This window comes from Lagopus muta, chromosome 19, assembly GCF_023343835.1.
Source record: "Lagopus muta isolate bLagMut1 chromosome 19, bLagMut1 primary, whole genome shotgun sequence".
NCBI classification, from domain to species: domain Eukaryota; kingdom Metazoa; phylum Chordata; class Aves; order Galliformes; family Phasianidae; genus Lagopus; species Lagopus muta.
The window spans coordinates 8,450,174-8,733,074 of record NC_064451.1 but is presented as its reverse complement, the minus strand read 5'-3'; the positions used below and the strand labels follow the sequence as shown (position 1 = coordinate 8,733,074).

Below are 282,901 nucleotides of genomic sequence, written 5' to 3'. Positions count from 1 at the left end.
TCCGCCCAAAACGCGGCACTTCCAGTACTGCAGTTATACGTATGTTATCTGGTTTCTAGTAGCCTTTGAATGACTGTTAATGACCTGCAGGTATGAAATAGTGGATGTTCAGCTTCCTTGGCTGTTCAGCTGCTTGTCTACGATCCCATCTTGATGAGTCTCACCTAGAAAACAATGTGTGCATGAGTTGTTGTTAGAGACTCCTACTGACTCCCAGTGGGGCAAAATTCTTTGCAATAATAGGTTTAGCATGTGGCCCGGTACCTTTGCAGTATCCTTGGGATAGCATTGTTCAGAGGAAGCCTTGCCTGTGTTTGAATAGCACTCAGGGTGCCAGGAGGAAGACTGGAGGAAAAGGAAATGGGGGAGCTGCGGGTTTGTCTTGCATTCACATCAGATGACAGGAAGTGGAAATTGAGGTTGGCTGTGGTGATCTTTGGGGCCACATCTGTGCGAATAACTCTTAAGCTCTGGATAAGCAGAGTCACTGCCATAATAAAGCTTTTTACACGTTCACACTTCTTCAATAAACATTTCAAGTTTTCCATGACAGGTCTTCCTTCAGTGCTAAAGTTGTCTTTGCGTGGGGATAACAGTCAAGTTACTCTCAATGCCTCACTGTATTAACAACAGATTATAACCAAAGCCTGGAGCTTCTAGTGACACACAGCTTCGTTTGGAGCTGCTCCTTGCGGAGGAGATAACTTGCATTGTTAAAAATTGCATGTGTGGTTTGAAAATCATGCTTGTATCATCTAGATCTAAAGATTCTGAATGAAATTGGCTACATAGGTTGCTTCCAAACTCTTCTACTAAAATGCTTTTTAAAGGAATGGCTACGACTTGCTGCCAAGGAAGCAGAAATGCGTTATTTGTTGGTTGCAGCGGTTCCCGGGTTGGGAGTTGGAGCCAACAGCATGAATTGTTCCTTTGGCAGAGTAGTTGCAGGGAGTTTTGTTGTTGGGAAATAAAATGTGGTGAGGATCATCGCTGCCCTTCCCGTGACTCTGTAATTGCAGGAGAAGGGAACCTGGCCCTCCTGCATCGCTGGGCTGAGCGCCTGCTGTACCTTCACCTCTCTAAAAGTGCACATCCTGAACGTTTGCCGTGGCTGTCCTGCGACATGACTCACATTCCTGGAACTTTCTTGCCTGCCTCCTGAAGCTTAACAAAGGGCAATCGCTTGTTTCGAACATCCTATCGGGCTTTATTAGGAAAAGTATTGTCTGCTTGGGCTGTCCCTGAAGTTACCTGATGCGTTCAGTGTCTTGGGACACTGCTGATTGCTTGCACCAGGACATGCCTCGTCCTGGCCAGTGCCTGCTGGTTCGTGTGCAGAGGGAGTTACCCTGATGAGCTTCCAGAGCTCCGAGCATTCTCTCATCTGGGAAGCTGGGAATTGAGCTTAGGCTGCGTGGCTCGCTAACTAACCCTGTACTGCTAATCAGGAGGGGTTGAGTCCTAAGATGCCCTCATTAAACCCTCAGACAATTCTTAATCTCTGGGTTGGGAGTCAATTGGTGAAATAGTGACAGGTGTGATTTGCCTGCTAGGTCAACTGGCACTATTAAACACTGGGGTCAAGGGAACCAAAAAAGCTGCAAGGAACTTTCGAGGTTAGATGTGTCTGTACAACATATGTGCTCCTTGTTCAACATTGCTTAGTGCACCAAGTGCTAAGCATACAAGTTCAGTTGAGTTTTTCCCAAGTTTTATTAAAAAAAAGAAAAAAGCACACTCCCCACTGAATGGCAGGAGTGTCTGACTTCTGTGTGCATGTCACTGGAAAGCTGGCTGAGCCAGGGATGCTTAATTTTGCCTGACCCGTACTGAGGTCTGGTGCTGTTTCCACCTGGTCTGCTGTCAGCTCCTGGTTGTGGTTCTGCTCATTCTGCCTTCCTGCTTCCCAGCTCCTCCAGGCAGGTGGGAACAGGACTGTGTTTTCAGCCATGTCCTTGTCAGCACGCTGATACAGCTTGGCACAGGGAAGGGACGGGAGCAGCTTTGCTCATGTGCGGACAGGGAGGGCAGCAAGAACTGCAGGCGCTGTGGGCTGGGACTGCTTGTGCAGAGAGAGGGGTCAGATGGAGCTTCAGATAGTCATGGCAGGGCTGGAGAGGGGCAGTGTTTATGCTTGGAAGTAGGTGTGATTTCTAGAAAGACGAGGCAGAGTCCTCCAGCCCCATAGGGAGCTGTTAGGTAATTGTCCCAAAAAACAGCTATGAATAGATCTGCTGCTCACTCTTCAGCTGGCACTGCTGGGAGGAAGGCTTTGGGGTGTAGGGCTGTCACTGATGAGGCCGGGCAGCTCAGGGCTGTGGTTGTGTAATGGATGTCCACCTCTGTGTATATTTGGGAATTCCTGTGTGACTGACCTGAACCATTTGTGTGACTGAGCTTGAAATGCATGTCTCCATCGCTGTACTTTCCAAGTACTGAAAGGTGCCATTCGTCTTTGTTCCCCCTCAGGTACCACCTTCTCAAACTCCTTCAGAAGTTCGGCAAAGTAAAGCAATTTGATTTTCTCTTTCACAAGTCTGGAGCTTTGGAGGGGCAGCCGAGGGGTTACTGTTTTGTGAACTTTGAAACCAAACAGGTACGTTGCTTTCTTGTTTCAAGAGAGTGGCTTCTTCCCCACCTCTTTTATGTCAATATAAAGCTAAAACAGGAAGGGATAAATGAAATGCCCAGGCTGCAGAAACCATAACGATGTCAGAAGAGCTGTGCCAGTGCTTGAGGTCTAAAAGCTCAACGAATGATTATTCATAACGAGGTGGAACAGCATTGCAACATGCATTTTTAATTGCTGTGAATCGAGTTTTGTGGGAGCTTCCCCAAAGTGAGATTTCACTGCTTAGTCAGGATAGGACCAAGAGGATAACATCCCTAGCAGGCATTAGCAAGATCTGGCGTAGGTGCAGGGTGCTGATGGGACATGGTGTGCCTCTGGGACGAATGGCAGTGTTTCTTGAGAAGCTGGTGCAGCACTGAGCTCCCTCTGCGTGCTGTTCCAACAGCTTCTGCGTTTGATTTTTTTCAAAACTTGTGATCATCTTCCCCATTTCCTCCCTGCAACGACTGAAAGAATCTGCCCTGCTGGTTTATAAAAGTCTGATTGCTCAGTTGGGTGTGGGAGTCTTCCAAGTATTTCTGGGTTGGGATACAATGGGATAAACGTGCTTTGCAGACAGTTAGCTTTACTTTCAGAGGACTGATTTACAAAAGGAAAAGGGTCTTTACATCTGAGACGGTTATGACTGAAGACTTGGTTTGTTTATTGAACTGCCTTCCTGTGCCTCCTGTGCAGGAAGCAGAAAAGGCGATCCAGTGTCTCAATGGGAAGCTGGCCCTTTCCAAGAAGCTGGTGGTGCGGTGGGCGCACGCACAAGTCAAGGTAAGCCTGCTGCTAGATAAAAGTTAGTTTGCAAAGTCAAAAAGCCGTAATATTAAGGAACAGCTCTGATGAAGGCTGTCTTAGCCTGGCAAGATACCAGTGTGTTCTAGGAAATAGCTCTCAGGGAAGCAGCATGAACAATGTACCACTTCTGTTATCCTCCTGAACTAGCTGAGTTAGCGGTGAATGAGAAAAGGCTGTTTAACCTGATGTTCTGTGTAAAGGTGCATCTAATTAGAGCTCTGGGAACTGGTTACTTCTCTAAATTTCTGTTTTTCAACTTTTCCCAAGCTTAGGGAATGATTGGCTGAAAGATTGTATCCTTCCCTTTGTGGTTTTGCACCCTTTTTGGATAGGAGATGCATGGAAATTCCCAATTACTAAGCGCTCTGTAACTTTGTTCCACTTCTGAAAGCACTTATCTGGCAGCACCTATAATTATTCCTGACTTATAAAGCAAGGTGTTTCACTTCTGAACTAAACATCATTTTATTGCTTGCTCTACTGAATAAAACATCAAGGTTTTAATGTTAACTTGAGTACCTTCTGGAACATCCTTGTTTTCATGCCTCTGAATTCTTGTCTTGTTTCTCCTGCAGTTATTTACTCCAGCAACTTATATGAAGCAACTTTGTTTGAATAACTGTCGTTGTCAAGAGAGATTTTTTGGGGGGGAGGCAGAGGGAGGTGCTTATTGTTATTTACCTTTGGGTAATGTGATTTTAACACACCTTGATTATCCTGTAATCAACGTCCTACTCTATTTTTTTTTAATTGAAGTGCAACAGTGCATTTGTTTAGGAATCTTGAAGAAGATGGGGGGGGGGGGGGGGGGGGCAGGAAAGAAAAGGGAAAAGCAGGTATCTTTGTTAAAGGAGACCATGCTGTTTTAATTATTGGCTTTGAAGGCTCCAGGCCTTTGTCAGCACATCAGAACTTGCACAAATCCAGACTCCATTTTCTGGAGCGCCGCCGCTGCTGAGCACCGTGTGCTTCCGGGTGCCTGACAGGCGATCCATAAAAGGAGCTTCAGCTGGGGGAGAGTGTCTGCTCAGCTGGGAGTTCAGCAGGGTAGCTCAGCGTGCAGCCAGCCAGGGGATGGGGAAGAACATACATAAATAATCAGTTCAGCTCGCATGGCATTTTATAATCTGTGAATGGAAAGATTTAACGACACAAAACCTTAGCTTATTGCAGCAACTGTTTATTTTAGGCAATGACAGCACCGTGCTAAGTAGCTCTAAGATGAGCAGCCAAGGCTTACTAGACACTGTCAATTTGAGCAGCTCTGCTGAAAAACAAATCTGAATTTGTGCCAAGCGAAACAAGGAAGCAGAATGCTGTGAATAGTTCAGGAGGCCCGTTGCCTACAGAGAAGACAGGCTCACAAGCTGCTCTTCACAGAAAGGAGATGGTTCACAATTGACCCTGAATGTGTTTCTCTTCCATCACTGCACAGCTCTGAATAGCTGTGTGCTTCTGTTACCTTCTCACTCTGAACAGTGTCTGTATAAACAGTGTGGTGATGCAGTGCTGAGAAATTTAGCATCTCTGCTTTGTCTTAGATGGGAACGGGAAGTAATAAGATGGGATAACGTAATACGGTGCACAGAAGTGTGCAGTATCAGAGTCCACATCATTATGGTGGTGCTCAACAAACATGGTTAGAATTTGTTGCAGTGATTGGCCGTCAAAATCAAATCCTTCATAGTGAATGATTCACTAAATCTGAGGTTATATGAATCCAAATTTAAAGTGTATCTGTCAGAGAGTGTTTTTGTTCATGACTCCAGTTTTGACTTGAATACTGGTCTTCCATTTGCAGAGATATGATCATAATAAGAATGAGAAGATTCTCCCAATCAGCCTGGAGCCATCGTCCAGCACAGAGCCGCCCCAGTCCAACCTGAGGTAGGAGATGGAGCAGGTGAGAGGTGACCAAACTGTGGGAATGGTAGGGAACTGACAACTTGCACTTCAATAGGATCAAGAACTGGTGTTTTCTTTGTACTAAAAATCTAACCTGCAGGTGGGCAGCCTGCTCTGAATTGCCCCGCATGAAATGAGCTCCTTATGACTTGATGTTCATTTTCTAACATATTAAATCGCTAGGAAATGTGAAGGAGAAGAAATAAGGAGAGGAATTGGAGCATGCAACGCTTGAGCTTGTTTGGCCAGAATGTGCTTTGTAGTCCTTCACATGAATCTCAGTGAGAGGTGCTGTGCTAATTTCATTCAGCAATTCTTATGAGCAAGAATTTTCTTTATAACAGTAAGAGATTAAAACAAAATATTTCCATTAAATTAAAAAAAAAACAAAACCAAAAGCAAACACAATCAAACCATGCTAGGAAGTACTGAACAGAGAGACTCCAATCATGCAGGTTGTTAGTATGTCAGTGGTGCAGTGGGGTTGTTTTAGTGGGGATGGATGCTGCAGGAAACTGCAGTGGAGAAGGGAGCATTGCTCAGTCCATACCCAGCGAGAAGAGTGGATAACAGAACTCCCAGGAATTTGGGGTGTAACCTAGGAGAGCGTCTCCCTCTGGGATAAACTTTGGTAATGTTGAAATAATGTTTCTTCCTGACTCAATTAGAACCTGGGGCTTTCCCATCCCAAGTGGTCTTGTAGCTGTGAGGAAGTCTGGCTTTCATTTCTCTGCTGTTTCCAGCAGCCTTGCCTGGGCTGTGCTCTGCTGCACATGCTCAGACCGCTTTCAATGACATCATTGTACATGTTGCAGGAAGCCTTGCTGTGTGCTTGTCTAGCTTAGAATTCTCAAGAAAGTGCTGAGTAGGTGCAAGGATGGTTATTTTGCAGTGCTGTGTTGTATCACGGAGGACCTTTCCTAAGCAAATCTGTACTGAGGATCTGAATGGCAGTAGTGTGGGCCTTAAGCAGTGGATTCCTGCTTCCTAGTTCCACGCTGCTGGGGGAGGCAGTGATGGGGGCTGCCCAGCTGCTCCTGGGGTAAATAGAGATTCCAGTGTCAGCAGAATCTCTGGATTGCTGTTAGTGTGATTCTGTACTAAGGTTAAGCTCAATTTCTCTTCTGTTTTTCCTCTTTTCAGTGTCAGTGCAAAAATAAAGGCCATTGAAGCCAAGCTGAAAATGATGGCAGAAAATCCAGACGCGGAATATCCAGCAGCGCCTGTCTATTCTTACTTCAAACCACCAGAAAAGAAAAGGACTACTCCTTATTCCAGAGCAGCCTGGAAATCTAGAAGATGATGCTTATTGAATGGATGATGGTAGCAAGAAACACTGCTTTGTATGCCTGGAATCTCCCAATGCTTTTGTACTTTGTAGGGTGAGAAGGATGCTCCCCCTGAGCACAGCACCGCTGTACATGGCGCAGTGTTCGTGACACTCGGGTTGGTTGCTGGGTGCTCTTGTTGCCCGTGTAGCTTCACAGCTGAGAGCTGTTCAGAGGAGTAGGTTCCACTCAAAGCCTCCGATGAACATACAGACAGCCTCTGGATAGCTTGCACTCATTAGCAAGATTAGAGACAGTAACCAGTGTGTGGAGTAAAGCACATCCAAACATACTCTATTTAAGTGATTACGTTTTAAAGTCTTTTTGAACAAAAGATACTCCAATTCGTGTTTCTAATGGAGGGGGAAACACCTGGTTTTGATTAACATTCTGTAGTTACCATGGAAAACTTTTTCATCTCAATAAAACTCATTTTAAATAGACTTTGCAACACTTAGTAACTGTGCATGTGATATTTTCTAGCACCAATCCAAATTTATTTTACATTTTTATTTGCTGGCTTTGGAAGTCGTGGCACAGCACAGGTATTCTCAGGTCGTTTGGGCTGTGGGCATGTGTGCCTCTGCATTGGAATTGGTGAGGTTACACACCAGTGGGGTCTTTTCTGTGCCATCAGCTGCAGAGTGCAGCAGTGGCATCTCTAATAGTTGTGTTCAGGAACCCCCCTTAGTGGGAGCTCTTCATAAACCAGACGTGACAGCGTGAGAATAATGCTGCAGCCTCAGAGACAGCTGTCAAGCACATGACCTCAGTGTTTGCCCACCAACTGGTCCTACCTTTATCTTTTTGACTGGCTGGTAGGGGTTTCTCAATGTGATTGAAGTGGCACAAGTATCTGTGGCAATGCTGGCTCTGCTGCCTGCTGAGGCTCACCCATACAAGGCATCTGGTTTGGGGGTCTCGTGGAAGGCATTTTGCTGAAATCATTGCATCTGCAGCTCGTTCTTCTCCCTAAATGTTCATTGCAGAACTGAAAGATCTGAGGAAGGGCCGCCCTGGCAGCGTTTCCTCTGTGATGTGGGACATTGGGAATGCATGCACTCAGGTGCAGTTTGTACTGATTGCACTGCAGTCTGCTTTCTCACGTCCTTTCAGTGGTGAGCCTGTAGCTAGCCTGTCACTCTGGAGTTGCTTCTCCAAACTGGTAAGCAGGAGCAAGAAAGTGATTTTTGAACATCCCACTTCTGAGCACAGGTGCTGCTCACTCGTACAGCAGTCGGGTTTGTGTTCCTGAAGCAGCTTTTTGAACACCTGCCTTCGAGTGCAGAACATGCTTCCTGCTCCCAAACAGCCCCCAGAATGAAGCTGTGCGTGTGTATGGTGGATAGATTGAAAGCCTGAGTTGCTGAGAAGTAGGTCTTGTACTGTTGGATACTTGCTTGCTAATTTTCTTTGGGTACCTGAGTAAAAAGAAAGTACGGTTTGGAGTTTGTCCCCCTGTGAATGTCAGTAACACCCATTTGCATTCCTCTGTGAGCAGCCTGTGTTTTGTTCTTACCCCTTGTAGTCCTCAGGATGCGCATCTGCATTATTTCAAACCATTTCTGTTTCTAATAGGAATTTAGAAAATGCCTAAATTCAGGAGGTGAGGCGTGTGCTGTCATTCCCTTCAGACTCATATTTTGATATTTATTTGTATTTAAATTAAACTTGTTGAAATTCTTAAGGCTCTAAATAAACATTTAAAATGCATGTTTTCCTCCAGGGAAGTGAGGGTGGTACGCAGGAAGTGAGGGTGGTAAATGCTTGGCACCAACCGAAGCCCACTGATACCATTCTGTGTACAATAGCTGCAGTCAGTTTTTTTTTTCTGCACTGCCCCGTCGGTAACAGAAGTGCGTTGTGCGGCGTTGGGCCGCGGCAGACCTGGGGGAGCACGACTGCAGGGCCGTGCCTGCCGCCCGGGCAGCGCTCCCACTGCGTGCACTGCCTGGGAATGGCACAGCAGCACAGCAGAGCCGGGCCGTTCCTGACACCGCGTGCGGGAGCAGGTAAATGCTCGGTGACGCTTCTATACACAACGCTTGGGCTCTATCAGCCATCTTAACATCGCTCTGAGAAGCACCTGAAGGGATTGCAGGGCAGAGCGGGGCTCACGGCTGCTGCACAGCCCTCACCTCCTGTCTGGCTTTCTTTGGTTCCGCTCTATTCCCGGCAAGGTGGGGAACCGAGGGGATCGTTCACCGTGCCCGTCTTGCAGGTTGTTCCTCGATATTTCAGTTTTCCTGCCCCATCGCTCAGGGCTGACGTGGAGTCGTGCCTTCACCTGAAGGAACGTTTCCACGCGGTTCAGTCGCTCGCGGATGGAGCTGCTCTGTCCCCGTGCCCTGCTTTGGTGGGAGGGAGCGCGTGCGGGACAGCCGGGCCGCGTGCTTTCCCCGAGCAGCGCACGGTCACGGCCCTGATGCGGGCAGCGAAGAAACTCGGGCTGCAGCCTCCGCCGCTCCGACGGGGCAGCACGAGCCGGGCAGCGCTGCGCCTCAGCCCCTCCCGTCCGCGCTGCGCCCATCGCACACCGGCGTGGTTCTCGTAGCACGGAGGGCCGCCGGCCTTTCTACGTCCGCAGGAGCCGCTCCGCGTTCCCGGTGGAGCTGCGGGAGCGGTTTGAGCCGCGCGGTGGGGCGGGGGACGCTGCCGGGCCTCGGCTCGGCTTTCCGGGGCTCTGCTCGGGCTTTCTTAGAACCTCAGCGTTTCAACCTAATGTCTTGTATTTATTCTAAAATGGCTTTCATCTGATTTCCCCCTCGGTTAACAATTTAGCTGTCAGAATCAATAACCGCGAGGATCCATCCCCGGCCGCCATCAGCTCACGTTACCGTCCTACAATTACTTCATGGTGGAACCGCTGCTGGGGCTTTGCCGGGGAATTATCAGGTTACTAATGAAGCCCGGGCAGCGGCGGGCGGCGCGACACCGCGGCGGTGGGTGCGATCCCCCGGCCCCGCCGAGCTCCGTGCTCAGCGCGGGGCTCCCGGGGCCGCGCCCGGCGGCGCTGCCCGAGCCCGGGCCCCGTCCGTGCGCTCCGTCGGGGCCGGGAGGGGGCACCGGGCCCCCGCCCCTACGCCGCGCCCGCGGGCAGTGCCGCGGCCGCCGCAGGTAGCGGGGCCCGGCGGGGCGGGCGGCCCCCGGGGCGCGGCGGGGGGGCGCCGCTTCCTGCCCGGCCCGCGGCCGCCCCCGGCGGGGGAGCGGGGCCGGCGCGGCTCCCCGCCCTTCCTGCCGCGGCCCCGGGACGCGCCGCCCGCGGGCACGGAGCTCGGCGGCGGCGGCGGGCGGAGCGGGGCGCGCCCGCCCCATGCTCCGGAGCCATGAGGGCGGGCAGCCCCGGGGCCCCGGCCGCCGCGCCCCGGCCGGCACCGAGGCGGACAAGGTGAGCGCCGTCGGGGCCGGGCGCGGGGCCGCGGGGCGGTGCGGGGCGGTGCGGGCCGGGCCGGGCCCGGGGGTCGCTCGCCGCCTCCCGCGCCGAAGGGGAGGATTTCGCATCCCGGCGCTTTCTGGGGCGTTTCGCGCTCGGCGGAGGGAGAGGGGGAAGAATTTCGATTTTTAATTACTACCATTAAAAAAATCAAATTTGCAATTCTTTGGGTGGCCTGATGGATTCCCTGATTGACAGCCGGAATTGACACTCTGGGTACCTCTTATCTCGGGCATTTACGGCAATTTCTAATTGCAGGTAGTTTGTGGGTTTTTTTCAGCGCTTTGGCTCGCATGGGAACCGAGCGATTACTTCAAGAGGCCCGGGTTAAGTGCAGGCAGGGAGAGAATTCAATCCACATTCAAATTGCTTCATTAAAGAGACGCAGCTTTTGTTGCAAAGGATTTAAATGGCCACTAGAAAGTTCTTATTTATTGTTTTGAGGCGGTTTATATAGGGTGCCCCGCGCTCGCCCGGCGCATGGAACCGCAGCCGCCCTCTCCCGCTCTCTCCCGCAAGGTGATGCCGCCGGAGCCGCTGCCCAAAGCGACCGCCCGCTGCCTCGACCCGCACGGCCGCGCCATGGTAAGCGGTGCGGGATGCGGGGACGGGACGCGGCGGGGATCGCGGCGGGAGTGTTGGGGCCGCGGCTGACGGATACCCGCGGGGCTGTGCCCGCAGTCGCAGCCCGACGGGGAGCCGCTGCCCGCAGCGCTGGAGAAGGAGGACGCCCGCTCGGCGCCCAGCACCCCCTCCACGCCGTCCGTCTGCTCCCCGCCGTCCTCGTCCTCCTCCTCCACGCCGTCGGCCGGCAAGAACGTGTGCTCCAGCTGCGGGCTGGAGATCCTCGACCGGTACCTGCTGAAGGTGAGCGCGGGGCGGCGGGGGCGGCGGGGCGGCTGCGGGTGGCCCCGGGTCTCAGCCTCTGTCCGCTCCGCCGCAGGTGAACAACCTCATCTGGCACGTCCGCTGCCTCGAGTGCTCCGTGTGCCGGACCTCGCTGCGGCAGCAGCACAGCTGCTACATCAAGAACAAGGAGATCTTCTGCAAGATGGACTACTTCAGGTAGGAGCCGGGCCGGGGGGGTGCGCGGCGTCCCTGGCCGGTCCCTGCGGGAAACGGCTGCGAAGCTGCCGGGCCGCAAAGCTGCTGCTCGGGGCGGCGCGGGGCTGCGGGAGGAACGGAGCCGGGGGCGGCCGCGGCCCCGCCCGGGGTTCCTTCCCCGCCTCCCGCTGCGGTGCGGGACCGCGGTGCGGGGGAACCGGCGCGGGGCATTGTCCTGGACAGTACGGCCCGGCTTTTAGAATGTCCCCGTCCGTCTGCGGGGCCGAATGGTTTCTAAAACCGTTTTTATGCCGGCTAGCACCAAAAAAAGCCGAAGTGTCGTTGGTGTCAGAAAGGTACAGAACCGAAACAATTCCCGGCCTCGCGGAGCCCTCGGGCGGGTGTGCGGCGGGGCCGGGGGCCGCCGGGCAGGGACGCACCGCGGCGTTCGGAGCCGCGGCCCCGCGGTCGGCGTTCCGCTGTCGGGCCGCAGCCCGGTGATCGCCTCTGGGTGATAACCTCCCACCGCGCGTTCGTCCAGAAACTGCGGCGCGAGGGGTGGAGGAATCCCCAACTATTCGCTGGGGCTCCGTTCGCCCCACAGCCCTCAGCGCCGGCGCTTCCCGTCCCGGCGCGGTGCGGGAATGCCGGGAGGGAGGGAAAGCCGCGGGCAGGAGATGCTCAGCCCTGCGGGGCTGCGCTGCGGGACGGAGCGGGTGGCGGCTGTGCTGCGAGGGAGCGCGCTGCTGAATTCCGCAGTGTTTTGTTTTTTAACTATTATTTGTTTTTGCTATTATTGTTGTTATTATTGTTTGTATTATTTACGGTGAGGCTGTCCCGTGCTCGTCCGTCCCGGTGCCGCCGTCGTGTGCGCACCGCCGGCTCCGGAGTCCGCTGGAATCCCCCCCGCACCCACGGACGTTTGAGGAACTGTGAGGTGCCGCTTCGCTGCTTCGGAGCGCTTTCAGCGTTTCCATTAATTAATAATCGTTTTGATTTCATTAATATTTTGAAAGGATGGAAGTTTTCAAAGACGGCTTTAAAGCAGCGAACCGAATCTCGAAATTGGCTATGGGCAAATGTGGGGAACGAGATCTGCCCCCAAAGAACCGTCTGTGCCGGGAACGGCGGTGCGCAGCGCGGGGCCGGAGCGGAGCGCGGAGGTGGGCACGGCGGGCTGGTGCCGCTGGGGGGGAGCTCCGCACCCGCGCCCCGCCTTTGGCTGTAGCACAAAATGATTTCGTTTTTGTGTGTGTGTGTGTGCGGGAAACGATGCTGCGCGGGGCCGGGCGGAGCGGAGCCGATCCGATCCGTGCTGCCGCCGCCGTCGGTTCCCGGTGCTGGCGGGTCGGGCCGGGCTCCAGGAGCGCCGCGATCAGGAGCCGCAATGAGGGGGTCGCGGGTCGCGGCCGCCGGCGGTCGGGCTGCAGCCTCGGGCGAACCCCACCCGGGTTCCTCTCCGAGACGGCGCCGATCTTCTCAGGACTGCCCTGCAGATCCCCAGACAGCAGGGACGCAGCGCTTGGCAAAGCACAAATTTGACTGTTTAGACTTGTTATGATTATTATTATTTTATTTTTCTTTTGTTCTTCTTTCTATCTTTCTATCTTTCTTTGTATTGCTGCGTATGAAATGTGTTTTTTAACAGCGGAGCAGACAGCCCCGCTGCCAGTTCCCGGGGTGGATGCAGCCATGCAGGGATCGCTGCCCGGTGCCAATGCCGAGGGACAGCGCGGGGCCACCCGCGGGCGCTGCCCCGTGCCCCCTCCTGCTCCCGGCCCTTCCCTGCACGTGTGAAGCTGTGTAAGTGCTGGCTTTGCGGCAGCTCCACGGCCTCGTGCATTTTTGAGCAAGCGTTGCTGTTTCCTGTGTCTTGTCAAATAATTGCATTTGGCATCCAGGGCTCCAGCGCTTTGAGGAGAACCAAATTAAAACTGGAGCTCGTGGAGCTCCGTTGGAGGAACACAGTGTTCCCAGGCGATGCGAGGGCTGCTTGTGGCCAAACTCCCACGGCTGCAGAGAGCCGGGTCCTGGTGTGCTCCTGGTGTGACCCTGGGATGCCGCACTGTGCTGGGCTGCCCGGGGCACAGACAGCATGTGTGGACAGCAGCCCTGGCGTGCATCCCTGTGGGGTGGAACAGCAAGGGCCCACAGGTGGGCTGGTGGCAGTGTGACCTCTGCCACCCCTCTCCTCTGTGCTGCAGGGTGGTGCTCCAGCCTGGGCACAGCTGTGGCTCGTTGTGGAGATGGGCTTGCTTTGGTCTTCTGCATTGCTCTGTGTGATCTCTGGGAGCTGCTGCTGCTGGGGCTGCATTAGGGTCTTCTTATGGAGCTCACCAGGAGGGGATGGGGATTCTGGGGCTGTGGATGGCCCTGCCCTCACCTTGACCTCGTATGCAGGAGTGGGTGCCAGGGCTGGGAACTGTGGCACCGGGTGCCTTCCTGTGCCCCAGGCACTGCAACCCTCCCTGAGGTGGTGGAATGGGGTGATTCCTCCTTGGAAATGCCTGATGCTGCTTTCTGTCTCCTGTCACGGAGAGCTGGCAGTGCCTGCTCACCCAGCCCCAAACCCTGCGAGGGGCCAGGGCTGGTGGCGATGCCTGGGCTGTGAATTCAAGCATTGCCAGCAGGGATACCAGTTGGGCTGCATCCTGCTGCAGCGTGGCTCCGTCCTCGGCCCCGTCCTTGTCCCCTCACTGCCAGGCGGGCAGCAGGAGCCCCACAGACCACCCCTGTGCCCTGCAGCTGCTGATTGCGCGGGGCTCACGGGGCTCTCACTGCCCAGCATCAGGAGCAGCTCGGTGCATTGCAGGGTCTCATTTCTGAGCCATCCTCTCCAGCAGCAGCGCGGGCCGTGCCGTCCCAGCACACTGCATTGCCCGCTCGGAGCAGGGAGTGATGGAAGTGGGGAGAGGCGACTACCACGTGTCGTTAGTTCCTCTGAGCCTGCCCCCTTGACTGAGAGCGTTCTGCAAATACGACTGTTTATACAGCGCATTGTTCAAAGTAATTCGACTTACAGGAACGATTTCTACTTCTAAATAAAAAATTAATACAGTTCTTTTGTTTGTGCGTTTATATAAGTGAGCTGGCACAAAGTCAGTTTACAATGTTCCCATCTGAAGTAAATTAGCGAAGTCTCTTAGCTAAGTCTCTGTATAATTTCAGCTCAGAAATGTCCTCTTTAAGCAGCTTTTTTTTGTTGGTCCAGGTTTTGGGGTTGATTTTTTTTTTTTTTTTAATTTTTTTTTTTTTTTGGTCAGCGATGGTCAGGCTGAAAAATTTAAACCTTTCTCTTCCTCAGCGGCTGAGATCAGGGCTGTGTCAGGGCCAGCATCAGCTCTGCGGTGCTGGAGGAGATGCTCGCCTCCCCCCACTGCTCGCTGCTTGGTGTGTTTATTTATTTTAACAGTAATAAAACTCGAACTGAGCACCCACCCGTGTTAGCAGAAGCTGAGGCTGGCTGTGCCCGGGCAGCTGCCGGCAGCGCGGTGCTGAGATGCTGAGGCAAAGCCGCTGGTGTGCGGGGATGGGGCGGCATCGGCACCTCCTCATTCCGCCACAATAGTTCCCAGCATAAATAAACCCGAGCACAATCATCATCTTCTCACTGCGAGGAGACCTCCTTGTAGGAGGAAAGAGCAGATGCATACGTTTGTATGTGTTAGGAGAAAACACATGTTTTGATTTATTGCAGTAGGGGAAAAATGGCTCTAACAGAATTTCCATCTGAGTGTCACACCGCCTGTTATCAAAATAAAAAGCCCGTGAACTTGGAGGCTGATTCACTGCACTGCGTGACCTCAGCGCTTGCTCACACAGCTCGGCCCTCGGCTGCACCCTGTGCTGGAGATCCCTGCCTGCGAGCAGCTCCAGGGCATTCTCACTGCCACCCTTTCTCTGTGTGGGCTCAGGGGGCTCGGGGGGGTTCAGGCTCTGCTGCCCACCCTCACGCTGTGTCTTCTCCTCCTGCAGCCGTTTTGGTACCAAGTGCGCCCGCTGCGGCCGGCAGATCTACGCCAGTGATTGGGTGCGGCGGGCGCGCGGCAATGCCTACCACCTGGCCTGCTTCGCCTGCTTCTCCTGCAAGAGGCAGCTCTCCACGGGCGAGGAGTTCGGCTTGGTGGAGGAGAAGGTGCTGTGCCGGATCCACTATGACACCATGATAGAGAACCTCAAGCGAGCAGCAGAAAATGGTACGTGGCCACAACACCGCCCTTGGCCCAGGTACTGCGCGGGGATATCGCCGCCCATGGCGAGGGGCCAGGGCTGTTTCCATGCGTGGAGAGCGGGATGGTGCCTGCAGAGCAGCTGCTCCTGCACTGGCCATGCAAGGGTCCCGCGGCAGAGCCGTGTGCTGAGGGCAGTGCTGAGCACGGCCCCGGCCCTGCTTCCACCGCACCGCTGTGCCTCACTGCCACATGTGGTGGGTCAGAAAGCCGTGGGGATTTGGAGGCTGCGAGTCATAAATCTAGAAGGTGGGAAACCTGGCGGGTGTACAAACCCTTCCCATCATTTTCCACTGGCCCTGCCCGCCCAGGGATGCGCTGCAAGTGGCTTTCACATTCCAAACTGCATCCCACTGCTGCCGGTGCCATGAGGTCATGCAGTGTCATGGCTGCAGGGCAGTGGCTGAGTGGTGCTCAGAACAAAGTGGCTCTGGAGGGTTTGTGAGGCCATGCCATATCATGTTATCACTGGGCTGGGCCAGAGTGGAACCTGCCCCACATTCTCAGGCTGTGGCTGGCTGTGTGGCGACAGGAGCAGGGCTGCAGAGGGCCTGCCTGCCTCTCTGGTGCTTGGCTGGATTGCAGGGACACTGCCCACGGAGATACTGTGCAGCTGCAGAAATGCTGAGGGAAGTGCCCAGGGACCCTCTGCACTGGGAGTGCAGCTCCTGCCTGTGTGCCACTCAGTAGAGCTTCACGGGTATGGGGAGGCCAATGCCACGTCCCAGCCTGTGCAGCATGTGGAAGTGATTAACAACCTGACATGAAAATAATCAGTGTTTCTGTTTACAGCATTTGGGTAAGAGGATGGAAACAGCGTGCCCTGTTGGGTTGGGAGGCTCCAATGGCTGGCTGGTTTGAAGGGCATAGGGCATGGAAGGAGGGGCCGTGGGTCTGAGAGGAGTGTGGGGCTGCGGGGCTGCAGCTGTGGTCATGGCTGGGCCTGTCTGTGAGATCCTTCAGTGCCCTGGCCCTGCCCAAGGGCTGGGATTTGTGTTGCAGAAGGGGCTGTGGTAGTGTCAGGACAGGGGCTGAGTGTCCCCAGGCAGGTGCCCACCTCCCCATGCCCTTTGGCTGGAGGAGGGGATGGGAAGGCTCTGGGGAGCTGCACTGCTGCAGAGTTAAAGGGCCACGCGTTTTTCCCCCTCCAGTAATTACCCAGCAATTTCTTCTGCACATGAGGTTTTACACACAAGAAAAATAAACAGATGTTGCTGAAGTCAGAGTCCCATTCATCATCCTAAAAGAACAAGTCAAACTATATGAGAAAGTCCTTCAACTCCAGCCAAGACAATCACAACCCTGTCCAGCTTGCAGAGCAAACACCATGGTGTGCAGGCGCATCCTGGGAGCAGGGCGAGCGCCAGCCCCATGCATGCACCCTCCCTCATCCATCACTCCTTTGGGCAGTGCATGGGCTTCACTGCAGACCCCAGTATGGGGTGGGGGCCCTGGTCCTGGCCCTGGCTTTGGCCTCTCCCCGAGTGGCTCCATGGCTGCATGAGCACAGTCAGGCTTGCCTCAGCACATCTCTCTGCAGAAAGGCTGCTGCCCTGGGCCGTGGTACCATGCAGAGTGGTGCCGCAGGGAAGGGGCTGCTTCTGCTGTTGCTGCCTCAGGGCCCAGGAGGAGGTCAGGGAGGTTTGGGGCCAGGGAAAAGAGCAAGGAGCCTGTTGAAATGACACAGGTGATGGAGGCAACGGGGATGTGACGTGGTGTGGGTCCTGGTGTGCCCAGCAGCAGGCAGGGCTCCTCTGGGCTGCTTGCTGGGGCATGCGGCCAAGTGGTGACCACGAGACTGGGCTGGCTCAATTGACCTCAGAATCCATCTTCCCACTTCCCTTTCCCCATCCATAATTCTCCACATCTTCCACAACATTGCTGCTACTCAACTTTAAACCCATCAGGGTCAGCATTGCCCTTGGCGATGGAGAACTCAGTGGCCCCATGCAGCTCCAGACCAGCACTGCTACGCACACTGAGGGATGCTTGAGGCACACGGCTGTTGTTCAGCTCTTTGCACTGAACTCAAACTGGGCTTCTCTTTCGCAGGCAATGGGATCACACTGGAGGGGGCCGTGCCCTCAGAGCAGGACAGCCAGCCAAAGCCAGCCAAAAGGGCCCGCACCTCCTTCACCGCTGAGCAGCTGCAGGTAGCGGGGCTGGGCTGGGGGCGGGAAGGGCTGCGGTGTCAGCTGCAAGCTGACTCCTCTCCTTGCCACCCGCCAGGTCATGCAGGCACAGTTTGCTCAGGACAACAACCCCGATGCACAAACTCTTCAGAAACTCGCAGACATGACGGGGCTGAGTCGGAGAGTCATTCAGGTGAGGGATGGCCGTGGGCGAGCATGCAGGATGTAGTGCATGGGATGCAGGCATGGGATACAGGTGGATGCGGCGTGTGGGATGCAGGGTATGGGATGCAGGTGTGGGATACGGGGTGTGGGATGAAGGCAAAGTGTGGGCATCATGCAGTGTTCTTCTACCAAAGACATGTTTAACTTTCTAACGTGTAAAGACCTGGCTCAGGCCTCCGTTCTTGAGACTCTTCATTCAGCACGGGATCAAGTAGCCCACGTGCAGGGCGATTCTTTATGGGCTGTTTTTTGAAGGTGCTTTGAGCAGGAAGCGATTTGTCAAACGCTTGTGGCTGTTTCCTTGCTGTGGCCGTTGCGTGGCCTCAGGGCACTGCTCCGTGCTGTGACTCGTGGAAGGATTTTGCTCCCAATTTTCCTAAAGAAATTAAAGCTTAAGAAAGAAAACACCACACTGGCATGGAAAAACCTCCACTCATGTTTTAGTTCTAGGGCGTAACCCCAAACCATTGCTTTAATTAACAGCAGTGAGACACAGTCGTGGCTGCCGGTGGGACGGAGCAGGGCTGTCTCCTGCAGCACGGGCATTTCTCAGCTGCAGTGAAATGCTGTGGGACCAGCGGATGCTGTCGTGGTGTTTGTGTGGGCATTTCCACACATGGTTCCTTTTGTGACTGCAGAGGTGGCTGTTGTGGGTCTGTGTGCGAGGCGATGGCTCCCCGTGTGTGAGTGCAGCTCAGCCCACTGCCCTCCTCCCTCAGTGTCCTCTGCTTTCGTTGCAGGTTTGGTTCCAGAACTGCCGAGCCCGCCATAAAAAACACACTCCCCAGCACACGGTGCCGCCCTCGGGGCCCCCCCCGCCCCGCATCCCCTCCTCCCTCGCCGAGGACATCCACTATTCGCCCTTCAGCAGCCCGGAGAGGGCCCGCATGGTGACACTGCATGGATACATTGAGAGTGAGTGCGGGGCCGGGGGGGGGCACAGCTTGGCCCCACAGAGCTCCTTCCTTGGCGTTACCGCCGCTGGCCGTTCTGTGTTTTCCACGGCGAGCAGCCCGCTCGCAGGCTGCCTGTTTCACCGCCAGGCCATGATGGAGTGCCTGCGAGCGGTGTTATGGCAGAAGGGCGAGCGGGACGGAGCGCCTGGGCTCTGTGAGCCCACAAAGCTTCTCCTCACCCTCACCCCCCACAGAGGGACAGGGCCCTGGCGAGCCCCAGCCTGGCGGTGTCCCCTCAGAGCCCCCTGGCCAGGCCGCGCTGTGGGGCTGGCTGTGGGCACGGGGCTGAGGCCTTTCTCCTCCACAGGTCAGGTACAGTGTGGACAAGTGCACTGTAGACTTCCCTACACGGCTCCTCCAGTGCACCTCAAAGCAGACATGGAAGGACCGCTATCGAATAGGGGCGAGAAGGTAATGCTGGTCCTTGCTGCCGGTTTGGGGCCAACCTCCTCCTGCAACAGCAGCTTTTGTGTCCTATCAGTGCCACCGCTGGCTCTTGTGAGCAGCACTCTGTGATCTGGCAGCCGCCGGCTCTTGGCTGTGTTTCCTTCATTTTGGTGGCCTTAGAATGACTGTCGGTAAATGGCACCACTGCGTTCTGCACTGAATGCCCCACAATGTCGTGGTGTGCTGAGATGCCCTGGGGTCTCGCGACCTCCTGCCTGAGCTCCTCTGTGCCCGGTTCTCCCTTCCCCCAGTGCTGCTGGCTCTCAGTCTGCACAGCTTTCCATGAGTTAACAGGAAAGGTTCATTTCTTGGGAATTCCAGAATTGCTCAAAAAATAACAACTGGCTGTTACTGTATCATGAATTGGAATGTTATTTCACAACGTCTCGCTAAGAAACATGCATTGATATTTTGCTGTTGAGCCCCTCAGCATCTGTCCATTCTAACATAGTGCTCATCTGGGGGCAAGGCTTCTGAACTGTTGCATATGTGCTTGGGATCTCAATTTAAGTGGTTTCATTTTAAGGAAATGCTGAGCCTTTGGCATCATTTTAGCTTTCATCTTTTAGAAGTTCTCAGCATCTCCTTCTGTTTAGTGCAGCAACCAGAGATTATTGAGCTCTGTTTTGACAAGCAGAGGCAGGGGCACTGCAAGGTTACTGCTTGGTCAGAGTGCTATCATTTTATCATGACTTTATCACCACAGAAACTGCAGAGTTTTCAGAAATGTTATGTAGTTCTGATGCTGTCATTCAAAGAGACTCCGCAGCAGCTAGCTCCTGTGACTTAAATGCTATTGCCTGCTTGCAGATGTTGCAGGACTGGGTTCTCAGGACATAGAGCTGCCTTCCAAATTCCTTTTCTAAACAATTCCTTCCATGGTGAATTCCAGAAACCTGTGTTCCCTGCAGGCTCTGTTCTAGGAGCAGGACTGGGGACAAAAATGGCTCAGAAGAGCTTGTCCCTCAGTGAAGGTGGCTGCCCTGCTTCAGCTGGGTGCGTGCTGCCTGGCTGCTCCCTGAGATCCCATTTCTGCCGTGAGGGCCGCTTGTCTCTGGAAGCAGCTAACGCTTGGTTCCTGTTTCTCCCCCAGGTCATCCTCTTTCAGTACTGACTCCGCAAGCTCTTCCTCGCCTGCCCATGGCGCTCCCAGCACCACTGCCCCTCAGTCGCTGAAACGCAGTGTCCAGCCCAAGGCAACTGTTCTCAGTCATGCAGGAGAAACTCAGATTCGGCATTCTCGGTTATTCCCATTGACCAGCATCTAACATCCACTCTTATTTCTCCAGCAACACTCTGTGTATGTGTGTGTCAAGTGCAGAGTTGCATTTTTCACTTGTTTCTTGTGGACTTGTAGAATGACAGTGAGTCTCTCCAAGACAATGCCAGACACAGCCCAAATGAGTGACTGCTGTGCTTACAAACCTTGCTCCCAAGCCGTGGGCACATGAACACATCAGTACACGCTGAGTCACGGGGGGTTGGATGATCACCCACGAATATAAAGAAAGGAGGAATTTACACAGTTTGGCCTGATTCTCTTTTTGCACCAGTGAAGCACTGTTGGTTCCCGGACATCCCTCCTCATTTACACTTGCATGTGTGAGACTTGAAATGGGCTCTGGCTCAGCAACTCAGAGCACACGGAGGACTCCTGAGCCAAAGTCACAGGTAGCTGTGACTCCACTAAGTGGAAAACACGATGCCAGCTGGAAATAGGCAGTTTTTCTTCCTTCTCAAAGTGCTTTAGAATCACATGCCCTTTGATCACTCTGTAAGGTAAGTAAATCTTAGTGTTCCCCCCATTTTATAGGAGGGGATATGGAGATGTCCTGAACTGAAAGGAGTGGTAGGGTTGGTCGGTGGCAGAGCCAGGCTTGGCACTCTGAAGGTTTTAATTGCTGACTTGTTCTCAGAGCACCGACTGTCTCTCCTCTCACAGCCATTTGCCAAATCTTTTTATTATTATTATTCTCGTTCCTTATTAACAAGCTACTTTATTTCCTTTAAGTCATGTTGGATGATGAATGGGTGATTTGGGAATGTACCTACACCAAACTCCTAGATGCTCCATACACTGGGACTGAGAAATCCTTAAGGGAAGCTCACCAGTAGATGTGTAGAAGTGACTTGCTCTGGCGTGGACCCCAGGAGAGGGGCCCAGCTCTGGGCTCAGTGAGTGAGAAGAGCAGGGAGGGACCGGGGAGCAGCCAGGGAAGTTCTGCCAGCAGTGAGGCCGGCAGGCAGCGAGGCAATGCGTGTTCCTCCATCTGGCAGCACCTGCTCACCCCTATCCCTTACCAGAGCAAGGCAGCTGCTCCTGCCAGGTCCCTGGATGAGGCACAGTCCTGACCGGTTGTGCACGGAGGAGCAGGCGTGTGGGGCTCACCCTTGGGGCAGTCTCATGGCAACAACAAAGGAAGTACTCGGCCGTCTGGCCGCAGATCAGGAAAAAAGCTCTGAAATGATACTTCATTGATGGTAATAACAAAAAGTAAACAGCTAGCATTTGCCAGCCCTTCTCAGCTTGCACTGAGCCAAGAGCCAAGGTTGCTAACAAAGCCCCTCTCCATGGGAGCACATGGGTCTGTCTTGCTGCTTACTTTCAGGAGGCAGCATTTCCGAGAATGTGAAAGCCTGCAATGAGCCACAGTCAGTGCGTAACGTGACTGAGCTGTGCCTGAGGAGCAGAAGACAGGAATCTATCAGTTATGTAACTTGTTTTTAATTCAAGCCGTAGATACTCGTGTTTTTCTCTCTGGAGATCAATTTCCAGCATCAGCCCTGCATGGTGAGCTGGTGGCACCGGCTCACACTGCGTCTGCTGGGTGGGCACCAAGTTCTCTTGGTTGGAGAAATAGCTGAACACCAGCACACGTTGATATCCTGAAAGAAATACATACACATACCTCTGTGTGTATGTGTGTGTGTGTATGTAAAAGAGAGACTGCTGTAATATTTGGACAGCTAGGCCAGTGTTCTAATTGCAGCCAGCAGCTAGCAGCTCTATTCTCAGTCTGAAATAACATTTGGAAGGAGAGAGGAAATTAGGTGCGCAAAGTGCTACTGTCACCATCTGACATGTGAATACCCACTCCCAGTGTGTGCCCAAACACACCCTGTGCGTGGCCTGGCAGGAGGCACTGCTCCCCAGCATCTCCTTGGGCAGGAGCAGCCCTAAGGTGCCGCGTTTGTGTCCCTTCTCCCTGCCTGTAGAGGTGAGCACAGGCCCAGCACACCTCCATGGGCTGTGAGCAGAGCTCTTTGCTTCCTGCATGTCGCTGTGTGTGCACAGCTCAGCCGGGAGAGCTGCTGGTTCGGGGGTCACCAGGGCCCCACTCCTCCTCAATTCGAGCTTGCACGTTCAAGTGATTGTTAGGCTGTGGAATTGGAGCTGTTAGCAGATGGGTAGCTAACAGGTCCAAGCTGAGGCTGAAGGAGAGACCTCAGGCTGTGAGGTGACCTGACGGCCTGCAGCGCTTGAGATTCCCACAACGGTTTTTTGAGGGAGAAAGCGGTCTCTTGTATTTATCTTCTGTCTCAGCAGTGCCACGAAAGAGAGGCTGTTAAACACATATCTGCAAACTATCAGCTGAGTTGCTGATGACAAACCACTTGAGAATCACACTGTACGTCCGAGTTGTGAGATGGACTCTGTTGGGAGTGGCTGTAATGCATGGGCTGGGGAGGGCAGGCGCAGCGGGGAGCATCGCTGTGCAGCACGGGCTGAGGGCAGCTTCCCACAGGTAGCCACGAGCAGCTTTGCTAATTCAGAAATCAGGCTCTGTTTATATCAAGCCCAAACTGTTTGCAAAAACTGGAAGCAATTCAGCTTGTGCAGTTTTAGAGCTAATTATGTGTATGGAAAATACTCAACTGTACCAAGAATGTAAGAAATCCTCTAATTTATTCAATACATTGTTTCACGATCTATTTCACGCTGACTGTTGCCACTGAACCAAACCTTATCTCAGGTCATTTGCATTCATCTCCTGTCTGTAGATTAAAAGCAAAAAATAAAGTAAAATCATTCCCATTTTCTTAGTTTATTCAGTAATTGCCAAATGGGTTCTGGTGCAGCAACGTAGACTCCACGTAATAAACTTCTGCAGTTGCTATTTCCAAAAACTTTTGCAGACAAAAATGCAGTGAAGACAGGCAGCAAGAGGCTTTTCACTTGAGTTGAATAAGGTAACTGAATACGGTGAGGGTCTGAAATAGGAATGGTTTACGGGATGATTACCAATTCTTTTTTATTTTGGCTCATGCTGGTTAACCCCCACGCCCAGCTAAAGGTGCTTACACAACTCACTGGTTGGACGGGGAGCAGGATTCGATCCTGCCCTGCTATCAGTGATACATCTGTAGGATGCCAACTATAGAAACATTGGTTTTGTTTCGTCAGCCAATCATTTTGTTGTAGCATGTTGCAATTATGCATGTCTTGGCTACAATGGTTAAAAAATTCTCTGAACGAGTGGACAGTCAAGACTAATTTATTTTAAAAATTAAAACTAAATTGTAAGCACTTTTTTGTAAAACCAATGTCTGTTTTGTTACATACTTTTAATGTTGTGCTTTGTAAATGTCTTATTTGTGTAATAAATAAAGTTAATGCAAGTAGAAGTGCTGGCACTCACATCCAGAAAATGATGTAATTCCATTTTATTTTATTTTTTAAATACTTTCTGGCTTACTAATCAAGCAGCAACCCACCCAGTTCTCCTCTTTTATTATTTTGTTAAATTCCGGCTTCAGGAGAGTTCAACAAATGTTTGTAGTAAATGGATATAATTTCCTAGTTAGCAAACCAGTCATTAAAGAATACCTCTGGTGTACATTATTACAATGATCAATCAATATCAAAGTACTGAGCAAAAAGAGAGGAAAGGAATTCACCAGGACAGCTAACTAAAATCTGGGAAAATAATGTTGATTAAGATGGATTTGAATGACTTCAACACTGAATCTGAGGCACTCTTTTTAACAGATTGTTTTCAGGCTTAATGACGTGTGTATGTGCTGCACACACACCTCTCAGGAATATTGCTGTGAGAGCAGTCTGCTCTCTTTCATGGCTTTTTTTCTCAGCATGACTGATTAAGCGATTATTTCCATTTTTGTTTATGCTGACGGAGATGACAAAAAGATTGTATTCCTGTAGGGACAGGGTGATGTAAGACGCAGTGACAAATCAGACGTACTGTCAATCACATCACCTGCTCTGCAATGTTACTCTCTAGCAAAACCAGCTTTCACGGGCCAGGTTTCTGCCCCGGTGCTCCGTCCTCAGCTTTGCGGCAGGTCCTGGTGATCCACTCGTGCTCCTCATCATCTGAAAGGAACAGAAAGAGATCACCAGACGTCACCATTGCACACCCGCTCTTTGAATTATTGGGGTCCTGCTCAAACAATTTTTCCCTTGAGAACAAACCCCGCTCCGAGCCACTGGCATCTCTCAGAACATATTTTTGTTTCTAAAAAAGGTCGTGTGCTGTTGTGTTGGAATTTGTCAGTGCGGGAGATTTGGGCTCTGCGGGAATGATTCTCATTACTCAGCTGTTTGATAAGGTTAACTTGGGTGGAGGTGAGATTTACACATACGTATGTGTATAAACACATATTGATTTTTTATGGCCACATGCAGGATTTACGTTGAAAGGATCAGAAATGAAGACACGCATTTTTTTGAATACCAGGTCTGTGTTGCTTGTCAGTTTATGGAAAGTGAAGGCACAGAAAAATCAACAGTCAAAGCCTGAGTTCTCCACTTGTTCTGATGGGGCTGCTTTTGAAATGTAAGTTGTGATTGGTGTCACTAAGCTGATATAGTACTGAGATATGTTAGACCATCTTGTGTTCCTTGTTAGGATTCATGTCTGCCACATTCTCAGAGCACAACAGTGTGGAAAGACAATGTAGGAAAGAACAGCTGTCCTGCAGAGGTTGAATAGAAATGTTGTGTATGATTATGAACAAGTCTCTTGGCAAACGTAAGCTGTGGTGTCTTAATTCCAGGGACTTCAACAGTCCTGTCTTCAAAAACTGTTCTACAGCATTTCCTCGTGTTTGTTTAGGGGAAAACAGATCTGTGCAGTAGATCAGGAAGCCTTGGAAAAAGGAAAATAGAATAACTGTATTTATTTTTAGAGCTGCTGCTTGCATTTACCGCTGTCTTAACAAATTCTCATGGTGATGTGTGTGATGTGTGCTTTTCACCTCAGTGTTAAGGATTTATGGCAGCCTTTATTACCTAAATACAGAGATGGTTCCTAGCAGAGGCTGTGGTGCTGGGGCTGAGAACATCTCTTGGTGTAGCACAGGATCCCACCTCCTCCACATTTAAGAGCCCTGCTGGGCGAGGGCAGAACAGATCAAGGATGAAGCCTCTTCCTTGGAAGGAGTCAAATTCTCATGGAAATCTTTGACTTGTACCTTTGGGTTAAAGTGATGTAGTAGCATTTGAAATGTAAAAGGAGTGAGCTGTGCTAATCTAAGAAGTGAACAGAAGAGTGTGTGACAAATTAGGTTTGTGTACAAGAGTCTTCAATCATGTACTTAAATCTTACTCATTGTTCCAGTGGGTTTTGAATGGTCAGCTTTGCTCCTTTCCTTTTTGTTCCCCTTTCCCCTTTCCCCTTTTCCCCTTTCCTTTCCATGCTGCCCCCCTTCCTTTTCTCCTTTCTGTTCACGTGAGCTGAGTGCAGGTTTCACTTCTCACAAGATGCTGCTCCCAGAGAGCTCTGCTGGCATCCTGATCAAAGCAGGCTGAACTAAAGCATGTGCCAAAGCATTGGTCCCTTGTCTGAAGGGCAACACTTCCCTGATGACCCTGCTCAGAAAGGCCTGTGGATCTTGGGATGTTTCCCAAGCAGTTTCCCTGCACTCTGCTCCTTGCACAGCAGCTGCTCTCTGACGAAGGGCTGCTGATGCTGACTGACCCTATTAATGGCGTATTTCTTGTTCAGACGTAAATCAGGAGAAAATAAATCCTGGAAAAATATGCTAAAAGGAAAATTAAAAAGATGAGCGCTGAACATCACTCGCAGACCACACAATCCTGACACGGGCAGAGCTTCCATAGATGGCTGCAGCAGGAATGCAAATGTGGTCCTTCAGCTTTCTTAAAAACAACATCAAAGCCGTAATCAACTGCTGGCTTTTGTTCTATGCACTAGGTGTTCTGGCTCTGTAATGAGGCGATCACGTGAGCCCAGGCTATGACAGACATTGTCCAGTGCGGGTAGCTGTGGTTTTAGCTGAGATCTCCCTGACTAAAAAAAATACTTTGTCTGAGCTTGTGGTAATGGCACAGAAATGAAACTTTGTCTATTTCTGTCATGGTGAAGGAATAAACAAACCTTAAACATGCTACACATCACCGCTATCTAGCTCATATTTGGGTAATGATGTAAGTGGTTCACTTGAGTACTAGAAATAATCAGCCCACCTTCCTAGTGAGAAATCTGTTGTGGTCACGTAACAGCATCGAGGCTACAGGCGCTGAGAAAGGCAGATGCTACACCTGGCTTTGTGTTTCCAGCACAGCCTTGGTTTGCCTAGCTTCCTTCAGCACTGTTTTCGTTGCACAGGCAGACTGTGCTGTGCCTTCAGCCTCCCCAGCCTCGCAGTGTTTATGCTGTGATCAGATCCCATGCAATATTAAAATAATCAGCTGCAAAAACTGAGCGGGCTATATGGATGTCAACTTTATGTATGAAAATGAATAATAGGTGTAAGGACTAAATATTAAAAATATATATTCTAAAGCAAATCCTAGCACTGCCATCCAACCCGAGAGTGCTGTACGACTCGGGGTAGGTAAGGGGAAGGAAAGCACCGATCCAGCACAGCTAGAACCACAAAAGCAGACATCAGAATGGCTCTGGGGCCAGCTATGGGAGAAGTGGCAGAGAAATATTAGAATGTAAAGAGTTAAGCTATGGTAAAACATACTTTTGCTACACTAAAGAAGACTGGTTGATAATTACTGTAGTTTTAGGGCTATTTGAATCAGTGCAGCTGCAACCTCTTCAGTAGTAACCCCTGAAACAAGACAAACTGGGTTTATTGTACTGAACAAGTCTTAAAGCTCCTCCCTGATTGTTAGTAATTGGCAGCAATGGACTTAACAGCCTCTTGACTACCCTTTTTACACTCTACCTGACTGTGCAGCTAACAATTTAAATCACAGATGCCGATCCTTCTTTGTGGCAGCTGCTTGTTAACTACACGTTCCTCTTTTTCTGTCACTGGCTGCTTCCATAACCCTGCAACACCAGGGTTAGATTGGAGAATCACATTTCATCAATATTTAAAACGGAATTAAACCTTGAAGTTTGATTAATGCTAGCAGACAGTGAGTTGTAATTACTATTTTGCAAATTACAATTGTTTGAATATGTTAATATGATTGTCTAAGCACATCTTCACCTTCAGAAGTAATTTTCCCTCTAAAAAAGATTTGAAAAAAATACAAACTCTTTAATCAGTGGTAAATTATCAGCCTGTGCACAATTAGGAGGTATGGGGTTCTTCGTGTTGTGTTTTGAATTTTGTGTCAGCGTATTTATCTTCAGCTTATCCTTTTTTTGTTGTTTTGTAAGATTGTCCTCAGTAGAATATACATTCAGGGAACACACTTTGCTGAAACAGGACTGATGGTTAAATTTGAAGGTAAAGAAGAAAGACTTGGCTGAAAAGGTTACAGCTATCCGTTCTATCTGTGTTCAGATGGTAAACATCAACAAGTTATTTACTCTGAAGTTAGTGAAATATAACGACCCTTATCACAGCATTGAATTGAAATCTTGAAGCAGAGAAAGATAAAGTTGGACGTTAATGGATGAACTGCTAGAATACATGTAACTATTGACTGAGTATCACAAATTATTTCCGTATGTCTCAATCAAAAATAAGATCAGTTTTCTACAACCCACAACACAGATTTTGAATACTGTAGACCAGATCCTCAGCCAGCCCAACCTGAGGTTGCTCCTTTTTAATTTAAGTAATTAATTCAAGCTGTTTTCATTAAGCAGACGCAAAGCATATGGAGCCAATCCTGGTAGCCACCTGCATGACTAATCCCCAAAGCAGTGTCTGTTCCCCACTGGAGTACTGACTGGGGTGTAAGGCACAGGGATCTGCTGTGATCGAGGTGCCTGTGCATCAGTTGTGATGGAGCATTTTGATATAACTAAGACCCAGCTGAGCGTTTTGGCCTTACTTTGCTCTGTAAGTAGCACCTCTTGTGTTAGTCCTTCTTAACAATTGTTGCTTTGCAGGTCTCTTCCTTGTTTTGACTGAATTTAGGGAAAGGTCCATGTGACAGTAAATTCTGTCAAAAATGCTGGAAGGTCTATTCCATGGTGAGCTCAGTCAGTGAACGTGTCTGAACCATCTGCCTACTTTTCCACGTTCAGTCTGAAAGTAGTGTAGCAGGGGCCAGAGTGACTTCCCCAACTGCATGCTCCGTGTGTCTCTCAGAAGCGTGATTAGAAAAAGCTGAAAAGCTGGGGCTTGCTTCAGGGTGTTTCTGAGAGATGACTTGAAATTACACTGTAATTTAGGTGTATTTAACCTGCCTAGTTAAATGTATATTGCAAAGTTTAGAATGACTTGATTCTAGCTATTGCTTTTCTCTGTTGCTTATGGAAACTTCAGCTGTGAGAGATGTCTTGAGGCTCTGTAAGCCACAGTGTGTGACTGCCAGCAAACAGCAGTGTCATCTTGTAGGCTTCAGGATTTGCTAACTTGTGCTTTCTCATGAAACCACCTGGAGGTATGTAGAACGATGCACCACACTGAAATTGGAACTTGGTGGCTTATAGAGGAAAACAGCTACACTGTCCATCCCAAAAAACCTTTCATAGCTTTGGTCTGACTCTGTGTTAGGTCTTCATGCTGCACTGTGCAGCTGCACATGGCTCTGGTGTCTTAAAGGCTCTGTCTACACTGAAGGCTTGATGTGTGCCAAAATTCAGATCCTTGGTTCCCACCTCTGCATGATGGAGAGCTGGGAACAGGCATGAGCACACATCATCCCTTTGCTGCCATAGGAGCCAGGAGGGAGCAGCTGTGCCCCAAATTGTCCCTCCATCAGGGGCTCACATGCCTGTGGCTGTGAGACACAGCCAGGTGTCTGAGCAGCTTCCCATGAGCAGGGTTTATCAGAGCACATGTTTACAATAGGCCATCCTTGAACTAGAGCTGAGCTTCCTCTCTGTTTGTAGAGGGCCAAGCACACACACACACACCGTTGTAAACAACAGTATCGGTTAATTCTTTCGCATGCCTGACTCCTCCCGTCACCCGCAGTGCAGTTTATCATGTTCTTCCACTGCACAATCACAGCCGTATGTGATAGCATCTCAGCCGTGGATTCAGCCTGGCACACCCCTTTCATTTCCACTGCCCCTGTGGTCCCCAGCTCTGCTTTCCTTACTGCGCCTGACCTCACCAACATCAAGGCTGGCAAGAAAACGAAAACATGTTTTCAATTAACTTTTGCTTCCACCCACAAATTCTCACCCTTCCACTTACATTTAATTACTGTAATTCCAAAATGGCCCAAAAATGAACTTTCCATCTCTTGTAAAACTTGTTTGCACGTGAGTGGTATGGCTGAATGTGAGTGCCTATAGGACTTGTGAATGACCTGCCCAGCGGGTTCACAACGGATGGCTAGCGCACAAACAAAGCTGTTTTTCTTGGCATGCCACTGTTTGGAACCAAAACTTTCATGGTTTCCAAAATGATAAGTATTTTAAGACCAGCAAACCACAAGGAATGGTATATCTGCAAAAGCTACAGCTACTGAAATTGCTGTAGTAACTTGTGCCATGATGCCACTATTAGCATTACATTGCTGGTTGTAGCATGAACCAATATGGTTTACATCTAATCTATGTATGCTTCATACTAAAGCACTTAAGCCAAATTTAATATAAAAATATATTCTTGGTTAAATGGATGAGTGGTCTCCAAGCACATCCATCACCTGAACAGACTTCAATACAGAGCAAGACATAATAAATATGCATTCTGCATCAGTATTCAAACAATCTCTCACTCCTAACGTTTAGGTCCCTAAACAACTGACTTGTTGAGCACTGAGCGTTACTTAGGTCTGCATCCCTCACATCAGGACAAAAGCTACTTGTGTAAAAATAGCAATAGGTAGACAAGAGACTTGGACATCCACGTTAAAGAGCTGCAACAAAATTTCTAACCTGCCTCTCAGCATAATATTTTTCAAGACTTTTGGTATCACAGAATTGAGAATGTGCCAGGACAGTATGTACGAGGGAATGGAGGATTTATACCAGTGTGAGCAGCAAAACTGCCCTGGGACCAGCTGCAAGGGAAAAAGGTATACAGGAGATGGAGACAAGACCAAAGGGTGAATTTGTATGGACTTGTGTGCAGTGTTGTGGGTAAAGAAAGCAAGCTGAGCTCTGTGGCAGAGAAACAAAATACTTTTGCAAAGGTATTTTGGAGGAATTTGAATAAAAGAGGCCAGAAAGAGGAGTCAGCAGTAGTCAGGGGAGAACGCAGAAAGGATGTGAGCTTTGGTTGTTGCAAGAAAGGCAAAAGGCTTCTCATATTCATATGCTCTATGGCTGTAAATTGAGAGTAGCATAGGCTCTCTATTTTACAAACTCCTTTTTTCAGAAATAAGTTTGTGAGCCAAAGCAAAGGAAAAAGATGAATGGATTGCAATAATTGCCATTTAACATAAAAATACATAAAATTTACAATTCAGTTAACTTATCAAATGTTAAAAAAAAATCAGCAAATAATGGACATCATTTGTTTTGTTCAGAGCTCAGAGGTAGAGACCAAATTCTGTAAATTAATTTCTGCAAAAGCTGTTTTTTTGTGTGCTTTTTTCTTTTTTTTTTTCTTCAAACAGGTCTGGATCCTATTCGTTGTAGAATATACTGATTACCAACTATTTTTAAGAGCTTTACACAAACATTATTTCTTTTGTTGTGTGAAATGCAGAATCAGCCATCTGGCAAATGCCCCAGAGCTAAAATCTTTTACATGACATATAATTCAAAATGATTAAATATACAACAGAAAATAGCTATAGCATTGCACTTAAAATAGCATGAACTTTTACTGCCGATCAAAACTGATTTCTTTAGCTTAACAAGTATCCAAAGAACAATTATTTGAAGAGCTTTTAAGAGTTTCAATATGTAGGAACCAAACCTCATCTAAATTCAGTGTCTTAAGTCAAATAAAAAAGAAACAAATGTACAAAAGATTAAATGGTCCTGTGTTGTAAGTAGACATTTAAATCGATGGGAAGCTAAATTCATGTGAACAAAAATACCGTGTCCCTTGTGTGTGTGTTGCTGGGGCTTTCCTCTCCTTAGCAATAGGGGCATCTGCCAAAACAGCTCCTACATTCTTAGGCAATGATTGGGGACTAGCCTGGAATCAGAGCGCTCATCCACTGCCTCCATCGTCAGAGTGGTGATTTCAAAGAAGAACAGTGAAGAAGCATCAATGTGTGCTCCCCAACTCCAGCCTTTCTTTAATTTTTATTTTTTTCCTTTTTTCCCTGCACTGCACTCAACTCCAAGTTACACTTGCTGTCTTTCTCCAGAAATACCCCAGGCCTGAAAAACTGCCAGGTCCTCATCCTGCGCCCAGTTCTCCAGTAGTTTATGAGAAAGGCACACAGACGTGCGCGTGCTCTTCAGGGTGCGTGAGGGTAGGTGCAGAAATATTGCCCTGTGCAATTATTGATGGTTATGGCTGTTCCACGTTCTTCACACAAGTCAAAGTCTCCATTTCTCAGGCAGCACCAGGCTCAGGTCGCATCAGATTTCAGTCAAAGAAGCCTAAATGTAGCAGATTTATCTCGTGGACTTTCACACTTGGATAAGCCTGATATGGGTGAAAACATCTCTGCTGACTATGGAAAAAATTGCTTTTAAATCCTTTCAGGCCTCCATCCCACATTAATGGTGGGAGGTAACTCTAAGTCCATGATTACTAAGGCTTAGAATTACAAGGCGTTCTCAATCTTGCCTGTGGAGTTGGGTCAGCCTCAAAACCAAGGAAAACTGGATGGTCTAAAACCAGCCTTGTTAAAACTAGAATGAAATAATATTCTCGAGTCTTGATCTTTTCAGCTTTTAATGATTCCTCAAGCAGCAGGTCTTTTCCTGTTGCTTTCTACGAGGTGTTCAGGCTTCTAGAAATCCTAGGCTGATTGCTGGCTGGCTTGGGACTGCAGCAGCACCAAAACCTTTTCTCTTAGTGGGCACTTGCCTTGGCTTTTTGGGCCTAATCCTGCTCTTAGTAACATGCATGTTAGTTCAGTGACCTGACTGAGTTATAGAATAAAGGCAGGCTTTGTGTCTTCCTATTCTTGGTCTCATACAAAGAGATGCACGTGTTTCAGGTAATACTGACTGCAGTGCAGAAAGCTGCCACCCTACGCGCTGCACTCGTACTAATTTAACCTGAAAATGGAACGCAGAAGTAGAAGCACAAATTTTCTCATACCGCAAAGAGCAAAAGTGTGTTTCATACTATTTAACGCAGCATCAGGAGAGCTGCAGGAGAAACAGGGCAATTTTCATCAGAAGTATCTTTGCTTTTCATCAGAAGAGAGGTGACCCAGGCGATCTCCTATCGTGCTTCCCTCCGGAGAACAAGATTTCTATTTCTGACTATTTTCTCTTTGAAAATGATGGGCCTCTCCAATATTCAGGGGTCCTAAAACTTGAATCATTTCTCTTCTTTTACCAACCTGCTTTGCACTGAACATAACATCATATATTTCCTACTTCCCCCTGAAAAACTTGGGAAATCCTCCTGTCTTTCTGTTGACTAAACCCTCTTACAGAGGTGCCAGGAGACCAATTTCTGGGAGAAAAAAAAGAATACTCTGACTGAAACAGGAGTCCTGTCCCAGTGCCTATTCAAAACAAACAGTGTATCTCCTTACAAACCAGTATTATTATTCTTATTTATGTGCCTAATTTTGTGTACTTCGCAATACTAGAGAAAAAAAAAAGATTGAAGATCATATGAAGAATGAAGAGAAATTTGAGCATCCCCAAGGAAACAGAGGTTTGGGGATGGAGTAATAACTGCAAGACTGCAATGAGAATTTGGAAAACTTTGCTAAAGTATAACAAAACTGCTGCTGTCATTTCATTCTCTGGGCCTGATTATATCTTCATGATGGGCCTTTGCTCTGCTTTACAGTAAGAGCTCTTTAAGTAAATGAGGATCAGACCTCCGTGCTAGCGAAATGCAAAGCTTGCCAAATTTAATAGCAGTCTCTACGGTACTCTACGAACACTCATCTTGACAAAGAAGTGGTGGAAGCAAACTCTGCAATTGTAAATGGAGACTATTTTTTTTCCAGTCTTCTGGAATGATAGCTGGGTGCTGCCAGTTTGGCAGGAAAGTCAGTGCCAAGGCAGTATGCTTCCTTGCTCTGTTTCCCAAACGGCCAAGAAACAATCAGAAATTGCTTCATAATAGGGCCAGGGTGAAAGGTGAGAACTGGAGTATTCTTTATGCCTGCTTCCAGACCTGAGGAAGATAGTGTCGTTTTGGTAAACCTGTCAAGCCGTTGTAAGAACTTCCTGAATGCTTCCTACCATCTGCTTTTGATGCTTTCAAGACTTGGCTGGAAGCCTGGAGGTTTTCCTGCTCCTTCCTGCCCAACCTATAATGGAGTAATTCTGGATCTGTTCCCTGTCATTCCAGCCTCTTCCTCAGTTTCTTCTGCTTACAGCTGGGCTTTTTTAGTTTTTTTTTTTTTTTAACTACAGTGGCCTTGTGCCCTGAATCATCTCTCCTGGGGCAGAAAGTGTTCCTCTGATGTTGAGCAAGTGCTGGGTTTTTCAATTGTGTTCATGTTCTTAAGAGGAAGGGTCTGGCCTACATGACACATTCCTTCTTCACACTCACATCAACAAGGTTAACTTTGTGTCCCGGCTTTGCAGGGAATGGTCACACAAAGCACATCTCCAGCAATGCTGTCCGACCGCACGCTGCGCCGCTCTGGGCAGTGAATATTGATTGATATAATTCGTAGGGTTTGAGATAATTGTCATCAAGGACAATGAGTTCAAAGAACAGATTAAAAAACAATAAATTGAATTCCAAGGCGTTCCCTCCTGTACTAATCTGTGTAGGTTCCTGTGTTTTTGGAAAGCATGTTGCTTATCTTCCTCATCAGTAGGCCCACTGCATTCCAGTATTTTGGATCAATGCCATTTGTAATAATCTAGATCAGTTTTTATTCAACGTTTATAAAACAGGCCATGTATCATAGGGTATATTTTATAGCAGATGGTATCTCCAATTCATTCAGCTTCCCCCCTTCACTTCCCTCCTCCGACATCATAGTGCACACTCACAAAAGCTCTTCAAAGTAGAGCTGAGCAGAATTTTTTTCAACAAATAGTAAAATTTCTGAAAAAGGGAGTTTCCAAGCAACAAAATTGTTCAACTGTGGCATGCTGAAAATGCAGCATTCTGTCTTCTAGAAACACCAGGTCTTGTGATTTGGACATTTGGAAAAGAAAAGAAAAAAAGAGGGGGGTGGTTCCTTTGAAAAGCATTTTTGTTTAAAAATAAAAAAATAATTTTTATATATATATCTGTACTGAAAAGGGTGATAAACACAGAGTTTAAATAACCAGAACACAAAGCACTCGTTTCAGGTCAGATTATCTTTTTGAGTTACCCTGGTGTCAGCTGTTGGGGGTTCTTCTGTTTGCATATTATTTGTAATGCTTCCCTTTTGACTTCATGAGAAGTGATTTTCATCAAGGTTTATTAATTTGGGGACTGATCCATGAGACCCAGTCTTTGTCAGATTTGTCTCAAAACACAGCTCTAGAATGTGAGAAGACAGTTTCCTATTTAGCCACACATGAGCCCTAAAGCCCATTTAAATAAAAGGGGCTGCTCTCACACTTGAAGACAAGCAGATGCTTAAGCCCTGTGCTGGGTCACAACACAGCCTGCCAGCTGTCCAGAGGAATGCTGCACACCTCACTGCCATTCCTTTCCCTGAGATCGTAATGGAGGAGATTGAAGATTTTCCTGAGATTAAATTACTAAGTGGGAATACAATTATTTCACTGTAATTTTACAAAACGTGACCAGTACCACTCTGGGGATACATAAATAGCTGAGAAGAATAAAGATTTAAGAAATATTTTAGCTTGGCGATAACAGAACCAAAGCACTTTTGTAAGTCTGTGCTTTAACCACCTGTCCTAAAAGCTACAAGTGCATGACTGGGGTTTACAGTGCCAAAGCAGTTCTCATACCTGCATTTCTGAGAAACCTCAGCTCGTAGTCAGTGACAATTCTGGTTTCAGGATTATAGAATCCATCACCACAGTCGTAACATCCTGCTGGGATTTTTCGAGGAGGATCCAGATTGGTAAGCTGAGAAATGCCTAAATTAGAAACAACAACCAGAAAGGGTTTGCTTTATTTTGGCTGTTTTTTCCACCCCCCACCTGCATTTGTGACTTCGCTCAAAATAACTAAGAAATATTACATCTCCTTGGCGTTTGCCATAAAAACAACATCGTCGCTTGACAACGAGTTTTATAAAAACGTTCTGACAATTTTGCTGACGGAGAAAACGGAGAAATGCACGGAAAGATCGGGGTAAGAAGATCTCGCCCATCTCCCCGTGCCGCAACTGCGCCACGGAGCCAGCAGGGCACGGCGGCCCCAGCCGAGCACGGCAGCGCCGGGGACGAATCCCGCGAGCCTCGGCTGCACACCGCGCTCCGTTCGGCTCTCGGCGCTGCGCCAGGCCGCACCCCCCCGCCGCACGCTCGGGACGCGCACTAACGGCCTCGGCCGGCCCCGCCTCCTCGTGCCGGGCGGCCCCGCACGTCGCTACCTGCGGCTCTGAGCCCCGAGCGGATCTCGCTGTAGAACCTCCTGTCGTAGCCGTCGCAGTAATCCCACCTTTCGGCCGCGTATTCGAGGCCGTCTGCAAAAGTGAACTTCCCCTGCGAGGCACGTCCCGGGGTGCCCGGTGAGAGCCGGCGGCTCCCGGGCCGCGACCCCCGGTGCCGCCCGCCCTACCTCCACGGGCAGCCCGCGGTGCCACACCGCGCGGAAGGTGCCGCCGCCGGGGAACAGCAGCTCGCCCCGCCCGTGGAACGCGCCGTCCCGCAGCTCGCCGCGGTACTCGGTGCCGGTGGGCAGCGTGTAGGAGCCCCGTCCCTCCATCCTGCGGGAGAAGAGGGGCGGTCGGAACCACTCTCCCCGCGCCGTCCCGACTCCCCCCGCCGGTCCCACTCTCCCCGCGCCGTCCCGACTCCCCCCGCCGGTCCCACCTGCCACGCTCGGTGTCGCCGCAGAAGCGGCTGCCCGTCACCTCCATGGCGGCGCTGCGCGGCGCGGTCGTCATGGCAACGCCGCCGCCCGGGTGAGCAGCCGAGCTCCGCCCCCCGCCGCGCCACCGCACGCGCGGTCCCGCCCTCCTAGCGGCGGCGCATGCGCAGTGTCGGCGGGGCGCTGAGGGGAGCTCAAGGAGAGCGGCGCCGCCATGCCCGGCACCGTGGAGGTGCCCTCCCTGGAGGAGCTCGATGTGCAGGAGGTGAGGGAGGGGCTGGGCTGGGCTGGGCTCGGCTCGGCTCGGCTCGGCTCGGCTCGGCTCGGCTCGGCGCCGCTGGGGCGGTCGCTCCTATTGCCGCTTTGTCCCGCTGCAGGTGACGGTCAGCTCGGCCGTGCTGAAGGCCGCGGCCCACCACTATGGCTCGCAGTGCGACCGGCCCAACAAGGAGTTCATGCTGTGCCGCTGGGAGGAGAAGGACCCGCGGAAATGCCTGAGGGAGGGCCGGCAGGTCAACCAGTGCGCGCTCGACTTCTTCAGGTGAGCGCGGGTGCGCAGAGCTGCTGAATCCGCCCTGGAGGCGGGCAGTGGCGCTGAGCGGGGGGCGTCGTGCCTTCTGTGTTACCTGCTTGAAGTTGACCTTGTCGTTTCTCGCTGCTGCAGAGTGCCTTGCTGCTTATAGATAAATAAAGATATATTATGAAATCTGGAAAAGAAGCTGAAATTCCGTGCTGTCACCTGTTTCACGTGCACGCTACTGTAATAACTCCGTTAGCTTCAGAATTGAGTTCTTATGATAGAAGTATGGGTGGGGGCATGTGTCAGTGCCGGCGCTGTGTTCCTGGGCTGCCAGCACAGCGCCTGGCTCAGCCTGCTCAGAGCATGTCCTCCACTTCTGTAGTGGGCAGTGATCAGAGCCTTCCTCCTTTCTGAGGTGAAAACATTAAAGTAACTGGGAGTTCTTAGAACACTGTATATTGTAAGCTACGTTAGTTAACCAAAGGAACATCACACGTGGGGGAGCCGCGTCCTTCTACTTCACAAGAACATTCTCCATATATTGGTGAAGTTGCTGCTATCCCTGCTTGTAGCCACAGTGATGCAAACTTCTGTGGTGCTGGCATTAGGTTCTGTTTAATGGTGTTTCATATACTGTCTTCTAATAGCCTTAGGTGGGTACGAGGAATTGCAATGAGGAGAATTCAGAAATTGAGGTTTGAATGAGTAAGAGAGGAAAATATTAACTATACCACTTGCCAAAGATTTTCTTTCTGCAATCTCTTACAGGAAGATTAAAGTACACTGTGCAGAGCCATTTACTGAGTACTGGACATGCATTGACTATAGCAACTTGCAGGAGCTCCGTCGATGCCGAAAGCAGCAGGCAGTGTTTGATAACTGTGTGCTAGAGAAGTTGGGCTGGGTGAGACCTGATCTGGGACAGCTCTCTAAGGTAACTGTCTGCCCTTTTTGATTGGGTAATCAGATTCCTCTTCCTACGTGCAATTTTTTTGACCTGGTGTCAAACTTTTCTCCCATCTTAGAAGGTGATACATGAACTCAACACTGGAAGCTTGCAGACTTTATCAGAAATCAAGACTCTTTCAGCACTCTCTAGCGTTCCTGGAAGACCTGCACTTTGCTCATACCTCTCCACCTAATTGACTTTTATCTAATCCTTGCTTTAGCAGCGAAGCTCGCACATTTGTGGACCTGTGACATAGTTATGTATAAAATGCCCTTCACTACCTTTTTTTTTTTTTTTTTTTTTTTTTTTTTAAACAGTGGAGGTAGGAGTCTTTCATCCAATCCATGCTGCGTCCTTAGTGTGATCTGCTGGTGCTTCCCTTAACCTAACTTTTCTGTTAAACGCCATAGGAAGTTGCATAATTCTTTACTTTTTCTTTATAGGTCACAAAAGTGAAGACAGACCGACCTATCCCTGAGAATGCCTATCATTCTAGACCTAGGCCAGAGCCCAATCCACCTGTTGAAGGAGAGCTGAAGCCTTCTCCTTTTGGCAGTAGGCTTTTTTTCTGGACGTGGTAAAGTGGGCAGGCTGTGCCATAACTGAAATGCAAAGGTACATTGATTGCAAATGTAAATTGTCCAGTACATGTTGAGTATGACTTTAACTTTCATGATTAAAGATTAAAAAAAAAAAAAAAAAAGTTATGTGACTTAGCAGACTTTCTTTAAACACACATGTCTGTATTTCTTAGCTGCTATGATGTGTGAGTATCTCCACTTTGCTCTGTGTTCTCTGTATCCCACGGTCCTGGGGGCCATCTTAATGCCAGCTGTGATGGTTGCTCGATGGTGGCTGCCAGCCCATGTCTGAGATGTGTATAAATATAGTTTACATCTTTGCTGCTTCAAGTGATCAAAAAACAGTGTGAGAACCCTGTCATTTGCATCAAGTAAACTTGGAAAGCTAACAAGACATTAATGTCTTCCTGTACAATCTTGCAACCAGTAATTGTGCAGATTTTTACCCAGGACCTGTCTAGGAGCAAGCTTTTAGTCTGAATTGGTGGCTCTGATGGGTGTGAGATCAGTACTGCTTTCGATAACAGGATCCTTCCCATTACCAGCTACTTAAACCTCGTGCCAGGTTTGTTGGTTACTTTTGTTTGTTTTTGTTAATGGGGAATGCAAACTACTTCATCAGCAAAATCACAGTGAATCAACTCCTTTAAGGCTGTCTTCTAAAGGACCTTGTTCTGTTAAGCGGTTTAAGAAGGTCCCTCATCTTCTGATGACCTGGCATGGGGCTTGGGCAGCGTTGTCTCACTGATTCTTTCTGATAGAGGAGTATGGCAGCTTTCTCCAACTAACTTTTCTGCAGTATCCAATCTTATATTTCATCAGTCTAGTCTTTCCTGTGCTCTTCTCCTCCAATGACAAGAACTGTATCACAAAGGTCAGAAAAAACAAATGGACTTGTCTTCATAAAGCTGTGTGCAGTTCAGTTTGACCTGGGCCAAATTGTGTAGTCTGAACCATAGCAAAGACTTGAACAGTACTTTACTCCTTGAGCAGACTAACAGTGAAATCGGGATCTGAAGATTTAATATCTCTTTCTTTGGGGTAGGATTAAGCTTAATGTGTCTGTAGCTGAAGCATGGATCCACGGAGCTAGAGGAAAAATTATATAAGCTTTATCTAAAAATAGCTTGTGTATGGTGTGCCTGATGGATTCCTGCTGGTTTCTATTTGGGTATGTAGACTGAGACTCAGAAGGCAGGTGCTGTGGCATACATGTTTGCATTTTAATGTACATATCATGCTGTCTTAACATCTACGTGTCTAAACCTTTGCAGTTTTTCCTTACAGGTGACTGCCGTTATTTCAGAGCAGCCATATATTACTGAAGAAAAATAACTTCTTTTCCCCAGAGATTGAAATTAGAGGAAGTTTGAGGTCTAATTGCATTGATCTGTAGTATCATCAAGTAGAAGATGCATGTTCCTGTGATGTTAACATGTATTGCATCTAATCTTGTTGACCCATTCCATTACTTGGGCAACCTTACAAAAATATATTTTATATATTAGCAAGACATAGTAAGTAATAGCTTTAAATTGTCAGCATATTGTATGAAACATTTTGGAACTGAACATTTGCTTTTGAGTGGACATCCTGTAGTCAGCTCCTGATCATAGTTAGAGGTTTAGGTGGTTTTTTTTTTCCCTGTTAAATTCATTCTGAAAAGAATGACATTGGTAAGTAGGTGGGGGGGATGTGTTTAAAAATCCCATGCTTACATTGGCTAGTACTGTATGGGGGGGGGAAGTACTGTAAGTGGGGGGAAAAAAGATTGAAGCTGTAACCCCAACAGTTTAAGTCTAGGCATCTCTCCTGCCAGCTGAATCTCCTATGTTTTGGATTGCAGGCTGTTGATCCTGTAGTTATCTGTTGGCCTTGTTTAAAAGTCAGAATTAACTGCTTTCTTAGATTCCCAGTTGAGTTTCATGCAGGAGTGGGAAGGTGAATTTACAAAGAGTACAGCAGAGGAGGATAATGAAGTGATCGTAAAGTCAAGTGCAATTCAGCTGCACTGTGGGCACTTCTTCCATTAACTTCTTTGAGGTAATTAGTTCATGGATTTTATCTCTTGGCTGAATCTCTGCAAGAAGTCTTGCCAGAGATCTGTTTCTTGGTGCTTTGGACAGTGCCTGCATGTAGCTATTTCTGTTGAGAGTTGTTGTGTGGCTTTACTCAAATGTAGATTGTCCCTTTGGAGCTGTAATGTTTTTTTGGAAACTTTAGAACAAGTGAATGTCAAGATTGAGTAAAGACCATAAAACTGTTTTTGAGGAATGTATCGTGACGTTTTTTTGGCAGATGGAGAGCAAATGCACGCAGATTCAATGCAGATATTTTACTGGCAATGTGAGAAATGTTATTTGTTATGCTGTAGGCTCTAAGCTCTGCCAGAGCTTTTAATCGTGTGTGAAATTAATAGAACTTCAAGCCAAAGTGATGGCAGTCTGCCCCGTGCCGTGGTCTGCATTGGGCAGAAAGCAGTCCCTTTCAGTGTGGATGGAAAGAGAAAAATCCTAGTGCAATTTCTAGTCTTTGGAAGGGAGGGGTGTGCTTACTGTGAGGTACCAGCATCACGACATTGTTCCAAAGGGAAAGCACCCTGCAAGGTATGTCTGGCAGCTTGATATCCCTGCTTCCACATGGTTCTGCTCCTTTCCCAGGGTGGAAGAGCTGGAGATGTCTTGGTAGCAGGAATGAGGGGAGTGCAGCAATAAGACCCTCTTGGCTTACAGCCACCGAACTGTTCATCTGAGAAAGCAGTGGGAAGGAATTGATTTTTAATAACCTCTCCTGCCTGTTTAATAATTCTATTGTGTGTCACTCATTCTTTTTAAAACAAAAAGACAACAAACAGACTTCTAGGATTCAATTTAGGTTGAACTAGCCTCTCAGACATTTGTGAGCTTGAGATTTGCTAGGACAAAAGCCTTGCATGTATTATTCCTCTGGCTTCTGTTGTTTCTACAATGGAGCCATGATAGCTGAGGAATTTTCTCTTTTTGCCCATTCATAAGTAGAGAAAATGCTTCAAAGGTTTTGAAGAATCTTCATCATCAGAATAAGGATATTTCTGTGAAAGCAGAGAGCAAACTGGGAGTTCACAGTAACTTTGTTTTTTGAAGGCTTGCTCCTGCACTAAACGTTTTGAAAGTAGAATCTATCTGGATATTAATAAGAGATTTAAGACTCCCTCTTGTGGCTGCTTCAAGCTGATCTTTGGGTATTTGTATGGAGATCTTGTTATCATGGAAGTCCTAAGGCTAGCTCAGTATTGCTGATAGTAACTTGATTAAATATTCTTTTTGTTACAAAATTCACTTAAGCATTGCTTCAACTATCTTTTTTTTTTTTTTTCTCCTTCACATAGAAGAAAAACCCATTCCTGAATTGAGTGTGAAGCAAGAAGAGGAAGGAAAATGATGTTGAAAAAGTCGTGATTGCGTCAATTATGTTTGATACAAGTTAAGGATATTAAGACAGCCAAAGTAGATAGAGGTTGAGAAATCTCAGTGTGATTTATTGCTCCTCTGAATCCAGAGAAGGAGTGAGCCTGGTGCTGCAGAGAGCAGGATGGTGCACGGTTCTGAACCTGCTGGGCCAGTGCTGGTGGTGGTGAGAGTCAAACACAGGAAGCAGATTGACTGCAGTATTTAACTTCATGTAAAAACACATCATTTGCTCTATTAAAGATGGACGTGACCTTAGCAAACGGTCTTGCAAAAGTGTTGGCAAGCCTAACGTGTGCATTGGTGCAGGTTCCTCTTATGTGTGATGTCTGTGATGACAGCAGTGCTGTGTGTTCTGAGCCTGCTGGCTGTGTGGGAGCTGCTCCAGGCTGTTGCAGGGCTGGGACACAAGCAGAAACTGCTGGAAGTGAAGAGTTGCTTTATCTGACTGGATCCAGGAACAAGAGGACTGAAAGCAAAACAAGAAGAGCGCTTAATAGGAGAAAAGCCTTTCTATCTTGCCTGCATCCCAGGCATCTCCTTGTTCCTGCTGCCCTCACTGCCTAGGAAATAGCTTAGATCACGTTTGTCAGCATCTGTCTATTGCAGATGCTCAAACAAAAGGATTCAGACCTGCGTGTTCTTGTATTCTTGGCTGGACTGGCAAACGCGAATGGATAAAGCAAGTGTTTTGTTAACACTGTTCTGCAGCACAAAATAGCAAACAGCTTTTTCTGTTTTGATAGGGTTTAAATTAATTTCTCCCTTCTCATCAGTGGAATTGAGGATTGGGAAAAATGGCCATGCCTGTTGCTTTGTTAAGCTTGGCTTTGGCTCTGATTCTGGCACCAAGACAGGAAATAAAATACAGGGGAAGGGGAGCTTTCTAAAAAAAGCTGTGGGTCTGCTCCCAAGTTGGTAGGTTAAAGCTTACAAAACACTGACTCTGAGGCATTGCTCTAACGTTTGTAAAATCAGCATGGCAGCTCTGTTAAGGACCATGAGTCACCATGAGGATGGTTCAGTTCTTTATGAGTAGTAGTGCAAGCTTCTGCTTCCATGCGATCAGGGGCTAGAATTTAAATGGAGTCAGAATTACCTCTTTGATTAGAGCACTGTCTGACCTCTGCTTTGTTCTTGCTGCCTGCTTACAGCTGTGCCAAGTGGAACGTGACCTGTCTTTGTGTGAGAGAAAAGGACTGGACGGAGCCCTTCAGCATCAGCCACAGTAACTAATCACTCCCCAGCCGCTCTGTGGGCTGCCGTGCAGCCGGGCAGAGACCAGGCTCCTGCGGGACACAGTCAGGTGTGGCCCAACTTGGCTGTCGTTTCCAGGAAGCTGCTGACAGCAGGCCTGACCCTGGCCATGTGCACGCAGCGGGAGGCTCTGCCTGTCCCCAGGCGCGGCCTCAGGCGCTCGTGGCAAGCCTGCGCTCCAGGCTAAACAGAGGAAGGTGAGGGTCAGCAGCAGAGAGCTCTGCCCAAGACTCAGGAAGCACATTTTGGCAGAGGAAAGAAATACAATACAAGCAGGGAGGGAAACTCAGCTTCCATCCAACCCCCTCCAAGAAGCTTTTGGCTCCCTACAGCTGCCAAGTCTTTACTATCAGTTATTGTGCTCTTTTATTGTTACAGGCTCTTGTGTTTGTTTTCTGCTTTTACACCAGTGTGCTGCAAAGGGGAAAGAACGGAACGATCTGGGAGCAGTGTGGGCTGGAGGGCAGAGCCCTGCGCAGGGGACAGGCAGCCCAGCTGCCCCTCCTGCCTGCTGCTGTCTCCTGTGTGGCCTTAGGGCACGGCACGTCCCTTCCCTCTCTGCTCTGGGTGGTTCCACCTGGCACAGAGCTCTCTGCTTGTTTACCATCTTTGTCCTTGTAAAGTGCCTTGCAGGGGTATTGAGCAAAGTTGCATTTGGCCAGGACAGGCACAAACCCTGCTCACTGCTCTCCTTCCCCAGAGCTAGCAAAAGGGTCTGTGCACAGCTCTACCGTCCTCACTTAGCCCTGCAACTGATAAACCTCTTAGCTCTGCAGGTGCTGCCCACACTGGCAGGGAACAGAGATGTCCCTGTTAGAGAAACTGGAGGTGAGAAGTGGTACCCTGAGCACAGAGTGCATTTTGAGCAGTCCTGGAAGAGTGTTTCCCTGTGCTGAACAGTGCGGATCTCTATCTTACAGTGTTTGTAAGGGTAAAAGCCAGCTTTCAGATCTGAACAGTTCTTGCAGTGGTGTAATATGTGGGAATGTGTGCAGGGAGCCCAGGAACCAGAGGAATTATTTTGCAGAAGTGGAAGTCCCCAGGGCATGTGTAGTACCAGTGCTCAGTGCTTGTCCTTGCAAACCCTTTTCTGCTCCCCATCATCACTTGCTTAGCGCCTTTGTTTCTTCCAACCATGAGTGAAACCAGTTGTGTTAAGGGCATGACATAATTATAGTCTGGGAATTCCGCTGCAGAAATCCTTTTGAAGATTTACTAGTCTGGCTAATTACGATAAAACTATGAAGGTGCTGTACTCTAAATTATTAACAGTTAATAAGTGGAGGTTTCTGCTTTCTTGTATTTTTTTGCTGCAAAACAGAACAGACCAATTCTGGCTGCATCAGTAGCATGTTCTTTTAGGAATGTCTGCCAGAGGTGTGCTAGCACACTCACGACACAACTGTCCATCTCTGCTGGTGGTAGCAGATCACTGAACTAGAAATGTAAGTCTTCCTTTCTTCTTTTCATGTTTGCTGCTATTCTGTCTTATTTGTGGTTGAGCAGTGACAACAGCCTGGAGGATTTATTTGCTGTATGTTGACATTTTCATTTTCTGATGTACATCCTTACATTACCCTGTGGAATTCAGGCCCTGTCAACCATAGGTGAATAGCTTAGGGAGCAACAGCCTTAGTAGAAAACTCCCATCCCACACTCCTTCCTTCCCTAAATATTTGCATTACGAATGTGCTTTAAGGTTCTAATTTTGATTATTTACTTCTACATTTACCTCCTTTTTCCTGTTATTGTCCTTAAAAATACTTGCTCTCTGTGCCAGCATCTTTGTCACATATAGAGAGGTGCTCTGTGCCGTCTGTAATAAACCAAGTGGCTCTGGCCTGTTCTCTGCCTGTTCCACCTCCTGGTGCATCAGGATGCTTGAGATGCTCAGGAGCAGCAGTGAACCTCCAGCCCTGGCTTTTTTCAGGCGCTGCTGCCCAATGCATCCCTGGGGGAAGGCTCAAGCCCAGGCACTCCAAGTGCACGGTGCTGTGGAGGATGGTGGCTGCCACGGCCCTGGTGCTGCTGGGTGCTGGCGCCAGGCTGAGTGCAATGGTGAGCTGTGGGTGGCTGGGCAGAGTGCTGCAGAACAAAACTGAATTGAAGTGATTCTTTCCCTCTCCTCCTGGCCTGTGAGGAAATCTTTTTCCATTTACTATAGAACATGGTCCTTAATAGTGCTGAAGTGTTCTATGTATTTTAAATAAACATGAGTGGATTTGAGCCCAGGAGGACATGAAAGAATGCAGCGTTTGCAGGGTACCGGCCCGGCACACATGTCAGCAATTTGGCTGCCTTGTGTACTTTGGCTTTTAAAAAAGCATTTTAAAGTAAACAAATGAAGGAAAATCTGGCAGCTGGATTTCAAAGTAAATTGCTTTCAGCTGATGGACCCCGTTTCCAGCTCGCTTGGGTAGGACTGAGCCCTACGCAAGAAGAACCAGCGGCCAAGGAGGAGAGCGGAGGCGGGAGGGAGAACAAAAGCAGGGAAATTCTGTGGATTTAATTCTTCCATTTCCTTCCTTTGCACCAAACACTCCCAGCTTGTTACTGCCTTGCTGTTGGCCAGACAGGTCGGTACTTCAGGCAGCAAATTGTGCTCCGTTGTGCCCCAGCCCCTGCACCGCTGTGCCTTGCTGCTTCTTCCAGCACGGCTGTGCCCCGCGGTGCTGGTGCCGCTGCTGTCCCCACGTCCCCTCTGCAGGCACTGGGCCCTGCCCTGGCATCGCCCACCAGGGGAAGCAGGGCTGGAAGCAGCAGAGATAACGCAGGGCTCAGGAGCACAGGCTGAGGAGGGGCCTCCGGAAGGGACTGGTGTGGCCCTGAAGGAGGAGACTCAGCACATGCTGACAGATAATAACGAGGTCTCAGGCTGGACAAAATGGGGAGGTTATTGAGGTCACGCTTTGGCTCAGCGCTGGACTCCTTCTGCTTTGACTCGCGTTTCCTCAAGTTTATAAAACTTTCTGTGGGTTGGTAAGGTGGAAAGGGCAGAGGAAACCAGGGGGTCTGCAATGGTGATGGAGCAGGGCTGGGGAGGGCTGCTGTGAGCACACGTAGCACTGCAGTGCCCTGCAGCACCCCGGGGCCGGGCTGCCTGCTGTCCCTGAGCCGTGTGGGAGCGGCCCTGCTGCTCGTGGCCCTGCACAGCTCTGTGCTGTGCTCCCTACAGTGCCAACATTCATCAGGACAGTTTGCTCTGGTGACTTTCCTCCTCGTAACTCAGCAAATGAACTCTTCTGTGGCCAAGGTGCCACCAGCTGTAACGTGTAAAGGGAAAAAGTGGCAAACCCTGGGTGAGAGAAACGCTGAGAGAAAATGGCGGCCGGGCTGAGGTGGCACCCTCCACACACAGCCCTGAGCGCAGCCTGGAGCGCCGTGCAGGGCCTGCCCTCGTCAGCCCAGGTGGCCTCTGGTACTGCCATTGGGAGCTGGCTGGCAGTGCCCACACACACCTGCTGGCACCCATGGCTCACCGGGGAGTTCCTGGTGCTTCTTAATACCTGGGAAGGCCTTTCTGAGGCAGCCCCTGGATGGGCTGCTGAGAATGCGGCCCTGCCATGACAGCACTGCAAGCTGCAGGAAAGAGGCTGCAGGACACAGTGCAGCGGCATCTGCTGGCTTCTGTAACTGCTTTTGGCCTCAGGTAAGCAAAAAGATGGGGGGGTGGAAGGGGATTTGGGGGGTTTGCAGCCTATGGGGGCTGCCAGCTCGTTGTCCCTCGCTGACGGCACAGGTGGAGAGTTGGGCAGGCCCCTGTGCCTCCCCTGGGGCTGGGGGGAGAGGCTACAATGGTAACAGTGTGGGACGTGCAGTGCCAGTGCTGAGTGACTTGGGGGTGTGGGGCTGGGGGCTGCAGCCGTGTGGGGAAGGGGTAATGTGGAGGATTTGTTGTTGTGGAGAAGGGCTGTAGGTGGGTAATGCTCCAGCCTATGTTCGGAAGAACGAAAACAACCACTGGCAAAGACAGTTGCTGTGGATGTCCCTGTGATTAACTGGAAGAATATGTAAATGTATATAGCAGTTACCATAGCTACTGGAGGCATTACACTGGGGTGGGGGAAGGCAGAGTCCCCAGCCCAGGTCAGGATTTGCATTCACAGCACAACAGCACCCAGCACCCCATGAGGCTGGCACAGAGCAGCCGGGCTGTTCTCACCTTGTGCCACCATGCCACAGTATTTTCCCATGGGGCCACAGCCCCTTGCTATTGACTTGAGCACTTCTTAGGTCCTCAGGGCAGAAAGAACCCTGAGAAAGTGACAAACCTCAGACAACATGCTGCCGCACAGCAGCACAAAGCTGGGAGCCCCTGTGTGCCAACCTGCACGCAGGTGCACCAAGCAATCAGGTGACCCAGCCCCACAGCTCATTGCTGGCTGATCCTATAAAACTGAGAGGGAAAAGGGGCTTGTGTGGAACCCGCAGAACTGCCTTGCCTGCTACAGGTGCTGGTGAGTGCCCCTGTTGTGTTGTATTGTGTCGTGTTGCATTGCTTACTCACATGGCTGCTGTGAGCCCCAAGACAAAGGGGCTTCTGCCCACCCACAGGTATTTGCTTGTGCCTCTGTGAGCCCTAGGGTTTGCTGGGTGGTCACAGCTGGAAGGTGAGTGAAGAAGTGAAGCCTGTAGACTTTTGAGCACCTTAACCCAAAAGCTCCAGGCTGACAGCCCTGCACTGCTCCTGGCTCTGGGGGACAGCAGAGCTGGGGGGATCCCAAAGGCTGGGGGGACCCCAGGTTCCACTGCCTGCCCAGGTGCTCTGTGGCCGTTATAAATGACAGGCGCGCGCGGCCAGGCTCTCATGTCTGCTATTTTCTTATAATTTAAGAGCCTTCCTCACATTAATCTTTTTATTTTTATTTTGACAAATGTATGTTTCCAGGAAGTTGCTGAGGTCAAAGCAGCATCTGTTGCTCGTTATTTTGGGGGATGCAGAGGGTCTTTGTGAGGGTTTCCAAAGCAACAATGAATTAAGTGGTTTGTAAAGCAGAGAGCAGGAATGAGGAGAGGGCTGGGGCTTCCCGAAAGGCAGCTGAAGATGCTGATGAAAATCAGATCAGCTTGCCTGTATTTTCTTGGAAACTTGATCTATTTTTCTTGTACAACTGTCAGCCTGACTCCTGTATTTCAAGCTCTTGGCAGGAGCCAGCTCTGCGTTTCGGCACTGGGATTAGTGTGGCCATAGTCAGATGTGTGCTCCCTGGCCTGCACCATCTGCCATGTGCTGGCCAGGGGCACATGCATGGCAGAAGCTGTGGTATGCTGCAAGGGAAAGTGACAAGTGAGGGCCCAGGGACCGGCATGTCCTGCTGTGGTGCCAGCTGTGGACATGGGCAGGGACCCCTAGGATAACATCCCAGCACTTTTCTCCTGAAACCAGTCTTGGGGCTGAGCTCACACCTTGAAATGCCCCGCATTCCTCCCAGGGTGCTGCTCCAGCCGCCTGGCCTCAATCACCAAAACCAGCTGAGAAGTCAGTGCAGGGTCAGTCCTGTGGCCAGGGCTCCCATGTGGGGCTGGTGTAGTGTCAGAAGCAGCGTTTTTTCTTGCAAAACAACACAAGGAGGGTCTGGTGCCAAGGCGAAGGCTGCCGAGGAGCCCAGGAGATTTATTGCTGAGGAAATACTTTCTCCAGCGATGGCTGACGGTCACAGCAGGAACAATGGGAGATTCGCAACGTGAACAAAGCTGATTTCGTTCTTCTTTTTATCAATGCATTTTCCTTGCGGAGCCTCCCTTCCTGGAAGTGGGAGATGCAGCTTCCCCCGCGCTCTGGCTGTGTAATCAGCAGGAATGGCAATATCCTGGCTGGGAAGCGAGCTGTGAAATGCTGTCACCCATGCTGATTTATGAGCCCGGGGTAGCGCAAGCTGTGGCAGCGGTCAGCAGCAGGGTTGGCCCGGGGACAAAGTGCCAGGGCGCGTGCAATATCCACATATTCTTTCTCCTCCTCGCCGCATCCCCGGGGAGCCCACAAGGGGAAGTTAATGGATTAGACACACACGTTCTGTTTTATTTTATTTTTTTATTGCCCCTGTCTTTCCAAACGCCTTTAGCAGACGTGCGATGACAATGGGGCCGGACAGGCGTGGGGTCAGCAGCCTGCCTGCGGGAGGTCAGCACGCTGTGTGCCGGCCGTGGGCAACGATGGTCCTGGGTGGACCAGGGGGGTCTGCGTGGGGTGGCCCTGCAGCCCAGGCCATGCGGTGCCCACGGGCTGGGCAGCACCGCATGATCCATCCTGCGCCTCCTGCACTGCACCGTGCAGTCCTCACCCAGCATCGGGAATATGAAATGATTATTCCAAATGATCAGATTTTAATTATGCAACACAGAGGATGATTATTGTATGCCAAATTGGTGCCGAGTGCTTAGTTATGTATATGCCAAATTTAGTCTATACTATTATACCCAGTGGGTGGCCGTAGACAATCAGGAAGTAATTAGTTTTGCTGGAGGTTGTTCGCTTGCCTGGTTCGCTGTGCTGTCTGGGGAGCGTCTTGCTGCGCTTCGTGAATACCGCGGGCTTTGAGTTCAATACCGTCTTTTTGTGACAAGCTAATAAGCTGTCTGCATGGCGGCCTGTAATTAGCGCTGTCGATATTCATTTGGAAACGGAGCCTGTGCGGAGTGGCTCTGCCGATGGCGCTTCCCTTTGTTGAGGCTCTGGTCCCACCTCGCCTCCCAGGGACACGGGCCGGGCACGTTGGTTGTGCAGTGGGGACAGCCCACGGTGCCACCTGCCGTGTTCCGAGGGTCCGTGCTCACCTCTGGGGTCCCGTTGGTAGAACCACCCGTGGCTGGGGCTGCGTTGGTGGGGAGGTGCTGACATTGGAATGTGGTGGTGCTGCCCATGGGCAGCGTTCTGTGCTGAGGGGCTCCGGATGCCTTCAGAACCGGCCAGGGGCTGCCAGGCAGGAATTGCCTGAGTATGGAGCAACTTTTACCTCTGTTACACAAAGGAAACTTTCCTTCTCTTTTTGTCAGAGATGCTCACTCCATTGAAATGATTGGCATACTGGAGAGCTGAGAAACTAAATTGTTTATACACTAATGAATAGAAGCTTGATTGCAAGATCCTGTTTGGAAAATTATAGTGCTGAATTGAAGCCGTACAATTACATCCAAAATGCTGCATATTCATTTCATCTGCTTTGCATAGAGATTAACAAGCGAGCCCTAAAGCAGACTCTGAAATTAAAGCTAACACCAGATTTAGTCACAGGTTACAAACTAAATAGCATTGTTTGATGGATATGAATCTTTACCACCTGCCTGCCTGATGATTGCTAGCAGCTTACCAGACAGCAGAGGAAAAACTTTCTTCCCATGCAGGAAGCACAATAAGCATGGAGCTGGACATGCCCCCCCAGGCAGATGGCTGCTTGCTTCCATCCCCTGGGAAGGGCACCTCTGGCCTCTTCTGCTGGAGGATGCAGCCCCTCCAGGTTTGCAGGACCAGAGATGTGGTGCTGCAGGTTCCTGTCCCCACCTTGATCCCACCCCCTGGAGCCCTCCTTCCCTGTGTGCCCAGGCTGAGCTTGATTTGTGGGCCAGAGTTTGGTTTGGGAGCAGAAACTGGGGAATGAAAAAGGGCAATGTGTGCACTGGGGGCTGCCCTGTCCCATCCCAGAGCCCAGACCTCTTAGGGCGGGCTGCAGTTGGGGGCTGTGGGGCAGTGTTGGTGCTGTGTGCTGGCAGGGGATGCTTTGGAAATGGTCCCCGTCACTGGTGAGGAACCTGGCACCCATGTGGCAGTGTGTGGTGACATGAGACCTCTTGGCACTGTGAGGGGGAGCAGCTGGGACTCACAATTGCACTGTGGCTGTGACAGTAGGGGGATACAGGGACCCTCCCTGAGGGGAGTGGGCCAGGGATGGGGCTGCAGCTGCCTTGACTCCTGGGTGAGATGTCACTTAACTGGGAAAACTGCAGCACTAAACTGCCTAGGAGTACTGGGGCTGGGGGATGAGATTCTCCCGGTGAGTGGGGCAGAGAACATGGCACCAGCTCTGCAAATTCGAGGCATTTATTTTCTTTAAAACTCAGTTACCAAACTGCAGTGTACTTTATTTCCTAAAGGAGTGGTCGATCTGTCTCTACCACACTAACACGCGGCCCAACCACAGCTTTACAAATCCACAGCTCCCATCGTGTGTCCTCAGCAGTGCTGGTGGTGCCACGGGCCCTCTGTCATTAGCTCCCATCGGCTCCTGGTCAGCCCTGGGCCCCACAGTGGTGTGCTGTTGAGGTCCTGCCACACTCTGCACTGGGGCAGAATGGCTGCTCTGAGCCTCCATCTCCTGACACTTCCCCAACTCGAGCCTCCAGCACATTCCCAAACCTCCTCTTGCAAACAGTGAGTGGAGGATCACCTCCCAGGGTCCCTCCCCAGAACCTGCTCCAGCCTGTGCTGATGAGGGCTGTGTGGCAGCACCAAGTATTGCCTTGGCTCTCCCCACAGGGCTGGGTTTCTTCCTTAAACCTTCCATCTGTAAACTGAACCCCAGACATTCATGCTTCCAACTTCACACTGAACCATTTCATAACACCCCAACATGACAGAGCAGCCCCAAAGTGCTCAGAGAGGTGTGCATGGAGCAGCTGCCTCTGCCACCCCAAAATATGCGGAGCACCTGCTGTGGCATGGGGCTCCTGACTCTCCCCTGTGGACAGTCACCCCATACCAGCCTCTCGCAGGGCAGCCCCAGTCTGTGTGGACAGTAAGTGGCCCAGCAGAGGAAAAGGCACCTTTGGAGGGAGGCAGTGGTGGCATTGCTGCACAGGGACACAGCAGTGGGGCGGTGAAGCTGCTGTCTCCAAAACAGGACCGGTTTCAAGGCAGTGAGGTGTCTGCATCTCTCCTTCCCGAGGCCACCCCACCACAGCAGGGCTGGGGATGCAGTGGGAAGGATGTGGAGCTGGGGCTGTCTGCAGCAGCCAGGGATGTGGTAATGAGTGGGATCTGTGCTTCTGCCAGGCAGCAGAAGTGAGAGCTCCCTGGGACAAAGACCCACTTGGCATGTCTGACCAAGGGAAGGACAGAACACAAAAGGGCTGGGCAAAGCAGGAAGACAACACGAACTGGTGCAGAATAGGACACGGGCTGACCGGGTTGCACTCTCTGCTGCAGCCCACACGTGGCAGGAGCTGATGCATGGAGCAGGAACAGTGAAGGAACCTGACCCAGGCAGGGTGCAGGGATCCTGTAACCCCAGTGTGCAGGGGGAGCGATGTGGAAAGAGCCACTGGGACTGCCTGTCAGCCAGCTGCCAGTGCTGTGTCCAACTAAGAAGGGACCCTGCTGGGCCCCACAGTAGTGTCCAGCTCCGGCTCCAGCAGCTCATCTTCTGAGAAGCTGATGTGCAAACAGGTGTCATCTGCAGGGGAGAACGGCAGTGTGCTGTCCGTGGGGCTCAGCAGTGAGGCCAAGTCCTTGCTCAGGGCATCACTGGCTGTGGGATCATGAATGCTGGATGGAGGGGATGTGTGCCCATTCTCTCCAGACCTGTCCTTGCTCAGAACATGTTGGTAGGTCCCAACAGAGAGGGGCTCTGCGTTGGCAGCAGCGCTCCGTGCAGGAGTCCTTGCCTCAGGGTCCAGGAGGGTGAGGGAGGTGGCAGTGATGCTGGTGAGGCCAGACACACTGGGGCTGGGGAGGCTCACGTGGGCAGTACTCTCAGGCTTAATGTCCACTTCTAGGCTCGGGGAGGTCTTGCTTGACCTCTTGCGTAGGATGGGTGGCGGTGGGTTGAGCTTGGGAATGGGCTGCTGCCGCCTGGGAAGCAAGAGCAAAGAGGAGGTGATGGGCAAGGATTTACCTACCTGCACACAGGGCTCGGTCCAGCTGCCTGGGCTCTCCAAAAGCCAGATGCATCTTTGGGTGTCTTCAGTCAACCCACTGTTGTGTATGTTGAAGCTGGGGCATGCAAGGGATGCAGCATTGGTTGAGTTGCTCCAGGGAACAGGAGCAGGACAGACAGCATCCCCCCATCCTTGTTCCCATGTGTGCACACGGTGAATCCCACCCCAGGCTCTGCCCTCCTGAGATTCCTCTGCCCGTCCCCAACCTGAGCTTTCCTCTGCCAGGGACACAGCTCTCCCTCCCATACCCCAGCAGCTGCAAGCGCTGCTCTGGCCGGTGCTGCTGTGCCGCTTGGGGCTGGCGTAAGGTTCATTTTCTACACGTTAGCTGGCACGGTGCTACGCTTTGGATTAGCGCTGACAGGGGCAGGGCGCCCCGCTTCGGCTGCTGCGTCGGCCGCGGAGCCCCACCTGTCCTCGTCCCCTCTGTCCGCGTCCTCTGCCTTCTGCCGGCCGCTCCCGCTGAGCAGCGCCAAGTCGCTGACCTCGGAGCCCTCCACGCGCCGGCTGAGCCCCTCGTGCCCCGCCGGGCCCTCGGCCCCGTCCTTGCTGCCGAAGCAGGGCCCGGCCCCCTCCAGGCCGACCAGGTTGAGGTAGGAATCCCCGGCGCCCAGCGCCGATGGCGAGCGGGGAGCCACGGGACTGCCCAGGACGCTGGCGGGGGTGGAGGTGGAGGGCAGGGCGAAGTCCAGGCTGTAGTGGTTCTTGAGGTTGAGCGACAGCGACTGCGCCAGGGACAGGTTCTGCAGCGAACGGTCAACTGCGGACGCAGAGAGACGAGGGGCGGTGAGGAGCTGCGGGCGGCCCCGGGGCTGCCGGTGCCCGGTGCCCGCTCCCCGCGCTCGCTCACCCGGCTGCCGCCGCTGCGCCCGGCTCTCCAGCGCCTTCAGCTGCCGCACCAGCAGCGAGACGTGCTGCAGCAGGTCGCGGTTGGTCAGCAGCAGCTGCCGCACCCGGGCCTGCGCCTCGATGCGCGCCGCCGTCTCTGCCGCCAGCTGGTCCTTCAGCAGCTGCACCTGCGGGCGGGACGGGGCTGCGGGGCCGGCGCCGCCGGAGCCTCCCCCGGTGCCCCAGGAGCCTTCCCCGGTCCCCCCGGTTCTCCCCCGGCACCCGCGAAGCAGCCCCAGCTCCCCTCTGTCCCACGGCGCTGCGCGGCGCTTTGGCGCCCCCTGGCGGCCGCGCGGCGCTCCGCCCGAGGCGGGGGATTGGGGCCGCGGGAGGAGCAGCGGTGGGTGGGGCGGCGTGTGAGGTGGGGCGGGAGGGGAGTTGGTCCCCACGCCACGACGGGAGTATCCCTGGTTTGTAGGGCCATCGCTGCGCAACACCCCTTTACCCAGGCTCTACAGGGAGAGGAACAGGGCTGGTGCTGCCCAAGGGAAGGTGGGATGTGTACCTGAGCCACTGCCACCTGTGTCTGCTGCTGCTGCTGGAGGAGCTGCTGCTGGAGCAGCTGGAGGCAGTGCTGGGAGGCCAGTGGGGTGATGGAGGCTGAAGAGCAGGGGCTGCCCGGGCTGAGCAGCTGCTGTGAGCCGGCCGGGTACAGGGAGCAGCTCTCAGAGTCCTGGCGCAGAGACAAAGACATGGTGAGAAGATGGCTCAGCTCATGCTGGGGTTGTTCAGACAGTGGCTCCCCGGGTGTTTGATGGGGCCCCGTGCAGTGACCCAGGGATCACAGCTGCCCCCCACAGCCCCAGCACTGTATGAAGCCAGGTCAGCAGCGCATCTGCGTCTAAACGGAAAGGCATAGTGAAGCCCTGCCTCCTGAGCCAAGAAAATAAATCCAACTGAATGCATTTCATTGCAGCTGCTTGCAGCCAGGCCCCGCAAGCGATACAATTGTGTAAAATGAAATAATGCCATTAAGGCAGCCAGGAAACACTCCCTCAAACAGCTCTGCAGAGCAACTATTCATTACGGCGTGTCCACAGCCAGCACCAAGCACGCCCTTAGCCCCTTGGCAGCAGGGGCTGCCCTGAGAGATGTTGCTGGTGGGGGGAAGCAGTGAGCTGCGGCTGCTGCTGGAGCATGGCCAAGGACTGCTGCAGACTAGACTAGACACCTGCCTGCACAGCATGAAAATGCCCCTCAGCAGGGATGCTGCTTCCACTCTACCTGTTACCTGTCCAGCCACCTGTGTGGTTCTGGTCAAGTGGTGCTGCTGCGGGGTTGGGGACAGCCAGAGCAGGGCACCGGGAAATTGGGAGTTCTCCCTATAGCTGTGCGTAAAGGGACAGCAGTGGTGACCCCCCCTCCTGGCCCTTACCTGGCAGTTCTTGTCCTTGGCGCCTTGTCCAGGTTTCAGTGTGCTCAGCTCACCCCTGGCAGTGGGCAGCTCTCCTGCTCCCCTCTCGGATACACAGATGCCATCAGAGTCAAGGCCAACCTCATCCACATCTGTGATCTTGGAGCCCTTTATCTGGTGCACTTAAAATGAAATGGAAAAATGAAACAAAGCCCCTCCACTGCAGGACCAAGGCTGCCAGCCAGAGCTCAGAGCATGGCTGACATGACAGCCTGGGGAGAATGGCCAAGGCTTGCTTTAGCCTCCATGGGGCTCAGGTTGGGAAGGTGCCGGATCAGCCAGGCCCCCAAGCCAACGGGGCACTAAGATCTCACCATAGCTGCAGCTGTCCCATGAGGACACACCACTGCAGCCTCCCTCACCCCGACACACCTCTGCTGCCGCCACTGCCCAGACCCCACGGAATGTCACCTTCAGATGGCTGCTCCTCCGCCGACTTGTCGCTGGCACCGTCCGCCTGGCCGTCAGCGTTCTGCAGGGCGTGCTGCAGGCTCAGCTTGTGGCACACCTCGAAGGCCTGGCCCACCGTGCGCACCACACGCATGGCCTGGCTCTGCAAAGCACACACACCGTCAGCCCTGCGCTGGGGTCCCAGGGCGGCCCCACCACCTCCCGGTGCCCCCCCAGGGTCTGGGCATGAGTGTGGAACACCCCACCTTCTTCTTGGATTTGAAGACGTTGCACCTGAAGGAGTTGTTGGCACCGTCCCTAGCGATGTAACTGAATATTTTCAGGTCTTGTGAGTCGTGAGACACATAGAAGATTCTGGGGGAGGGACAGGAGGAGTTAAACGTGTAAGAAGTAACAGAATTCATGGGCTCCTCTGCTTGCTAAGACCCAGGACAGAGTCCTGCTGGTTTGCCTACCGTTGTCACCAAGCAGAGGGGCAGAGGATGCCTCGGGATGAAACTTCTCATCTCCAAAATACCCAGAGATCCCATAGCACGTGCTATGGAAAGTCAGTGCTATCCTACTGCATCGTGTACAAGCTATTCCCTTTGAGAAGTCATGCCTTAGCATCAGGCCCTTCTTTAGAGGCTCACAGCATCCTGAGAGCCACGTGTTACAGGCAGACCAAGGAAGCCTGTGTGTCCTCTGCGTTTGAATCAGAGAGCAGTTTGGGTAGAAGGTGCCTCTGGAGGTCACTCAGCATGACCTCTGCTTGACGCAGAGCCAGCTTCAAAGCCAGCTCAGTCAGTCTCTTCGCTGGCAGAAATGTATGGAAGATTCCCACCAGCAGTAATTTTGTGACCTCAATCATTTTTTTCATGGGGTTTGGAAAGCAAGCAGGATACATCTGATTCAAAGCGTCTGATCCAGATGAGTGATCCAGATCTGGGTGTGCAAAGCCCTGGCACATACCTGTACACGGGATCGTGCATCACCACCATCTTGCTCTCATCCCACGTCCACTCCTTTCGCTGCAAGCACATAGCAGAAGCACAATTACTGCGGATCACAGGGACCCAAACTCCACCACTCCCATGGGCAGGAACCATGGAAAAAGGCACATCTGTCTCCAGCCAAGGGCAGGGCTATAGCCCGACTGCATTAGCAGTGGCTGTTCAGTCGGTATCTTGGATGGAAAAAGACTTCTTTGATCATTTATCATATCTGGTCATCTGATCATAGCCTCCAGGGCTGAAAGCTGTCCTAAAGATTAATTTATAGCATCAAATATGCAGAGGATTAACTCGTTTTGTGGGGCAAGGCTCTGAGTGAGAGCTTGAGGAGCGGGGGCAGCTGTGGGCTCTGCACAGTGTGAGCAGGCGTGGGGCTGCACAGCTGAGAAAGCCTGCTAGTTAACGAGGAAAAGAAACTGCATTTCCTGAAAGCCTTACATTTTTTGGTAGAAATCATCCTCCCACAGTGTAATTTCCTCACCTTTCTTCAGTGAGATTTTGTTATCATTTTTTATGTGTGTGTGTGGGTGAAAAATTGAGGCTTTCTCAGTTGAAAATTCTGGGTGTTTGTTAAAAAATGGCTGGTTTTGGTTAGCAGCCTGACTGTGCTGAGCAGTGATGCGACTCAGACAAGGCCAAAGCCAATGCCAGGGCTGGGCAGGAGGAGCCTCACCTTCTGCTTCTTGCGCAGGATCACCTTCACGCCATCCACAGACACAATGATGCTCACCTTCTTCTTCTTAATGTTCTTGGCTTTGAATTCATACTGATGGGAAGACAAGCCCAGGTTAGAAGAGAGGTGGGACTGGGAGGGTAGCTGAAACTGCAGCCACTGTCAGTGCTCTACATGGAAATGTTCCTGTGTTTAATAGCAGGGTGCTATTAAAGAGCACCTAATAGCGAGGGGCTTTGGATGCCAGTGCTGGAGCAGAACCCCCATCCCAGGTAAGTGTGCAGGAAAAGGCTGGGGACTGTTGGTTCAGAGCCTGGAGGAATCTCCTGGCATGCTGGTACTGAAGCACCTTGCACAGTGTGGTGAGAACACGCAGCAGTGTCTGGCTCGGGAGGTGGCCCTGGCAGCACACGTCATGCAGTGATTTATGGCATCTCTGGTGCCCTTGTATTTCAGTGCTGCAGTGCATGGCGAATATAAAATCACTTCTGAATTGAGGGAGGGCCAGATGGGTGGCAATAATGCAATTATATCTGTCATGGACATAATCACATTAACCTCGGTGTGCCCAGTACCTCTGGAGAAAAACCCAGCTCCTTATCTGCAGGTGTCTGCAGACCGAACTCACCTCCGTTTGTGTTGAAAATTAAACTCATGGCTTTTAAATGCTGCTTCTGATGATAACTAAGAAGAATGGCAGAGCCCCTCTACTCTAAAGATGTGTATTTACTGTACTGATCCCTGCTGGCCCCACTTCAGGCACAATTTTCAGCTTCCAAACACCATTTGACACCCTGTGTTTTTTGCTGTCCCTATCTGAAATCCAGCTTTCCTGGGCCAGATCGTCAGTTCACCCACACCAGCACACAGACCTGACAGTGCAGCTACAGCACGTGATCCCAGTCCGAGAGGCAGCGTGCAGACTGAAGCTCACCTACACTGTGTAATTAGACACCTAATTAACAACCTTATCTCTTGATAGAGTCGGAGGAGCCGCAGGCAGTGATTGAGACAGCAGGGGAGCCCAGGCAGCTCCTCTGGGAGCCCGATGCTGAAGGACAGTGTGGTGCTGTGGGTGCGTTACCCAGGATCTGCAGAGCAGAACATGGCTCTCCAATTCCCCAGCACCCTTTGTGAGCTACACTGGCCTTGCAGGCAGACAATGGGATGGCTATTCACGTGCATCAGGCTTCTGATGGTATTAGACAGACCCCTGATTAAACCACAGCCTTTTGATCCCCCCATGAATTATTACTTGGAGTCAAGCTCTTTAAAAATCTATCTACAGCCCCACTGTGCGTGCAGCTGGAGCTAAATTTGCCATATACATATTTTATTTATAGGGAGGAGTGACAGCGATGGGCGAGGAGGTGGCAAGCAGGCAAGCAGCACGGTGCTCAGGCAGCCCGCATCCTGCAGCAGCTCCTCCAGCCCCTCACTGTACCCCCAGCTGCTCCCCCCACGCAGCTCCACCAGCCCACGCTCAGCTCTGCCAGGCCGCTGCTCCTCAGCTGCTGGCACAAATGTCAATAAAACCCAGAGAGATTGTTCTGCCCGCTAAAGAGCTATTTATCTTTCTTTGTACACAAATGGCTGGGAAAATACTAGCCGAGCTTTCCAAGAAAGAGAGAGTAATACAGTGTATTTTCCCCTTGTAGCAACAGGGGTGCAATTACATTCAAACAAGGCTCTTTACTCAGAGTCTTTAAGCGAAGTCCAAGTCTGGGTTTTGCAGAGATATTTTCTCTTTCTATGCTGGACAGAAAGCCAACAGCCGGGAGCAGCAGTGCACGGCCGGGCTGCCAGGAGCACAGAGGAACCTCCAGGAGGTACCACAGCACAGCCTGACTGCAGGGCAGCCCTGGAGGGCACCGCTGGCTGCCAAACCCTCACCATCTCTGCATGGAGCAAGCGGATGGGATGCAGCTTCCGTCATCTAATGGCTGTCTTTCAAACAGGACTCAGTATTCCAATAAAAGTGACTTGCTGGACAAAAAGGCCAGTGAAGAAAAGCAATGCCAGGATAGCGCAGTGTCTCCCAGCTGAGCTGTCCCAGGTGAGCATGCAGCTCCCAGCTCTCCTTACACTGCTGCCACAGAGCAAGGTCTGTTCCCTGCATGTATTTCCTACCTTTGAATTGCTTTGAACTTTTTTTTTCCAAATTTGCAAACGCAGCAGTGTTCATCTCTGCTGCCTTCTGAGTTTCAATAGTTATTCTCCTGCTGCTTGTGTAATCCTATGAGAAAAGCTCCTCTAGATGTTAAGAAATCTGAAGCTGCCACTGTAAGTGGAGAATCAGTGGGCAAACCTGGCAGTTTTATTAGCTATGGAGACAAGAGGGGACATTTTATAAAAAAATGCAGGTCAAAAAAGGGCACTGGATCTCATTTAATTTAGCAACTTCATTAATTCTATTTCTGATGCATCTGACCTGGAATACTTTCTATTTTTGCTTTTAAATCCCTGTGTTCAAGTCTCTGCCTTTCATATGGTCCCACACACTGCTGGCATGTAATATTAACTCACCCGAGAGCTAGAGACTGTATGACTGGAAATGTTAATGGCACTGTGCAATGCATATTTCATCTGATAATTCCACCCAAGCAGAGATAAATTACACATGCAGTTACCAGCTTCCATCTGCTGATGAAAGAGATGGGCTAATGCACATTTGAAATCATGCGCAGTTTCCAGCACTATGAACAACTTGTGTGAACAGAGTTTTTCACAGAAGCAATTCTTAATGTGATTAATTACTGAAGGTATCAGGGCCTTTGTTATGCAAGTGAGAACTGTCATAAAGCAGAGTTTGCAGGTCCTGGAGGTAGACTTTGTCCATGAAGTGCACTTCCCCATGAACACGGAGCAGAAGGAGCAGCCCTGAGGGAGCTGCAGGAGCCAGGGCCCTCCTGGAACCTGGGGCAGAGGCTCGCTGTGCTTCTGAAGCAGGAGAACCCCTGCTGGAAGTACTTTGTGCACTCAAAGGACGATGTCACAGGTCTGCTAATGGCCTGTTTCTTCCTGCAGCTGTACTTTCCTCAGCCAGCCCAGGCTGCTGTTCAGTCCCGCTCCCAGTGCAGCCCTGGCACTATGGGCAGAGGAACCTCTGCTCAGCTCTGCTCCCCTGCAGGAGGCTCTGTGGGATCCTTACCACTGCAGCAGGATCTTGGTTGGACCAGGACCCTGACCCCACCATGCCAAGAGGCCTCTCCCCGTCCCATTGCCTGATGCTGACTGAGTGCCATGCTAGGAATTCATCCCACGGCAAATCCAAGTATTTCAGGTTCAGGAATGTTATTACCACCAAATCAAACTGGCCCGAATGGCGTGGGTACAGGGTGTTATCTCAACTTCTGTTTGAATTATTGATGCTTGGAGGGCTGCTGCTTGGGAATGACGCCACCACCGCCCCATGCACTTTCCTCTCAGCAAGCGCAGATTACTGGTGCTTTGGATCTGACAAATGAGCCCTGTCAGTTCCCATACCCTTTGTGCCACTGGCTGTAGCTCAGCCTTAAGTCCCACCAGAGAGGCACTGCATGCCCTGCTGCACACCTCTGCCAGGACACACACACAGGTCACCCTGAGCCCCGCAGGCTCTGTCTGGAAGCTGCTGTCTCCTGCCCTTCTCTTTGCTCCTCCTGGAAAGCCAGCACCACTGGAATCCTCCGTGGGGCCACGGGGCCGTGGCCGGTCTGAATGGGGCTGGGCATAGTCTGGGGCTGCGCACAGTAGCTGGGCAACACACACACAAAGCCCGGCAGGAAGCGGCGCGGCCCAGAGCGCACCTCCTGCCCACTGGAAAAATAAGAATTTATGGACCTTGGAAACATAAAACTGCCCAGGGGAAAGCAGAAACCAAGCAGGGAGTACAATAGGCAAGGAGAATGCTGGCAAAGTACCCAAAGTCCTTTTCTTCTCATTTAAATGAGCTCTTTTCCCCCAGCCTGCGCTCTGCAGGCACTGCAGGCCGTCCCCGCTGTGACCTGGGGCCGGGCGCTGCCAGAGCGCGGTAGCGGTGCTGACATCCCTGACCGCGGCCGGGGCTGCAGACTTGTGCCTGGCCTCAGCTTTGATCTGCGTCGGCAAGGAGAGCCCTGTGGCTTGGGCCAGCCCTGGGTGACTGATCCGTGCAGCTGCTACGTGCTGCCTGGAGCCACTGCGCCCGGCGTGGCAGTTCTGCTTAGGTGCACGAGCTGGAGACAACTTGTCAAATATCTATGATGAAAGGATTTATGGGAAAAGCCAGTCTATGACTCTGTGTTTCCTCAACAGACCTCATCCAAGGTATGTGAAAGTGTTTCCTGGCCCTGGCTTAGCCCAGCAGGCAGGCAGTGGCCAAGATGGGAGCTGGGAGCAGAGATACAGGCACGTTTTTGGAGGGCAGGGGATGGACTCCAGGACGAAGGGCCCCAGCACTTGGATCTAGCTGAAGGCCAGCCCTCCTCAGCCCCCCCCACACCCCTCATTGCTGGGGCTCTCTTGGCGAGCTGTGCTACACCTCCAGCTCTTACTTTGACAACTTCACAGTGACACGTGTCCACAGGCACAGGTTTACATTCATCTGAAGAAGTGAAGAAAGCTAACAGCTGCTCTGCAACTTTCTGCCCTGACCACAGGTCACCTCACTGACTATTAGGCTTCCTGTTTCACCTGGACACCACACACCAGTACCAGGATCCTGAGGGCAACAACAGGCCTTAATGGTCCTGACCAGCCCCACCTGCAGCCTCTATTCACACCCATACACAAGGTATGTAGGCTCCACTTCAGCTCAGCTCAGGGCCCTCAGCTCTCTCTGGAGCTCCAGTGTGGGTATGTTAGTCTCCAGGTGAGCTGTGGCCAGGCCTGGCTGTGGACCTGCTGATCCTGACTTCCCAGTGTGGCTTCAGCAGGCTGAACTATGCTGCAGATTGGAAAGGGGAGAGGGATGAAATTGCAAAAACCCTGCTTAAGCTAGCAAAGTATTTGCATTTGTGGAGTTTCCAGTTTGGCACTGTCAGTGCTGTATGGGTGGCTTTATGCTGCAGCTCTCTGCAGCCAGGTGCATCCAAAGCTCTAGGCCAGCAGCAGGGCGCTGCAGCTGTGTGTAGCTGGTTCCTGGCTTAGCTCATAAATGCAGCTCCTAAAGTACCCTCTTGAAAGTTGCCTGTATTTGGGAAAGGGTGTATGAACTTGGCCTGACTGCTCTGAATTCTGGCTTTGGCTGTGTTTCAGCTCTCTGCAGGGATTTAGGCATTTTCTGTCTCTTTTTATGATACTTCTTAGGGGACCGAGGTTTCTGGAAGAAGCACCACCAGGAACGCTGGGCATGCCCGGCCTGGCTGCCTTGTGCTAACTCCTATTTTGGCTTAGGAGACAATCTCTGAGGTGGTTCATAACAGTGAAAACACAAGAGTGCTTGGGGTCTAGCAATAAACCGCCTCTAGGGTGCTGTACCACATGCTGCCCTCCTGCCAAAGTTTTGGAAGCTGCAGAGAAGCAATCTGTGGGACCAGGCTTTCTGGATGCTCCCTCCTGACAACAGCTTTCAGGCTCCAGTTGTATTAAAAGGAAGTGCTGTCTCATTGCTTCAGCTCGGGCAGCTTGTACAGCCTCTGCATCCCCTTGCAGACACCATCATCCCAGGACTCTGTCCCTCACCCTGGTGGAGTGAGGGTCCACTGAGAAATTGAGGTAAACAAGCACTGTTTGGAAATACTTGTTTTCAGGAAAGGAGCTGTATGGCTTAGCAAAATGTGTCTGACAATTTTCTGCTTTCATAAATATTCAAAACCAGCAGCACTGGGAGCTGACTAATCTGAAGGCTTTCCCTTGAACAGAGCTTTCCTTTCATCACGTCTTTTTCCAGACATAAATTCTGAGCCATAGCTTCTCCCTAGGATGGGCAGATGTTAACTGGAGTCCTAGCATGGGAAACTGAGGCAGGATGATTCATCAGGAGTTCACCTGGCAAGTCAAGGCAGAGCAGAGAGCTGAAATTGGGAGTTTCCAGCACCCGCTCATGGTAAGCATTATACATCCCCACTACACAGCATGTGCAAACCTGTGGTCATCTGTGAGGCTGCAGACCCCACAGCCCACCCAGCAATTGTCAGAGCAGCAAGGACCCTGTCCCATGCTGCTATGGGGGAGGCAGAGAGAAGGGCTGCCTTTATCCATGCTGCCTTGGCTTTCTCAGGAGCAAATTGTATCCCTAAGATATCTCCAACCGTTGGAGTTCCAGAGGGCCTTTGATGATAGCGTGATCTTTCCATGTATAGCAAAAGCAAAGAGTGTGGCCAGAGCTCAGCTGTTCCTCTAAGAAAGTCCAATGGATGTGGATCAGTGCACCCAGGACTGAGAGCAGAGCTGTTGCAGAGGGTGGGAGCTGGTGGGGTACAGGCAATGGCTCTCACTGGGATTTTCCACCTCTGAAAACAGCCAAGCTGTTCTGGAACAAAGCTTCTTTGCCTGCTTCTTAGAAGAATGGCGGGATAAAAGCAGCCTTTTCATTGCTTCCTCCCTGTCAGAGATGCGATGTGCTGAGCCCCGTGCTGAGCCCCATCCTGAGGCACACAAGCAGCCACACAGCCCAGTGCAAGGTGACATCATCTGGCCTTTGGTGCCTCTCTGACAAAAGCACCATTGTGTGACTGTCACTTCCAGGAGCCTCCTGCTGTCCCCAGGTTTAATAGGGAGCTTTCCCACACACAGCTATTCTGCCCTTGTCTTGCCAGCTCCAGTTCATAGAGAGGCTGTGTCCCTCCCTACCTCAATTCATTTACGGGAGAAAACAAATTACCTTTTCTGTCTGCAGTGCTACCCATCTGCAAAGGGGCTGGCAGCTGGAGGGAGAGCTGTGTGGCAGTCAGATTCATCTGCTGGCAGTGATTTGCATGGGTGAACACCACAACAGCCCTGCAATCCACCTGTACCCTGGTGTGAGGCCCTGGTGCCTGCAATGCGCAAATGTTTCTGTTACTGTGCCATGCTGTCCTTCAGCAGCTGATCGGAGCATCAGCTCTTCCCTGTCTTGAGTGATTAATTGGTTTCAGTAATGAAGTAGTGTCTTAGGACTCTACCCCCAAGGACTCTCATGTACCAAGCACTGAGTGTACATGAACGTGGCTCTTATCCCAAAGCTGCTGAGCTACTACAGGCAAAAAGTGCTAATTTCATCAGAAGCAGGTCATGTTCACCTGAAATAACCCTTGGAAGTGAAATTGCAATTATACACTGGGACACCTTCAAGTAATTCTGTATTTCCCTATAAACAACAATGTTGAGACCCTGGCAAAGAAGGTCTGTTCTCTTACATGCAGTGTTTCATATCCTGGTTGCCCTCTAATCTGGTGCACAGGACAAGAGGCAAGTTAGAGACTGAATTCTGCCCAGGCAAAGGCAGCTGGAGGGGTTGGGCTGAGAGCTGCACTGTGTGCTACAATGGAGAGGAAGGATCCGTGCTCCTGAGGCTCAGTGCAAGGCAGGTGTCACATATGGAAGGCAGAGAACAGAAGGCCTGTGTGCTCCAAGTGATTAGTAAGTCAGCCCCTTGCTCCCAGGAGGGCCAGGTATCCATCCTTTCAGCCTCTGTGACTTCTGCATGCTGGGGAGAAATAACACACTGCTTGTGTCTGTCTGGCATATTCTTATCCAAGGGAGGAGGAGGAACCTAGTTTACTGTTGAGAAAATCTGGAGAAGCTGCATCTGCTTGGCCACCACCCTCTTTTGGCACACAGTGCAGGGAGGGACCATCTCCTGGCTTCTAACGTGCTATCATGCACTATGTACATTTTAGGTGCTGTCATCCTGCCCTGTGTCTCATGGTTTCTGCTAGCACACTACTAGAGGATTTAGCATTTTCTTTGCGTATCTGCAGCAGATGTAGGAAGCTGGACTTGGCATCTCTAGCTTTGAGCAAGGAGAATTCAAGCTAGAATGAGGACATGACCTCCATTTGCATTCAGAAAAAGCACTTGATTACAAACTAGACCAGAATGAGAATGTGAGGGATGCTGAGCTGCTTAATGTGCTGCTTGGTGCAGACCAGGTTTCATGCCTCATTTGCTAGGTGCAATCAGGCTTCGTTCTCTTTCACTGCAGAAAGCCCTTTGCTAGCTCAAGCCCTGGGTGCAGATGAACTGTTCCATTTCTCAATGCCAGCTACTTTCACGAACAGCCTTGCCATGTCCTGGTCTGAGAGTCAGGGACTGAAATAATCTGCTTTATTCCCACACAAGGAGCCTTTCCTGTGTGGCTGTTAATACTATCAATCTCCAACAGTTCCACTTGAGGAAACACTTCTCACAGAAAGCCCAGAGCCTCCAAGCACTGCACAAGTCTGCATCTGTGAGCACCAGCAGTGCAGCAGCTCCACCCAGAACAGCCCATTGAGCTTGGAGGCTGCCAGCTGCTGCAGGGCCACAGAGGCCATGCCTGTAGGGTCTGTTTGCAAAGGCAGCGAGCAGTGCTCCCAGCTGAGCAGCCTGCCTCCTTAGAAAAGCCAGCAGGCAGGGCTGCTGCCCAGATGTGGGTCGTTAGGGATATTCTGGAGCACGCCATTCCGGTTGACTTGAGAAGGATTTAAAATTGCCAACAGACTGAAGTGAACTTTCTCTGTGGAAGAGAAGATCTCTGATTTCTTAATGTGTCCACAAAATTATATTCTTCCATTTGGAAACAAGACTCTTACTAGATGAGAGGAAAAACTCAATGCTAATTGTGTCATTTCCAAAACTCAAGAATATTAAGCTGCTCAAGGACTCTTTTAGCCTCAGGGGAGCTAATGAGGTTAGTGAATCATGATGAGAAACACAGCACTAGTTCAGATAGCTTCTGCTGCACTGGGCAAAGTGGGCAGAGCTCAGGGCAGCACGTGGGAAAGGCTGGACCTGGCAGCATTCCCTGCTCCAGCTTCACCTGCCCTGGGCTTGAACACAGGGAAGCAAGAGAACAGGAGATCAGCATTGCCTCAGGCAAAAACGTGGATAGAATCCAATGTTTCAGGTCTGGAGGTTTAGGACTCATAATCATTAACTGCAGGAAGCTGCAGCAGGACCAAAGCAGCCCACGCTGCCCTGGGGTCTCTGAACCTCAGTGCTTTGTGTCCTGCAGCAGGTACAGGACAGAGCTGCCCTACTCAAAGCAAATGACACGATGCCATGTTTCCTGCTCGCTGCAGGGGAGAGGGCAGGTGTGTTTATGGAGTCTCTCTGATCCCTCAGGAATGGCTGTGTGAAAGCCCTTAAAGGATTTAGCAGTGACAGAAGGCTGGAGGAAGGGGGAAGTGATTCAGGTGTCCTGAAAATAGTCCATATAACCCATCTGGCCCATGGAAACACCATTTAGAGAATGTCTTCCTGCTCCCTAATCAAAGTATCCCGCCCCCCAGGGATTCATTTGAGATTTTTATTCTGTAGATTTATCATTCAGTTATTTGGTGAAAACATGAAGTAGCTTGTCACAGTACTGTGCTCAGCAGCACGGATTCTGTTTGCCTTCAGGATGCATTTAGTATAGAGCTAAAGCAGGATGAAGGAAACAAACACATAACCAATCAAGCTCTTGTTAGCAAATCTTATTCTGCTAGGCTTAGTTTTGCGTTGTATGGTGCCCCAGGACAGCGATCCATGCAGTACAGGGCGCTTTTACGCTAGGCAAGAATCAGGGCAGCGTGTACAAAGGAGCATCTATGAATGCACCCATCCTTGTGGCATTAGGTACAGCCATTCTCCCACACAGACACCCAACCTTAGAACCAGAAAGGCTGACAGTGTACACCCTTAAATGCATGAGCAGAGCCTCCCTGCCCTCCCAGCACCATGGAGGCACTCCATGCTGTACTGCCCTTGTCCACACAGCTGTCACTCAGACTAGGGCTCCTCCTCATTAACAAGCTAATCCAATCTGCTTGCTACTCTCTGGTTGCCATCTCAATTACAATTTTTCAGACACCAATAACGAAGCAGCTTTGAGCCAAGGCTGATTGCACTACACCAGCATGTAATTTGAAAGCCATTACATTTCATCTCTGTAACACTCTAGAAGCAGTAATACAGCTGCTGAAAAAGCAACTTTATTTCAAACCAGATAAAAGCTTTGCAGAGATCTCATATGCTGATATTTGAGCTAGCGAATTCAAAAGCTTTTGTGAAATAACGATAATAGAGCCACTTTATTTTACACTTAAGATACCTGCCTCAATGCCAAGATCTAGCATCAGACAGAGTCTTGTTCTGTTTAGTGCTAACATTTTAATTTAGCTTTTCTCCAACAGCTGATTTCGTTAGCCTTGAACTAAGCACCAACCCATCATGACTCGTATGCAAAACAACAGGAATGTGCCTCGCTTGTCCCACCCCTCATGGAGGAGCCCCAGGTTTTGGCACTCTCACCAAGGCACTCAGAGGTGACTTGCCTGGAGATGGCACGTTTCACTGACTGATCCGCCCACCCATCTGTTATCAATCCTATCGCTGTGCTCTCTGAGCAGAGATGGGAGCTGAAGCAGCGACAACCACCGGTCCCTGCTGGAAAACCAGGTCATGATGTGAGGCCAGAGAAGGAGCTCTGAGATGTCCTCCATTCCATCAGCACAGTCACATCTAACCCTGTTCAACAGCTCAGCGATGGCAGAAAACAACTAACTGCTGTCCTGTGGCAAGAAGGCCAGAGATGGGGTGGGTTGCAGACAAGCAGGGGCCGGGCTCTCTCCAAAAGGAGTTTGTTCCTCTCCTCTCACAACAAGTGGAGCACAGCCAGCTCCCCACCACAGCCATGCAGCGCTGCTTAGGAACAGCGTGTGCTGCCATGGCAAAAAGAGCTCAGCAGGAGCTTCTTCCCTTTGTGCTATGGCAGTGCAAGCAGCAGAAATCAGAATAAGCTCGGGTTAGGCCACGATGTGGCAGACTGAATTCCTCCAGGAAAGCATCTGCTACATTTTTAAAGCCAGTGCTTCAGCTTATGAAAATTAAATGATCCATACAGCGGGTAAAGCGGCATATATACGAGATGTGCTTGAGCCTGTCAAGGTGACCACGGGCTGGAGGCTACACAGAGAGGCTGAGCAAAGCTCCACAGACCCTCATGACACAGCTGGGCCTCTGCTGCCCTGCTGGTGGGACTGGGCAGCCATAAGAGCCCCTGTGTTCCCTGGGCCTCCCTCAGAGCCCACTCTATGCTCCAGGCTCTGCTCAAGCTGCACAAAATAGAAGAAAACAAACTAATGAAGCATTAGGGTTAAACTCAGCTGCAATTAATGCTTAATTACCACCCTGAAAACACTTGCTCTACTTTGCCAGGGCCTAGAAAGATAAAACCAATTAGCTTAATCTTGTGTGATAGAAACCTTAAACTGCCTCTGATGACTTCTGGGAAGGAATCCCGGGAGTACCTGGAGGAGCCCTGGAGCTGAGGTAGGTAATGGGCACAGCCCTGTCCTGGGTGTATGGGAACCATATGCTGTGCACTCCATCATCTGCTTTCTATGCCATCTAAATAGAGCAGGTATCAGGTAGTGGTACAGACAAAGCTGTGTGGGCTGTTGGATAGAGAGACAGAGGTTCATGAAGGTGTAGAGAGTAGGCAGAGGACAAAAGCTGCCTGTGGTCTCCTGTAAATCTCTTTCTAAATGAAGTCTCCAGTGTTATTTCTCTAGCTAAGCTTTTGGTGTAGACTTGCAGCCTCTGGTGAGGACTGGCTATAGCCTGATCACGTCCTGCCTCTGCTATGGAGAGCTGCCAAAGCTCACGCCAGGCTTTGTGCAAAAGTAATGAGAGCAGGTTTGTAAGTGTCACTGGGCCAGGACACCTAAAACCTCTGCTCTCCTCCTCTGAAGGCTATAGGATTCATCTGCTTTGGATGCAGTCCTTGCAAGGTTCTCCAGAGAAGGGAAAGGTGTGCCAGAAAAAGATCTCTTAGACCATACTTTGGTGTAGAATATGCTGAAGTGCAGGGGCTTAGGGGAAGCCTACCTGAAGTACTCCTCCCACCTTTCTGTAAGGTCTGATGCCTGTCTTTACGTTTGTCAATGTGTTGATTGGACCTGTGGTCACAGCATGGCACCACCTTCTACTGGACAGTTCATCAGTGAATATCACTGTGTGATGACAGTATTTGTGTAAAGGTTTGTGTGAACTGAGGTGGCCCTGCTCTCCTGACAGCTCTCCTAAAGCACTTACTGCATGGGACTTGGCTACCAACCTAAGCATGGAGCACTTCCCTCAGCCACAGCATTAGCTGTGTCCTTAGCTGGCTTAGGCTGTGCTGCCTGTTTGGAGCAAACCATGAGATGCTTGTGTTTCACACTCTTAAGTGTGTAAGAACTATCACCCATTTTTCCTGCATACTCATATTGTAAATGAAAGGAGGGTGTGTGGCATTCTGAGAATTAATGGCCAGTTTGAAGACTGCTGAAATAATTTAAGACATTGGCATTGTTTTCTTTCAGGGCCCAGGGCTGTCATTAGCTGAGCACTTGGATGCTCTTCCAAAGAGGCTGAAAAGAAAAGCCCTCCAGGAACTGCAGCAGAGAATGACTCCCATCCAAAACCAACAGATCCTGGCAAGCAGCTACATAGGTCTATAGCAGGGCAAGCATTCCACCACTGCATGGGAGGACTCTTACATGTGAGCCTGTGCTTCAGCTGCAGCAGAGCCAACCGTTTAATTATAATGGGAGAGGCTGCAGGGATTAACCAAGAAAGCTGAGCTGACCGCTGTGAGTTCAGCTTCTACTTTTTTCTTTTTGCTCAGCTTTGAACACAGTAACTAAAGAAGAGCACACAGGCAGAGAAATCTGTGCAGCAGCAATCATGGCTAACTTCTCTTCTGCAATAAGAAGTGAGTCTTCCTAGGGAAACTGAAGGAATTGCGCTCTAAAAGAATACCACTGTCAGGTCAGTCAGACATCTCTACCTCTGGACTCCCACCACTCAGGGATGAATTAAGCTGAGATGGCTGAAGTAGTCACCCTGCCCTCCACCACCTGTCTGCCTGGTTCCTCCATTTCTGTAGCAAGAGCAGACAAATGACACCTCTATTTGCTCCCAAACCACTGCAGTTCACAGCCCGGCATGGCTCTCATTGTGAGCTGCCCAATGATGTCCACCCAGCCCTCAGACTGGGAGCTGCAGCAGAGGCAGATCTCTGCTCCTTTGCTTTACCAGAGTCTGAAGGACTCTTAACTTCCACTCATCTGGATATAAACTGATGTCATGCCATGCTTCAGCTACTGGCTGATATTTGGCCAGTTGATATGATTTACTGTGTGGGTTGGACTGAACTTTCTCACTAGAATACTGTCTTGGCAAAATGCTGAGTCTATGTTTAAGAGCACGAGAGCAGCAAGAAGAATTAGGATGAGGGTGAGACTGGAGTGAGAACCTGGTTCTTGTGCCAAGGAGAACTCAGGCCTTTCAGATGTGTCCTGTGCTAAGATTTATAAATGTTTCCGTTGGCATACTAGGCACTGGGGTAAGCTTCTCAATTACATTAAGCCTAAGAAATATGGCAGTTAACAGAAGAAACGAGATTCCTGCCTCCTGTTTGTTCATCCTGGTGCTTGGATGGGCCCAGCACCAGTAGCCTGTTCCCTTATGAAATGATTAAAATGAATAAGCAGCTCGACGTCTGGCTGTTTTCAAAGTGTTAATTCCTGCTCAGGTCTCAGACAGACCTTCCAGACAGCCCTGAAATTTCTAGGCTTTGTAAAATCCTAAGTGCAAATTCCAGAGAAGCTGACTCTCTGCTTTGGAGGTAATTAAGTGGAGTGACTGAGGCACTGCTGGTAGCCTGGTGTGTGTGGACACCTCTCCTGAAGGCTCTTTGGACCGTTCAGATAGCAGCACTTCACTGGTGCTGCTGCAGGCAGATTCCAGCTGGCCTTCTTCAGGCAGTGTTAGTGCTGGGAGCTGGGGAAAGCACGCAGGAGATGTTGCAGTGTTAGCCCTCCACATAAAGCCATTCTTTCCACGGTCTCACAGAGCAAGATTTTGTGTGTGTTTTACAGAGCTCATCCCTACCCTGAGGCCGTGCCCAGAAGCAATGCTAGTGAAGCTTTCCTGGCACTGTTGTTCCAATGTTGCCAGTGCTCCAAATCTCCAAACTTCAGTGAGAGCCTTCACCTGGCTAAGGGAGGAACTCGCTCATTTAGTTCCCATCTAATAGGCAGCCAGGAGCAGAGCATCCAGGGAGAAGGTGACCCTTCTGAATCATGGAGCTATCTGGACCATCAAGGACTTCATGTTCTTTCCATTAGCTGCCGTTTGAGTTCTGCAGGAAGAAAAGTCTTGTGTTGTAGATAAGTTCCTTAGAGTGCTGAGAAAGCTCAAAGATCTGCAGATGAATCCACTCCAGCAGGAAGCCAGTGCTGGCATCCTGGCTTTGAATGCAGGAGCCCCAGCGGGCGCTGCCAGGCACCGGCCCTGTGTGGCATGGGCCAGCAGCAGCAGGTGTGGATGCTGCTCAGGATGCTGCCCACGAGCCATGAGCACCTGGCTGTGCTGTGCAGGGAGCTGGGCTCTCACAGCCACCACCTGGAACCTGATCTGCCTGTCAGAGCACAGTGCAGTCATTCAAGTGGCAAACTAATTTCATCACCTCCCCTGTCAGGGCAAGAGGAGGTAGAGATTAATTTGAACTCAAAGGATCATAAAATAACATGGCAGCAGTATGCAACTAATAATCCACGGGAGGAATTGCAAACATGAAGTTGTCTTGCTCTACATAATGGGGAGCTATGACCAGCAACTTCTCTGCTCCACCTCTTGCATTTGCATTTCCTCCAGTGGGAGCACAGAATGTGATAAGACCAGTCCCAAAGTCTGCAAGACAATCCCACCTTGGCTCCCTGGCATAATTCATGCGCAGCTGGCAGAAGAGCCCAGCACAAAACCCAGGACAGTAAGGAGCAGCCAAGGAGTACACTTCTCAAGTACAGTTGCTACTTTTTTCACCCTCTGTCTCATCTCACTCACAGCACAGCTCAGTCAGTGCTAAGTCGCTCTCGTTTTTTCCCTGAGGCAAAAACCTTTAATCACAGACTGCAGACCAGCGTCAGAGGCAGGAGAGGAAGGCAGCTGCAGAGCCTGTATTAGTTTACTATTGAGCAACTAGAGCAACCAGCTCTGTCAAAGGCTGGGAAAAACGCAGGGCTGGGACTCCTCATCCTCCTCCCTGCTCCCTTTTGGAGCCTGGGCCGCCCTGTGCCCAGCTGGCTGCCAGCTCTGCCTGCTCCCATGTCACAGGGCACATAGGGCAGCAGAGGAAATGTTGTGCTAAGGCCTGTACTGTGCCTCTTTTCTCTTCTGTTCCAATAGAGAATTCCAACTGAACACTGGAGCGCACAAAGGATGAAAGCTTCAGCAGAACGTGTCCTTGCCAATGCTTGGCAGAGCTGTGGCACCCTTCTAGCTCTTGCAGTGCAAACAGGCACTGCTGCCTACAATAGGATGGTAGCAAAACACTAGTTTCCACCAATAGCTTCTTCCAGTGTTTCCTCCCAGTTACAACTGGTGCTGCTGAAAGTCCATGGGAAAAAAACTCCAGTAAAGACCAGGCCTCTGCATGCAAATGAATGCTACATAAATAACCCCCATCTTCCCTCTGCTCCTAAGTTGTGTACTCTGTGCACTAGAATTCCCTTCAAAGACCTCCCAGTTCATTCTTTATGCTCTAATTAAGGATCAGTGCCAATTAAGTATCTTCAATAGAGGAGCATCTTCCGCTCAGCAGCCAGGAAGTGTCTGAATGAGATCCTGCTGTACAATGTGCACATGAAAAGGGAAGCCCTCCCTTCTTGGAAAGGGCTTCCAAGATTAAAAATCCAGTATAGAATACAAGATGCCTGCTTTAAAAATATTTTGTGATGAGATTAATTGAGGGCACACATGAATGCAGAGTGGTTTGTCACATGCCTTGTACATGCTTGTATAGCACCCAAATGTGCTACTGCACTGCCAAGGCGCTGAGCTGCACCCTGTGCCATCCAGGCAACAGCAGGTGTGAAAAGAGAGTGTAACATTGTTTGGAAACTGGTATTGTAACAGTGTCTGTTTTTTCTTGCAAGGGTTAAAGATACTAAGAAGTCACTTTTCGGATGAAAACTTAGTGCTATTTACATCAGTATCTGCACGGCTCCAGGAGTCCACACCTTTGCTTCCTGTTGTTGCTCACCTGCTCTGTAAATAACCAGGCAGCTCAGATTACTGCCACGCTGCTCTGAGTGAGAGCTGTGCTGACACAGGCAGGGGAATGGCATTTCTGAGCCTGGCTAAAGATGAATGCATCAGTTCCCCAGCCACTCGCAGGCTACATTTAAAAAGCACTTTCTAAATGAAAATTAGATGGTTAAACACTGTGGGGGGAAGGGCAGGGAATGGGATAATCCCTTCAAAGCTTTAAATGGAAGATTTGCAGACCTGCCTCAGCTGATGTGAGACACATGAACAACCTCTGATTTAAGACATATGTAAAACTCCAGCCAGGCACAACAGCAGCACGGCCTTTTGGGGCACCCCATGTGAAGGGGTTGTGTGTGCAGCAGATGTAGCCACGCTACCAATCGCTGCTGAATCTGGTGACCGCTCACGGGCTGCTCTGAAGAATAAAGGAGTAGAGGAGGAAGAAAGCAGACTTGATGAGAAACAGGAACTGCAAAACTGCATTGGAGAATGGGGAAAAGGCAACAAATTATTCTGTAAGCAGCAGAATCCGCAGTCTTGCCTAATGGGATTTACATCCATAACATCTGCCAGGCCACTGATGCTTCAGTATATAATAACAAAAAGTATCTAGAACTGGCAGTGAATTGGAGTGCTTTTGTGGAGCAGATTGTGTACAAGTCCATTTTTGTACAAAGACTGGGCAAAATAAGTCTGAGGTTTGAGGAGCATCCCCACACCTGCTCGGCAGAGGCTGGTGTCTGTGTCTGGGCTTTGCTACCAGCGATCCATCTGCAAAGCACCGGGGGCAGGTCTGTCCTGATATGCCTTGGGAGTCCCTAGGGAGGCACTACAGTGCTGACTGCTGAGATCTGAGCTGCACAGAGGAAGGGGGAGGCGGGGGGAAATGCAGAGCAGCGCACTGCAACCATATCACTCCAGTGAGTGTAACCTTTATTCTAGGTGAGGGTCCGTGCTTTTGGACTTACCCGAATCCGTCTCATGGCTGCCACAATCTCCACGCGGCTGCTGGGCCTGGGAACGTCCAAGCTACCAATGTACTGAAAGACAGAAGGTGAGATGTCTGTAAAGTAATGCACGAGTTAATGGTGTAAGCTTCTTCCAAACAAACAGCATCTGTTGTTTGATGAGTCCCTGCTCAGTGAGAGTCTTTTGGCCCAGGACTTGGTAGGAATACCTGTTGTGGATAATGTTACCAAATCGGGAGTGTTACAGGGCTCCTGAATCTGGGGCTTACCCCACTCAGGTTCTGGGTGTGCCTCTGCCCGTGCTCTGCAGGGCAATACCTGCTGCTGATCAAGCCACAGTTCTGTGGGTCTGAAAATGGGACCATGCATCCTTTGTCACTCCTCCCCAATCCGTTCTTGAGAAGCTCTGAGCTGCACACACACAGGAGCTGTCAGGACACACAATGCAGGCAGCAGCACCCCTTGCTCTGGGGCTGAAAGGTGAGACAGGAGGTGGCCATGGGTCTCCAGCACCTTTCTGCTGCCAGCTGCCTGCTCCCTTGTGCTGTGCCAACGTGCTGTGCTGCCACATGGATTGCTAGGGGAGTCCTGCATGCAGGCAGCATCCTGCTGCTGCCCTTCTTCCTCCTGGAGAGGAAGAGCCCTGCAAACATTCAGTGCAGTAACGTACACATGAACAGAGCCCACACTGCTATGGGGCTGCTCTTGGGAGACCACCACTGTTACTGACAGTTCTATTTTCATTTCTCTGCTGTAACATTTGTGGCTTGCAATGGGTTTTCACCTGAAAACTTTTGCATAGCAGAGATGAGATTTTCAGAGATGAGTTCTCCTGGCTCAGTATTTATTGCTCTTTTATCTGCCTTGAAACAAACACCGCAGGCAATCTGAAAGGTCATCCGTTTCTTCTGATGCTTTTGCAAAATTTTAAGAGCAGCCGCTTCAGCCGTGTCCTTTGGTAAACCACAGGAGATCCAAACCGCAGCATCCAGAGCTGGAGGGCAGCGGAGAGGGAGAGCAGCCAGAGCCCACTGTGCTGCACCCGCTCGGTCCACAAGCAGCAGCTCTGCACGGCCGCACACCCCGCACCTTTTGCCCACCAGCCGTGTTGCGCTCAGAGCTGCAGCTGCCCGGTGAGCAGCCCTGGCAGAGCAGCACTGAGCGGGCAGTTGCTAAGGCAATGTGTGCCCATCTCAGCCCTGCACACTCAGAATAGCTCCGGTGCCTGAAGCTGTCAGTCTGGAGGCACCCGTTTCGCTCAGTTAAAGGCGCAGCCCACTCACGCTCTAGGAAGCAAAACAAGGATTTTTCTTCTCAGTGTGGTGTGTGGCACAGCAAGTGTTAATTTAAATTAAAAGAAGCCGAAGACTAATTGTCTTTCTCTGCTAAGGTAGAGGGGCTTTTAAAGTATGTGATCACCTGTCCAGATCCATCCTATATCCTGTTTAAGCCTTACAGCTCTTTTATCAGGAAAACTAAAATGCACAAAATCCATATTTCAAAGCTTTTATTTGAATATATTTCCCTTCTTCCAGCTCAGCAGACATGGATTCCATTCCTTGTCAGTGTTGGCCACCTGCACAGAGGGGCAGCAAACCCCAGAGCTGCTCCAGCAAATGCAGCTCTTTGTGCCAGGGCTCGGGCGTGCGCTGCCCGCACAGTGCCAGCCCTGCTGAAGTTGCTCACTCGGTGGTGGTGCAACGCCAAAACACCTTTAATGATCGGCATGAACTTTCTGACAGCGTCCCTGTTTCTGAACCCCCACACCGTGCGTGTAAGTGCAGACCTCCCGGCCACGCTTTTCACACAGAGAACAAACAGCTCGGATGCCCGCTGGGTTCTGCCGATGGCACCGGAACCAGGATGGGTCCCTGCCCGGGGGTCTGCCCCGATCGGTTCTCAAAGGAGGCACGCGAGGAAGCGTTAGACACCTTAGAAAAGATCAGCAGGAAGAAAGGAATGACCTGTTTGATTGCGACCTTAGGCGTGAAGCTCTCGCGGTTGCCTGGCGCTTACCCCTAGGCCCGGCGCGCGGCTGCAGGCTGGCTGCGCTCGGGAGCTGCGCCGGCGGGGCGTACGGCGAGCCCGGCAGTGGCGGCCGCGGGGCGATCGCCGCGTTCCCGTGGGCAGCGGAGCTGGGCACGCGCGCGGGCTTCGGGGTCGCGGCTCCGGCGGACGGGGCGCCCGCACCGCACGGCGCCCAATCGGGGCCGCCGCCGGGATGCCGCGCCGCCGCCCCGGGCCAGGGAAGGCGGGGAGCGGGGCCGGGCCGCGGCTCACCTTGGCCTGGAAGTGGATGCCGTGCTGGAAGGCCTCCTCGTTGTGCAGCGGGACGCGCGAGTCGCAGCCATCGTCCACCAGGTTGTACCGGTTCTTCACCGGCATCGCGGCGGCGGGCGGGCGCCTTCAGGCCGCGGCGGTGCGGGACATCTTCGCGGGCATCGCCCGGCCCCGCAGCCCCCGCCCGGCCGGAGCCCCCCAGCGGCCGGGGCGCGGGGCTGGCGCAGCCCGAGCCCGGCCGCGTTTTGAATGAGCGTCCGCGGGAGCCGAGCGGGGCCCCGGCCCTCGCCGCCGCGCCATTGGCCCGAAGTTCCCTCATGTGATGCGGGGGGCGGCCGCCAGCCTCGGCCCCGGCCCGCCCCGGGCAGAGCCCCGCCGGGAGCCACGGCCGGAGGGCTGCGGGGCGCTCCGTGCCGTGCGGGAGCTGCGGGGCTTCGGGACGCGCCCGGCACTCAGCGGCGCCCCGCGGAGACGCGCTGTGTTGGCACGGCTCTGCCCGCCGGTGCTGCCCTGGCCGGGCCGTGAGCCGCGGAGCGCGCGGGGCTGTGAGCGCGGGGCTGTGCGGGACGCCGGGCCTTGCTGTGGTGCTGGCGCCTCGGCTGGGAGCTGCAGCCCTGCGCTGCGAGAGGCGTTGGGGATGGAGTCTCGTCGTGATGCGGGGTTTGCTGGGTTTTGACTGTTCATGTCACACTGCATCGTTTCAGCAGCACCCGCTCCGTTTCTCTTGTTAGAAATTCTAAAAGGACGGTACGGACTGGTCTAAGATCTCCCTGCAACTTCTGTGCACGAATGATAGGCTAAAGCAATGATATCTACTCCATTTTAATGTGACTTAGCTTTGTCAGTAATTAGCACGTGCTCCCTTTCCAAAGCCCACTGCTCAGCTAATGTCCACCGACTGACCCAGCGTCCCATCACAATTTTTGGCCTTTGCTGTGCATGTGGTGTGTCCTTTCCAGCCCCATCTCTGGCAGAGCAGAGCCCCTCTGCTGTGCCCTGCAGTGCCTGACATACCGAGCATCGCTCAGACATCTGCACGGCTGTGATGGGAGCTCCTGGGCCACACTCACTGACATCAGGAATGGTGAGAGACACACTGTGCAGAACCCAAGGGGCTGGGGTGTAACATTTGCTCCAACTGACTTCTTGCTATACCAGTAATTACCCAGCTGGATGTGTGGGCATTGTTGGGCGCCACTTCTGTGTGGCTTTCACAGCAGAAAGAAAGAAAATTTAGGCCGTGGCAGGGGGGTGTGCTGCTGCCTGTCCCCAACTCATGGGTGTAACAGTACTTAATTTCTTGGCATCTCTGAGGACTCCCAAGTCAGAAGGGTGATGGACAAGAGCCAAAATCCAGAAAGCGATAATTAAGGGAGTGAGAAAAAAGCCCAAGGAATTAATATTGGTTAACTGACCGTGAGCTGACATGCTCAAGTAGCTGGTGGTATTAGCGGCTCTCTCTGGCACCGTGGGCATGGTGCTCATGAGTTCTGTGGCCAGCCTCACCACTGAGCTTTTCTGTTTCCAGACAGGCTACAATGTTACATTACCATTCCGCTTAAATATCCACGTGCTGGTGCTTCAGCACAGCTCCAAATGGGTCTGGATACACACCTCACCTGCAGATGTGTCAGTGCAGTTCTGATTCGTGCTGTGGTCTGTGTGCTGTCGCTAAGCATCTGCTTAACACCTTGCACAGCACTCACCTTGTCCAAACTTAGATTAAAAAATACCTCTTGACCTGAATGAAGAACCTAGATTTTGCGTGCAAAAGGCTTTGGACTGCTGTAACAAGATTCTATCCTTTGGTTCTCCTAAGCCCTAAAAGAGGGGATGCCGCCCTGGCAGCCTGTGCTTGTCTTTCCTTTGATGCCAATGCCGGTGCAGCACAACCAGTAAGGGAAAGAAGCCTAATGACAGCGAGTGTCTGCATGGATTCTGCAATACTGCATTTTAACTGAGGCATGCATGAACCCGTCGGGTGCTGAGCTGCTGAAAGCTGCTCCTCACTGCCCTCCAGTTGCCACAGGAGCATTCCCATGCCGTGGGAGCGTGCGGTCCTCGCTTGGGATACTCAAGTCTTTTATCTGATAGATAGGATGAGATTAGAAGAATTGTCCTTTAATTTCAGTATCCTGCATGTTATGAAATCCTTCAGGCAGGGGACAGAAACATCTCACAGGAATCCTGGGAAAAATAAAGCAGTTGTGATTTAATAAAGCTTGCAGTGCCAGATATCACAACTGAATGGAGGTGTTTAATATTCCGTGTTCATTAACTTCCATGAACTTTTCATAGGGCTTAGCTCTTCCAAGGTTAATGGTTTGGATCTGTGTCTGAGGGTTGAGCTCAAAGGCTGCTCAGCTTAAGAAGCTAATAGTTTTCTACTTCATTTTGTTGGGAAAAGAAATTTCTCTGACTCCACTGTAGGTAAGAAACGCTCCATGTCCATTCTTCTGGATAATAAAACTGGCAAAGACATGGAATTAAACCATTATACAGTATCTGATCACAGATGCTGTATAAACAAACCCCTGCTGGCATTAGCCTTTCTTGATGTGAAGAGTTAGCCAAACTTCATGGTGGGTGTTTGCATGGGATGGAGCACTGAACTCATTACTGCCTTGATGTTCCAAGCGCTCATACAAAGTCCTGTTTCCCTGAGTGCAGTGGGAGTTAAGCACCAGAGAGAGCCTGGCTCATAGCTGCCAGTGTTCTTACAGGGAACAGGTTTCTATCAGCTTTGTTCTGCAGGCACAAGCTACCAAGGCTTCTCTCCTTCTCTTCCTCTCGTACACTTGCACATTTCAGTCTTTGCATTGACACGCTGCATGGATTCACTGCATCTCCAGTGTAACTTGAATGTGGTGTAAATCAGGCCGCGGGTGTTTTTGCTGGAGGCCTGTTTGTGATGCCAGAGAATTTTCCTCCCTTCTGCAAACCTTTTCAAGCACTTTCTTCTGCACTGCAGAGCTGCAAAGATTTCAAATGATAAATAAGAAATGACGTAGCAAGAACAACCAGACAGTCACCCAGCAACAGCAGATAAGACTTCCTTCGTGGGAAATCACCTCCGTGTCACACTTGTAAGATCTGAGAGATTTCTGCATGCGTACTATCACAGCAGTTTGCCGTGCCATTTCATTAGCATCATTACTGCTTGTGCTGGTGCGATTTTTAGAGCCATGTCTCCGGTGCATTTTCATACCTGCAGACTTTATGTGGCACTGGACAGCCTCGTGATTTAGATTTAGCAGCCGAATTCAGTTGCTGATTGTTAGCAGATAAATGTTTGCCCGAATACAGAAAAGTGCTGCTTACGTTAAGTGACAGAACGAAGCAGTGTGGCCACACAAAGTAATGGAGGATCAGCAGCTACTGCAGAGAAAATTAAGACCAGAGAGACTTAACTGACTTACTGATGGCTTTATGGTACAGAAGGGTGAATGCGGGTGAATCGTTTGGAGCTTGCATTAAAGCAATAAGAGCTTTCACTAATTTCAATGACTTTGGATTTCATCTTTGTTATATATAACAATCATTTAGGGTTTGGGAGTTGTTTCTCACATCATACTAACAAGCAGCTTCTGTTCTCTCCTCCTACAGAGCAGGATGAGCTGGTGTGGGGGTAGGAGAGGAAGAATACGATGGGAACAACACGCTCTGCTCGTGGAAGTAAAAAAATGTGTTTTGCTTTTGGATTTCTAAAATTTCAGACATGTTCCCTGCCTGTTGCTTTACTCAAAGAAGCAAAATTAAGCAGTACTACCAACAGCAGAATTTGTTGGCTTCTCCTGCTGTTTAAAAACACAGTTATCAAAAGTTAAGATACAGACTTAAGGGGGACGGCAGATTGGGTGTTCTGCATGGCCATGAAAAGTCTTAGCAAGACACTGCAAGCTCGCAGTGTTACGTGTCAGCTTTTCCCCTGTTGTTTTCAGAAGCAGGAGTCTCACCTAGCAAAAAAAATAAAATAAAAAAAAATCTGGAAGCAAAGGGAGGCAAAGAAACCTGTTCCCAACAATGTAAGTGTCCAACCTTCATTTAAATGAATCGATCTTGAGCTTCTGTTTAGCTCAAACGGAGGTCACCAACCAAAATATCTGCTGAACTTTTCTATGTAAGTGAAGTATTAAAATAAAGGTGGAGGAATTGGTAGGAGAAGATATTTCAGGAGTGTATTTTGAGCTGCAGTGCCTCTGGTTTGCTTTATGTTGGGTAATTCTTGGAGGTCTTTTCCAACCTTGGTGATTCCATGATTCTCTGTCATTTGTGATCACCAGTGATACAGTCGATTCTGTGTTTAACCAGTGAAGCCTGGAGGCACCACCGTGTCCTAAAAATGGCGCTGTGTGATAAATATGGAGCCAAGTTAGGAAACGTGCTGGTGAGCGACATTGTGTGGTGCCACCCTGTGTCCTATCAGGGGCCTGAAGAAAACCAAAAAGTCACAAGCAAAATATTCCAGTGAGGCTCTGGAGCTGACACACGATATGAGCTCCAAAGTGCCACGTGGAAAGGCTGCCCAGCGCCGTCGTTCGGTCTGCTCAGTCAGTGTCACAGGTGTCCTCTGCAAGCACAGCCTCTGCTTGGTGAGACGATTATAGCAGATTTGTGCTGCTCAACAAGAAACAGAAGCTTCATGTCTTGATGGTTCAGCTTTGTCGCACAGCCAGGAAATCTGCCCGTTAGAACTGCAAGCCTCTTTCATGCATGGCTGGTTCCAAAGTTCTGTGCAGAGGGATTTGGGAATGGAAAATGTCATCTACAATTATGCATATTTTCATCATGTTCTGTCATGCAAATCTCCCCTCCCCAGCTATGCTACAAATGTTTTGTTTGCATATGTGGGTCAGTCACAGATCTGCAGTGGTCTAACATCAACATGGGAAGCATGGGTTGATGTAAACAAATTTTAACCCAGTCTGAGAAGCACAATAAGAATAACACAGGCATTTTTCAGAGGAAACCTGTTTATTAGACATGTTCTCTTCATTTCATTTTATAAAACATTGCCATTGATTTGTGCAAGTGCAACTGACAGAAGATACCCATCAATAATGGTGAGGAACTGTAACTGTTAGAAATGGATGGGTGGTTCTCAGTAAGCAACTTCTTTTTTCACTTGAGGAATGTTGAGAACAGGTTCCCTGGTGACGTGGCTGACACACAAAGCGTATCTTGTCCTGTTTTGTTAGCAAGAGTAACCCATAGATTCTGTTTTTGGTTGAGCTGGGAACCAAACTGCTGATGAGAGCGCAACGGTCATGTTACAGCAGATGATGAGATGGCTGGCCAGACCCATCGTGCTGGTATCCACCTCAGAGCAGCATAACCTCAACCCCAAGTTATCAACGAGCAGGGCCTTCCCATTCGTTAGTGCTCATTTTTTTGACCATAACTTGTGCTTTTTCTTTGACAGGAGAATTATAAAGTATTAAAGTATTATAACCAAAGTGCCTGCAAATTATCTTAATTTCCCCAGTATAGTCTGCATCAATAACACAGGCAAAATAAAAAGCCCCATCTGAGTAACAGAAGACCAGCCGATCAGTAGTTGCTGCCATGCCATTCCCCACAGGTCCACAGACTCCAGTGGGGGCCAAGGCAGCAGGGCTGTCATTCAGGGTTGTGTCTGAGGAGGTGGCCAAGTCCACCTCAGCACTTCTGCTTGTTCGGGCGTACAGCACTGCTGCAGCCACCTGAGAGGCATTTACTGTCATTGCGTGCCCTCTTGGCTCCGTTGGGAGTTTCCCGCTGCGATAAGGGGTTGCCCCTCCTTATCGAATTTTGGCCGGCAATCTTGAGCCCCGTGATTGCTCTTTCAACACCTGGGGCACAGTTGCTGTGCCGTTGCCTTTTGCTCTCTCCCGCGGGCAATTTTTACAAATGTGCCCATATTGATTACAGCCATAACACAGATGCTGCTGATTAAGGGATACAACGGCAAAAGCCTGGGCTGTTAGCGTAATCTGATGTTGGTGTGTACCAATATTCATACATGCATTAATCATATCTTCAGTAATGGGGTTCTGTAGGGTACGCAACACCTTTTGGCAGTCAGCGTTTGCATTTTCAATCGCTACCTGTTGGAATACAAGAGTTCTCACCTGTTTATTATCGACCTGTTTTTCCAATGAGTTCTTAAGCCTATACAAAAATGTCACATACGGTTCTTGGGGCTGTTGCTTAATGCTCACAAAAGACTGTCTTTGCTTTCCGGCCTCTGGCCCAGCCTGGAGAGCACACGTTGCTAAATGCTTTACTTGCTGTAGCCCTTCTGCAGGTATTTGCGCCTGCTGCACTGGGCTGGAGAAATCTCCCTCACCCATCGAAGCATTCACATCTACAGCCCAAAGTGGATTTCCCTGCGGTAGCGTCAGGTTCTCAGTTGCCTGAATCTGTGCCAGCCCCCTCTACTCAGCTTCCCACACAGAGCATTGCATATCAGTCATGATAAGGCGACACATCATTTTGAAATCACGTGGTGTGAGAACAGAGCTATCGCATATAGACTGAATCAAACCCACAGTATACGGGGCGCCGATGCCGTGGTCAGTGACGGTACGCCGTAAATCTCACAGAACATTACATGACAAAGCTTCCCATTGCGGCTCTTGGTCCAGGGCCACAGTAACAGCGAAGGCCCTCAGCACGCGTATCTGTGTCTCCAGCTTTCCTAGCTTCCCTCTGAATAAGCGCCCACATGTCGTGCGGATCCGGGGAAAACAGATCTGGCTCTTCTTCAGAACCTATAGGGCCAGGATCAAAAGGATCATTGGGACCCTCAGGAGAGGAGGTGGTGAGGACCCTCCATGGTGGTGGCAACAAGGGAGCTGATGGCACAGAGGGCGAGTCCAAGGAGGAGCCTGTGGCTCCTTCATCCTTGGTGGACTGGGGGTAGCCGACAATGAACCCGCATGACTTTTTAAAGCTTCAAAAATTCTTCTCCACGTTTCAAGCAACACTGGTGCCTCCTTATCACCTTTAGCTGACGTGTCCCACAGTTTCGCCCTGATCCCATCCCAAGTTTCTGGATCCTAAACTGTCCGATTTGTAACTGAGGAATCGTTCCTAGTGGCCCATCAGTTGCAGGTCAGCAGAGGACGCTGCCTTCCCCCGTCGTTTTAGGATACATTGAAAAGTAAGGAGGATGTTTTCCTGTTCTGAGTTCATTTTATTCCTTGTGGTGCACAACTGCTTATCTTTGTCCAGCAAGACGCAATCGGAGCAGTGGGGCTTCTTGCAGCCACGTGCCTCTTTCAGCACCCTTCGTTAGGCTTCTTTCAGCCTTCTTCAGACCAGTCTGCCTGTCAGCTCCTGTTTGGGAGCCAATTGTTGCAAACGGCAGAAGGTTCTTGTGAGAAAAACGGCCTTGTGAGAAAAAAGCTGCGCCTTTATTGCCCTAAGCATTGCTTTTATATCCTAACACAGTATTTTTTTCCCCACTAACAATTAATTGGCTAAAATGCAGGCAGATTTAACAACAAGCCTTCCCAACAGCAGCGAGTTCATCTCGTGCTTAACCACAAAACATTCCATCGGTTCCGTTCCTTTTTCCACGTTCTATTTTCCTATGGTCTCATAACCAGCAGGGCAGCGTGATGAGCTCCAGCAGAACTCTCCGTCCCCCGGTTTATTTGGGACGTCCCATGCCGCAAAGCCCCGCGATGCCTGGGCCCATATTAACTATTTCCTCGGTTTTCCTTTTCAGCCCTACCGCAGGTGAACAACGGGCCCGGCAGTGAATCGCCGCCCGCAGCGCCGCCTGCTGCCCGCCCGCCCCGGGACACCGGCAGCCCGGGGCCGGACCGCCCCGCTGCGCTTCAGTGTCCGGACTGCGCGCCCGCGCGTTCCGCTCAGCCGCTGACGGCAGCGGTTGGGTTCCTGCCCCGGCGCGCGATCAGGAGCACAACGCAGCGCCCGACAGAAGCAGCGCCGCCAGGGACGGCCCTTGCGCACCGCCCATTCCAAGATGGCTGCGCTGCGCTGCGCTGCGCTGCGCCGCCCCGCCCCGCCCCACGCCTTTCCGAAATGGCTGCCGGAAGGGGCGGGCGGCCCCTGCCCGCTTCCAAGATGGCCGCAACGGCCGCATGACGTCATTTCCGGTGGGGGGCGGAGGCAGCGCGGGACCCGCCCCACGGGCCGCGGCGCCGCCATGGAGACGCGCGGGGGGCGGGCCCGGGCCGAGGCGGCGCGGGATGGAGCCGGCCGGGGCCCCGCCGCCGAGCTGCGCCCCGGCCCGGGAGGCGGAGGAACCCCCGGGGTCCCCGGCGCTCCCCGCCGAACGTCCGCGGGACGGCGAGCCCGCCCGGAAGGCGAGAGAAGAGGCGGCGGCGGTGGAACGGAGCCGCGGTCGCGGCCCGGCCGGGCGGGCGGCGCGGAGTGCGGGGCGGCGCGGGCCGGAGGAGCGGGGGGCCCGGGCGGGACGGCGGCCCCGGGTCACCGTGGATAGCTCCAAGGCCAAGACCTCACTGGAGGCGCTGAAGATCAGCCTGCGGCAGCTGCGTTGGAGGGAGGTGAGCACGGCTCCGCGGGGCCTGGCGCGGCGGCGGCTGCCGGGGGCTTCGCTCGGGGCCGGGCGGACTGCGGCCGCGCTCCGTTCCGCCTCTCTTCTGTTTTGTTCCGCTCCGCGGTGCGTCCTGTGATCCTGAAGCAGGTGAACATAGCACGGCACTGCGTGTCCTTCCTGCGGCTCGGCGCCTGCCGTAGCGCTGCCCTGGAAGCGCGGAGCTGCAGCAAACCACGCGTCATTAAATGCTGAGTTTCTGCTGTGTTACTGCTGCCGTTGGGCTGTTCTTGAAGTGCAGAGATTTTTTCCACAGAGACTTTAAAAATAGTTCTGTAGGAACTGAGGCTGCATCTGGGGGCATCTCTAGGAACTTTTCAGAACAGCGGAGTGCGTTTGGGAGGGGAAGGCCGAGGGCACGGAGCAGGGCTGGAATCCAGGCTGGGACGCTGTGCTGCCGTCTGTGCGCCGTGCTGCGCTGCCCTCGGGATCCCTGCCTTGTCCCGACTCCTCCTTCAGCCACACGAGGTGGTTCTGTGCACCCGGTGCTTTTCGCAATTAGTCTGTGCGCTGTGGGGCAGGCACTGCATTCTGTGTCACTTCAACGGTCAGAGTTAAAAGCTACAAAAGCTTCACCTCCTGCTCCTGCAACTGGAAGTTGGCCCGTGGTGCATCTGCCAGCAGCTCTGCTGCATCCTGCCCAGTGGTGGCAGAGCGGGGCGTCCCCCTGTTGTGGTTTTTGTGCTCTTGGCCAAGTTTTATCAGCACCGTTCCAGTGGGTGTTTTTAGGCATTGATTTAAGTCAAATTGCAGCTTTGGTTGGTAATGAGCTATGTTTAGCGGTTAACCTTGTCTTTCTCATTTCTTGAGGTTTTACTGTACTCAGTATCTTGCTTCCTGCATTTTTCGTGCATGATTTACTGCCTTCCAAGCTGACTTTGTTTCTTATATTCTTATTTTTCCTTTCTAAACTGCATTACCAGCATTCTCCTTCCCACTCTGCATCCCACAACAGCAGTTTTGGCATCACTTAATCTTTTTATGTTTGCTGTCCTCCTCAGTATCCTTTCTCCTCCATCCGATAGCTCCGTCAGCATTTTCCACTTAGTCTGCTGCTTCTCTTCTGGTCCATTCTTAGTCTTAATTCTTTATTTGCTACTTTCTCTGCTGTGTGCCATTGACTGCACCATTGAAGCGGCCCATAACTCACCCCCCCCAAACAGATCACTGAGATATACACCTGCAAAATGTTCATCTGCTTATAGAAAAGCGATCAATGTGTATGTAGATGGTATTACTTTTTGTCAAGAAAGTATTTTCTCGAATCAATGTACAAATCAGATGATCTTTCAGACCCTCCTGCCCCAGGATGTGGAGTAATGAATCCACATGTTAGTGATGTCTTGTAACTGGTGCTGTTTGCATTGTGGAAGAGAAATCCAAGGAAAACTCTTTGAGTCAAGTTGCATAATATTTTGAATTCTTTCCTTCTAAATGTTTAGAAACGGAGCAATGTAATGCTCAATATCACTTACAGGCAGAGAGCCTGGGAAATAATTTCACTGTTACAGCAGAATCAGTAGAGGGAACACATGCACCGTTTCTTCTATGACCAATAAAACTAATGTGAAACAAAGGGGCAGGTGTTACTGCATCTATCGCAGTGCTGATGTCCTAGGGGCTGGTCCTTCACTCTGTTCCCTTCTGTCACACTTCCCCAGCTGATCATGTTGGGCTGTGCCTTGGTGTACATGGTCCTTCTCTCACACCACTCCTGTCACTGTTTCTCCCATTGCTGCTTTTGTTTTGTTTCTCTTCTCTCTGTTTGCTGTTGGGCCTGTTGTCTTAAGTATTGTCTTGGGCAGGAGATGTTTTACCGGGCTCTTTGAGGTGGGCTCCTTCATAGTGATAACTTTTGTCTGCTGGATAATGTCATGCTGTGTCATAAAGCTTTTGGGAGCTTTCTTAAATGTAAGTTGTATGTTCTGACACCTTTCTATAGGTGCCTTGATTTGCCAGAGGAGCTTTGGTTCAGTTACAGGCTGTTACTGCAAGGTGCTCCCTGTGCTTACGGCATTGTCCAGTGTTAGTAGGGCATGTTAGTCAATTAACACAAATACCATCATTAGCCCAAAGAGGGAAAACAAACAAACAAAACTACAGAGGAAAAAAAGGAGAGAGAGGAGCACTGTAAATACAGCTGGTACCGGTGAAGAGTTTATTCTGTGACACTGATGTGTGAGGGAGAGGTGAAGGTGTCTGGAAATGCTCTGTCAGAAGCAGTGAGAGCATTGAAACAACAGCCCCAAACAAAACTGCTTTCCAGCCAGGGCAATCCTGAGGAAGCTGAACTGTTGGCCGGGGCAGCCCCGTCCTGCAGCACATGGGGACCTTCCATCATGCTCCGTGTGTGCTGGGGATGCTGGTGCTGGCAGTGCTGGTGGCACTGTCTGAGGCAGGGCGTTGTGTTCTTCAAACAGACGCAATGTGCCCAATGAACTAACGGGCATCCTGAGTTGTATTTTTCACTCAATAAATTATTTTTTGAGTAGCTTTAAATTACCAGGAGAACAGAAGTGGATGCCTCCAGCGTTGGTGTCACGGCATTTCGTTTGCCTTGCTGTTGGGCTGCATGGAGGCGGAGAAATACTTGGAAATGTGGAGCTCGGGGAGGCTGACGAGGAGACGAGTCATCTAACTTGTCATTAAATGTGATGGAACAGAGTGATGTGACCCGTGGGACAATTTAAATTATTGGCTTCCAATCAAAAAGGTAGAAATGAGCTGCCAGGCAGCTCGGCTGTGATTGACGATGGATTGTGTCAAAGTTGTGAGAATGGTTCAGTTCGCTTTGTGGGCTCCTGTTGGCCCTCCCTGACAAATGCCCTCTGCCTTTGGATAAAGGAGACCTCAGAAGGGCTCTGTGGGGCTGGAGAGCAGCAGGCAGCGTGGCAGGGGGGGCTGCAGGAGCAGATTGCAGCCACGGGCACCCCATGCCTTCACACTGCTGCAGGAAGACCCAATTTACCCAAATGCAATTAATTTCATCTGCTAAGCGCTGCTTGAGTGGGTCAACTGACCTGACTGGTGGGTTCCTTTCCAAATGCTATTCTTATGCAAACGTACAGTGCAGACGATGAAGAATCCATCCCAGCCTATTCAGGAGATGAATTAGATCCCAGCGTTGGATAAATCCAAATAATCTTGATTTGTCAGAAGCGGTGAAGCTGCTGTGCTATCTGAATCAGTGATCCTGGGCTGAACGGCTGCCTCCCAGCCGCGTGCTCCCTTCATCTGCTGCAGAACGATTTCTGTGCAGTGTTTGTAAAGTGCTTTGATATCCTCGGCAGATGAAAGGTGTTATATAAATGCAAATTCTGTTCCTTTCGTTTCAATTGCATTCAATAAATAAATAAATAGTGCAGGTTTTAGCCGGAAGGGCTGAGTGAGACCTCGTGCTGCATCTGTATTCTGGGTGCACCTGAGGAGAGGTTAAGGCCACTGATTGTCTTTCAGAGCCGAACAGAATTAATTTTCGCTTCTACAAAAACAGTTTTTGTGGGCTGAATAGTAATGAAAGCAGCAAAGAACGCTCTGTGTCTGCTCTATGGGCTATTTCATCCCTAGGAGTAAGGAAATAGTTGTGTGACAGAAATAGGAAATGTGCTGCTAAGCCAGCTCAATTTTTTTTCAAAGGTGTTCACTGGTGAAAACTTTAGTTTTAATTACAGTGGCAAACAGGGGAAGTCATTCACTCAGAAGCTTCCGTGTCCTGAAAGCGCCGCGGTCAGAAGTGCAGCATCTCTGTGGGAGCTGAGGGAACCCCGCGCTGCCCAGGCACTGCCCTGCTTTGGGGGCTGCTGCTTTTAGCAGCCATTGTGGCAGGGAGGAGCCCTCGGCTGTAAGTAATCCTTAACGAAGTTGAAATCATTGCTTTGGTTCTGAATAGTTGAAAGCTCTACAAATGGTTTGTTGAACTGTGAGCTTTCTTTTTTATTTTACTACTATTGCTACCAGAAAGGAATATACACACATAAAAGGAAACGTACAAATGTGTTGTTACTTTGTTTAAACATCTTGACTCCGGAATCCATTTTACACATACTGCAGCTGGGGCACCAAGGCAAGCCTGCTTGCTTGCAAAGTTCATGGCAACTGTTCCTTGTATTAACTTACAGCAGCGCTGCTGACCAGTGCTCCTGTGCCCTGAACAGGGAGCATGGCTGGGCTTACTGAGCTTGGACTCGGTGTATGGACAACAAAATTGAGCCCGTGGTTCTTTGCATCACATTGTGATATATCTGAGAACAGAAGTTGGTTTATTAATGCCAGTAAGGACAATTCCTCTGAGACCTCTAGTTCTTTTCTTTCGATGGCTGCTATTAACTCCTAAAACTGGAAAGGAAAAAAGAAACCCAAGCAAGAGCATTATCAGACTTTGCTTACTTCCCAGTGGTAGCTGCTTGCTATTGCTGTGTCTTCACATTCTAGAAGAAAGAATTTCTAATTAACTTTATTCTCTATAACAGCGTTTTACATTGCAAACAAGTCGAGCCTTAACTGTGCTTGATAGCAAGCTCTAGATTTCTCAGAGCTTGTGCCACAGCTGTTTGTAAGGTTTTACAAACCTTTCCTGGTGAACACCCTCAACTTCAGCATCTTGATCTGATGAAATATTCTGTTTTGCAACCAAAATGCAGAGCATGTGTTCTTTTGTGCTGTTCTTGGGCGGTTTGTGCTTAATGTGAGCGCTGAGTGAAACAGACATGAAGAAGTGTTGCCAATTTGCTTCAGAGCTTCTCTCATCTGTTTTGCAGTTTCCCTTTGGCAGGCGCCTGCCGTGTGATATCTACTGGCATGGAGTGTCGTTTCATGACAATTACATATTCTCAGGTCAAGTCAACAAGTTTCCAGGTACGTCATTTCTGGTTCTGCGTGGAACAAGTGCTGTTAGAAACAGGACGGCATTGACTTTGTGTGCTGTTCCTTGTGGGACTCATCTGCCTACCGGCTGGTCGCACTTTTACCAAATTATTTTTGGTAGGTGAATCATGTTTGGGTGGGGTGTGAATATCAGAATGTGGATCTTGAACAGTTTGTGGGCTGAAATTTGTTTTGGACAAAGAGAGGTTTTGATGAAAAGGAAACCTTGCGTATGAATTTATGGGGGAAACTGTGTTAGGTTATTATTGAGGTGAAATAGGTGTGCAGCAATTGTACGTTACCTAACGCTTTGAACAGTGCTGCATCTTTTTTTTTTCCAAATTGGAAATAATCTGTTTTGTTTCGTATGCCCAGCTGAGAAAGAAGCTGAAAGCAGAGCTCATCAAATGTCTTTTTAATATTGAAGAGTTCATGCCAGCTCTCAGCTTATTATGACTATTCCACTTTTATTAAGCTCCTTTTTTTCTCTTTTAATCCCTGTTGAGATCTCTCTAAATAAGGACTAAGAGCTTAGGTATTGACTTATCTAAGCCCTTTACTTCAGATTTATTGCTGCTGTTAGTATGCTGAGAGAGTAAGGAACCACAGACATTGAACTTCATGCTCTATTTACCCAACTTTTTCATGTCTCCTGGTATTTCACATTCAAATAGAAGATGTTATTGTTTTCTGGTGACTTAAATCTCAGTGTTACATGAGTGTTACCCCTGCTGCAATCTGGCTTCTATGTGGTAGCTGAGTAGAGCACACTGTCCCTCAGAACTGGAAATGGTCCCCAGGAATGTTGCTGTATCTGGATGCCAGGTTTTACTAAATTTCTTTTCTTGAAGAAGAATTCTTGTGAAGAAAACCCACAGCTGTTGCTCTTACTGAGAAAGGAGCTGCAGCCTGAACCTGGTTATGAAGTTTGATGGTTACTCCCAAGAATAACCCCAAATGCTTCTGATTTGGGAGCTTAGAGCAGAGCTCGTGCTCATCTGGATGTGGTGTGATCCAAGCATGAGATTGGAAGCTGCAGGAAAGCAGGCTTTGCAAGTTCTGCTCCCAAACCAATCTGTTCTTTCTGACACGGTTACATAGATGAATGTGAGGTAAACACAAAGTGTTCCCTCTCCTAGAATGTTTGCAGGACAGGGCAGTCATTTTGGATTGCGACGAAGACAGTAGCTGCTAGTGGACTACAGCTTTCCATCTATTGCTCCAAGTTTTGGATAACTAATGGATTTTCTTCTTATGTCCTAGGACAATACATACATTGTGTAATACATCTGGGGAGCACGACAAGTACTTTTGTCAAATTCAAATTCTAAAAGTTGTTTGGGCTTTACTAAAGCAGTGGCTTTAGTGCCTGCCAATAGAGTGAATCGCGGTATGACTTTTTGGGGTGAGGCTTTGGTGCGGATCCCTCATGGTGTTTAAGTTCTGTCTGTTTTTCCAGGCATGACGGAGATGGTACGTAAGGTTATGCTGAGCCGGGCAGTGAGAACGATGCAGGATTTGTTTCCTGTCGAATATAACTTCTATCCTCGCTCCTGGATTCTGCCCGAGGAGTTTCCCCTCTTTGTGGCTGAGGTGAGCTGCTCTGACTCAGAGCAATGTAACTTGTGTGTCGTCACAGTGCGATTCTTCAGTTTTTCATGCTGACCAAATTACTTAAAATCTCTCTCCAGGTGCAAAGGATGGCATTTTTTTTATTTCCTTGAGGTTGGATATAGGCAGGATGCACTGCTTTTAATTCTTCATGTTCTAGGACAGATTTAAAAACAACGATGCTTCTCTGCAATAGTGGAAGTGTTGTCTGAAAATCAAACGTGGTGCCTCTATGTTTTACTGAGTGTAAAAGGCCTGAGGAAGTTCCAGCCCAGCAGTGTGTGCAGTGTGGTATCTCAATGGGCCCATTATCACTGGAGAGTTTCTTGTCTGTCCTGCCTGATTTGAATTCTTCAGTGCAGAGGTTTGTAGTATGTGCTGTGAAGTATGTGAATTTCTTCCTGAGTAATTGCTTCTTTAAATCTCATCAAGCTGTTTCTTTGGTTAAATATCTTCACGTATTGACTCTTCAAGAGTGCTGGGCACTGCTATGGCACCACAAGTAAGGGAAAAAGGGAACAAAATCCCAACATCAGCTTTATTGCTTCAGAAGGAGTAAAAGGAGTGCAAATGATCCGTTTAGCTATGGCAGGTAGGTAGCAAAAGGAACTCGGAAATGAACTTTCAAAACGGGGCACTTGGTTTTATGAGGCTCCATGTGGGGTCGTTCTGTGTCAGCGGTGTCGCTGCCGGCTGACGGTGGCGCTGTCAGCAGGTGGCACTGCGGGTAAATGCTGCTCTGCTCCAACAGTTGCCGGAGTGGAAACAATTTGGTTTTTGTTCCAAGAATAACAGATGTCCAGCACCACGCTCCTAGGAGTTTCCTTTGCATATGTTTTTCCATCTGTGTTTGAGAGAAGTGTAGTTCTTGTTATCAAACATTATATTTTATGTTGTAAGAGTTTGTTTAGCTTAACACGAGTTTGTAATGGAAGTCCTGTAAAACAAGAAGTAGTACCAGCAGAAAGCACTGTCAACTCTTCCATTTTTCCACTGTCTCTTGTGCCTCCCTCCTGCTGGAAGCACCACAGCCAGCCTTGTGTTTATCCTTCGTGCTTTGGAAAGCAGTAATCACTGACAGAGCTGTGCTCTTAACTTTGCTGTGGATGAGCTGCAGGTATGGGGAAGTGCCAACAAAATGTAGCTCCCCATTGTCATTTGGGTTAAACTGAGATGGCAGTCGCATTTTTAACGTGGGATTAAAAATTGGTTCTAGTTAGCAAATATTTATTTGGCTGTTTTAAGTATTTACTTATGCCTTCTAAAATATTCTCTATTAATATGTCCACATAATGGAAGATGATTTACAGATAAACACATCTCCTGGGAGCTGTGGTAATCATCCCTTCCCTCTCACAGAAGAATCTATTGGAATCTATGCGATTAGAATTCATTTTTAATAGGAAATTCCAATTTCAGAAAAGTAACTAGCTTGAGATTCAAACTAGGACTGTGATTACTCTCATGTTGCCTTTCTGTGGTCTACGAAGATGATGAATAGGCCTAGTGTGATTAATTTTTAATAAGAGTCTAATTTGGACAGTCTAATTTCCAGCACTGGGTATTTTTGGTGGCTTAATCAGGTTTTCAGCTGTTGGGTACCTCTTAGTTATAGACATGAGTGGCCTATTCTTTGTGCTGTCAAATCTTATAGCTCATCATATGCATTTCTGTACAGCACTATTTCATCCAGCCAGCGTTCTTCTCAGGAAAGGAAAATCCACAACTGAATCCAGTTTTCACACCACTGGACACCTCGCTGTCCTCTTGCTGATGACTGAATGGCTAGCATGTTTTTAAAGACAGCTAAATACACAGAAATGTTTCATGTGAGTGGATTTTATTGCATGACTGATTTTTCTCAGTCTGACCAAGCTGCCTCCACGTCGCTTCTAAAGAGCATAGCTGAGGGAGAACTTGAAATATTCTTGAATATCAAGAAACCCATCTTGTATTGTTCAAGCCAGTCAGTCTGCTGACAAATGGACTGACTCTGGATTCTTATTCCCACCCATATTCTCTCTGGCATGTCTTGATGGCCTAGAAAGCATCAGTACTATCTGGAACACTTCTGACACAGATCTGGAGGCACAGCTGTATAGCTGCCTGGAAGGCAAACAGCTGGAGGGAGTGTGTGCTCAGTGTGTGCTGAAGCCTGGAGCTGCAGGGGGCCTCTCCTGTACCTCAGAAAATGATTTCCTTTGCCCTTAAATTGAAAGAGCTGAGCATGAGATATTGATCTTCTTTCATATTACAAGAAAGCATCGTATTAAATTAACTCGTCTGGCTTTGATTAAGACCTTTCCTGCAAATAATCTTGTCTTTTTTTTTCTTTCTTTCTTTAGAATGGTTTCTTACTGAATTGGTGGGGTTACTCTGTCCTTTGTGTATCCTTGTGGTACTTTATGGAAACATGAGTGCATTACATATCACAAGGCTTTTAATTTAAAAAGAACACAAACCCCAAATGGAAGTATATTACGTCTCTGTTAGTCTGGATTGAAATGCAAGGTGTCTTTCCTGTAGCAAATTTCTTTGCTGGCCAGAAAAAATGCGTTGTTCTCTTCATCAAACAAGATGACAGAACAGGGAATGTCTTTTGTTTTTTGAAGCTATTGTGTAGGGAGCACTGGCATTTAGACTTTACAGTGTCCTGGCCTCCCTCTGTAGTAGATGCACATCTTGCTCTGACCTCAGACAGCAACCAGATTGCTAAAATGCAGAATTTCAAAAGCAGGTTGCCCAGCCATCTTTAACAACAGTCCCCAGAAAGCACTATTCTTTTTCTGAAGAAATGCTGCTGCTGCTGCGGAGCAGAAATAGCCTGAGGCATGAAGGGCAAGGAGAGCAGCAGGCAGATGGCCCTGCTCCCTTCACAGAGGTTCTGTGTCATTTCTGCCCTAGTAGATCATGATTGGCTCTTTGTTTGTACAGCTTGAATCACAGAAGAGCACGTGTAGTTGTGGAGGTGTAAGGTTAGCCACAAACCCTTCTGGTATGCTAACTTTAGCAAAGTGAGAGCTAGAAAGAATCCTTCGGTATGCGGTGTAGCATCACGTAATGGGAAGATTATTCCTTACTGGTAAAAAGGCCAGGAGATAAACCCTGCTTTCCTTCTTTGCACGTTAAGGTCGCAGATCTACTTGGGCTTGTTTATCCACAAGCAGTTATGTAAGCCCAATCTCCAGTGTGGTGCTTTGTCCCTTGGAGTGACCTGATTGAAGGAGGATCTTTGTTCTGTTGGTGCGATGCTTGTCCATGACAGAAGTCCTGGTTGAAATAATCAATCTTGTATTTCCACTGTAGTTAGTAGGAAGGCTTTTAGTAGCAGGATTCTCTAGCATGGGTCACTTGCCTGAAGCAGGCACTGCAGGGTTCTGCTCGAGAATCACAGTTTTCTTCCTGCCACCCACCTTTTCCTGCATTCGTTGTTAAACCAGTGCTCAGTTGTTGGGGTGGTTGGGGCTGGGCTGTGTGCAGCTGAGCATCCCCTGCTTCTGGAGTGCTTCTGTTCAGAGAACTTGTTAGCATAAGGAGTATTTGATACCATTTTCAGGAAGTCTGCAGAGCAGAAGCAATTTCTGTGAAGCATGTTGGTTGGTTAAATGTGTTCTGACTGTTGACTTTTCTATGCATTCTTGCCTTTTAAAGTGCATTAATGTGGATGCTGGTGTTGGCTGTTTGCAGGCTCATACACTAGAGTGCAGTGTTTGGTGCTGTACCAGCACAGGAATGGGGGATGCCTGAGTGCAGTGAACATCTGCTCTGGCTTGAGATGTGGAGTGCTGTGCACATCCATCCAAAGATTTTGATTTGTCACTTTGTCCCCCAGCTTTCCTCTTTCCTGATGTCACAGTGTGTACATCTAAGGAAAGCATCTGCACTGCTGTGATTTAAAACAGATTTTCTTAGTACAAATCAAAGCCATTGGTAAGAGTTGTTGAGTTAGTGATAAGGTTTTCTTTCTCTTCCACTGAAGGAAGGCTAATAGTTGCATGTCAGGCCTAGTGGGAATTCTGCTGCAATCCAGAAAAATCTTCCTTTTGGAGAGTGATGGTGGGTAGCAGCTCAGGTGTAAGCTGTATGTTTTATTTGGTAAACTCTTGATATTTGCTGAATGTCTGTATATGGCTCAATATGCTCCAGATTAACTAACACTGGGTATCCAACTGTGAAAAATATTCAGTGGTAGAAAAAGAAATTACCTGTGTGAAATTCCTGCTTCCTTTTTTTCTCCCTGCATGTATATCTCAATGAGCAAGCTGCCTTTCTTTGTCCATAATTTCAAAACGCAGCACGGAATTTTAACTTTACAGTTTCATACACGTGAACAGCTAGTCAGATGACCTGGTGAGTTACATGGCATTTCATTCCATAAATTGGTGCATAAGGTTGAGAAGTTGTTCCTGGAATTGTTTATACAGTGGCTTATTCAAGAAAATGTCCTTGTATCTGTGCTAGTAACATTCCACTCATGTCCGTTTGGTTTGTTTTGTGCTTGTCACTACTGTTTATCTTCTATATTTTTAATATGGTGTTTACTGCTATTGTGATGAGATTGTGCTACTTTCTTTTTTGTTGATGCATGTAATTTTCTGCCTTTCGTAGCACCAGCTCCTTTTCTCCCCTTATGAGCATCCTTCAGTTTAATTATTTTCATCCTAGGTTCGAATGATGAAAGAGAGCGATCCGTCCTGGAAGCCCACTTTTATTGTCAAACCTGATGGCGGGTGCCAGGGGGATGGAATCTACCTCATTAAAGACCCCAGCGACGTCAGGCTGGCCGGCAGCCTGCAGAGCCGCCCGGCAGTGGTCCAGGAGTACATCTGCAAACCGCTGCTTGTGGACAAGCTGAAGTTTGATATTCGTCTCTACGTCTTACTGAAATCCTTAGAACCTTTAGAGATTTATATAGCCAAAGATGGACTTTCTAGGTTTTGTACAGAGCCCTATCAAGAACCCACTCTAAAAAATTTGCACCAGGTTTTTATGCACTTAACTAACTACTCACTAAATATCCATAGTGGGAATTTCATCCATTCTGACAATGTAAACACTGGCAGCAAGAGGACTTTCTCAAGCATTCTGTGCAGACTGTCTTCCAGAGGAGCTGATGTCAAAAAGGTCTGGTCAGATATAATTTCACTGGTGATTAAAACAATTATTGCACTGACACCAGAACTGAAAGTTTACTATCAGTCTGACATCCCAGCAGGAAAGCCTGGGCCAACTTGCTTCCAGGTAGGTCGGAATTTCTGACAAGAATGCAATTATTTGTATGCATGGATTCACTTTCTGGATGTGCCCTTTGTTTTGTTGCTTATCACTTGTTCGATGTGGTGGAAGGAGGAATGGCAGATGCAGCCTGAACAATGCATTGTATGAGTTCACAGCTTAAGTTCTTACCCAAGTTTTACCTCAGAAATATCAGCTGGCCTATGTTACTGTATGGGATATCAATCATTAGCAGCAATATTTTTTCCAGTTCCTAGCTTCTGGATGATGCAGCATGAAGCTTTGCTGTTGCCTGATGAGACCTACTAGTGATAAATGCTGCAATTCTGTGTTGGTGGATGCAGTGTTTAGAGCTGGGTGTAGTATGAAATATTAGGTATTAGGATCAAAGTCAAATGGCTGCAGTAATGATTCAGCAGTATTGTTTGTTTCTCAGTTATTTCTCTTCTGTCCCTCACGTGTTTCTTCCACCTGAATGTTGACCTTTGAATGACCACTGCATTCTCTAGAAGAACACCTTAAATAGAAGGAAAGTAACACAAACTGTTTGTTATGCACAGATTTTAGGGTTTGACATTCTCCTGATGAAAAACTTGAAGCCCATGTTGCTGGAAGTAAATGCAAACCCCAGCATGAGAATAGAGCACGAGCAAGAGGTAAGACCTCTCAACATGACAGTGATATGGGAATGAAATTGTCTAGGATTAGTTTTTTGGTCTTTTTCCTTGTTTGAGATATGAAGGCTGTCTGCTCATATGAAAACTCGGAGGCTCTCTGTAATTTTCTGCTTTGAAATCATTACTAATCTTATACCTTTGGAATATGACTTATTGGAATTGTGAAAGCTCTCCATCGTCTTTGTCATAAATACATTTATTCATCATCCCCTGCAGTTTTCTTAACTGTGTTTAGAGCACTGCTGAATTTTTTTCACGTTTGTATGTATAATATAAATGGTAATATTGGCAACAATCTCTCTTTAAATTTTGGGTTACTAGAGAAATTTCCTAAAATTGTTGTAACATCATACTGAAAATACTAAGATATTTGCTTATTCTTAAAGAAGTATTTTGTAATCTATCATTGTGTATTTAAAACATACGTGATACACATGGAGTTGAGAAGATGCAGAATCAATAATCCTCAGTTCTACACTGAATAATTCCATCCCTTTCTGAATTAAAGCTCTCTCCTGGGGTGTTTGAAAATGTCCCAAGTCCTGTTGATGAAGAAGTGAAAGTAGCTGTTATCAGAGATACTCTTCGTCTGGTGGACCCCCACAAAAAAAAGAGAAAAGATACTCAGTAAGTGTTTTCATGTCATTTAGCAGCAAGTGTAAAGATGTTATTCATGTTCTGTGATTTCAAGGGCACATTTGTTGTCCTCTTGTGGAAAGAAATAATCAAAATAATTGTCGAGGAATGTCTCTCTAATCCATGCCAAATAGTCCCCTGAATTGGACATGACAGTATTTACAGGTTCTGTATTGCAGCAATACTGCTAAAAGATGGAGCTTCTTGCAGAGGCAGGTCGTGGGTTTGGCATCGAGGATGTCTTGTGCCTGTCCTGTGTTAGCTGTGCTGAACCTTCACCCTTAAGGTTACTTCAGTGTGTGGCACTCAAGATCTCTTTTTAGGCTGTAATTATGCAACTGGTTGTTTTGTTTTCTTTTACGCTGATGTAATGTTGGGTGTTCATTTAATTACAGATTAGATATGGAAGAAAGGCAAGTGATGATTACAAAAAGGAATTGCTGGAGAATGCTGGCATGTGTCTGGGAAGCTTATTCAACAGAGAATTCTTCTTTGATATGTTTTGACTGCTAAATAATGTAGAACAGGATTAGTCAGCCATGAGACAAACCATGGGCTCTTCCCAGAAAGAATTCATCAGTGATGCTGCTTTTTTCAGGATAATCTGTTGGTGAATATCTGCATACCTGCACTGTAAGGCAGTCTTGTTTGTTAGTGCACAGGGTGGTATTCCTGTAACTTCTTGTATGGGTACGCAGGACGTGTGTGACAGCTTCCAACCTGTTGAACAGGGGCTTGCTCATGGAGCCTCTTAAGAAAGGCACGATCTTACTGTAAGCTTCAAGTAAAGGATGATCCCATTCTCATCACCTTGAAGATTTATGCCCAAGTAAAAGCGTTTGAGATGGGGACTGAGCCCCACTTGCTTCTGCCTCGTCTTCACCAGTGAAGGTTTTGCAGTGCTTTTGCTTTTTTCTTTCACTCTTTCCAGTGCCTTTCAGCTAGTTCTAAAGTGTGCTCCTCCATTCCTTCTCCAAACATTTCTACAAGTAGCTACAGAGAAATGCCATCCATGTAGGTTTTCCAGGCAAAGATGATTGACTGGATGTAGAAAGCTGGATAGTATTTTATGTGTCATTGTAGTGCTTCAAGTCTTATTGTGGTTGGCAGCAGGGAAAGCAAAATTTGTCCTATTAATGTATTGAAGTAAATAAATAGAGGCTGGTGATGGTCAGAACAGTTGATTTCTGGTTTGAACATCTGTCACCAATTATAGTGGTGTTTTTTACAGCTTAAGCTTTGTCAGTAATGTTAGCTCTTTTGCCTTGAGTTTATGATTCAGGGGAGAGCTTTGGTGCCAGCTGGTCATTGTATCATCAGGAGGGAGCAAATCAAAGCCCAAGAGGAAGAGAAGGAGCAGGATGTAGTTGGGTATGTGTCATGTGGAGCAGGGTGGCATGTGTCCCTTCACAGTGCCTGGGAAGTGATCCCAACATGTGCTTTTATCCCCTCTGCAGCAGCCAGTGTGGTCAGAAGGGCTGCCTGCACTCACCTCATCACACAGGGATGCAGTGTAGGAGGCTGCACTGTGCTCCAAAATGTTTCTGCAAAAAAACCCCAAACCCCAATAATTTGTATAAAGTATAGCAGTAGTGAATTTGCTGCAGGCAGTCTGCAGTGGAGGAGCTGTGCGCAGCCTGCTGGAGGAGGGAGAAGTGACTTGAGCCTAAAGGAAACTTCCACAGTTAAATGAACGGTCTGTTGACACCAAGCAGCATTTGAAGTAAATCAGTGTTACTTTATGTAAACAGCTGTTTAATTAAGATGATCGCTGATGCAAATCACTGCTTATATTGTGCCTCCAACAGAAAATATATTTTAAAACACATTGCAAACTTTTTTTGCCTAAGTTTGAATTTGTATAGTAGTGAAAGATGTTCATTTCAATATTCACTTAATTGTTAGCAATTTATTCTTGTTAAAGTTGCATTAAATGCCAGGAGCAAAAAGGAGTCTCAGCCTCGTGTATTTGTACTGTGTGTTCTCAGCTGGCTGTCAGTCTGTCTGGTGGTGTCATTGGAAGCTGTGTGTCACATAGAGCTGCTCTGCTCTAAAAGCCTTTAGAAGTTTACTTCTGCTCTCCATCAGTGCTGCTGAGCTGCTTCCCTGTCCTGTTGAGAGTGTTTGTGTCCTGGTTTATTAATGCTAATTAATCTGGATAAGAGATAATAAGAAAATTCTTTATATTTGTGTTGCTGTTGTTTCTTCTGTGTCCCAGTATGATCTCTTGCATTTCCATGCCTATTTTTTATATATCTGAAGGCAGAAAACAAGCATTTTACTCCTTTGACAAGGAAGCCATAGTATTGCGCCGTGTTTATCATCACAAGATATGAGTGGATCGTGGAGTAAAATCTGCCTTGTTTACATGTTTGAGACAAAGGAGGTGCAGCCCCCTGAGCAACACAGGGACTTTTATTCAGCAGTGGAATTGCTGCTGACAGAATAAAGAATTGAAGCACTTTGGAAACTAAATGTAATTTAACATATGGTGGTTATAAAAAATAATCAATTTGTCGTGTCCGCAAGAAGAGCTTTTGCTTTATAGCTTACTGTACTGTTTCATCAGTAGTTTATTTTTTCTTGAGTGCTTCTTCCCTATAAATACTGTTTTTTTTTTTTTTTTTTTTTTTTTTTTTTTTTTTTAATTTGCACTCAGCCTTGCAACTTATTTGTGATCAGATTTTCTTCTTTTTGCACTGTGTTGGGTACGATTCTCTTCTGGATTCCAAGGCTCCAGCAAACGTCAAATGCGATTCACTGATTTTCAGAGCAGTAAGAGCCCCAGCGTGGTCTCTCTCAAATGTTTTTGCAGGCTCAGCATGCAGGCACCAGCTGATGTCACTCTGTTCAGGACGCACCCTGGAGATACAAATGTATGTCAGCTTGATTATTTTTTTCCCCCCTCTAAGCATTATGTATTTAGGAAGAAATTCTCATCAAGATTTGGTAGAACTTAATATATTGTTGTTTTATTCTTGCACACACAAACAAACAAAAGATGATTTATTTTTTCTACTGTATGAATGACGCATCTTTCTCACTTTAAACAGTTTCTTCCTCTGGTATTGGGAAAAGCTACCAGTTTCCAGTTGGACAATATGGAATCTGTAAAGAAGGGGTTGGGGAAAAAGGCAGTATGGCTTTATTTCTGGATTGCTGTATTTCTTTTATTTCCCAGATACTTTCCTGCTCAGTTTCATAACCTCTCCTGCTGCACACATTATCTTTGCATAGCATATTTTCACATATCTCCAGCATGATTATCCCAGACTTGATGACGAGAGTCATTCCTGCTATTGATGACTGTGTTTATCTCACTGCATACTCTGAGGTTATGGTTATGGGATGGGGTGGATTAAGGCTGGAACTCGGGGCATAAGCATGGAGAGGCGGAGCAGGGTGACAGTGGTGCGGCAGCTTTGCTGATCAGCAGAGAACGACCCTGCTTCAGCTTTGCTGCAAAGTGCCCTGGTGTGTGCTTCTGTGAGCCAACGCTGTGCTTCTGCACTGATTCGTTCCGTGGGGCTGTCAGTGCCTGTGGAATTATATGGGGCGAAATTAGTATTTATAAAATAAGCACGTAATAAACGTAGCTCGGTTAATACCAATATTTTGGTTTCCATTTGCTGATTGACTTTTTTAGCTGACTCCTGCAGCTTTAGCTTGATTCCTGTGTTCTTTTGTTATTGCTTGGAAGTCTGGTCAGGTTTTCAGCTATTCAAATGCTTCTCAAGCACCACCTCTTCATTTCGAGCCTTATTCCTGCCCGAGAGTCTATAAGCTCATATGAATGGCTTTTTTTGAGATTGATCTTTCTACTCTGGCTCATTTTAGAGGCTGACACAATTCTTTTCTCCATCAGTCAAAATGACCGAGCATTCATATTCAGCATCATTCTCCCAAAGCCCTTTGGAAATACATCGAATTAAACCCTTTCTCTTTCCTAGAGGGTTTTTTGTTTTATTCCTTCATCAGGCAATCTGCCAACTTCACTATCAATTCTTGTCCATTACGTTGGGCCGCGTGGCTTCTGAGGAGTTAGACATGTGGGGATGACTTTTAAATGTGATGCCTGCCAGTGTTACTTCAGTTCAGATTAGTGGAACGTTAACTTTGTTTTTCTGTCAATTGGGTGGTTGTTATTTCTGCTGCTGTTTCCCATCCTGCTCAGGAAGAACTGCCCTCAACTACCCTGTTTGGTTTTGTGAAGCAAATGCTATAGGTGCCTTGATCTTTGCTCTCCCTTCTTGCAATTTAGGTATTTATCTGCTTCACTGTTAAGAGCTCTTAACCTTTTTCCCATTGATTAAGACAGGCCCTCTTGGAAACTCCATGAGCTGAAATATGAAGTGTTCCTCCATGAAACAACGCGAAGGATCTGGCAGTGCTTGACTCACTGAAAGTTTTATGTTGGTTTTAAGAGCCACTTAAAGGAAAGCTCCACAGAAGTGCTGTTAGAGCAGCAGAAAGCATAGTATTGAGTCCAGAGCAGTGGTAAATAACGTGAATGTATTGTAGAAGTGATCCTATCAATTTTCTTTTGAAAATCTTCTCACAGAACGTAAAATTTTTAAAGTTTGTAAGTGTTTCCTATGGAATCTGAAGGGTTTTAATTGACTAAAAATGCGTGGCTTAAATACAAATGAGCACATTAATCCATCTTCAAAAATAGCTACCTGTAGCGCAGATACAGAAAGAAGTCAATGATTCACTTAAATGGTTTTCTTTATCAAACCACTGCAGGCAAGGTTGGGTTTGGTAGCACATCAGGTCGGTCTGTGTATTACTGTCATAAATAAATATTGCAGAAGATCTTCAGTTTTTGTCTTTGAAAGACTTCAGGCTTGATTCTACAATCTTCACTAAATATCCCTCGTGCAAACCCTGGGGTTTGCAAAGAGTTCTTTACTTATTGCCAATCTGACTGACATTAGTGATCCTTTTATCGTTTACTTTCTCCCTTCCTGAAAGCTTAGAGCTGCTGCATTTCCATGCAGCATCGTGGCTTGATTCATAACTTGCTGTTCTGAACATTTGCAATGTTAGAATTGATTTGAAAAGGTTTTTCTCCATGCTGTTCTTTGGTGTTATTTTCATCTCTCGTGTTTTACAATCCTTTGCTAATAAAATAAAAGACTTGTGGAAAATTACTGGCATTCTCACAAGCAATACAGAGTAACCCCATGTTTGATGGAAGGGTAATTTATGATCATCTTCTTTCAGCCTTCAACACTGCAACAAAATAGCGAGCCATTTTTCAGTAGTACAGTTGTGAGAATCTGTGTTCATCTGCTCATCTTCTGTACTTAAACATATCTCAAATGTAAAGATTGCATTTTAACTTCCACATGAAGAGTGCATTCAGTCTTATTTTTAATCCCTTGAAATGACCCCATGTGGAGGGACAGCAGCATTGGCTTAGAAAGCCCTAAACAAGTGAGCTGATAACAGGTCCTGATCACTTAAAAAATGCAATGGCTGAGAATTGTTATGAATTGCAGAGTTGTAAAAGGGTTTGTTTCCAACCATGGAATTAATTGGTCCAAAAGTGCAGTATATTTTTGCAATAATTGGCATGCTGCAGTGCCTTTAGCACCGATGTGAACCTCGCTCTGTTTTTGTGTTATCAAACTGCAAATGGAGACCATTGTGTCCAATTAGACTTGAATGGTAATGTTTTGAGATGTAGCTTATCTAATTGCTTTGTTACTGACATGTGTTCTTTTTTTTTCTCTCTAAATATTCTAGCGTGGAAATAGAGGAGGTTTGAAAGGCACTAAGCAATGCGACCTGCCAGGAGTGTTTCCATAAACTGGAACTTTGCAAGCATTCTCATATAGGAAAACATGCTGTAGCAATTACATCTTACACATTCACACAGTACTGCGCTTTAAGTTATTAAGAAGTCTTTTTGTTTCCTCTCTGTATAATTCTCAAGAGGAAAGAGTATCTTTGTAATAAAATACATAGACAAAGCAGGTTCTATAAGAACATTCACTTTCCTCTGGTCTTTGTAGTGTGGCCACAAAAGTTGCTCTTATCTTCAAGGTTTGCCCAAGAAGAAGGGAGGTCAGGCATAAAGCAGGGTGGCTGCTTAGCATCCTTCCACGTGCCATAAAAGTGAACATGGAGGCAGTGAGCCCAAATAGATCTTTGAATTCAGTTATTTGCTTACACATGATATATAAATCTGAAAGGTAACAAAATCAGGCTTAAGGCAGGCTATGTTTTGCAGCTCAGAGCTGGCAGAATGACTGCTGCAAGAGCACTGTGTTGGCTTCTCTGAGGTAATAAGAAGCCTGGCAGCACGGCTTGGAGCTTGGTGGCTGCTGGAGCCTGGTTGGGTAGTGACAGCAGCGATGTCAGAGTGCCTTTGGTCTGTGCTTCTGCTTTGACTGAATTCAAAGGAAATAAGCTTCTTTTGTCTTTTTTTTTCCCCTTCAAATAGCAAAGAAGCAAACAAGAAGTCAGAAACGTCAACATAAACACTTCAGTGCTTCAAAGCCTTCCTGGGAGCTTTGTTTTGTTGTGTTCAGCCATTGCTGATGCCAACCTTCAGCTGAACAAGGGGGAACTGGTAGTAAGCACGGCCTGACGTTTGCTCAGATTATTCTGGGTAGGATATAAAACAAATAGTAATTGTGATGTTATCTAATATTTAAGTGCGTATGTAAGTGCTTTGCAGGGTTACTCCTGTTTCTGAATGAGAAAGAGAAATTACTGTAAATGTTCATTTTTCACTTTTCCTTTCATCTCAGAGGTGAATTGCCTTGTGAAAATAATAGAGAGGTCTGTCATGTTCTCAGATGTTACCTCTGCCATGCTCTGTAGCCTCCAAGGCAGACACCTCCTCAGCCTGAGAGGGGCTGGTGCGTTTGTGCTGAAGCAGGGCTTAACTGGCAGCCAGTTTTCCATACGTGGTATAGGTTGACAGTTATGTTTCAAGCACCTCAGGAAACAGCCATCAGGAAATGCATCAGCTTTCAGAACGGAGTGCCTGTATTTCCTTCTGAGTGGAGAACTGTGATTGTTGGGACAGAAAGGTGAAAACTATATATTTTCCTGGTAAAATATTTCCTTTTCAAGATCTTCTGTTGTAGCTATGAAGTAAATGTGAGCGTTTAGTTAGCTAGCATTCTTTCTTAAATAGACGTGGAATGAGAGATGAAGGAAAAATGGAGATTATTTCTCAGGTTGTTGCAGGAGCTTTATTGTTGTCATCAGCTTCAGGCTGATTCAGAAAGTTGCTTGTTCTCAGCGCACAAAGCGAGTCTGAACATTAGATCATAAACCATCTGAGAACTGTTCCCTTATTCCCCTGTCTGCACTCAAATAATAACGATGTGGGAGCACGAAGCAGGTCTGTAAGGGATGGCAAAATGAAGTGCTTGGGATTTTGGCTTGACGAGCACAGGCACTGAGCGGGAAAAATAACATTTTCCCTCTTACAGTTATCCTTCAGGTGTCGGTTCTGCAGGATCCTGGTTTTATTACATCAATCACGAGCAGCTTAAGGCTTCCAAAAACATAGTCACAGACAGATGTTGAGCCTGTCTGGGGATTAGAAATATCCTCTTCCATTAAGTATAAATTAACTTAATCACCAGGTATGAAAGATAAGCAGCATAAACATCATTCCCTGAAGCTTTCATTTAAATTAAAATTCTATTTAAAACTAGGCTTGTATTTTCTATGACTTGATCTCCCTTCAAAGAGATTATATCTGCTGTAAATTTTTACAGTGACATAGTGACAGAAATTAATGTATTGGGGGCAGTGATGTTCTCTATAATTTAACTTCTGCTGCTTCTCGTCTTTTGAAAAGAGGGATGATTGGCTTATTTTTAAATAATAATTGGTCTCTACTCTGTGAAAAAAATAAGACAGAAATAAAGCTGCCTGGCACCCATTTGCCACAGAATGAAAGCAAAGCCACGTGACTTAACAGCAGTGTAATCATCAGCAGCGATGTTTTGTGTGTGTAGAATTCTAGGAGGATTTCTGCTGATAAAAGGCAGTTGCGTGGCCGCTTTCTGCTCCATTGGATGGCAGGGTAAAGCTCCTCTGCTACCTTAGCATCGTCGTGGCTGCTTTCTAAGAACACTTTTCCTATGGAAGAAATCCCCTGGGGCGTCCAGTTTTCTTTTAAACATTTATTTATTTATTTTGCCTCTTCTACAGTAAGACCCTTGGTGGTCTAATGTAATGCTGTTTTCAGTAAGGGCATAGAAGCGCCTTAAAAGTGAATAGCAAAATGAAATCTATCAGGAGTAATGAAAACCAAACCCTTCCTTCAGAGGAAGTTGGCAGGGGGTGGCTCTAAACAAAAGATGCTGATTCCTCACACAGTGTGCAGGCAGACTGAAACTCCTTGCTGTCACATCCTGTGAGTGCTGGTGGTTTCTCTGTGTTAATAAAAGTAATCGGATTAGTTCATAAAAGTCAATTAATGAATGGTTGGTACCACAAAGGCGTTGTTCTGTTGTTGACTATTTCCTGAATGGTTTAATGGTGTGAACGCGTGCACACCTGTAGCCTCCAGTGACATGAATCAGTTTCTTGGGGGAGATCTGTATACAGTGGTGGTAAGTGGGTGGATAGGCAGATTTGTCATGCAAAATCTTCTGAGCTTGTAACTTTGCTAATGGAGTCCTTGCTTTGAGAGTAGAGGCTCAGCAGAGGGAATTAGTTATGGCTTCAGAATCCAGAACACAGTATTTTCCTCTATTAGGGAAGTGGTAGTCAGTTGATTAAAAAAAAATTGCATAGTTTTCACTTGTAACAGTGCTATAAATGTTAAATATATCAACAGGCATTCTTAGAACTCTGCTGTTCCAATTTTTGCCCAATTTTGTTCTGAACTGGACGGCCAAATTTTCTGTGCAAGCATACAAAATGTTGTGAATGCTGCAGCCTTTAATTAGTGGTTGCAAATTTGTTTGTCCCTTAGCAACTTGTATTTGCATAAAGATTAAGGCCAGTCAAAATGAAAGGGATATGACATAGATGGAGAAAACATTAATAAGTTAGTGCTCATGCATAAAAGATAAGTAGTCTTGAATGTTGTTTCCATAAGCTTTCTTAAAATTGCAGTTCTTTTTTTAAAGATGCAGTTAATATTTTCTAAAGAAAGATCTATTGTGAGCTGCAGAATTAGAGAAATTAATGTATTGAGGTCAGACGTGAGTATGGAAATGAAGCCTTGCTATTATTCCGTGTGGCACCAGAAGCATTACCTTATATTTGACCTTTCGTTCATTCAGCCTGACTCAGCTGTGTCAGTCAGAACAATTAATTCCGAGGAGCAGCTTTAAATTGCAGGTCTCAGCTTTCTTCTCCTCCCCTTGCCTGCTGGAGAGCCCAGGAGGAAGGAGCCAATAGAGAAAGTCTCTGCAGGTTTCTCTTTCTAGAGATTTGTTCTGAATTTTGGAGTTTCTGACCCCTTCCCCGCAGCTCCACTGCAGCACTTGTGCACAGGCATTGTGCAGGGCTTTCAGAGGAACAGGCAAAACATGTGAACCTCTGTGCTGTGCAGGGGCTCCAGATGGAGTCCTGAATGAGGCAGTGTGAGATGCCACTTGGAAATGGTGTTCTGGAGTAAGAAAGAGCTGGGTGGTAAATATGATGTGCAGGTTTTGTAGTGACGTTAAGTTCTAAGAAAGAGTAATTCTGCGTTTTCCATTTGACTGATGAATTGATGATAGGAATGGACTTGAAAACCCCTGTTAAATATTTGCTGCTGTAGTACTTTGAACTGTATTTTTGCTCTTTGTAGCTGTTCTGGCAGTGCTTATGCCTATCTTTGACTGGCTGACCCTTGGGCTCTTATGTCATCCAGTTTGACCCTAAGGTGTGCAGATGGCAGCTGAGATACAGAAGAAAATGTAGTGTGCATTGCAAGCAAGTGTAAAAATTATCACTAAGGAAAAAAAATAAAATTGTGCACTGTTTCCTTGCAAAATGTGCAGATTACAGTAAAATTCTGTTTTTGTAGATACTGAGTCTGGCTATAATATATCTAGCTTGGCAGTTTTGCTTAATTAGTTGAGACTGCACAGAGACGGGGCGCATACAGTTATGTTGACTTGACATGCAGAAAATAAACTTCTATTGGATTGCTGTGTGTGGAAGCAGTGGAGGACTGCACTCTGAGTGTGGGCTGTGCAAATGCCTGCAGTTACGGTGAGTGTGGGCAGGAAAGTGTGTGTGTCAATTCAGTGTCATTGACAGGGACAGGATCTGATGCAGGCATGATTCTGAAGGTCTCAGTTTTATTGAAAGCACTCCTGAAAAGTGACCCCATGCTTTACAGCACTGAAATAGCCTCTCTATGCTTTTCCTTGTCCGCTTTCCTGCCACCCCTTTGGGTTCAAAGCTTTTCCTCCACTCCAGTGGATTGCTGTGGCTGGGTTTGATGTTCATCATACTCATATTGTGTTGAGGAGCTTTGATCACTTGTAGAGGAGTGTGAATACTTGGATCAGATATCGAATGGGATGTTTGCCCCGTGCTTGTGGCAGGGACAGAAGTGGGAGAGAAGAAACACGAGATAAGAAACGTGGGTTATCCACACAGGAATATGATTTGATTGACCCCCCTGTTGTAATGGAGGAATAAAACCCAACATACTTGTGAAAGCCAGTAGTAGATTGCAGAGATCTTCTGATGCTGAAAAAGCCCTTTGGTATTGGCTTAGAAACTCGTTACATGAGCATGGAGTCCAATTCTGTTTCCACATGTGCTTTTCTCTACCCTAAGTGTCCAGGGATTGTGTGCATATAGGATGCTTTCTGTCAACGCAGGGCAGAAGAGAACACTGCCAGTTTAAATTCCCCAGCCGAAAGCTGTTGTTCCACCTCTGTGCTAGAACAGAATGTTTCCCTAGATCATAATAAGCTGCTAAGTTAACATTTGTGATTTGGTGGAGATGATGCATTTTAAAATCTTACACAGGTGTCCCATCCTGCCTCTCGTGTACAGTGAGCTGTGTCTGTCTCCAGAGCTGCTGTGGGAATGTGAGGGAGATGAATTCCACAAACAGTGTTTTGGAAAGCGGGTGGATTTTCTGTGAGGCTCCTCATTTCCCAGGAGCAGCATGTCTGGAGTGTTGGTTACCTTCATTTATTACTGCTGAACTCTTCTTTTGGAGGTGGGATGGAAAAGCAGAAGGCTGGAAAAATCTTCTAAACCACTGTATTTCGTCAGGGGCTACAGGGACTAACTGTCATTGCAGCAGGAATCTGAGGCTGACCTCACTTATAGCCATTCACTGTTGTAGCTTATTTCGTGCCAGAATGTCAACTGAAATCAGCCCTGAATCATGCTCTGCCAATGGATTTTCAGGTGCATCTTTGACCTCCCAGTCAGAAGTTTCAGTGACTTATTTGAGGGCCCAAACTGAGGTGCATGCCAAGGAATTCCAGACGTGCAGGTGAGGCCTGAGCTGGAGCTGTGCTCCTGGAGCCCCTGCAGCCTCTGCCGAGGGATGGGAAGGACTTCCATGATGCCATCCTTCGGTATTTTCTATTTAAAAGGAAAAATAAAATCTCATCTGCTCTGCCAGTATCTTTTAAAGGAAAGTTTTACATTTTTAACTGAAATCACCGGTTAATGAATAATGTACAATCCAAAATACTCCTGAATTTACGATTAGGAAGCTTTCAGGATTTCTCTGAACAGCAGCGCATGACTACAATTCCACAGAGGCTTAATTAAATGAGAGTTATGTTACAGACATAACCTTCTCTCTTATTGAGTACACGGTTTCCCATGTGCTCATGGCCTGGTTCAACTGGCTGAAGATGTGAATTAAAATTCATCAGCAGACCTAGGATTAAAAACAGTGGCAGCACACTTGTTCTTTTGGCTGAACACACAGTCGCTCTCTTGGCCTCCAGAAGGCACTCAGTGGCAGTGAAATTCAGTGGCAGTGAAACTCAGTGGCACACATGAGAAGGAAGGAAACCAAGAATGTGTAATTTTTGTCCTCAGTTAAGCAAATATCAATGTAACGTTACCTTTCTACTCTGCCATTTGCTGCTATTTGCAGCAGAGCAGCGTTACTGAAGAACCATCGACCTTACCTAAACTGCTTATTTTTTAAAGACTCAGAATTTCTTGCCTTGCCAAAAAATGGTCACAATTACAGGTACTCAGTGGTGAATGCAGTGAGAGGTTCCTGTGCTGGTGCTGTGCTGAGCACACCTGGGGTCGGACGTTGGTGAGCTGCTCTCGTCTATAGTGGGAATGCATAAGTTCAAAGCCTGGATTATAAGAGGGTCCAAAACTAGACTCCAAAAGTGGCTTTTAGAAATTACATCTCACAATTGAATTCAAACATTTTTTTGCAGATACTAATTAGTTGTTCCTGTAAGTGGTCTTTACTTTCAGTATTCTGGAGTGGAAGAAGATGCGGTGTGTCAGTGGATCAGTGTCCTGACCCAGGGATGGGTGTAAGTGAGCTGAGGAAGTTTGCCTCCAAGTATCAAAGTGGCAATTACAGCTTTACTATAGCTTTGGCTCGATAATTTGTACAGTGTTGTGGTTGGGTAATAACTATGTTGTTTGTAACTCTCTGCTCCAAAAGAGCTTTGTGAAGGACACCAACTCTGTTCAGGAACACAAAAGATCAATGTAGTTTTTTAGTGCCCAGTGTGAATTGTACTTATTCCTGATGATAAGTGCTTAGAAAAGCGACGGGGAAGAAAATGAAGATGTGTGTGTGCTGAGTGGGTGCCAAGCAATTGCCACCAGCTGTCCTATTTTGGGGACGTACAGCAGGAGCAATCTTTAATTTTATCCGGGTGTGTCAGAAGCAGAGGAAATGTAACAACACGCCATCCTGAATCAACACGTAACGTTAATTGCAGAGCGTCGTTATCTCCATCAGCTTTATTTAGGGGATTTGGCAACAACAGTGAAGATGAAATAATGTATTTTGACAGTATGCACAGAGGATTTGAAGAAAAAATAATGGGATTGCCCAGCCGTCCTCTTCTGAGAAGTGCCAGTGTGCGTCGATGTGGGCCGTATCGCTTCTGGATGCGCTGTTAGGATTTCTTTGCAGATGTATCTGAATGTGCTTTTTGTTCCTCACTTATCAGGAAATGTAGAAGCTTCTAATTGTTACTGGAAAATAAGTTTAAATAGCACTAGATTATAACAATCTCTAAGCATTTCCCATGAAATGTTCTGTGAAATTTCATGGAATTCAATTTTTAATCTGAACTTGCTGACTGTAGCTGCACACTGGTGTTTCTGGTGGTTTCTTGTCTATGTGAGACATAGAAGGTAAAATTAGTCTGTTACCTTCTGAAAGGTTGAATATTCTGCTCATTATTTTAGATACTCTTTATAGCATGATTTCTGCTTTAGAGAACTTCAGTATTTATGTAAGATTATAAATTGTTGTGAAAAATCTCATAAAGCAGTGTTTTGTAACTAAAAAAGAACATGTTGAATCTTGCATGGATAAGGTTAATGTAGGCTATGGTTATTTTGCATGCTGCAGATCTCAGACTTCAGAGCATGTGTCAGAAACAAGAGAGGATCTACTGGATGCAGGACCAGCAGGTGGACCGGAATACGAGACCAGCAAAAACCCAGAGGCTGCCCTGCCCTCCCTTTGTCTCAAGCAAGTGTTTCCAAAGTACGCCAAGCAGTTTAATTACCTGCGTCTTGTGGACAGGGTGGCTGCATTGTTCATCCGATTCCTTGGCGTCAAAGGGACAACAAAACTGGGGCCAACAGGTTTCCGGACATTTATAAGGTTAGTAACGTGCTTTATTTAGGAATGGCATGAGGTGAAATAGAACAGCTGGAAACTCAAGGTCCTGCTGGGCAGCGCTGCTGTCACTGAGCTCCTGTTGGATAAGAGCAGGCCCTAGCGTGGCAGGCTTTGAGCTGGTAGGTTCAGTGGTGCCTTCTGAAGGAACTTTTCCCCTGAAGTTCATTGAACCACTGCATGTTTAAAAAAAGAAATATCCAAAGATGCCTGACCTGAGAAACCACGTCTCATAGAAATGTGGGTTTTTATCCTACAGCAGGTCACTGATACTTTGGGAGATACTACTTGCAGTCCTAGTCAACGTGTCACATTCTCACAGCTGTATTCCTGAGATTCACTAGGAACATGACAAATGAAATTGGGTCACTCGAGATCTGATTGCTGGCTGTGGGCATTGCCATCGGCCCCAGGCCAAAGCAAAGGATTTCAAATGCCAGTTACTGATGCACTGCACACTAAGGATTTACATCATGAAATTGCAACTTACAGTGGCGAGGAACTCTATTTATTTATTTTTTTTTTTCACATGCTTTATTTTTGCGGGATTTTTTTTCATTCTGTTTTTTATGGATGTATCTGTTGGAGTCATGGTGCAAATATCTCATTTTCTGTCTTTCATTGAGAATGACAAAAGAAATCAGCAGCAGCTGCAGATGTATTCCTAAAATACAAATTCTGTTTCGATGCAGATGCATTTAGCAGTCAGGAATGAATATAAACAATTTGATTTATACAAATAACAGATATATAAATACTGAAGGCAATCTGCTCTATCTACAGATCAGTGCAGGATGTTTTCTAGTTCTGTATTCTCTGTTGTTTAGTCAAGCCTTAATTTGGCACTTGTCAGATGAACACAGTATAAACGCCAACATTTTCTTTTAATAATACTAAAATAAATGGTCATATCTCAATGAAATCGGCTTGGCAGTTTCCTCACGCACATTAAATAAACTTTTTAACGTTGGCAAATGTTCTCTTTACTTTTCACCAGATGATCCACACCAACACAGGGCCTTTTTCCCCAAATGCTGTTTTCGCTGCTCTTTTCAGATTGTGTGAAATATTCCCTCTCATTTTTTCAAGAGTGAAACGGTATACAGCTGTGATTGGCCTGCAGATGTGTGTGGGCAGGTGGTTTCAAAGACTGCCTGCCCAAATTTTTGTTCCCCTTCAGTAATTTCTTCATTCGAAAAAACAACTTAGAAAAATAAGCAATGGTCGCAGATTTTTTTTCCTGGCTGGAGCTTTTGGCCGATGCTTTGGCACATGCACAAGTTCCAGCCATGCTGCCAGGCTCTGCCATGCAGGGCAGATGGCTCATTCTCATCTACTGATCAACACTGTCCTGTGGGCTCAGACCACACAAGTGTCAGATCTCCCACGTTTGCTTATCACCAAATGCCTGAGATCCATCCAGAGATGCTGCTGTTTTCCATGCAGTGTTCAGTAGCACATAAAATAAATCTGTGAGTGTGCTTAGGATACAGGGAGAACTTTCCCCATTGTCCTCTGTGTTGCTCTTGCATGGGTTTTTATGGCTTGGAAGTTTGGAAGTAATCAGATGTTTTGCTTTTTTTGTTGTTCATTTTTAACAGAAACTGCAAGCTCAGTAACAGCAATTTTTCAATGGCTTCTGTAGATATCTTATACATTGATATCACACGAAGGTGGAACAGCATGGGATTTGATCACAAAGAATCAGGTAATGCTATTTTGTATTTGAAGACCATGAAAATTGGTGATTTTTTTTTTTTTGTGGGTGGTTTTGATAGCTTAAGCACCCCTGAAGCTATCAGTAAAAATGATGGGAGCCAGGCACATCTGTTTGGGGCATGTACAACAACTCCTAGCTACTTCCATGGCAGTTTGCCTGTATCTATAGAATAGATCACTCCTAGTTTTCAGTTATTTAATGGCATAAATCTGCCATAAGCCCCTGTTACGCTTGTAATTTAGCATTCATAACTCTTGTTGCAGGAGAGCGTTTAAAGGCATTCCCAATGGAGCTTCCAACTTAATTGCAGTGTAAGAAGATACGTCCTTAATGGAGTAGCTTACATGGTGTAGCTAAGAGTTAAACAAAAACCTATGCCAGAGCTAGAAATAAATATGATTAACTTCATTTTGATTTAATTCTGTCATCCAAACTGGTTACTCTGGGGACACAGAAAACTGCCAGTATTGCTTTCCAGAGAGTTCCCAGTTGCCCAACTATACACTCTTTTTTTCTTTTTTCCCCCATTTTCATTGACTTTGTGTTGGCTGAGGGAAGGACAATTGATTTCTATACAAACTCACACGGTGCTCACCATTAAATTGGCTCTTATTAAGGATGATTAGCAGTGCTTTTCCCTACAAGCACCCCTTGTGGCAAATGATGCTTCTCTTTGTTCATGGAAGAGCATTAGTCATTTCAGTCGCTTTTAAACTTGTTTACATCCAGCGTGGTTTGTAATGTTCAATGTAAGAATATACTCAATATGGCTGAAAGGCTTCTATAGGAAATGGATCTATTCCACCAGGGATTTTCCTGTCCTGGGACTTCCTTTCAGCTGCTCAGAGCTCCTTGTGCAGGAGGTGCTGGGCCCATGCTCACAGTGTGCCCCTTCCAGCGATAGCTCAGTATTTGAGCCATTTACCTCTCTATCAGGACAATGCATTTAAACTAAAATATATTTCTTGAAAACATTGGACAAGAAAAGCAGCTATGGGAAGCTGTTTGCTGAACAGCAGTAAGAATTCTTCAGAATTTTTAAGCCAAAAGGAAAATGTTTATTAACCTCTGATCTTATTCCCAGCTCCCCTGGTGATTTCCTCTGTTACCATCGCGTATCTTCTTCGTTGTGCAGCTGAGTGGCTGGGAAAATGAATACAAATACCTTCCTGTTAGATAGTTACACTTCAAATATTTGCATATTACAGAAAATGTCTCACTGTTTAATAAGCATGCTGGAGAGAACATCGCATCGATCTTTTTGGTTTCCTTTTAAAAATGTGATTACATTGATTATTTTTTAATCTTTATACATAGACATGAAGATCGGTTTCACCTCCAAAAAAAAAAAAGCCCAGACCTCTCAGACCATCCAAGTCTCTTCTGTACAGTTCTGAAGTTACAAACTCTATTCAGTTTACCTGTATCCAGAGGAGAATTCATCTGCATTCCCTCCTGGGGCTTGTAAGACAGATTTCTCATAAATTCCTTTCAAAGGAAAACAAACTAATTGAAATGTCAGTGGTTTCTTTTGTGAGTTCGGTTCCTATCTGCTGCTCACACTGGAGGACAGGCTTTGTTAGATGTAAGTAGTTTCCCATGGTGAGACATGGTTGTAACAGCGCTGGATCCACACTGCTGACCCTTGGGCCCAGAGCTGTGTGCAGGTCAGGGAGACACTTCTGATGTATTTCCTCCGCTGAAGTTTAGAAAGGATTTCTTGCAATGAAAACCTCTTCAAACCTAATTTTTGTAAATGTTTGTATATAATTTAGTCCTAAGTGGCAGCACGCTATGGATGCAGCATTAGGGGACTCTGAACTACTGGATGCTGGAGATAATACCAGGATGCCCCATTTTCTGTTGCTCAATACGAAATTGCATTGTGTGTTTACCTGAGGTTACTAAAGCAAATGATTTGCTCAAAAGAATAGGTGGTTACAAAACATCACTAAAGGGTTTCTTCTGCTGATTATTTTATGGACTTAGGTTGTTAAAGTAAGCACACTTGCTTCATATATATTTCTGAAATAAGACTCAGGTATTAATGTGGTAGAAAGCACCAGGGCAGCAGAGCATCACTTCGGGGGCCTAATTTACTCACATCTTCTGAAAATCCCTCCTGTGCTGCCCAGCTGATGCCCAGGCTGATTTTGGACATCACTGTATAGAATCTTTCATCTTTTCTGCTATTTTGACATTTTAATAAAAAAAACTCTCCCAGTTGAGGCTGACTTCAGGTATCCCTTGTGGATAATAGATCTGTAGGTCTCTTCTGCTGAGACATCAAGGATCTCAGTTTCACAGATGTGGAGAAGTTTCCAGGTCTGTCAGTGGTGTCTAGTCAGTTTCTTCTACAGATATGACACCCATGGGAAATGAGTATTTGCATTTGGGATTTCAGTGTGGTTTCTGTGGTGAGCTGGTATCATTTCCTTAGCAACTCCCCACTCCCTTCTGTTGTCTTTGCATTTGGCCTGCTTCCAGCTGTAGCCCATAGAGAACTGTAGCTGTAAAACTGCAGCTTCCAACTTTGTTCACTCAGTGCTTCACATGAGTGTCACTTACGGAGCAGGCAGCTGGATGTTGCTAAAGGTGCTTTCTGTGCCTGCAGCTCACCGTGACTGATAAAATAATTTACTGAGCTGGCAGCTGCTGCTTTCCGATAACCCAACAGTTCTCTCGGAAGCTGTTTTACAGCCAAGATCGTGAGAGACCTCAGCTGCAGTCTTAGTTGAGAGAAATTATACTTTAGAATGTAATTGTAATATTTAGGAAAGGTGTTCTTCCTGCAGCATCGATAAACCAGTGTTGTTAGAAAAAAATACGTGCAAAAAAACAAACCTCATCCTAAACTGAACTTCTTAAAGTGTGCACTCAAACTGGAGAGCCATTTAAATCACAGGGCAGCTGGAATGGTTCTACTCATGAAAAATGAAATTAGGCATTATTTTAAGGTTTTACATATAATATGTTAATATGCAGTTAATGTGCAGCCCTTCTTTCCATTGTCTGTGCTAATGTGTTATCAGGTTAATGTGATCAAAGAACACATGAAGAGTTCTGTACTGCAGTGTACTCTAGGTTGTGAAGGGGCAGAGAGTTTGTTACAGCAGCAGGATTTTCTGGCACTGCACCACTTTCCCTTCTTATGATTCAGCTGTTTGTTTTTCATTCAGTTGAAGTGAAACTTCTGTTGTAGAACGCTTGGCACTTGATTGACACGAGCCAAGACATCTAAGTGATATACAGAGAAAAAGGAGACCAACAAAATGTTTTCTTTGAAGCTCAGTGTGTTAGTGTGTGTCTGATTTGCCTTCAACTTAATATTTGAGGCAAGAGAAACCACAGTTGGTTGTACATCAGCTTAATTGCACAGCATCTTGAAAGCAGTCTTTGCAGTACCAGTTTGGCTCAGGCTGCCTGGGTGCTGGTCAGCCTGGGGTCTGTAAAAACAGGAATAGCCTCAGTGAAATAGCTGTCTGCAACACAGCCTGGGCATATGCTGTACTGAGACACCGAACGGGCTCAGGTGTGTTACACGCAGACAGAACCTTGTCTTTTGGTCTTTGATTTTTGTTTTTTTCCCTCTGTTTTTTCCACACTGTATATGGCTGCTGTATTAAATATGTTAACTGCACAACTTTATGTTCATACCTGGCCCGTAGACGTTTGGCGCTGGTAGCACAGCAATGAGGTACTGTTATGTTTATGTGCTGTGAATCTCCTTTAAAGTCACTTTCCTTGCAGGGATGTGTTTGCAAGCCTTTGTTGAAGCTTTCTTCTGTTTGGCTCAGAAAAAATACAAGTCGCTCCCTCTTCATGAGCAGGTGGCATCATTGATTGACTTCTGTGAGTATCACCTGGCTGCCCTGGATGAGAAGCGCCTGCTTTGTGGCCGGGGGGTTGTGGAGCGCCGAGGTGCAGCGGTTACTTGTCCGACAGATGGACTTGAGGTGACCCCAGCTCTGCACGCACCCCTCCTAAACCGCACGGCCGCAGCTGGTAAACTTGCAGATTGCAGAAGTCATCGCTATCCTGCTGCTGTTTCACCAGGAGCAGGGAGAGACTGAGAGAACTGAGAATTAATCTCAGCTGTGTATAAGCTGCAGGATGTGGAAAAGACTCTTGAATTCCTTTTTTTTCCTACTTATGCTCTTCAAAAAGTCCCGTTCTTAAATACTGATCCTTCTTCACAATGGCTACTATATTTTTTTAACCTCTCCACTGAGCCTACAGTGCATCTCACGTGACAAACTGCTTTTATTTTGAAGGTGAAGACAAAGAACAAACAGACAGTGAGAAGATAACCAACATCATGGGAATTGGGTGCACCGCCTGAGAGGCACACTCATGTTAAGAAATTACGTGCCTCGAATGCACTAAATGTATCATGGACACCAATTAAGGAGCTGCAGTTGCAAATTCCAGTTGTGTGGTTTTGAAAACAAAAACCTGGGATTATATTTTTGGTCAGACTTCAGGCTTTGACCCTGTTATTTCAGTTGCTTGGACTGGGCTTGTCGGTACTGGTACAGATCTGCTCGTTGCCCATAGCTATGCACTTACCTTTATAACTCAGTCTTAAACCTCTGAAATCATATTTCTGCTTCTACTTTGTACGTGTCCTTGCCATAAGAAGTACTGTTAACTTTTTAAAGAAAAATGAGAGATGTTTGAGTCTTTTTGCTTCTGCAGAAACAATAAGATCACAATGATTCACAGCAAAAAAAAAAAAAACACAAGCAACCAAGCTTCATTAAGTAACATTTGTTGACTTCAGTGTTGTTTTTTCTTCAAGTAGTAAGCACTGTTGCTGCAAAGAGCCTTACTGCATGAAGGTGTAAGAAGTCAACCAGGTCCAGAAGTCATCCAGAAGGCCAATCCGGTCACTTTAGGCTAAACTAATTGTATTCTAGGTTTGCTGATTTTCATACTACTTTGGTGTTTGCTATCTTACTTGGGCCTAGGTAACACCTAGAGCAGATTTTTTTGGACTTTGCACATAATCTTCATTTTTCTTCTATCTACAACTTAGATCTATATTATTCAACAGGATATTTTGTCAAGAATGCTGGACTCCACTGGAGCTCTTTTGGAGGAGTTCTACTCTTATTTTTCAAGCAATGAACTGTGAGTTGCATAATCACACTCTTGGGGAGGGGGCTAAGCAGAGACAGACTGGCTGAAAAGGACACAGATAACTTGGTGCATCGGTGCTGTTCAGTCGATTTTTTCTGGTCTCATATTTTATGATGATAATGTATAATGTGGTTTTCCTCCTTTGTTTTATTATTTAATGTTAACAATCTACTCATGTTCCAGCGCTTGTCATACTGTCAAAAATGACAAAATATTAAGAAGGCACAATGTTTGGGCAGTGAGCTTTGGTTTGAGCAAATGACCTGATCTTGATGTCTGAATCTTCCAGTGGCTGACGTACAAGAATTGTTGTCTGCCATACAGGAATCGTGCTGTCAGTGTGGAGAAAATCCTCACACTGAATGTCAAGGACTGACTGCACACTCAGTATGGAGTGACTTTTTACTCTAGGGAATGTTTAGGATTTACTTTCTGATGTTTTGTTTTAAACAGCATGCTGTTTTCCCAAGTGAGCATGGCAGTGCAACACAGAAGTCAAGGTTGGCTTGCAAGAATCTAATACCTAGCATGTGTTATAATAACAACTGTGGGAGTATCTGCTTCTCTTTTCCTTCTCTTTCTGTAACACAAGTCAGAGCAGTAGTAGACACTTGGTTTTGTTCAGTGTTTGTAATTTTTTGTACGTAATGCCACTGCCCTCTGCCTTGTTGAAGTTTCATAAGGATTATTGCAGTATGAAGATAAAATGCCAAACTCTGAGGTCTGGCAGCTGTCAGAACAAACGAAGTTGAAAGGGTCATTTTTTTTCAGTCTCATTGTAATACATTTGAAGACATTCCCAAGTTGAAAAATGGTTGCTTCTCGTTTTGTGACATCTGACATTTGTCTTGCGATTGGCAGTGTGTTACTAGAGAATAGCTTACAGTTTCCCTCATCTTGTGATTGATGTCCTGTAAAGACAGAGGTAGAGAAGACTAGGATTTGAAATAGTACAGATGTGAATACTTTTCTTTGGAGCTTTCAAGTAGTACAGCCTATGCCCTAAAACACTCTTTTTGACTACTACAGAAGTTACCCTGGTATCAGTGGATTAAATTAGCTATTGTATATAAAGAGCACTGGAGATCTTTATATTCTCTGGATCTCATACAGATTTTCATAACCTGTGCATACACAGGCTGATGCAGTATACTCTATTTCCTATTTCGAATATGACCCTTGTGGGGTAGGTAAAAGATTTAATGATCTGCCTCTGGTAACTCAGTGTTCATACATTTATCTAATTGGAAAATTGAGTGGCACGTTATTCCTGGGGGAAGAGGGGGGAAAGTGCAGTAAATAGGAGTGCACTCGAGAGTCATCACAGCAAAGTCACATTTCTCTTCCCTCCCATCTAATGCAGTACTTGCAATACTATTTAGCATCCAAAGCAATTTCACATAGCCCTTAAGTTAGTGGTCTGTGCAAACACAAGAAAGTGACCAGAGATACTGAATTTGGAATATGAACACGAATGCACTGATAATCTGTTAATCCTGAGATAGCTTTCTAGCAGAAAAATGATATGTGAAATGTAGACAAGCATTTTTAATAGTATTTTTAATATAATCTCTTCAGAGAATAACAGCATTCAGTATTCCATTTATGAACCTATATAAACATTACATACCAGGGAAATCTTTCTTGTTATCAGACACATTGGGTCTGGTATTCCTCACTGGGCACAAATCCAAGTAAAACACCTGAACATCTAAAGCAGATTTGAGGCAAGTGTGTACAGAACTTCAGTCTGGTCATCTTCTCTCCCTGCAGGCTTGTCTCTATCCTGAATGTGCCTCTATTTGCTGGGTGATTCCTTGTTTGACTCCAAGTTATGTGAGTTGTTATTCTGCATAGAGCTCTTGTCCTCTGAGTTGGCTGAAATTTGTCTTCTGCCTCTAAGTTGATTTGACACTTGAAACTGAACTGTCCTCTCTGCCCAGATTGCTTTACTTGCCATGCACTCCTAGCAACTTTCTTTCAAAACCAGCTCTGAAATGGAGGTACTGAGCTAATTAGGCACTTAATGCTTGCTCAGGTGTGAGACCCCAGTCCACCTGCTTCAGAGTTTGTCTCAGCTGCAGCTCTCCTCCCCCTGCTCTGCAGGTGCTCTCCCCATGCATTAATTTTGTGTTAAGCCCATCATCAGGTGATCAGAGCCCCCTTTCAAGAGATGGAAAATGCAGTGTGGAAACCTTTGTGATGAGGAGGGATCTCATCCTCCTCTGATCTGAGCTTTTCCTAGTTCATTGGACACAGGGTAGGTGCATGCTCTCACGCTCTGAGTTGGAAGGGGCTGGGGCCTCTGCAGATGCTATGGTGTGGCCAGGACATTGCTCCCAGCTGTGTGAGCTGTTGAATCTGAAGCAGAGGAGCAGCTGCTGGCTGGATCCTGCCTGGTTTGGATCTCAGCTGCTGCTCCAGCCTGCTCTGACAGGGGTTGTAGTTTTCTTGCAACATGTCTTCCATAGCAATGTGGAGCTGCGCCCTGACCAGCTCTGTGCTTGCTTGTGCTCACAGCCCTTAAGCTTTAAAGAGGGAAGGAGCTTTATGACATCTCCTGCTCAGTGTTGCTCAGTGGCTTCTCATTCCCTGCTGGCTTTTTTGTGCACACATGAAACAGGAGCCTCCCCACCTGCACTGCAATCAGTCATGGTGACAGCTCTTTGTTCCTTGCCAGCCCTGCCCGACCTTACTCTGATTTCTGTCTGATGGACAGTGACAATCTGCTTCTCAGTATTGCCTAGTTCCCTCTAATTTGTTTTCTTTTCCATCATGGTTTACTGAGTTTCTTCCTAATTCCACAGTTTTGCTTTTCAGCTTGCCTAATAAAGTGATGGGTCTATTTGCCTGATTCTATTAGTTTATCTTCCTGTGTTGCTCTACACTGTTTTCTGGAAGACAAGTGTCTTCATTCTGAAGCTGAATCTCCCCTGCTTCATCTCTTCGGGGCATTACCGTGCATCAGTGCGAGCCTTTCCATCTGCTTGATGAGATTGATCTCTGCAGCTTTATTAGGTTAGTGCCTGCCCTCTGGCTTCAGCCTGTCATGGAAATGGCGGTTTCCAGAGCACGGGATTCCTTTCTTTGAGTTTTAGAGGTGATAAATGTTCAACAAATGAAACCCTTACAATGGTGGCACCCTGACAGGGGCCTGGGACCGCGTGTGGGGCACGGCCACGGCTGCCCCGTGCTGCTCCACAGCCCTACTTTTGTGATAACGTGAAGGGCTGCAAACGGTGCTAAAGCTGAACGCGCTGTGCTATGCTTTGTGCCCAGCTATGCGCTCTGTGGAAACCCCAACAGCCCTTCTCTGGGACGACTGCAGGACAAATACCGCAAGGAGCGGCGTTGGCTGCGGCTCCGCTCCCGCCCGGCTGTGGCTCGGCGCTGGCGCGGGACCGCCGCTCTGCTCTGCCGTCCGTTGCTTCTGTCAGTCGTTTAAAGCACGGAATGCGACGCACGAGCTGTGCCGGGCCGCTCGGCGCCATGCCGACACGCGCTCCCTCGCGGCGCAATCCCGCACGGCTGTGCAGGGCGGGCCGAGCCGCTCGGCTCAGCTGCCCGGGCTGGGCGCTCGTTCCGGCCGAGGTCGTAGCGCTGTGAGCGCGCAGCTGCTCCGCGCCCCGGCGCTGCGTCCGCTCCCTTGGGAGCGTCGGGACCGACTGCGGGACGCAGCCCAACCGGCGCGGGGCTCCGCGGTCCCGGTGCCCGCAGCTCGGAGAGCCGCAGAACAGCCCGGAGGGACTGAGGTGAGAGCGGGGCAGAAACGCGGGGAGCTCGGTGCGGCGGGGCGGGCGGGACGCGAGCATCGGTTCTGCGGGCGGAGGGCGGCTGGGGCAGCGTGCCTCGAGGGCCAAATGGGGATCGCGACTGCTGAATAAAACGCGTATTGGCACTACGTAACGACGTGTATTTAACGAGCAGTGCTTGTCAGCGGGCTGTCCCTGAACGGAGGGGTCACTCGTGGCAGTCGTTACTGCTCTCCATTAGTGACGGGCGGGCGGCCCGCTCGGTTCCAGGCTACGGCACGCGGCCCGCGGTCTGCTGGGCTTCGCTCCGCCTCCGCGCTCTGCCACGTGCAGAGCTGATGGAAACTTCGCGAAGCACGGAGGAGCCTCTTTAGTGCATCGGTGCTGCCGGGCGGAGCGGCGGGGTTGGCGTGGTGGCACCGAGGGTTGCCTGAAAGCCCGGCAGTGCTTGCCTCTAGCTCTAGTAATATTGCTCAGGTTACTGCTAAACGGCTACAAATTCAGTAGTGATTTGTAAGCGCTGTTAGGAAATGCTCTACTAACAAGTCCTGGACTGAGGGAATCCGTGCAGATAAAAGGGGAAGAATCTGGTTTCCTTTTGCAGCCCACAGCAGTGAGTGCAGGAGGAGGCGGCCGGAGCCCCGAGGATTGCTGCTCATTGTGAGAGTGAGTGATCTTTAGTGGAACATAAACAGAGCTTTAGAAAAGTCTTTTTTTTTCCTGCCCTCTGCTCACCCCTTGCCCTCTGTTTTAATCGAAGTGGTTCACTTGGTTTATTTTTCTTGAAGCTCTTGTTATCACAGCTTTTAACTTACGGGTTTTTTCCTTTGCTTTTGCTTTTGTCTTCCTGCTTCTCCATTGCTGTCATTAGGAAGGAGGGGAGAATCAAACTCTCACCTTCTGTCTCGCTATTGTGCTTGTTTTTGGTGTTACCCAGAAATTAGACTGTTGGACTGTGTGCTTCTCCCTGACGTTACCAGTGCTGGGGAGCTGTGTAAGGGCTGACTGAAGAGCTCTGAGCTTCCCCAGCTCCCTGCCAGCACTGGCAAGGAGAGACGTGGGACTGTGGAGCTCCTTCTGTCTCCTCTGGCAGAGCTTTGTTCCAGCTGTCCTTTGGGGCAGGCTGTGTAATGGGGATCTGTGTGGCAAGAGAGCAGTGCTGAGAGCCAGCTGCCCTGCCGTTATCTGCAGCCTTTCTGATGTGTGGCTGAATTTGCCAGGCACCTGCCACCGTCCAAACAGTTTTTGTGGCTTCCAGTTTCTGTGACGAACAGGTCTGTGCACGGTTGCCGTAGTCTCTGTTATTCTTGCTTACAAGATGGCTGTAAAAACTTACTGGTGGCACAGTCAGCAATTAAAGCTATGATTTTTATTGAGTATTGTTTCCAATTAAAAATGAATTTGGAAGTAACTGCTGCCTCTGATTGAGGCCATGCATATTTGCAGCCCTGTGCTGCCGTCCCTGCAGTGGGCTCCTTGTGACCTTTCTTGCCAGCTGCTGCCAGAAGCAAGCTTTGTGCCCGTCCCTCTTATAGTGCCCTGCAGTTTGTGCCAGATGGGTCAGCTGCCTTGGGTTAGGCCAGGCCAGAGATGCTCTGTTCTTGCAGCCCTGCTGCTGACTGTCAGCTTTATCCTCTTGTTGTACTGGTGGTCCTGCCTTGGGCCTGGGGCTTTCCTTCGTGTTGACTGGGATTGCTGGCTGTGAAGTGCTCCAGGTGATGATTTGCTCCCATTCCTAATGAAAGTGTTGAGGCATTGACAAGCACTGGCCCAAGCTGCTTAGCCCGATGCCTTGTTGTGCTTTGCTGTCTAGTTACGTGGGTTATTCACTTCCTGATTTAACTGCTGTAAAATCCTCGCTAGTGTTCTGCACGGTGGTTAACAGAAGTGGCTCTGACAGGCCAAGCTGCAGCAGCAGCTCAATCAGGGCCAGTTACTGAGGCTGCTGCTCTTGCTGGGCCGCTCTGCTTCTTGCTGCACAGTTGAGCAAGTGCAGACCTCTCAGAGCAGAGCCCCAGCTGAGTGCTCATTGCTCTCAGGCAGTGGCTGGTTTTGTAGCTGATGCCTACTTGCAGAGGTGCCAGCTGGTGTGGCTGCTAATGCCTCTGCCTGCAGGCGCACCCAGGTTCCGTTGCAGGCGCTCAGGTGTGCTCAGTAATGAGAAAGCTGTCCTAAAAATGTGAGCGAGATCACTGCTGCCTCTCTCTGTGTCTCTAACTGCCGCTAGAGTTACTGCTTTCAGCTTTCTTTGTGTGTGGGAGAGGTGCTTATTCCATTATTATTTTTTTTTAATGCATAGTTCTGGGAGGAGAAATCATGGTTTTCTTCTGAATCAGCTCACTTAACAGCAGAGGCTTCCAGCAGTGGCAGATCATGAGAGTGCAGAAAGGCAGGATAGCCCTGCTTGCTTGATTTGTTTCAGAAGGGTGAGGACCTGAGCCCTGTGCTAGCCTGCCCAATTGTGTGTAGCAGAGCTCATGCTTTTATTGCCGCTCTCCTTTTCTCTTGACCTTAAGCACAGAGATGATGCACACAAAAACAAACACAAAAAAAAACCTGCTACCCAAATAAATCCATCTGGTCCCTGTCTCAGCCTCATTTAACCTCCTCTTGAAGAGGCTGCATCACAGGGTATTCAGCTGAAACCTATTACCTTGCATGCCCAAGCACATCATATTGAATTACCTTCACCTATAGGCCTGGAGTGTTTGTTAATAGCTAATGGCATTTTCTAAGTTTGAGGTGATTTATTTGAGTACGCTTCTGTTGAACAGTGCAGTGGGGGTGTTTTAACCAGAGCTCAGCCCAGGGATGCAGGTGAGCTCTGCAGGAAAGGTCAGCAGGAGCTGAGTACGGGCTTGCTCACACCTCATGAGTGCAGCAGAGCCACACTGACCTTTCTGTGCATTCCTGTTGCACTGGTGTGTTAAAGGGCAACGTAATTTGGCTGAAAATAACCCCTTGTGTGCATTTCATCTTGTCCTCAGCTATCAGAGCAGTTAGTGATTGAGCTTAGATTCACAGTGATGCATGGTCTGTTGGGTGGCATTCGGCATCACTGCCCCATTTGCCTGGTGACATCCCGATGGGTTCACACAGCCTCTCTTTATTAGCAGAGTTTGAGCCACGCTCAGATAGAGAGCTCTTATGGCTAGCTTAGCAAACAGTGCAGTTTATTAAAGCAATGGATTACAAGTTCTTTTGAATTGATGGGTATAAATGTGCTCTCTACCAAGTATGTGAGATGAACCAGTCTCACCATTAACCACTGGCTGGTCCCAGAAGTCAGAGATGGTCTGTGTCTGACTTGTTTGTGGTGGTATCTTCCTGACACCCCTCTCTTAAGCTATTTCTTACCACACAGGTGGAGCTTGAGGGGCTCTGTCATACGTACCTTTATTCTGATTGATGTAAGATTCTTTCACCTTGTTTTTAAAGAGTCACTCAGTGAGCAGTGGTCGCGCCATGGAGGCTGGTTGTTTTTTTGGATGGAGGTGTGTTTGGGTATTTACAATGAGGGCCAAATGAGCAAAGTTCACCCAGAGGACAGCATTTGGTCAGAAAATAAGTCTTGGCTCAGGGTAGCAAACATTCAGCTTAGCGTCTCCATGTTCCCATCCTGGTGTCCTTGGAATCAGTCCATCAGGTTCGTACGTTTGTGACACCTCAGCTTGCGCAGGGATCTGATGTGGATCACAGAGCTGGGCCTCATTGTCCACTCAGCTCTGCCCTCCATGCCTTTTATTGCCATACCAGTTACACTCTGCTCTTGTACTTCTGTGAACAGCCTTGTACTGTAATTTCCAGTGAACAATGCTGTATCTTAATTTCCAAGGCACCTACAGCAATTACTGCACAGCCATCAGCCTCGGGGAAGCAAGCATTGATCATGGGAGCAGCTTCACGTGGCTGCACGCAGTGAGGGCTCTGGGATGTGTGAGTGAGTGTTTGGTGCACTGCATGGTCACAGGATGGAAGCAGGGTGATCCTGGGAGGATGGGGCCACGAGGTTCCCCACATCTCCAGGGATTTTGTGGGAAGGGAGCTGGGCTGCCGTGGCTGTCCCGTCCCACCGAGGCAATGCATCACCTGTGCCTGAGGTAGCTCTGTGGGAGATGACAGAAAGAAATTCACCTGTGTGAGTGCTAATTTCCTTTTTTTTTTCTTTTCCTACAAGTACAGTGTGGAACTGGCACAAAAATGCCGTGAAAGACAAAATCAAAAGCCAGTTGTAGTGATGCAGACCCGAGCGGTAGTCTTGCTTGCAGCCGCCATTGCAGGTGAAAGTAGGAATGCCCTTCACATACTCCAAGCCCAACTCCCCAGTTTATAGTTTGTAGGCTGAGTTTCTGGCCTCGTGTTTTCCTCTTCAGTCCAAGTCTCGCTGTTCTCCCTCAGCTCAGAGAGATGAGGGAGGAGTATGGGTTCCAGGCAGAAAAAAAATTGACTGTAATAAATCAAAAGCAATCAGCTTGGGATCTCTGTCGTTCAGGTTTTACTCCTCAAAGATGTGAAAAATCAAATGGTCAGGGTTATTCAATTACAGCTCACACCAGCAATGGGAAAATCTGATAATGTTAAGGCCCTACATCAATATTATTTATGTGACGTGGCACCGTGCTTGCTGCCGGGTAGGAAACTGCAGAGATCCTACAGGTGTCCAAATCTCTCTCTCTCTTCCTCTCACCTCTTTTTTAATAACTGAATAACCTCGTACAGCATCTCTCAAAGATCAATAACAGTGCAGGGCATATAATGACAAACTGGAAAACATTTTCCTCTGAGTGAAGGCAGCGTGAGTCAAACCTGAGGCTGTGAGCAGCTCTGCTGCTAATGGAGCCAGGCAGAGGTGACACGCTACGTTAAATGACAGCAGTGTGCAGCCTGCTCTGCTGAACTCCTGCACCCACACTGCTGGCTCAGTGGCTTTAATCTCCTCTGCTAACGTTGTTTTTAAATGGTACTGCAGGGTAGTGTTGGGGCGCTGGAGCTGGCTTGCATTTGGGAGCCTTTGTGCTCTTCCCTGTCCTGCCATGGAGCTGGGGAGATGCTGGAGGCTCCGAGTGAGGAGGAGTTGGCAGCAGGAAGTGCTTCCCTGGTAGACATGGATAAAATAAAGTTGTAAACAGCAAGAGGAGCTGAAATAGCAGCATCGATAGTTTCCAGATAATGATCTAATTAGCACAAACAAGCTTCCACTAATGACTCTTGTTCTTCCAGCCCTCTCCTTTTTGCTCGCCTGTTTTTATTGACTTCTCTGGCAGGGAGCAGTTCTGCTCCCTATCTCTAGGGCTGAGGCTTTGGAGATTGTGTATTGGCTGCTCCAAATTGCGTCTCCAAAGAGCATTTGCTTGTGGGGCTTGGTCTGACACCTGTGGGATGGCTGCTTGCAGAAGAGAGGGGAGGCAGGCATGTTGCTTGGTGTCTTTTGCTAGAGGCCATGGGGCAGTTGTGCTCCAGCTGCGTGTCCCTCATGAAAACAAGGCCAGTGGCACCCATGTGTAACTCCTATGGAATTTTACTGCTCTTCAGTCAGTGAGCTTCTGGGTGCTCAGCTTTGGGGAGGAGGGCAGCTTTGCCAGGGCGGTGGAGTGGGGCAAGGCTGCCTCGAGCTGAGGCTGTGCTGCTCCTGCGCTGGGGTGGAGGCACTATGGCACCACAAGCAGCCTGCAGCCTATTGATCTGACATAACGGAACTTGATACGGATGTGCAAGGGTGCAATTAACAAGAACTTATTAATGCTGATGAGTCTTGGGCTAAAATGACTCTCCCGATTAAAAAGCTCAAGCAAACACGTTGGCAATCCCCAGCCTCCCAGCCCCTTGTTCTGGCTGCTGATTTGCAATTCTGGGCCTTGCTTCTCCCAGCCTTGCCCTTCTGACAAGCGGCGCTGCGCTCAGACCTGCTGGGAGTGGTTGCAGCCAGAGGCTGGGAGGCTCCAGTGCTGAGAGCTGTCAGTGCTCCCAGCTGTTCTGGGTATTTTCGGCTGAGAGTTGAGCTCTGCTCTGATGAAGCCGTAACAGAATGCTGAAGAGGTTTTATTCAAATCGAGGTGTTACTGACTAATCCCTCCTTGAAGCACTCTGATGCCCTGGGTTTCCTGGGCTGCTTTTTCTTTCTGAGAGATTTTCCTTTCTTGACCTTCAAAGCCAACAAGGTTAAACTCCACGTGTAAAAGACTCAAACCTCTCCCAGACCAGACCTCCTGTGCCCAGGTATTAAGACTTGGGTACAGAGGTGTCAGGTATGTTGTGGGATGCCTGGGAGCTCCTGCAGTTTGTTTTGGCATGGCAGCACAAACGGTTTCAGCTGCGCAGAGAGGGCAGGACTTGTTTTGTTCCAAGCCCTTGCAGTGGCAGTGCTCCCTCCTGTGCAGCCTGTGGCCAATGCAGGGCTGGCTGCTGGGCTCGTCCCCAGGGCAGCTGTGGTTGAGTGCAAGCGATAGCAGCAAATGCTGCAATGGGGTCAGGATGGAGCTGAGGGGAAAGCGAGTTCACAGGGAGGATTTCAGCCCTGTGTTTTTGCTGGCATTGGTGGAGCAGGACAGAGGGAGGCGGTGCCACTGGGAGCCCATGGCCAGTGCCCAGCTGGGTGGGAGGTGCTGTGCATGGGAAGAGCCACAGGTACTCTTTGCATCTCTCCTCATTTTGATGCCACCAGCCTGTCTTTTCCCCTCTCTCGGAGGAGCTAATTACGGTGATGTTAATGATGCAGAGGTGCTGATGCTACCTGGCATTTTAATGACTCCTCTACATTTTCTGCTGTTTTTATGAGAAAGCCAGGGAGGGGCCTTTGAGAGGTGAGGTGTGTGGTGCTGGGAGCACAGCAGTGAGGCAGCCCCAGCCCTGCCATTACTGCACAGGGGAAGCATCCCAGTGCTTTTGGGTCAGGTCGTGGTGGCTGCTGCAGGAACAGCACCAGCAGCTCCTCACCGCGCACCCAGGGCCATGGTGCAGGAAGGATGTGCCCAGGGGCATCGTGACTGTGCTGGGCAGGAGGGCTGTCAGGGGCTGGATGGAGGTTTTCCTGGGATTGCAGGGCTGTTCTGGTGCCCGAGCACTGACACACTGTCATCAGCAGCTCTGCACAGCCCATGGGGTTTGTGCCCACCCCAGAGGGTTGGGATGTGCTGTGAGCAGAGGATGTGGGTGGGACGTGGCTGCACGGAGTTGGCAAGGGTGCTGTAGCCTGGAAAGGATTGAGCAGAGGTGCCGGAGCACTTACATAAAATATCTAAATAAATCTTTAATATTTCTAATTGCAAATGTACATAAATTGCACGGCCACATCATTTCTTTGAACACCAACAACTTTCTCTGTACATTATTACATAGTTTAAAAGGAGCTGAAGGAGATTCAGCAAACACTTCCACTTTGCATTTTTTTTTGTTTTTAAACATACTTACAAAAAGATTTTTTTTCTTTATAAGAGGATATAAAACATAGCGACTGCTTATCAGGAACAAGTATCAGCTTAAGCAGATATACAGAGAGAGGTATATCTTAAGACACAGTGATGTATGATAAAGGAATATGTGAACATGGAGACTGCACTTTGGGGTGCTGGCAGCTGATGCAGAACCACGTGGAATTTACAGCAATGTCACAGCTCAGGTAACCTGTGAAGTCAGTGCTTTTTCCAAGCATGATTGTTTCTGAATGTTGTACGATGCTCTCAAGACTGGATTTGGTTTGGAAAGCCCATGCTTCTGTCATCTCTCGCTCCCCCATCCCCTCCCTCTGATATTCCTCGAGGGAAAAGGTGCCACTTAGCCCTGCAGGGCTGGCCCAGGGCTCAGCTGGATCCGAGCAGCACAGGGCCACAGAGATGAGCCTTGTGGCTGAGCAGTGTCCTCTGGGGCTGGGGAATGGTGGTGGCTGTGAGCCCGCACTTTCCACGCTGGGCAGGGTGCTGCGAGTCCTGGATCAGACCTTAGTGTGTCTTATGTTGCACGTTGGTATGGATTTAAGTAACAGGAGGAGCCCATGAGCATTCTCAGCGCTGGATGCAATTTGGGGGCTGCTCTCCCAGCAGAGACCGTGGTGTCTCACTCAGGTCCACTTGTGTCCCTTCTCCCTTTGGGAATATTGACAGCAGAACCCATGTCCTGCGACCTGCGGGCTGGCTGCCAGGCCGGCGGACTCAGCATGTTCTCACAGTGCAATCAGTGCTTTACAAGCAGAAAACAAAACCAACCAGACTCAAATGACAATGCAGAGTGACACAGGACTCTTTGGATGGCAGCAGGATTTGCTTAATCTGGTGCAAAAGGGGCTGGTGACTGTGCTGTAGTATTAATTGGCATGGGGAAGGACCTGAGTCCTCCAGTTAGTTGGCACTGCATTTAAGCCATAATCCCTGTCCAAAAGGATGGGACTGCAGAGTCCCCAGAGTATCCTTCAGTCCATTTAATCCCCCTTTACACAAAGTTTTCATCATTTTTTCTTTTTTCCAGAATTGTTTGCTACAGATCAACAAAACCCCAAATCATAACTCTTAAAACAGAATTCTTGAGGTGGGCCAACCTCAAACCTGGATCCCTGGCTGCTCCTCCTTCCCTCGTAGTGAGGAGGCTGAAATCATAACCTGGGGCTGGATCCAGATTTGCCAGATGGAGTCCACCTCTGCTGAACAGCAGTGAGATACAGCCAAATCTTGACCAAATAAGCAGTACCAGAAGTAAATTACTATATACAACCGTTAGTGAGATAGATACGTTACAGTAAACACTGAAAACATTTACAAAAAATATTAAGACTTGTATTAAGATAAAAATCTGAGTGTGTTTTAGTCTTGTTTACACTTTGACAAGTTTGCACTAGAACAGCCTCTTATTTTAGTAAAGCGCAAGAATGAAAAAGAAAACGGAGCAGGTCACAAAACATTACGCATAGTGGTTGCTTTGCTGCGGTGCTGTGAGCACCTCCTGTGATTAATTGCCTCTATTGCTACGCCAGGCATCAGGGCTGGGGCTGCAGCTGGGCACCTGGCACTGCCACTCTCTCACACACACACACACACAAAAATGTACAGTTTATAAATAACAGAAACACAAACAGAAGTAACAGAACTGAGCTGAGCCTGGATCTTAGAACCTATTCCCCAAACCTTGACATGGGAGGGTTGTACTTAGGTCCAGTTGTTGATACTTGCAGAATAAGGAGACGCAGGAACAAGGGGATGGGGAAGCTCCACTGTAAAAAGATCTCGTTCTACTTGGAATTCTGTTTCATACTGGCTTAGGAAACTGAGCAACTCCAGAAGGTATTGGCACTGGAACTTGGAAGGTTTTATGTTTTAGTGACTGACTGCAGAAGGACTTGAGCAGCCTGCTGTTGCAGCAGGACAGTGTGCTCAGTGATGTGCTCAGTGATGTGCTCAGTGATGTGCTCAGTGATGTGCTCAGCGATGCGCACATTCGAGGTTACCCAGGATTTTCTGACAGATCTTGGGGAGAAATAAAGCAACAAGGGGAACGGTGGTATAAAAGCAGTGCCTTGGCTGGGGGCAAGCAGATTTACTGCACTTTGCTTCAGCACTAACCAGCTGTGCTGGGGGTGGGTCTTTCTTCCAGCTCTTAAGAGGGCACTGACTGCACCCCCAGATTTTGTTCACATACAAATGGAAGCGCTGCCTGTGGGGCGTCTGCCCTGGGCCCTGGTAGTGCTTCCATTCCTTTATGTTGAACAATTTCCATCTCTCCCAACACCAGTATTTTGGAGCTCAGAAACAACTGACTCTAAAAATACATCTGAGGGCAGGAGCAGCTTAATTGTCTTTTTTAGCAGGGTTCTTATCATGTATATAAAGAACAACAGCAGGAGTTATGTGTATGAACCAAACTGTTCACATAACCCTGTGTATTCCTAACCTGTCTGGGTCTTACTCCAGTTGTAACCTTGTCAGCTGTGTCAGGTTCTTCAAAGACATCTGTGCTATTCTCCACATGCTGTACTTGGCATAAACACTTAGTGATTACTTTTCTCTGAGGAGCTCCTTTTGGGGTCTCTGAGCACTTGCACCATTCTGCAGGCGTTGGTGGGGTGTGGAGCCCTCAGTGCAGAGCAATGCGTTCGCTCCTCCGAGGACCGGAGCTGCAGCAGCTGCAGCCGCACCAGGCTTGGCCCAGGGCTTCCAGGCAACAGACAAACATTTACAAAAATTAAAAAAAAAAATCATCTTAAATTTTGAAAGCAATTGCATGAGGAAAGATGCTGTTAGTGAGCCTTGCAGCATGGCAGTGCAGAGCTTATGGCACATCACGTCCTGCTCAGGCTGCAGGTGGTACCTAAGCTGTGCAGAGCTCAGTGAACGTCCTAGTACCTTTGACTGTACATTTACACGTGGCAGGAGGAGCTGGGACAGGCGGTCAGCAGTGTGTTAACCTTTATGGGAGGAATAGGCAGATGTCCTGTACACTGTACACTGTCATCCGTGTCTCAGAGAAATCTCTCTGGCTCTCGGTCCGAGTGACCTGCTCTGAGACTGGGAGTCGTGAAGGACTAACTGGACAACCACAAACCAACAAACACCGTGGCGGCGGGTCAGCGGCACAATCCCCCGTTAAGGAGGAGACCCCTCCGCTGAGCAACACGTCTGTGTGTGCCGGGGCTGCGTGTCTCGGCAGTTAGGAAAGTCTAATCCTGGCTTATGCCTGCACAGTGCTCCTGACAAGGGGGCTCTCGGTGGTGGCTGCTGTTCCTGTTGGTTACTCCCTTATGACCATGTTTTACATTCTTCAGGCCGGTTAATTTCCATGCAGTGCTCATTCCCAATTTAAAGAGGACAGTATTCCAGAAAATGGGCTCTTTTTTTTTCTAATGCATACTGTGAAAGAAAAGAAATACAGTTACCGATCTTCATGGTTCTTCATGGCCATGTTCTTCTTGTTTCTTTGCCTTTTTTTTCTTCCCAGAAACAGTAAAAAATCTCTGCACAGAGCATGACATCCCCACAATGAACTCTTTGTCAAGCATGAAGCTGGCCACGTTGCAGCCTGGCACTCCCCCTCTCCACAGTGGGCACCAGCAGCAAATCCAGACCCTGCAGCTCACTCACAGCTTGGGGACAGCAAGCTCAGGTTACCTTTAATTTGTTCTCTGTTATGTGTGTGGTAGGGAACGCAGTGCCCCGGAACTATTGCTTTACAAAGACTTGTCCCCAGTGTTTGTGAGAGCAGAAGCTGGGAGTGGAACCAAGAAATCCTTCTCCAGGGCCCGGGTCCTCCCTCCACTGACACAGGAGCCTGGGGCCTATCCTGCTCATAGGGACCGCCCGGGGCCCCACAGCCGGCCTCTGCGTGGCCCCCACATTCTCTACATGGCCCCCACATTGTACTGAGTGAGCCCTGACCATCCTGCTGGGCTCTGCCCCTGTGTGGACAGAGTTAATTAAACTCTAATTTGCTGTGCAGATGCCCTCTGGACAGCTACCCACTGCAAAAGTCAGGGGCAGCACAAAAGCTACATAAGGAAGGCCAAAGGCTCAGGGATTGCTCTGGGGATGGGGCTGTGCTCCAGGGGGAGTCACATGAGGAGCAGGCCAGGCTCCTGCCGCCCTCCAGCATGCGCTGCCTGTACTGAGCGTGCTGCCCACTGCAGGCTCTGCCCAGCTCCCTGCATTTTGCTTACTGCAGTGGCAAGGACGTTACTCCTTGTTGGGAGGGGAGAGGCGTATCCTCTGGGCAGCTTGGAAGGAAAAGGTTACTTCTGTTTAAACATTAAACACTGATTTAAATCCAACAGTGACAGCAATGCTCAAATATATCTTATTTCCTTATGCCACTCATCTCACACTTGATCTTTCCGTCCCCTCAATGTGCTGGCATTAGCATCTCCCACAAAGGCTCAGTCAAGCGCGCCGTCCGCAGTAAGGAGCTGGGTTCTCTGGGGAGAGAGCAGCCGTTCTCTGAAGCCGCGGCTCACACCTGCTGCTGCACGGGTCTCTCTGGCCAGGCCTCCTCCTGCGGCAGCGCCCTCCGCGGGTTAACAATTACTGCTGTTTCTGAATTCTCCATTCTCTGTAATCTGCAATTTAGTTGGGTTTGTGGGGGAGATCCCATTACGCGTCTGCATGCTGTACCTCTCTTTCAGCTGAGTAAGGGCACTCATTAACCGTGCGTTGGCAGCATCCAATGAAGCAATGCGTTTCTCCTGCAAAGAAGCGGACGGAGGGAACCGTCAATGGAAACACACGGAGAACTGCCTGCCACACCATGAGTGGTTGTGAGCTAGCAACCTCTGGGCCTTTGGGACCAGTACCCCTCAGCAGCCCACTGCTGATAGCAGGTCTACAAGTGCTTTGCCTGTGTTTTCCCCTGCTGCTGCCAGGCGAACAGACATCTCTGCAAGCTGTGTGCTCCAGGCTGGCCTGGCAGCAGCCACATCCCAGCCAGAAGCCTGTGTGTGTGCCTGGGTTGATGCTGGGGCATGGCACTCTGCAACCTCCCAGCAGCTCCATGTCAGACGGCATGGCTGTGGCTGTAGCCTGGATTAGAACTGTGCTGAGCTGTGCTGTGCCAGGTTTGTACAAAGCCTGCGTTTCCTTCAGGGAAAGCCCCTGAAATTCTGGGTTAGGACATAATTTGAGGATTACTTCCATGAGGAATCAATATCCTTTCTGCAGGTAGCTCCAGAAGCATCTGCAGGGGAGCACCAGAGTTCTGCATGGCTGCAGGGATTCTGGGCAGCAGTTCTACAGCCATGACCCCATTCAGAGAGTAGCTCTGGCTACAGGAGATCCCTGTTAGACCTTCCGCCCTGCTCCCAGCCTCGTGGAGGCTTTGGCACACCAGGCTTTTAAACAAGCACAATCTGCGCTGAATTAATTTTATCGTACTAGGGTTAATTGGTCCTGAACAAAATGGAGATAAAGTACTTTTTCTAATTTTTCAATGATACAGAAATTGTGTTGTTTGCTCTAACTGCAGCTGTTATGAAGACGGTAAGATTCCTGTTCTAAAGCATAGTTCTCTCCCAAGGTGGTTATTCCTGTCAGTGTTTAATTGATTTTGTTAGTGTAAATAAATGCCTTAAATGACTTGTGGCCTCTCAGGATGGCTCTGATGGCATAGCTTATCCTCACTGATTACACTGAGGGGTCCAGTGCAGTGTCATGGGGACAAGAGCAAGAGCTGCTGTGCTGCAGCCTGATCCTGCCATGCCTGCACATTCCTGCTGTCTGCTGAGAGCAGGCAGAATGAAAGCAACACAGACGGGCACAGCAGTTTGCCTATGTAACTCCAAGGATCACACACAGTGTGAGATGATGAGAAGCAGAAAACTCTGCACCACACAGGCTTGGGTGAGAGCCCCATAACACTGCAGGGCCTGGAGGAGGTGCTGCTGGCTGCAGCCCCCAGCTGTGTGCCCCGCACTCCCCCTTACCTGCCAGGCTTTGCCCTAGCGCAGCAGGAAATGTGTGCTGATTTACTGGCTTGGAACAAATTACTGTACAGGAAAACAGTGATTCTTTTTGCAAAGTTACCACCATCTCATCTCCTTTTTAATTAGTTATACAGTAAATTAGTCATGAGTGGTGACTTACAAGAGATTAATACGGTCATTAAGAGAAAGCCTACAATTCACTAGCACCCAGCCACAACCTGGAGCTGCCTAAACAAATGAAAAGATGATGGGCTGTATTTTCAGATCCTTTATTCCAAGCACAGTATTTTGCACCATCATCTGATCTGTACCACTGAGTGCGCTATCAGCCCTGGCACAGTCCTGCACAGACTGACCCTGGCCCTGGGCATCCCTGCAGGGAGCAGGGTGCTGACTCCCATATGCTGACCATTTGCACAAGCTCAGTCCCCTGGCACTGCCATTCCATGCTCCTCCAAGCTACAGGCCCTGTCTCCTCCCCTCTGCTCCCTCTGCCCTGCAGACACGCTTTCCTTCCCTGCTCTGTGCATTTGCTCTCCTCTTGTCTATCATTCCCCTGCCCTTCTGTAGGCTCTGCCCTTCTCTAGACTTTGCTCCAACCACCTCCTCGCTGCTCTGCCTGCTGTCACCCCCACATCCCCGCATTACCTGCCAAACACCAAGGCTGGAAAAAGCTGCAGAATGCAAATGCTCTGGTAATAGAACAGTGTCCTGCTGAGGGCTGACCCACCCTGTCACTGCCTGCAGCTTTGTGCTGACGCACCCCATGCACGTGGTCTGACCACACTGGATCTGGTGCTGCTGCACAGTGGGGAGGCTGCACGTTGGCAGAGTCACTCAGAGAGCTGCAGCCCTCAGTGTCAGGGACTCACCTGTGCATCAATGATCTTCTGCTTGGAGTCCACGGCAGCCTGCATTTCTGCATGGTCTTTTTTCAGCTCCTCCTCAACTGACATCAGCCTGGTAGCCAGAGACAAGAAAATAAAAACCTGTTTTCAAGATGCAGAGTGCATCATCTTTGTAGTGTTTTGTACTGCTTTGGGGAAGTGATCTGAGAGCTGGGGGCAGCTGGAGGAAAGGGGACCCTGCAGGCCTGCAGCTCCTGTCTCCCTGTAGTATGGGTTGGCCTTGTGAAAAGCATGCTTTATAGGAAGAACAGGAAGTATCCTAAAGGCTCTCAGTGAAAGGGCAGGGACAGCTTTAGTTGGACGGCAAAGGCTGATATGCACCTCTACAATATGTGGGAGGAGGTGTGAAATGGTAGAGACCCCGGCCTGCAGCCCTCAGCATCTGGATGAGGTCTGAGCCCTCAGCTGAGAATGCAACACTAAGGCACACTGAGATGCTCTCACAACAAGCAGCTCTGTGTTCAAACAGAAAAGGGACACGGGCATTGCCACCACCTGCTGATAACACACAAACAAATGGTTCAGTGCATCATTTTTCTGGCTATTAATTTTGTCTAGACAACCACAGAGCACACTGCCCAAGAGCTTAAGTGATTAAGGCCAGGGAAGGAAGATTCCTTTGTGAGTGCTGATTAAAAGCAGAGACGTGGCTCGGCTCAGGTAAGGTGAAACTGGCAGGACTGAACAGCGTGGTCAGTGCTAATGCCAGCCCTGCTGCCTCCCCCAGCTGCCCTGTACCTGCTGATGATGCCCTTCATCTGGATCTCCTTATCCTCCTGCTGTCTCCGCAGCCGCTCCTCACTCTCCTCCAGCCTGGCCTGGTACTCCAGCATCAGTTTCTGCGTTGTCTCCTCCTGGCATTTGAAGCGTGTCTCGTACTCCTCCAGCTTCTTGTTGGAGATGCGCAACTTGTCCTGCAGCACCACCAGGTCCTGCTGGTACTACAGCACGCGGGGACAGACAGGAGGAGAGAACACCTGAAGCACATCATCACACATGGCTCTGCCCTTGCCAGGGTTTCCCCACAACCCGACTGCCCCTCTCCTAGCTGCAAACCCTTATCAGATAACCCTGCTTGCCGACACCTCCTCTTCGGTCTTCTCCATGCTGTGCTGGGAGCGGCGCTGCATCCTGCAGGGCTGGCACGGCGCTGGCACGTTCAGAGAATGGGCTGTTAGCAGAGTTCAGCAGTTCACATGGGGAAAGCAGGTTAGAGTGACTGAATGGCAAATGCACCTTCCTCACACTGCGCGCAGCGCTAAACACAGGCAGGAAAAGCTGAAGTGGGATTTTGGGTTAAGGCGCGAGCTCTTCAGCCTGTGTCAATAAACAGGAGTGCTTTGGAGATGCTGAAAGCACAGTTGGAGCGGGTGCAGCTGCCTCCCGGATGGGGCACTCGGGGCTGAGCCGGGCAGGGGCAGTGCTGCAGCCCCACATCTCAAACCCTGCAAGCAGATGGCAAGCCAGGGCTCAGTCCCAGAAGAACTGCTGCATGAAGCCAGGACCCCACAGGCTGTGCCGATCCCACAGCTGAAGCTAAATAGCAACAACAGAAGAATCACATAAAGCAATTACGAGAACAGCTTCCTGACTCAGCAAAGCTGGGTTCAGCTGTTTGAGAGCATTCAGCACAACTTACTTTGCTAAAGGAAAATTCAGTGCAAATCTGTCTTAAGACTTTAATTTCAAAGTTATCTTTGAAATCCGTCTATTAAAAAATCTTAACTGTAATGACCTTAGAATAATTAACACACACCTGATGTTGTGAGGAGCTGTGAGTCAGGCTGGAAAAAAAAATCACCTGGGCCATGAGAGCAGTTACAAGGCCACAGGAGTTGCATAAGTGCAAAGAGGAACATGCTGAATCCTGAACTGACTGCAGCTTAGAACAGTGCCCTGCCCTTCGGCCATCTCCAGCCACGTGAAGCATTCACGTTACGAATGTCCTTGTATCCTGATGCTGTGAGACCTGCTGGGGAGCTGCCCTGCCTGATCAGCTCCTTTGGAGAGGAAGCACAGCCACTGCGCCCTATGCCCCAGCTCACTAAGCACTGCTCTAAGAAAAACCTCTCCTCTGCCCAACTGACTGACTGCAGACAGAGCTCAGCTCCTCCAGGCTGAAGTCGTGTGATGCAGAGGGGCCTCCTGACACTAAAGGCTGAGTGGGAAGGGGCTGTAAGCTCCTCCCACCGGGGCACAGATGGCCACAACAGATCACTGTTTTTTTCCTTTAGCAAAGCTTTTACTGAGGCACTGAAAGGACACAGTTTGCACGTGGAACTGGAGTGATGGGAAACAAAGATGCCCATACAGATGCACAGAAGCACTGAAGTCAGACAGAAGGGAGTCGTTCACATAGGAAAGATTAAAATACCTACCCTAGCCTTAAAATAGGAGCAGCATGAGTGTAAGTGATAGCAGGAGAGGCCTTGGAGCCCGAAGGAGTCGCTCCTGGCTCTACAACACTTGTCTCACTCTTGGTTACCATTCAAGTATTACAGTAATGGGAAGAGAGATTATGCTAACCACGATCTTTGATGTCAGTGACTTTACAGTAAAGTAACAAAAGATGCTGCGTGGCAGTGAGACACCAGGGCAGGGGGGACACCTGTGGCCTTAGGACAGGGACCGGTTTGCTGCAGAAATGAGTTCCTAACCTGACCTTAGCCCCCTGGAGCAGGTGCTGGTGAGCTCTGCTGCCCATGGGAGCCCAGACAGGGCCAGAAGGCAGCCAGGCCAGGCTGAGGGACACCCACCCTGCTGCAGAGCTGCAGGAGCACCAAAGCTCTCTGAAACCCTTCAGTACCAAAATGCAGCAGTAACACAGGTGCACAATGCACGGATCTGGAAGCACTGCTTTCATTTGCTGCCTACTAGCATCTCTACTTAGGTCACATTCACAATTTCTGTACATGTGCAAATAGTGTCAGCTAACTGCAGAGCTGAGTGTCTGATCAGTGCATGTCTGTGCTTGTGGGAATACCCGAGGAGGAAAGAACCCATAAAAAACAGGTGGAGCTCTCCCATCTGCCATACTACTGGAGCCCCCACCTCCCGCTCCCTGCTCTGCCTCTTAAAGGTGAGAGCCCCAGAATGGTATGACTGAGCAGGGGAAGGCTATGAAACCAGAAATGGCTGTGCTGCAAAAGAGGAAAGAGTTCAGGGAGGGAGAAGCCTGCAGCCTGCATGACCCGACTTGGTCGCTGGGATGCAGCAAAGCATGTTTAGGAAACATCCCAAATACCCAAGTGCAGACACCCTACAGTGCCAGGCTGCTGAGAAGTGCCAATTCTGCAGCACTCAGGGCCCCTCCGGCACTGGGGGCTCCAGTTGAACCCTCTGGCTCTGACTTGCTGGCAGACCCCACAGAGCCTGGAGCAGTGTCACTGCATCAGCAATGTCACACCAGGCCCCAGTGCATCCAAGACCAGAATCTGGACTTAATTTTTAGGTCTCCTTGCAGTCTCTTACCACGGGAGCTGCTCCTTGTTACATATCCCTGCAGTAAGGCAGGAGGGTGCCAGTATCCTACTACTGGTCTCTGGGTACATTTAATTTATTTTCTAAGCCCTTCTTCCCCTGCAGCCAGGGGGAAGCAACAGGCACTGGCTGGCTCCACGTGATGCTGCAGAGCAGCCCTGACTCCTGGCTCCCACTTTTCTCACTTGCCTCCATCAGGGCAATTCCAGTCAGTGTGTGAAGCCCTCCCAGGCAATCCCCAGCAGCGCCCTGCGAGCAGCAGGGCTGAACAGCCTGACAGCCTCTGTGGGGCAGCGTGGGGCCGGCCTGCCCCCTGCTGCAGCTCAACCACATTCAAGGAAATCCTCTCTCTATTTAGAAACTTGATTCAATCCAATCAGGTTTTACCTTTTCTGCTTGGCTGAGCTCGTCCTTATTCCTGAGCTTATCCCTGTGCTTGGAATCTGGGTCAATGCTTTCATCTTCTAAAAACTGCATGTTCATATTCAAAAGCCAAGCAGCAGTGCGGTCCAGGGCACTGGGGTTCACAGGAGAAGGGGCCTACAATGAAACATACAACCATAACAAAAGAAAAACCTGTAACAGAAAGGTCATGAAGCCAGAGAGAGCAGTTCCTTCCAAGCCCTCTCCCACGCTGCTCCAACAGCAAAGAACAGATTTGAGCTACTAGGGGGGCAGGAATACCTCCTGGTGTGCACCTCCCATTATTATGCATCAGAAACATTTGACAGGTTGAATTCTTCCCTCTGCCATCCCTATGGAACAGGCAAAAAAAGGTGCGTGGCAGTGGAACCCTGCTGAAGCGAACAGGCCCAGGTTACTGCAGCAGCTGTCAGCTCTGCAAGCAGAGTCTTCACTCAGCTTTTCAGTCTCTGCTTCACTGCACTGTGTTCTTGCTTGCCACAGAGCCTTTGCACAGATAAAACCACATCTTCAAAAATACACCTTGAAAAGTAACAGTTTCTTCTTGGGTGAGGCTCTGTACTGAAGAGGCCCAACTTTCCGAGCTCTCCCTGGAGCTCACAGGGCCAGCGGGCCCAGGGTGCAGCACTGCTCTTGGCAGGCACTGGGGCTGAGGGCAGGACTGCGAGCTCAGCACCTTCCAGCTGCATTAACAACTTGAGGAAGCGAAGCTGCAGTTATTTCCCCTCCATCCTGGCTCGTTATAAACAGCAGTAATTATCCATTTGGATGAACACAAGGGATCTGGATGACCTGTTCAAATTAACAAGGCAAAGAGATTGGGAAATTTCTCCTCCATTCAAAGCACCGGTGCTGGAAGCTTTCCTGTGCCATCCTTCAGCTTTGTCTTCATTTCCACAACTTTCAGAAGCTCAGGCACAGCTCATGGAGCACTGAGGGCTGAGCGCAGGAGAGCTGCCCTCCTCAGTGATGGAAAGGCCCTGGGTCCAATGCTCTCCACTAACAGAGCCACTGCCCACCAGCCCTTCTGCCTCCTCCTCCTTCTCTCTGAAGATGTGGGAAAGCACAGCCTGCTCCTGTCTGGCATGGGTTTGATGGCAGCCCAGGTGAACTCAGGAGGTGGAGGAGGTACTGCTGAAAGCAATCCTCCTCAAATGGCCACCATGTGGGAGCTCTCGGTTCTTGAGCAGCAGATTTATGATTCACAGCCAACAGACAGGTGAACTACGTGATTAAGGCTGGGAGGGGCATTTTGGGGACTTCAGCTCTTGAGAGGGCAGTGAGGGCAGAGGAAAGCTCTGGAGCACCAACCAGGCGGCCAAGGTCACCCGGTGTCCCCAGCACTGTTCTGGGAGGAATCGCCCCAGCGGGTGGCTGTGGTACAGCTGTGCTCTCTGCACCTAACAAGTATCGATCCATATTACATGAATGCTGCAACATGGCATGCCTGCTAATGTCAGTGATTAAGAGTCAATACAGTGTGCACAGAACAGCTCTGGATCGGGCTGAAACCACCTGCAATGAGCAGCACTGCCAACGGCCTCCACCTCTGCTGCTGAAATGGAACCTGTGCTGAGGAGCAGGCAGCTCTGGCCTTGTATTACTCTCTGGGCTTGTATTACTTATTACTGTTACAACTCTCCCTTTAGCCACTGAGAGGCCCTCCTGTGTTAATTTTTTTTAACAGGGTTATATCTGAAATGTAAGATGAAAAGCAATTTACCCATGCCAGGAAAGCCAGAGGGCCCTGCGACCTACTGTGTCCATCTTAGCACCTTGCACAGCCAGATCTCTGCAAAGCAGATGTGCTCCAGGACCTGAGTGCTGCCAGGCTCTGCACAGAAGGGACTTTGCTCTTGATAGGAAAACACCTCTTCCTTCCTGCTCTCCCCACGTGCACAGGAGGACCCTCACAGGGGAGGGTCTAATGGAGCAAACTGGAATGTCCATGGACACCATGGCTCCAGGAGAACAGGAGCAGCAGTACAGAGCTTTGTAGATACAAGAAGAGATGAGGGCCTGGTCCGAGTCTGTGAGATGGTGCTGGGTTGGCTATGGCATGGGATGAGAGCCTGCGCATGGAGAGGCAAAGCAGTGACAAGGCGGCAGCGCAGGACAGAGGCGGCTCTGCCACCTACCGCCCCGCATCCAGCACCTCCAACGTGCTGCATGACAAAGGAACGGAGGACGAGCATTCCTTTGTGTCCCATTCCTCAGAGGGCCTCTGGCTCAGGCCAGGCTGGGTGCAGAACCGCGCTACAATCACCATGCCGCCACAAAGCTCCACAAAGCCTGCTCCCACTGCAGCATCCCCCCGCCCGATTTCTCCTCCAAGCCCGTGGCCAAGTCCCCTCCCAGCCCCCAGCCGCTTCAGCCCCCCACTCACCTGTTTGTGCATGGTGCGCTGCTTCATCTCGGGGCTGTCGCCCTTGGAGGAGGAGGACTGCTGCCGGAGACGGGCCCCGCTGCCGGGCCAGTCGGGTGAGGAGGACATCATGCTGCCGCTGGAAGGCCGCTGGTACTGCACCGTGTTCAGCAGCGAGGGCGGCGTCCTGCCCCGGGTGACGGGCGGTGGTGGCGGCGGCGGTGGCTGGTCTATCCGCCGCTGCGGTCCCGCGCTGTTCTGCCTTGGCATGGTGGGCTGCCCACCCTTCTCTGAAAGCGAGAGCTGCCGCCGGGCCAGTTCCCCCGTCCGGCGGGTGAAGTCCTCGCTGGCGGCGGGGCCGGCGAAGCCGTGTTTGTTGGCCGTCAGCTCCTCGCTGTTGCTGTGGGAGCTGAGTGAGCTGTGGCACTCGGAGCCGGAATCGCCCAGGCCGCGGGGCGAGAGCGGCAGCCCGGCGGCCATCTGGTACACGGGGTTCTGGAAGGAGAGCGGGGCCAGCAGCTGGGGCCGGCCGGGCGCGCTCTCACCGCTCGGCGTGGTGGGCGTCTGGCCCACGCGGCGCACTGTGGCCATACCCGCCATGCTGCTCTGCTGAGTCCGAGTGGTCCACACGCCCTGCAACTGCCCCAGGGACGACTGACTGTCGTTGAGGGAGTCGGCAGCGCCGGGCGCGTTGGCCCCGCTGTCCAAGAGCCGATTGTCCTGCAAGTCCACCATGGACAAACTCTTGCTGCCATTTGACATCTGCACGTCGGGCTCATTGGCCTCTGAGTAACTGGAGCTTCGGGCAGGCGAGGGCTGGGCCCCAGCAGACCTTGTGACAAAAAACAAGTCCTTGTTTTCGGGGGTTGGAGATGGTAACCGTGTGAAATCTATCAGACTGCGGGGAAGTCAGTGCGCGAGGAAGAGGAGAGGAAAACAAAACAAAACAAAGAAGAGTTGTGAATGCCACACAGGAGCAGGAAAACATTATCACTCAGAAGCATTTGGTGTGGCACAGCTGCATGGGACGCAGGCACAGCCCGCCCTGCGGGGACAGTGCACAGGAGTGGGGATGTGGGAGCAGAGGGGCCCTGGGCACGGAGCTCTGTGCCACGCAGGAGTTTATAGGCTCACAGCACACTGCTTGCAGCCTCTGCTTCACCATCCACACTCTGCTCAGCGTGCCGACAGCGCACCAGCTTCCAGCTGGCCGTGCCCTCAGCACTCCTGCCTGCCCTGTGCCCAGGCACTAAGCTGCCTCATATTGGCACGGCACCCTGCAGACCAGATCCACACTGCGCATCCGAGGGTCAGACACAGGGCGGTAACTGCAGAGCTAAATCCTAGCAACTGAAAGTTATCCACCCATTGCTCCTGCTGTAGCAGATAAATTCAGGCAATATTGATTTCTTGCAGACAGGAAGAAAGAGCTTTGCAGTAGCTCAATGTGAATATACCACTGATCAAAGGTGATGCACTGTAAGCAAGTATTTGGGTGATGGCATACTAGTAGAGATCCTCCATAGCATTAAATAATTGTACCTCAAGCTGGGAAGCATTAGAGATGAAAGCTCTGATTACAGCAAGTCCAGCTCCATTGCTGTCTTTCATTCCTAATTAAACTGTTAAGAGTTATGCAGGTTCCACTTACAAACTATTTTATTAGCAGTGTCTTTCAATTTATGTGGGCTCTATTTCATTTTCCACAAACAGAAACATTTTTAGTCTGCAACACAGTCATCTTTCCCATGATTGATTTTTCTTACATAATGAGGCCTAAAAGTGTGTTTGGTGACTGTGTCTGTGAATCACTGCTCGTTAAAAACACCCATTTATTATACAAGCAGGATGGAGCAGACTGAAACTGATGGTTAGGCCTCTGCAGCTTGCCCGCTGGTAGTGGAATGCCCAGATTTGGACCACACTGAATTCAGCACATATCCAATGTCTTACAAAGATGGATAAATCCTGCATATGCAGACACCTTATGAACGTTCATTGTTTTGAGGTAAGTAGCCTCAATGCTGTCAAAGGACGGATGTGTTGCTTCTGCAGCTGAGTGTCAAGAGTGGAGCCCAGAACCAAGTGTTTGATTTCCCACACCACATCCTCAGTTCTGGCTCAGGATGGACCTGCTGACTTGCACTATTGCCCACTGCTATGCCTAGATTCAGAGCTGAACTACACCCAGTATCAGTTTTGCAATTGGAAAGCTTTGCCAATGAATCAGGAAAATCCACACTACACCTTGTCCTGCCTGAGCCCACAAGCGCTCAGGTTCTGGTAACAGGTAAACACTCAGTATTTCCCTGGTCTGTGGCCAGGCCACCTCTTTTGCTCTTACCCAGATAAGTCATTCTCTATCACCATTTTCTGCAGCCCTGCAGAGATGCTGTTCCCAGCACTGGGTGTGGATGCAGTGTGATCAGCTGTGACTGAGACCTGCACGCAGGCCGGGTTACTGAGCGCCGAGTTGACGTCCCTCAGGATCCGCGGCAGAGGGCCAAGTTTTGTTGCAGTGCTCTGGAGAGACAAGAGCAGAGTTACTACCAACGTCGTGGGTTGTGCAAGAAAACTTCAGGTTCTGCCAATTGCTGGGCAGCCTCTTTCAGGGAACTTAGCAACATTCATTTTCTCCAACATTTAACTCCAGTGCCAAGGCTACAACCTATCCCAGAACACACAGCTTCAGAAGTTATTTGCAGCTGTGGGGCAGAAGGAAGCTAGCACACTTCAGATGGTTCATACGAAGATGACACCTGCGGCCAAGCCTGGTTCAGGTCACTGTACAGAATTCCTTTTAATATAAAAGGAATGTGCTGGGACAAACAAGGCAGCCTGGTGTTCAGCAGCTCTGCCTTCACATCTCAACATCCTCACCCCTCAGTGATGAAAAGCAAAGGCAGAAGGCAGTACTCGCCAGCCTTAAAGAAAGCCACAAAGGATAATCTCCAGCAGCACAGGTGGAACAAGAGCCAGTAGGAGCTGTGCTGTGCTCCCACACCATGATGGGGTGGTTACTGGCTGGACAAAGGGCAGGTGCATGCTGCAGGGCAGCCCGTGTGCCCAGCACTGGCTGAAGTCTGTCCCTGCAGCCCCCCTACCTGCTCCAGCTGAGAAATGACTTCCCAGAGCAGCGAGTGCAAAGTGGACAGTTCCCGGCCCAGGTCAATGTAGCCTTCAAAGCCAGCTGTGTTTGAGATGGTTTCTGGATTGGAAATCTCCAGTAGGAATCTCTGCATGTTGGTCCACTCATGCTCCAGAAACTGATTCATAAAAGACATATATTCCTCTTTGCTGCCAAACCTGTCGAGACAGCAAAACAAGTCTCAGCTAAATCCTGTAAACAGAGGTGCAGTGAGCAGAATGAGCAGCTATATATGCAGTGTCTTCTGGCATCTGAACGCGTGCAAAGTCTTTGGGATTACCAGGCTGCTAACAAGCAGCTGGTACCAAACAAGGAACCCAAATGCCAGCCTAACCCAGCTAACCCCTCATCAGTGCAGGATCTCAGCAACAGAAATGAAGGTGAAAGCCATAGAAAAAAGAAGAAATTATAACACCAAGCCCAACCAACTGACTGGAGCACAGCAAGTGATGGCTGCAGGAGTCCCATGTTCTTCCCCAGCAATTCTGCAAGGAGAGGCCTGGTCACGTGCAGTCTGCAGGACAGCTTGATCACTTTGGTTTGACTAATGTCAGCTTAGTGAAAGAGTCTTTCCTGTAAAATGCTGAAAATCTGAAAACCCTTCAGGTTAGGGATTGGTCAGGAATATGAATTCCTGTCATCTGGTGTAACACACTCGCATGTCTCCCTCCTGTGTGTGCACGCATGTGCATTCCTGGCTGCGAGTGTGTATGCTAAGCTAGCTTCTAAATCTAAGAAGCTTTAGACAGAGACTGTCCATTCATGTTTCAGAAAGCTCATCATTTCGTTATCAGAGCTCAGGATAAGTAGCTCAGAGCTGCAGCCAGAGGAAAGATGTTCAGAAATCTCTTGCTTTGTTTCCATCAAACCTATGGGCTTATTTAGAAACTGGTAGTGTGTCCCCATTAGCTTCTCTTGCCATCCCAGTTCAAACAATTGCACTGTAAGAGCTCCTTGGAGGCACTGAGCTGCACACACCGTTTGGGTGCTGGTCCTGCTGGTGCCTGTGGTGGGAAGCAAAGCAGATGCCATCAGCTTCCCCCAGCACAGCCATCATGGGACAGATTTCCTGGCTTTGCCTGGGTGTTCTGCTCTGTGGTCACAGTAGTCTGCTTTCCTACTCATAAAACGCATGGCTGTTTTGGAAACTTAAATGATCTCCCTGACATAAAAGTGAGAATCCCAGAGAGACAGGGAGGAAAAAAACAACAGAAACCAAACAGGCCCTTTGCATTAGGAAAGGAGCAGCCAGCGTGGGATGCCTGCTGCAGAAGCTCTGCTTGCAGCCCTGGGGCTTCCTCCCCCTCCTCAGAACTCCTTCTTACTTGGCAAAGTTGGCCAGGTTCTGGGTGACCTTGGCAATGAGGGTCAAAGTGCGCGCAGTGCGGTCGTCCGGGTACTCCTGCAGGAGACTGAAGAGGGAAGGGGACATGATAGCTGGGCAGAGGAAGCGGAGGAACAGGGAGGCACTGATCAGTCGCTCGCTGATGTCTGGGCGGCCACGGTTGCTGCACTCCTGTCTCCACGAGGCAAAAACTTCTTTGAGCTCCCTTGGGAAGACACTGAAATGACAAGAGGACGCACAGGGATGGTAAGTTCAAGGCCAGGGTGTTTGAACTGCTGCACAGTAATAAATAAACATGCTGTGCACCAGCCATTGGGTATGACAGCCAGACCCTTACACCCTGCTGACCCACAGCAGCACCTCCACCTATACCAGTCACAGGCTTCTGTATTTTCTTTTTTCCATCTTTTCTTTTTTTCTGCCCAGAGCATCCATTAGGATATTCAAACCACACAGGAAAAAGCCAAGCCAAAACCTCCAACAACCGGGAAGAGGGATGGGAAATCAAGCAGCTCATCATCACAAGTGTGTACCACCCTGGAGAGATGGGGCACTGCCCGTGAGCTGTGGGACACTGGGGGTGCACCAAGGTCACCGGTGCAGCTGGTGCTTGGAGGGAGGGCTGTGCAAATTGCACTGCTCCTGTTCAAACTCTTGGAGCAGATCCCACGGAGACAAGGGCAAAGCAGAGCCACGCTGCACTTAGTCCAGCCTTGCAACTGCATCGGCCTCGGCCAGGCTTCCCAGGACACCAGACCTCCCCCAGGCCAGCAGCCCTTATCGCCGCGATAAGCAGCTGCCTGCCCGCTCTCCTCCCAGCTCCCTGCTCCCACCTTATCCTGTTCCCAGCACAGGCTGTTTATGCAGCTGGATACTCCCACGCAGGAGCAGGCTGACAATGGGTCCCCAATGGCCCCCAGGCCTCCCGTATCAACCCTTTCCCCGGCTCCAGCGCCTGCCCTGGCCACAACCACCGTCTTTGTTTGAAACCCAGAGTCATTCACCTACAGAGCTGGATGGCATAAAAGCGGACCGAAGGAGGTCAGACTCCATTTTAGGTCACACATTTTCTTAACAAACAGCCATTTCAGAGGATGTTTTCCCAGTTCTGCTGCAGGGACTACGTGGGATGAGCGAAGCAATCTGAGCTGGCTCCCAGCAGCCACGTGCCCCACTCTGGGACTGACTGCCCTGCTACTGACCCCCACGTTTGTTGGAAAGAGAAAGCCACGTGTGCCGTGCTGCCAGAGATGCTGTCCTGCTCCCCTGGTGCAGAAGCCTGCCCAGCCACACTTGCTGTGCACACGGGGTGCACATCCTCATGCTTGAAGTTTTCTCCATCCTGACATGAGCACAACGCTCAGAAAACGCTGCCACTGTGTTTGGCTTCTGCTCCATACTGGATTCATGCTTTCTCCTGCACGAGCTTTTGCCCTGTGCTTTATAAGTAACACCAGCCAACGTCTTTGGCTGAAAAAGTTCTCTCTCTGTCTTGATTCGCACAATTGGACAAAGCCCTTTTACTTCACGGTATTTGCCCAGAAATAGGAGAATCCTTTAAGCAATTTAAGGCTTGAGTGATCAGGACAGGTTGTACAGTTACTGGAAAGTAAGCCCTTGGAAACGCATGCACCAGCAGCATGCAGCCCTAAGCACTGCTCACTGTCACGGGCTGCGAGATCATAAAAGTTTAATTGTGTAATGGCGTATGGAATTCAGTTAGCTGGCTTTATGTGACAAACGGGCCCGTAATTCATTACCCAAGTTTCCAGTAACGAGCTTCCACATGCTGAAATTCTGCTTACGCCGAAACTTTCCAGATGTCCAAATTATGTCATAATTATAACAATTTTCGGTTATTGTAAACCTCTTCCCTCTCTCTGACTCTCTGGCAGATGAGCACACACACTCCTGGCACTCTATTTAAAGCAAGACCGTTAGCTGTCAAGATCCCTTGGCCAACTCTGAATTCTCGATATCAGCCCAATTAATCCCCAAGAACTGCTGAGCACAAAGGAGCAGGAAGGGATCGCCCAGAGCTGCAGCTCAGCTGCTCCAGCCCTCGTTGGAGCAGTGGGACTGGAGGAACCAACCTTCCACACATTCCCGGCTTTCCCTACATCACTTTTCAGACCTATTTTTAGGCCAACCTTTTAGTGCTGCTTTGGGTATTTTTAGGAAGGCATTAATTTGAACAATTATTATCCGCCGGTGACTAAAAGCAGTGAACTCCTCTTGGGAGAGCAGGTAAGCACAATTCGTGAGTCAGAGTCATTAACTGGCTCAGTTAAGGTATGCACTACCTGCACAGAACTGTGCCCTTCTGCCTATTTGTGGTGGATGCAGGAAGTGTGAACAAGCCTCTTGCTGCTCGTTCTCTCCCTGAGCAACATCAGGAAAAGCAATTCCCTTCCTTCTGGGCTTGCAAGACAACACACTCTGTATCTAGGGGGATTACATACAGTGAGTTTTCAGACCTGAACACAACAGCTGGGATTGGGAAGAAAATGAGGAGTTCTGACTACCAAAGACTTCCTTCCTCCAAGACAATCCTTGGTTGATGTTTGGCAACAACAGCATTGCTACAAAGTACATCAATAACAACTAATCTCAGATTTTTAACCAGGAAGACTGCAAACGCTGCAGTAGGATAAACACGTTTGTTCTATTCAGCCAGGACGAAAACCTGTGGGTCTGCTAACAAGACACACAAAGAAACTATTTTTGTTCCTCTAAGTAAAGAGGGTCAGCACATTTCTCCCCCTCCCAGGCACCATCTGCAGCAGTCTCATGGGCTGCTGGTCCCCGCAGTCCCCAGCGCTGAGGGGCACAAACCAGCACCACCAGACACCACAGCACACCACTGCCTCACTCCAGTCAGGTTTGCATATTCAGGCCAGCTGTCCCTGAGGGCCAGGACATGGACGGGTTAACCCTGAGGAATGCAGGATGCTAAGCCAAACAGCAACAGAGCACTAACAGCAGTGTCCTTGCTCCAGAACTCTGCAACAGGAGTCTTCTGCCTCTACAAAAGCTCCCTGTGCTGCTGCAGCTTCCCTGCTGCACCAGGAGTGCCATAGATCCTGCCTGCTGCAGAAGGGTTCAAAACTTCAGTGGTTGCTCTGGGGAATCAGGCAGTCCATACTGACCCACCTGGCACATACAGGTTTGTGACATGGGTGGGAGACTCAGGACAAGCATTCCTGATATTTATTCCAGGCTTTTATATATGGTTGGTATCAAGCCCCTCTCTGAACTGGTCACACTGGCAAAGGCAGCTCTTACTCTTTGGCTCTACCACCCTGTCCTGCGTCTGTGCTGCAGTGACCCTTCACCACCTGCTGAAATGCGATGGGCTCTCGGCCCTGAAGGCAGTGTGGAACTGCATCCCCAAACTAAACAAGCTCAGCAGAAAATCTGTCCTTGAAAGAGTCTTCTTCTGTGCACAGCAGTCCTCCCATTCCCATGCCAGGCACACAGGAGCTCAACAAGGCACTGCACATCTTTGCAGGTGCACCTACCACTGCCTGTGCCACCCCTGCTCAGCCCAGTCCCCCTGACAGTCTCACACAGAAGCCCCCCAGCTACCCTTTGGGTTGGCAAGGCCGTGCCAGGCAGACATGGCCAGAGCCCGACACCATACTGCTCCTCTATGGCAGTTCGTGGAGGGGAGTGATGCCCGCAGGGTACTGACCAGTAGGAGTTGATGATTTTGCAGAAGGCCAGCTCGCAGCACATCTTCAGGTTGCTCTGATGTTCAGGGAGGTCTGAGGATGAACACTTACTGGGATCCACCTCGCAGTTTTCATCTGATTCATAGAGAGCCTTGATAAATTCCCCTGTAAAATAGACAGTGATGGGTTTTGGAGATGCAGCCTTCAAGCAAGCCCCAGTGCTGTCACGCAGGCTGGACCCTGGAGAGCAGGGCCATTCCCTGCCCCCAGCTGGCAGTGCCAACCTGCTTACCCCCAGGTGCTGCCCTGGAGCTGCTCTGCTGGCAGATCTCTTTCCCCTGCCTGCCCCAAACCCCCAGCCGCCCCATTGCAGCCACACTCCCCAGGGCTATCTCCAGGAAGCATGTGGCAGGTTCTGTCATCATCTGTATGATGTCCTGCTGCCGTGGGCTGCGCCTGCTACAGTCCCCTGGTGCTGACAAGCCAGTGTGATTCACAGAAGAAATGGATAATTAAAGGAAAGAAACAATTTACTTGGTTTATTTTGAGCTGAACATCACACCAAATCGAATTACAGCATTTCTGTGAGCTTCCTTGCATTCCTGCCTGCCCGTTCCTAACCAGAGGTGCCCCAGGCTCAAACCAAACCAGACTGTGGGCAGTCCTGGTGCTGCAGGTCCAGCTGTGTGCCCCTGGACCCATGGCAGGGGGGTGGCACAGTGGGGCTGCAGCAGGACCCAGAGCAGTGCCAGGCCCTGCAGCCAGGGGATCCTGGGCTTCATGTGGCACTACAGGACTGGCTGTGCTCGGTGCTTTGGTTCCCCTCTCACTCCTGTTGGTCATCTCCCAATTCTTGACCTGTCTGGGATTTTCCCACCTTTGTGCCTTCTGCTCCCTCTCATCTGCACTCTTCCCTTTCCTCAGCTCAAACAGATATTTAGTACCAGAGGGCCCATCTGGTGTATTTTCAGCTCTGCTGGGAGCTGCAGAGCTTCTCTGCCTGCCTGCCAGCAATGCCTGCTGTTATGATCCGGCCCTATTACCAGCTTGTGCCTCGTGGTTTGAAGGAAAGCACCACACTGCACTGAGCTCCCTCTGACATACAGATTAATCATTTCCCTGATAAAAGGTCCATGCAGAACCCATGCCTGAACACCATGCAGGAACTGCAGGCTGCTCCTGCATCAGGCAGCAACATCAGTCTTGACAGGGGACCATTACAAAAGTTGCTGCCTTGATTAATCACCTGGTTTTTCAGAAATTTTTTGAGGTAAACTACTTACAGACCTCAACCAGAACAGATTACAAGACAGGAATAATGAAGATTTCTTCTCCTCTTCTGGTGGGCTCCCTGCTGGTCTGCATTTGCTCCCCTTCCTCAACTTCATCAGTACATTATTATCTTCATGAAGTATTTATGCTTTTGTGGTCCTTGCTAGAATTACACAAATTCACTAGCAGGAAGCTAACATGCTGAAAGACTCAGCTCTGCAGAAATGTTGCTCGCCCCTCTGCAAGGATGTGCCCAAACCCCACTGCCTTTGCTCGCACAGAGCAGCCCCCAGCCCACGCTGTGCCGCCTGCACGCAGCAGCGCTGCTCTTCCTTCCTGACCTGCCCAACAGCGGAACCTCTAATTATTTTCATTTGCATCAGGAGAAATATCTTTGGAGCCACGAGCATAGCCAGCCCTTTCAAAAACCACCAGGAGGGTTCCCGGTGCTGTGAGGGAGGCAGCTCTCATCACTGTAATTTGGGAGATTTCATCTGACTCACAAGCGCTGCAAATAACCGGGGGGAGCATCTCCGGCCGGGGGTGTGCAATCAGGGAAGGATTCAGTCAGCCTCCGTGACACTGCCACTGCTGACACAGAAGGCTTGGCAGGCCGTGCCTGCAAATACCATTTTGCTGTTTCCTGTGGAAGCAGACGAAGCGCCAGCTGAGCGCCCACCTTCACCTGGGGCTGTGCTGCCCTGCTGCGGGCTGCACCTCGGGCAGGCAGCATGCGGCCTTCAGGCTTCTCCAGAACAGCTGGAGGTCACCTGCTGGGGGAACACCACCACCTCGAGGGCCATCAGGGCTTGGCCTGCACTCAGCACTGCGCAGAGCAGCCGACCCTTGGTACGTACCTAAGGCATCTTGCAAGTATTTCTGTCCCACCAACTTCAGGTATTCCTCGATTGCTTTGGTGGCCAGTGTGTTCTCCCTGAAAATGAGATGCTCATTCTCACCACAGCGATCAACTTCAGACATCATCAGGTCAGTCAAGAAATCCTGGAAAGCAAAGCCCATGGTGGGTCACCAGGTACAACACACTCCGTGCAGCTCTCCCAGCACACAGGGAGCGGAGCGCCGCAGTGTCCCTGTGCACACAGTGCTGCTCCTGCTCCCCACAGAGACAAGAGCAGAAAACAGTCTCTGCACAGTGACAGCATCTGCACCCCCAAAGCGATCCACTCCAGGCCTGCACCACATTTACCCCTCCATCAGTTTCAGCTTTCTGATGGGTCCCATCTTGGCCTCGTGTTTTGTGGATGAAGTACTTTTCCCACTGTTCAACGTGGCTGTGTTCGTACCAAACTGCAGTGGCTGCAAATTAGGGACATAACCTGGGTGTCGTGAACTGTGCCCCACAGTTAATGGCCGAGAATCAGGCCTGCAATATGCACCAGGGTTACCCAACGTCCTATTTCCCAGTACCCATGAAAATAAACAGCACTGTTACAGCACGCATTGCGGGCGCTTTGCTGGGCTGACTTGCACAGAACCAAATACCACACAATTTCATAATCCTCTGTGCTGCACAGCGATGGAAGGGGTGAGCAAAGCAGTGTGCACACTGACAGCTGCCCTGTGCACGGCTCTGAGCTCCTGAATTGCAAACACCAATAGAAAGCCAGCATCTGAGACCGAGCTCTACGTCTCCCTCAGCAACAGCATCAGTGATCAGAGTGTCACGTAACTCCCAGTGCATTCTCCTGAAAATCCACTGTGTGGTGTAATGTTTAGTGTGGTGTAGCTAGCACTAATGCAGGAGAAATGCCACGCAGGTTTTAATGCTAACACACATTCAGCTCCCATTCTCTACACTGCTCGTGAGAAAATCCTCCCACCTATGCTACTCACCTGGATGCACAGCAGGCCGGGCTGCCAGCACCCCTCATCCTGCGTGGAAACCAAGTCCCTGTGCAGGAGGCAGGAATGCTGACCTGCAGCTTCACTTCTGTAGCCAAGAGCACCTTTTCCAAACCACGTTACTCTAACACCAAACAACTTGCTCAGGAATAACCTTTCAATGAGAAATTCTCCTTCACGCAGCAGGAGCACACAAGATGTACATAGCTCATTTCTGGGCACGGGCAGCAGGCACTCCTGGAGGTGCTGTGTTGAGCTGCAGCTCCTGCACACTGCAAGTCTAACCAGGTTCAGAAAGCAGCTCCAGCCCAACACATGGCAGCACATTCTGCTCACCTTCCAACCTCTGCTGAACCCCAGGTGTGACCTGGAATCCTCAGGCTCACGCTGGGACGCACTGCTGGTCCATTCCAAGGCCAAACCACAGCACCTACACAGCCCTTCATTACTGCGCTGCTGCCCCAGGTGAAGCCAAACCCAGGCTGCAGGCAGAGGCACGAATCCCTCCACGATTTTCTGCCATTTTGCCCCTTTTATCAGCCAAGCCCAAATGAAACTTTAAACTCCTGCTCAAATCCCTCTAGCCGCTATCTGGGTACCTCCATCACCTTTATCTCCCTGGTTCTCTCCCAGGATGCGTTTCAATTCCAAGCCACAGCTCCAGCTGACACAAGGTGCTGATTCTTAATTAGCAGCCGCTGACCTTGGCTTTGCTTGATTCTCTTTCCTGTCACTTTCCCAACATGCTAATTATCTCAGGAGCACTGAGTTTTACTGCTCCTCCTCGACCAGGTTTGCTTTCTCCTCCTCCAGTCAGCTGAGGACCCGTGCTGCCTCCCTCTGAGCGCAGGGCTGCAGAGCTGTGGCAGGACGTGGGGACGCAGTGCCAGCTCCCACACAGAACCCAGCTGCCTGCCAGAGCTGCAGAGACCCGGGCAGCAGGTTCCAGCCAGCAGCATGCGAATTTTGATGATTTCAGCTAACAGGCAGAATTCACTAGAATTAAAAATGAGTCATACGTGACTCGAGACAAAGCCAGGAAATATCCCTTCAAAACGTCTGTGGCAGTCACTGTCCCATACGGAGCACCAGCAGCAGCTCAGCAGGTGAGAGAACAGCCCTGCTGCCCTGGGAGCAGCCAGGAAAACTGCCGGCAGCCCAAGGAGCTCCATTACAGCACAGCAGCCACGGCTGGAGCACGGTGTGCTGGGACAGCCCTGCCACCATCAGCAGACAGGCCGTGCCACAAGGCAGGGCTTCTCAGCAGCCCAGCAGCTCCCTGGTGACACGGAGCCAAGCCAGCCAGCCCTGAGCCGTGCTGCAGAGCCAGGCACTCCAGGAAGGAGCACTGATTGTGGCTCAGCCCTCTGCACCAAGGAGCCACATCAGCTCCAGATCACACATCTGCCATCTCTGCCTCAAGAACGCCAGCAGCCAACACTCGGAAGACACAAATGGAATGCAAATACTTGTTGGATCCTTCTGGGGGCTTCACTCACCCACATACAAGTCTCCAAATAAAATGCAATAACTAAAGCCAATAAACTCCCTGTTTGTGAGCAGCAGAGATCAGTGGGGGGTTGTTTTTAGTTAGGGCCCCTGACAACGGAAGAAAATTAGATGCTTTATTTCATTACATCAGAGTTGAGAGGGGAAGGGAAAGGCCTACAGTAAAAATTAAGGGCTGTGGCAGTGCTCTTCAGGCTCGCTCCTGCTATTATTGTAAGGATATTTGTCCCAATTGGACATTGCTGAACCTGTGCAACCTCAGTCACCACACATATGCTGATAAGGAGGAACAACTCATAAATAAACAAATTAAGAGCATGACAGAGCAAGACAGCACTGGTTTCCAGCACTCCTCCAAGTAGGAGCTACTGCAGCATGAGCTGCTGCAAGGCTGCTCCTGCACGGCCCCAGCAGCCCCACATTGACACAGCTGAAGGTGAGCCTGGGGCAGGGAAACAGCAGCTGGGAACAGGGGCTGCTCAGGAGAGGGCCTTGAAGGGGAAAGGCTCCTTGCAAAGTGAAATCCACTGAGTGTGAAATTGACACCTGCTCAAGAAACAATCCTACACTGTGGTGCCAATAGGGCCAAGCAATTGGGCTAATTGCATCACTCAAGCACACAAAAGCCAGGAGAAGCAGCTCCTTCACAAGACAGAGCTGCAGAAGGAAGCCAGCTTTGTCACCACCCAGTCCAGGCCCTGCCTGCAACCCCACACCTGTCCGGGTTCGACAGCACCACAGGGGCAGCATCAGGAACCCTGCAGAGGAGCTCAGGGTGCCAGGAAAGGTCCTGCAGCACCAGTCCTGCAAGGACAGGCATGGGAGAGCAGAGAGGGGCTGTCGGTGCTGAGCGAGCTGCTCTGTTACTCAGCGCCCAACGGGTGGATTGGTGGCGAGGTCTGGGGGTTCTCCACATAGCAAGGCTCGTTAATAGGATTGCCTTCACCTTAAGAGGATTGAATTGATAGAGGTAATGAGATTAGTGCTCATTTCAGAAAGCAGCCCAGAGTCCAGCAGGGCTTTTATGCAGCAGTGAAGAAGGAAGCCCTGGGAGGAGGTCAGGCAGGAGGCGTGGAGCTGCACATCACAGCCCAGCTTCAACCCTTCGCTGACACGCGGTCTGCAAGGAGCCATTCTAGAAAACACCCGTGGTGCTCCTTCTGCTCAGCACAGGAGCTCGTGCTCCAGCACTTCTGCTGTTACTCATTTTCCTTGGGAAACAGAGGGGAAATGGCACCACAAGGGTTAACACACAGGCAGCTATGGCCATGATGTTCTCACGGCAATAAGGAAACCCAACTGCAGGACATGCCATCAGCGTGAGAGCAGAGCAAGCACCACCTCCCTGAGCTGGCAGCAGCACAGCCCTGCTGCACAGCACACTCCTGCTCCCACACTGCACTCCCCTTCCAGCCTCCTGACCTGCCTGACTGCTGTGCCTGGGGGGAGGGCAAAGGGGAGCGGGCGTGCGCATAACACTGAATAAAAGCTTTATTAGCTTGATTATGGCTGCTGTCTAAAGCATTATGGGGGAGACTCCTTGCAAGGGAATGGTGCCAGCATCACCTATGGCTGCAGGTGTGCAGCAGCCTGGCTCCTAAGGCTGGGACACACAAGCACTGCTCCCCATCAGGCAGCCCCACATTCAGGCTGGGCAGGAGGCAGGGAGACTGCAGCAGCCTCACGTGGAGGAGCGAATGCATCTGCTTATGGAAAGCAAATCCTTGCGGCATAAACAAATAGGGACACATGTTTATTCTTCACTCCATTCACACCATAATAAATATTTATTTCAAGTGAGCAGCTGGTTAGTTAGAGCTTTGTCTGATGCTGGATTTCATCTACCAACCATTTGGACAAGGAAGTTTTTTTTTTTTATATATTTATGATTATTAACTGAGCTGCAAAAGCTGTGAGAGAGCCCTTAAACAGACCTAAGCGAGGGAAGCATTCTGCAGGTGCTGAGAGCCCCAGCCCTTCTCCCTCTGGGAAGGATGCAGCCTGCCTCTCTGTAACCACATCACACAGCCCACATCAGCCTGGGCTAATGGCAGGGCTCAGCACACCCAGCATTTTTAATTACCACGTTGTGTGTTTTGTCTGTGGGCTGAAAAACACATCAAAATAGTCAGGCATCTCGCCACACCCTTATAGGTAACACTGGTGCCTGTGATGACGGGAGGATGGCAGTACCCAACACATGGAGGATGCAGGGCAGTGCCTCCTCTGGGCCGGGCAGCCCTCAGCCAGCCTGCCTGCCTGCACTGCCACCTGTATCAGAACGCTCTTCCCTTCTCCCCACCTTGGCAGCTGCTCTGGGCTTTCCAGCCATACCCTGATGCACTCCGAGCCCTCATGCAGCTCTGCGGGGGTGAAGCTTTTCCCTTTCCCAAGCAGAGATCAAAGGAAGCACGGCCTCTGACTCCGGGGAGGACTCTCTGCTTTCATTTCCCATCTTTTAATCTACTGTGATAAAGAAAGGAAGCTCAGGCTGATGCAGTTATTTAAGGGAGAAGATGCAGTTGCAGCCCTTGCCCCCCTGCTGCCAACACCGTGCCTGCCTACAGCTCTGACCAGCCCCAGTAAAGGCTCCTGGCTGCAGCACAGCAGGCACTGACAGGAGCCGGGGGCTGTGCAGGGCTGCTCTGTCCACAGGGCTGCGGGGCAGCAGGCACTGCCATGCATGGATGCTCTGCCAGCCTGGGGGACCACTGTGCCTCAGCAAGGGACTGCACTGCACCTACAGTGCACAGCTACAGGAAAAACAGCACCTGAACACCGTGAAGGCAACCAGCTGCTAACACATCTCCATAGATAACCTGCCGGACACTTGTTTCTCACTCCAGCTGTAATTGCTGCGTTAATGTCACCTACAGCAGCCAAGAACCACAGAAAGCCCTTTATCAGTGAAATGAATTAGCAACTGCCCATCACCACATCTGTGCTCTTCAGCTCAGAGAGCTCTCTTCCTCACAGCCCCACACAGCCCAACACAGGGGCAGCAGAAACCCAGGCAGGGCTGAAGTCTGCTCAGGGACAGGAGCACCACGATACCAGCACAGCCCATCTGCTCTGGATGGGGCTCCATGCTGGGCACGTGGCCATGTCACACACACAGGGTGGGTGGGTGCTCTCCTCTCCCATTCATCTACTTTTTTTTCCCCTTGTCGCCAGCTTTTCCTTTTCTCTGCTTGTCCAACTCCTCCATGAAGGAGCCATCACCCGGTTCCCATGCTCCAGTAACTCCTGTTGCTTTGACAGCTCTCTCAACCCTGCGCTAATGCTGACGGCAGATGACAGGCAGAGAAAGCAGCAGCTCCATTTTAGGGGGCAATACATCACGTCTGTTTACTGTTTGCAGCGTCCCCCGTGCAGAGCCTCTGGGATCTCAAGCACTAGCACAGACACGAGCCTGAAACATCCCTGCTCTCTCCTGAGCCTCTCCAGCACTGGAGAGAGAAGGAAAAAGCAGCAGCAGTGACAACAGCTCTCAGATACGCATGCACACGGCTCACAGTGCCCAACATTGGGGTGACACTTGATGCCTTTTGCACCAGAGTTGTGCCAGCCACGCTCAGAGTTCTTCTGGGTGATTTTATCTCAGCCAGAGCTATAGCATCAGTGCCACCAGAGGTGCAGTGAAGGGCAGCTTGGCTAGCAGTATGAGCAGAAGGCAGGGCCAGGCCCACAAAGCATAGCAAAGCCCTCCCAAAGGAGCAAGGGAGAGGACACCTGGGGTACTCTCCTGGCATTACAAGAACAGGATCACACATGTCCCGAGCTGCTCCTGTCTCCATGGATTGGGGCAGCATCCCTCACTGCGTGCTCTGCAGCCACATCCCAGGGTCAGGGAGGCTTAGGGCTGCTATTTTCATTCCCTCTGCACCAGCAGGACCTCACAATCCTCTCACAGAGCTTCTCCAGCCTTAAACTTATCCAGGAGGCCAAGCCACTTCTCTGTACAACAGATGGTAATTAAATCTAATCCATGAACCCTGTCATGATCCCAGGCAACAGCAGAGGCTGCAGAGGAAGACTGAGCCTCACAGTTCCCCTCAGGTGAGCAGCTTGCATTTCCTCCGCTCTGCTAAAGCTCTGGAAATGTTGCTCTTCCTGGAGCCCTGCTGCAGAGCTCAGGGAGACGCTAACAAAGAAAACTGTTGATGCTCTGACTTGGCTGTGCTGGCTTGTGGACACGCAGCAAGGACACACCACAACAACTCCATGCTCTGTGGAACTCAGGGCTCAGCACTGCTCTCCAATAAGGGGGTTTCCAGCTCTGCTCCTCTGCCTTCGCTCCCAGGACCTCTACTAGCAGTAAATCCTGCTCCCTCTTCTTCCTCACTTGCTTCTTCCCCAGACCCAGGATTCCCAGCCACAAAGGGCGGTCACACACTGCATTTCTACCACTCACAAGCTGGCCAGCATCAACTCCCCAGTGAATCCTGCCCCAGGAGTGCCCCAGGCCCTCCCGCACTGCTGCCTCATCACATCTCTTCTGAAAGCAACAGGACAAGCCCCAAGGACTTGAGACTTGAGTGCCTGGAGGTGCACTTTACTTTGCAATTCTCATGGCACCCCCTTGTATGCACTCACGTTTGGTGCTGCAGTGCTGTACAGCAGGGAAACCTTCTGGGATCCCACAGGAACACCCAGCACATGCCAGCAGCATAGCTTAAGCCAACACTGCTCACACTTCATTCCTGAGAAGTGCCTTCTTCCTTTCTGTTACATTTGTGCCTGTTCACAGAATAAGAGTCTGGTCCCTAAGCCTCCGGAAGCAGAGAAAAATGACTTAAGTTGGTATCTTGGGGTCCTACTGATCTCCTTACTAATTAAGCAATTAGCAGTGCACACGCTACCAACTTGCTTGCAAGAAAAAGCAAAATTACACTATATTAGTGATGGCTGAGACCAGCTGAAACGATGACTTCCAACAACCCAACCCAAGTGACTGCTCCTGTCCTCTCCCCTGGCAGCCAACGGGTGCCACAGGCTCTTACCTTGGCCTTGCCTGTGCTCTGCAGGATGTGCACCAGCGCAGACGCCATCTCCTCTTTGTTCTTCACACTCAGCGAAGGCTCCAGCACTGAGCACAGCACCATGTAGTTGTTAGTGATGTACTCGGCGAATTCTTTGTACATCTCCATGGGAAGAATGCTCATGCTCTGGTAGCGTGACTTAATGCGGATCATGGGCCCCGGGGATTTGCCCTTCCCAGGGTTGGGGCTGACCACAGGGTACCACTTCTCCACGAACTGCCGGCCCGTGACAGAGCTCACAGGGATGTTCACTTGTCCGATGAAATTGGTCTTGTCCTTCTTCTTCTTCTTGTCAGTCTCTTTGTATAAGTGCACCGTAATGTTTTTGAGCGATGGGAGGTTATTAAATTCAAAGTGCTCCCCCCAGAAGACATTATCAGTTTTCAATTTACAGGTAGTTCGTGCATAAAGAACATCATCCAGGCATAATTCACACAAGTACTTTTTCTTAGCTGGCAGGTCCTTGGCTTCGATAATCCATAACTTTAACATATTCTCCACTCTTCTGCTGTTGTCCTAGAAAAAAAGATGCAACAAAAAAAGGTCAAGAAGAAAAACAAAGCCATGCATAACAAAACTGGAGATAGGTGTTAATTATTTCAGATGTGCTAAATGAGCAGAGGCTTAATTACATTTTATTTTAAGGAAATACTGGCTCTCAGGAATTTGCATAATAATGCTACTTATGTTAATTTTCCAAATATCACCGTGCTCTCCACATCTGCTGGTGCCAATTAATATAAGCAACAAGGAAGATAAAACCCCTCCGCATCACAAATGGGCCAAATCCAATTCACTACCAAAAGGACCTCAAAAGAAACCTGAATGAACCCAACCAATGACTAATGGCCTTTGCAAAGCAACACCAATGTCACAGGTATCACACTATTACCTTCCTGATCCATACAACCACTTTGCAGCAGCATTGCAATACATTTTTATTTATTTTTGAGTGTAACAGAGCAACAACAAAGGGACCCCAATGCACACCTAGGGATCGTCCCATCCATGGCTGGAACACAGCTACCTCTGACATGGAAGAAGCACTTGCAAAACCTCAATATTTTAAGGCAGAAGTCCAGAGCATCCAGCTAAGAGATGGAGGGGAATTACGGGACAGAGTGAGTCATATGCAGCAGAACCATTACAATTCAGAAACAGAAATTTGGCCTGGAATCACTTAGATAGCATGTAACAAAGGATAATGTAGACCTTACACAGCTCTTGGCAATGCTGACCTCATGCTGGAAGAACACCAAGGGGCATCTGCAGCACTGACTTATGGGCTCTGCAGAAACCTGGTTTGGACGCCTCTCGTGAAATTGCAACCAAGGCTTATCCTGCTTGGGTTTGCAGTCTGGGCAGCAACATCTCTGCTGCGAGCCCTCAATGGGGTACTGTACTGTACTGTAGGTTCAGGAAGTACACACAGCAACCATACAAAAGCACTGGATTCCTGACAGAAATATCAACTCTGACACTGAGAGTTTATTGTCTACAAACTCAAACAAAGATGGAAAGTTAGCCATCAGCTAGCGGCATGTTTCAAGATGAGGGCACCCTTCCAAATGAGTTTCCACTGAACACTGCATCTCAAAGACACACTGAGTGCCTCGCCCTCCCTCACATTCCTCAGGCTTTTCTCACAGTGTGACCTTCCAAACCTCACAGCTCCTTCAGGCCATCACTGCCAGGCCGCTGTGCTCAGAAAGGCATTGAGCACTGAACTCCACGTGCAGGACACACTGCGAGGGGCAGAAGCCCACCTTTCCCTCTGCTGCTCCCATTCTGACGAAGGAAATCTCTTCTGCTGAATGAGGAACAATAAGCTTGGACATGGAGGGCTGTGGCTCTGCTAGCAGCCTGCCAGGCCCAGAGCTAACCTGTAATGCAGTTATGTGCCTCTGATGCAAGGAACGAATTTACAGGATCCCATCATTTGTGTCTTCTCTGATCAGCAGAAAATGACTTGTTGATGGAGCTCATCAGCTGTGAAATCCTGCAGCTGATGAGCCTTGATCAATCTTTGTTAGCTAACTCCAGTGCAGAGAGAGGGAGATGCAGCTGTAGAATTTATTTTAGGACATATTTAGTCTTAGTGGGTCATAAAAACACACAACTGCCTGTAAAAGTGAAAGCTATGTTCCACTACTGCCTCAAAGAGCTCATTGTGATGTGCCACCTGAATATCTCCATCACTGAAGTTGACAACACAAGAATTGCCAGAGTCAGAAAATGTGATGTGTGAACTCTTCATACTATTCCCTGGTTCTGCTGGCAGCTACTGGCCATCTGCCCCAGCACTTTGAGGGAAGTCCTACTTAAGTGGTAAGTACCATTAGTAACAGAGCAAGACTGAAGACTCTCGAGAGCTGATCATGTCTCAGCAAAAGCTGAAGCTGCACGTGCTGAGAAAAGAAGGAAGAAATAACTGGCACTTTCCTGTAAATATAATTGTGGAAGAAAGCAATATGGAAAAAGGCTGACCCACAATTACACTTACTCACTGAAATGACAATACCTCCCCTGCTGCTACTATGCACTGGGCTATAAAATGTAATAACGAGGAACTGAACTATAACAGAGGCAATTCCTCATAGCCACTACCTTATTTGGGTGCACGGCACGCCGCAGGTTTTCCATCCATTTATCTCGCTCTGCTGCAGAACGACACGAGAAGCACTTACTTCCTGATGAAGTCGTCACCTACAGGGAAAGGAACAGGATTATGTCTTGACCAGCACACTGCAGACTGCGATTTGGGGGAGAAGGGGGGGTTAGGAAAGGTGAGAGGGATTTGTTTTTATTTATTTATTTTTTAAATTTAAGTAAACAGCTTTACCCAAGCATGAAGCAACAGCCCCCTAAGGCCAGCAGAAAGACAGGGCAACTCTGTATGTCACAGAAATAATCACAGAAGCAAATTCCAATTACTTCTCCTCTTCCACACCAGAAAACACAAGATAATGGGCCCTGTGCATGTGATGCTTTAAACCACCACGTTTCACAACCAAGAGAGTGAAAATCCTTAAATGAACTGAAGACAAACTGCAACCACTCGCCATTCCTCCAGACTCAGCCCGAAACTCCCAACAGCAGACACCGTTCCTTGCTTTCAGAAGAGCACCTTCTGGACCCCAGAGCGGGAAAAAACATTTTTGGTTCTGAGCTCTGACCCGAGCATCATATGGATTAGTGATCTTCATGAGATACTGATTATCTCGATAAAGAGAGTATTCTCATCTCCACAAGATTGCGAATATGCTAGAATACTACAAAGGTAAGGAGAGAATCTGTTAATAAAACTCACGAGTAGGTGACCCCTAAAGTCAGATAAAATCCTGCCATTTTTAAAATGTCTCCAGGACTGTATGCTTCGAGGCTACTCAAAGTGCACTACAAGGGGCCTCGGTGGTGCAGCACTAGAAGATGACAACCAAGTTCCATTTCACACAACAGCTGTTTCACCTGAAGCGTTCAGATGACTTTCCAGGGTAAGGCTCACACTGGCAGTAAGCAGCACAGCCACCTGCAGGACGACACACCAGGCCAGCAGAGCCACCATGGCCGGGCAGGGGCTGGAAGGCCATCGAGCAATGGTGACCGCTCCCCCAGCAGTGCTAAACCTCCCCCCTACATCCCCTCTGCTCAAGGAGAGGCCAGGATGAAGTTGCTCGGTTTTAAAGCCCTGCAGCAGTCTTTTCTTTCTCCCCACAGACACAGCACTTTGGTTTGCTAACACAGGAACAGAACCCTTCCATCCTGACTGCCGCTCCTGCTCCAGGTCACCAGGATCCCAACCAGCAGAGCCAGGAATAGGCCCTGGGAGACTGGACTGGCAGAGTCCCTCAGCAGGCTGAGCTGCCCGCTGTATATTTAGCACACGCAGCCTCCGCGGGGGCACCGGATGGTTTTTCTGACTGGAAGGTCTTATAAGGAGAAAGATGATGATGTTGAATCAATTTAAAAAGCAGTCAATGGGGAAAACATGAAAATACTGACTTCCAAGCACTCAGCAAGTCAGTAAAAAAGCAAATTTCACAGACCTTAAAGCGAAACAACCCAAGGCAACCTTCAGGCACTGAGGAGGGGAAAACACTCGTGCAGTTCCACCACTCCTGGCCCAGAGAACCACATAATGCAGCACACGGTGCTCAGCCCCACACCACTGTGCCTGCCCACCACCCAGTGTGGACCCAGAAAGATCTGCAAACTCATTTCACATCCGACCTGGGCAATGTTTGAAGGAGCCCCTCTGGAGATGCACGACCAAGGCATCAACACAATATGCCATTTCGCTCTCACCGAAGCCCTTCCCTCTGGAGCCTGCTGATGAGTAACCATCAGGTACAAATCAACGTCCCTTTTGTTTCCCAGCATTCTTCCCTTCCTCTGCAGGATCTGCAGAACAGCAATTAATGTGTTCTCTTTTCTGTATGACTCTCCTTTATCCAACTCGCTTAAAAAAGGAATTTTCTTCCTCCTTACAAGTGCATGACTTGTGTCATTTCCCTCTCAGTCAACTTTCTTCAAGTACTGTTCATATCCCTTCCTCTGCTCTTGTGTGCTGAACAGAATTGATAAACAACTCTTATATTATGGATGTCACATCTATTTTCCATCTAGCTTCATTTTATCTTTCTTGAGTGGAATATAATGGAGGCCATATAATTTGCAAAACTGTTTTCTCCTGACCTGCCACACTTGCTCAATTCTACAGAGAATGAACAGCACCAGAGAATTTATATCTCAACCCACTCCCTCAATTCACAGTTCATGTTTGGGGCTATTTTTTAATTTATTTATTTTTAAGACTGTTTCAGCATTACCTGCTTACATTTTAAGATGATATTTGAATTCATTTATTTCAAACTGTGCTAGTTCCAGAGGAACCTTCCCCTGTCCTGTCTGACTCCTGGATGCTGGCATGCCTGTCTTTGTGCATCTCTGCCCATTCTAGGAGTGTCAGCATCCCCACCAGCCCCTACAGCACAGCACTGCTCTGTTTCATCTACTCCTCGATGTTCAAGTACAACCAGGTTACCTTCTCTTCAACACATTGACCATCTTAATACTGCAAGAAAACCATTTCCTAATTCTGTGTTCAGGCACTGCCATAAGCAATAATACTTTTCCACCCATGATGCATGACAAACCAATCCCAAAAGGTATGGCACTGTGTTACCTAACAACAGGCTTGTTTGTACGTGTTTCATTGCCTCCTGCTAGCGCAGACCTAGCCATGAGCCGTAACAAAATGCATAAGCCATGTAAAAAATACCCTAAAATACAGTTTTTATTTACACAAACAAGAGAAGTTTGAGTTTTCTCAAACACTCAACACTTCCACTGACAAAAGCAGTCTTTGTGACCACAAATAACGTTCTGTAAGCTTGGAATTGAGAAGAACACCTTCTGATATCTGCACGAACATGAACTACATGTTTATGCTCTGCTAATACACAATGCTAAGCAGTCCAGCACCCGTGTCACGAGCATACCCTGCTGTGACAATGGTTACACTGCAAAGACCTGCTCTGATTTATGGATATGCTCCCCCTTGGAAAGATGAAGTAATTTTCTGCCCATGGAATTGTCTCTGCATAACGATTCAGAGCAGAAATGCTCTGTAACAGCAAAAGCCCAAAGCTTCAATGATCCAACACCCGGCTCCCCAGCCAGCTTTGTTACACAGCACACAGATGATGTGCTCCTTACCTCAAAGCAGTAGTCTTGTCCCAGGATGCTGCTGTGGACCGGCTTGATGACCACTTCTTCCTCCATGCTGAGATCCAAAGCCTCAACAGCACTACTGGGACTGAGCAGAGACTCGTGGGAGCGCGATTCTTTCAGCCTCGGCATTAGATGGGATCTGGAGGAAAAATGCAACCGTATCAGTGGATGCTTTCCTGCCCAGAGAAATGGTGAAGCCTATCTGTTAACAACAACTGCAGAATATTCCTATGAATGTTTTGCTGTGAGATAAGAGATGGACCAGAATAGCATCCCCCTGTGCACAGGCACCCTTCCCCCCCTCCAGGCACGCATACAGCTGTACCACAGATGCAGTCAGTGTGCAGATTCTCACACTGTAACCAACAATCTGAGGACTCGTGTGCTCCATCCTACTGTCACACACGACCCCAGGATAGGAGAGTGTGGAAAATAAAGCCATGATAGCCCTATCGATTGATCTAAATGCTCCGGAGTCCCACTGGCAGCATTTAGCAGCAGGGAGCCCACAGACAGCAAGCAGCACACCATTTTCAGAGGCAGCCAATACAATCAATGGTACTGTAACTCTTACAGCAAAATCAGAGTGCTCGGGGGGGGGGGGGAAAAACAAAAAGAAAGATAGCTAGATACTCCCAGGGAAAACACAAGACAGCCACAAAGTGGCAAGGGAAAAATAAAGAGAGCAGAGGGAGCAGTTGCTTTCTCTGTAGTCTGCACCACATAAAATGTTCCCATGTATGGCAGCTCACAAAAGCTCTGATCTCAGCAAACTCTGACCTTTCAAACCTCTGGCAAGTACTCTGAGTCTTCCAAAGAGACCATGTGTAGGTCTGTCTGTCCAGAAAGAGCATGCTGCTCTATTCAAAGGCACGGAAGGACAGAAATAAAGGCAACTTGAGATATTCTCAGCACAGTGCTCCTAATATTCTCCATCAGATTGCTTTGCCTGTGAGCATTGAGTTTTGTCAGTGTCCAGAACAAAGCTGACCAAAACACAGAAATGTCAATAGTGCATGCAAAATTCATGGCTTCCAGTGACTCACATGCCAAGCGCAATCTTAAGAACAGCCAAAGTCAAGTCTAAGATAAACAGCACTGGAAGATTTGGCATTAAGATTCAGGCCACGGTCAGACCCGGGGTGATAAGGACCAGCCTGCAGCGGGGTCATCCCACCCAGGCTGCATGATGGCATGGATGGAGGAGACCCTGCAGGGCTGATGGCCAGGACCAGCATGGTGGCACCTGCTGAGGGGTCTGCAGAGACCTGCATGGCCACACCGGCATCTCTGCTCAGGGAACAACCAACAGCCCTCAAATGTTAAAAGCCCTGGGTTAATACAGACCCATATGGAATCACAAACAGTGGCTCAGAAGCAAAAGCCTCTCCATCCCATCAGCAATTCTCTAAGCGGCCCATTCACCCCGTATCTCTATAGTGAATAAATTGATCTTTAAGAACAGAGCACAGTCATTCCCAGTACTTTGTGGCAATTTTACACTATTTTCACAGAAAAGGATCCATATCGGCTTCCTCTGAGCAGTACTGTAGATGAGCTCTAGGATGGGCAGATGGATCAGGTTCCCCCCGGGCGCTGAGCACCATGCTAACACCTAGCAGCGCCAGAACAGACAGCTCAGCCCCAATAAGCTCAGCACTGGGCATCCACAGGAAGGCTTCATTCTGTAATTTACAGATGAAATTAGAAGAGCTAAGCAACTGAGCTGGGACTGCACTCGTCTGGGCATATAAAAATATTGGTAACCCAAACCTACAGCTGAGGAACTGCATGCTGTAACGCACCGAGCCTGACTGCTTCATGCTGGCACAGATTTTTTTTGTTGAGATTAAAACAAACCAAGGGTGTTTTTCATCCAAAATTACTGCAGCTGCAAGGCCACGGTTGGGAGTGCAGATGTGCAGCACAAAGAAGCACCACGCAGGAGCTTCTTGGGACACATTATGTTCTCACCATATTCAATAAACATTTATTTCTACCCTTCCATACTCCACATACGCCTCTGGGTATCCTCAAACTAGCAGGTGCCAGCCATTAGAGGCTCTTGCTTGAGATTCCAGATGAAGGCTGAGGTCTCTCTGCCAGAGGCTCCCAGGGGCAGCACCAGCACTGCCAGCATCCCCAGGCCTGGTGTCACTGCAATGGCCGGGCCCTGGGGAGCATAGCAGGAAGCGAGTGCAGGGAAGGACACTGCGTCCTTCACACTCTGACCCAGAGGAGAAAACATTTCCCATGACTGTTAGTGAGGAACAGGACATCAGTGGCACGAGCCACTCCCTGGAAGATGCTTGCTGCCTCTGTCCCAGCTCCCACACGTCCCACTGCAGGCTGCAGGTTGTTCCTGGCTCAGGGAGATGCACTGTCCACCCTGAGACCCCTCGGCTTCACGCAGGGCCAGGCAGGACGTGGCTCCCTGTGGTCGCAGAGCTGCACCCACAGCCCCTCCTGCAGCAACAAGTGCAGAAATAACAATAAAACAGCATCCCGGCTTACATGAGCTGATCAGATCCAGTCCTTGCACCTTTGTTTTAATACGGTGGGAACAGACAGCTGCCCAAAGACAACTCACAGCGGGATCCCTTCTTCCAAGCAGCGCATGCAGTTCTTTTGCCACGGGCCTTATTGTAATCCCTTTCTATGTACCTAAAGCTCAGTTGAAATGAAGGAGGGGAAAAAAAATCTCATAAAGCACCACATTAGTTCTAAAGAGAAATAACATTACTGCTAGTGGCACTGACCTGAGAGCCCTACACAGAGACAGCCAGGCTCTGGTTATTAAAGGGAGAGGTTTACTGCCTAAGAGCAATGAGAGAGGATTGCTGTTCTAAATAATAAAAGTCATAAAACATTACCGGGCAGAAAGATGCACTCCCACCCCACCGCTTCCCTCGTGAGCCACCAGAAGCCGGGTGCCAGGTGTTGTGGGGCTGACAGCAGCCCAACCCCAGCCAGGGCTCTGCATTCACACCAGCTGGGAGCAGCAGCTTCCCCCTCCTTGTGTCACTGTGAGGCTGCAGCGTGGCAGTGGGGACAGGATCGGCCCTGGGTCGCAATGGACTTCACGTTCCCTCAGGAGCAGACAGATACACGCAGCTAAGGGCACAGGGAAGGAAACATAGGGCCTGTCTACACCAAGTTACCCTGGAGTTGTGTGGTCAACTTATACAGCCTGCTTCCAGAATTGCTCTCTTGTGAAGACAAGCCCTCTGAGGGGCAACCCCAGCGGTTTTTTTTTTCAGGACCTCACCTGCCTGAAACCACACAGCTGCTGACTTCTGTGGTTTGTGATGGAAACGCTCCCGATACATTTGAAAGATGGAACTGAGCACAGAAGTCAGCTGGGAGCAGACGAAACGTAAATCCAAACGTGGAAAAAAAACCAAGAGCTTTTCTTCAGCCTCCTTCCATTCCACTGCAGGAGCACCAGCAGACCAAGGGACGTCCCAGCCCCACTGGGCTCTGCTGCAGAAATGGCCCTGTGCTGCTGACTGCCCGGCACAGGGCCACGTCCCATCCCCTGGGGACGGATGTGACACAGAACTGCCTCCCACTGACCTCCTGGCCGCTGCCGCAGTTCTCAGCCATTCCTTCCCTAATGCCTCACCCCACAGAGCACGTTGCTTCCATTCGACAAATAAATATTGAAGCGATGTTATGGGAATAACTGAGAGCACAGCACAGCGGAACTCACACGCTCCCAGAGGAGCAGCGAACGCAGCTTTTTCCTGAGCATGTGGCTGAGGTCCCCGCATGCACTCTGCACACATCCTGCCAGGGCAGCGCTGCTGTGTTTGGCCAAACTGATCTTTCACAGAGCACAGGAGGTGCTGCAGCCTTTGGGCTCCCGGGGCAGCTCACTGCGTCACAGTGCCGCACGGAACACAACACCTTTACTGAGCCACGCAACGGACATGTAATTAAACTTATTAAGGCCTGCCCTTGTTTTCAGACTGCTCTCAGTTTCAGCTGGCAGCAGGATTAATCACACCTGGGAGGATTTCGGCAGCTCTGATCAGATTTCATATTTCTTTTTGCCAGCTGAAGGATGTTCCACCTGTGACACACACCTGGGCACAGCCCTGCGGTGGCTCAGCAGTGCAGCACGGGGCTGGGACAAGGCTGAGTGTGCAACGTGCAGCAGGACATAAGCTGCACAAGCAGCAAAAAGGCCCAACAGCAAGAAATACACTGGGCTCCAAACCACCACCTGAGTTTCAATAAGCAAAAACGTTTGAAAAGCAACTTCTCCCTCCTTCTAAGAGCAGACTGGCACCATCATTTCCCTTCTTTAGGAGCAGTCAACACTTCTATACAAAACACGACCACTTCTCACCACATTAGCCTACACCAGCATCCGTTAACGGCACTGTAGCTGCACACAACGGACACAAACCAGAGGCGCCGTTCGGAGCCCCGAGCCCGCGGTGCGATGGCACTGGGTGCAGCCGAGCAACGCCCCGCCGGGCCCGGCCCAACCGCCCCCAACGGCACCGCAGCTCTCCGCAGCTGGGAGGAGTTTGGGGCGCCGATTTCTGACCGGCACAGCTGCGCTCGGGGTGACACGAGAGGCGGAATCCGAACGAGAAGGAGAAAAGCAAAGCGGGATCTTTCCCTTCGGATTAACCGCGAGCGAAGCGTAGCCGCGATCCCCGTCTGCAGCCGCGGCCCGTTGCCTAAGGCAGCGACCATGTTTTAATAAATAATGATGAAAACAAATTCTTAACACACAGACTCACGGACGGAGCGCTGCTAAAAATAACCGCTCGGCACAGAGGCGCGGGCTGGGATCGGGCTGCAGGCTGCGGGCACAGCGCGGCTCGGCCCCCCGCTCGCAGCCGCAGCGGCCTCCGGCGTCCCCGAGCGCTGCCCCGCGCGGTGCCCAACGGCCGGCCGGGAAGGGGCGGCTCCGCTCGGGGCGGTCTCGGGGCCGACGGGGGGGGACCCGCCCGGACACCGCGACCCCCGCGGCTGTGCCCAAGGCGTCACGGCTCGGAGCCGCGCCGCACACGCGTACACACCCGCGTGCACACACCCGCACACGCCCGCGTATCCACGCACAACCGCTCCCGCCGCGCTGCTCACCCTCCGGGCCCGGCTCCGCCGCGCCGCCCCGCTCCGGCCGCCCCATGCCGCGCTCCCCGCTCCGGTCGCCGCCCCGCCCCGCTCGGCAGCCGCGCCGCTGCCGGGTCGCCGGATTGGCTGCGCTGTAGCTGGGCAGAGCGCCCCGGGCCCGCCGCCCCCGCTCCCCGCCGGCCCCGGGAGCGCTCCGCCGGAGCCCGGGTTGAGCCGGCCCTGCCCGAACGGCCGCTGGGGATGAGCTCGGGCTCGAGCACGGCCGCCCCGCCCCGCGCTGCCCTCCCGCCCCTCCGCGCGCAGCGGGCCCTGCCCCACGGCTCCCGCCCCACAGCTCCGCTCACCGCAGCCCTCCCGGAGCGCCGGTTTGCTTGGGGGGAACCTCGGCGGCTCCGCGAGCCTTGATCTGTGCAAAGCCCGCACCACTGCGCTCCTTCCCCGGCCGCCCCCCCCCCGCTGTCCCCAGCGAAGGACGGGCACCGGGCCGGAGGACGCAGCGCCGCCCGGTTCGCCCTGCCCGCACGTTCCTTTCCCCGGTCGGAACGCCGAGGCGGGCACTGACCTCCGCAGCAACGCGATCCACAGCACGCAGGAGCGTTTGCAGCAGCACCCGGCGCGAGCCATGGCCCGCGGGCTCCCGCTCCCACCTGCGGGCTGCGGCCGAGGCTCGGGCGGACCGCGCGGGGCTCTCTGCCCCCGCCGCCCCCGGCGGGGTGAAGTGCGGCCGCCCCGCGGCCCGAGCAGAGGCCGGGCTGCGCCGCATGCTCCTCTCCTGGCCGCCCCGTCCTCACCCCGCCCGCAGCCGGGCTGCCGCTGCCGTCCTGTCGTATTCGTATTCAGGTGCCTCCATTACTCATCAGAACGAAGCGAGGCTATCGAGTAAATGAAAAACCACCACATGGCACCGTCCCCTGGCTGTTATTTATGGCTGCTTCCTTTTCCACTTTTCAAAGGCTACCGTCCACGTCTGCAGCAAACCATCAATCCTCCGGCTCGTGCACCTGGCAGCCGCCGCCGGTCGCCATCGGGGCGAGAAGGACGGCAGGGGGAAGGGTCCCGCGTTAAAAAGATGCCGGAGTGCTTCCCCGGAGCGGTGTGGGTGCAGCGGGGCCCGGGGCCGGGCAGGCACCGCCCCAGGAGCCAAAAGCGGGCAGAGCTGGGGCTGCGGGGTCCCAAAAGCTCGAAGGAAGGGCAGCAATCATGTTGGACGCGAATAACGCAGAGCTCTTCTACCACCTAATGCCAGCGGGGTCCTTCTCTCCCTTGCGGGTTGGGCCGCTTCCCCACCGTGCCCACGGGACACCGGGACGGGCATCGCCTCCCACCCCGCAGCCTCAGCCCGGTCCCGCAGGCAGAGCTCCGCACCGAGCACGTGGAGCAGCGCGTGTTGCCGCCCCCCTCTCCCCCCGGCAGCAGTTTGAAGCTCGCTCACCCTTTGCTGGCAGATGCCAGGCACAAAGACAAGCTCGCTGTCCTCGATCTGCTTTTCAAGGCTTCTATAAAGTAGGGCACCAGCATCAACCCAGCGTCAGGTTTTTGATACATGGCTGGAGTAGCCAAAAATAATAACGAGCGGCTTCAGTCAATCGTTTCGCTCTCAAATCTGCAGCAGCAGCACAGGGGTCCTTTGTGCAGCGGAGCAAAAATTCAGGATGTGCCAACCCGGCTCCTGCTCTGCAGCGCCCGGCCGCAGCCCCTGAGCAGAGCCTTTGGGCCGTCACCCCATCCCCAGCCAGCAGCCCCCTGAGGCGCTGCCCTCTTTCCCTTCAGCACGACGTCTCCGTCGCTGCGGCAAAGCGTAAGGTCAAGTTACAGTTTTACTGAGCACTTTATCTCTCTGGCAAGGCATAAAAATGCAGAACCTGAACTTTGGAACGAGCCTCACACACGCAGTGGGTGGAGAGCAAAGGCAGCAGGAAAAAAGAACCCAGGTCCTTGCTGCAGCCCAGCTCTGGAGTATTTCCTTTTGCACATTTGGACACGTTATTAAGACAGTCTGGAAGGAAGCAGCGAGCGCAAATCACGCGTCTCTGGCCTTTAGCAGGAGCCAGATGTGCTGGGAGCAGCGCTGCTGGGCAGCACAAGCTCTGCTCACTGAATACCCCACGTTTCCATTCCTGACATCCCACCCGGTTGGTCTGTTGGTCGGTCTGTCTGTGCACAGCTGCACCTCTGTGTGACACAAACACTGACTGCTGCCCACCGACCGCGCGGTTTTGGCTGACAACCCCTGGAGCTGTGGGTCTGCCATGAAGGACACCCATTCCCACCCTCTCCATTCTCCTGGGCTTTAAGGCTCACAGGTATCACGGTGCTGCCTTCCTGGCCCTGTGCTTTAAGGCCATGGGGACTCACAGCCTCCTGCTGTGCTCACCTCCTGCAGCCATTAAACCCAGATAGCTCTCACTTTTATTAGCCGTGAAGCCGGTGCTTTATGGCCACGCTTCTTTCAGCCAGATTCCCTAATGACCTTGAAGAGCAGGAAATGGAAGGGTCGGTGATTATCCAAATTTATTCCAAATTTTAAATAAAAAAAGTAAAAAAAAAAAAAAAAAAGAAGCTTAGAAAAAGTTAAAGTCAAGAGGCTGTGGAGGTGCTAAAAAGCGCTGTTTGGGGAATGTTCCAGCCTGCCCGGGTTGTGGCACAGTTGAGCACCACGCACTGCAGCTGCACAGCTGGCCACTGTCTCCAGGCTGCTGGAGCTGAGGATCACTGTCACTACGGGCTTCTGCTGAAAACTTTTCAGTCCACATTCTATAGCTTATGGCACCATCACACCACAGATGCAGTGTACAGATGTGTACAGATTTCGCTGCAATGCCACTAAATCTGCTCTGGGGATGCCCCGCATTCACCAGCACAGCGGTGCTCCCACAGTCCTGCCTGGAGCGCGGCTGTTTGCTCAGGGCTGCTTCAGGACAGCACAAAGCTCATGTGAGGCTGAACAGCCCACATCACCCAGGCCCTGCCGATGACCAAACACCAAGAAAAGTGAACTTACAGGTTATTAAAAGGTTTCTTCACCTTCTTTATTAAAATATGCTTGATGGCCAGAGACAGCACAACTGATGTCAAGCACTTCTGCACAGTCAGGCTCCATACCCAATAGTACACGGAAGGAATATCAAACCTCTGAGCAATGCTGCCTGGTACTCTGTATTTCATAGCAGCCAGACGGAGCATCTAGGCCGGCCAACTTGTCTCTCTGCTCATAATTTGCTTCACCCTTCTGCTCTCCTGAACAAGCACTGGCCTTTCCTTAGGAATGTAATGCTAATCAGCAGAACCCCACATTCACTGAGACACCATCATCCTTCCTGGAGGTTTCACTACAACGTAACACTGCTATTAGCTGCAGGTTTTTATAAATCTTTTAGTGAAGTCCCATTCCCACAAACATCCAGTATCACCCTGCGCTATTAGTCGTGCTTCAGAGACACCACTTAATGCTCCCAGCAATGGGAGCCAAGAAGTGTCTGCAGGACTCAGGTTTTGAATTTCAAATCCAAACTACAGAAGAAGTGCCAACAGTGCACGGCTCTGAGCCCGACACGCAAATACATCTTAGCATCCAAACAGCACTTTGTTTGCATGTGTCCCTCTAACAACGCTGGCATATATAACGGCCTCAGTTTAATAGCTTCTAACTGACTTTGGAGACTGAATGATGCTGTTAAAAATGAAAATTTTCTAATAAGTTAGGAAAATGTTCTTTAAAAAAAAAAAAAAGCTCAAAGAATTTTGAAGTTTGTTCTGATTGTGTATGTTTTATCCAGAGGTGGCACCATGATGTCAAACTAATTCCTGCAATTTGCTGCCTGCCCTGCAGCCAGATAGATGTTAGTGTCTTTTAGGGATATACAACACATCCTTCTCATGGGAACCTGCTTTTCAGATGGAATGAGAGATTCACATGGTTGAAGGTGGTGATTTTTCTGGGGCTCTCAGAGCTGCAGCACCTGCTGGGACAGCGGCCCTTGGAAGGCACAGAATGGCTTTGCCCTGCACACACAGCAGCTGTGCATTCCCTGCTGCAATGGGGATGTGGATGGCAGCAGGAAGGGCTGAGGGCAGTGCCTGGCAGTCGTGCTCCCAGCTACTGGCACTGCTAGTGGCTCCGAGCCCCCCGCACAGCCGGGGTGTCACCAGCTGGGTGCTCTGCACAGCAGGCTCCAGTCTCTGACATGGACACAGTTGCACCTCACCTCTACACACAGCCACAGCCAACCTGAAAGCATCCCAAACCCCCCAGCAGGAAGACACGCCTGCCTGCAGAGCTGCGCAGTCACACCTGACAGAACCTGACCTCAGGAACAGCCTTCACACCACAAAGCCAACAGGTCCTGCCTGCAGTCCCCGTCTGTCTCAGACTCACAGGAAGAAGGACAGATATCTTTAGAAATCATCTCCCAGTTCTTACTGCTCTCCCTGCATTTGTCACTCCACCAAGGCTGAGCTGTTTCTCCCCAGAGGCTGGGACAGCCCCTGCAGCCCCACAGCTCCCAGCCCCACAGCTCCCTGTATGCTGGCCAGGCCCCTCGTGCTGTCCCTGTCTCCCTGTGCAGGGTCCCTTTGCAGGGCTGGGATGGATGCACTGCATTGCTTCCCCAACTCATCTTTATAAGCACCACTATCATCACCATGTACTTCACGCAATGCCAGGGGTAGCTCCTTCCAGACCTCATGTACAAATGGTTATTCAAACTTACAAAATGTGAAAAACTCCTAACAAGTAAAAATCCTGGCACTGTCCTAAATTAAATTAATGCCACAGCCAGCCAGGGGTACATGGATAAGCACAGAGCCAAGCCTGCACGCAGCCCTTATCCACAGCCCACACCTGCTGCTCCCTCCCGAAAGTTAAACTAATGAACACAGCGCACAGCCTAGAGTATTTCAGATACGGAAAAGGTCAGAGCAAAGACTCTGGAGTGAAGAACAGATTGAACTGCGTTCATAAATGACAGCCCCATTTTAAACCTGAAGTTATTTTTTCAATAAATTAGGACAAGTGAGCTTTCCTCCAACTCGGATAATGCATCTCCCCCTGGATATAGACCGGAAGAGGGCACGCACATGCAGGAATCAATGCTAATGCTTTGAAAGATTAATCTCTGAAAACTACTTCAATGGACTAGAAATGATTTCATAGAAATCTCTGTATAGCAAGAGCAGATAAAGCATCACAGTGACAGCGAGAGCACGCAGACTGAAAGGAAGGAAGGCGCGGTGCTCTCACTGTGCCACTCTGTGCCCATTTCCCAGCACTGGATACAGGCTGTGACACAGTGCCACTGCTGCCAGCAGCTCTGAGGAGCCAGCTGTGAGTGCACAGGCAGGAGGGCAGGGCCTGGTTTCCTGAAGGTGGGAGCACGGGCTGCTCCACGTCCAAGGAGATCCATGGCTTGTGGTTTCAAAACGCAGTCAGGACGGTACTCTGCAGAGGAGGGAGGACCTGGCTCTCATCAAAGCCAAGGAGAGTGCACTGAGGGCTCTGAACGTATGCAATTGTGGATGTCTCCATGCAGCGTGCCTTTTGGCACCTGGCAGGACAGAACTAGCCATGGGGCCGGCAAGATACACACATCTAAATCAGACCTCTGAAGTACAAAGTCTCAGTCTGTGAGTAATGTCACTAACAGAGGAGCAGCGCGGCTGCTCTGGAGCTGCAGCCCTGCCTCCTGCCCGCCACTCAGGGCTGCAGGGCTGCGCCGTGGTGGGGACACACATCAGATCTCATGTGCCCCCCAGGCCAGAGAGCAGACAGGGCTGGAGAGATCTCATCTTCCCTCGGAGAGATGAAAGCTGAAATCTACATTTGTTCTCAGCTGTCTTTTTAAGGAGTTGTATGTGATAACAAAAGCTAACACGTATAACAACCTCCCACCACCATTACCAACATATGGAGAACACAGTACCTCCGTCCCCTTCTGCAGGCAGCAGCCCAGGGCAGCAGGATGACCCAGGCATCTCTGCGGGCTGGGGTGGGATGGGAGCACAGCCAGGCCTGATCCCCAGCTCAGAAGCTGCACAGAACAATTTCCTTTTATAACCAAGTTATTTTGAATCTATCTGGTTAGACACATGCAAAGCACTGACACAGATGCACTGAAACTGGTTTGATCCTTGTCCGAACAGGATTAACTTGCCTTGGTTATTAACTAAATTAAACTCTAGCTCATTTTCATTGCAAAAATGGCTCTTTTTTCACATGTTGTGTCAGTGTGTAATTTTTACAGGGAGAATCTGGGAGGTCTTCCCCTTGCAGCAGGTACAGCACACAGCCCCTGCACTCACTCTGCCCCAGGTAATGGGGAGGCACAGCTGTGCCATCTCACCTGCAGTTTTACCTCATCCTCAACATATAAACCTTAGGCCATTAGCTTGTGCTGGTCACAAGAACAGTTAAAACCATTTAGAAACTACACTGAGAGCCTGAGCTGTGTAATGGCACTGAGTTCAGAACAGTGTGGTGCACGGAGCCATGCTTTGCTGCAGGCAGAGTGTGGGTTCTGCTCCCAGCCCTGGCTCTGCCCACCCGCTCCCTGTACCAGCTTTGCTGTGTGGCTCCCCAGCTCTGATGGGTTACATCTGCTCAGCAGAAAACCAACATTTCTATTTTACTGTCTTCCAAGAGAATTCAAAACATTTCTAGCCTTAAATTTTGATCTGGAAATGTGGGGTTTGGGTTTTGTTGTTGCGTTTTATTTCTTAAAACACTGACTTTACCAATTCTTGTTCTTCCAGCCAGCAGCCCTCTCCCCACCCTCAGAACTGCCGCTGTGTCAGTGCCACGAAACCACTCTGTCTTCCTGTGACAGATGCTAAGCTTAGCCCCAATCCCTGGGAGCAGACAGGCCCTGTATATGCACTCATTAACAAAATTGCAATCCTCCTGAGCTCATGAGGCCGCACTGATTGCACCACTACAGCTAACCCAGTTGATGGCCAGGGCATGTGGGCAGGGAGCACAAGCAAGCTCTTCCAGAATGGGCAGTGAAGTGCATAATGCTACGGTGGTTCTGAGCCCAAACGGCCCAAAGCACTGTGCAGAGCTCTGCAGGTTCCTCTCCCACCCCCAGTGCCCTTGCTTTGCCCTGACCAGCCCAGCACAGCCTGCTGATGGGATCCCAGAGCTCCCCAAGCACTGCAGTGGTGGTGTGGCTCAGCTCACCTGGCAGTGCTCCGTGCCTCCTCCCCTCCCGGCCTGAAGGGCTTCACGAACCATTTTGGCTGATCAAAACTGAAAGCAGCAGGTTAGCTCCCAAATGACAACAGTGCTGTAAACATCGGGAAGCAAAGTCCAGCCCAGCCCAGCTGGCCCCAGCTGCCTCTCACTTGCCATCACAAACAAGAGCCACAAGCCACTGCTATCAGCAGGAAGCACAAAATCCTAAAATGGCCTCGAAACACAACTGGAGCCATTTAAAAAACACATGCAGTGTAGTCAAAGCTGCCCCGTGTCCTTCCCTTGCTAGGCCTGAAGCCCGACCACTGCCAGGCACTGCAGATGGAGCTCCCCAGGCACTGAGCGGGCTTCACACTGCAGAGCTAGAGGCAAAAAGCTCCATCTTCCTACTGCCAGCCCTCTGCAGTTACTTCTCCCTGTCTGTGCTGCGTCTGTAGCTCTCTGCCTCGTCCTCCCACCTAATGCAATTGCTGTGAGCTCCATGGAGCCGAGCACACACAGAGGATGGTCCCGCAGGGGGATCACGTGCTGCCCGATGCTCCAGGCCTGGCTGCAAGGCTGCGCGCATGGCTGCAGCGCTGGGCTTTCTTTCCATTAGGAAACCATCAGCTTGTCAACAGGAATGACACAGACAGACCGTGGCTGCTGATGAGAAGCTGGGCACAATCGGTGAGTGAGTCACTCCATAACCTCTGGTCAGATCCCGTTTACAGAGCGTGAGGACAGCAAGTCAAACTGCTGAGCTTCATTCAGCATGCAAGGGGTGGGACATGCAAAGCGCTGATACAAAGCAGACTTCAGAGAAATGAAAACAACTGCCAAGTGAGAAAAACGTTCCGTGATTTCTTCACCTCTCCTCTGGACGCTCAGGAAGGCGCAGCCGATGTGGCTCCATGTGGCTGCCATGGGGCCATCGGGGGTGACACAGCCCAGCGCTCCCCGGGATGAGGGCTGGGTTAAGTGCTCCGCGCTCCCCAACCTGCGCGCTTCTGCAGAACCCAGCAGCGCCAACAGCTGCCATGCAGCAGACACACAGCTCTGGAGAAGCTGCCAAGCATCTCCTCACAATATGGTTTGCAAAGGATTGGATTTTTAGTTCTTTTTTTTTTATTTTAATAATGAGATTAGAACTGGTAGAAGTGTCCCCCTGGTTTCTGTACGGGCTGCTGCAACAAGCAGCCTGCTGTCTGGACAGCACAGCTTCCAAAGCCTAAACGTTCCTCCCTATGTTTCATTAATTTAGCAAAACTGCTTGGAAGGATGAATCATTTTACTCCCCTTATGTTTTCATTTTAGCAACAAGCAATGTAATTGTCTTGTCTAAAGGAAAATAGAACTGGAAGGAAACTCGGGGAGGAAACCCACAGGCGCATTCCAAGTGCACGGCTGTGACACATCACTCAGAGCCTAACGTGGGCCATCTTCCTGCCCAGACAGAAAGCCACAAGGATGCAGCGAAGCACAGAATGTTTAATCTAAGGCTGAGCACATTGTCTGGAAGAAGCCATTAAAACCTGCTCTGGGCTGATGTGTAATTGCTGATACAGTCTTGGCCTATCTTTGACACGTGCCTTCCCTGTAACGTCTCATAATTTAAGGAGCAAAAATGCTTTTGAATGCTTTTGACTGTAGAAATGTGAAAGCAGCTTCTTCTAAAAGCCAGTGAGATCCCAAGTGGGGCCAGGAAGCCACTTGAGTTGTGCACCATAAACATTTCCATGATGCAAATTAATAAGTCTCTCTGAGGCTTGGGAAGTGTGCCACATGCAGCATTTCTGAGGCCATCGCTCTTTTATCTAAGTTGTTTTCTTCCTTTCTCCTTGCCTCACTCCCTGACAGGTTTGAAATTTTCAGCATCACAACTGCAGCCCGGCTTGTTGAGCTGCACATCAAGAGAGGTTTATACGTACGTGAGAAATGCGAACAGAGATAAAAATAGTTATTAACTCACTTTTGGAATACTGAGCAAATAAGACGGGTGTGCTCCAGCAAAGGAACGGGCTCCAACCATCGCTGCCCACATCGCGCAGTGCTGCTGCCTGCAGGGCTGCCCCTCGCAGAGCCCTCTGTTGCCCAGGGCCATGGGAGCAGTGCCCACCCCAGGGCCCACCCAGGGACTCCCACCTGCCTACAGCCACACGGCCTGGCTCTCACTGAGATCCAAACTGTTCCTCAGAGGCCATCCCAGCTTGCTGCAAGCACTGCCAAGGGGCAGGGAGCAGCAACGTGACCAAATGAGACCGCCTTGGATTGCCACTTGTTCTCCTTTGCTTTGCACCATTCACTCTGGCAAGTATCTGAGGTAGAATGCGCAAGAGTTTCTCTCCATGCCAGTAAATGTTAGAGGAGAAGCTGGAAAATGGCGCTGGGTGACAAGGCAGAGTGCAGCAAGGTGCTGGGGTGAGACCTGCAGCCGTGGCCAGCAGAGAGCAGTGCCAACAGTGCACACTGACAGCCATGCATGCACAGCTCTGCAGTGCTGGTGCCACGCTTGGGAGAGATTTTAGCTAAGCACAGGAAGAGCAGGCCCAGCCCAGGTGCTCACCTGCTGCACGGAATGTACCTGTGATGTCAAAATGCACCTTACTACAATCAGAGACCTTCAGACCTCACAGTAAGGATGCTAAAATGCTCCAGCTACTTCAGCAATTACTGCAACATATTTTCAGGCAGTTTTTAAGGGCATTAGTGAGATAAAATGAAGAAAAGAAATATTGCCTTTAAAAGGAATGTTAAACATGCACCTTATCATCCAGCCACTTTATTTTAATGAGGTTTGCTTTACTTCTCCTGGTATTTGCTTTGTCACACGGTGCAAGTCTCTGAGTGTTTCCACAGGCACCAATGACTTTGCAGGGCTGTGTGGGCAACACTGCAGCTCTCGTGCCCCAGCTCACTAGGCAATGAAGCCTCAGCTTTCATTGCACAAAGCTGTGAGTCCTGCAGATCAGAGGCGTTAGAAAGGAGCTGTGTGCCCATCCCTGAAGTGGAAATGCAGCTACAGGGTTTTATTTATGGGGATATTAAATATGCAACAATCATTCCCCAACATCAGAGTAATAAACATCCCTGCTCCATCTGATCTGAAATCAGCAAGCGTGCTTCTCGCGTTCACAGAGAGAGAGACACAATGCTAAATTATTTATGCTTTGTATATGAACAAATATAGAGAAATAAGTTAATTTGGTACAATTCAGCAGAGCAGATTCAGCAGAGCAGATTCAGGGCAGATTATTGTACACCCTTCAGTCAGACCACACTCCTTTCTGTAAACAATTGTTTCTCCTCCAGAGAAGTGGGTTAAAGAATGCTAATTAAGGAATGGGCAGAAACATTTCTGAGAAGTTTTATTTAGATCTGAGTACACGTGGAGCGCTGCCACCCCTTCAGATCAACAGCATTCACTGAGATATAACAGCAGAAGAAGTGGAAGAAAAAAGGAAATAGAGCCATTCTGCTCCTCTTAGCACTTCTCCCTATCACCAGTCACACTCAGCACATCTCCTTAAGGCAGTGTCTGTCCACCCCAGCTGTGCAATGTACACTGCTGCCCCGTTATTACAGAGTGGAAATAATATTGCAGGTGGCAGCCAGCAGTCACCAGGATGTCACAGGGACTATAAAACGCCGTGTCCAAACACTGGGCATTTCTGGGGACAGGCAGCAGCTGCAGCACCTGCTCTGTGCCCACGTGGCAACTTTCAGCTCTGCCAGAGCAGTCCCAGCCCAGGCATGGACAGGTCTCTGAGCACTGTCACTGCCTGTGACACGGGCTGGGGGTTACAGGGCAGTGGGTGACACAGCGGCAGAGCCAAGATGCTGCTCCCAGTGCAGCCCCTGCCTGCAGGACGAGGCAAGCCATTGCAAGGAGAGCCCCCCAAAATGGAAATCCAGTGTTTTCATTGTACCTGCTCTGGTTTCTTTATGTTTTATTCAACATTTTCCTGCCTGTATAAAAGGCTGTAAATACCAGCAGGTTAATGAACTATTATAATCATTATGGCTATTAAGCAGGGAGGGCTGTGAAGTTTCGGGGCTGTGCAACCCTGCAGTGCTACAGAACCAGCAACCTTCATTCCCAGCCCCTGCATCAGAAGCATGGGAGAAGTTCTCCAAACTGGGCCCTGATGGCAGCCCTGTGTCCCAGCACTGATGGATATTAAGCACCCCAGAAAACTCAGCCATTAAATTAATTAAAGATACTCCACAGCTGCACGGAGACCTTCCTACTCTTCATATAAACGCAGGATTGCTATTACCCCTTCCATGCTGCCCAGAGGCTTATGGCAGTATAAGCCAAGGGTTTGCTGTACGCCACAGTCTCTTCCAGCCTGACAGGAAGGAAAATCCTGCTGTGGTGCAGCTGCAGGAGGAATAACAGGAATTCTGGGACAGAAATCCCTTTGAGACCGATTTCTCAGCAGCCACAACAAGCCCTCTGTTACACACGTGTGCGTGCATGTGATGGTGAAGGGGATGAGATGAGAAAGAAGGGATGAAAACCATCCTTCAATTTCTCAAGAGTTTAACTTAAATCCTTCATTCTGAGCATAAGACCCAAATCAGGCTCAAGGAAAGAAAAACTTAATTAATCAGAGGTAGCCAAGTTCAAAGGGCGGTTGGGGTCAGCTTTAGGGCTCCTTCATTTTGGGGGTGCAGGGTCTGTGGGTAATCCCTGCCTGCTGCCAATGACAGCTATAGGTGCCTGCTATGTGCTGACAGCAATTAAATGCAAAGGTCTCCTTTCCTTCCACTCATCCTTTTAAAGCTGAATGTTGGCACTGAAATGTACCTGAGGTCCACATACAGCACAAGGATTTAGAATCACGCTCAGCCCAGTGGCACTGTGCGCAGTTCCCTGCGGGCCCCTGGGGCATAGAAGAGATGGGTGGATGTCACTGCAGGTCATAGAACCATAGAATGACCTGGGTTGAAAAAGACCATAGTTTCAGTTTCAACCCCCCTGCTATGTGCAAGGTCACCAGCCACCAGACCAGGCTGCCCAGAGCCACATCCAGCCTGGCCCTGAATGCCTCCAGGGGCGATGCACCCAGGTCATGCTCAGTGTGCTCATCCCAGGACAGGGCTGGGCCAGCAGGGCTGCACACCGCACAACATGGGTGGGAGAAAGGTGAGAGCTGCTGGGGCTGCAGAGCAGTGCTGGTGGAACATTGGCTGAAATTGGCTGTGAATGGATTCAGATTGAAAACTAGGAGAGGGCTTCCAACCAGCAGAGAAATGAAATTTGGGGTTGGCCTTCCAGGGCGGGGAGACTGCAGGAGCAAACCTTGTTGAGGTTAAGATGGAGAAAATATGGCTAGGAAGAATATTCTAAGAGCTGGGTGCACCAGAACAGCCTGCACCTGCTGACCAAAGGTCCTTCTGCTCATAGCGCACGTGGCCCTGCCGGCGTCGCCGTTTCCTCCCAGAGGCACAGCCACACCTGAAGCCCTTCCCAGCGGGTGGCACAGAAGGACGAGCTGTGACAACAGTGCCCAGCACTGCTCTGGCCGCTGCAGCAGCCCTGCCTGTGCCCACGGCTGCCCCAAAACCCACATCTCCCAAATACACACAGCCAGACCTGGGTGGGAGCTCTACCCCATGCCCAAACAGGAAAGCCAGCATTTACTTCCTTCATCTCTACACGAAGTATCTCATTTCAATTTAATTTCACAGTTGTAATGGATTTTTCAAAAATATTCAAGAACATATTTACTTTCCAACATCTTATTTCCTTTCACATTTGAAAAAAACTTTCTATCTAATCCCTCAAGTCATCCCACAGTCTGAATAATTTCAGGTTTTTAATCAATAGCTGTCAGACTTGTCAAATTACTTTAGGGACCACAAAGCAATTTTTAAACATTCATAAACCCTCGTAGAACAGTTAAGTGCACTGAATTTTAAAAGAAAGACGAACTGAATAACACTGATCAAATAGGATTATATTCTGGCAAATTATAAATTAGTTTTTTATGAATCATCTCACAGCTACTTATGTAGTGTCAGGCTTCTACTACTGCAGGGGAGAGAAGTGACTGCTCACCTTGTGACGAAGGAGACTTTTTTTGCTTCTGAGCCTACTGAGCAGGAGCAGGGAGCACGGAGCAAGGAGCAAGGAGCATGGAGCAACGCTTAAGGCATTTTCCTGCTGTCCTTAGGAAGAGAAGCTCCACTGTGCAGCTGGCTGCCCGGGGCTCTCTACCTTGTCCTGCTGCCTCAGCCAGGAGTGGCCAAATTGCGGCTCCAAAGCTGAATCCTGGCTGCTGGCCCCTTCCCAGCCCAGCCTTTGCTTCCCAGTGTGCTGCTGGCACGCAGATCTGTCTGGCATGTCAGTCTAGAAATGATGGTCGCCAAAAGTTCTCAATTTGTCGGACAAAGACCATCTGGAGCCACAGTGCAGCTCAAACCATTTATGGGGAAGATTTTCCACGTTGCACAAAGGCAAACTATCAGCTGAATGCAGAGTGTGCTGCTGTCTGTTCTGCGCTTGTTGTAGGAACAAAGAGACTGAGAATGTCTGAAGAAGTCAAACGTGTTTATCCAGCAGCGGCTTTACACACAACAGTCCCACCTCATCATCACAGCATCCTTCCTAAATTTGAGGGATGTGGCTTGCATAGGGGAAAAGAAAGGAGCTTCATAGCTCCACCAAGAATGTTGGAAGCCCTCCAGGAAAAAGTACAGCTCAGATCAAAGAGAGGGTGAGGGATGATCAGGAGGAAGGAACGCTTCAGCTGGCCGCATACAGACTAACAGCCCAGACCCCGTGCCCTGCTGCTCACAGCCAAACTCTTGCCCTGTCCCTGAGCCGCCCCACCACTCCTCACCCTCACTGACTGGGCAGCACCTCCTGCTGCTGCTGAGCCCTATGGGGAGAGAAGGTATTTCACCCCTGCTGTGGGTGCACCATGAGACCAGGGCAGCTCCCGTTCCTGGAGACCAGAGGGGGGAGGGAACAGGGGTTCAAGCAGAAGGCACTGTGCTGCTGGGGACAGCGGGAGGGGAGGCACTGCTGCCCCGTGAGGTGCAGAGCCCCACACAGACACGGCTGTGAGTCAGAGCACAGCCCCCAGGTCCTGCTTTGGAAGGGCTCGTGTCAGCCCACGCTGTGTCCCACCGCTGGATGTCCCCTTACAGCTCCCAGAGCTCCAGCACACACAGGTTTGGGTGTTCTCAGCACTGCCCGCTCTGCCTGCGAGGCTCCCCACCCTGCCGCTTTGTGAGGCAAAAAGGGCTGCATCTGCTGCAAGTGTCCTTTGCCAGAGATGTGCAATTCTATACATAAAGCCCCTTAATACCGAACAGTGACTGCTTTTAGCCTTTACATTGGTATCTCAGAGGATTTTTGCTGTTGCTATCTTAATCAGTGCAGTACTGACAGCAACAGGAGAGATCCCACCGCACACAGCCCCATCTCTGGATGCTCACAGCTCACAGCTGTTGTTTGCACGCCCAGGCTCAGATGCCATGGAGCAGGAGGTCAGTGAGCACAGCTCTGGGCACCCATCCAACCCAGCTCTGACACTGCTGCCATACCCGGCCCAGTGCTCCGGGAGCTGAACCTGCACAGGCTTTGGGAAACGCCATTCCAGGAGCACAGGTGTCAGCACCTGCCCAGTATGAGCCTGGAAATAACTAAGAGAGGCAGCGCAGGGCTGGAGATACAAAGGGAAGGAGAGAGGATGAGCTGATGGATAATGCAAGCAAGAGGGAAATGTGGGGCTGTCTGAGCGATTCGCAGTAACAGGACCTGCTTTTTTATGCACTTCAATTTGAGAAGCATAAATATTTTTCAACAAGGACATTTCAGCGAGTTCATCGGTTTGTAAGGCTTTGTGGGTCCATCCTGCCAGCCCGCACCCAGCGGAAGGCTGTTATTCTCTTTCAGCTTTCTCAGTATTTAGTTTATTGCTAACTGTTTGCCCAGTGAACTAGAAAACCAAATATATCCAAGCACTCTGCGCTAGCACGCAGATGCTCATACAAACATGTGTGCAGTGACATGCATCGAGTGTCCTGGGCCACAAAGCAGAACTGCAAGATGTAAATACAGTAAGGAACGGGGCAGGGCTCCAACCAGGTCGGCTCATGGAGCAAATTTCTTCTAACCAAAGTGATTAACCCCCAAATTGCACTTGATAAGGATTCAAGCATTGCATTACTCTGAAATAGTAATAATAATAAAATCAGAGTGCTTTTTGTCATGAGATAGCCTGCCTGGGGAATTGTGAAAGGATATTTAATTACAGGGCTGTTTCATTAAATGTAAAAATTAAACCAAAGACAAGAGGGTGTGATTTTGGGAAGGGAAAAAAAAAAAGCAGTAACATAATGAACAAGAGGGATCCATACAGCATGCAAACTGACAGAGAACACGTCACAGGAGGAATAGGGCTTCCCACATTCAGGGGAAGAGAGATGCCCGGGAGCAGCAGCAGCCCTGAGCCCCACGGCCTCTCCACCCCACACCTGGGGCTGCAGATTCCAGCACAGCCCACCCTGCTCCGTGTGTCTGGGCACACCAGCACTGCTTTTGCTTGAAGTGACCCCAATCCCAAACCATTTTGCGTTCTCCTTTCCTTTTACCTTTTGAGACCTCCCCATACAAACAGCTGGTGTGCAGGTGTGGGTCTGCTCAGCACACAGCAAAGCAGGCCGGGCTGCCCTACACGCTTGGCTGTAACTCAGGGAATTAATTACTGAACAACATTACTTATCACAGGGGCACCGCCAATACGAAAACCACTCAATGTAAAAATCACCCGGGTGGCACGAGCCTGGCACTGCTTTCCCAACAGAAAGCCACGCAGTCAGCCACAGCCAGAGAGGAGCTGATGGAACCAAATATTTTCCAGCTGACCAGAGGGAGAGAAACCATAAAATGCAATAGGAAAGCTCACACAAGGACACTGAAGGTGGATGGCAAGCTGGCTCAGGTGCCCTGTGTGTGGCTCCAGAAGGGCAGTGCAGATCTGGGGCAGCAGCTGCGTCCCCCACTCCCTGGCCCCACTGCAGGGCTGTGTCCCAATGCACCAAGCATGGAACTCCAGGCACAGTGCTGGGATGTGCTGCTCATCTCTGCTGAGTGCTGCAGCAGCTCAGCCTGTGCCTCAGGCACTGCATGGTGGTCTGACACACCAGGAACTGGGAATAGTGCAGGAGCACCACTCTGCAGGGAGGGATTGGAGCGGGTCAACCTTCACCCACTGCAGTCCCAGATGGGGTGGGAGGGAGAGAAGAAACACAGAACTGAAAGGCTCAGATCTGTCTGAACGCTTTGGGTTTCTGTTATCTCCAGCTGCGCCTTCCCAGATATGAGCTCACACCTGCCCATGCATTGTCTTAAAATAGATGGTGCCGCTTCCAGAGTGTGTGTGCTGTATTTCCAAAAGTGGAAATTTCACGAATATGAGAAAAACAAAATACATCCTGAATGAATATTAACACCACTACCGGCCCCCAAAGCGCTCCCTGCAGTGCTGTTATTGCTGAGCACACCCTGCAGCCATCTCATCTCTGCCAGCACCGGCTGCTGCCCGGAGCCCAGCGGCAGGACCGGCACTAATGGGCCCCGCACCCAGCCAGGCTCTGCCAGCGCTGCTGCTAATGGCCACAGACACCCTGTGCTTTAAAACACCAAAGTGCTTTTCACAGCTGAGCAAGTCCAGTCAGGCGGGCTTACAGCTCTATCAGCAAGCACGACAGAGAAACCAGCCGCTTCCTTCCTACACGCGATGCCTTTCGATGTCTTTAGAAGGATGTTCTGAACAGAGATCAGCATACACATAGGAGCACAAATACATACAAATTGAGTTATATTTTTCCCGAGATAAGGAAGATAACCTTCTAACCACAAAGACACTGCTGGGGCTCAGAGCCCTGGAAGCAGTGCCCACATGCAGCACACAGCTGCCCCCCTGCTGCCCCCAGGACTCCTCCTGCTCCTCCTGGCAGGCCAGGACCACACAGGTGACCATCATTTCTCTCATTAAAGTAATCACTGTGGCTTAGGAACACAGTTCCATACAAATACCATGAGATCTGGCCTTAATAGACTCAGCTTTATAATTAACACCAACATGAGTGCCTATGAAGGCTCAGAGGTCTCTGGAGCTCCTGATCAGGGAGTAATTTTGTTTAAGGCCCAGATGTGCGGGGTGTCCCAGCGGTGCTGTGGAGGGTGCTGGGCTCAGCCCCTCCAAGGGGACATCCTGCACCAGGGGCAGCCCCCAGCCCTGCAGATCATAGGAGGCAGCAGGGCATGGAGCACAAACTGTCTGTAACCACTTCTTGACTAAGTGGGAGAAGAAGCAGAGATGGAAAATACCCTGAGGTTATATGATGGTATTTAAAAAAAAAAAAAAAAGAAGCTCCATTGAGAAACTACTGCTGGGATTTGATTTACTGTCATTCCCACTGGCATTTCTGAGAAATTTCCTCTTTATAAATAAAACATATTTTAAAGCAAAATGCCTCGCTTCTGGGTATTCTGGTGCAACCTGGTGAAGAACGCTGTGCAATATTTAGAAAATAGAGCCCAGCTGCTCTGACTGATGGGCCTCAGGTCTGCGCTGCAATCACAGCAACTGGGATCGGTGCCCCAAAGCAACAGGAACTGCACAAATATATAAAACGAGCAGAGCCACACAGGCATCATTTCAAACACAAACCACCACAGCCATCCAGTCATTCAACTTCTGCCAGCTGTGAAATGGGAATACAGTCTAGAGCTGCTACTTTGAAGAGTTGTTGGGAGACCTCATAGAAGGATGTTTTGAAAATACTACGTATGTGTTTGACTTTACTTTTCTGAGAGCATTCTCCCACACGCTGCTGGGGGCCTGACTCACCGCACAGCCTCTGGCAAGATGCTGATCTTCTCTGTCCTTTCATTCACGTTTCTCGGGCAGTATCCCCAATAAGCCTCTGGTCTCTCCAGTACGGTCTCCTGCCTCCATCAGTAGCTAATAGCTGATGTTTCAAAGGAAGGCAATCTTGTTAACAGAGGGAAAATATAGTTCCTGACCCTTGAAGGCAGGCAGGCAGAGCCCTGAAACTTTTGATTTATTCTTCCTGCTGATGTTGGTTGCTTAGCTACAAATATTCTCAATGCTCATAAAAGGCTCTCTCCCTTACTCCTCCTCACCGCTATGTTTTAGTCCAGCCATAGTTTATTTTTCCAGAAACCTAGGTGATGAGATTTCATGTTTTAGTTCCACCTAAGGTGCAGCACTCCCTCCTCCCCCCAGCACTGCATCACTACCACCAACATGGGGCAGAGGGGCCAGGTCAGAGAATCACGGCATGGCTGGGATCAGAAGATCCCTGAAGGTCACCCTGCAACACAAAGATGGGCAAAGCCAGGGCTTCCCAGCTCTGGTGTGGGAGCACTTGTAAAGAAGACATGAGAAAGGGAGGAAAACAAACAGTAAGCAATAAGTCTAAGAAGCACGCTGAGCCTGCAGCTAACAGCAACCCATGGCAGCTCACTCCATGGATCCACCAAGGTAACACCAAGTAAGCTGGTGGGTCTGGCATGCTAAGGGGCGAGACATACAGAGCATATGGCAATGTCCCCTCCCCTGCACACCTCCCTGTCCCCAGTCCCTTTGCCCATGTCCCCAGCTGCTGGCAGAACACGGCTCCAACCACTGCTCCCTCCTCCGTGGGGCTGCAGTAACATACAGCACCGGCCGGTGCCGGATCCATCTCCCACTCCATCTCCCACCCCGCAGTGTGTTTGTGTGCTGGACAGGAAGAGGCCCTCAACAGGTGCCATGAGTCAGGAGGAAACAATAGCCCGGCCTCACAGGGATGAATAAAATGACTGCAAAAACAATAACCCTGCAGAGCCGCCCCTACAACACAAAGAGCAGCTCCGGGTTGGAGCACTGGGACAATTGTGAGCACCAGCTGTTGGGAATGGGAGGGCAGCAGAATTCAGTCGGGTTTTTTCCTGTCTGCTGAAATTAGGAAACAATGACCAAAGCCCCTCCTGGCAGGGCAGGAAGTGGCCAATGGGAGCATGGGGGGTCAACACCCCCAGCCCTGCCGGGCAGGGAGCAGCGCCAGCAGCTGAGGTGCTCCCCAGGATGATGCACAGTGCTGAGGGCTCCTGTTTGAAAAACGCTTTGAGATCCCTTTACTAGACACCACCAACAGAGATGTCTGAATTATATCAAATGTTAAAAGTGTTTGTGCTTCCACCACACAATGCCCTCTCTACTTTGTATTTCAGAAGTCAGGCATAGCTGTTTTTGTACAGACAGACGGGTGGATGCAATTTCATACAGCAGGACGGGGGATGCTATGCAGAGCTCAGGGAAACGGGTGTCAGCTGACTTGACAATGCTATCAGCACAGGAGCCAAGAGCCAATTTTAACTCATTTTGCTGTTGCACAGCCCCTTTAAAGGACCTGGGAGCAGAGCTGGGCCATGGTTTGTTGCTCTGTGTAAGCATGGCAATGAAGAAATAGAGCTGAAGGCAAAGATCTTCTGCTCAGCCCAAACTGTACAGCAGATCACTGTGACCCCAAAATTACTGGATAGGAAGCAACAGGCGAAGCCATGCTGTCACAGTCTGGTGACTGAATGCTGGAGCAACTTGAGCAGCAGAAAGCACCTTTTGGGCCAGCAGTGCCTCATGTTAGGTGAGCGGACAGCAGAGCACGCAGCAGCACTGGCAGTCAAGGGGCTCCTTATCAGAGCTGTTTTCTAACTAACAACCTCACAGCGATGCCAAGAGAGAACCAGAAAGCTCCCAGTCAGCACCGCATTGCAATCAGTGATTAATCTGTTGCAAGACACTTTGCTTGCTGTACATGACAGAGCTCATAAATTCTCATTTTTATTGATGTTGTCCTGGCCGAGGGGGCATGCTGGAAGAGGCTGCTGTGCTGCAGGCACCCTGCAGAGCTCCTGGGACTGCTGGAGCAGCACAGGCAGCCGCAGCCATCAGTACCTCAGGACTGGGATGGCCACGATTCACCATAGATGTGGGCTTATCACCCACTGCCTCCATGCTCACAAAGCCTTCCCAGAAGAAGCTCCATCGGGACATGAGCCTCAGAGCTCTGCGAGGCCTGTGGCCCTCAATGTAAGGAAACAAGGCCTCCTGCTAGCAGAGCTCTGCACCCTGGCTGGGAGCATCCTGCTCCCACATGGCAGGCAATCTGGCACTGCCCTCTCTTGGTGGGTTCTACAGAATTTGATGCTCTATGCTCTACTTGTGCCCACCATCAGGAGACACGAGGAGGACCATGGGCTCACCAGTCCTGTCTACTGTCCTCACTATTTAGGTATGTTCTTTGCACCACTCCTGCAGACCGCAGCACCTCACATCTAAAATTAGGACTGAATGAGGCAGTGGCTTTGTGTTTTACTATCACAGGTGATACAACACTTCTCTGAACAGCTCTTCCCAACACAAATGACAACTGTGTTGTACGTTGTTAAATCTGTCATCAAACTGCAAGTCTCAAATGGTGCAAGTCAAAGAGAAGCAAAGGAGGGGAGTGATTCTGTACAATGCCCAGGGGAGCTGAAGGAGCTTTTCAAATAAGAAAAGGTGGTTTTCCTGTCACTTTCAGCAGAAGGAAGCTCTCAAAATTACGGAGTGCTTTCTCATCCCACTCACTATCTTCCCAGCTTCCTGAATATGCACCCTAGGGCCACGGGAGCCTGGGAGCAGCTGTGATGACAGCCCAGGCACGCAGTGGCCATGGCTCGGACATGCTGCAGCAGCACAGCCCCATGCAGAAGCTCACCAGGAGTTTTCCCTGCTGCCCTCTGCTCACACCTCTCCACTCACATCTCCCTGCTCTAAGCCTGCTGCTAACGAGGCCCAGCAGGTCCCTGAGCCTCCCAGGTTCAGGAGCTGTCCTCCTCTCTGGGCACTGCTGTCACGCTCTTGGATGGCCCCTACCTTCAGCTGTTGTGGAGCTGGAGACACAAAGAAGCAAGGAGAGTCACATCAGTTCACCTCTGAACATTAACACAACCATTAGATACCGTTTGCTACATTAAGCTACAGTTTGTTGGGAACAAGTGCAGGTGCAGCCTTGCCCTTCCCCCCATGGCATATCACCTTCCTCATCCCGCCGCCACCCCCGGTCCTAGCAGACGAGGTCACTGCTGTGGCTCTGCGTACCTGCTCCCAGATGCACATATTCATACACCGTTTTCCAGCTGTGATAATTATTTGCTGAATAGTGAATGGTCCAAAGGTCAAAGGGGGTTCTGCTGCTGTTTAAGGTATGGCGAGCGCTGCCTGTCACCCTGCTGCTTCTGGGAATAAAGAGATGGGAGGGAGCAACGTGCCTGCAGCCTGATGAGGACACAGATGCTTGCCAGACTTCAACCTGAAATACTTTCCTTCTTTCCTTTCCAACAAAACCCTTTTCCGCCTGGTGCAGGAGGAGCGGAGCAGACAATTGGAGGGGAAGTGGGGAGCGACCAACGATGGGGGAGGAGAGCGAGGGAGAGAAAGGCGCCGGGCTCCTTCAGCCCCAAACAGAACGCGAGAAACAAACTGCTGGAGGGGTGAGTAACAAAGACAGCTTTCAAACCCGTGCCAGGGTTGTGCCTTTCAAGTTCACAGCGCAGACATCGGGAAAGGACATTCAGTTTCACAAATTACATAAGTTTTAGTACATCTCCCTTTAAAGTTTGCTATGCTGCACTCTCACCACGTACACAGCCGCCCACACGCACCCAGGCTGCTTGCAAACACACCCTGCCCCAATCCTTTTTTACAACAGCAGTTCCTTTTTTACAACCACGCAGAATTTCCAAGTTCTCCCCAAGCAATCTGAGCAGTCAGTCAATCCCCACGACCAACCCCTTCCACAAGAGCAGGTGTGCCATTCAAGCAAACCCCTTTGCTGCTGGACCCCCTCACCTTTCTTCCCTCCCCACCACCACCTGCACAGCTGCCCCTCAGCCCAGAAGAGCCGCGCTGACGGCTGAAGCCCGGCAATGTGCGCGATGCTGTGGTCCCGGCGGTCCCCAGCAGCTGAAAGAATGCACTGGAAAGTCAGGTTTGTCCATATCCGCTCGCTGTCCCGTTTTAGAAAAGCAGCGGATGGACAACAAGGATATTCAAAGGTCCAGCTTCTCAAATCTGGATCAGCCACGTCCAAAGCGAGGCCACCAAAGTGCTGGAAGTACCTCAGCGCCAATGTCATGCAGCAGCCCCAGCGAGTGCCCAAACGAAAGGTGAGCAGACGACTTACCCCAGCCACCACGGGGTACAGCAATAAGCTCAGGGCACAGCAATAAGTTCAGCGCAGAGCCGCAGGCTGCGCTCCGCGGGCGCTCAGCTCCGCCGCCGGCAGCACGCAGCCATTCCCGGCGGTGCCCTCTGCAGGACTGCAGTGAGGGGCTGCTCGCGGAGCTGCGCGCCTTCCGCTGCAGCGATAGCGCGATTATTGAAGTAAACCGCTATTGCCCTCTGTGGAGGGCGGGGGAGGGAAGCTCGGCCCCTTCCCTTCCTTTGTAATTCAAACCCTTCCTTGAAGCGGCTCTGGAGGAGGCATCTGCTCCGGCCTTTCCCGCTGCCCGCAGGTGCTGGCGGCCGGCCAGGCTGAGCGCACCGCACCGCTCTCGGGTTTACCCGACAAAGCAGCGCCTTCCTCATTAAACTTCATCTAGCGTGCTCCTCTCTCCTGTATAATTAGTGCAGTACAGCAAACATGCAGGTAAGAAGGGAGCCTCAGTACGCACAAGCTCCCATCTCCTTCCCTCAGCAGCAGCTCCCAGCTGCTTCCAAGGCATTCCCCATGCTGCAGCCCCCCGGAAGCACCTGGCCGGGCACTGTGGGCACCGTCCCCTGCTGTGCCTGGGATGTCAGCCCTGACCCCATTGCTGCCAGCCGTGGCCTCAGGAGCCGGGCAGCGCCGCACTTATCACTTCTCAAAGGCTGTTCATCTCAAAGGCTGAAAGTACAAATGCCGCTGGCTCAGCTTACAGCCACCTTCCATTGGTACTCACAGTTCACACCTGAAATTATAAAAAAGTCCGGGCATGCAGGAATACATCCACAGTGCAGCATACGGAATTGAAGGACATCTCCCTCAAATGCTCTTGAAATCTACACTGCTATCATTAGCCACAGCCGTGTGATAATAAACTGGAGTCCCTGACAGCAGTGAACGTACCCCATCTCCCCACGCTCCAGTCCCACAATGCTGCGCAGTGCCCTGGCAGGCAGCCCCACTCCAACAGGTTTTCCTTCACTCCGTCAATCAGAAATTTCCAGTGAATTTCAGAAATAAAAACCATGAATATTTTGGGTGAGTTCCCACAGCTCCCTGTGCCTCTCCCCTTCCTCACACACAAGCTGCTCAAGGCAGTGCTTTTCACGCCCTTCTGATGGCAAATGCTGCAATCTGCTGCTCCGGCGCTGAGCGCATGCAGTGGGGATGGCCGAGTTCTGCTTCACTGCACGTGCTGCTCCCAGAGCTCAGGGGAACAGGCACTGTGTGGGGATGTGCTCTTCTGCCAGGCACATTTCTTCCAAGAGAAAGTGGAAGGGCAGAATTGTTTTCTATTACATCCCTACTCCATTTCTGGACCTTCTGATGGCAGCTTGGCTGTGACCTGTGCATGACCACAACAGGCATTTCACTATCACTCCAATGCAAATAGCATCTTCCTAATCCACCAAGTGCAATTTGCACAGCTGGCATTTAGGACACAGAGCATCAGCTGCTCTCAGTCTGTTCTTGCACCAGAAATCACGACACATCCAAAACTCAGAGACAGGAAACAAAACCCTTTTTGCAATACCCACTATGAATCCTGTGTTTGCTGTCTACAGGCCAAATCCTGCTTCCCCTGAAGGCCAGCAGTTATATTCCCATTGACTTGGCAGAAGCTTTGGCTGTGCAGCAGCCATCGTGGGCTAACTGCATGCCACCCATTTCCCATTTTCCTGCTCACACCGGCTCCAGGTTGGACAGCATCAGACACCCACAGCCTTAAGGCAAATATTAAATGAAATGATTAAGACATGGACAGTCAAAGTTGAGACTGTTCAAAAAGAGGAGCAGGACAAACAGGACCCAAAAATCATGACATGAAGAGCTTGTTTTTCTTCTGTGTTACACTGGAGTAAATTCAAACTAGTTCTGCTCATTTATTCTCTATATACATGTAGCATAATAAAATAAGAACTGACCCAGCACCAAATATTCCCTGTTCTGGGAATGGTTCCCAGCTGCTAGCACCACAGAAGGTCCAGCAGAGCCTGGGAGAATGAATCCATGTGCACACTTATCTCTTCATTTCAGACCATTCATCACTCTTTGCCTGGAAGCAACAGTTAATTTACAATAACTCAATGTCAAGATGGCAGTTTAAAATCCTCCTGAGCATTGCCCTAGGAGAAGATTTTGTCCTGGCTCTCTGCAGCTGCTGTGGATTCAGCTGAGCCTCAAATCTTTAAGTCACTTAGTTTTAGAGCACAACAGAAACAAAGGAGGAGAGAAGACCTGCCAGGCTGCAGTGAGTGTGTGCCCAAAGCCACCGAGGGATCATCTCTCTCCAGTACATTCCTTTGGGACTTCAGCAGTCACATAAATTAGAGTTGGAAATGAAGAACGTGGCCAATCAGAAACCCTGTGTGCAATGGAGGTTATTCCCTATGGTTTACTGTTTTCTCCAGACTAGACTTAGATAACATGCAAATCTTACTCAGAGGAGGGAATACTTCCAGCCGGAGCAGAGGAGAAGGATGTGCCCTGGGCTAACATCACAGCGTGCAGCTTTCTGAAGGGGCCATGACCTGCCCCTTGCATCCTGCACATGGAGATCTGGGTCCAACCCCAGGCCCTGAACAGCACTCCCTGCACACAGTGCCCCACACCCCTCACTCTGCTTCTTTCTCCCTCACCTTAGCTTGGATGTGGCTTCATCTTTTTGCTTTAAGGACTTTGCTTATGATGTTTTGCTAGCACGAAAGTCCTTGCCACTGATTGTCCTTTTATCAAGGACAATGTGCATACAATGTTTTGAAAGCAGTCATTCTAAAACCTTCAGGTAGTGCTGCAGACAACAGCTGACACACCATCTATGTAAATCAGAAGGTGTCTAAAGAGGGTGTTTACAAGCAGAATGCTGCTAAGAGTCTGCCTTGGTTGCAGATAACAAGGCTGAGACAATGACAGATCTCCTTCCCCTCGCAGCCAAGAGCAGCTCCCTCTGATTGGCTTCGCTGTGTTTATCCAGGATGCTGGGAGAGAGCAGGCACCAAATATGCAATTAATTGGCAGTTTGCAGGAGCATAGTGCCTAAAGATAAACAGAGTGGGTGATCATGTCGTATGTAAAATGGCTGAGTGCTGCAGATGTAGCGTTGACCCAGTTTAAAAAAAAAAAAGGCATTTTCTTTTGTTCTCTTGAAAAATAATTGTATTCCAATGAGCACTTTGTTGCACAGTCCCTCTGGCCTTTGAGCATTTCGTGTGTGTAAGCCATTCCATGTTCTTCCTTAATCTGGAAGTACTTAGTAAATTAAGAATTTGCTGAAAACTTTTCCTGCTGACATCAGTTGAACACTTCACCGATTCACACTGTTGTGTGTGGCAGCAGACGAGTGCCTTGCAATGTGGCATTAATGGCCTTCACTCTGCACAGGGGGTGTTTTGCAAGTAGGAAAATACAAGAAGTCATTGGGAAAAAAAGCACAAAGATGACACAAAGTCCAGAGTTGGGTAAGGAAAGAAAGAAAACAGAAGGAGGGCAGGATGGTATTTGGGAGCTCAAGACACATACTGGAGAAAACAGCTGAGGCTGGAAAGGGGAGGGAAGGCCGAGGTGATGCTGGGGAGCTTGAGAGCCTTAAGAAAGGGTACATGTGCCATGAGAGCAGCACGAACTTCTGAAAGGAATGCAAGGCACACGTACTGAACAGTGAGAGGATGCATTAAGAAATGTCCTAGATGATGACTTCTAGACTCCGCGCCCTGTAAAGCAAAGCAGAGGCCCACGCAGCTACGCACACCAGCGTGGGCAATGGAAATCGATGCCCTCACAGGACAAAAGGACACTCATCTCTCTTCCTTTTATATTTAGTGCTCTAAAACAAAACTAAAGCATGAGACAAATCTCTCACTTTGTTTTATCACAACCACACTGACACGAACAGCACTGTTTGGATGGAGCAAGACAGCAAGTCATGAGCTGGCAGCTGCACTGCTGGGGCCAACACACACAGATTGCATCTGCACTGGCTGATATGATGGCTTCAGAAATGCCTTCCCTGGAACTGCTGATCCCAGGGAGAGATCCGTGCAGCACACTGTGACTCTCTGCATGTACTAAGCCAGCTCCATGAGCTGTACCCACTGTTGTCCCTCCCTCTCCTCCACCATGGGCTCTTGGATGCACTGCAGGCCTGGCCCCATTGCGGTGTTGGAGTGCCCTGCAGTTCAGTCTTCCAGAAGCACGGCAAAAATTCTGCAGTTTTCTCTTAGATCAAAGTTTCTGTATTTGGGTACCTAAAATTAGCGAGCAAAACAAGTGACATTTTGTTCGGGGATGCAGAACTTCCATTGATTTTAATGGATTCAGCATCCCAGAAAAGTAGGCCGCTTATTTATGTACCTACATCAGCATTTGCTTATGCACTGACCTTATGTTTTGCAAATCATGAGACAACCGCACGCATCATTCTGTTATTCCCTTTATTTCTGTCAGCAATCTCATTTGAGAGGTGCATTTCAGCTCTAAACGTGCCTTTTAAACTTCTCTATTTAACAAAACACTTGGGCACCAGTTTAACATCTTCTGGAGAGAAGCGTTTCACCGCATCGGCACTGATAGGATTCTCCCATCCCCTTGGTTGAGACGGGGCACAAATCTCTGCTTCCCCACAAAAACTTTCTGCTCCTGCTGGGAGCAGCCTTTGGACACAGTTCTGCCCCATGTGTGCCCCCACACAGCACCAGGTCCAGCAGTGCTGCACCGCCTGCAGCAGGAGGGCTGTGAAATTCAGCCCCAATTGTGTAACACGGTTGGCAGGAAATACTAGATAAAAACTGACCAGACTTTCTGCCATTAACAACTCAGGCTAATGAATTTAAACACTCTTTGCAGAAATATTGTGATGGATATCCACAGAGTCAAAGGAAGTCCAAGAAGTGGCAGGGCAGACTGCACTCAGATCTGACTGCCAGGAAAAGTCCCCACGGCCCTCGCAGCCTGACCCTGCACCAGGGCATGCAGCACTGCGCAGAGGTTTGTCAACAAGCACTGCTTTAAATGTGCCCCGAGAGCACCCACAGAGTCAATGACCTGGCACTATCAGTGACAGTGACACAGGAGCCCAGCACGCAGCTAGCAAATCCATGGCAAATCCCTGCAGCCTATGCTGCTAGCCCCATAGCCCTGTACCCCATAGCCCTGTTCCCCACAGCCCCAGGCCATGGTTTCTCCTCTCACACTCACAGTCCCATGTTGGCAGCAGCTTCAGGAGCAGCTGTCCTTGCTCCTAGCAATGCCCTCCAGCATCAGGATACCACGTTCCTCAGCACTGTGAGCTAAAGCTGCTGAAGGAAACGTGATGCATGCCAGACTCGGGATGCCTAAAGGGAGCTGACACTGGCACTCAGATGGGAAGAATTCTTCCAACAAGGAAACCAATTAAAAAACATAACTGATACTCATACATAGCTTAGAAGGTATAAAAATCAAAACTGAAAACTGTCCTCACCCCAAAAACAGAACACATAAAAAATAGTTACTTCTGTGCAACTCAGAGTTAATTTAAAAACAAGGAAACATTCTAAAGGTCACCTGGATCTTCTGCATGTATCCATACACCTGAAAGGCAAGGCAATGGTTTCCAATTCCATGTGAGATTTTAAAGTTTATGAATGTTTCTGACCTCATTAAACCAGAGCTTCATGGGAAAAGACAAGCAGGGCAATTGGACCAGGCGAAGGATGGTTTTGTACATGGGCACAGGCTCTGCATGGTGCCAGCAGCCCCAAGGGCCCAGGGGAAGACTGAGGCTGCCCAGCACTGAGCTGCAGGGCCGTTCCACAGGGGCTGCTCACAAACCCCTGTTTGGTTGTGTCGCTCCCAACTGAATCACTGCCACTGCTTTGTTGTGTTGTTCTTGAGCTAATCTCTGCAACACCACTTTCTCAAAGTTCCTGGAGATACATTCCTATAAGACAAAGAAGACTGCAGCTACACTGACTTTAACCCCAGAGTGTCTCTAACAAATATATCAGCTGCCAGTAGCTCTGTGTAAGTGCAGAGTTTTACTGCAGTCATCGTAACAGGATCTGTCACTACGGTGTCCTCAGGATGTCATTAATAAATAATATATGAAACCACTCAGGAAGAGGGAGAAAAAATATTTCTCATGTTTTCTGGAGCACACTGAGAGGTCAATGGCAATGATGAGGAAAGAAGAAGGTGAAGGGGATGGGCTCAGGAAATGGCAGCTTTGCAGTGTCCCGGAGGTGGGCAGACGGAGCAGAGCATCCCAGGTGACCCCACAGTGTCTTAAAGAGTACATAAATGATTGGTATTCAGCTGCTTTTGCAGATCTCTCTCCTAACCCCTGCTCTTTCTCAGCTGCTTTCTGCTCCCCCTTACTCACCATAAGAAGGGAAAAGGAAACTAAGCAGGCAGAGGAATGTCCTTTTCCAAAAATCGAGCAGTGAGCTATCCTCAAAACAGCCACTGACAATTAGCTGGGAGAGAAAAAACTCCCAACCCAAAGTACAGACAAGACAAATACACGCTGCCCATTGGAGAGAAATAGCCTCATCATCATTTACCAAGCTGATGTTTTTCCCTTGCATGCCAAGCCAGCACAAGGGCAAGTGAGTTGGTTTTCATTGCCTGTGCACTTCTCAGACTATGGGAGACTCAGAGCCATCACCCAGCACTGCTGCTCAGCTCCAGCTCCCACCTCCATCCCAGCACCTCAGCCTCATCCCCTGGAGCTTTGCTGCAGCCACTTTTCTGGTTTAAAAAGTACTTATCCTGAGCATCGTGCAGCCCACATGCAGCCATGTTCTCACCCCTCGTCCACAAAGCTCAGTGACTTGCTTTAGTTTGCTGCAGCCTACAATGGGGTTTCAAAACTTGTCACACCTTTTCAAGATCCTGATCCTTTTCCTGCTCCCCACCCTCTGTTCCCCAGACTGATCCCTGGGAAGGCTGAAATCCAAATCTATCTCCTGGGCAATGATTCTCCATCACTGACAGCTCTGTGGGTGCTCAGGCACAGCTCTGGAGCTCACAGCACTCTGAACCTCCTGCACTTGGTTGGGACAAAGAGTGGAGCAGATCTGCTTTGCATCAGCTCTTCTTTGTTTGGTTTGCAGGAAGGATATTGTTTCCTAAAGGATGAATCTGTTTATTGGCTGGGGATATCTCCAGTGCATTTGGTTTTTGCTGTGAATTTGGATTAGAAGCATCTCCTTATTCCTGACAGTTGCTGGCAGCATGCTGTAAAAATATGGTTAATTAAAGTGTGACTCTGAATCCACTCGGAGGCTTACATTTTTCCTCCTCTAACATTAAATAGAGAAAGGGCCACTTAACAAAGTTGAGATCCTGATGCAGATTTCAAAGCACAGTGCAGCTTAGCTCAGCATGGTTGGGAAGTTCAACCTTCAACACTTAAAAGCTTGAAGCCCTTGGAGAGCACAGGCTTCAGCTTCTGACCAATCCCAAACACAGAAATAAACAAATAGGAGACAAACAACCAAGTGATGCTCAAAAAGGGCGTCAGCAGCAGAGCAGAAGCAGTGCTGATTGCCGGAGGGGCTCCTTCTGAGCCTGCGTGACATCTGTACCTTTGCACACAGTTCTGCCATAGAAGATGTGCAGTCCTGTGGCACTGAGATTTTCAACTCTAACAATGTATCCTGGCTTTTGCTCCGTTCCACTGAGGAGCCACTGGAAATCCTGGAAGACCTTCAGAAATGAGCAGTATAGCACTTGAAAAAGACACACAACTTCACTAAATTGAAAAATTTGAATTTCCTAACTTGGACTTAAAAGGTACTGCTGAATCTTTAATGACTGTTATAGAGATGGTTCAGCCTGAGAAGGGCTGAAGGTCTTCCTTTGAAGAAGACAAACTTAAGAAAAAAATATACAAGAAAAATGTCTGCTACATTCCAAGGTCACAGAGGGTTTCATGCAACTCTGTTCCTCCCGATTCTGACTTCCTAAACGACAGCCACTTGTTAATCCCGAGCACCTACTTGAAGCCGCAGATAATTAGCTGGGGATGGGAAACATATGCTAGACTAGAAACATATTTCTATAACAAAGAGTCGCAAGCAGCAATGTGTTGCAGATACAGATGGAAAACAGACCATTTATTTATTTTGTAAGTACTGAATTCTGATTCAATAAATACTACTTCTGAGCTTGATTAGTTTTAAGCAGTTAAGTATTGTTCAGACGGCTAACCTGGAGAAAAGGATGCGGAATGGGAAGCACTGGTTTTGTGGCAGTTGTTAGCCCACTTTTCCAAGGCAGCTCTCATCCCACTTGCTCCCCATCTTTAATCCCCACGGTCATTTCCTCTGTCTGCAGCACAGCTCAGATCGCTGCATGGGCTTCACCCAGCTCCCCTCGCCAGCAATGTTCTCCCAAGAGCTGTAATGAACAGGGCCACGTCTGGTTCGAATGCTGAATATTGTAGGAGGCAACCTGCTAGACAACGTGTCCCATTTTAATACATCCAAGCCATGAGGAGTCTCCAGCACACACAAGGCTTGGAGGCTTTAAAAATAGCAGCTGGGCTGTATGGCTGTGCGTGGTGCTGTGCAGTTGGTGCAGAGCTGCTGCCCAGGCCCCAGCGCTGTGCTCCTGCCAAGCCTGCAAGCCAGTGTAACACAAAGCAGCCATTTGCTTCTTCAGGAAATAAAAAGATCAATGATTCCCCATTGTTAGGTAAGAACAGATGAACTATGACTTTGAGCCATCAACAGAGATGGTGCAAGACCGGGAATGTAAATGTGAAATGAAGTACACAAAGTTTGAGTGAAAAGACAGTACTTACTAACACTTACAAATTTGCATGCTAAACTTATGTGGTTTCCATTGATGCTTTCTTTCTAGTTCAGGTTTTATACATTTTTCTGCATGCAGATCAAAACTAGATAAGAGCATTGTGACAAGCAGAAGGCTTAACCCAACAGAACCCCCATAACATACTATGTAAGAATCTTGGGTTCATTACTAATCCCAGCAACTGACTGGTTTATTTGCACAGCCCTGAGCACACCTGAGCACACCAGGGCTCAGCACACACTGCCCATGCTGGGCATCCTCCAGGAACTGCAGGAACTCCAACCTCCTCTGTTCTCTCTGGGGGCATTTTGACAACAGAACAAAATTAATCTCCTGACACTGTTCACTTCTTCTCATCCATCCATCCATCCATCCATCCATCCATCCATCCATCCATCCATCCATCCACTGGCAGTTTCAATAAAAAATTAAATTAGATCACTATGAAGTATTGTGTGTGCAAACAGATGTCACACCACAATATGCTATGATCAGATGGGCATTTCCTAGAAAAACAATATTTATCCGTATTTGGTAAAGAAAGAGCATCTGCTCATCCAGAACCCAAGAGACAAGTCTCCTAATGAGGTTTGGACACTGTAACCATTTCATGGACTAAACCCTGAAAAGAACTGGTTTTACTCTGGGAAACAAATACTATTTCTTCCCCTCAAGTTCTATGCTTAGCCAAACACTTCCTCTTCAATGGGTCAAACCTTGGGAAAGCCAAAACTCCTCAAACTGCAGCATCCAATGTACTGGCATGAATCAATATTTTGAGGTCAAGACCCCTCTCTAGTTTTGTCCACGAAAGACAGCATCTGAGACTCACACGAGAGAACCCAAAGAGAAAAACAAAGCACAGCACACCTCGCTAACATTTGCTCCAGAACAAATCACAGCACCCAAGTTAGGATGTTAAAAAACAGACACCAGTACATTCCTCCCTCTTTCCCCTAGATCCCTCCTTCCCCCATCAATCTCCACTCTCTCGGACCCTGGCTGGGATCCTCAGATGCTAACACAAAGCAGAAGAGACCTGTTGGGCGCTTGCCTCCTCCAGCACATCCTCAAGCACTGTCAGTAACAGGAGCGCTTTCACTGCTCCCGGGGCAGCCTGCTCCCATCGGATATACGGCGGTACCCAGGTCACTTCCTGACGCGTGGATGCCATCATCCTCCCACCTTGTGCCATGTTTATCTGTCAATTACCCGCCCTGCATTCTTTCACCTCCCCTTTGTTGACACTTTTTAAACACACAGTTATGAAATTCGCCCTCTGTTATCTTGTAGCTGACCTAGAAAACACAAGTGGTCGTGCCCTATGTTCCACTCACTGCTCAGGAACTTGCTCACATGGGGATGTTTCCCAAACACTGAATCTGACAGTGCGCAGCTCTGCACAGGACATCGGGGCCCCATCACACACCACCCCAAACGGAGCTGATCATTGCTTCAGTCTACTCCCTGCCTCCGATCTCGCTTGTTAGCCATTCCCAAAACTGACTATTTTTTTTAATTACTGTTTTCAGAGAATTGGGATTATTTTCTCTCTAAATGCATTCATCTGATTATCTCCAGGATGAAATTCATTTGGTTAATTACCATCTTTTTAATTTGTTTAAGTTTATGTTTCTATTTCCTCTGCTGTAACACCTCCCTGCGTAGCTCTGCCTGCATTTACTGAGCGTCTGACAGACTCCCATTGTGGGATACGAGCAGGAGATTTCCATAAAAACACACACCAAGCCTCGTAGGCAGAGGCAGCAGACTCACAGAGATCCAACAGGAGAGAGAAGCAGCACCAGTCTGGTGCCCACACTGCTTGGAGCTGCCCATGGAGCACAGTCCCAGCCCTGCTCCTTCTGCTGCTGTACCTCCATGATTCCCACCCTGTGGGGCAGCCCTGCACATCTGCAATGACTCTGAAATCACCGTTTTTTCAATGTGTGTAGAGGAGCACTAAAGAAAAGTAGAGAAAGAATCATATCTCATTTAGAGGATTATCCTACTTGACGGTATCTTGGATTTAGCTCCAGTTGTGATCCTTGCTCTTGTTTATGCACATTTATAGTATAGCATTTCCCCGATTCCACAGCAATTAAGTGCCTCTGTTCCAAGGAAATACTGCCAAACACTACACATCGTATCAGAATGAAGCAAAGGGAACTGCCTCTGGACCTCGACTAGCATTTTATCTCTGCCCCAAACGTAATAACAATCCTGCTTCACACCGCCGCCGCTTCAAATCTGTTCACGTAGTCCAAGCTATCCTCTGTCAGAAACAATCTGTTACAACATCTCATTAATTTGCCAAAAAAACAGCAGATTTTACCTAATGCCTAGCTTATTCTATCATCAGCTTATTACAATCCTGAAAGAGAGGTAGGTGAGCTCCAATCTCATTATCAAGATCTGAATTCCAGCCAATGACGCACCAACTGGAAGAAACCTAATATCATTTCACTAGTTTTCTAAACCTTCCTAATTGTAATAGAAGAGAACAATGGAGACATGAGGAGAAATTTCAAATATTTTGAAGCAGATGGAAAAGCCTCCCAGAGGAGAAGGTCACAGCACCCAATTAAATCACACACATGGACTTGAACTGCAAGAGCACTACTGAGCATCCAATAGCTTGGGAGAACTGCAGAGCTGCCTTTGCCAGCACCACCCCTCTCCTCATTCGGAAAGCTGTCTGCCCCTTAATGGGACACATCTCCCAACTAACTGCGTTGTTCTGCAAATTATGGGCTATACATTATTAATGGCTGAATATAAATCAATTTAGTTCACCAAGACAGTATGTATTTTATGTGGGAGATGTTTTCAAAGAAAAGCAATCAGTTGATTTGGCATTTTAAACTCCAGAAAAATAAAGAAGCTATTTCTCAGCTAAGAGGATATGTTCAAACACAAGCATATGCTCTATTTTCTGAAACTGAATTAAGATATATCATTTACTGGCTGGATATGGTATAGCTGACAGCTACTTCTGGCATCCCAACAAGTTGGACAGTTTGCTCCTATGGCTCCTAGGGGCTGCTGAAAGGGGATGGAGCAAGCAATCCGAGTCACGGATCCATCAAACGGCTGAGAGCAGAAGGGGTCTCACAGCCCCCTGGTCCCACTCCTGCTGTGGGCTGCCTGTCCCCCGGCTCTGGCTGCCCATCTGTGGTCTCGGGCACCTCCAGGGATGGGGCGCCCACAGCTCCGGGCAGCACTGATAGCATCCCATCACTTTGAAACCATGAAAAAGATCGCGCTCCCGCCTTCTTATAATCTCCCCTCAAGTACTGGAAGGCCACGATGCGATCTCCTCAGAGCATTCTCTTCTCCAATCTGAACAGCCCCGGCTCCCCATTCAGTCTCCAGAGTGGAGCTGCCCTGGCCCTCTGAGCATCCTCATGGCCCTCCCCCAGACCCTCTCTAACAGCTCCGCACCCTTCGTGTGCTGGGGGCCCCCACATAAGATCCAGGTCAGCGATTCCCCAGGCCTCAGCTGGCAGCCGGAGCTGGGCGCATCCCACAGCTGCACCCGCTGGAGGGGTTAAAGGCCCCAGCGCCGGCAGCTCCTGCCCACCCTCCCGCTCCGCGGCTGTCAGCTCAGCAGGGCTCAGCCATCTGGCTGCTCTCCTGTGGGAACACAAAGCCCTCACACCGCCAGTGTCTGAAGGGCAGTTCTGGAACACAGGGGCCGCACGGGAGGTGTGTGGGATGGGCCCCACCTCGGGGCCGTCTGTCCTCCCCCAGCTGTGTGGTGATGGTTTGACACCGAGGGCTGGGGGGGCTCTGTGAAGGTCAGCCCGTCTGTGTGGTACAGACAGCTCCACCTTACTCCATTCGTTGAGTTTCGCACATTAACACCCTGAGTGTGTTTAGCAGACAAGCCAAAGCTCGCTTGCTATGCACTTGAGTTTGCTTTCCCTCCGCTCTCCAGTAACGATTCATTTAACAGCAGCACAGCAATTAGAAAATCAATATTCCATTCAGACAGAAGCGTTTGTCTGGAGCATTACTTAAGGAACGTCTCCCACAGCCCCGCTTGGCCCAGCCCAAGGGGATGGAAGGAGGGATGCTGGTGTGAGGCAGGTGGATGGATCTGAATGCCCGCCTGGCACTTGCAAAGCATTTCAAACTAGGTATAGCCGCCTGGGTATGGCATTCCACTGATAAGCACCTCTGTGCCAGAGCATGCACATAAATACGGCGCAGGGAAGTGCAAGCTTGCTTTGTTGTTTAATATCATACCACCCACCTGAATAAAACAGAGCCTGACACGCGTCATAAGGAATTACTCCAAAAACGCAAGGCCCTTAGGCATTAAGGCCCCATTTGTACTGCAGTCGTATTAACCGAAAATAAAATAAATAAGTAACAATCATGTCTTGGCTATGAAAGGATTTTCCGTTCAGGCGCTCCCTCCATCGCCGTCCCTCGGCACGGGAAGAGCGGGGGGCAGCGGTGCAGAATGGGAATGCAAAGCAGCGACAAGCCTGCGATCACAATGGAGGAATAATGCTCTGCTGTGCTGGGATGAGTGCTGGAGCCTCACAGCACAGCCCGGCCCGCGGCTCCACTCCATATTTAGCAGCAGTGATTATTCAAGCAGGAGCCGAAGTGCTGCCCATCTGCAGACTCTGGAGTGGGAGCGCGTTTGGATGCAGTCTGCTTTATTTTCATGTTGTTTGAAATGAGGGCTGTAACTACAAATCGTCGCTGTGGAAAACCACTCCCCTGCATGCAGAGGTGCAGGGATGGTGATAGACAGAGTGGGCTCGGGGAAAGTCACCGCCTCCGTGGGCTTTTGGGGAGCACAGTCACAGCAAAGAGCCCCTCAGTGCAGAGCAAAGCCAAGCACGTCCCTTCCCACGCCCTCTAGAAAGTGGAAAATCAGACATACGTGTTACTAAATTAAGCAGCAGGAGCTCCTGTAGCAGGGAACACCAGATCCGAGAGCTGCACAAAGCAGACTTCCCCAATGCATATTACAAACCAATTCCCTGGTTTGTTTGCATGTGTCACAACTTACCATCGAGTGGATTCTCAGCATGTTACAGCTCAGGAACAGACATTGGCTTATGAGTGTAACAAAAAGGCTCAATTTTTGGCAAACTTATTGACAAGAGGCTCCCTGACCCCAGAACAACCACGCTGGGTGCCTGGCTGAGAGAAATGTTTTCCTATGTACTTTTGGATACAGATGGTAACCAGACCCCTGGACAAAACAGCCCGGCTTCACCTTTACAAACGTTTGGATTTTTCATTATTCCTTTTTTCTCCAGCAATTAGTCTCAGAAATAGCTGCAAAGCCATCTCACGATGTTTATTAGGGTGTTTACTAATTACTTTTTGAATCAATTGGCCCGCCCTAATCTCTATCATACAATAGGTTTTGACAATTTACTTGTATTTTATTCAGTTATCAGGATGAACACAATTAGGAGGGCTCAATTTCTCCAATAAATTTAACTGATATACTCAAGAACACAACCCAAACTCAATCCTACCTTCTTTACTGACATTTGTAATAAGAAAAAGATACAAGAGGAAGAACTGCGACAAGAAAAACTACTCACAGAGCTGAGTGACACATTCCCAGCTTCTTGGTGACAAGTCTGTGCTTCTATCACAGCACACTGGAGGAGACAGAAGTGCTGGGGATGCAGGTGATACAGCACTCCTCTGCTCCTGAAGATGAGGACGCACTGCTTTCACCCATGTGGAAGCACTGGAGCCAGGAGCAGAAGGGATGTGCTGGTTTGGAACACAGCGGAGCGGGGGGCAGAGCAGCAGCCGATGGCTGTGCAGGGGGAGGGCAGGCAGGGCTTTCCCCAGGCAGGCTGTCAGCAGCGCTGTGTTGCTGCACAGGGCTGCTTCATTTCTGAAAGTTGTTATTGGAAAATGTCACTATTCATTGTCAAGAGTTCCCATGATGCAGGAACTCTCATTACACCTAAGCCCTCTCAGCACAAAATAGCCGCACGCTGATAACCTGAGTGTATCTGCAGCAGCTGCCGCTCCGCGGACTGCACTTGGACAGTCAAGTTATTCTACATGCTTATTAGCCCCATTATTTCATAGCTCATTCCTCTGTGTAATGCTGGCTCTCTATCACTTCATTTCAACACAAAGATATGTTCCTCTGAGGCAATGAGGGACAAGGACGGAAGGGAGGGTGGGCTGAGGGTGGGCAGCACCGGGCTGTGGGCATGGGGGGACCTGGGGCTGTTGGGCAGATGCCCCCTTTGCAAAGTAATGCATAGTGAAATGAGGGAAAAACTGCCTACTTACTGGCGAGGAATGGATAACAAAGATGAAAGGCAACTAACAATAGGTTTAACAATACTACTGCTCTAAATTATGTGTCATATATCTGACTGTATCTGCAGCACTCATTGATACAAAATATAATTGAAAACAATTATTCCCTAAATTATTCACTATTATTCAACTAAAGCTGGCTTTGTATTGTATGGCAATGAGACTTGGAGCATTTATGAGAGAGAAGCACGCACTGCAGCCGGGAAGCAGCAGCAGCCAGCAGCCAGCAATGGGCAACCGGGGCTGTGCTCTGCTCAGTGCTGCTGTCACTGCTTCCTCACTCCCTGCCACCACAGCATTTGCTGTCACTGATGGGTATGCAGGGGCTCTGCCTCCCTGAGAGGGCTGGAACTGAAATTAATAAGGGAAGCGACAGCCTCAATATGAGTGGCTTTATCTGAGGAGGGCGAGACACCCTGCCTTGCTGTGCACTAAGAGCTGTAGGTATGAAGGCATGCAGACAGAGAGCTCCCAGGCACGTGTTGGAATGGGAACACGAGGGCCATGAGAACAAAACAAAGACAAATAATTCCTTGCCCTTTTCTTGCAGTTTTCACTCAAGGACTTAGAACTGCTTTATGAATACATATCAAGGAAGCTGCCAGCAGCCCAGGAAGCAGCTATGTCATACAGAGATCATAAGCCACGTTCAAGAGATGGGAGTTAAAACAAAAAAAACACACACAGAAGTCAGCTGATGACTTCTCCTAAGTTACATGTTCCCTCAGAACATGTTAAAACTGAATCACAATTATGAGCCACTCTGCAGGGCTCAAATGCCTGTGTAAATGAAGCCAGAAGTACCTAGTTAAAGGAAGAAGGATTGAGGAGATTAATGGTAGCTAGACTTTCTTCCCCAGACAGCTCATAGAGCTTAGAATAGAACAGGGATGCAAGAAAGCAATTAAAAGAGCTAACTTAAATAAATCTCTAAGTGCTGAAAGTTTGCCAGCATAGACCTCTAAATTCTTTTGCAATGCATCTGGGCCCCTTCCTCCAGGGACTTTCTAACAACCTCTCAGACATCAAGATAATTATTGCAAAGTGTGACCCAGACTGTGGTTACTGGTGTAATCACAAAAACCCCTTGAGGTTTCACATTAGACACAATCTCACCAGTAAAGCAGACTTTCAACTCTTGGCTAACGTTTTTGTAATGACTAAACTTAAAATTACATTCTCTACGACTCGGCAGCCCGGCGGGTTGGGGTTACACAGGCTGCTACAGGACTGCACAGCCAGGCTGCAGTACCCAGCACACCTGCTGCTGTGCAGCTTAAACTGGGGAGAATTTGGGTGATGGATGCAGAGAGACAATATCTGAATGTTCTTATCATAACAGCAAGATATCGCTAGTAAAGTTCTCCTGCTTTGGCAGACTGGGCACATCTGTTCCCTTCAAACATTACCTAAGCAAAACTGGCTCCTCTAACACTTCAGCTCCTCAAACCAATGGAAGTGTTTTGTCTCTCTGGGAAGCTTCCAGGCTGCAGTGGATTTGCTGCTTCCCGGTGCACAGGGAACTTTCACTGCTGGGATATCAATCCTCGCTTGGTTCTAACATGCAATCTCTGATTTAAGCAAACAGGGAATAAGGAAAGAAATTAAATACTAATTGCAATCCAAATTGCTCTATCTCCTCTCCACCCCCGCCAACCCTCCTCCCTACTCCCTAATCCGTAAAGTCTGAGTGATCATCAGTGAATAATTAATTCTGGACGACTCTGAGGTTCCGTGCAGAGCTCCTGCAGTTGTGCTGTGCAATGGGACGCCCCTGGGCAGCGCTCAGTGGTGCCACTGGAGCCCCGTGCCTGCAGCTGCATGGTGCTGCCCTCAGCAGTTTGCTGGCCAAAGCCCCCATGCTCGCCCACCCTGACACCACACAAATGCTTCCACGATGACTTGGAGCGTTAATGAAAGGTGCAGTGATCAGCCAGGCTGTGGAGTCGTTGTGAGCAGCGCCCCGTCAGCAATTAGAACTGTTAAGGTATGGAGTTAATGTAAGCATTTCAGCACATGGCAGAAGAAATAAAAACTGCTGCAATGGGATTTTAAAAGCATGCAAAGCTGGCATTCTGAAAAGAGAAAAGTTACAACAAAAGACAGCTCATGAGCAGCCACCTCAGTCTTCTCTATTGGTCCAGAACGTGCTGTGTACGAGAAATGCTGTACTGCCCACGGCCTTTCCCCTGTGCAACAGTCCTAAAGCAAACCCTGTGATCCAAGCAGCACCAGATTGCTCGCAGGGCAGCAGCACAGGGCCGTGTCTGCCTGCTGGAAGGAGGCTGCTCTGCTGCCCACAGCCCACAGCCCTTCACTGCAGTGCTCAGAAGCACTGCGGTCTTTTAAAATGTTGTTCTCACCTTGCCTGAAATATAGATCAATCTTTCTATTTTATGTATATGTATATTTTTATGTATGTGTCAGTAAGAGTGGTACTATATAGCGACACATCCATAATGGAACAAAGCTCCCTGCACAGCAAGGATGGCAAAATATTAATTATTCAAGGTAAGAGTTATGTAAATCATTTGGTAACTACTGCAGGACTACTTTGCAGAGGGACTCCTATGGGGAAGAAGCACTGAACACTTCAAATAGGGGATGCGTGCAATCTCTCATGTACCAGCAGCAGAGCATGGGGGTTACTGTGCAGGGCCAGCATAATCCCAGAGACATTTGTAAGTGTGAACAAAGGGGACAGCCTGATATAATACCTGTGGCTCTACACCTGCTAACACCTTGGCATCATTTTGTGAACAAATGCCTCCCTCCTGCATGCCATCAATCACGTACAATGCATGGCACATCCCTATCTCACAGAACTGCTTATGTAACACGTGTGGATTAAAGCCAAATTCATATTTCTGGCTTTAATTCAAATCAGTTAAGTGTTTTTGTGAAACAAATTATACTTTAATTCTAGCTAAAATGCACTGCCTTAGTTCAATTAAAATGAACTCTTCTTTCTTTTCATCACGCCTGACCCAAATTTTGCCGTTGAGAGCATAAGTAACGTAAGTGAGATGTTCTGCAGTTGTACTGAAAATGAAAATTCTCAACACTGGCAGTGAGGTAAACAAGACCACACCGTCAGCATCGTAAGAAGACACCACAAGTGAACAGTGCACTTGAAACCTCCCTAATAATAATTTCAGAAGACGCTCCATGCTGTAAGGCGTTCTCAAAGGGTGCCGGAGGAGGAAGGACAGAGGAACACATTTTTCTGTGCTGTTTTTTTCTCCCCTTGCAGTTGATGGATGAACCTGACAGAGTTATTTCATATTCACAAGTCTCGAACATCATTACAGCCCATGCTCTGTACAACCAATGCTGGCAGCGAGCTCAGTGCACGGGCTGCCTGCAGCTACAATCAGCGCATTTCTGTGCACCACCACTGCAATATGAAATTGGATAACAAGATATACATGTCAAACATCTGCGTCCTCCAGCACTCGGAACAAAGGCTTGAAAACCTTGCCCACCTCAGCTGCTGGATGCACTCTTACAGTAGTCTCTGCCCCTCACACAGACCTTCCAACCAAGGCCTTGAAGAGCTTCAATGAAGAACAGAGCCAAGCTTGTTTTTGAACATTTCCTCCTTCCGACAGACATCTCACACTGGTTGCCAACAGAAAAAAACAGAGTACAGGACAGAAAAATGTAATGCATCCAGCAAGGCAACTTTCCTGAGATGGGAAATTCCACTGTGAAAGATGGAGACTGGAGGAGAAGCCCTCCCAGACTCCACGCAGTGCTGGAGGCACGGGCTGAAGCACAGGTTGGTAACAGCACTAATTAATGTCGCTACATGCTGCCCCTGAGAGAGAAGGGCTTCTTCTGCACCTTCCCATTACCATGCAGTTTCCTGACGTGGTTCAGTGCTCTGATCAAACAGAAACCCACTCCAAATATAATTTCCCATTGAATCAGCTTGCTGCCCTGCTCAGACTGCGACGATGGCCCTGTGGCTGTGAGTGCAGCCAGGGGCAGGAGCCACTCCTGTTGGTCTGCAAGGAGTGCTGTCATCAAGGACACTTTGCATTGTGTGCCAGGTAGTTTAAGCTGGGGATAGAAGTATCTTAATTTTACTGAAAACAGACAATAATGAAAAAAAAACAACCAAAAAACAGAAGAGTCTAGAACCATCACAAAGCCTTTTCTGGTATAAAAGCTGTACTGATGGCATTTCTTTTTTTTTCTTTGAGTTTATTGACATGGAGAGTAACACTAATGTAATTGCACGGAAATTCATGCAGACGAAAATCCCAACAGGGCAAAGTCAGAATAAACGGTCTGTGCAGAAACAAAATGTTCCTGCAGTGCCGTGGCAGCCTCTGTCTTCCATCTGAAGAATATCGGAGTGCAGCAGCTCAGCTGCTCCCCGGCTCAGAGGCGGTGCCAAAGGGCTCCGAGCAGAACTGCTGCCCTGGGGGACACTGCTGCCCCACACCAACACCTCCACCAACAACGGCCAACAGCATCCCTGCAGGCCGCGGGGATGGCGAAAGCAAAGCAAGCGTCCTCCTGTCCATTAACCAACCTGACCTCCGCTGCAGAAACAATGCCTTCCCGCTGTACGTGTTTGCCAAACATTCTTCAAATGCTAACCATCTGCAGCTGCAATACAATGCTTTGATTACAAACGTCAAAAAGATGGAGCATAAAATTAACTTCTCCTTATTTAGTAGGTTTAGAGAAATGCGGCTTCACGCTACACGAATTCGGTGCCCTCGGTATGAAAACTCCCCATTATGATGTCTCATCAAATTAGAGCCAACGATACAACGATGTCATCTGTACCGCCGCACAACACTATATTTTGTAATTAAGCAGGACAGTGAAACAATGGCCTTGCTTATAGAGAAAAGGTCAGGAATGCAAAACATATTTTTGCAAGCTAATTGTAAGATGGATGAAGCCAATTATCCCAGCAGTGCCGCAGACGCTCAAGTAGGAAGGATTTTATAATTTTGCTACGTGACTCCAATTGAGTCAGAGTCTGAGCTGTACCCCTGTGGGGCACCATGTGGGGCTGTTTCAGCAGCTGGGAAGCCAAGAAGCAGAGAAACACAAAGGGCCCACAGCCTGGACCTTATTCTTGCAGTGCTGAGCATTACCCTTTCTTCCATAAAAAGGACTATTTGTTTTTATGTCAATGCCAAAAGAAAACCCCAAAATCCCCTTACTATTCAGAGCATTATCCCTTTAAAATGATTTGAGTGTCAGTTCCTAAAAGTCCTGTACCTGTGAAGAAGATGATGAGCAACGTAACAGGTTGTGTGGAAAGGGGATAATTTCCTCCTGCATCTCCCCTTCAAAGCAGTTCTGCTTTCACTGTAGCTTCCAAATATCGCCATTAAATGGGGATCAGTAATTAACCGATTCTGATTCAAGAAATGCTTTGCCAAGGAATCCCATTAAAAGATTGATTTGCACATTCCCAGCCAAGGTTGCCTTGACATAAATGCAGCACTCTGTGTGGGTGGGCAGCACTCCTCAGCCCATTCCCCATCACCAGAGCTGCGCTTGTTTGCTGGTGGTGGGGTGGACTGAGAACAGACATTGCCTCTGCACCACAGCACAGGCGCTGGATGCTCCTGCTCCACTTTGCAACACGTCACATTTTGCTTTCCAGGTATGGCTGATGGTGCAGAATGGTTCCCGTGTACAAACTCGGTGGTGCTTCCTCAGAATATCTGCATTATCAAAACAACCCTCCACCTTGCACCTGCTGTTCTAACTCTTCTTGCTTAGAACACTGCACAGCCAATGCCATTCAGCTAAGGAGCCAGAAGCAGCCACAAGCTCCATGCATGGCTGTGCGGGGGTCATTCCTCTTCCCAAAGGAAACAAAGCCACTTCTGCATGCTCTGTAATGCAGCAGTCACCCTATTCTCATCAACCAGCTTCATCATGACTAAAAATATTTGGCCTATCAGGTTTGTTGGGAATAAATTAATGATGAGACCTGACAAGAACCCGCAAACTAACTTTACTGTATGAGTACAGATATTCAGAAGTTCTTAATGCTCTCCTATTGCTTCAAAATAAACTTTACGAATGTTTGGAACCCATAGGGCAGACTGCATTGGTGCTGCATCAGGAGTTGAATGTGCTGCAGTAAATGACTTGTATGCTTTCCCTTCTCTCTGTGGGTTATAAGGAAAATTTTGTGGCAGCATAAGAATTGAATAGTTGAAAGAGTGAGTAAGAGTCATGGCCATGGTGTTACCAAAGCATGGCTGCAGCCCTTCCCAGGCTGAGGCTCATTTAACAATCCATCATATGCTCAGATTTTTTGTAGTGCCAAGAAAAAAACCATAAATGGAATGTTATCTTGTGGAATTATGCAAACAACGACCACCACAAAAACTTGCAAAATAATCCCAAATGTTACTAATTGAGTGTCCCTTAGCTCTGAAGGCACACAGCACGCTGAGAAAAGGCGTCCTTAGGAGCCATCAGCATCAGGATTACATCAGAATAATGAGTTACACGGAGTGCCCATCTTTCATCCCATAAAGTGACCCTGTGTCCCTCTCCTCTCAGCACTGATGTAACAGTGCCCAAACAACACAATTAACAAGTGCAGCAGAATAACCTTCTCTTGGTTCTCCAGGCCTGCTCTGTGTGCCCAGAGCCCAACCCAGGAACTTGCTCAAACCCCTATTTCGTAGCAGAAATGTGGGTCCAATTAAGGACAACCCATCTGCCAAATGTTTGATTTGTGGCTGATTCCAGAGAGGCCCCTACAAACACAAACATTCAGCGCTCCATGATAAAAACTTCATTAGCTGCTGTAATAAGTCAGGATGCGGGACACCTTGTTAGCGAAAAGCCTCTTTAACAGAACCCTTTTCTAGCTCTAACAAGTGACAAACAAAAGCTGAAAACAAGCAAACAAAACCTGAAAGGCTCATCCCACAGTCCTCCTTGCAATCTCACATTTATACCAACGTACCAGATGAACACAGCTCACATGTCAGACCCTAGCTGTACTTGCTGTGATATTGCTTCTGTTCACAATCAATCACTGTACCCCGTTGCTGTTACAAGGCTCCAAGAAGAACATCAGTATGTGAAAGGATGAAGAGATGTGTCCAGCTGCACCGCGTGAGCCCTGCCATCACTTGAAGGCAGCACCAACCTCTTATTCCACCTCTTTCAAATCAGTCTCCTCTCAGTCAGTGTGAAAATCAGATGCCATGAGATTCGACCACGCCTGTCCTACAAACATAAGCTCTGCCTGACTGTAATCAGCGCGTTCTTCTGATGTGCCGCTCGGACAATTTCTCAGATGTTCTCTACAGACAAAAAGAAGTTGCCCAGGATTCTCCTTAGCGGCACCGTCAGCCTTCCCAGAGCTGCTCAGACCATGTGTGCACATAGCAGAGCGCAGTGGGACCCCAGCAAATAGCACAGCAGCTCCGTGGAGATGAGCCCCACACATGGCAGAGCTGCCAGCTCCTCTCAGGCTGCAGGGACTCTCTCTGTACGAGCAGCTTCTGGGAACCTGCCTGATCCTTTGTGCTGCTGTGAGGCATGGAGCACAGAGTGACCCACAGCCAGCAGGGCGATTTAGAAGTGCTGCAACCGAGACGTTCTGTGACATTTCTGTTTACAGATATTTCCTTGTTTTGCATTGTTATAAAACTCACTGTACAAATTCCTCACTGTAATCACGTGCCATTTCAAATTCACATGATGAATTTAAATACGTACATTTATCAAACACAGATACGTTTATATTCTCTCCATACATGCCACATCCACCTCGTTGGTTGTCTGCACACATCTGTGCACACTCAGTGTATTTATACACACTTGCTGTACACAGCAGGATGAGCAGGACACACAAGAAATGCAAAAATAAAGATATGAGGAGATATTACACAGCACCAATAAAGGTATGCCAAACCCAGGTAACAATCATTTGTGATCTACTACAACTACAGCTCAATACTTAACCTCAAGGACTTTGTCTGCATTTATTGCACTATTCATTTGTGCTACGGCATCTCTTGCAGAGATGCAATCTCTTGCAAAAATTCCGCCAAGCTCCAGAACAGAATGTTGTTACAATGGTTACTTCCATGAGAAAAGCAGGAGTTTGCGGGCAGGCAGCTTCAATACAAGATGGAGTCAGAAATCAAATATTTAGGAAGCAACGCTGATAGCAGGTGCTCCTTTGAAGCATTTCTTTGATTTCCAGAGAGATAAGGAAGCACAGCACAAACCGAATGAGAGTGATATAGAGTCAAGCCCCTTCATACACAGAGCTGCATGCATCATGCATTTTAATCGACACAGGAATGTTCAGGAAGACAGAATTATCTCCGTAACCAAGCCATAGGTGTGTCACTGAGAAGACCAACTGCTGCTTTGTTTCACCTCTCCCGGAGCTGTATCTACAGCCAGGGAATTTTGCAGAAGGAAACCCGCTCACTCCCACTGACCTGACAGCGCTGGGAAAGCTGGGGACTGAAAGCTCAGTGCCAGAATCCACCGAGCGTCAGACGGCTCCCTGCAGACAGCGGCGTGTCTGCAGAGCACAGCTGAAGCCTCAGTGATACCTGAAGACCTTCGTTTCCAGTTTCTGAATACTCAGATAAGCGAATCCTTACGGTTTGTTCAATGCTGACAAATGCTGCCGCTCCTCTAATCCACATTTTAATCACTATGCTGAAAATGCACTACAGCCATTCATCGAATTCCTTTAGGGAAAAGTTGTGGTAAATGCACTCTGTCAGAAGGACACTGCCCAGCATGTGGCAGAGCTCTTGTTCAGGGAGAGCAGGGAAATCACAGGCTTAATTTAAGAAAACGACTTTGGCTTCAGGGCTGGCCAAAGCAGTTCATTCCCGTGTCCTACACTGCCAGTTTGCAGAATGAAACAAAACTCATCTGCAGAGAGAGAAAACACTGCCCTGTGTGCCCCCTCTGTGCCCACCTCGGGGCACCCAGCAGCACTGGGCAGATCCCCAGCTGCCTTCACTTGTCCACCATGTGGAACACAGTGCCCTGCTTGGAGCAGCTGTGAAAACTGCAGCGCAAAATTGTGACTTTGTCTCTGCAACATTTCCCTGTGTTGACAGCACAATCCTTTCACTTGCTAAATCCAGAAGGAAAAAGCTTAGTTTGTCTAAAGAAAAACCCAGATTTCAGAAACATTCAGCAGCTCCCAGCCCCTCCAGTGGGTGAGGATGGCTAAAAGGAAGTTGCTCTCGCTGTGTCTGAAAGTGAAACGTGTGCTCAGTGGGTCCTATGGTGCTGTCTTGATATTTTATAATCTCACTGCTACAAAACGATCACATCCATGTATCCCTGATCTGCCGTACTTTTCAGACAGAGCTTTTCCGGCACTTCCATACCTGTGTGTCATTCTCTAAATAGATTCATATAAGACCTCAGGATCTTCCTCCTGGAAGCAACACCTCTGTGTGCTGTTAGCAGCGGGGCCCATCAAACCAAACCTGCCATTGCTCTGCATTCTGCATTCACACATAAGTTATCCAGAGATGAGTGGCTGTCTCACTGATGCACCCACAAAAATGTACACACACAAACACACTGACGAGCTTCATCTTCTAACCAGGCTGGAAAATAACCACCAGGTCTCTTTTCCCCTTATTTTGTGTGCAGTTTGCTCCACCGCCAGCCAACCCACACCGCACAGCTCCCTGCCATGGGCTGCCTGGGAGCAGAGACACAGGGCTGCACCGGAGTGCAGGTGTGGAAGGGGAAAGGAATCTGGGGACATCACAGCTGTTATTGTCCATACAAGGGCTGAGCCGGTGCTGCTCCCTCCCTCCTTCCCATGCCTGCAGCGCTCGGTGGATGCTACATCTCCGTGCTCTGCCTGTGCCAGAGCAACAACTTTGGGTGGAGTGGGGAGAGGAAAGCCCATCAGATGGGCACCTCAGTCCATTCTACTCAACCTAAAAAGGGAGGGCTTGCACTGTGTGCTTGCCAATGCACTAAAATTACACCTAATGCAATTAAGCAAGTCCACCTCTATCACAGATGTGCCGTCGCTCCCAATAAGATGAGCTCAGGGTTAACAAAGGCTGCAAAAAGCGGAGTGCTCATCCCATCCCATCCCATCCCATCCCATCCCATCCCATCCCATCCCATCCCATCCCATCCCGAGGAACGGCCGCTCACCTCTCATTGTCCACGCTCCTGAAGCCAGGTAAGATGTGCCGGAAGCTGCTGTTCCTATCGAGCTTCGGTTGGCTCTTTGTCCTTTTGATGGAGCCTTTAAGCCGGCGGCTGAGGAACCCCTGCGGGGTGAGACAAGAATACTAAATATTAAGACAAGCTGGAGCCCCGGCCTGCTGCCCGGCTGCGATCCCCGCGCTCTGCGCCCCGTGCTCAGCCCGGCCGGGCGCTGCGGCGGCGCGGGGCTCCGGGGCCGCCGTTACCGTGGCAACCATCGGCTCACATCAAAATCCTGTCGGAGAGACGAGGCGAGCGCACCGGAGGGAGGCAGGGGGAGGTCGGAGCGCCTGCACCACCCGCCCTGGGCAACAACTTCCCGCCCGGACGAGCCTCCCCCCCCTCCCCGCCGGCACACTCGGCCCCGGGTGCGGTCGGTACCCGCGCAGCCCCGCAGTGCGCGTCCCCGGGAGCGGCGGGCGGCACCTGTGCGGGAGGAGCACCGCACTGCTTTCTGTGCGGGAGGGCGAGTCATGGAGTCACGGATCCCGCACTGCTCCGCTGCAACGCCGCCGCGAAACGTTTAATGGGAAATCTCGCAGCTGTGTCTTTTTTTTTCTTTTTTTTTTTCAGGAGTTAATGTCCGACGTAACCTGAACGTTACATTTAATCACTTGGCTAAATAAGGCAATAAAAATATAACGCTGCTGTGGTGCCCAGCATTTACACCAGAGAACAACCTGCGTGGGTCAGGCACGGCGGGTAGAGCGGGCGGCGCTGGGAACGCGAGTGGCGCTTTGGCAGCAGAGCCGAAAGTGGCATCCCTTCATGTGCTGTCAAACCCGGGCAGCAAATGAGGCCGATCCCCAGGTCAGCCCTCACGGCCCGAGGTCCCGCACGTATCCCCTCCATTCCGTCCCCAGGAGAGGGAGTGAGATACCCACTGCAAAAAGCGCTGATTTTGACGGACGTATGGGAAGGAGGGAGCAGCGGACACCTTCCCACGGGCAGTTCTGCAGCCTCACCCTCCATCCCCGAGCCCAGGGCAGCTCCTCCCGGCAGCCTCCAGCGGCGGCCATAGGCCAGATGCCCTTTAGCAGCTCCCTTTTATAACCGATATCCTTCACATGTTTTGCAGGAGAATAATCGCAGCCTGCCTTCTATCCATTCTGCCATTTGCTCGCGCTATTTAAATGCTCCTTCCCCACCCAGCACATTCACAGGGCACATCCTGTCCTCCTCGGGTTGCGGGCTGCCCTGGGGCGTCTGTGCGGCACTTGTGGAAGTGACCTCCCTGTAAGTGCAGCAGGAATTTCAGACATGCAGATATCCAGAGGTGCTTTGCATTCATTAAGCACCACTTCTACAGGTGAGGTACATAACACAACTCCACGTGAGCTGAGCCCTACCCTGGGAGCTGCCTGCACGCGCCATAGCATGATGCACAGTGCAGGCTGCTGCGTCTCACACCAACAGAATGCAAGCAGCACCAAAGGCCGTCCCAAGAAATACCATCAGAGAATGGTGTTTGTGTGGTATAGAGAAACATCACAAAGTGCAGAAAGAGGGATCAACGTGGCTCCAAAACAGCACATCTGGGGATGATCTCCTCCAGTGCTCAGTCCGTTGCCAAGCTGTTTTTTGCTGCGCTCTGCCCTCAGCCAGCATCATCCTCAGCCATCAGCCCTTCGTGCTCCTGTCCTGGCCAGGTCAGGCTGCTGGCTGCCTGCTAGGAGCCCTGCCAAAGCACCAAGAACAAAAACAACAACGTGCACCTGCCCATTTTTTCCCTCATGCCACTGCTGAGTGCTTGCTGCCTACATGCCAGTCCTTAGCAGGGCCAGCACAGCTGGGTCACAGCGTTATTGAGGACTTGTTAAAATCCCCAACTCAGGAAGGGAATTGAGAAGGAAAAACACAACGACTGTCTGTGAGGAATGATGGCTGCTTTCTTTCACTATCTTATATGTCTCATCTCGACAACTGTTAGATGATTCGTGCAGGATCTGGAAATTAGAATTTAGGGTTGCAATAAGACATTACTTTCCTTCTGTTTCGCATTGTTTTTACGTTCATTGCTACCAGAAGGAGATCACACTCTGCCATTTTCAGTTTTCATTGCTAGCTTCATTTGGGAGAACGAGATGTCAGGCTTTTTAATGCTGACAAATTACAATGCTGTAGCAACACTGTGCACCTCCATTGTGCGTGCCAGAGACCAGGAACTGCCTCCCATAATTTTTAGATGGGGTAAGAAAAAAAAAAAAATAGAGGAGCTCGCTTGCCACAAAGACAACAGAGAGAATCTGACCTGGGGTGTGACTGCCGTGCTTTCCTGGTGAGATCATAAATGCATCATCCATTTCTTCTTCATTTATGACTTTAAAGACCATCTGATCCTGATCTCCAGATGAATGAGGCTAATCCTACCCTGCTAGAATCGCCTGCTCCTCTAGCCTTGCTGCATTCTTGTGACTTCCATTAATTTACGTCTTTAAGCCCTTTATGTTACATGTTCTTTAAATTCTTCTAAGTGTTTACTGTGAGCTGTCTAGGGCAGGACTGTGTCTTCCAACGTGTGGGCAGCAACTAGCACTAGAAAAAATTAGAACACTAACTTGGAAGTTTTCATTGAGAAGAAGTTAATAGACTGTGCTAAGTGACAACAAATAGAAATGTGAAGAGCCAAAGAATCCCTTCAGGCGTTACAAGGGCAGCCAAGCATTGAGGTGCTCCATCCATCCGCCTGCAGCTGGGCAGGGCAGAGAGAGCAGGCTGCTGTGTGCTGTGCTGTGAGCTGAGCACCTCTGCGCTCCTCCAGAACCAGCGCAGTCTGCACAAATGGGGATAACGTTTCTCCTTCCTTTAGTACAGACTTGCCTTTGTTTTCAAGTTCTGCTAGAATACAAGGAAGGGAATCTCAGGCCCCTTCCACCTTCCTTGTAGGCATGGGGCACAAGTAAATAACGAAATACCTTCTTGGGAACAAACAGAGCTGCCAACTGTACCACACAGCCTAACTTCTGTGCAAGATGAGATCTTTCAATGGAGAGGAGGTGACCACTGTGGTCAGGAACAGTACCACACAAACCTGTGCAGGAGTGTGGAAGTTATCTGGGCATCAAAGCCCACACAGAACTCAACGAGCACGATAGGAAAGAGAGGAGCAGAGCTCTCACAGTGCAGCCAAGTGCTTTCACTTTTTAAGAGCAAGGGCCTTGCTTTTCTTGTTCTGCTTCTGCAGTTTGGACTCTGACATCCTCAAGCCCAGAACACAATTGCTCTAATCAGAAGAGCTGGCTGAAATTGTAATAAGACACAAAGCAAGAAGGCAAAACAAATCCTTTTGAGGAATTGCTTAATCACAGATGCCGTTATTTGAGTTGGAACAGGACACCCACAACTCAAAGCAGGACAATTAAGTCTGTTGTGACTTGGGGTTTTTTGGACATATTTGGACAAACCCAAACTCTGACTTTGTGACAGATGGCAGAAGGTGAGATTTTCATTTTCATTCTTCCTTTGTATCAAACTTGACATTTCCAATTGCTTGAGCCCCTGAAAGAACATTTGATTATATCAAAATATCTGAATATGTTGAGCATTCTAATACTTTTAAAGCATGTGTATATAAGCTGCTCAGAGCTGCACACCCGTGAGAAGCAGGAGCTGCGTGCTTCCATGGGCGCTGGGCCAAGGATGAGCAAACTGGGAGGAAAAGAGAAGGGAGGGCTGCTATGCTGAGTGCAGCACTGAGGATGGCAAAGTCTTGCCTGCCTCTCGAGCTCCTGTTTTATTAAGCATAAAGTAACTCCACAAGTCTCATGTATCTGAGCATTAATGTTCACTTGCAGTGGACCCACATGACAAAGTTTTAAAGGCAAAAAGTCAGCGCCATGGAAACACAATATATGTGAAATTAAGAAAAACAACAACACATGTCGATAAATCCAACTGAATGCTTCCAGAGCGCCTTTGTTTGGAAGAGTCCTGGCGCCTGGCAGGATTTTCCAAGCACAACAACTGAGCACAAGGCAGACAGGACACGTATGGGCAAAGCCAGGGAGCGCGGAGGGGCTGCTGATGGGGCACTGCAGAAGCAGACAGAAGTCCTTCATAATGCTCTTATCCAAAGACCAGGCAGAGCAAACGCCGTAAAGACGCATCGCAGAAGCAGTGAACAGATGGGGCTATTTTTATCCTTCTTCCATCACTTTCTGTTTCGGTTGAAGCAAAGCTCAACTGGAGGGGCCTCAACAGCACATCCGAATATTTGTTTGCTACTCATAGCAATGAAATTGCCACAAACAAGTATTTGTGCACGTATAACTGTGTGATGGGGTATTCTATATTAGGTTGTTTCTGTACGTTGAGGATACATTTAGAGGTATAAAACTGGAGGCAAATCTTTTCTACTGATCCAGTCTTTTTTTAATCTTTCTATTTTTTTAATACCAAACTTCTTTAAGTCTGGAATCTTTTTTTGCTGGTCTTGCTCAGCATCCATCACAGCCCACGGAATTACCCTTTTAGTGAGGCTCCATGGATGGATAATTTGTACTTGCATTTGTGATCCAAGAAGAACCTTGCCAATGCTAATGTCTTATTATGGCCATAAATGTACAACAAAAGTGAGTTTACCTGTTTCTACAGTTACCCCATGTTAGGCTCAGCTTTCAAGATAAAAGGAAGGTTTTTTCAGATGGCATTTGATATTGTTCATTACCAGGTAAAGACACTTAAGTGCACATCTCCTCCATTCTCTTTGTAGAGCATGACTGCATTAAACTACTACAAGGGCCATAAAAAGCTGAGGGGGAGTTCAGGCATCAAATGTGTTTCCTGGAAGCCCGAGAACTGAAGTAATCCACTGAGTGGTCTCCTGGCATTGATACAAGAAAGGAGGGAATTTCATGTACAGCACTGACCTTTACGGATCAAATATTTTGTATTTGTTCAGAGGCATGTGCCTGTAAGTGTACGGATCCTTTCAAACACTTCATCTGTAATTTATTTCTGTCCTGTCTTCTGATTTGAACTTGCAAGTTAGAAGTTATTTTCCTATCACCCAGTTCTCCTCCTGTCAGATGCCACGAAGGGCTCTATTCAGGAGGTGGCACACACAGGGCTGCCATAGGGTCTCTTTGCACTCGGGCACATGGTGTGCAGGAGCTGCTCAGCCACAGTGTCATTTGAAGCAGGACAACAGCAGACCCATGAGAATCCCTGAATTAACCTTAAGCAGGTAAGTTGTTGCAGGTTTATCCATCGATGTACCCACACTCCAGTTACATGACAAAGAACAGCCTGTTCCAGTTGATAAAGCTTGCCTAATATGCAACCCCAAGGAAAGGGCAAGGAAACTTAACAGGAAAACCAAATCGGTTTATTATCTCTTGGTCCCGAAACTCACACAGATTAATGTGTCTCACCCTCTGTGTTCAGAGGGGGCTAAAGGCCCATCTTTGTTCAAGTGGGTGAGAAGCCCCTCAATGTACCTTTCCCTGTTTTATTTCAGAAACCTCAGGGCCCATCCCAGCCATCCTGTGAGCTCCTATGGAAACACCCAGCTGCCAGCAACCTCCTGTCTGACACTAAGCAAGATCCATCCATGAGCCACTGGCTTGCTCTGACTGATGGTACTTTCAAGAATTGCTCCACAGGGATAGGAAAGCCCCTTGGAGACACAAGCATCTTGGATATATAGAAAGGAAAATAACAAAAAAAAAAAAAACCAAAAACCCAGCTACAAGAATATTGTGTGCACAGCAACTGCAATAAAAGCTCAAATCGCATCGCTCCACGTGCTGTGGGCAGATGTCTTTGGGCATCCAGAGTTTGAGAATAAATACAGAGATACAGTACATAACACTCATGAGGGCACGTCAGTGAGCCAGGCCAGAAATCAGCCCAGGAATGTGAGAAACAACCCGTGTTGGTAAGTGCTGCTTAGCAACACTGCCCTTCTATGGCAAAAGATTAATCACATTTGCAGTGTCACTGGAAATACTTAGTTCTGTCCATTTGAAAAATCAGATGGAGATGTGTTGAAGTCCCAGAGGTTACCAAAGGGACAGCATGGGTTTGTCTAGGTCATACAAACTGAAATTATATCAAATGAGAGGCACTGAGGGTTAATTAAAATTATGGCAAATCTAATACACGCAAGTATCAGCACATCACAGATAGAAGAAGCAGTAACTTCAACACATAACATCTCATCTTTTTTCCATCTCTGGTCAACAAAGGATTGCTGCTAATGTTCTATTCTTGTACAGATTTTACCTTTCTTGTTGGAAATATCCTGGTCACAGTTCTTCTCCCACTGCCCTGGAGAGAGAAGGCCGCAGCCTGGCAGCTCCCAGCCCACACCTCTTCTCTCAGATCTTTTCTCCTGACATTCAGCTGGAAGTTGCTTTGCAGAATTTCACTCTGTTCTTTTCTGCTCTTTTCTATCAGGCGGAGACTGAAACCCCCAGCCAGCACACGCCTTTGGTCCTTGAGGAGAGAACTATCAAACGTTCAGCAAGCCAAAAGGTTGCATTCTGGTAATGCAACCAGAAACTGGGAATGCCTGCATCAGCACTAATGACACCTGCAGTGTCCACAAGGAACAGCAGTGCAGTAACAGTCAGTGCAGGAATGCAACTGCCAAAAAGGATCTTGCACACAGCTGCAATTCAACAGCCATTGCTATTCAGGGATCAGCCAGTTCTTCAGTTTGGATTCTTTTGTTCTCCCATTAAAACAAAACCACACTACTCTGGATTATTTGTTCACATTTCCATAATTATCATACTGTCAACACTTCATATCCAACCCAGACACATAAATATTCCGTAGGAAGGTGGAAGAAGGGTAATTGAGCAATCAGGGATGAATGATGCAGAAACAGAGATACAAGCAGAATGCAAGTAACCTTGAAGAACAAAAACAGTTATTTACCTGAAGAGAAGAGCTACAAGAAACAGACTGCCTAGGTGAAACCAAGCAAGGATGTCACCTGGGGGAGAAATTCAACGGGATAAAACAGTTTCCTTATTTAACTGGTACAATGCAATCAGCCATCCAAGAGGAGACTGCTCATAAACAAAACTCCTTTGCCTGTTCTTTAGTAGGAACAACCCTGACAGAGGCAGAACACATCCCGTGAGGTGCTGAGCACTGCCAGCATCCCATGGGAACAGAAGTGACACCAGGTGCTGCTGTGCTGGAGCTGTTTCCCTTCTTCCTTTCACTGCCTGGAGAAGCCCTGAGTCCTGTGGGTAGGGATGCAGTTTCACTCCTCAAACTGTCACTAACTAAAACAAGCTCACTATCTCAGTTTAGGCCTTGAAAATGTTGTGGTTTTTTTTTTTTGTTCTTAAAAACTCAAAGCTGAGGCACTTAATTTGATTTACTGCATGTAAATCTTGACTCCGAAAGCCACTCAGAATGGCTGGCTGTCACATACACACCAAGCTGCATTCTGGTAATTGCCAAACCAATACTGAAATGGCTTCTTTCTAATGCACCCTCGTGTTGATGCAGGCAGGACCTCTGAATGGATGGCTGCAGGCTGCATGCATTTGTGGAACCTCACATGTGAGGCTGTATGAGCTGAGCGATCACCCTGTCTGCAGTTTAGGAATGGCCATTCTCATCTCATGCAGAATGGTGGGCATGCCTGTGATTCTTCTGGACACGGCTTCTCAAAACGCACAGCCACCACAGGCCTGGCATCCAACACATTGCCAAGGAAGCACCCAGATTTCCAGCAGATACCCAACACCAGGTGGAAAGCCGCAGGTAAAAGCTGACTTCTGGACTCCTGAGATATCCCACAGCAATTTTCTATGCGTTTTTTTAAAGACCCATCCTCTCTGGACTAGCCTTGTGAGAGCTGAAGTGGCTGCAAACAGAACCCCCAACTCTGGGAGGTACACAGCTGAACTGCCATTAAACATTGGGAACATTTCCAGCGAGCTCAGAGACTTCACTTGCTTATGATATGGGGAGTTTTAAGTATTCGACTTTCATTAAATGCAGTAAGGTTCAGAGTTACCCTCTTCCATGCACTGCATGCGCAGGAGATTTATTTTACAATGGAAAGCAACAGATTCCAATCTGGTAAATATTTCTGAAAGCTCAGATACAGAGAGAATGAGTGCCTTTTAGACTACAAGGAATAACCCCCAGCTGACACAAAATTATTCACACTCCCATAAATTCAAACTTTTACAATACTTTTAGTAGCTCAGTAATGACTTAAACACTCGGTATCGGCCGTGAATCATTACATTCATTCTGGTTTTAAAGTATAAGTAGCCATTTCAGTACAGATAAAATAAAGAATTTATAGCACATGGTAGGGCTGTATACTGGGATGCTTGGTGATCCCATTCAGGCATGAGAAACAGCCAAACTCTGCAAAGATTGACGGTTTCTGTCACTCAGACCTTTTATAGGGGGCATCCAAGCAAAAACACCTGCAGGTCTGTGGCACCTGCAGCCCGAGGGGAGTAGGCAGCACAGCCCCAGCAGCTCCTTCTGGTGGGGCACAGGGAGCACAGCTTTCAAGGCACACGTGTGCAAGTGATTTGCTGCACCGACTGCGTGGCAGATAAGCAACAAAGCCAGGATTACTTCTCAGGAATGCTTCATCCCCACGCCAGTGCTCTGGTTACTTAAATACATTGCCTCATGTTACAGCGGGTATCAGAGCTCCCCAAAATGAGCAATAAACATATGAGAGATGAGAAAGCCGCCTCTGTAAATCTATTTACATCGATGTTATCTTTTAAAGCCCACTTTTGCTATATGATACAGAATAAAATGCTTCACGAGTGTGTTTTATACATGTGTGCCCTACTTTGATTTATGGCTGAAGAGCAGCACACGGACATCACACTCTATCTGTCTAGTTATCAGGTTCCTTCCACTCCCTTCCATTTGAAATCTTCTGGGTAGAGCAAATACTGGAAGGGTAACCTCATTTTCCACAGTTTTGAAGACCAACTCTCAGTTTCCACAATGGAAAATGCACTGCATTTGCATTGACAAATTCTGTGTGTTTTTAATAACACATTTCCTACAAAGCCAGCTGCTAGACCTATGCAGTTTAAAAAGCAGTTGGTAGATAATATGTTTAGAATAAAAAAAAATATTATTATCTTTTGAAGGTAGAGATTCATTGTGCAATTTTGCAGTAAAAGTCACTCGTTTAAAAATGAAACTCATGCTTCATGCAGATGTTCTCAGTTCAAAGACTTCCACCACATTTCTGAAACTTAAATTGGAGCATTTGTATTCAGCAATAATTACATCTGCAATCAAACAAAGACACTGGGTTATGTGAAGGTTCAGTGAATACCTCCTGTAACTCAGACAGGACGTCAGTCTTGCATTTGTCCTGTGCTACCTCTCCAGACACCTTAATTTCCAGACATTACAGTTAAGATGATGCTCGTTTGCCCCAATCTCACAACTTAAGAAAATTTGTTGAGTGTTTCAGTTTGATTCACCTTCTGCTTACAGCTCTGTGAAAAGGAGAAACATTACAACAGGGGAATAAATACATCCCACATGATGGCTACAGAAGCACGTGGACCTTGATTTCTAAAGGTTTTCTGCTCATACTGACACATGGATCAGATAGTTCTTTTACATGAGATAGCCTCAGACAGGCAATAATAATTAGGATGGGGTAGAAAACTTTTTTCTGTAATTGAAACCATACCCAAAGAAATGGACAACTTCAGGAGGTTTTATACATGGGCAAAGTAGTTCACAACACCTCCAAGCCCTTCCCAGTTACAACAGGACTGGAGCCCAGAAGCACACAACCCATAGGCTGCAGCTGAAGTTTCTTCCTGCCCCCTCTGAGCAAAACAAAGGAGGGAAGCTGACAGCTGTTCCACTTTTTCAGAGGAAATCACAAATAATCACTCATCAATTTAAATTCAAATGAAAACCAATCCAAGACTCCTTTCTATTTTGCCTGCATTTACTCATTTCTTTTTCCTCCTAAGCTTGTACCTTAACCTTCAGGCTAAGGCAGTGAAGAAGGAGATGGGACATAGCAGGACTCGCCACTGATGTTTCTTAGGATACCCATCTGGAAAGCTGCCGGAGATATAAAACAAAAAAAATGTATCCTTGAAGAACTGGAGATACAAATTATGGTCACTGTTGCTTTATACCCCTGCAAAACAGTACAGCAGGCACTGCGAGCAGCACCGCCGCGTTGGGGTCTTAGCAGATTATTTCTTGCCTGATTACCAGCAGTAGATTTACTATCTTTAAAGCAGAACTTTGTCACCCAGCAAGAAATTTCAGTTCTATCAGGCAGATTTAATTCTCCTTCATTTCTTAACTCTTTTGAGTCCTGCTAATTATCGAGGGATGCTGCATTCAGTGTCTGACACGAGGAAGCACTGCAGGCTGAGCCACAGCTCTGAGCCAGTTGCACAGCCTCCCCTTGCTCCCATCGAGGTCCCCATCTGCCTCCAGTGTCACCAACACTCACATTACTATTTGCACATCTTTACGAATGTCTAGATTTGACCAGGAAGTACGAATCACCAGGAAAGCAGATGGCCACCTTTTAGGCTGTTATTCTAAGGGGGGACTGCAGGGGGGGATGTGATCGGGCAGCTGGGGGGACAGAAGGGAGGAGAGCAGGGCAGGCAGGGCCAGGTTATGCTGAGCACTGCAAGTCCCATTCTGCAGAACATCACACATAACTACAGTGAGCTACGTAGGAAATAAAGATATGATTAGTTCTGGAGCTCATTTCCTTAGTGCTTTGAAGAGTATTGCAGGTAAGATGTGATCCACTGTAATTATGGAGGACGATAAAGATGGGAAAGCTCCTGGCAGAGCTCCAGCGCCCAGGAGCACCGCAGCACCTCGGGGATGGCTCTGCAGCCTCTGCCATCTCTCTCCAGTCTCTCTTGATGCCTGAGCCATGGCTACCCTGCCCTCCAGGAAAGAAAGCAAGTGGGGAGAACAACCACGATCTGCTCCTTATCAGCGGCAGTGCTGGGGAACAGCGGCAGTGTGGAGGAGAAAGTGAATCTTGTTTCCATGGCAACTGAAGTTTGAAAAAAGTATATAGAAATCAATGTCATCTGAGCACGTATGTTTCTGTGCAGCCCCACAGCAATAAGAAGTTATTCAGCTGCCACTATCATGAGATCATGTCACTGTGAGACTGTCCAGATCAGACCTGCGGCTCCAAGCGGCCACGAGGGGCTCGGAACTGCAGAGTCAGAGCCTGAGGAAGCAGCCTGTATCCAGCAGTGTCCAGCAGCACTGCCTGCGATCTGGAGGGGAAGAAGCCTCCATAAGAACCCAGCAATGATCCACCCTTGCAGCCCTGCTCAAAGGCAGTGCCCTGAGCTCCTGCAGGCCTGGGGAGCTCTGCTCAGCCATCGCCACGGACAGGGCAGCTCCCGTGGGACTGCACACATCTGATCTGCCGTGGCATCAAAGCTCTGATCAGAATATGCAGACAATATGGGAACCATTTACCACAGAGAAAATCTGGGAAAGGATGGCTCAAAATATGGTGTGGTTACAGTTACTGAGGTGTTCAGTCTAGGAAAAAAATCTGTTTCAGAAATTAAGCTCAAACTTGGAAATTGTTTAATGAGAACTGCTCAGGGATAACTGTGGCAATGAAAACGTTTCTGTTAATTCCATTACAATCAATTTCATATCTAAGTTAGTGTCCAATATCCATGAGACAAAGCAATACGTGTTTCCAAATGGAAAAAAATTCAGATTAAGGTCCTCATCAGACGGACACTCGTGGCCACTGGGGCCCTCGAAGCACCAATTCCTTGCACTGTTTGACTTGTTTTCTGAAGGCACGACTTCAGCACTACTGAAAGTGGGGAAACTGAATGTGTTTATTACCCTGCCCTTTATATCTGCAGTACAATTCTTTAGCTGTGACCCAGAAACAAGTTAAGGGGGCACTGTCAAGTTGTATATTTAAATGCTGCTTTCCTCAGTGCTACCAGCAGTCTGAGAGGTTTAAAGAAAGCAAAACTTTGGTTTTTTACTCTTAACTTTTCATTCATTCCATTGGAGGGAGGCTACTCAGATGAATCTTCCCACAGCCCATTAATGAGCACAGGGTGTTTGCATTTGGATTTCCAGGAAGTGGGTTAAAATACAATAAAAAAACATTTGGTAGTAATTTTGAAATGAGCAAGAGCTAATTTCTTCTGTTCAAATCAGCCTTTGGAAGACTGTAAAGAATTGATGCTGGTACATCGGCAGAGAATCCAAAGAGAGCTCCAGGTTGTTGCTCTTTGTGGGTAAAATTCAAACAATTTCAACAGAACAGAATAGAGCAGGATGCTTGAGCAGATAGCAAACTGTGAAATTGCCACAAACAAAGCAACAGACAGTGTAAGTACAGCCCTCTGGACAGCTTCAATAGTTTTCACCATTTTAAGTCATGCCTTGAACTGCTCCGCACGAAAGATGGCCAGCAGCATTACTGTGCAGTCCCAACTCTTTTACACAGATTATGAAAGATGGGGAAAGTCATATAATCCTTCCAGACCTTAGTTTCCCCATTTAGTTTAAGGCATTATGATAATTTGCAACCCCACAGTGACTGCAAGCTTGAATTCATTGAGATTGGCAGAACACTTTAACAGCCTCAGATGAAAGGTGCTACAGAAGTGCCAACTACTATCACTGTAATTATCATTCAATATACACTGATCAAAAGAATGAAATGTGAATTAGCATTTCCTATTAGCCCTACTTACAGCCTAAATGTTGAATATTCCTCCCATGGGTTCCCTCCATGAAAACATACAGAACTGCTGGTATTTCTTGTGCTACTCCAACAGGAGGGGCGCAGGAAGGGGATCTGCCACCACTGTCGATTAAATGAGAGGGTCTGAATTCCTTCAGGAGCTGACCAGACTCTACCTTTTGCACAAAGCATCAAATGTGTGCTGGCAATGCCAGCTCCTCTTGCGTCCTGCTTGCCGCACGTAGGAGCAGAGCTGGCCTTGCTGCGATCCGTACAGACTTGGCTGTGCAGCCATGTCACTTTGATGGCAACCACAAGCAGGCCAAACCATGCCCCACAAACCTAAAATTGGATTAGTAGTGTTTTTAAAGGAAAGCAGCCTCAGTGTGTGAATTAAGCTGTCGATGAGCCCCATGCCTCCTCCTTTCTGTACAGCTGTCCTTCAGACAGCTGCAGGCTCTAAAAAGAGACCTCGCTGGAACATACGCAGTTCAAAAAGGAAAAAAAATCCATACTCTGCCTTGCTGGGTCCTTTTAGTGAAGCAGGTCACAGCACACCTTTTATCCCACCGTTCCTGACTCCTGCTTGATGCACACAATAAATCCGCAGCAGTTTGAAGGGCAGTTCAGTGCTGCAGCCTGACAATGCCACGGATCTGGAGCGATGCTGCCTCCCAGAACTCCCCCAGCTGGAACCACTGTGTTTACATAGCAAATCTGCAGCACTCCAGCTCAGATTCAAATCGCTTAAAGCGATCTGTTTCACTTCCCAATTGCTGTGCTAGCACTAAGCACCCCCAACTGGAATTTGTCCCATGTCTCATAAAGCACACACAGTACTTAAAGACCAGAGATTTACATTACTTGTGAGATTTACACGAGTGGTGTGACTTAAAAATAAGAGGCAAGGCAGCAATTTTAATAGCAGGCAATTAAAAAGTAGGTAACGGGGTGCTGACACCAATGGTAGGAAAGGCCATCACATCTGCCCCACAGCAATGATGTGGAGGCCAGAAAACCACTTACTCCTTTTCATATGACAGCATCAACATGGAGGAGAACATCTGATTCCCTTAAAACCAGAGGATGATTCGGAGAAGCAATTAGGAGCAGCTGAACAGTGGCTAACACCAGGACAGGGAATTAGAAATGAAGGAATTCACCTCAGGACACGTTTCCTGGCTTTGCTGCGTGGTCATATTGAAGGTAGGTAACTTTCCTCCAGCTTTCCCAGCTGCAAAATGTGAGCACTAATAGGCAGCCACCTGAGCGGAGAGCCTGGCAGTGCATCAGCCACAGGCGCTGGGAGGACAAAGTCTGCGTGCTCATACTGTACCTGACAGAAACAAATCTGACAGTGAAGCAGCGCTCCTAATTTTTGCAAAACATTGCCAGTGAGACGAGAAATAACTGCAAATGCTCAAGATGACCTCATTTTTCTTCTGATCCCTGAACTGCTCAGCAACTCAAAGCTCCCAAGCATGTCCCGTTCCTCAGTGTCGGAGCTGACAGATACATTCTCAAAGTCATTTGCATACTTCTTGCTGCCTCTAACGCTGGTTATCCAAATTCAGTTGCAGTTGACAGTTTAATGATAATAGCTTTCTGTTTATATATCGCCTGTGATAATGTTCCTATTCTCCTTAAATTCAGTCCCCGTAAAAGGGTGCTCTAATGTATGCAGCCACAGACCAAAATGATAGTAATTTTCCCTTCCAGTTGGAATGGTTTAGTAAACAATTACATTTCAATTAAAGACGGGCTGTTCGTGCCGAGGGAAGCACCATTCAGCTCTTTACAAAATGCAGGAAGATACATTTGCCAAAGTCAAACCATTAGAACACCATTTATGTGACTGCTTTTGAAAAAAAATATTGGGAATGAAATGGAAAAGAGTGCATATGATGTGCTGGGAAAACTTGGGAAAAGTCCTTTGGTCTGCCACTGAGAGCAGTTGGAACTGGGATCCCTTTATTTCAGATTACTCAGTGCAATGGTAGCAGGGTCACTCGCTTTCATCTCTCCAGGAGTTTCCATTTACTGGTATGCCATTAGTGCTTAATACTTCATTTATCAAGGATTAAAAGCAGGATAGATGGAGGAATGCCATAAGCGTAGCTTCTAATGTATCACTGTAAATTCAGCTGTGTACTCAACCCAAGCAGAAAGAAAACCTCCAAGAAAACACATTAACATTAGAAGCAGAGGTAAAACCTAGAAAGATTTCCTATTTCTTTGTGGCTCCAGTGCCTCACTACAGCAAGCTGCATGCTGGGCACACTTAGTGCCCGATTTGCTGGGGGCAACCAGCCTGGCACGGGGCTTGGAATGATGAGATCTTTCAGGTCCCTTCCAACCTAATCCATTCTGCAATGATTTGCAGCAAAGCAGCATCCAGGCCCACATCCCATCTGGGAAGCACAGAGAGCAGCTCCTGCTCCAAGGCGTCACATCCAAAGAGCAGAACAGCAGACAGTAAGAAGACGAATGACCATGAGAAGACGTGGAGCTGTCAGTTACCTTCACAACTACTGATGACAGTGGTGGAATTTGTGCACACCACCAGGTTTGGAAACTTCTGCGAGAAATGTCTCCTCTCTGATCCAATTTACACAACTCCATGGATGGATTCTGTGGGTTTTGTGGCCAGTGTGCCTTCAACTCCAAGAAGCACAGACACGTTTTCTGAGATCATGGAAAGCAGATGATTGATGCTGGACTTGAGGATTAAAGGGCTGAGAAAAGAAAATTCTAAACCCCATTCAGCGTTTTGGGGGCAAGAAAGCACACATGGTTCATCAAACACAGCTCTGTAAGAAAGGCAGTGCCATTTTCTGCCTGCTCACAGCACTCAGAATATTCAGACTGCACATCATATTAACCCATTCTGTTAAGAGGGAAGCGCCTCGCACAATCGGTGAGCAAGAATAACAGCAGGAAATCCTTCTGGTTCCCTGGTGCCATCACCGAGTGCCCCTTTTGCACAAGTTGGGGCTCCTGCTCGGCTGGGAAATGCGCGAGCCCCGTAAACGAGGCTTGAAGAAAAGCAGTCGACAGATGGCAGCACTCCAATGGAAAGTCTCGGCACCTCTCCCTGCCCGTGGTTTCCCTGCGGGACGCACGGAGTGCATGCAGGCTTTATCAGCCGGTGGAGTTTCTCATCTCCTGGTCGCTGCGTTTGGTAAAATACAACACAGATTTCAGGTTAATCCATTTCAAACGTAAAGCTATTTGAATGCCGTGCAGAGCAGCAAATGCCTCTCCTTACTCTTGTAACAAGTGAATGGTTTCAACGGCAGGACTTCAGCCTCCTCCCTTGGAGGAGCCCTTGGTCGCGGTGCTGCCCGCAGCTCTGGAGCACGATCAGCTGCATCCAAACACCCCGTCAAGGCAGCAGCTCCAGGTCACTACCAAGAACTGACATCTCGTGCTAAGTCATGCCTTCTGCCTTTCTGTCCTCAGATACTGACTTCTATCAAAGCCCTTATTTATTAGGTCTGCTCACTCAAGAGGCAGAATCGTGCCAAACAGGGAGGGGCCCAGAAGACACTTCACTCTCAGTGTCTCTTGCTAAGATGTGTGTGTGAACAGGGTCATTCTCTTCCATCAGTGTTGCCAGGTACAACACAACAAATCCAAGAATGTTCTTGCTTGCATTTGGGTTTGATACTGACACGCACCACATCTGCTGCTCCCAGGCACTGCTGCAGCACTCAGAAAGGTTCCAGCTAATCCACACAAAGCACTGTATAGCTGTCGATGTGAATTACATTCCTAGTTTTCCAATCAGATTTAGAACAAAACTGAATTCTGAACTAATGCTCAGAGCAGCTTCAGAATCGGCAGCCGCAGATGAGAGTTACTTGGATTAAAGACTTGGCTTCATTAGACTGCATCAGATCCTACAAAGCTCTGATGGCACCGAAGTTCAGCAAGATAGGTTTAAATGGAATATAATTATTTTACAACTTGAGATGACTAAGATTAAGGGTGTTCCTCTAATGTTTAATAAGCTCTATTAAAAATTCTCGATGAGGAAGGAATAAGAACAGATCACACAGAGCTGTTCACATACTGAGATGTTAAAAACGTAAGGCTTGATTTTCAAGGTTATATTTTAGGACTCGAAAAACTCATATAAGCTGTTGTTTTCCAAAGTTGCCTCAAAAAATGTAACACCCAATTAACCATAACTTGCCCAGCAAACTTCAGAGTGGGAAGAGAGTGATTCCACTATAGATTGCTTCAATACTGCTTGCAGTTTTTAACTGAGAGAAAGCAACTGGGAGTGCAACACCATCAAAATAGCTGAATGCAACGGCTCCTGAACTTAGCAGTCCCTTGGAGACCAGCGCAGAAGGATGGAGATGTCAGGGAAGAACAATCAGCTATAAAATATGAAAAGCCTACAACATCAAAACCTACAGCAGAAGGCTCAAAAGTAATAATCCCATTACCACTAAACTACAGCACTAATTACTATTCCCAGTGGCTGGAGTGGACTGACTGCTAATGCTCCTGTCTGGTTAATGAAGGAAGGTGAGGGAGAATATTTCTTAAGTCAGACATATGCTGAGATCTGGGCAGCCATAAAAACTATGTACGTAATGAAGCCATTCATATTAATGGCAATAACATTCGGAGGGCTGAGCAGAAACAGAAATGAGATGATAGTGCATAGTAGCTGAGAGGAGATAAATGCTACGTATTATCCATCTGATGATTGCCCTTACTGAATAACCCAGCCAGTCAGAGGGAGCAACCACATCCCAGACAGGCGGGCTCACTACCATGAGCGGACCTGCTTAACCCTGGGAATAACTCCCCCAAAAACATGAAGCAGGAGGCATGTCCTTGGAACAGAAATAAGCAGCGTTTGATTTTCACTGACTACAAATGCACTAAGAAAAATGCTACCAGGTCTACTGTCTTTTGAAGAATCCAGATTTTGCCATCCTTCTTTGCCTCTTTCACCGCTAGTACAGTGTTTAAGGTTCAAAGATGCTCATTTATGGAGGCAGACTCTGTGGAACAAAAGACACAAAGCAAAAGCATGCCTATTCAGTTAGCTTCACTGTGTTCCTGCTTGCTGCGCTCAGAGGATCAGAACATTTATAACTGGCAATCAATTCAGACAGATTATGGCTTGTGGAACAAGGGGTTAGAGACAAAAACTTAGTTTCTCTGCTGGCACTGGAACACGATGCACCTTGTTTAGCAGGAAGGTGATGCCACAAGGGGAGCCAGAGCTAAGGACACTCTCTGTGTTTTGCCCTGCTTGAACTGGGAAGTGCTGGGAGAACAACTTTCATCAGCTCTAAAAGAAGAAAACCAAACACACCCCTACAGCAAATCTCTTATTGTTTTTCTGTTTCATTATCTTCAGTATTTGCTGTGTACCATACACACCTTCCCAGCAGAGCTCAGCTCCTGCCATCCACTCACTGCCTTCAGCACTTCTTCCCATCTCATTTAGCAAACAGGTCAGCTCCAAACCCCTCCTCCTTACATATTCAACACGCGTTTGGATACTGTGCCTACAGAATATAAACTCTGGAGAGAATGTTGTGCAGTCACTAACTCACAACTTGCAGAACTAAAATAAACTCCTTATGCAAACCACTGGCAGTGATTCATTCCCAGTACCAGTGTTCTCAGGTGAACTGGGTGTGCTCGGGCTTTTTTTTAGATTGCACCATTGTCTTTCCTTTGAAATTCTGGTTTTACTCACCTCAGTTTGTTATGAAGCAGCTGAGCCTGTAAGTAGGTGTGGCTTGCAGAGGAAACATATAAACACACATCAGACAAACCAGCTCCAAGACCACTGGCCTTGTCTCTAAATGAAAATATCTGTGCTCAAGCTTATTATCCACATTCAGCAGATGTTTCCCCCTCAAAACTATAACCTCCTGGCGGCTGTGGCCATCACTCATACTCAGCTCATCTGTAAGGCACGATACTTATTCTTAAAAATTGATGAATGCATTTCCCTTACTTTTAATGGAGTTTACCTCCAACTCTTACCCAAAAGACCCTGGTGTCTTCAGCTGATTACAAAACTTCAGCCTCCCAACGGGCCGTTTTATTGACTACAGATGTGTTGGGGCCAATGATGCATTAAAAGCAAATCAGCCACTCGCAGCTCCAACTTCAGTGCCTGCTTTCTGGGAAGAGTTCTGATCCCATCACTGTGCCTCAGTGTACTCCTCTGAGCATACTCCTAAATTAAATAATTACTTGGATTTGATAATATCAGTTAGATAAATAATCCTTGCAAAAATTAAGGCGATCCATTCTAGAAGCCTATGTAATACCTGCAGGATGTTAGAGGGGGAGCACTGATACACGTCGCTGTGCACGTTCTGACTAAAGAAGACTTTTAACTCAGTCCAGAGCTGATCTCTGAGGCGTGACAGGGCCTAAAAATCTCTAAAGCTGTGAGCCAGCCTGCACAGCCCATCTTACAGCAGAGCAGACAGGCAGGAAGTGCAGAGCTCTGTGGTTGGACTCCCTCCTCTTTCAGATTCTGCAGTGAAACTCTTGGCAATAACTCTGACCTAGGCACATCTTAGACCTAGGGCTCAGCAACAACAGCTCCCTTGGTCAGCCACTAACTGACTTCTTTGTGTCTTCGGCTCCCTTATTTGTAATGGACGCAGTAGTTCCCTTCCCCACGGAGTTCAAAGACCTGGTTTGTTCTGTTTGTGTTTGGTATCACTGCTACTCATGTTAGTGGTGCTGCTCTTTTCCACTCCCCAATGACTTCCCATTCTTTACCTACTGTTATCACAACAAAACAGCAATGTTAGCAGAGAACTGCAAAACAAAACGATTGAAGAAATGCAAAACAGAGAATGGCTCCTCCTGGCTCCTGCTAGGAGAGGATAACAGTTTCTGGGGAGCCATCAGCCTGGCAGGCTCTTTGTATAGAAGCTTCTGTAGAAGGATGAGGATGTAAGGTACAGTTTCAGAGTGGGGAGTACATCTATGAATAAAGTGCATGACCCAAGGATTCACAAATGAAACCTCACTGGGAAAATCTTTCAAATGGAACAACTCACCCAAACCTGCTCTGGATTCTAATACAAATCTAGCTGCTTTACAAAGAAACATTTTACAGCTGCTTGTTGCTGTCAGTATCCAACAATATCATGTGTACTCAATAAGAGGTAGCCAAGCTGTTCTGTGTACAGCACCGCCTGGACTCCCGGGCTGAGTGAATCCTCCTCCCTTGCGGCAGGCAGACACTCACCGTGACGCGGAAGGGCGTTGTGGCTGCAGGCTCCATGGTGGGGTTCCGCTCCGCCACCCCGCTGGGCATCGTGCGCCTCTGTCCACACCTCTCGGGGGGGGACTCTGTGGATGGCAGAGGAGACAAAGGAGAATTACAACACATAAGCGCAGGAATGGCAGCAGGCCGCGCAAAATGCAGCTCCTTGCTTTGAGGTGCCTTTGCAAATGAGCCAGCGCCACCATCTCGTTTCCTGCAGCCGCCCAGAACAATGTTCAATCAGCAAGACTTTCACCTCCAACAATTAGCATTTTTTACAAAAGCGTAACCTTCAGATGATGCCTGACAGGTTGGCATTATCGTTATTTCCTGTCTGCAGATGAGTAAACAGAAAACACAGCCAGCTGAGCGACAATTATATGCAAAGTACAGATGCTTGTACATGTGGACGTCATACTCCCAAGGGAAACTGCTGATGGGGTTACAGGCACAGGGTGTTTCAGTTCTCTAATTCCTCCAGAGATTTCCTCTTGACCACTTTTGAAGGACAGTATGGATTTGTAACCAATTTATTTACTAAACAATACGGAATCCAAGCAAAGGCAACAGTAAATTAGCAGCTATTTCAGAGTGACACCAAAGAGCTCATTTTTCCCACAGCTGTTCCTTTTTCAAAAAATTGGAGAGCACAAAAACGCCCACAAAAAAAGGAGCTGACGTAAACTTGGGGAACTCATTCTAACACAGTTTCACGCACAACAGGAATGGCCACGAATGACATCATTACTATGGATCCTGGGAATGAGTAGCGTGTAGAATACCTGCTGCACAGGGAAATCTGACGGCAGAGGCTGCTAAAGGGAGGCTTCTACAAATCAGTGTGCAAAGAAATCTAAAGATGGAACAGCCTGTCCTTCAGATTGTCTCAGACAATTATATTCTCATAACTAATAGTACTTAGAGGCTGTTTGTTTGCCAGTTCTCAGCCTCTGCCATCTGCAATTCGTTGCAATCAGGTCTTGGCAAGGAATGCTGTCCCCTTAGCAAGGCCTTCCCCTTGCCAAGGTCTGCTGTCACCCAGGTTCTATAAGAAACAATCAATAGCTGCAATTCCACTCAACAGTTCCTGAGAAGTACCCTTAGCTATTGCAAAGGGACAGACTGCAGATTCCTACTGCAGGCTGGATGGGTGCTCAGTGTCATCTTCCTTGGTTGGCAATCCCACCTGTATTTCCTCACCAGTCACCCTGCAACCTCCCCAAGAGCCCAACGGCCAAAGTCAGCCAGCTCAGTGCTTTCACAACTCCTGGCCAAGCCCTCTGATTGCTTCGTTACTTTCTCTGCAGAATGCTGCACTTTGAATCTCAAGGAACAACCAAGTCCTTTGGTACCTCCTCTTTCCATATTCAGGCTCCCAGTGCCTCCCTTTGAACAGTGGCCTTTTAGGGGCTGTCATAAAGGAGCAACTGGAATACAGAACTTTGGAAGTGAGTTCAAGACAACAAGATGACCAAAGAAGCTGCTTTGCATTTTCTTGATGACCAGACCAATAAATACCGTATAAAGCACTTCTCATATGCATGGCTGGAAAACAGGAATGATGGGATTAGGTGAGAAGCAGCTGCAGGTCAGAGCTGAGCCTCCTGCATGGGACAAGGATGGGCAGTTTTGCACAGCACTGCCTTCCCTGCTGTGGGATGTCAGAGCACAGCACAGCTTTCTGCTGCTGCAAACTCCCGGTCTGCTTCCTCCTCTAGCCACACAGGTCAGACCTCCTCAGAAGAAAGGACAGTGTGTTATGACCCAGGGCTGATTAATACCTGGCTCTAATGTCACTGCACTGAAGTCACAAACTGTTCTCTTAAATCATTACTCTGTGATTACAATCTGCCCAAAGCAAAGCTGGCTGGCACAACTCCGACCCAGAGCAAAGCACAGAGGTGGGTCAGCAGCAATGCCTCTTGTTGTTCTCAAGCTTACAGTCACAGCTCCATGCTAGCCTTATATAAGCACCGTGGGGATCACTGGAGGAGACACATTACACAACTCTTTATAAGAAACCAGAAATAACTAGAAGGAGGACTGGGTGTGGAGGGAATTGTTTGTTTCAAAGGGAAATTGTTTATTTTAAAGAGAAGTAAAAGTGGCATGCAAGTAAATTAACATCTCCTTACTAGCAGAAATACACAGCAGAGCAGTTTTTGCTCACTGACAAGTAAGGATACATACAGGTTGAAGCAGCCCTTTTCTGGTGAGAAGAAAGGTCCCAACCAGGCTGCCATGCATGCAGAGTAGAGCAGAGGAGCAGCAATGGGAGCTGTGAGGCAGCAATAACAAACCTCTGTGCATCCACCAGGAGCAGACAAAGAAATGTCTTAATTTAGAGCAGACGTTTATGTTAGCCACTGGAAGAAGTCTTCTCCTGATGCAGATAGTAATATATTGGAATTGACCATCTATGTACATTTAAGCCTATCCCAAACCTCAGTGGGCCAGAGCTCTCCTGGTGATGCCATGCTCAGCACACAGAGCTCCTTCCCCAGGCACAGAGCTGGCAGGTGCTGCTCTGAGGCACTCCTTTATTTTCTGTGATTTCTGGCAGATTTGCACTCGTGCACAAGGTGAGACAGCTACGGAGATCAGGTTCAGCATCTGCCGTTTCCAGGAGCGCTGTCTATTAGCAGACAACATCCTCACCAGCCACTGAATTTCTCTGTTAGCCAAGTAGTATCCCTCAGCTCACTGAAATTCCAGGATTATACCTTCTATTTGTCCGCTTATTTGCTCTAGATTTGATCTGACCTGGGGATTTACCAGGCACTATCTCAGGACGTTATTTGCTGACACAAAGTCCTCAATTTGTTATGAACTGAAAACCTCCAAACCTCTCCTTCATGAGACAGAGACCCAAAACCCCTGGAGTCGTCCTCACGAGATGAGGATGATAGTGCAGCAGGAGGGCTGTGTGGAGCAGTTCTTGGGGCACGGCGAGGAGCCCCTGCAGTGCTGCCATTTCCACCACCTACAGCACTGCCCCAATAAAGGAACATAAATAGCATAAATACAGATGAGCAGTAAGACGTCTCGTTGCAGTTGGACAGCCGGGCCCACCAAAGTGTATTTTCTGGTCTAGAAGCTCTTGGAAATCTCAGTATGAGACTGAAAGTGGTTCATAGGTTGCTCTGAGAACTGTGCTATTGTAGCAGCGATTCCTCATCTACATTCCTCCCCATTACCAATGGCACTTTTGGGCACTTCGCTCACACAGTGACACCAAGCACTGCTACTCACATTTGCTTTTACTTCCCATGTGCCTATTGCAGCCCATGTCCCACAGCTCCCAGGCCTGCAGTGCTGTGGCTGTACTGGGCTGGGGCTCAGTATTGTGCAAGCACAGGGGAACCCAAGCAAGAAGAAACAAACAAAAGTGCTTCCTGCTTTTCCAAATATTTACAGAAGGCTGTGATGTTTTGGGTTTCCCACATTGCAGCATAAGATCTTCAAAGATAATCATCTTTGCAATTAACAAAACCCAAAACCTCCCCTAAGTTATCAGACACAGTCTGGTCCACAGTGCCTTTTGGTGCATACTGTGCTTGGAGTTTTTATAAGCTGCTGGGGTTGGAATGCATCCCACTGAGTTCACTGCCAACAGAAGGACACGCAGTGTAAACATTACGCATTAATTCAGGTCCTAGGGCTTATGAACACTTCTGAAACTGTTTCTGTACCACAGTAAACATACTTGATAACTAATTCAAGGCATCTGAATTAGCAGAATAATTAATCCTCACTACTATTCCATGCTTGTTCTTCACACTGAGAAATGGTTCCAGAGCAACAAGCCCCGGGGCTGCTGCGGTATCAGTGGTGGGATGGCACGAGTGTGGGTCACCCGCTCAGCATCACCGCCATCCTCCTCAGACGCTGCTGCACAGCAGTCATTAAGTGCAACGCACACAGTGTTAATACAGTTTACTTTTCACCTAACAAGTGAGATGCTCACACATTTGCATTACCTGCTCTTGTGAATCACAGCGAGTCCCAGAGATAGTCGGGACTACGCTCTTTTTAGTGGGAACGAAATACATCAGCTCCTCCTGCTTGCTCATCCCTCCTCATGCGCTCCCCCTCTCCTGCTGTCTGACACACGATTCCAGGGATCAGCCGGTGGAAGAGACAGCACAAACAAAGCAAAGAGACCCAGCTGGAATGAATAACCAACAAGCAGACGCTTCCCAGCAAGTCGATTTTCTGCTATGAAGCCGTTCCAACTCCAAGAGAGAAAGGGAGGTGCAAACCTGACTGAGGAGGTAGCAATGAGAAAACGTCTCCCTCGACTCACCAAAAGGAAGCTGTTCTTGTCAGCAGCACACATGCCATGGCACTCGGAACAAGCCAGGAATAAGAGAAGTGGAGATGATGACTTCATCGGAGGCAACAGAGGAGAGGTATGCCCGGAATGCTGGGCAGGCCAGCGGCTGGGGAGGCTCAGCAGGAGGCTGGGAACCGCCAGGTTCCTTCACAGCACCACCGTGATGTGCTTTAAGGAACAGAGACTTGAGAATGCAAGAAAACTTCACCAGATCCTCAGGAGTTTCCTCAGAAAACTAAGAGCTCATCAGAACCCAAAGCTGATGGAACAGACCCTGCACGCAAGGCTTGGCGAGGGCAGGCTGGCTGCTGACCTGGGCAGTGACCCAGCAATGGAGGTGTGCTCTGCTCTGCCAGCCCTCCCCATGCTGCCCCATTGGAGCGGGGCTCTGCAGCACCTGCCTGGAGCTGCGGCAGGGCGGAGTTTCTGCGAAACCAGAGGGAACAGGAATTACCGGTCTCCTCCTCACACAATTACCCTTTGTGAATTAATTTTATTGCTTAATGAATTTAGCTGTTATTTCTCTAATTTCAGCATTATCTAGTAACTCCTTGTCACACACCCAACACAGGAGAGGAGGAGGTGCACAGTGACAGAAGTGATTTATTTCCCGTGGCTCACAGTAGCATTGATGAGTTAAAACAAATCCCTGGAGAGGAGATGTTTGCAGTGTTTGTGTGATTCAGAACAAACAGAAGAGGTTGGAGGAGAATCTGCGTTTTGAGGTGGCCACGTGAGTCCAGGAGGAAAATGGAGCTTTCGTCTGAACCCAACGGCCTATTTAGAAGATGCTGCTGGAAAAGTGGCACTTTTCAGAAGTGGAGTATTACCCTGGGAATAAGTCAGAAAGCACTGAATTCAGCCACTTTTTTCCATCAAGAGGCAAGAATGGCTTGGGTGGGAAGCAGGGATGCAAGAACGTCTGCTTTCCAGTGGGCAAAGATGAGTGCAGAGCCACTGACAGATCAGGAATGCTCACTGACACGACCTGCTCCTGTTCCGCTCGGCTGGACGTGCAATACAGATGTGAGGTCAGATTCTTTGCTCCGTTACCTGCACAGCTATTTATTGGAACATCTCACCCATCGCCTTAATGATTCCTTGGGGAATTCCAGCTGATCCCTTACTGCAATATTATGACCATTATGCCACATAAAATTAATTAAAAGTCAAGCCTTTATTAGGCAGTAAAATTGACTTTCAAGTAAAAATGGTTGAGAAGCAAAAGTTTAGGGCAGGTAATGATGCCCTCAGAAAAATCAGACTCATCTAAAAGCAAAGCTAATGAACATCCAGAATGGATATTCCCCAGGCTAATGAACGTTTGCGTCACCACCGCTTTTTATATTACAATAAAATTATTTCTTTCCACATCTGAGAATCCCTTGCTTAAATACACTGTACATCTGTAAAGCAGAGCAATCGCACTGCCTGCACCCAGGACTCTCCCACGTCAGAATCTGTGATTTACTCCCCGCTCACTTAGCACTCATGCTCTCCTGCTCTCACCAGCTTCTCAGACAATTAAGGATGTTTACAGAACTACAGCTTGTAAAAAAAAGTCTCATTTATCTAACCATTTACTTAGAAAACACCAACAGCAACAAGGGATCATTAGTTGCCTTTTGTGCCACACTCTGGCACAAAGCCTTTCCCGCACCCATTACAGGCTGTTGGTGTGCCTACAACTGATGCTCTCCACAGTGATGGCACCAAACATGTTCAAGCCTCTCACCTTTACCTTTGTGTCCCTCACAGATGACATAAGTGTTACAAAACCACTGTAATGAGCTTAAAAGAGGGACTGCCATTCTCTGACCAACTGTGCCACTGCCTGGCAGTACAAAGAGGCATCTGAATCAGAGAACAGCCTGAGTTGGAAGGGACCCACGAGGACCACAAGTCCAACTCCTGGTCTGAACAGAACACCTACAAATCAAAGCACATCTGAAGCACCAGCAAGAGTCCTATTGACCTCTGCGGCTACGAGTGCGGTGCCTGGAGCAGTTGTGCAGCTGAAGAGCCTTATTTGGGCTGGCTGGAAAACAGAAAACAGTTCAACTCATGAAGAACATTGGGACAGACTGTTTCCCATCAGTTAAAGAGTACGACTGTGTTCTCTCACAGTAGGACTAACATTTTCTGCAAGAAGAGCTTCTTTTTCTTTGTTAAGTAATGATTTTTAGATGTGTTGACCCTTGCCATAGCACACGGTGCACTTTAATGGATCTCATGTCCTCTCCGTGCCAGGTTTTGAGATAGCACGGACTGAATGATATCTAACATTCCTCATATCACTCCTCAGCAAGTGCTATCAGTGGCTCTGGAATCCAGTAGTTCAAAAAGCAGTGCCATTTTTTTCTGTCTACTCAATATGCACCCATTTCTCTGTTTTTGCTGCCACTCAGCACTGCAAAACTGAGCAGTGCATTCAGAAGCAGATCCACGTGCAAAAGTAAGAGCCAAGTGCAGGGCCTTGCCCTGGTGCCTGAGTGGCCACAGGGACAGAATATACAGCCTCCAGAAAACCAACCCCACTTTCACAAATAAGCAGTAAATCACACTGATTGAGGAGCCCTCATTACAACCTCAATTTTTACTGTCTTGTATTTTTAATTAGACATCTGTAATATATACTTGGTATTTTTTATTCCTTATTTATCAGTCTTGGAAATAAAATATGTATGATATTTATCTTCCTCTGGTGTGATGTCTAGAGAACAAGCTCGTCTTTTGCTAACAGCATATCATTAGGAGCCTTTTCTCCAGGGTAAAATTGAAATCAAACTTGGATTTAAAAAATACATCAGAAAAAAGATGAAGCTGTAGCCTGGCTGGGGACCAGATGGGAGAGACTGCTACTGCCCTGGTTAAACTGGAAAGGATGATAAAGTGAAGTGGAACATCAGCTTCCTCCTATGTGATGATAAAGACAAGCAATGTGGAGTTTGCAGAACAAGAAGTCAGCTCAGGGGAGATTTAAATTAGATTCATCCATCATGCTTAACATTTCTGCAGAGATTCTGAACCGTTACCGTGCTGCTTTCTTGCAGCACTTTATCAGCATGGCTGCCTATTCACAGACATCATCCAGGGCAAAGGAGAGACTTCTATATCCTGTCATTTGTGGCTCTGCAGATGTAAGCCGTGCCACCCATCCACACCACAGGGACAGGTGGGGGCACAGCATCCTCTGCCCAGGATGCTCTGCAGCCTCTGGCTGTGCTCTGCCCGTACAGCTGACATGGCTGCTGCAAGGCCTGCTGCCCCATTACAGCCCCCTGCCAGAGAGCTCACAACTCCAGCTGACTTCTCTATCAATTGCTCCTTTACTTCAATGCAAATTTCAGTTGGATGTTTAAGCTGGGTCTCATTTCAGCTTCCCCCGAGCTCCTGCCTGTTCTTAATCCACGCTCCCACCTGTCTGTGCACCTGGCTGGGGTCAGAGCTCACTGCTTTTCTTACAAGTCTGTCTGTAATCCCTTTTGCCTTCTGCTCAAGGTCCACAAAGGTAATGCAGGTGAGATGGGAGCCGCACAGTCGCAGTGCAGCCATGCCTGTGCTCCCACCTGCACGGCCCAGCTCCTCGGTGGGCTGCTCTGCAGGGCAGAGCTTTGCGGATGGGAAGCACGGAGCAGCCCAGGGCGGCCCACACTGCGTGGGAAGCAGCAGCAGATGCACACAGAACTTGGTGCAGGGTAATTAGGAGGCCTTTTTTGCAGTCGTGCGTGGTGACTGCTCCAACAGGTCTGAACCGGCAAAATGAATATTAAATAAATAAACACTTAATTTATAAGCATGATTCATCAGAGATTTCATCTTCTACAGCAAAGAAACAGATGTTCCATTGATGGCACTTCATTAGAGAGATAAATGGGGTCACATACATATCTCCGTTCACATCCATCTGCATAATAGACCAAACATTAAGATTTGAAATCCACATAGCACATGCAGCTCTTACATCAGCCTGAAAGACTCTTAATGCCCAGAGCCAATTAATCCGAGTTAGATTGCCTTGACATTGCAGGAGCTTCAGTGTTGTTCACAAAAGCAGAATGCAGTTTCACTTGGAGAAGAACAGATTTCACCTAACTGGATGGGAGTTATAGTTGGTATCTGCTGGACAAAATGCAGTGTCTTTACCAATGATCTCCCAGACAGCATTAAAACACAACAGTGACAGAAAGCCTGCAAACACAGCTTCCTGCAGTTAGAATCCACCAGGGTCAGGAGGGCTACTGGCAGCTTCGGGTCACAGAGGTGTTCTGTTTTTCCAGGGCTTTCTGCAGGATGCCTATGGGGTGCTGTGCTCCTGAGGGGCAGCCTTGGTTCCCTCAGCACTGAGCTGCAGAACTGCAGGACCTTTTAGCACTCACGCTGAACTCTCTGTAGGAAGGTTGATGCACCACACCCCACTCAGAAATTTTCTGTGGGAATTCACCCAAAATTCAGCTGGTCCTAGAAGGAAAGCTATTTAAATGAACACAAGTCTTCTCACTTTAAATGCGCCGACCAGACTGGGATTTGTTCCCATCTAAGGGTACGAAGGTAATAACTGTTAACCTTTGACAGCTAAAAATGTAAAGGGAAAATATCTTTCATTTAAAACTTGCTCGTTTGGTTTCCATGGCCACTGCTTAATCACGGAGGATGACTATTACTTGTTACTATGGCAACCAAGAAGCTTAAGAAGCATCCTGTAATTTAACTCCAGATGCCAAATTTTACAGCAGTCCACCTATTACCACATTTGGGTACTTCAGAACAAGACCAGGCTTGATCTCCTACACTACAAGAAATTCATTGGCGCAGAAGTGCTGCAAGAAATCAAAAGTGTGAGCACATAATGTACAAAAGGAACTTGCACTTGAAATAAATTGGTTTCTTCAAAAAGAAACATTAAGTGCTCAACATCTGAGGAATCCTTTTTCAGCATTGATGTTAATGAAGCGAAACTTTGGCCTTCCTTATTCTTGTCAATGTTTCTCAAAGCCTACGCAGTAGCAGCGCATGTATTTCCCCAAAGTGAATGCTTCAATGCTCAACCTAAAATGCACTTTGAAAGTAATGCTAAGTAGCCAATAGTCATAAACCACAAAGCTTTGCCACCAGCACTGCCAGGAAATCCCACGCCAAAAGCTCTGTCTGCAATGGGCGTGGGGAGATGGGGCTTCCAGAGATGACCTGTGGTGATCACTGTTCCTTGACACTCACCTGTTCTACACTGGGTATTAATTCACAGATTTAAAGTCATCCATTTTTACATTTGGTTCCCAAAGGGGTCAGGGGAAACTCAGTTTGAAAGTCCGACCCCGAGGCTGTATGCAACAGAGAATTGAATGAGGAAGTTCTGAGTTCCGCATACATATTTTAATGTGCGTACACACAAACACATGAGCAATTAATATCTAAATTCCAAGCATTCTCTGCAGTGTTAAAAAGAAAGCAAACTATCCTCAGCTCGTGTCTGAAGTGAAAAAAGCAAAATTGATAATGACCAAATATGGGAACTGACCCAGCTAGTTCCCATCTCTATTGAGACCAGAGTAAATGAAAGGATTATAGAGTGCCTTCAGTGCAATAACTTAAGGGATTAGTGGCACGCTAGAAGACCTCTGAGGGAAAATACAGGTTTAAAAGCTTTAAAAGGCAGCTCTGTGTCTAAATTGTTTGGACTGCCACAGCTGTAAGGACACAAACATACTCTAATACATCAGAGCTCAGGAAAACCGCCCTAAGCATGCAGTTGGAAGCTGTACTCTTTTGGATGCAGGCCGCGTTTTTAACCTCTCTCACTTATTACCTGTAGCTTTTAGATAACAACTCATTCTGCATTGCTTGGGAGCAACTCTGCTGCTTATTTCCTTTTGGAGCAATAAGCCCCTCCTAGCAACGCTGCCGGGGGAAAGGGAGGCTCCTACCAGAAGGAAAGGACGTGGAAAAGAGATAAGCAGAAGATGAGCAAAAATAGACAATGGTCAGACTTCAAGTTGCCTAAAAAGTGCTGAAAATCCCCAAATTTCTGCCATGGGATTAAGTGGGCTGCTCCTTGGAAAGTAAATTCCTAAGCTACTCTTAAGCAGGATTGACAACCCTGACAATTTCATCCAGACTTTTGCTGTTTCTGTTTATCTCTTACAGATGCCATTTCTGGGACAAGTGGGACTTACAGGTAGGAACTATGGTTAAGATTTCAGAGAAGCAAAACTCCCACGTTCTCTTGCTACCCTGGGGCAGAGAGAAAGTCAGAGAAGAATCCAGAGCTCCTGCAGCTGGTGCCACCACTGTCACTGACCACCTGTAGGACTCCACAGCCATCCATGAACACCTCACTAGTTAGATGAGAACGCATCTACCTGAGGCTTCTTTCATTCTGGGAGCAAATACAGCAACGTCTCAGTTGGAGCACTACTGCTAAACATAGAAGGGCTGACAGTGAATATTTCTCACCAACAGTCCAGCTTACAGAATCCCATCACACACGTTTACAACTGGACTCAGCACTCCCAGCTCTTACATGAAGCAGTTGCTTCTCTGATGCTTTTTAGACAGAACACCAGCAGGCGTGGTGGTGGGTGATGGATGGACTGCATGGTCTTAGTGGCCTTTTCCAATGGTAACGATTGTATGATTCTGTGATTGTATCTGAGAAGAAACACGAAACCTTCAAGATCAGGAAATCAAACTGTTATTGAGTTCTCAGCAGAATGACGACAGCTGATCGCCTACAGAGTTCTACAGAAGGAAGAGCTGAAGCCAAAGCTGCATTCGATTCAAATCACTATTTCTAATTCTTCTGACTAAGAATTCAGACAGCCTCCTGCCTCGGTCCCACTGAGACAGATTAGCAACAGAAGGTGGTTTCTTAGGAGAGATGGTTAATCGTGGGCAAAAAAAATCACTTATAACAAATGAGAAGAATAAGTGATGGAGAAGTTCCTTATTTCCACAGCATCTCCTTTTGGAGAATATGCAAATATAGTGTACAACATATTTTCATTTATGACAAGACGAGAGAAGGATGCATGAATTTTCAGTGTGGTTTAGTTAGAAAGCAAGCCTGGGTACAGCCTCCTCATGTCATTCTGTGGCACGTTGGAACAACAACTATTATTACCATAAAGAAAAACATGTCAATGCTTCCAGTTTTTAAATAAATGATTCAATAATTAAGCAATTTACTCGTAAATGCTCAGAAACATAACCTCACACTCATAAAATACTGAGCTTCCAGAGCACACAGCCTGCAGAGCAGCTGGATCTGAGGCCGGTGAATGGAGCACCCTCAGCAGTTTCCATGAGGAAACTGAATTTTCACAACAGTTGCCCCTGAGCCCTGCTTCTTCATTATGGCCATAATTAAGAAGTGGCAGAGATAGCAGGAAAGGGCCACAGAGCAGCACACAGCAGGCAGAGGCAGGTGATGCTTCTGAATGCTGATATATCCTGATGCTGAAGTATTTTCCTTCTGCCCTCTCTGCCTCCCAACGCCTTCTGCTGTATTGGATGGATCACCTGGCAGTAATCATAATTATAGCCATGATTCCTCACATATTTACACACATCTCCAAGCTGAACAGATGGTCATAGGCAGATATGGGGATTTTATAGGTCTTTCTAACTAATGTACCTGTAGTACATTATGCCCAAATCCCTGCGGAAGGCAGAGCCAGGAGATATCCAACATTATCATCATCGTAACAAAATATAACAGTGGAGTGAAACCTGTCCTGTTTATCCATCATCAGTCTACAGGAATTTCTGTGTGCTGGAGCCTCCTAGCAGCATGCCTCCCTGCTCTGGCCTGGTTTGCCACCCCATCAATGTCAGCCCTTCCCAGCTTTTCCAGGCCTGGGCACACGAACAGGAGATGAACAGGAGATGAACGTGCCCTGGGCAACAGGGCTGGCCAGAGAACTCTGAATTCCATGAATAGAGGATGGCATCATATGAGACATCAAATAAGCTGGCTGTCACTGCAAACACCTGGCAGTGAGACAGATTTTTCTGCACACTACATCAGATCGTGTCCATCTGGAGTCCCAACAGAAAGCAGTCCCCAACTTTCCTTAGAGACTTGCATAGAAAATGCACATTCTGCTCACTCTGCTTATCTAACACGCACTGCAGCACACTTTCCTGAGGCAGCGGCCATCTCTTCCTTGCTCCCCCCGCAGCAAGACCCACTTCCCCAGCAGCCAGCCCTCATGGCCGCAGCCCGGCCCTGCCTTCCTCGGGCGAGCAGCATCCCGCAGCCACACTCCGAGCTGAGCGATCTGCCTCTGCCCCTGACGGGCTGGCAGAGAGAAGCGGCAGAATCTGAGCACGTGCGTTTCAACACCGCCTCTTCCTTACTCAGAGAGCCTGGCAGACACAAACCAGGCGGGCTCCCGGCGGCCCGGCGCCGCAGCGCAGTGGCACGGAGCGGGGCTGGCAGCAGATGGCAGCACCTGCACCTCCCGGGAGCCGCATCCGCGGTTGGTGCGGTGCTGCGAGCGCTTCCAGATGCCGGAGAGGACGTGTGCCAGCAGAGATCTCCTCCTCCTGCTAAATGTGTTACAGCTGTTTGACCCCCAGCAAGCCCCCTGGCCCAGAGCTTGCTGCCGGCCTGCTGGGCAGCACCGCGTGGAGAAGCTCAGCCTGCGGGCCTCACTGCTGCAGCGCCCAGCTGCATCCATGGTGCTCTGAGTGGATGGATTGTGGCAAAGGGGAGAGAGACTTGCTGAGGAAACGGCCTGGAAACAAGCAAGTGGCAAGATAGACCACAGCCGATTCCTGTAAAAGCTCTCCAGTACTCATGAGATTGTGATAACTTTCCATTAAGAATATCTGGTCTTTGAACATCTTAGCTAGCAATGGGAAATGACACTGCATATGAGTACTTGAGAGGGTGATCCTCAGTTCCTTCCTTGTTCAGGCTTGTAGGCTTTGGGAATTATCATGGCATTAAAACCAAAAGCAATTGTCCACTGGCAAAAATTCTGCATTCTGCTCTTCCTTCACTCTGCCCAGACCGCCTCCAGCTCCTGGACTGGGCCCTACACACCCCAGGACCTTGCAGCTCAACACCATTCCTCCACAACTTGCTTAACTTGCTTTCTATATCTCTTACATATAGAAAATGGCATATAGAAAATGAAAATTCTTGTCCAGATTTTGCAAATCCCTGTAAGATCTGCGGATGAGAAGAGCTAAATGAGCGCAGAGCATTATGATTCTCCTAGCAGGCAGGAATCCTGCATACGTGTGACAAACACAAAATACTCAGGGAGGGATCAACAGCAAGAAGATTTCATTTAGTTCTAATCCAATTTCTTACAAACATTAGGGCTCATTTCCATTTCAATCAAATCTGCTTGCATATTCCTTGTGCTCATGACAATTTATGCTCGTAAGTTCATACTGGGTTACCTAAGAGAAATGAACACATCTTGTTTGTCTTGGTAACTGAAAAGACAGTAAAATATTTTGGTTTTGAGCAGTATATGAATAAAGGGGGATGAGGAGCTGTTACACACTTGTGGATCTACAGACACTTCTCTCTGACAGGCAGAACAGAAAAACAAAACAAAACAAAACAAAACCATGGAAAGAAAAACTCTGTTTTGCTTATAGGAAAGGATGAGGCTCGGGGAGTGATTTAGCTTCCTATTGTTTTCCCAGTAATGATTCCACATCCAGAAAAAGTACCGTAAGTCAGGGGAGGAAGAGCACATTGTGTGAAGTTAAATTTTGCACTCCTGGGGTCAGCTCTGCAGTCTGCTGGTACACCCCATTAACCCCAGGGACAAAGTACCAGCCTGGATTTGCACACACACCTGATGGAGCACGAGGTGTTGCCACTGCACTCTTTGCCACAGCTATTTATTCACACAAGAACGACAACTAAAAAGTTAGTTCACAGTCTTGATTGAGCTCAGGACTTTATAAATATGACAGGATTGTCACACTGGAGGCCAACCACAGCCCTCATCTTTCTTTCTGCAAAGACAGCTCAACACAGAACGACTCAGAGCCACCCATCTCTTTGACTGCTTTAACAACAGGCACGAGCACCAACAGACGTGTATCTCACACTGCCAGAGAGAGCCAGAACAGCTTAAAAATGCATCTGGGTCAGTGGCTGCCTCAAGTAGAAGAAACGGGCTGCATGAGTGAGTATGCCCTACAGAAACATTACCCTGTGGACCTAACTCCTGCTGATGAGGACAAATAGGCCCTTTTAGAGCAGGATTTTTAAAAGCAAAGTGATTTGGGAATACAAGTCCCAGAGGTTTCCCCGGTGCCTCTGGAGCACAACCTGCAGGCTCTAAAAATTCTGCCCTTAAACTGTACTCAGCTTTGTAATGTTGAAACCCCTGGTGATATTTGGCCCGTGGAGAACAAGTTCCAGCAATTCATCTTGGCACACAGATACCATCTCTTAATCAAATATCTATAATCATCAATTAGGCCTCCAAACATCTCAGTTCACTAGAAAGAAATGGTTACCTTAATTATACACGCTGAAATAACCCACGGGTGGCTAACAGAGAAGATGGGATTAGTTACAGTTACACGAGGAGTTACAGCCAGGCTGCCCAGCTCGGCTCCATTCAGCAGCTCTCCCTCCCCTCTCATCCCTGCAGCACAAGCAATGGCCTTTTGCAAAGCCCCACACACGCTGCACGGGGAGCAGGCACACTTACATTCGCTCAGGTCACTCTTACGCACAGGAACGAAGCTACCTGTAAGCATCAGCACGTATGTCTTTGCACTGCCAATTAAACAGAACTTCGTTGCAATTACCCCTACTAAGCGGCCTGTTCCGGCTCCGGGATCTGCTTCGCTGTCTCTGAAGTCGTGACCTCCGGAGCAGACGATAGTAGTAGGACGGTCTCCCAGAACTTTTCCTGCTGTTCATTGACATTTTTCTGTCTATTTTACACATACACGCATGCAGGCACAGGTTCACTCTCCCCTCTGGCAAAGTAGCAACAGTTCCAGCGTGTAATCAACGGGAGGTTGTTCTGTGCAGTGGAAAGGGAGAGGGGGGAAGAGGAACTCTTCACTTTACACATTTAAGAAGAAAAACAACAGGAAGAAAACATGAAAAAGACAGAAAAAAAAATAAAGGAACGCGGCACCGGAGTGCATGTCTCAGCAGAGGGAGGACTTGCAGCAAGCAAGATAGACTGTACTAACAATTCCTGCCCCCAAAAAGATAAGCGTGCTGGAGTTGGAATAGGAAGCCAGAGTTGGCCTGGGCTCTTGAAACATGAAGAAAAGGCTGGAAGAAATCCTGGACTGGATCGTCCCCACCAGACAGCAGCATCCGACCGAGCAGCACTGGAGGAAAGCAACGCCTGCTGCAGGAGAGCAGCCGGGCAGCCTCTGCCTGCCAACAGCTGCACGCTCTGGGATGGAGTGCCAGGCAGCCGGGCTGCAGCAGGAGGCAGCTATGGAATATGGGGCAGGGAAGGGTATAACGATCTCCGGGCTGTGGGACACATGTTAATAATCATCGTGGAGCAAAAGCCCCGGAAAATAAAGTGAAACTTGAGAGGGGAAAACTTTAATTAGAACTTGAATGAACAGAGCTCCAGACTCCCCTGGAGGCCCATTTCCTTTCAACATTCAAACTGAGTTATAGCACATCCCAGGAATTAGAGAAAGAGCCTATTTACCATTTGGGTTCTGATGGCAGTGAAGATTCTGTCTCCGGCTCATATTGCTCAATAAAATTACATTGCGTTGGGCAGAATTAACGCTTTAAACCATGGAAGAAAAGCAGAAAAGAAAACAGAATAACCAGACCAAAAATTGCGCTCCAGACTTAGTTTTGAAAGGTCAGGTGAGAGGTGAATTGTCCATATTCCTCCACCAAAGCTCCTCTGTGGGCTGGCACAGATCGTGCTCTGCAGGACAAGCAGAGAGCACTGCAGAAACCCTGAGCTGTGGCCAAGGACTGAGCGTGCTGCCACTGCTCGCAGGTCGGCAGATAACAGAAACATCTCATTGGAGTGGGGTGAACTGGAAAACACGGTTTGCACAGTGCCTCTCTGTAGTGTGTCCTATTTCTCTTCTTTTTCACAGACATTTGTGCAGATGTATCTCTGTGGTATCTGTAGGTAGGACCAAGCAGGCTAGGCTGAGGACGAGCTGTGTTCCCTGCTTGTTGGAGCTTCTGCAGGAGTATGAAAGCTTTCCTGGGTTTTACCGAGTTGTGTCTTCAGTAACAAGAGGCAGAAACCACCCGGCCTTGGTTCCCTGGTGTGACATCTCCTGTCAGTGCTTCATGTGGGAAACAAAAAGCCTTCCAGTTCTCCTGAGGAGTGTCCCTTCCTTATCACCAGCAATCCTCCCTTCTTTCAGCATTTTGTAAACTCACATAGTCGTGAAAAACGTTAGAATTTTATAAAACCTGTGCTGTCTTATTTACAGATTGTGGAGGGAAAATATGGTATTCATCAGCAGAGAAAGACCCTGCCGGGACAGGAAACAAGCCTCAGTCTTCAGTAAAGTCCATGCCTGGTTTTGAGGCCACACATAAGGAATTCAACAGCTTTTAGACTGCACAGGAATGAGCCAATCACTGGGGCAATGACAAGTTCAGGTCAAGGAGGGAGCTCCAGCTGGACAGCAGAGGCTCCATCCCCTGCTGCAGGGGGATGCTGCACAGGACATTGCTCTGCTTGCACCAGCTCCAGCTGTCACCCAGCCCCACAACACATCACAGCAAGAAGGAGAAGGCTTTGATTTACTGCATGTCCGCTCTCATCTTGTTATCCAGAATGTAGAGTTTTTTCATATTTGGGTAGATTAAAACACAAAAAATAATAAAGAAATGAGAAAAAACATTTCCCAAGTGACGAGAGACTCATCCTGTGCAGTTGATTCAGTTTGTAAATAGGGCCAAGAACAGCTATAAGACAGCGATGGGAAAATCTGAAAATACTGAGGTTCAGTAACAGATCTGTAGACAAGAAGCCAAATACTCATGCCTCTCTCTGAGTTTTGGTATCCTAATAATTGAGCTGGTAGCTTAAAAGAAGCTTTTTCCTATTATGCTTTTATCATTTTAAATGTCTTTAAAAGAGCTGATCCACTTCATTTTTTTAACTCTTCATTCCCAAGAACAACAACAAAAAAAGGCACTGATGGAACTGAAGTTGAAACAAAACCATTTAAAAGCTCATTCAAATTCAGACAGTCCAAAAGGGTGAGGTCCACCTGGGTTGGTTCTGCCTAATTGGAGCCATGTGGCTCATCCTCCAAGGACCTGGGATGCGGTGGGATGCAGACCAGCATCCTCACCTGGGTGTGCAGGTGGGAATGATCAGGAGATAAGGACGGCGGTCCTGCTTTCAGTGCGCATTCACTCACGTGTACCTGAGCATCTGTTCCACGTTTAGAGATATTTTTGTTAATCAGCTGAGTACCTTCAGAAATGTCCATGCAGGTGACCATAAAACAGGAGAAGTTAATGAGGGACTATAAACTATCATGACAAGAGAAAGCAGCCCTGCAATAAAAGCATAAGCGGTTGGGAGTTTCGTTCAAGTTTAGCCAGCTTGCCTCTGTCTCTCTCACTTCAATGAAGTTTGTGAAGGTTTTAAGTTCAGATGCTGCATAGCAGCAAGCAACAAAATGAATGACCCGTCTGGGAGGGAACGTGACTGCTCTGGACCTTTCCAATTAATCCACTACTATTTTTTTTCTTCCTTTCTTCTTCCTTTTTTTTTTTTCTTTCTGAAAGCCACATCCTGACACAAACGCTCTTTTGTGTGTAGCAGAATCTACCACTTGCAAACCTTAGATGTATTCACTGTTCTGCAGGAAAGCTGACCACGTTGGAATCTATCTCTACAGCAACACATCACAGTTGTGCTGTTCCCTCTACGAGGCAGAGTGATGGGCTCAGTTGCTGGGCCCTACTGAACTCTCCGTAAGAGGAGCCAAACAGCGGTGATTCTGGGGTGCCAGCACTGAACAGTAACCTAACCCATGAAATTAAATGCCCACCAGAGTGTAACATCTCAGTAAAATACCCAGTTGTTACACCACTGAGATTCAGAGGAAGGCTACAACACCCACAGCCAGCCTTGCGTCCTCTGTCATCTCCCTCTGTTATCCTGCTTATAAGCTCTCCTAAGACTGGATTTATTGCACTCCTTTACCAAAACTAACAGCATGTGAATAAACTGTAAATTAGCACCAAAATAAGTTCTGGGCCGGAGAGCTACACAAATGTGGGTTTGTTTGCTTTGACATCAAAAGAAGCAGGATGCTGCCTGAGGGTTTGCTCAGCTGCAGCGGGGCTGTGGGCTGCACGGGGCTGCTGGAAGACATGCCTCTCGGGGGCTAACACTCTGCTTTTTATCATTTGTTTATTGCTTTGTGCTGGGAAAATAATGACTGCATTTCAGAATGCATGTTGCCAATGCAGACTATACTGTTACACCTCTTGCTTTCCCAAAGGACTTCACAGGGAAACAGTCATTCCTCTCAACTCCCTCAGACTTCATGGCAAGGAACCTGAATCCCTTCTTCTGAAAGTAAGGGTTTCATTGCTTTATTGAGGGCGCAGTCCTGGCCCTGAAGTAAAGTTATGAGGATACACTGATTTGTACATTGGCCTCTGAATTTACCTTCTGGAGGAGAGCAGCTTTAGTTCATTTCATTTCCCACATTTGTTCCACAAAGAACTGAACAGAAGCTTTGAAAAGTTAGCAAAATAAAGAAAAAAAGAAGTAGTTGCTTTGCATTGGCCAGTATAGAGGGGAATGGTGGACGTTGGCTGAATTCCTAATTGGCGTTTGGTCAGAGAACAGCAGATCTATCAACACGAAGCTGACAACATCTGAGTGCTGCCCTGCTCTCCGTGTCACGTATAAGCACACTTCTGAAGTGCCAATACTTCTCTCACAGTCTGAGGCAATGAATAAGGGAGTCATCTCCAAGGAGCGTCAGACTTTATAAACAAAGGATTAATACAAGTGTTCTTGCTGGATCCCGGTCGCTCTCCCGATTTGCCTGCTCGCATTTGCTCTCAAGTTCATTATGGTACGCAGTTCAGCGCCCTGTGAGCTGGCAGGTTTCCAGCCTTATTGCCTCAAGGCTACCAGGGATATATAAGCTCATACACAGAGCCAGAGAGGAAGGCAATTTCCTTTGTATAAGAAGAACTTAACTTTCAGCTCAGCTCTCAGCTCTACTCCTACCAATAGAACAGACTGGTTTTCAAGCAGCGCCATAAAAGAAGCTGGTGCTGAAACTGTTCCACTCCATCCTTGCTCACATCCCAGCCCCCCAGCAGCTTGGCCTTTAGGAAGACCTTCAGGCCTTTAGGAAGATCCCCCCCGCCTCTAGGCAGAAAGGCACTGCTGGGGGCCCTTCCTGCAGTCTGAGCAGGGCCTTCCCTGCTCCCAGGTACCACCTCCAAGGAAAACGAGAAAGGAAAAAGAAAAAAGGAAAGAAAAAAGAGCAACTGAAGAAGCAACGCAGTCAACTGATTCCAAGCTTTTCAGAAAGGGTGGTCAGGCACTGCAATGGATGCCCAGGGAGGTGGTGGAATCACCGACCCTGGGGGTGTTCAAGGAAAGACTGGATGTTGTGTTGAGGGACATGGTTTAGTAGGAGCTATTGGGAATAGGTGAACGGTTGGACTGGGTGATCTTTTAGGTCTTTTCCAACCTTAGTGATTCTATGATTCTATGATTCTAAGCGAGAACACTCTCCAAACAGGAGAACATTCAGAAATGCATTAGAGAAGTAAGTAACCACACTTCACCTAGCAGGAGGGCTGGAGCCAACAAGTTAAAAATCCTAAAAGTTAGATCTATTTTACTTTTTTTCCTGCTCTGGTAGGATGGATTTGATTTGGAAGAAAAGAAGCAATGTAACGTTTTCTGATTTTTAACTCTGCTCCTTAGAAAATCTTCAGTGAAGGAAAATTTCATATACACCACTAATAAAATACTACTTTCCAATATTTTAATGGGAAACGATTATTTTAATGTTGCATAGACAAATTAATTTCCTTGCCACCTCAGGTGGATGGTGTCAGCTCTTTGATTGTCTCACAAAAAGATGGCTCACAGATTTGGAAGCAGAAAGAGAAACATTTAAATTTAAACGCACAATTAATGGTTCTCCATTCATTTGTATGTAACAACCCTATGGGATGGTCTTGCTGTCTGTCTGGTGATGAAATCCAAATGGAATTGGGGAAGTTATTTTATCTAGTATAAATATTGAATGATATGAGTAGAAAAAGGCAAAAGGAAGAATCAATTGAATATTAAACAAGAGTTAAGGAGGTGTTGCACAAGTGACATCAGAGCACGAATCCTTCAGCACTCCCTACATACAGGCCATTTACAGCCATCGTGTGTGGTGCCTGGAGATCAGTGTTGTATGGCTGTGGGATCTGTGTTGCACACCACCAAACAAGAGATGATTCCTTGTGCAAAGCACTCCCAGTCTAATGAGCTGCACACGATGGCCCACACTGCGGGCAGCAACACCATGCCAGGAATGGAGGATGGAGCCCGGAGAGATGTGAGTGAGGCCATGAGGAAAGGCTACAGCTGAGCCTGCACCCCCAGCCCTCCATCCTTGCCCAAAGAACTGAGCAGGCTTCCTTCTCTCTTGTGACAATCCTCTTGTGATGAATAAGCATTAAGTGTCAGTGTCTTTTTTTCTACAGTGTATTCCATCCAACAGAGCACTGATGCTTTTGCAAATACTTGTTCAGCTTTTGAATACTTGTTCAGCTTTTCTATGTACTTGAAATGTACATAGATTCTCTTTTTCACTCAGGAAAAACAAAAATTTCAAATGAAAGTGTGAAATGTTAAGGAGGAAAGTCAAGTCTTTGGCTTTTAATACATTATGTCCTGATTTTGAGGTGTGAGCAGGTATCTCACAGGAAGACTGAAGCAAGAGAAGCAGAAATACCGCCTGGGAATTTTACCTCCAACAAATCTGCCAACCAGCCAGCTGAGATTTGGACCTCAACATTTCATTTCCCTACACAGCCAGCAGCTTCTTGACAGGGAGATTTTGGTACAACGTTCCAGCTCCCAGGCACAGAAGGCTGACAAACACTTTTCATGGTGCTGTAGTGGCTGATGAAGGACACGTGAAGAGGCTCATGCAGGAAGGGCTGCTCGGTCCCCAGGCAGCTTACAGAGACAACAGGGAGAGCCAGGGCGCCTGGGAACCCAATTGGAGGTGTTTCCTGCTCTGCACAACGAGCTCCTTAGGGCAGAGAACAGGGAAAGGCCCAGGGACTGACCTCAAAGCTGAACGCTTCCTGACTGCTTCCCGGTAGAACAATAGAGCTAAAGAACACAAACTTTTTCAAATCAGCTTCCAGCTAGCTGGGGGAGACCAAAACAAAACCTTCATCGACTCTAGATTTATTTACACATATCCCTGACAACAAAAAATGCCCTACTCAAACAATCTGCTTTATAACCTGACTAGTAATTGCGCTAATAAAATGTAGGAAGTCTAAATCTATCTTAAGATTCGTGCATCATTTCCACAGACCTAATTAAGTCATTTGACACGTGGACTAAAGGAAATTGAAGAAGAAACTTTTGCCAGAATCAAACATCCAATGCCTCAGAACAGCTTGCTGCTTTAAATAACTCAGGAGGGAAAAAAAACAACACGAGCGTACAATCTCCATTGTACAGCAAAAATTCCCACAGCAAACCTCACAGCAAAAAAGAAGAATCTTGCACAAAACCCCACATCAAACAAAGCCCTCCACACACAGATCGGAGCAGTACAACGCTCCCGAGCACCACGTGTCCTCTGTGAGTAGCTGCCGGGAGGAAATGTTTGTTTAAGCCTGCTTATTCTTCACAAAAAAAGCTTATTACTAAAACAAAGTGTTAACAATGATTCATTGAATGATTAGCAGAGTAACCTCAGCTCTGTGTTTCCAAAGATTTCCCATTTCCTTCTCCAAGACAAAACTCAAGCAGCGCTCTGTTGTGACCCTGCGAGCCGACCCGCGGGTTTGCTGTGAACTCAACTTACAGCCAACACAGCCGCATTCACTGCCACTCTTTTATTCGTTCCCTGAACACAACGCTGCTGTGTGCGGGGTCACCTCGTCAGCCAGGCTAAAACAAACACGTTTCCTCATTGCAGAGGCTGCAGCCATAAAGCATTCCCTGCGGCGGCTCAGCAGCGCCGCGTGCCGCTCCAGCTCGGCGCTCCCACACCTCCGATGGGAGAAGGACCAAAGTTGTTCTGAGATGAACCCCATCAGCGTTGTGACACGGCTGCTCTCACCTGCTGTCTGTGCAGTCATAGGCAGCGGTGGGTTTTCTTCCCCCCACGTCTGCAGTAACATTCACCGCAGCATTACCGCATCGCGGGGCATGTTGTTCCTTCACACCTGATTGTTACTATTTTATAAATGGCTTCTTTCTTCAAATCAAACGTTGTGAAATAAATCCTTTGGTCAAAAATGTTTGCATTGTGATTTCAGTTGGAAATACACGCACTTTCAAATGTAAATTAATACGTTTACTTATATTTAGTGAAAAGAAATATGAGTGAAAAAGGGAAAATGACTTTTTCGGGGTCAAAAACTGAAATATGTTCAAGGTTCTCAACTTTACTATCAGCAAATTTTAATTAAAAGAAAATTACCCTTGGGTTAGGAATCTAATTATGAGATACAAAATAATAGTAAATTATTACAGGAAACTATGTATTCTCTCTTAGTTTTGATGAACATACTCACTTTACCAAAGGAACTATTTCCTAAATGTATTTGTATTTTGAATTTCAGCAGTAACCTTGCTGCCGTGTTGCTTCAGGGAAGGTGACGAAGGTTTGGCACCAGTGGCTTCCTATGCCAAGTCTGTTGTTGGAAGCAGAAGTGTCAGCTGTTTGTTATATGCTGTAATGGAGTGGCTCTCCTGTGCGGTGAGCTGAGAGGGCAGGAAATCCATCAGCAGTTCTGCAGGCTGCTGCAGGGCATTGTCAGCCTTCTTTGCATGGAAGCATGATCTGTCCTGACTCAAAGTGGGGAGGAGAGTTTTACAGGAAGGTCAGTAACTGTGCACAAACCTTGATGTCATCTGGGGAACCCGGCTCACCTCCCAGAATGCCACACAAGGGCACTTGGATTCACACAGCTCTACAAATCAACACCCGGGGCATTTAATCTCATGATACCGTCACGCTGAAGGCAGCATCTATGCTGACGAGTGAAATGGAAGATTAAATGTTTGCACGTGCTATATAAAACTTACTTTTTGATTAATTAATAGATTAGATATCTCTAATTCATGTTTAAATGCCTGATAATGATCTTACATTCCTATAACACATCACTGATGTGTGTACGCACAATTCAAACTTCATTCTCCATGTGACAGATTATTTTCTTCCTTTCCTTGACACATAATTTGCAAACTATACTACAAATGTAGTTGCTTGTTTTACTTTTCTGGCACCAGATTACACTTCTAAGGAATGTTTCTGGCAAGGGTGTTCTTTAGCCATCTCCCTTATCAGACTTGCATGACAGCACATGGCAGAAAACACCATCCATTTAAAAGCATACCCCAGTAACAAGTTAAAACACTAAAATGTGTCTATTGTTTTTAGAAATTGCTTTACAAAGCCAACTGGAAATCCTTCTGTCAATTTTTAAACACCACTGTGAGAGTGGCTTGTTTTAATCCCCCTTCTTCCCTCTGGCATGAAGTCGAAGCGCAGCGACACAGAGAGAAGACTGGGAGAAGTTATTCACAGTCAGCAGCCTGCAAAAAGTGAGAACTCTACTGAAACAGCACCCAGTGACAAAGGCTCCGCGTGCTGCAGTGAGGATGGATACTGTGAACGTGAAGCTGCGGTGACACCAGCATTCACCTGCAGTCCCCAAGCCCTGCTGTGCCATGACCCAGTCGCTCAGACCCACAGATCAGGAGATGCGAACCTTGGTGACCTCACAGAGCCTGTGTGGAGATCTGGTTGATAACCCGAGAGATGGCACCCCATACTGAGGTGTTAGAGAACACCCAGGAAGTCACGCAGGCATTCCCTCGCAGTGATGATGCAGTGCTCTTCTACTGCAGCATTGGTTTGAACTGAAGAATTTCTGCTTGTGTCCCATTCTTACTACAGATCCTCCATTCACAAGAGTAACTGCCTAGTCCAAATTCACTTCACTAATATATACTTCTATAGGGAAAAAGCTCAGCAAAAAACTCCTACTGAATCCATACTGCTTATTCTTCTAATAGTGTCTCTTCTACTGGGTTATCAAGTCTCTTTCTTCTAGCAGCTGCAAAGGGTATCCAGTGACACTTGACAAGCTTGTCTTCATGCTCCTGGTACATCCACATGGCAGCAGCCTTGGATAATCTGGTGTCCAGAGTTTGTACTATTTAGGAGTCAAAATAATATTTCAGTGCAAAGAAAGTTGATGCTTAATGTTAATAATTTTCTACTGCAAGCACAGCACAATCAGCCCTCCGAAGTACTGTCAATTGAAAATGATTTAGAATGGGAAATGTTATTATTATTCTTGCTAAGCACAAACAGCAGGACAGAGCACAGCAAGACTAGCAAGGGGAAGCATAAGGGGGAAGTACAAAGACTGTGGGAAAAGGACAAGCAAGAAACAAGCCTGATTAATAAGGAAGCTATGCTGACTGTGTGGTGGATGAGGATGGATGGCAGAGGTATGGATCAAAACTTCAGTTCCTGTGAAAATTAGGATACGAGGTAAAACCTTTCATTACAAAATGGCAAACCCTGGTTAAAGCAGGTCACCACATTCACCATCCTACTTCTCCCCAGCCTTCCCATTCAAGATCTGATCTCCAGCAGATGTTTCATTGGAGAAACTCATTGTCACAACCCAATAAAAGTACATACAATGCCATGTAAGCTCTGACAAGACAACTGGAAAAGTTTTCGAGTCTTCTAATGCCTGTTTGGTGTTTTATTTAAAGTAATTGGGTGCCTGGAAACACTCTTCCTGGGAGACACAAGTAATTGTTCCTAATACACAGAACAAACACATGGCCACTCATGGACAGCAATGCAGGCATCACATAATTTCCTTATTCCCCATAGTGAAAAAATCAACTCGATCTTTGGCCTCCTTGACCTCATAACAACAGGTACCTCTGAAACAAATGTGTGATTCTCTAAAAGAGAACTAACAATGAAATGGAACAAAGAGCTGGTCAATACTTATAGTTGTTCATTAGGAATGTTCTACCTACATTCATTATTTTCATTTGAGAAGTAAATCAAACCTCAGCTACAACTGAAAATGCAAAATTTCCAAACAAATTGTACAAAGAATGAAATGTTCAGTGTGAATTTGATAAAAATCACAACTGAGCAGCACCCAAGCCATGCATTCATAAATACATCAGAGTGGAAAGAGCCCCACCAGGCTGCCCACTGCAGCAGAAACCGCACAGCGGTCTTTGCTAATCTCAGCCTCACCCCAAACTCTACCTTTTTCTTTCTAAATCCTCCCCAGGACAAAAGTAGAATCTCTTCTGAAATGTAAAGGCTCTGTAATAAAATCTAGAAACAACATATGGTACAAATATCAAGCGTGAACATCTCTTCCCATCTTGTGCGTTTCAAAGACTGTGCAAACAGCACTTTTCCCTCGTTTTGATCCTGCAGCCAAAATGAGTCATCTGTGAACAATTACGGCCCTGGCAGGGGCCTGACTGTTTGAGAATGAAAGGAAACACTTTATTATTGAAATGAACAGTATGCCAAGCCAAGAGGCGACTGCAGAGAAATGTTAAGAGTCCTTTGTCCTCCTTTAGCCAGCAGAATGGAAAGCAGTGGGTGCAGCTCTCTCCTCTCAGATGCCCCATAGCACCTAATTTCAGTAGGGGCTCTGCAAAAGCGAAGTCTGAGCTGTGATGAAGAGCGAGTGTGTATGCGACCCGAAAAGAAACAGAGTCTCAAAGCAGGAGGCCAGGCTTCAGAAAGTGTTGGTTATTCCTGGCTCAGTCCTCCCAGAGGAGCTGCGAGCATATGAAAGGAACATGCAGTCAGAGGCCACAGAGCTGAAATCCAAAACTATTAACAGACAGTTGCTGAGAGTTTGGTGCAGGCTGCGTTTAACAGGCTCTTCTGAAAGAGAATGAATGGAATTCCCCTTGACAAGAAAAAATAGCAACAGGACAGTTTAGCAGGGCCACTGATCTTCCTACTGGCAGCTCATTTTGAGCACTGATACTACTCTGTTTTTGATGCCTACTGTCAGGAGGGGGTACATAGGGTCTCTGAACTACAGAGGAGCAAATCATTTCCAATACATTCTCATCTTTCCTTCCGAGAGCAGCCTGCAGAGGCAGGAGGAACAATACCATAACCCTTGCCCAGAGCCTACAGACTACTTAAAGGCTGTTGAGGTTGATAGGATGACAGGAGAGGGCAGTGAACACAGAACTGCAAAGGGAAGGGGTAGGGCAAAAGGTCAGGGAAGAATCTGGGAAGAGCAGGTTTTGCATTCTGAATTCAGTCCCAACCCCCGATAAGAAATATGTTTGAGGAAGATCTTGAGATTAATGTTGTGATTCCAGCACACCTCGGGTCGGGGCATCAGCCAAACAATGCCTCTCACTGCTTCGGTTGTGCTGTGCTTTGAAAACCTCTGGAACAGATTACAAACAGATTACAGCACTGTTATGGCAGCTCGGGCAGCACTGGTCCCAGCGCGATGGAGCGTGGCAGGCGGGGTGCCAGGCTGGGCACTGTGCTCTGCAGTGCACAGAGAAAGCTGTGCAGGCCTACCAGCCCAGGAGGCTCCGTCTGGCCAAGGCTAATATACAAAACTCCAGTGAGGGGTAGAGAACGCTTACAGCGCTGTATTTGTCTTGGTAGTTGAGCGCCAAGTAGTAATCAGCACTGGAAAAGTGCTCCTCCATTTGGAGTCTCGTGCAGATTAGCACCCCATGTTTATGTATGAGACTAAATGCAACAAACCCCAAACCTGAACTGAAGGGATCTGGGCTCGTCACTTAACGGCACTTCTGCTCTACCAGAACTCATTCTACCCAGAGATACAGATTCCTGCAGGATGAGCTCAGTCAGCATAAGACATCTCCATCTAAACAAGACAGTCTGGCAGACACTGACGAAACCGAGTGGTAAAATACTTAACAGCAATGCTGAGAACAGATATCCCAGTGCCACAGGAATAGGGAATTTCCCAAACACTCATTCATTGCCACTCCATGAAACACACTACGGTTGCCTTTGCACTGTGTATGGTAATGCAGCATGGAGATGACAGAGCTACCTCAAACCCCACCTTGGCAGCAGCTGCAGCACTGTTTTGTTGAGGAAGCGCCGCTGCACGCTTCATTTTGTAACACACACAGGTGTGCATAAATCAACACTGTACAGAGCCTGGTGAAGGTTTTGCCAATGGTGTCTGTGCTTTGGATCACATGCATTAGTCGTAGACTTGTCTCAGCTTTTCTGAGCACTCCTAAGTAATCCATGAACCTCGAGATCCATCACTGTTTTGTCTGTTCCATCAGAAATCGGTTTCAAACTGATCCACACAGCTCAAAGACAGTCATGAAGGTCTCATTCTTCTGAGGACACAGAGGAAAAATACTAAAAAACTGCTGTTGACGCAGAGCGCAGAAGGATGCAGAAATGAGGAACCCTTCTCAGTTAAAACACCAGAACTGCTAAGTGCCATGTTAGCATTTCTGAGTCCAACGCAATACTGTTACATAATGCATATAAATCTGCAAGCAAATACAAATGGGATCTTTTGTTTTTTCCCTCCATCGCACCTTAGAAACTGCCAAAGCAAAGGCTCCAGCCCGAGCAGCGCCGAGCAGAGCCCGCATTCCCCACCACCCGGCCGGCTCCGTTCCCGCACAGCTCTGCTGCCCCCCGACGGCCGCATCCCCCCGCCCCTCCCCATCCACTCTTTGTGGAGCCGGGAGAACGGATGTTTCTTTTCACCCGCGGGAGCTCCAGCAGCCGGGCCTGCTGTGCTCGGGGTTTGGGCTGAATGCAGTTTGCCTTTGGCATTAAAAGTCACCTGGGGAAATAAACACAAGGTCGCGTTCTGCGTTTTCTGCATGCAGCCATTTTCACAGACAACACTAAAGAGCATTCTTTCAAAGTGACCTCCATTCTTCCAGGCGGAGCAGCACAAGCAGCACGTGGGGAGCAGGTTTCCAATTTTTCAATGTTCCAATTCTCATTTTTTTCCACCATTGTGGCAGCATTTCCTTCAAACACTTCCAGCTTAAAAAAACCCAAAAAAACAAAAAAACCAACACACCAAACCCCACCCGCACGTACACACACAGAGCAAGCAAGCAAACAACAAGGCAACATCCCCTTCAGTTCTGCATTAATATTGAAGTAAGAGATGGGGCAGGGAAGCAGGTGAGACAGCAGCTCTGCTCAGTCCGAGGCGCTTCCAGCACCTGCAGGCCTCACTGTGAGCTCAGGCAGCTCCCATCCACAGCCATGCAGGCATCCCACACAGAGAGGCAGAGCTGGACTGTGCTTTGCGCTGCTCTGCCCCTTTTGTTCATGGAAAAGGAGTCAATCACATGCAGTGCTGAACAGTCTGAATTCAAGTCAGCAAATCTCTCGCCTATTTTCAAGAATATGACTTGACTCAATAAAGGCTGAGCACCATAGGTTTCATTACTTCCATCTGTAAAAGCACACAGTGCTGACTAGCTGTGCTCAAAGTCTTTCATCCAAATCAGTTCCTGGCCACAACAGGGTTGCAGCACTACAGGGTAACTTTCCCAGCTTTTCAATCTCCTTTTTCCATGCGTGCTAAAATCCATGAGGACTTAATAATTGCTAATCCAATGACTTTAATGCTTTCCTGCACAAAACTGCCTTTAATGTGCTAGCAAGAAACTACCCCAGAGTCCTACACAGAACCTAATGTCTGAAATATACCTGTTTTCAAATATATGTTGCATGCAATAAGCAAATGCAAAACACATCTTGTGCCCCAAGTTGGCTTCTGTAAGGTGCAGAGTGACATGAGATGGGAGCAGAGGTCCAGAGATGGCACTTCTGGTGTTCCAGCCTTGCCTTGCTCACTGCTGGACTCAAAGTGTGCTGTTCTCCCTACTCAAAAAGGATCAGAGAAGGATTTCGGCTCATTAACAGTTGTGTGACTTATGGCTGCAGTGCCACCTGGGAGCCTGAACAAGGTATGAATCAAGGACTGGTGATGGTGCCCACCTCTAAGTTACCTCCCAAACCCCTGGGGGCATTACACCCATTGCCAGGTGATTTTTCCTTCCCTCAAAGGCAGAAGCAGCACCCACTGGAAGCACACCAAGTGCTCTCCAGCTCAGCTCAAGCGATGCTATTGCTCGCTCATCGTGGTGCAGCACATTGACTGCAGCCCCAGCACAGAGCACTTCCAAAATGTGGAAAGATGACTAAGAAAATCTCACTGAGTTGAGAGGAGTAAAGAGAGAGCTGGAGCTGCTGGCTGGCTGCCATTCTCTGCACTCTGCTTTTTCATTTTTAGTTTCTGCTCTTTGCTGGAAAGTTTCTACTTATGCTCCCGTTTCCATGGCAACTGCATTTCTTGCCTTTCTCCTCCAGCATTAAATTTTTTATTTGATTTCCCTTCTTCCCAAGACAAGACTTTCTTTTCCTTTTGAACGAAAAAAATAAAATAAAATAAATTAAGTGTTGTCTTCTCTTTGGTTGCTGACATTTCTAAAGGAGATGGGAGAAGCTTTGCTCCCAGTCTGATGGTGCATCCGCATACAGCAGCAGCAGAGAGGTAATCTTCAAAGTAGGAATGTTGGGGGAGTCCCCTGCAGTGACCCTCGTATCACAGCTATCCTTCATCTAACAAGCCTGCTGCATGCTGCAGTGCCAGGCAGCAAGGAACCCAACATTTAACAACATTGGCTCTTTCTCTTATGAGACCTGACCTGGCCTTTTTTTCCTACAACTTAACATTTTGGGTTGTTTTTTGCTGTTTTGTTTTCGTTTTAAAGCATTACTTGTGATTTGCGAGCAGTCTCAGGAGAATACAGAAATAGCTTTAAAATGTTTCAGTGCCAGGAGTGCAGGCTCCAGCTCTGAGCTGTAAGAACCTTCACATGCTTTCCCTGCCATTTGCTGGGAGCAATGCTGGCGGGTGGTGGCTGATGGAGCCCCAGTGCTGGGGATGGTGTGAAGGCAGAGCCGTGCACAGCCTCACATGGAGCACGGAGGCAGAGATCCCCACTCAGGGAGCTTCCGTTCATTACTTTGTCTTTCCTTTGCCACGTCGGGACTGAATTAATCTGACAGCCTGAATTAAGCTGAGACGGAAACAAATGATCAGCATGGCAAATTTGGATAAATTCAGTCACGTGGTTTTTCCAGGCTTTCGGTTTGGCTGAAGCAGAGATAGTTTGCATGCTGCAAAGCATGAAAATAACACAAGTTTTCATTCCACTTCACTATGAAAGGGTGAATTCGTCAGCACGTTCAGGCCATCAAGTGACCCTTCAGTGTAACTGTACATTACAGCTCTTGGGCTCATTTCTGCCTGTTGGGATTTCACAGTAAATTTTTTCAGGGCTGAATAATTGAAAGAAGTAAAACTGCAGCATTTGGCTCACGTGGGAACACAAACAAGTCTGCCCGTGGGTGCTATCTTGTTTGCAGCACATGTGCACAGATTTACACGCCGGATGGAGGCTCAGTGCTCCGTTTGTTTAAAGTTGTCATTATCCAGTACTGTAAGCATAAGGTAAATTACCACATAAAGACTGAAACCAGAACAACTTTACAGCGAGCTGACCTTATGATCACCTAAATGATACTACCGACTCCATCTTACATATCATAGATTCTTATTACTCAGAGAAATGATGGACATGGGTAAGAAGTGAGGCATTCTGTCTTCCATACTTTCCTCCTCTTCACTAATTCCCTTTTCTAATGAATATGATGGCCAGCAATTCATGGGATCTTATAAAAATCTGACCATGGTTGTGTTTGGCAGTCAAGCTATTTTAATTGCCAGATATTAAATACATCTGCCAAGACCCACATTGTAAAATCTCATTATGACATCCACTGTGCATAACATCCCTGTGCATTGGCTTGCCTGCAGGCCACAACCCCCAGTTCAACTAAGAGTCAGGAGAAAAGTTTTCCATAGCTAAGGGTTGCCTCCCTGGTCACCTCTCTGAGCTGTCGGATAAGGGAATGCAAAGAACTGCTTTAGGCACAGCCCCCAAACTTGCAGCTGCATTTTGCCTTTCATGTGGCTCTGGACAGGACTCAGCTGCTGTACGGAGGTGAGAACATCCAGGTGCCCCTTGCTCATCTCCTGATTTAATGAGTTGCTGGCCAAACCACAGACAGCATCTCAGTAATTCAAACACCAGTGTGGCATGATTTGTTGGTGGTTGTTCCTCATTTGTAACTCCAATGAGAAATGCTCATGATTCATTAGAGCTTTCACAAATGATGTTTTGAGATACAGCAATAAAGAGGCTTCAACCTGACATGTTTTTGAAAACATTCTAATCTTGCAAATAGAAATCTGAAAGCTATCCAAATAACTGGTCTGAGAAGGGCTGGAAATCATGTATATTGCCTGCACTGTGTGACCCCACAATGAGTAACTACTCCCTCAATGAAAGAAAGGAACATTCCTTCACTTAGTGCATGGGCAAGAACGTTCCTTGCTGCAAGCATTAACATCGAACTCTGAAGTCACTGCAGGGAAGGAGTGGCAGCGACACCCAGACGAGGAGAGCGTGAAAGTACACCATGAAGCTTTGTCCTCCAGGCATTCCTTTGACTGAACACCTTCACATCAGGTTTTCTGCTGGCAGAATCATCTGGAGTATTCTGGGATATGTCTTCATATAAAGACAGGAACAAATTGTTATCAAACAGCACAACCAGAGAGTCCCCAGTGGGACATCAGAGTCTCTGGAGGTAAAGAAACATGACTGAAGGGCGTTCCCAGGTAGCTGCACTCTGTCTCTCTGCAATCTTTATTGTCCTCATTATGTCCTCTGCCAAATTTTACAACTTTTTTTTCTATCTGTACTGTTACAGAATCACAGAATCACACCTTCCAAATATTGTCCATATTTTAATTGCTCTCATTAATTTCCTGCAGTTTAATAGAACACAATCATAAGACAATTTATTGAGACAATTAAAATTTAGAAAACAAGCTTCTTCGTGCTCCATAAAGCACAGCAAATTTATTTGCTGCAGTCAGTAAAACTCCGCTGCCTAAAGCTGTGCAGTAACTCAGCAGAGCTCGAGCAGTAACCATGGGACCCTCAGAGCTGAACGATTCAGAGAATCAATTAGAGCTCCGTTTGAACCCTCGGGGGCCAGATGTAGAAGCAGCACAGGTTGAAGTGGTTTCTACACCTGTAGGAGCAGAGAAAGAGTCAGAAAATAAAAGCCTAGCATTACTTGGGGGAGATGATGGTTTGCTGTCCAGCTGTGCCCAGCAGTTACCAGGAGGTTTGCTGCAGTCAACGTTGCAGCACCCAAAACTCTTGAAAAATCAAGGAAAACTGTAACCTGTAAGGCTCACTGAGACAATTACCCAACAGAGCATCATTGTAGAGCTGTACAACGACATCCTCCAGTATGCCAGCTCCTTCACCCAAAGACAAAGCAGAACAGATACTTCATGCACCAAAACATAAATGGAACCAGCAGGAATCACTACGAACGTGTAAGGAGGCTGAAGCACTGGGTCGCCCACCCTCAGGCCCCAGCGAATATATTTGCTCAAGGAAATCCCTTCATGCAAAATAGGCCCTCAAAAAAGAGCTTGTCTTTAGGCTGCCTTCAAGAAGAGATGCCACACCGGATACTTTTCCAGTTAGTCATAAAACAACCACTTGTTTGAAGTTATGTGTCTTGCAGAGGTAATTATTAATTGATCAGAGAATTCAATTGGTCTGAATACCAATAAACTTGTTTTATTCTCTGTAGAACCATACTGGCAGATTATAAATTGCCAAAGTAATGCTACACCAGAGTTGAGCTTTCTGCTTAGTCACACTTTACTGCTCCAGCACTGTACAAAACAGCCCCTGCTTTCATTACTAATAAAACACAGCATTAATTACTCTAACTAAAAGGGGCCTTGAAAATGTGCCCAACCAGCCGAGCAGCGCACCATGCTGGCTTCTGGCTTCCCCTCTTCCTTTTCTTTTTTTCCAAACCTATGAGGTAATCTCAAAGCCCTTGCCAGTTATTTGTCTTAAGGCAGCAGCACCACATGTGGGGACTCTTCCAGGTCCCTCCCACCCAAAGTTGTTGTTCAGAACCTGCAGAATGCAGTGAAAGCTCCACTTACTGCACTCTTAACAGAACAGCTGAGTTGATGGCAAACAGCTCATTTCTCCGTCTGGATTTCTGATGAAGAATAGCTCAATTTTGGAGATTCAGTCAAGCAACCAAAATGTTTTAAACCAGGATCAATTTTGATTTCAGACGCGTAGTGCTGGACTGGAGATCTCCAGGTACTTCCATGCATTTCTGCTCCAGTACAAATAAGAAAAATCCCAGGGTTGTTAATAACAGCTGGAAATCTTTCCTTCCCTACTCCTCCGTGAGAAAGATTCCAGCCTCTCCCTGGATCCAGGCCTTATGGAAGGCGAGCCTTTGCGCAGAGGATGGCTGCACATGATTTCATCCTGGCAGTCCTCCAGAAATTTGCTTCAGGTCGTAATGAAATCACAGCAAGTTTCTGGGAAATTTCAGACCATGTCCCACTTTTGTGACTCCCTGTGACAAGCTGAGGCTCTGACAGCAGCCACCTGTATCCACCTCCTCTCAGAACGCCTTCTGCCATGAGCAGAACTAAGAGCAAGCCACAAAACTCCTTCAGAGAAGTACAAACACAACAAAGTTTCCACCCATTCACGATGGGAGTGTTTAAAAGCTCCTGGGCAACAGTCCAGCCCATTCGGCAGCACCACATTAATAAAGGAAGAACACATGGGAGGGAGAGGCACATCAACCAGCACAAGAAGCATTCTGCATGCTGGTATCAGGATGTGCAGGGCTGCTGCTGCTGTGTGGGCAGAGCCAGCACCATGGCTGGGCACAAGAGTGGGAGCCACGACACCCGGCCAGCGCCACTGGCACGCGGGCAGCCTGGCCATGGGCAGCCCTGATGATCTGGCTGACCTTTAATTACTGCATTGCTCACTAGGAGGAACTGCTTCTCTTTCTAGAGTGCCTTACCGCTGTGGATGAAAACAAATATGCAAAGAGGAGGGTTTGGATACTTATTCTTTAATTGACCACCAAAAAGGTGCTTTTCCACCTACCAGTACCTTCCTGCCATACCTCACTAACTAAGAACATAATTGGTCAGCTGAGCCACTGTAAAGCCATTTTCCAGTTGTCTGAGGCAAAGTGTGATAGATAATGCAGGTAGGATTTAGAGCGTGGTTAAAACAACCTCATGTGAGAAGATTCTAATTGCAGAGATAAAGTATTAGCTAAGTACTAGCTATTAGTATTTTATAATCACGGAGTTCCATTTCTTTTTTTTTTGCTAAGAAAATCAGAGCCAAGATTAGGACTGGCTCCAAAGATTACACAGTGTGTGGTCTTTGCATTTGAAGAGCTCTGCGAGGCTCTCACTCATGTTGCATGAATCACTTTAACAAAGTTAGATTCAGAACAATATTTATAAAGCTAACTCAGCAGCCCTTTTTGCAATCACCTGAATACAATCCCCTCATTCACAAAAACCAACTGAAAGCTGCACTAATTAGAGAGACATTCAGAAAATGAAGACAGGTTTATAGTGAGCTTCTACACAGATTCTTGATGAAGAAAAAGTTGAGGAGATGTTACTGTATTGGGAAATATGACAGTTGCAATGAACATTTCTCTTGCTAACTTATCTGTTGCACGTCAGAAATGTCAAGCTTAAAGCACAGTGATCAATACATTTCCACCATTGTTTTTATCATAGAATCATAGAATCACAGGATTTGAAGGTAAAATACAGGAAATTGCATATTAGGTGAGACATGTGGCAACTTTTATTTACAGGTGGATGAAGAGGAGTACAGAGGAGTAAATGACTTGCCCAAGGCCACAGAATGAAATGCCATATCCAGAGGATTTGGCTGTAGGAGGCTGCCCTGCTATCTGTGATTGCTTTACTCCATCTGGCTTTGCATCTTGCCTGTCCTACAGCCAAGCCAGAAGTATCACAGGATTAAATAAATGCTATTTTCCACCTCCCTAGGTTTCTCCTTAATCAAGAAAGATTGATTCCTTTCTGCAGTGTTCTGCACTCCGCTCCCCTTGCACATCACCAGGTGCGTACAGCAGGTGTGCCTGCCTTGGTGCAGAGATGTCTGTATGCAGTGACATCTTTGTTCACAAGGTGTCAAGTCCAGATTCCATGAAATGAAAATCCTGTGGTTGGAGGCTCCCAGTCAGAGTGCCTGGCCTCCTGTGTGGCTCAAGAGCTTTGCAGCCCAGCCTCTCCCACCTGTAACACTGCCACAGGGCTGTGAGCCATCATGGGGTCTGCTTGTGTGTCAGTTCCTTCATGTTTATTCCAAAGTATTTGCACAACATTGCACACTGATGAAATTTAGCACACAAAACTCTTATTAACGGGAGTGATGTGTGCTCTAAAATTAATTATGTACTTACTTTCTTTTTGGTTCCTATGGAACACAAGGAGAGATGCAGATGGCTGACAGCAGCGAGCAGATTATAGTGATAGCTGTAAATTTTGATGACTGCCATCAAATGCCTCATATGGCTTACAAAACTAAGGAGCAATCAAAATAAAAGATTTGGGGACCAAAAAAAAAAAAAAGGAAAAAGGAAAAAGGAAAGATTTCCAAGCTTCTCCAGACAGGACACTTTGCAAAACAGTTTGCAGAGGGAAATCTCAAGCCACACTCAATTTTACTGCCAAGCACTGGTGCCCATTTGCCATAGGATTTAAGTGTTTTGGAGGAATAATTTGCTGTGTGCCAGATAGTGATAACAGCAAGGAGATTCAAGGCTAGTTCCATATTAAAGGGTTTCACAAAATGACTACTTCAAACCTTAACAGACATTGGTTATGTGAAACCACAAGATGAATAAATCTATGGATGAAGTACATTTCCTGTGTTCTAGCCTGAACTGTGGACAAATGGAGCTTTAAGTTTGGGTGTGGGAATTTTATATAGAAGAAAGCAAGGCAGGGATCAGCTGTGTTAGACAGACAGACACTGGGCTGATGCACTCCAGTTGGACAATCACTGCTCCCCAGCCAGAAACACACTGCATTGCACACTGCTCTATGGAGGCAGAAGCAAAACCTGAGTGCACTGTCACTCACAAGCTCTGCTCCACCCCCAGAGATGAAAGATTAAAAACATCCCCAATCTCCCATCACATCTCCCTGGTCAATCTTCTCCCTCCTTTTCAGTTTGCTTTCACCAAAGCTACCGTGCTGCTCTTCTTCTGGGAGGGGGACTGGAGAGGGGAGGAGGGGGTCCCTAAAATCACGTGGATAAAACTGCAGGAAAATTGATGATCCCATACACACCAAGATAGGAATCTTTCTGTAGGGATTTCTTTTTTAAGAACAGACTTGTTCCATCTTACTTCCCCCCTCAGTTCACCCACACAAACTATTAAAAGCACAAGCTTGCATATATTATCAGTATTCTCCACTTCTTTTTAATCCTATTAGTAATCATAACCATTTTTCCAATTAATACTACCATGAAATTTTTCTGTGAATATCTATAAATGACAGACATAGCCTGCAAACATTTCACACACTGCAGTTTGAAAAACAAACTGTCCTAATCTAAACTGCATTCTCTTCTTTTCCAGTGCAAGTTATCTCGCACATTTAAAATGTTACTCTTCAAGAATTTCTTTCCTGGGACACCTGTTTTCAGACCTTGACTTTAATCTGCCATTCCATTTCTCCCACACTGCCCGTTTTGTCTCAGTTCTATTAGACCTGCATTTGCATAGTGAAGTACAGGACTCATTTCCAGTGCCAATATCCTTTGCCTTCAATTCTGTGCTACTGAAGTAAAACAAAATGCAGTCACAAAACAAGGGATCTTCTATGATTCTATGATCTTCCTGTCCTCCCTTGGTGCCACTGAGGTCAGGAGCAGAAGCCAGAGGTGCTGCACAGGGTTAGATGGTACCTGGAAATGCCCCTTGTGCTCCTGTTGAATGCTGTGCCTTTCAGATCTCCTTATTATTTGGTAGATAGGGATCTGTGTCTTACATATGCATTTATAAATATCTCTGCGTGAAGCATTAAGGAATCTCATCCTTGCACAAGACCTTTAGGATGTAACAGCTCTGTGCTCTACAGTACACCTCAGATTTCACCTATGGCTTTTAACGATGCACCCATGGCTCTTCTGGCTTTCCCTCTGCCCACAACACCAAGTCACCCCAGCAGTTTGCCATGTGACAGTCTCCAGTAATGAGAACCCCTGAAAGAAGAGCCCTGAAGCTTAAACTAACTCTTACAAAGGATGTGTATGCCTTCGGTTCATGGCTGAGAGCATCACTAATGTGGTTCTGTGCTTATTCTGCTGCAGTAACTCTTGGCACAGCGCAGAGCATTCAGAGTTCACATAGCTGCCTTCCTCTTCCAACAATGGCAGCCTGGGTAAAGGCAGCCAGGCAAGCAGAGAAGGCCAGCAGGTAGCACAGCACGAGCCTCACAATGCATTTTCAGCCAACTGCACAGTGCAGCATGCACTGACAGCAACGTACACAACCACTGCTATTGTGAGCAAGTTTGATTTAAATGTTGCAATTAACTATCTTAAAGCCTCAACCCTAAGGAATTAAATGCCAAAACAATGAACTTGAAGAAATATCACTACTTGATGCTCTTGATAAAAGAGCTTGGTAGTCTTTTAGCAGCTCAAGTGTTGCTTTGCTTTTTATGCCTTACAGGAGGAACAGCATTGCTTTAGATGTCATAAGTCAAAGAGTAAGATATTGTGACTTCATAAAGAAATGCTACCTAAAAAGACAAGTTTGGAGGAAGAAGACAGGTGAGATTAGCTGATCTTTCTTTGGAACGTAATTTATTCTGTTGAAAATCTGATTCTGACCATTGTACAGCCATTCACACAACTGCCATAAAACTCGGGCTGTACTTTTTCAGTACTAAATTCCCCAGACTAAGGGCACAAGGAGCCGTTCCTATGCAGTCCCACTGCATCTTGTTCACAGTGGGAGCAGCCAGGGGTCCCTGCTCAGGGGGCCTCAAGACAATCCGCCCCAGAGAGTTAGCACCATCTCCCATGAGGAGTGCGTGGATGTAAGTTTAAAGCACTTCAGTGAGGAGAACATTCACCATTTCCACCAGGAAATCCTGAATCAAACCTGATTTTCACTTCCACAACTGTTCTGCAAAATTCTCTAGTCCGTAGCCCTGCACTATTCCACATTTTCTGAAGTCATCTCTTTCTCACTGCTCCTTTTCTGTTTAAAACACTGGCTTCTGTTCTTCATCTGATCTAAATAAAGGTAAGGTGGCCATTTTTTATCCTGACTTTGTTATCTTATCTGGATTTTATCTTGCTTTTTTTTCATTTTCCTGGTCTTCTGGCAAGCACCAGAAGCAATGATATCATCGCAGGAGGCGGCATCTATTCACAGGATCAGAGCCACAGAAATACCCCAAGAACTCAAAAATAGTCCCTATTACATTTTACTCCTTGGAAAAGGAACATTAGGTTACATAAAAAGGCAAAAGAAATAGTTACCACAGGTACATGCAAAGATCTTTGATGTTCATGGCAGTGCCTCAGCACTCTGCTTCACATCCACAATCTGGAGGCCTATATTCTAGGTAGGTCAGACCTGTCTTAAGCTGAAGCTCGCTAAAAATCTACTGATCTAGACTCCAGGCATCAAAGTATGGAAGAAGCAGCCACATTCTCTGTGAATTAAGTGAGACCGAACTCCCAGAGAAAGTCTGACAACAAAGGCAGGCAGAAGTTGAAGTGGAAGAAAAGAAACCTTTGTGGATTCCTGAAATTAAGCTGCAGACACACAATGGTGGAACTGCATTGGCAGATTGCCACTCTAGCAAGAAAGCACTCCTTCCTATAGTGAAAATGATAATTCGTCATCTTCAAGGAAACAAATACTCCAATCTGCTGACAAAAATAGCGTGAGATTTTCCACATTCCTACAGGAAAGTCATGTGGAATTTGCTCTCCATGGTATAAGGACAAATGTCTTCAACAATTGGTTCTTTTTTGGAGGTGATGGGGAGGAAAGAAAGGGAAATGGACAAGGAGGAGGACTGCAGGCGTGAAGAAGAATGGCTAAGGAGCTAACTAGGAACAGAAGATCCAATATAGCAGCAATACAATGACAAAAGTTAATTCAGAACACCTTTGCAAAAAGGGGATGAAGAAGAACACATTTAAACTGGAGGATAGCTGCATTAGAGACTGAAAAATGTATGAAATTGCAGTATTGAGGATCCTGCAAGCATACTAGGAACAGGCAGGCCAACAGCAGGCCAATCAGCCATTGAAGGAAAATGGAAACAACAACTATTGATTGCTATTGATACAGAGCCACTGCTGCCAAAGGCTGAGAACCCCTTCTGCCATGCCTGAAATGGAAGAGAAGTTCCATGGTCAGGATTTTATTCCTCATGCCTCTTTGTTAAAATGATCATGACAGATTACTAAATGGCAACTGGGAAACCTACAGTTGCCAATATAATTCCACCAGAAAAGATCTAGATGAGTATTTATTATTATTGTCAGCAACTACGAATGAAAAACAGCTTTTATATCCCAGTAAATGTCATTACTGGAAAATGTCAAAAAATGTCATTTACAGTCTCACATGTAAGAGCTCTCAAGATATCTAATTGTAAATAAAATGAGAGACACACTGTTGGCTTGCACCGACAGTGAGACCTTAATCCTATATCCTGTATCCCAGGAACATACAGCGACTGCCAGCCAATGGCCTGTACTGGTGCTGCACTACAGCACGATTCAGACATTCCTTCTTTGGCCTGCAAGAATATCCCCGATTCAGGCTTCACCGAACAAAGGTTTTTTGTCATTAAAAGTGTCATTTTGATGACCTGGAATTTTGCCACAGAAATGAGCAGGTGAAAATGTCTCAAGTTGCCCCAGAGAAGGTTTTGATTGGATATTAGGAAGAATTTCTTCATGGAGAGAGTGGTTGAAGAATGGAATGGAGTGCTTGAGGGAGGGCAGCAGCCCCCATGCCCAGGGGTATTCACAACTGAGGACGTGGCACCAAGGGACACAGCTTATGATGGAACTCAGCAGGCCAGGCTGTTGGTTATTGGTTGGACCTGGTGACCTTGAAAGCCTTTTCTTTTAGATGGTTCCATAAAACGACAGCTTGTTTTTTTATGTATTTATTTGTACTTGGTGAAACTGGAGACAGCTACGACTCTCTTCTGTGTTATGCTAGATGCAGGCTCTTCTCTTGCTTATTCAAAAAGTTCAGGTTGGATCTAGTATCAGTTACATAAATTCACCGTTCCTCATCTATGGGTACTAAACATTCCTCTTAGAATACACAGAGTGACCTGGAAGTTACATGCTCAGTTTAGGTACAATTAACATTCTGATGTAAAAGAGAGAGCTAATAAAAACAGGTTTTTGTCAAAAACAAATAATGATGAGGCTTTCAGCAAATGAACCCTTAGAGATGCTCTCTGCAGATTTCTCCTTGGAACAGATGACAGCAAACGGAGCAGTCTGACTCACTGGGAGCAAGGCTGATGTTTTGTAGAACATCAACATTTCGTGCTCCCTCAGCTAACTTTGCCTTGTGTAGATACAAGAGTGACTGCAATGCGACCTCCAGGAAAACAACCAACCAACCACCTTCTAAAATAACATCATCAAAAAAAGTTAAGTATGTGCTAATAGTAACGGGAGAGAGTGATGGCCATTAACTATGTGGTGGCAGGCCTGCTGAGGTTAAAGGCATGGCTACACTTTTCTCTCTAGTGATTGAATCTACCAGCAGGTCATTAGTGAGCAGGATTTAACAGGCTCCCAAACTACATCTTGTCTCCTTGAAGTGGAATGCAGCATTTGACTGCTGGAAAAATAGCTGTGTTTTGGCTGAGATAACATTCTGAAAAGGAGATTCCATAATCAGGAAAACAAGAGATGGGAAAGCTGTCTTTAAAAAGATGCAAATCCAAAAGCAAATGCAGTCCTGACCTGCAATTGCACTTGCACTGCACAACATCTGTTTTTAAAATCTACTGTAAAACTATTTCTAGACAAAAGAGCAAAAAACAATCATTGTTCCAACTCTGCTCATTCCTTCAGGCTCATTAAAGACATTCTGAGACAGAGCAGTTTCTGATCTCAGGCATTGCTACAAGGCAACTGCACGTTTCAAATGCGACATTCAATCCTAAGGAAACAAAACCTCTGTCTAAGTTGAGCCAGCCCCTGAAATGCGGAGTCCTTCATTGCTTACCTTTTAGGAGCAGGTCAAATTTTTGGAAGTAGTTTCTCAAAGCAACTCAGACATTCCATATTGACTGTGGTGCTGCAATACACAGCTGCAAAACTTGCTGATTTATTTCCCCACTTTGTGTGCATTCTGAAATCGAGAAGAAATCCCATACAGGAAAAACAAAAACAAACAACCCCAAAACCCACAGCAGAAGCACCTCAGCCTTTGAGCAAAGCACAAAAAAGTTTAGCAGGGGAACAGAGAGGAAATCCAGGCATAACTAAAGTTTTGCTAAGAAACAGCCCGAGCGAGCTTGCTCCCCTGCCCGCAGTCTTGGCTAAAGGTGCCTCTCCGAGCAAAATTCACTGAGGCTCCCAGCTCCTCGGAGCAGATGGTATTCACACATTATTCCCCACCAGCAGCATTCCCTACGCCAATCAGGAGGCAGCACTGAAAAGCCAAGCGCTTCCCAGACTCTGTTACAGTTTTCAATAGCTATAGCACAAGATGAATGACTCAGAAAATGAATAAGCAGGGAAAATAGAGCACGCCTCTCTCCCAGTCAGAGGCACAGGCAGGCGGTTCAGCAGCCCAGAGTGTACTCAGCACTGGGATTGAGTTGAATGCACCTGTTTTATCCTAAATCCTAAATGCTGGTTACATTTGCTGTATCTTTAATTTCCCTTGTCAACATAATCTTGGGTTGGAAGTCACAACAAGAACTCAATCTTTGTTTTCTCTTCAACCATAAAAGCTACAAACATTTGGAAGAGTCAAAAAAGGACCAACTGTGTGTGTGGTCCTCCAGCCCAACAACTTCCAGTCATCTCAGTGAAGCCTCTCATGTATGCTGAATCCTATCATAAATATCTCTATGATTAAGACCAAACTTTTCGGATCTTGCAAATGGTACGAAAAGAAAAGCTAGCTTGGAGATGGTGTCTCCTATGCAGAGCAGTATTTCCTCTGGTTCTATCTAAAGCTTACCAGAAAACTTTAAATAACAACAATATGAGCACACCTGAGAGGTCAATGAACTTTCAGGTGAAGTATAACTGTTATCTGAAAGCTGAGAAAACAAACCTGCACAAATTCCCATTGGCTTTGTGTAGCTGATGCACTGCTGCAACTGCCTCACCCAGGATTGCTTCTCAATACCACTGCAAAACTCAACGCCTGGCT

At 48.5% G+C, this 282,901-nt stretch overlaps 7 protein-coding genes and 2 long non-coding RNA genes across 25 annotated transcripts in view; 6 read left to right on the top strand and 3 right to left on the bottom strand.

Moving 5' to 3' along the window:
* The window catches only part of RBM18 (RNA binding motif protein 18), a 9,587-nt gene extending 2,493 nt beyond the window's left edge, over window positions 1-7,094 (top strand). Inside the window, exons 2-5 of the mRNA XM_048966168.1 lie at window positions 2,470-2,596; window positions 3,308-3,394; window positions 5,220-5,305; window positions 6,467-7,094. Coding sequence (XP_048822125.1) covers window positions 2,470-2,596; window positions 3,308-3,394; window positions 5,220-5,305; window positions 6,467-6,626 — 460 coding nt within the window. The 3' untranslated portion in view covers window positions 6,627-7,094. The remainder of the gene's footprint in view (window positions 1-2,469; window positions 2,597-3,307; window positions 3,395-5,219; window positions 5,306-6,466) is intronic.
* Window positions 7,095-9,941: 2,847 nt separating this feature from the next.
* LHX6 (LIM homeobox 6) lies at window positions 9,942-22,892 on the top strand. Of its 4 annotated transcripts, none has more exons than XM_048966273.1 (10): window positions 9,942-10,039; window positions 10,529-10,669; window positions 10,766-10,951; window positions 11,028-11,149; window positions 15,104-15,324; window positions 17,410-17,510; window positions 17,587-17,682; window positions 18,455-18,629; window positions 18,978-19,081; window positions 20,211-22,892. In XM_048966273.1, exons 1-10 carry the CDS (start codon window positions 9,965-9,967, stop codon window positions 20,229-20,231), a joined length of 1,242 nt encoding a protein of 413 aa, XP_048822230.1. In that variant the 5' UTR covers window positions 9,942-9,964; the 3' UTR covers window positions 20,232-22,892. The 4 variants fall into 4 exon arrangements, with proteins under 4 accessions (XP_048822230.1, XP_048822231.1, XP_048822232.1 ...); XM_048966274.1 differs by having other exon boundaries at window positions 9,954-10,039; window positions 10,604-10,669; XM_048966275.1 differs by lacking the exon at window positions 9,942-10,039 and adding an exon at window positions 10,145-10,342 and having other exon boundaries at window positions 10,604-10,669.
* Window positions 22,893-23,005: 113 nt separating this feature from the next.
* MORN5 (MORN repeat containing 5) lies at window positions 23,006-36,574 on the bottom strand. Of its 2 annotated transcripts, XM_048966278.1 has the most exons (6): window positions 36,475-36,574; window positions 36,221-36,368; window positions 36,033-36,144; window positions 35,443-35,574; window positions 24,337-24,452; window positions 23,006-23,329 (listed from the first exon to the last, which is right to left on the bottom strand). In XM_048966278.1, the coding sequence occupies exons 1-5, from the start codon at window positions 36,546-36,548 to the stop codon at window positions 24,373-24,375; spliced, it is 546 nt and encodes a 181-aa protein (XP_048822235.1). In that variant the 5' UTR covers window positions 36,549-36,574; the 3' UTR covers window positions 23,006-23,329; window positions 24,337-24,372. The 2 variants fall into 2 exon arrangements, with proteins under 2 accessions (XP_048822235.1, XP_048822234.1); XM_048966277.1 differs by having other exon boundaries at window positions 23,006-24,452.
* Window positions 36,575-36,619: 45 nt separating this feature from the next.
* NDUFA8 (NADH:ubiquinone oxidoreductase subunit A8) lies at window positions 36,620-45,052 on the top strand. Of its 2 annotated transcripts, XM_048966299.1 has the most exons (5): window positions 36,620-36,737; window positions 36,850-37,013; window positions 37,761-37,926; window positions 38,385-38,556; window positions 41,890-45,052. In XM_048966299.1, exons 1-4 carry the CDS (start codon window positions 36,687-36,689, stop codon window positions 38,520-38,522), a joined length of 519 nt encoding a protein of 172 aa, XP_048822256.1. In that variant the 5' UTR covers window positions 36,620-36,686; the 3' UTR covers window positions 38,523-38,556; window positions 41,890-45,052. The 2 variants fall into 2 exon arrangements, with proteins under 2 accessions (XP_048822256.1, XP_048822255.1); XM_048966298.1 differs by lacking the exon at window positions 41,890-45,052 and having other exon boundaries at window positions 38,385-41,876.
* Window positions 45,053-50,258: 5,206 nt separating this feature from the next.
* On the bottom strand, window positions 50,259-77,114 carry LOC125702635 (carboxyl-terminal PDZ ligand of neuronal nitric oxide synthase protein-like). The gene is made up of 11 exons (XM_048966178.1): window positions 76,886-77,114; window positions 74,606-74,677; window positions 57,474-57,566; window positions 56,760-56,818; window positions 56,054-56,162; window positions 55,809-55,950; window positions 55,359-55,519; window positions 54,489-54,656; window positions 53,946-54,111; window positions 53,507-53,855; window positions 50,259-53,009 (listed from the first exon to the last, which is right to left on the bottom strand). Exons 1-11 carry the CDS (start codon window positions 76,988-76,990, stop codon window positions 52,520-52,522), a joined length of 1,914 nt encoding a protein of 637 aa, XP_048822135.1. The 5' UTR covers window positions 76,991-77,114; the 3' UTR covers window positions 50,259-52,519.
* LOC125702636 (uncharacterized) lies at window positions 57,576-71,747 on the top strand. 2 transcript variants are annotated; one of them, XR_007380653.1, is made up of 4 exons: window positions 57,576-63,149; window positions 63,356-63,480; window positions 64,273-68,870; window positions 69,905-71,747. It is a non-coding gene; the product is annotated as an uncharacterized LOC125702636 (long non-coding RNA). The 2 variants fall into 2 exon arrangements; XR_007380652.1 differs by having other exon boundaries at window positions 57,576-63,480.
* Window positions 77,115-85,077: 7,963 nt separating the features above from the next.
* On the top strand, window positions 85,078-120,709 carry TTLL11 (tubulin tyrosine ligase like 11). Of its 2 annotated transcripts, XM_048965578.1 has the most exons (10): window positions 85,313-85,404; window positions 89,126-89,295; window positions 90,212-90,308; window positions 91,777-91,910; window positions 96,594-97,169; window positions 97,724-97,819; window positions 98,349-98,467; window positions 111,990-112,247; window positions 113,864-113,970; window positions 117,718-120,709. In XM_048965578.1, exons 4-10 carry the CDS (start codon window positions 91,779-91,781, stop codon window positions 118,053-118,055), a joined length of 1,626 nt encoding a protein of 541 aa, XP_048821535.1. In that variant the 5' UTR covers window positions 85,313-85,404; window positions 89,126-89,295; window positions 90,212-90,308; window positions 91,777-91,778; the 3' UTR covers window positions 118,056-120,709. The 2 variants fall into 2 exon arrangements, with proteins under 2 accessions (XP_048821534.1, XP_048821535.1); XM_048965577.1 differs by lacking the exon at window positions 89,126-89,295 and having other exon boundaries at window positions 85,078-85,404; window positions 117,733-120,709.
* A 2,254-nt stretch (window positions 120,710-122,963) lies between these two features.
* Window positions 122,964-133,919, top strand: LOC125702403 (uncharacterized). Its single transcript, XR_007380569.1, has 2 exons — window positions 122,964-123,542; window positions 133,794-133,919. It is a non-coding gene; the product is annotated as an uncharacterized LOC125702403 (long non-coding RNA).
* On the bottom strand, window positions 130,103-282,113 carry LOC125702400 (DAB2 interacting protein). 10 transcript variants are annotated; one of them, XM_048965568.1, is made up of 17 exons: window positions 255,005-255,404; window positions 239,860-239,963; window positions 219,854-219,972; window positions 167,011-167,164; window positions 163,900-163,998; window positions 161,254-161,808; window positions 153,736-153,880; window positions 151,627-151,771; window positions 147,913-148,149; window positions 146,544-146,745; window positions 145,784-145,962; window positions 143,461-144,337; window positions 141,039-141,191; window positions 137,910-138,112; window positions 137,136-137,223; window positions 134,960-135,030; window positions 130,103-133,705 (listed from the first exon to the last, which is right to left on the bottom strand). In XM_048965568.1, exons 1-17 carry the CDS (start codon window positions 255,144-255,146, stop codon window positions 133,696-133,698), a joined length of 3,483 nt encoding a protein of 1,160 aa, XP_048821525.1. In that variant the 5' UTR covers window positions 255,147-255,404; the 3' UTR covers window positions 130,103-133,695. The 10 variants fall into 10 exon arrangements, with proteins under 10 accessions (XP_048821525.1, XP_048821526.1, XP_048821524.1 ...); XM_048965569.1 differs by lacking the exons at window positions 130,103-133,705; window positions 255,005-255,404 and adding an exon at window positions 281,741-282,113 and having other exon boundaries at window positions 133,965-135,030; XM_048965567.1 differs by lacking the exon at window positions 130,103-133,705 and having other exon boundaries at window positions 133,965-135,030; window positions 143,461-144,271.
* Between the last annotated feature and the right edge of the window lie 788 nt (window positions 282,114-282,901).

Coding starts and splice junctions, on each gene's coding strand:
- LHX6 (XM_048966273.1), top strand. CDS start 9,965: ATGCTCCGGAGCCATGAGGGCGGGCAGCCCCGGGGCCCCGGCCGCCGC. Junction 15,325..17,409: donor CAAGCGAGCAGCAGAAAATG/GTACGTGGCCAC, acceptor TCTCTTTCGCAG/GCAATGGGATCACACTGGAG. Junction 18,630..18,977: donor ACTGCATGGATACATTGAGA/GTGAGTGCGGGG, acceptor TCTCCTCCACAG/GTCAGGTACAGTGTGGACAA.
- MORN5 (XM_048966277.1), bottom strand. CDS start 36,548: ATGACGACCGCGCCGCGCAGCGCCGCCATGGAGGTGACGGGCAGCCGC. Junction 36,145..36,220: donor ACCGCGGGCTGCCCGTGGAG/GTAGGGCGGGCG, acceptor CGTGCCTCGCAG/GGGAAGTTCACTTTTGCAGA. Junction 35,575..36,032: donor CTCGGGGCTCAGAGCCGCAG/GTAGCGACGTGC, acceptor TTTCTAATTTAG/GCATTTCTCAGCTTACCAAT.
- NDUFA8 (XM_048966299.1), top strand. CDS start 36,687: ATGCCCGGCACCGTGGAGGTGCCCTCCCTGGAGGAGCTCGATGTGCAG. Junction 36,738..36,849: donor AGGAGCTCGATGTGCAGGAG/GTGAGGGAGGGG, acceptor GTCCCGCTGCAG/GTGACGGTCAGCTCGGCCGT. Junction 37,014..37,760: donor TGCGCGCTCGACTTCTTCAG/GTGAGCGCGGGT, acceptor AATCTCTTACAG/GAAGATTAAAGTACACTGTG.
- LOC125702635 (XM_048966178.1), bottom strand. CDS start 76,990: ATGCCGGTGAAGAACCGGTACAACCTGGTGGACGATGGCTGCGACTCG. Junction 56,819..57,473: donor TCCTGCGCAAGAAGCAGAAG/GTGAGGCTCCTC, acceptor ATGTGCTTGCAG/CGAAAGGAGTGGACGTGGGA. Junction 54,112..54,488: donor CACAGGTGGCAGTGGCTCAG/GTACACATCCCA, acceptor TCCCGCCCGCAG/GTGCAGCTGCTGAAGGACCA.
- TTLL11 (XM_048965577.1), top strand. CDS start 85,087: ATGGAGCCGGCCGGGGCCCCGCCGCCGAGCTGCGCCCCGGCCCGGGAG. Junction 85,405..90,211: donor GGCAGCTGCGTTGGAGGGAG/GTGAGCACGGCT, acceptor TCTGTTTTGCAG/TTTCCCTTTGGCAGGCGCCT. Junction 91,911..96,593: donor TTCCCCTCTTTGTGGCTGAG/GTGAGCTGCTCT, acceptor TTTTCATCCTAG/GTTCGAATGATGAAAGAGAG.
- LOC125702400 (XM_048965566.1), bottom strand. CDS start 255,146: ATGTGTAAAATAGACAGAAAAATGTCAATGAACAGCAGGAAAAGTTCT. Junction 153,881..161,253: donor AGAGCACAGGCAAGGCCAAG/GTAAGAGCCTGT, acceptor TTTGCTTTCCAG/GATTTCTTGACTGACCTGAT. Junction 146,746..147,912: donor AACCTGGCCAACTTTGCCAA/GTAAGAAGGAGT, acceptor CTGTCTCGACAG/GTTTGGCAGCAAAGAGGAAT.